The sequence below is a fragment of the Dipodomys merriami genome, unplaced genomic scaffold, assembly GCF_024711535.1.
Source record: "Dipodomys merriami isolate MVZ:Mamm:240054 unplaced genomic scaffold, mDipMer1.0.p SCAF_128, whole genome shotgun sequence".
In the NCBI taxonomy this organism is placed as follows: domain Eukaryota; kingdom Metazoa; phylum Chordata; class Mammalia; order Rodentia; family Heteromyidae; genus Dipodomys; species Dipodomys merriami.
In genome coordinates, this window is record NW_027202582.1 from 1,399,143 (window position 1) to 1,672,955 (window position 273,813).

General features: G+C 52.2%; 12 protein-coding genes, 1 long non-coding RNA gene, 1 other non-coding gene and 2 pseudogenes across 50 annotated transcripts in view; 1 reads left to right on the plus strand and 15 right to left on the minus strand.

Annotated features, from left to right (window-relative positions):
• Positions 1-6,373: 6,373 nt before the first annotated feature.
• On the minus strand, positions 6,374-23,909 carry LOC138824272 (RAS guanyl-releasing protein 2). 6 transcript variants are annotated; one of them, XM_070018010.1, is made up of 17 exons: positions 23,762-23,909; positions 21,120-21,266; positions 20,325-20,431; positions 19,791-19,853; positions 19,394-19,525; positions 18,419-18,569; positions 18,064-18,237; positions 17,842-17,958; positions 15,826-16,107; positions 14,342-14,419; positions 14,014-14,136; positions 13,596-13,711; positions 8,343-8,484; positions 7,947-7,983; positions 7,501-7,677; positions 6,767-6,831; positions 6,374-6,612 (listed from the first exon to the last, which is right to left on the minus strand). In XM_070018010.1, exons 1-16 carry the CDS (start codon positions 23,870-23,872, stop codon positions 6,773-6,775), a joined length of 2,016 nt encoding a protein of 671 aa, XP_069874111.1. In that variant the 5' UTR covers positions 23,873-23,909; the 3' UTR covers positions 6,374-6,612; positions 6,767-6,772. The 6 variants fall into 6 exon arrangements, with proteins under 6 accessions (XP_069874111.1, XP_069874116.1, XP_069874115.1 ...); XM_070018015.1 differs by lacking the exon at positions 23,762-23,909 and adding an exon at positions 23,158-23,301 and having other exon boundaries at positions 20,325-20,427; XM_070018014.1 differs by lacking the exon at positions 23,762-23,909 and adding an exon at positions 22,913-23,005 and having other exon boundaries at positions 20,325-20,427.
• Positions 23,910-24,390: 481 nt separating this feature from the next.
• LOC138824273 (glycogen phosphorylase, muscle form) lies at positions 24,391-43,059 on the minus strand. The gene is made up of 20 exons (XM_070018017.1): positions 42,755-43,059; positions 41,069-41,170; positions 40,910-40,988; positions 40,723-40,826; positions 40,270-40,401; positions 37,208-37,319; positions 37,039-37,121; positions 35,756-35,899; positions 35,379-35,471; positions 35,068-35,214; positions 34,736-34,899; positions 34,031-34,145; positions 33,462-33,563; positions 32,999-33,146; positions 32,649-32,707; positions 32,417-32,558; positions 31,481-31,688; positions 25,116-25,250; positions 24,863-24,929; positions 24,391-24,747 (listed from the first exon to the last, which is right to left on the minus strand). The coding sequence occupies exons 1-20, from the start codon at positions 42,995-42,997 to the stop codon at positions 24,598-24,600; spliced, it is 2,529 nt and encodes an 842-aa protein (XP_069874118.1). The 5' UTR covers positions 42,998-43,059; the 3' UTR covers positions 24,391-24,597.
• Positions 43,060-50,481: 7,422 nt separating this feature from the next.
• Positions 50,482-66,031, minus strand: LOC138824274 (splicing factor 1). Of its 18 annotated transcripts, none has more exons than XM_070018019.1 (14): positions 65,239-66,031; positions 63,759-63,887; positions 59,892-59,967; positions 56,748-56,900; positions 56,242-56,331; positions 55,518-55,701; positions 55,307-55,422; positions 55,104-55,211; positions 53,904-54,084; positions 53,408-53,681; positions 53,074-53,133; positions 52,778-52,957; positions 51,849-52,053; positions 50,482-51,420 (listed from the first exon to the last, which is right to left on the minus strand). In XM_070018019.1, the coding sequence occupies exons 1-14, from the start codon at positions 65,630-65,632 to the stop codon at positions 51,291-51,293; spliced, it is 2,280 nt and encodes a 759-aa protein (XP_069874120.1). In that variant the 5' UTR covers positions 65,633-66,031; the 3' UTR covers positions 50,482-51,290. The 18 variants fall into 18 exon arrangements, with proteins under 18 accessions (XP_069874120.1, XP_069874126.1, XP_069874124.1 ...); XM_070018025.1 differs by having other exon boundaries at positions 65,602-66,030; XM_070018023.1 differs by lacking the exon at positions 51,849-52,053.
• Positions 66,032-70,921: 4,890 nt separating this feature from the next.
• On the minus strand, positions 70,922-87,516 carry LOC138824275 (mitogen-activated protein kinase kinase kinase kinase 2). Of its 3 annotated transcripts, none has more exons than XM_070018039.1 (32): positions 87,408-87,516; positions 87,240-87,297; positions 86,933-87,023; positions 86,787-86,851; positions 86,407-86,462; positions 86,057-86,104; positions 85,930-85,972; positions 85,480-85,552; positions 85,257-85,388; positions 85,119-85,181; positions 84,785-84,866; positions 84,596-84,703; positions 83,896-83,974; positions 83,697-83,755; positions 82,878-82,921; positions 82,735-82,773; positions 82,609-82,642; positions 82,436-82,538; positions 82,265-82,329; positions 82,144-82,185; positions 81,955-82,039; positions 81,805-81,884; positions 81,661-81,721; positions 81,465-81,582; positions 76,169-76,227; positions 75,987-76,090; positions 75,724-75,901; positions 74,187-74,255; positions 73,961-74,047; positions 73,643-73,713; positions 73,501-73,556; positions 70,922-73,411 (listed from the first exon to the last, which is right to left on the minus strand). In XM_070018039.1, the coding sequence occupies exons 1-32, from the start codon at positions 87,501-87,503 to the stop codon at positions 73,324-73,326; spliced, it is 2,436 nt and encodes an 811-aa protein (XP_069874140.1). In that variant the 5' UTR covers positions 87,504-87,516; the 3' UTR covers positions 70,922-73,323. The 3 variants fall into 3 exon arrangements, with proteins under 3 accessions (XP_069874140.1, XP_069874139.1, XP_069874141.1); XM_070018038.1 differs by having other exon boundaries at positions 82,265-82,353; XM_070018040.1 differs by lacking the exon at positions 86,057-86,104 and having other exon boundaries at positions 82,265-82,353; positions 85,930-85,945.
• Positions 87,517-87,800: 284 nt separating this feature from the next.
• LOC138824276 (menin) lies at positions 87,801-93,457 on the minus strand. Of its 4 annotated transcripts, none has more exons than XM_070018043.1 (10): positions 93,387-93,457; positions 92,571-93,031; positions 91,651-91,859; positions 91,355-91,483; positions 91,010-91,050; positions 90,842-90,929; positions 90,126-90,262; positions 89,633-89,768; positions 89,075-89,239; positions 87,801-88,913 (listed from the first exon to the last, which is right to left on the minus strand). In XM_070018043.1, exons 2-10 carry the CDS (start codon positions 93,013-93,015, stop codon positions 88,434-88,436), a joined length of 1,830 nt encoding a protein of 609 aa, XP_069874144.1. In that variant the 5' UTR covers positions 93,016-93,031; positions 93,387-93,457; the 3' UTR covers positions 87,801-88,433. The 4 variants fall into 4 exon arrangements, with proteins under 4 accessions (XP_069874144.1, XP_069874142.1, XP_069874146.1 ...); XM_070018041.1 differs by having other exon boundaries at positions 93,399-93,434; XM_070018045.1 differs by lacking the exon at positions 93,387-93,457 and adding an exon at positions 93,297-93,382.
• Positions 93,458-99,192: 5,735 nt separating this feature from the next.
• On the minus strand, positions 99,193-120,010 carry LOC138824277 (serine/threonine-protein kinase MRCK gamma-like). 3 transcript variants are annotated; one of them, XM_070018047.1, is made up of 37 exons: positions 119,713-120,010; positions 117,227-117,318; positions 117,051-117,134; positions 116,335-116,430; positions 115,946-116,094; positions 114,073-114,166; positions 113,648-113,848; positions 113,278-113,526; positions 112,345-112,424; positions 111,679-111,761; positions 111,510-111,590; positions 111,176-111,282; positions 110,905-111,084; positions 110,375-110,467; positions 110,145-110,266; positions 109,970-110,036; positions 109,658-109,764; positions 109,447-109,561; positions 109,149-109,297; positions 108,982-109,070; positions 108,702-108,754; positions 108,519-108,617; positions 108,368-108,427; positions 107,900-108,005; positions 107,247-107,380; positions 107,020-107,159; positions 106,852-106,933; positions 106,112-106,328; positions 105,329-105,391; positions 104,619-105,218; positions 103,334-103,431; positions 103,168-103,252; positions 102,899-103,019; positions 102,650-102,767; positions 102,322-102,445; positions 102,102-102,187; positions 99,193-100,295 (listed from the first exon to the last, which is right to left on the minus strand). In XM_070018047.1, the coding sequence occupies exons 1-37, from the start codon at positions 119,870-119,872 to the stop codon at positions 100,239-100,241; spliced, it is 4,641 nt and encodes a 1,546-aa protein (XP_069874148.1). In that variant the 5' UTR covers positions 119,873-120,010; the 3' UTR covers positions 99,193-100,238. The 3 variants fall into 3 exon arrangements, with proteins under 3 accessions (XP_069874148.1, XP_069874147.1, XP_069874149.1); XM_070018046.1 differs by having other exon boundaries at positions 102,102-102,190; XM_070018048.1 differs by lacking the exon at positions 105,329-105,391 and having other exon boundaries at positions 102,102-102,190.
• Positions 120,011-127,596: 7,586 nt separating this feature from the next.
• Positions 127,597-155,944, minus strand: LOC138824278 (EH domain-containing protein 1). Of its 2 annotated transcripts, XM_070018049.1 has the most exons (6): positions 155,868-155,944; positions 154,323-154,749; positions 150,303-150,400; positions 133,657-134,069; positions 130,088-130,252; positions 127,597-129,730 (listed from the first exon to the last, which is right to left on the minus strand). In XM_070018049.1, exons 2-6 carry the CDS (start codon positions 154,724-154,726, stop codon positions 129,206-129,208), a joined length of 1,605 nt encoding a protein of 534 aa, XP_069874150.1. In that variant the 5' UTR covers positions 154,727-154,749; positions 155,868-155,944; the 3' UTR covers positions 127,597-129,205. The 2 variants fall into 2 exon arrangements, with proteins under 2 accessions (XP_069874150.1, XP_069874151.1); XM_070018050.1 differs by lacking the exon at positions 155,868-155,944 and having other exon boundaries at positions 154,323-154,867.
• Positions 155,945-164,832: 8,888 nt separating this feature from the next.
• On the minus strand, positions 164,833-164,904 carry Trnaa-ggc (transfer RNA alanine (anticodon GGC)). Its single transcript has one exon. It is a non-coding gene; the product is annotated as a tRNA-Ala (tRNA).
• Positions 164,905-168,513: 3,609 nt separating this feature from the next.
• LOC138824204 (uncharacterized) lies at positions 168,514-170,393 on the minus strand. Its single transcript, XR_011371051.1, has 3 exons — positions 170,371-170,393; positions 169,788-169,965; positions 168,514-168,779 (listed from the first exon to the last, which is right to left on the minus strand). It is a non-coding gene; the product is annotated as an uncharacterized lncRNA (long non-coding RNA).
• A 983-nt stretch (positions 170,394-171,376) lies between these two features.
• LOC138824279 (autophagy-related protein 2 homolog A) lies at positions 171,377-194,562 on the minus strand. 3 transcript variants are annotated; one of them, XM_070018054.1, is made up of 41 exons: positions 194,290-194,562; positions 191,515-191,677; positions 191,260-191,412; positions 191,021-191,123; positions 190,478-190,613; positions 190,289-190,387; positions 189,096-189,192; positions 188,855-189,019; positions 188,608-188,748; positions 187,391-187,628; positions 187,159-187,306; positions 186,986-187,078; positions 186,117-186,272; positions 185,773-186,016; positions 185,240-185,336; positions 184,957-185,116; positions 183,879-184,021; positions 183,655-183,794; positions 183,389-183,549; positions 182,859-183,009; positions 182,508-182,713; positions 182,334-182,414; positions 182,000-182,106; positions 181,820-181,912; positions 180,071-180,141; positions 179,817-179,893; positions 178,856-179,020; positions 178,582-178,708; positions 178,280-178,497; positions 177,244-177,452; positions 176,876-177,011; positions 175,479-175,730; positions 175,269-175,370; positions 175,095-175,176; positions 174,860-174,986; positions 174,701-174,773; positions 174,491-174,573; positions 174,115-174,236; positions 173,330-173,484; positions 172,139-172,291; positions 171,377-172,057 (listed from the first exon to the last, which is right to left on the minus strand). In XM_070018054.1, the coding sequence occupies exons 1-41, from the start codon at positions 194,458-194,460 to the stop codon at positions 171,821-171,823; spliced, it is 5,835 nt and encodes a 1,944-aa protein (XP_069874155.1). In that variant the 5' UTR covers positions 194,461-194,562; the 3' UTR covers positions 171,377-171,820. The 3 variants fall into 3 exon arrangements, with proteins under 3 accessions (XP_069874155.1, XP_069874154.1, XP_069874152.1); XM_070018053.1 differs by having other exon boundaries at positions 174,704-174,773; positions 178,850-179,020; XM_070018051.1 differs by having other exon boundaries at positions 178,850-179,020.
• Positions 194,563-199,469: 4,907 nt separating this feature from the next.
• On the plus strand, positions 199,470-209,237 carry LOC138824280 (serine/threonine-protein phosphatase 2A 56 kDa regulatory subunit beta isoform). 2 transcript variants are annotated; one of them, XM_070018056.1, is made up of 14 exons: positions 199,470-199,488; positions 200,691-201,142; positions 201,821-202,017; positions 203,038-203,139; positions 203,306-203,398; positions 203,504-203,634; positions 205,455-205,514; positions 205,615-205,723; positions 206,150-206,203; positions 206,291-206,341; positions 206,463-206,582; positions 207,634-207,761; positions 207,994-208,095; positions 208,465-209,237. In XM_070018056.1, the coding sequence occupies exons 2-14, from the start codon at positions 200,944-200,946 to the stop codon at positions 208,610-208,612; spliced, it is 1,494 nt and encodes a 497-aa protein (XP_069874157.1). In that variant the 5' UTR covers positions 199,470-199,488; positions 200,691-200,943; the 3' UTR covers positions 208,613-209,237. The 2 variants fall into 2 exon arrangements, with proteins under 2 accessions (XP_069874157.1, XP_069874156.1); XM_070018055.1 differs by lacking the exon at positions 199,470-199,488 and adding an exon at positions 199,924-200,238.
• Positions 209,238-209,281: 44 nt separating this feature from the next.
• On the minus strand, positions 209,282-210,624 carry LOC138824205 (glycoprotein hormone alpha-2-like). Of its 2 annotated transcripts, XM_070017866.1 has the most exons (4): positions 210,409-210,624; positions 209,940-210,079; positions 209,594-209,778; positions 209,282-209,513 (listed from the first exon to the last, which is right to left on the minus strand). In XM_070017866.1, exons 2-4 carry the CDS (start codon positions 210,073-210,075, stop codon positions 209,412-209,414), a joined length of 423 nt encoding a protein of 140 aa, XP_069873967.1. In that variant the 5' UTR covers positions 210,076-210,079; positions 210,409-210,624; the 3' UTR covers positions 209,282-209,411. The 2 variants fall into 2 exon arrangements, with proteins under 2 accessions (XP_069873967.1, XP_069873966.1); XM_070017865.1 differs by lacking the exon at positions 210,409-210,624 and having other exon boundaries at positions 209,940-210,154.
• Positions 210,625-213,114: 2,490 nt separating this feature from the next.
• Positions 213,115-256,200, minus strand: LOC138824207 (membrane-anchored junction protein-like). 2 transcript variants are annotated; one of them, XM_070017867.1, is made up of 11 exons: positions 256,052-256,200; positions 247,928-248,045; positions 242,530-242,575; positions 231,940-232,015; positions 231,638-231,763; positions 227,393-227,421; positions 226,559-226,650; positions 223,963-224,026; positions 218,315-218,387; positions 215,529-215,637; positions 213,115-213,783 (listed from the first exon to the last, which is right to left on the minus strand). In XM_070017867.1, exons 2-11 carry the CDS (start codon positions 248,026-248,028, stop codon positions 213,738-213,740), a joined length of 762 nt encoding a protein of 253 aa, XP_069873968.1. In that variant the 5' UTR covers positions 248,029-248,045; positions 256,052-256,200; the 3' UTR covers positions 213,115-213,737. The 2 variants fall into 2 exon arrangements, with proteins under 2 accessions (XP_069873968.1, XP_069873969.1); XM_070017868.1 differs by lacking the exons at positions 231,638-231,763; positions 231,940-232,015 and adding an exon at positions 231,856-231,922.
• Positions 244,682-245,116, minus strand: LOC138824206 (large ribosomal subunit protein eL34-like; annotated as a pseudogene).
• LOC138824190 (large ribosomal subunit protein eL31-like) lies at positions 245,167-245,550 on the minus strand (annotated as a pseudogene).
• Positions 256,201-273,625: 17,425 nt separating the features above from the next.
• LOC138824208 (basic leucine zipper transcriptional factor ATF-like 2) overlaps positions 273,626-273,813 on the minus strand; it is a 6,257-nt gene continuing 6,069 nt past the window's right edge. For both annotated transcript variants that reach the window (XM_070017870.1, XM_070017869.1), the window contains exon 3: positions 273,626-273,813. This exon is cut by the window's right edge. The gene's annotated coding sequence lies outside the window, so the exon portion shown is untranslated.

Here is a 273,813-nt window from a genome sequence, read left to right on the forward strand (position 1 = left end):
CACAGAGGGGCCATATGTGTGTCATGTACTAAAAGCAGGGCTCCTGGGGGAGGTCTCTGAGACAGGCGACAAGGTGGCAGTCTTCCTGGGCGGGGAGTGTGGGCGGCGTGCTGCCGGGAGGTGTATTGTGTACGCAGGTGTGTGTGCTTGTGTAGGTGTGTGTCTGGATGGGTGCCACTGAGTATATAGATCCGGGTCACAGTGTCTGTGTCATTAATGAGGGCTTGGGGGGAGGGAGCGGCTGGACATAGATAGAGAAACCCCTCCATCCCTCCTCTGGAGCCCAGCCCCCTCTTCTAGAGGGAACCCTGTGGTCATGTGGATTCAGCCCAGGCCTAGCCTGGAGAGACCGGGGCTCCAGCTGCAACGGTCTGGCGGTCAGTCCCGCCCACCCTTGGGAAGCTGAGGACTGGACCGGTCTGAGCACACACGTCCTCCTACAAGAATGAGGGCCTCCCCGCCAAACCCTTCTCTTCTGCCCCCAGAAGGCTGTGGCCTATTCTTGGAGGCTGGCATCTCTGAGCCATCCTGGGAAGTAGGAGTTGGGACCTGAGTAGCTAAAGCACCCACCAGATCTAAGGCCCCCACAGTGAACAGCCTAGTGGCTCTCCTTTCTCCCTTTCTTCCTTCCTGCTTCCTTCTCTTTCTCCTTTCTCTCTGGCTGAAGACGAGAATGTAAAATCTTAAAAATCCACCCTGCTTTAGAAGGAACACCCAGACGCCCTGGGAAGGTGGACAGGAGGAAAGGGTGGGAATGAACTAAAAATCCTCACCCACCCCACCCACTGCCAACACGTACAGCAAATCGGGTGTGTGGTACAGTCAGAAAAGCTGAAGACCCTTTCGAGAACCACCTCCTAAGATTCATTTCATCTTTCCGGGTCTGGACAGCCCCATCCCTTCACCTCCAGGTACCAGCAAACATCCCCTCCCAGCCCTCAGTGGATCACCTAGACGCCAAATGCCCACTCAGGACTCAGAAGAGAGGGGTGAGAGTGAAGATCACAGCCCCCCCCAAAAAAAATCAGTTTGCCTTTCCAGGGCTCATACTTCAGCCCAATGAACCCGGGTCAGACTGCTCCTTGAGCTGAGGGAGGAAGCTGGGACCTGAGAAATATTCCCTCCTCTTTAGGGGGTGGGGGAAGAGCTTGGACCCAGTGGCTTCGTTCCCCGCCCCCCAGCACTCTGACCAGAACCCTGACACCACCCCCAGCGCATTCCCACCCCGGCAGAGCCCCCTCCTACTGCTTTTCCAGTCTCCCATCACCCCAGCCTTTCCCCCGCCCCAAGCTTCCGCTCCTCTCCCCCAGACACCCCCCCCCAATCCTGCCCAGCGCTCCCCCAGCACAGACCTGTCTGTGCCTCCCAGCACCTTGGCACCCTCCCCTCTGCTCTCTCCCATAACCTCCTCTCCCCTTGGCTCCCATCCCCCAGGAAAGCCTGGTCCTCACTGGCTCCCCCAGACCAAGCTTGTGGCCCCGGCTCCTTTCCTCTCCACTTGCTGCCTCCTCCTCCTCCTCCTCCTCCTCCTCCCACGAAGCCCGGTGCCTCGTTGGATTTTCCCCTGCAGACCCTTCAGCGCACAACAGCTCACAGCCCCTCTGGCCCAGCACCGCTGCCAGCTCCTGGAGCCGGCACAGACCGGGGACCCTCCCCCTCCGGAGCCCCTCTCCCGAACCTCCGGATGCCCCTCCCTCCCTCCCCATCCCTTCCCCCAACGACCCTCCCTCCCACCCTCCTCCACGCGCCCCAGCTCAGGGCTAATGCCCCTTGCACCGGAGCCTCCGGGCCCCCGGACGCCCCCCCAGCGGCTTCGCCTTCTCGCTGACACCCAGCCAAAGCTCTCAACTCGGCGCCCCCGCCCCCCACCCAGCTCCCTGCCTCCCCCGCCCCCTCCGACCCGCTCCCCTCCCCCGATCGGCTCCCGCCCCCCGCCCGTCTCCGCCGCAGCCCCCCCCCCGTACCTGGTTCTGGGGGCGCCAGGAGCTGGAGGGTGGGGAGCGAGAGCTCCGGGGACGCTGCGTCTCCCACAGGTGACAGATTCGGGGCCGGCGGTACGGGCCGCCTCGCGCCTCGGTCCCCGCCGCGTCCCCGCCCGCCCCGCCGCGGTGCCGCTCCGAGGAGGAAGCTCCGCGAGTCAGGGCGGCTGCTCCCGCCGCCGCATCCCTGCAACACCGACTGACGGAAGCATCAGCACCAGGGCCCGCCCCCCGGGCGCGCGCATTGGGCCGCGCTGCGCTAACGGACGGGCGGCGCAGCCAATGAAAGGCGTGGAAACCGTCAGTCCCGCGGCTCCCCAGACCCACCTCCCGCCCCGCCGCGGGACCCAGGCGTCCCGGCCCCAGGCACAGCCGCTCTTCCCCGCCCCGCCAGGTCTGTAGCCGGGGCTCCGGCGCCAAGCAGGCAATAGCCTCAGTGTCTTTTCCAGGCTCCCTCGCTCCTCGCCCCTCGGGTCAGGTCCTGGGGTTCCGCACAGCCCCTCACCTTGGCCGGCAAGTCTGGGTGGCAGCGCCCAGGACTGGCACGAGCCAGAGGCGAGGCTCGAACCCAGACCCGAAGCTCCGAGGAACAGGACGCGTGCGGGGGCCTGGGCCGCAGCACCCCCTGCTGGCTGCACCCAGGGGCGGCCCGGGCTGCGGGGAGCTTAGGGAAGGGGACCCCGGCTGGATGCTGGGGCCCGGGAGAGGGGAGGGCCCAGAACTGAGGGTGGGGTCGCTGGGACAGGGAAGGCAGAGATGCAGGCGTGGCAGATCTAGGGGCTTGGGGATGCCCAGCCTCCTGAGGATCCCAGAGTTTGAACCAGACATCCTCCCCCTTTCCTGCCTGGAAGCCAGGGCTGCGCTAGGAGTCGGGTTTTGCAGCCCCCTTACGGGTCTGTCCCCGCTACACCCAGCCATGAGTTTTCGTGCCAGTGTGGTACTGGGGCGCAAGTCTTTCCTGGGAAGGCGTCTGCAAAGTACCAAGTGTGGCCGAGGCTGGGGACACTCAGCTGAGGAAAGGTGGATCCAACACCTTGCTAAATTAGACCCCGAGCATCTGAATGAAGCAGTGTGGGGTTGTGTGAAGACCAGACCATTTTGCCAGCTCCCTCCAGGACCTTGATTTCTGTTGCAGGGCCTGTGATCTGCACAGCTGGTGGTAGCTGGCATTTCCTTAGCCAGAGGCAATATGCAAGAACATGCATTTAAGCCACGGATGCATGCATTTGCATTTGGGGGGCATACACAACTATCCCAGAACACTGATGTTCCACATGCCTGCAGAGATGCCCCAACAAGGGAAACACACCCAGGTGTGCACACAGGCACTTGCACATTCAAAGGTACACACATGTCCAGGGAGCCCGGCACACACAGAGGAGCGGCCCGCCCACGGGGTTCCCTGCCCTCCGCCCCCGCCCCAAGCGCTTGGCAGAAAATAGTCAATGAATGAGTGGATGGATGTGGACACTCTCCCTAGGGGATTCCCTTCAGCAGCCTGTCAGAGGCTGAGGCTACTGGGGTGTCTCCAAAAGGGTGGGGAAAGGGAGAGCCCTGCACCAGGTGCCACACTGGAGGCCTGCCCTGACCTTGGAGAGACCCTCAGGCCGTCCCCACCAAGCCACTGAGGAGCCAGAGAATGGAACTGCTGAGTCAGGCAGTAGCTGGAAGGCCGCCTCTCTGGACCCCACAACCCACTGCCCCACCCACCCTCCACCATTCCTCCCCTGCAGCCTCTCTCCCTCCCTCCCTCCCTCCCTCCCTCCCTCCCTCCCTCTCTCTCTCTCTCTCTCTCTCTCTCTCACACACACACACACACACACACACACACACACACACAGAGGCACCAAGCATATAGGGGCAGGCAAGAGTGCAACGACTCACAAAGACAACTCTCAGACCATGGACAAGGCTGGGAGGGAGGGAGGGAGGAGAGGGCGAGCACTTGTTTCCTGTCCCCACCCTCAGCTTTGCCCACAAGGGCAGGAAAGGTCACCTGGCTGCTTTGCCACCTCCCTGCCCCTCCCCCTACAGAGATGTCTCCCAGAAAGCCCTAGATGCATACCCTTAGAGCATGGGGGACCCACTACCTCCATCAAGACCCACACCCCACACACAGGTACCCACCCCAGGGGGCACTCCTGGGATATACTGAGCACGTGGCCCTCTCTCATACACACAGGCCAATGCGGGCCCACCAGGGAGCAGCAAATACAATGTGCAGGTCTACACATATGCACAGGCACACACATGAACAGGCACGCACGCACACACACGCGCGCACGCACACACACACATGCACACACAATGGCAAGCTCAGACATCAAATTTTGACACCTGAAAAGGCAGACACGCGTCACACCCTGGGCAGGGCAGCCTTGAGTGTCACACATGCCTGTACACACACTGGGGGAGGCCAGGCTGGGGCCCGGGGGGCGGGGAGCCCACCTCCAGGAGGCAGGGATGGGATGGAGACAGTGCGGGAGGCGGGCAGCGCCGGAGCAAGCTGCTCTTCACCACACAATCGCCGTCTGTTGTTATAGCAACTCAGCCCCCAAATCGTGAAACGGATATTACAGCCTCCAGAGGGGGAAGGGGGGGCTGAGGACAGAAGGAGGGGCAGAGCAGGGGACCCAATAAGGGACAGACCTGAAGCTGAGGTATGACAGGGAGGCAGAAGGGGGTAACCCAAAGTAAGGAACAGGCCAGAAGTGGAGTGGACATGGAGAGATGGACCTTAGGGCTGGGGGAGCACATTCATGGTGGGGGGGGGGGGACTGAGGCCTTGCCAGGTCCGTAGATATTGTACTGGGCAAACAGAAGTTAGGGATACATTTCTACCCCCCAGAACAGTCCCACTCTTTCTGTAGGAACCCCCAGTTTGGGGTGCAAGAAAGATAGCTCTCATTCTCAGGACACCTATGTAGTCCCTTGAACCCTAAGGTCAGAATCCTTAGGAAATCCTTAGGAAACTCCCAGCCACCCCAAGAAGTGGCCTTGGCCTTCAGGTAGTGGTGACCCCCAAAACCTCATGGGTCAAGCTCAGGAGGGAGGAAAAAGCAGGGCAGGGAGAGGCCTCTTCCGGAGCTGAGTGCAGGATCAATATGCATTTCCTCTGGAAGTCACCGTCCTTCAGGCTGGCAGCAGTACCCAGCCAGGAGCTGCGGGACCTGGGAGCACCGCCCCCACCCTGAGGTTCCCTAGCCAGCTCTGGCCTTCATGGCTAGAGCCAAGTGCTCTTCCTCCAGGATTCCTGCAGTGCGTACTCTGTAGCTGCAAGTATTCAGACCACTTGTTTTGTTTTGTTGTCATCATGGGGCTTGAACTCTGGGCCTGGATGCTGTCCCTCTGCTCTTCAGTTCAAGACTAGTGCCCTACCACTTGAGCCACAGCATCACTTCCAGCTTTTTCTGCTAATATGGTGCTGAGGAATCCAACCCAGGGCCTCATGCATGCAAGGCAAGCACTCTACCACTGAGCCACCTGCTCAGCCCCTCAGACCACTTGTTTAATAAAAGAATTTTACTTAAGAGCTGAAGGCTCTGGTGTTATATGACCACTGGGCCCAGTCATTCTGGGGTACAAAGATGCACTAGTTTTTTGGGGTTTGGTGGTTTTTGTTTTTTGTTGTGGTTTTATGGGGGGTTGGCTTTTTTTTTTTTTAACTAATCAGGGCCTGGGTGCTGTCCCTGAACTCTTTTGTTTAAGGCTAGCACTCTACCACTCTGAGCCACAGCTCCACTTCTAGTACTTTTTGTGCTTAATTAGAGATAATTGTCTCACAGACTTTCTTGTCTGGTCTGGCTTTGAACCATGATCCTCAGATCTCAGCCTCCTGAGTAGCTAAGACTACAGGTATGAGCCACAGAGCCTGGCTAGATGAACTGGTTTTATGTCATGAGTCTGGGCTCAGATTCTAGACCCTTCCCAAGATTCTTCAATTCCAAGGTTCCATACTTCCACCCCAGATTCCAGACCCATGTGAGATTCCAGGCCTCCCACACTTCCCTGGTTACAGAGTTCAAGATCCTTGCCGGGCACTGGTGGCCCATGCCTGTAATCCCAGCTACTCAGGAGGCTGAGATCTGAGGATCATGGTTCAAAGCCAGACCAGACAAGAAAGTCTTGAGAGACTCTTATCTCCAATAAACCACTCAGAAAACCAGAAGTGTCGTTGTGGCCCAAGTGGTAGAGCGCTAGCCTTGAAGCTAAAGAACTGAGGAACAGTGCCCGGGCCCAGAGTTCAAGCCCCAAGACCTACGGGGGGAAAAAATAATCCCTATAAGCACATATTCTTGCATTGCCCATCTTACTCCCCCCCGCCCCCCGGCCCACATACACACACACACACAAACACACACACACTTCCCAGCCAGGATTCTAGACTCTGATGGTCCAGGTTAATTACATGGGCCTTTTTATTCCATCTGGAAAATACAAATATTCACAAGAGTCTGTACAACCTTAGGGACACCAGCCCTGGCCCTTGCTGTCCATGCATGCTACCCTTACACCCCACCTCCCAGCCCCAGCCTCCTCTTGTCCCGCCCCCCTCCCCAACCCCAGGCTCCCTATTCTGGTCCCAAGACTTTTTTTTTCCCAAGGCAGGAATGAATCCTTGATGCAATCACATCTGGGAAGAGATAAACAAAACAGAGGTTATGAGGAGGACATTCCCCTAATGGGGGGGGTGGGGAGAATGTGCCTGAGTCATCTATTTCCCAGCACCACCCCTGACTCACCCCAGCCCTTGATGGGGAGCACTGCCAGCACCAGGGAGCACTCACCATCTCTTACAAGTGGATGTCAAACACTCCATCCTCCACCGTCTGCACCTCCTCCTCCCGGATCTCTGTGGGGACGGGGCGGGGGGGGGAAGGGGTGTCACAGAGCCCACCTTTGGATCCCTGTGATACCAGCAGCCCCCCTCGTCACAGGGGACCCCACCCTCAGCTGCCAGTAAGCAATTCCCTGGATGACCCCACGACCCCATTTTTGTTCTTTCTCTAAGTTTTCTTTCTGCCACAGCCACTGATCTCTCAGTGTAGTTTGCTTAAATGTCAACGCTATGTACATTTCACCCAACCCTTCTGCAAGGTTCAATGCAAATGGTTTTATCTTCTCTATTTTTAAGGACTTACGCCAACCCAAGCAGCCAACTGCCTTAGACCCTCAGGTCAACACAGTTATTTATCGAAACCATTCTCAAAAAAAAAAATCATTTAACAAACTGTCACTTAGCAAACTGATGGGAAACTACCACCGGAGAGTGCCCCCCACCCCCCAAGCCAGCTGCGCACCCCAGAGTTATCACAGCAGAAGGACTTCTGTCAGAATAGCCAAAAGGAAAACTGCAGGCAAAGGACTCACACGACTCCCAATCCTTTGTCAACCCTCACTTGTCCTCTCCATTAGCCGCCAAAGGCGGAGAACTACAAAGTCTGGAATGGCCTCCATTCTGCTCGGGTGGCCACAGAGCCCTGCCTATCCCCTGCCAGCAGAGTCCAAGGCTCCCTCTTACCAGGGGGCCGGGACCCACGCCTGCCAGGGCGGGGCAGGGAGAAGCTGAAGGCCCGATGGTGGGAGTGCGTGGGAGATGGAGAGGGTACGGAGCCCTCCAAGCTCACACTCTGGGCCCGGCGCCGGCACTCCACCGACAGGCGGTCCTTGCACTGTTTGTGGCAATTCACACCACAGGCTGCGGGAGGGAAGAGAGGGAGGCCAGTCAGGGGCAGCTGCCCCACCAAAACAAGAGCCTTCTTCCAAAGTGCTCTTGTCCTAATAACCAGTCCATAGCCCCTCTCCAAAGTACCTCCCCAAAACAAAAAAGCTTCCCATCAATCCGCATGCCCCTCTGCTTCCCAGGTCCTGCACTTGGTGGCAATCACCCCTCCAAAGCAAAAATCGCGACCCAGATAGCCGCTCCAACACCCCAGCCCAGCAGCCCGGCAATTTATTCCATCTTACCTCTGCACTTAAGACCCTGCTTGTAGATGCCCAGAATCTGCAAAAGAAGGGGGGACCACGCTGGGGGGATAGGGATTTAGAGGTGATGACCACCTCCTCCTTACTGAGAACAGGGGTCTAAAAGCCTGCCTGGGGGGCCTAGGGCAGGAGAGCAAGGGGCAGGTGGCATTACTGGTTGTGAAGGTTGACCTGGATTGAGGCCTTCCCTCGGGGGCGTGGCTAACAGAGGGGGCGGAGCCCGCCAAAGGGGCTAGGCTGGAGGGCGTGGCCGGTGGGGCGTGGTCATCCGGGGGAGGGGCCAGTCTGAAGTGGGAGGGGCCAGTTGGAAAGGGCAGGGCGTGGACCAAGGCTGCCCAGCTCTGGAAAGGGAGGCCGGCAGAGGTGACTGGGGCTCACCAAAGCTTTGCAGTGGCGGCAAGCGACCGGACGCAAGGAGTTGCTCTCCTGGAAGTTGTGTACGAAGCCCATTCGCCCCCCCAGCACGGAGCTGGAGCGCAGGAAGTAGGAGATCATCTCCTCCCGGCTAATGCAGCCATCCCTAGTGTGGGGGCGAGGGGGGGGAACCTCAGCTCTGGCCTTCCCCATGGGCTGCCCATCGCCGGCCTCGCACACCCCGCTGGGGAGCCCCCTGACTTTGAACCTCTGGTAACAGGGAAGAAGGAAGCCAGACACAAGGACCAGCTGCCACTAATCAGTCGTGAGGTTTTGGCCAAGACACCTTCCTGACAACAACGGGCGATCATATTCCTGCCCAGCCCATGGGGTCACGCAGGCCAAAGTGTGTTCTGCAGGACCTGCTGGGAGGGACCCCTCCCGCCATGAGTTCTGGGGCTGGGCGTGGAGTGAGCCGCACCTGCATGGATTCCACCCGCCTCTCCCCAGGATCCCCTCTAATCCAGTCTCCTGGGGGGGCGGGGAGCCCTTCCACCTACGGGTGTATTTTTAAAGGAAGAGGGTGCATGAATGCTGGTCAGCAACTTCAGTTCAAACCCCAGCCTTATTTAACCACATAGGACTTGAAGCTATTTGGCCACCCAGTGCCTCAGTGTCCTTCTTACCGAATGGGCAGCAAGTGTATTTCCCTACACTTCAAATTTTTTTGTGTGTGTGTACAAGACTCAGTGTGGGCAACAGGCCTTGTCTGAAACTTCCACCTATTATATTTGGGGTTCTAAAGTGTGATTCCCCAGTGTTCTTCCAAGTCAGTGGAGCATTGAGGACAACTGGCCATTTTGAAAAAAAAAATTATCTAAGGTATGTGAGTTTTATCCTGTACATGAAAACCACAATCTTGCTGATTATGGACACTGAAGGAGGGGTGAGAGGCCAAATTGGTAGAGTGTCAGTCAATGAGCAAAAGCATCAGGTACTGAGTTCGAATCCCAGTCTTGGACAAAAAAAAAAAAAAAGAACACTGATGAAAAGCAAGTAAAATCCTGAAAGTATCCAGAAAGACAGGAGGATAGCTTTTTGTGATTTCGAGGGGTTGAGAAGTGTCTTCTTACACATAACAGAAATCTGCCTGAGAAGTCATAAAGCAAAAGACTGACATAGTGAACACACAAAACTTTTGAAATTTTTATACGGAAAAGACAACATAAATGACAGACAGGGAAGAAATATTTGCGAACACATTCGACAGCAACGGGTTAATATCCATTAACACAGATTCTTAAAAAAAATCAATAAGAAAAAGACCAACAAACCCAATAGAATAATGGACAAAGAATAGGAGCAATTAGCAGAAGAAATAGAAGTGGCCCATAAACGTCTGAATAGATAGCCCCCCTCTCATTTGTATTAAAGAAATGCAAATGTAACCAAGACACCGTTTGCCAAGACTGGCAAAATTGTAAAGCTTATTTTAGCCTGGTTCTTGGCAGGGAGGTTGGGACACACAGGCACTTGTACGCTGCTGACTTGGGGGGTTGCTGGTATAACCTTGTCTGAGGTCAGTTTGGCAGCCTCTCTCCTAATTTTTAAATGTGTACCTCATTTGATCCAATTATCCCACTTCTAGGAATTTCTCCTACAGAAATACTGGCCTGAGTGTACGGGTACACGGGTGTTCCCAGCAGCATGGCGTATAATTATAGCACAACGCTGGAGCCGTGTGCATGTCCTTCAACAGAAAGGATGGCTAGGTAAATGATGCCCAGCCAGCCTGTGCAGCTGTTCCCAAGAATGAACTCGTTCTACATAAATCCATATGGGAAGATAGCCAGGATAAGGGGTTTAGTGCAAAGCAAAAGCAAAAGGGGGAAAAAAAGCGAGGAGTTCAGTTCTGTCAAGACAGTGACTAAAACAAAGGTGAAAAGAAAAGAATGAAAATGAGCCCTTTGTGGCTCAAGCTTATACTAAACCACTCAGGAGGTGGCCTTCAGGAGGACTGGTCCAGGCCAGCCTTGAGTGTATGGGAGGGGTCCACAAAACTCCTTCTCAAACAATAGCTGGGCCCAGTGGCAGGTGCCTGTCATCCTAGCCAAGCAGGAGGCTGAGATCAGGAAGACAGCAGTTCTAGGACAGCCAAGGCAGAAAAGTCCATGACTCCTTCCTGTTCAACAGAAGAAGCTGGGTATAGTCATGCATGTCTGTCATCCTAACTATGGACAGAAGAAAGAAAGAAAGAAAGAAAGAAGGAAAGAAAGAAAGAAGGAAAGAAGGAAAGAAGGAAAGAAAGAAAGAAAGAAAGAAAGAAAGAAAGAAAGAAAGAAAGAAAGAAAGAAAGGAAGAAAGGAAGGAAGGAAGGATCACAGTCCAGACTAGACTAGACTGGTCCTTCCAACTATTTCCTATTTGGAAAATAAATAGGACAAGACAGGTGCTGGTGGCTCATGCCCATCATTCTAGCTACTTGGGAGGCTAAGACCTGAAGGATTGAAGTTCAAAACCATCCACAAGACTCCATCTCCAAAATAATCAACAAAATGCCAGAATGGAGGCATAGCTCAAGTGGTAAAGCATCAGCTGTGAGCAAGAAAGCTGAGTGGGCTGCGTACCAGTGGCTCATACTTGAATCCTAGCTACTTAGGAGGCTGAGATCTGAGGATCCTTGGTTCAAAGCCAGCCCAGGGCAGGAAAGTCTGTGAGACTTTATGTCCAATTAACCACCATCTCCAATTAACTGGAAGTGAAGCTGTGGTAGAGCTCTAGCCTTCAGTGACAAAGCTCAGGGACAGCACCTAGGCCCTGAGTTCAAGCCCCACAACTGATTTAAAAAAAAAAAAAAAGCTGAATGACAGCTTGAAACTCTAAGTTCAAATCCTAGTACGTGGTGGCTCACGCCTGTAATCCTAGCTAATCAGGAGGCTGAGATCTGAGGATTTCGGTTCAAAGTCAGCCCAGGCAGGAAAGTCCAGGAGACTTATCTCTAATTAACCACCAGAAAACTGGAAGTGGTGCTGTGGCTCAAGTGGTAGAGCAGCTAGCCTTGAGCTGAAGAGCTGAGGGACAGCACCCAGGCCCAGAGTTCAAGCCCCACAACCAACAAAAAGAAAAAAAAAACCTCCTAGTTCCAACACAAAAATAAACAAAATAACTAGTACCAAAAAGAATTGAAGGAATGACTCAGTGGTAGCGTGCCTGCCAAGCAAGCAGAAGGCCCTTGAGTTCAAACCTCAGTAAAAGAAAGAAGAAAGAAAAAGAGAAGGGGGATGAAGGTGGGGGGAAGAAGGAAATCTCAATGCTACAAATAACTAGATGCTGGTTTGCTGGTTTAAAGTATATCAGAAATCGCTTTAAAACTGGGTGCTTGTGGCTCATATCTGTAATACTAGTTACTCAGGAGGCTCAGATCTGAGGACTGTGGTTTGAAGCTAGCTTGGGCAGGGAAGTATATGAAATTCTTATCTCCAATTAACTACCTAAAAAGCCAAAGTAGAGCTGTGGCTCAAGTGGTTCAAGTGGTAGTGTCCTAGCCTTGAACAACACAACAAAAAACAACCTCAGAAAAAGTGCCTAAGCCCCAAGTTCATAAACATTTTTTTTCTTTTATATGCATAGATGACTTTTCAAAAAATGGAAGCCTCAAGCTCAAGAAATGAGAGAACTTTGGGACAAAGCCAGGAGCTGGGGGCTGGTTGTGGGAGCAGGTTTCTGGTCTTCAATGGTTTTTGGTTTTGTTTTTTTCGTCTTGATTTTGTGGCGGGGAGGGGGGTCCCGGAGAATGTTGGGGGGGACAGTACTAAGGATTGAACTCAGTGTCCCCTACACTCTATATTTGAGCCATGCCTACCCCAGGACTTTTGCTTTTAGTTGCTTTTCTTTTTTGCTGGTCCTGGGTGCTGACCCTGAGCTTCTTTTGCTCAAGGCTAGTGCTCTACCATTTGAGCCACAGCGCCACTTCCAGCTTTTCCTGAGTAGTTTATTGGAGATAAGAGTCTCATAGGCTTTCCTGACTGGGCTGGCTTCAAACCATGATCCTCAGCTCTCAGCTTGCTAAGTAACTAGGATTACAGGCCTGAGCCACTGGTGCCCAGCTTTTAGTTGTTTTTTTTTTTTTTCAGGCTTGGTCATAATCCTTCTATTTCTACCTCCTGATTAGGTGTGCTGACAGGTGTGTACCAACACTGCTTACTTATTGGATAAAACAGGGTCTTGATAACTTTTGCCTGGTCTGACTTCCACACTATGAACTTCTTGATAGAATCTTCCTAAGTAGCTGGGACAGGAATGACATACCTAGCTTCCTGTGGAGTTTTGTTATATGGAGAGGGAAAAAGAAAAAGAAAAAAAAAAAAACAAGAGTTTTGAAATACAGGTCACATTTAAAAATAAATCGACCTGGCATGGAGTGTAAATTTTGATTGGGATTTTGTCTGCTCAGCAAAAAAATGGAGCATAAACATGGTGGCAGAGGGCATGGCTAACCTACTTCAGAGAACCAGCTGCTTTCCTGAATTGTCAGCATCTGAATTGTGGCTAAGTGGGTGCTGCGAATTATAGGCTTTTCTTTTTTCTTTCTTTCTTTCTTTTTTTTTTTTGTGCTGCAACTGGGGCTTGAACTCAAGGCCTCTTTCACTCAAGGCTGGCTCTCTACCACTTGAGCCACACTTTCACTTCCAGTATTTGTGTGTGTGTGTGTATCAAAGTCCTGGGTTTTGAACTCAGGGCCTGGGTGCTGTCCCTGAGCAAAAGTTTTACCCAAGACCAGTGCTCTACCACTTGAGCCACAGAGCCATTCCTGCCTTTTTCTGAGTAGCTTAATGGAGAGAAGAGTCTCAAGGACTTTTCTGCTCAGGCTGGCTTCGAACCGTGATCCTCAGATCTGTCTCCTGTGTAGCTAGGATTACAGGTGTGAGCCATCAACACCCAGCTCTCGGGACTTTCTTATCTACTCATTAAGCCCAGGGCTCCACTTGCCCATACTTTGGCCACCGTGAGCTTCATAAATAAAGCAGCCTTCATGTGGCAAAGGTCCCCGGGCTCACCATCTTTGAAAGACTCAGGTGGAACCTAAACTAATACAATACTAATACTGTTTCTGTCGTCAGCAGCCTCTTCTCACCCCAAAACATAGCCACCCCCTCCCCCACCACTGACTACTTCCCAGTCAGCCAGGACCATCTGGGTCAACGGCCTCTTCTGGCTCATGAAGGGGAAGTGGACAGGGCGCCTTCCCTCTCCCCCAGGCCCCAGCCCAGTCCTCACTGGTTCTGGTCGAGGTCCCCAAAGGTGCTGAGATAAGGGAAGTTGCCCCGAATGATCTGGAATTCCTCCTGGGAGATGTGGCCATCGCCATCAACATCAAAATTCCGGAATACAGACTAGGGGTGTACAGAGTGACAGGCAGAGGCAGAAGAGGGGATGAATAAAAGGTTCATGAGGGCCTGTCCCTCCCCACAGGCCCGTCTATACTCTAAAGAGAGTCACAGATGTCCCCCACCACCCCGGCTCCGTAACCTGCCCTTCCACCCAGCAGCTGGCCTGCGGCCAGGTCCCGTGCCCCAGTGCCTCTTGGTCCGTACACTGTGACACTAGTGCTATGTCATAGGGCAGGACTCTGGCAAAGTTGGCATTTACCGACTACCACTTCTACCAGCGGACTTTGGTCTCTGTGAAGTCTCACCTCCACCATCTTCTCAATGTGTTCTGCCACAAGGGCCTGGTCCAGCTTGGGCTTGGCAGCTGAGGTCCACTCCTCTAACACGGGGGGCCGCGGAGGTGGGGTGCAGCTTGTGGGGCTGGTCGGCTGCAGGAGTGATCAGGCCTGAGCTAGGAAGTGGTGGCAGCCCAGGGCCCAGAAAAACAGAGAGAGGATCTGGGGCTGCCGGGGAGAAGGCAGCCCTTCCTAGCCCAGCGGTTCCCCCCAGGATCCCTCTGTCAGGCCGGCAGAGCCTCCAGCTGGGATGGATTCTTGGGCAGGGCAAAGTGGAGAGCTGGGGCTCCTCCCTCACCGAAGACTTGGAGCGTGGTTCTCGCTGCAGAGACAGCTGGTACAGCTCATCCTCCGTCTGATACTGGTCCAGAGACACCTGGGACACACAAGTCGGCTCTCATCCTCTGGCCAGGGCTGTTCCTACAAGCCCCCAGCCCAGGGCTATAGGGCCACCTAGAGGCCACAATTCAGCCAGACTGTAACCAAAGGTAGACTCAGAACACGCGGTAGTGACCCCCTGCTCTGGCCAGCACTCACACAGCTTGGCCCCCAACTTTGAACCCAATGCACTGCCAAACTCCCAGACAGGAAGCCAAATCAGAACTCAGCCCCGAGCTGTGAAATCCATCCAGAATCCAGCTCAGATTGCAACCCCAGCCCCAGCCACAAGCCACTAAGAAAGAATCCACTCCAAACCCTCCAACTTCATTCCCAGTCTGTCATCTAAAAAGCTTATACCAGGCTGGGAAGGTGGCTCAGTGGTAGAGTGCTTGCCTTGCATGCACGAGGCCTGCCCTGGGTTCGATTCCTCAGCACCGCATAGGCAGAAAAAGCTGGAAGTAGTGCTGTGGCTCAAGTGGTAGAGCACTAGCCTTGAGCTGAAGAGCTGAGGGACAGCGCCCAGGCCCAGAGTTCAGACCCCACAACAGGCAAAAAAAAAAAAAAAAAATCGTACCATTCGAGCTGGGTGCCAGTGGCTCACACCAGTAATACTAGCTACTCAGGAGGCTGAGATCTGAGAATTGAGGTTTGACACCAATCCAAACAGGAAACTTCATTGACTCTTTTCTCCAATTAAACAGCAAGAAGCTGGAAGTGGAAGTGTGACTCAAGTGGTAAAGCACCAACGCTGAGTAAAAAAGCTATAGGACAGCATCCAGGCCCTGAGTTCACACACACACACACACACACACTATAGATGGATAGATCGATAGATAGATCGATAGGTAGATAATTTATAGACCTCAACTCCCACTCTAGACCTCCAAACTTAAATACAAGGCCAAAACTTAGCTAGGAGCTCACAGCCACATTAGAATCCACCCCCCTCTCACCCTGCCACAGGCTTGAGCTCAGCCACAAATCTCTTTTTTTTTTTTTTGGTCCCGTCATGGGGCCTGAACTCTGGGCCTGAGCGCTGTCCCTCAGCTCTTCAGCTCAAAGCTAGCGCTCTACCACTTGAGCCACAGCGCCACTTCCAGCTTTTTTCTTTTTGCTTATGTGGTGCTGAGGAATCTAACCCAGGGCCTCAGGCATGCAAGGCAAGCGCTCTACCACTGAGTCATCTTCCCAGCCCTCAGCCTCAAATCTTAAACACAATCCAGTGACAGGCACTCATCCTAGAACCCAAAGCCCAGGCCCAGGCTCCAGAGCAGCCCCAAAGGCCACACCACGCCTGGGAGCCATCTCAGTGCTTACTGCCCAGGCCACATCTCAGTTCCTTGGCCAGAAGCCAGAAGCCCAGGCCAACCCCACAGGCAGGACCAGCCGTCAGCCCCTCACCATGAGCAGGCTCAGCAGGTCATGGTTGGCCTGCATGGGTGGCCTTAAGCTGGTCACCATGGCCAGCTGCTCCAGGATGCTGAAAAGCTGTTTCATCTTGGTGCCATTGAGCCGGGTGCGGGCAGGGTCCAGCCAGTCGGGCAGTGCCAGCTGCAGGGCCACCAGATCCTTGAGATGCACACCCAGGATAGGAAAGCGGAAGCCCACACAGGCTGCCAGCCGGCGTCGGTAGTTACCGTAGTTGCCTGTGGCAGTCACCAGTTCTGTCAGACTTTCCCAGAGCTGTGAAGCAAAGGACAGAGGGTCATTCACAGCACTCACAGGTACCCCACTCACCGTCAGTCCTGGGGTGCAGAAAAGGATGATGATCAAGGGCAGGGATAGGAGAAAAGGCAAAATCCTCCCCAACTCTCCCCTACCACCAGTCCCCTCAACCTCTAGAGGTTAGAGTTCGCAGGTCATGAGTTCAAGATAACATCTATTGCCAAATACCACACCTCTACACCGGACCTGGACAAAGGTTATCATCGACTAAGCTTGAACTCTGGGTCTGGGCACTGTCCCTGAGCTCCTTTTACTCAAGACTAGCAATCTACCATTTGAGCCACAGCACCACTTCCGGCTTTTTCTATGCTTGTGGTACTGAGGAATCGAACCCAAGACTTCATGCATTTGAGGCAAGCACTCTACCACTAAGCCACATTCTTAGGCTCACTGACATTTAGTAGAAGAAGAAACTGAGGGCCTGAGTGCTGTCCCTAAGCTTTTGTGCTCAAGGCTAGTGCTCTACTACTGTGAGCCACAGCAACAATCCCAGCTTTCTGGTAGTTAACTGAGATAAGATTCTCACAAACTCTCCTGCCCAGGCTGGCTTTGAATCATGATCCTCAGATCTCAGCCTCTTGAGTTGCTAGGATAACATGAGCCACCAACACCCAGCTTTTTTTTTTTTTTTAACAGTGCTGGAGGTGGAATCCAGGGCCTTTCCACGTGCCAGGCAAGTGCTCTGCTACTGAGCTACACCCCCGGCTGGAGTAATACTGTTTTATTTCTTGAGCTGAAGATGGTTACACAAGCATTTTATGGGGTTTGTTTTTGTGGGGGGGAGGGGCTTGTGGGGGAAGGATAGGTATTTTAGTTTTTGTTCTTAAAAGAATATTTCACTGGGGCTGGGTAGGTGGCTCAGTGGTAGAGTGCTTGCTCTGCATGCATGAGGCCCTGGGTTCGATTCCTCAGCACCACATAAGCAGAAAAAGCCGGAAGTGGTGCTGTGGCTCAAGTGGTAGAGCACTAGCCTTGAGCTGAAGAGCTGAGGGACAGCGCCCAGGTCTATTTCACTATGTAGTCCAGGCTGGCTTTGAACTTGAGTTCATCCTGGACCCTCTGCCTCCCCAGTAGCTGGGATTACAAGCATGCCCCATCGGGTCCAGCTTTACACACAAGCATTTTCTTTATCATTTGTCTTTCAACTGTCCTAATGTTTTACATATATTTCTATAGCTCTATTGCCCAATTGTATGCGTGTGTGTGTGTGTGTGTGTGCGCGTGCGCGCGCTCGCGTACACAGTAGTTCTGGGGCTTGAACTCAGGCCTGCGTGCTGCCCTTGAGCTCCTTTGTGCTTGAGTCTAGCACGCTACCACTTGAGCCACAGTGCCACTTCTGGCTTTTTGTGAGTAGTTTATTGGAGATCATGAATCCCAAGGGAACTTTCTGCCTAGGCTGGCTTTGAACCCCAATCCTCAGATCTCAGCCTCTCAAGTAGCTAGGATGACAGGCGTGAGCCACGGGCGCGAGGCTTTTCTCCAATAGTTTTATAAAAATAGGAAAAAGCACCAGCTCTGGGGTCAGGCAGGCCAGGGCACCTCCCCCTTCCGCCTGCATTGCGAAACCTCGGGAAAACTCTTAACCCCTTCAAGCCTCCGTGTCCTCCACCGGCAGAGGTGGACAATAACAATAACGGCCAGCCCCAGCCCTGCAGTTGAGAAGGTGGCAGACCCCTCCCAGGTCCCGAGCACCTTGATGGTTTCAGGGCTGACGTGGCTGTGGGTCTCCTTGAGACGGGAGATGGAGCTGTGGCTCAGGCCCCCGACCACCGCCATCAGTGTGTTGAAGTTCTGAAGCTGCAGCAGCTTCTGGAGACACATGAGGAGGGAAGGCAGTGAGCGGAGAGGAGGCCAGGAAAAGGCGTGGCCTGCCTGGCCCGCGGACGCACTGAGGGTGCGGGGGAGGGAGGGCACCTCTGCCACGTGCACAAAGTGCGTGATGACCAGGGCCCGCTGAGGGGCGGTGGGCTTGCTGAGGATCATGAGCTGCACCCACTGGGAGACGCTGTTGAACAGGGAGATGAATCGCTCCAACACCGGGTTGTCCACCGTGCAGCCGTGAGTCACAAAGCTATGGTAGTCCTGAAACTGAGGGCAGGTGGGGGAGTGGCTCAAAGGTGGGGTCCCCTCCCCGCACCCATGGCTGCCCTTTTGTGAGCCCTTCAACTCTCCCTGTGACCCAGCCTGGTCCAAAGACCCTCTCTCCATGGAACTTCCCTCCCCCTTCCCCGCCCATGCTGGATCCCCACCACAAGCCCTTGGGCCACACCAGGATCTTGGAGAAGGAGCGATACTCCAAGTAGGTAAGGTGCTCCGCCAGCTCCATGGGTTCCAGGTGGTCGAACAACAGGGACATCTTGCGCTTTTTCTGTTCCATGGGGTTCCGCTGGGTCACCTGCCGCTTCCACTTGTATGTGGGGCTGGGGGAGGAGGGTTGGTGAGGCCGGGCTGGGGTACCCTCTGTCTCCTGTGGCCCCACACCGCACAGGGGCACACTTCGAGCCACTGTCCTACATCCATTTGTCCCCAGTCCCAGCAACGTCTCTGCTTCTCCCCACCTTGCCAGATCTCTCTCCCTCTCTCCCTCTCTCCCTCTCTCTCTCTCTCTCTCTCTCTCTCTCTCTCTCTCTCTCACACACACACACACACACACACACACACACACATACACAAACACTTCTGGACAACGTACTCTGTGCCAGGCACTGTGCTAAGGCGCGAGGAGACAGAGATGAGCAAGACACGTTTCCTGCCCTCGAGGAGCTCACAGTCTACTGAGGGAGACAGACACAGAGACACGTGATCACCAGACAGCAGGACACATGGCCCCAGGCCTCGGAGCAAGAGTCTGCACAAAGGGCCATGGGAAGACGAAAAGGAACAATACATTCTGCCCAGCCCTCAACCTGGGAAGCCTTCACACCAGAGCTGAGTCTTGGTGACAAGGAAGAGAGGGACAAGGACAGCGACAAGGGTGAGGATGCAGGGCTCAGACAATGGTGCACGGTCCCCGGTGGAGGCCACAGCATGAGGAGTGTGGGATGCGCAGTGGCCCATGGGAAATGAGGCTGGCTGGAAACCATGAAAAAACTTTCACAGCCTACCGGAAGGTAGAGAGCGCCATGGCAGTCTAAAAGCAAGAGAGTGACATGACCCCCATTCATTCGATTCAACAGACATTTATTAAGCGCAGGTGGTGTGGGGTGCTGATCCCCCCCACACCCCTGAGGGCCCCCCCACGCACACGCTGTCGATGTCGATGAGGCTGCTGTGCCGGCGGTTCCCTTCTTGGTCCAGGAGAGCCTTCAGCTCCTTGATCTGCTCAGCCAGCTCAGGGTTCAGGTCAAACTCCGCTGGGAATGCTGAAATCCAGTATCTGGCAAAGGAGTGGAGTCACCCACAGCAGCCCTTCCCCACCATCCCCAAAAGGGGGGGGGCACCCAAGGTGTTCCATCCACCTTCCCACTGGTCAGCTAGGAACAGGAGGGCTGGGTAGATGGCTGGACCACACCTGCACAGCCCACCTGAACAGCGCCAGGAGGAAACCCATAGGACCCAAGGGTGCTGTCCACTCTTCCAGCCTATCTGAAGTCTGAGAGAAGGGACAAGAGGAGGGGCTAGGGCCCCAGAGGGAGACTCACCTGACTAGGTGGCACGTCTTCACCTGTAGGGAATTGGAGTTGTCCTTCCGTGATTGTTGGTAGGTGAAGGGCAGTTAAGGGAAATAAGGCTGGAGGCTAACACTCAGAAGGGGGCGGAGCCTGATCCCTGACAGGAGTGCGGGGTGGGGCCTGGGCAGGTAGAAACTCTGTAAAAGGTGCGGAGGATGAAGGCCTGGGTTCTGGGAGGATGCTGGGTGAGGCATCAGCGTGGGAGGGGCCGTGGGTGGGAGGGAACTGCTGTATTCTATGGGAGGCTGAGAGTAGGCTCTGAGAGAGGTAAAGAGGCTGCCAGGCCAGAGCTGGGGCAGATCATAGACCCTAGGGAAGGTGAAGGGCAAAGCCTAGGCTCAGGAGAGCCTTTGTGGCCAGGATAGGAGAGAGGAGGGTTGAGAGAGGTTGAGAGAGAGAGAGAAAGAGAGAGAGAGAGAGCGCCCAGGCAAGGAATTGTGGGATACCGGAGGGGCACCAGGACCAGCTCAGGGACAGCAAGACCTGGGAGGCTGGGAAGGATATATGTGGAGCAGTTTGGCCGCCAGCTGGGATGATGGGATGTACCAGGGGTGCATCATGAGGAACATGCGCACCAGCTGCGGATCCCGCACCTTCCCGGAATCATCTAACTCAGAAGGGTCAAAGAGAAGCAGGCTGAAGAGAAGAGACCTTGGTGCCAAAGCTCAGATCCCTAAACCCTAGTCTGCAACCTCCAGAACAGTGGGGCCGCAGCTGCACCATTGACCCTGCCTACCTCCTGCCTTCCCAGGTCTTCTCACAAGCAGCAGGCCAATGGGAAAGGAAAGGCAGGGTGGGAGAGGGAGTAGGGCTGCACCAGAGACTCAGGAGGGAGGGGAGCTCTGTGGAGGCCCCATCTTCCAGAGGGAAACCAGCTGGGCCCAAGGAGCCTGGGGCCCCCCCAAAAGTCAAGAATCTAGAGGTCATTTCCTGAATGTTGGGGGAAGGGGCACCCCGTTTGCCAGATAAGTCCATCCCCCACATCTGCCGGAAACAGCTCCCAGGCCTGAGAGATAGTGAGTTCCTCTGGATCCCCATGGGAGACAGATAAGGTCCCTCCTGTGTCAGAGCAGGGACGAGGTCCTTTCCCTCCCCGCCAGCTATCACCTAAGACCAGGGGAAGGGGACAGGCCATCGGTAGCATGACCATCTCTCTACTCTGCCATGAGGAGGGGCTTTCCTTGAGGCGGGGGTCCTGGCCAGGGTTCTATCTTGAAGCCCAGATCCTGGGGGTGCCGGGTCCTGGCTAGGTGGGGGAGGCCCAGATTCTGGTTTGGTGTCCCGTCCCGTGCCACTCACCAAAGGCTTCGATGCAACCCCGGAGCAGCTCCTCCACCGTGCAGCCCTTGTCCAGGTCCAGGGTGCTCGCCATGGCCACCAACGCCCCGTAGGCCTGGCCAGGCCGGGCTTAGGAAGGCTCCTCTCCGGCTGGGACCCGGCCCGGTCCTGGGGGAAGCAGAGCTGGAGTCTGGAGTCGGCAGGCGACGCGGGCAGCAGCGGGGCGGGGCGGGCACGCCCCCTGCCGGGCAGGGCCGGAGTTGACGCCGCGGTCACTCCCGGGGTTAAACGGCCCCACCGGGGATGGTGCAACCCGCTGGTTGGGAAATGGGCCCACAAGACGCTTCCGGCCCATCCTCCGAGTCGCGGGCGGGAGGGCCGCGGGGCTCCCCGGGGGGTGGGGGAGATGGGGGCTCCCCGGGACTCCAGGGGTCGGAGATGCCCCCGTGTCCCCAGGCCCTGCCACTCCTCGCCGCTGCTCCCCAGGCACCTGCAGCGCCCCGCAGCTCGGCGCGGCGCCCCTCCTGCTCCCCTCCCTCCCTCCCAGCCTCCCCTCCCCCGCAGGGTTATTTTGGGAACCCGGAGCCTGAGGGGACCTCGGAGGAATTTCTTCTCCCCGGGATGGGCTAGGGGGGGGGAACCCAGGCCCGCGTGCCCCCGCCCGGGCGCCCCGCGCGGGGGAGGCCCGCCCTCGGGGAGGCGCGGGAGGGGAGAAGCGCATTCCTGGGGCGGGGGAGCCCGGGTTGGGGGGAGGCGTCCGCGGGAAGCCGAGCCTGGGAACGCGCGTGCTCCCAGGCCCCCTCCAAGGGCGGTCCCGGCTCGGCCGGGGTCCCGGGTCCCCTTCCCCCCCCCCCACCTTGCACGGGCGACCTGAGCGCACCGGGTAGGGTGCCCGGGAGGGGGCGCGGGCACCGTGGGGGGGGGGTCGTTGCGGGCATGACACCACGAGCGCCCCGATCCTTGGCGGGGACTATGCGGGGACCGACACCTACTCCACACCCGAGTCCTTTCCCGGAGGACAGGGGTCCCCCCCGAGGTGCAGGAAGCCCCCACCCCCGGCCCACACGAGGTCACAAGCCCTCACCTCCCGGACCCCGCCGCTCGCACAATGGCACCCGGCCCCGCGCACACCTGCACCCGGGGACCCTCAGGGACACTGCCCGCCCAGCTCGGGGACCCGGGGTGCGGGCGTGGGCCAGGGCGCCTCTCCCACCTACTGGTCCCTGGTCAGCCGGGTCAGCGTCCGGTCCCGCGCGCAGCGGCGCTGACATCTGCGCACGTGTGCACGCAGGTCGGCGCCTCTCCACGCACGGACTCTCCCACACACGCACACACCCCCGTGGGTGCGACACGCCCCTCCTGCCGTGCCTCCCTCTCCGTGCCCGCCCCAGGGCCCCGATCCGAGGAGCCTGGCCCCGAGGACGGGGCGCTGTCCCAACGCGAGCCCGCCATGCCGGGCGGGGTCCTCCGCGGACTTCTCGGGACTTTCCCCTCGCGCCTCGCCCGCAGCCCCCCGCCGGGCTCCGCGGCTTCCTCGCCGAGTGACCTTGAGAAGCACTTGGCCTCACGGAGCCTCGATGTTTCCCATCTGTCAAATGGGGGCGTGCAGGGGGAGCCCCCCCGGCAGGGAGGTGCAGGGGAGAAGCGGGCGCGTGGTGGGCGCGCCCCTCCCGCGGGGGCCCGGCGCTCTCCGCCGCTCCCCGGCCTGGGGTCCGAACACTCCCCACCCACCCTCGTCCCGGTCGGCCGGCGCCGCCCCTCGGGCCGCGCCCTCCTCCGCCCCGCGCCCCGCTCGCGCGCTCCCGCTCACTTACTCTCGGGACCCGCAGCAAGGAGCCCGCACCCGGCCGGCCGGCACCGCCTCCGTGCGCTCCCGCCCGCCGGCCTCGCTGCGGCGGCTGCGGCCCAGCTCCCCCGCCGCCCCGCCCCCTCCCCGCCCCGCCCGCCCCGCGCGGGGCTCCGCACCGCCGGCCGCGCCTCCTCCACTCGGGCTCCCCCTCGCCCCGCACGCGGCCGGGCCCTGCGGCGGCGGTGGCGGCGGCTTAACCCCTCCCCTTACCGTGCCGCACTGCCCCCCGGCCCGGGCTGCGCGCGGGCGGGGCGGGGGCGCCGCGCCCCGAGCCTCGCCGCGGAGGGGGAGGGGGTCTTCCGAAAGCCCCCTCCCCCGCCCCGGACGCTCCCGGGTGTCGATCGGGAGGAAGCCGGGAGGGGCAGGAAGCGGACTGCGGTGGGCAAGGGGCGCCCCGCCCAGCCCCCCGCCCGGGTTCCTGTTTTCGAGACAAACCGTTCCCACGGGGCAACCCGGGCCGGGCGCCTTCCTGCGGGTGGTGGGGGGCCCAGCCCGGGCGGCCGGGCCGAGGGGGCCGAGGGGGCCGAGGGGCCTGGTGACCGTCCGTCCACGGAAGGAGGGGCGAGGACAATCGAGATGGGAGCTGCGGGGCGGGCAGCAGCCCGAGCGGCGGGGAATGGAAACCACGCTACCTGCAGAACTAGCCCGACGTCTGGGAACGGGGCGGGGGGGGGGGGTGGTGGCGGGGACTGGAGGCCTGGGCCAAGGCGAGGAGGACCCTGGGAGGGGCAGCCGCAGGCAGTTGGGGTCCCCACAAGCCCTGCCTGGGGGAAGCAGTAACAGTTTCCGGCCATTGGGGTTCAAACACACTCACTCTGAAACCAGCGGCCCCAAGCGTCCCCGCCTCGGGCCGGGAGGCAGATCTCCCCGGCACCGCAGGAACGAGGGACCCACAAACAGGCCATTTCTGATCCTGTTTCCCCATAATTGGGCGGGAGGTCGCTCGGTCTTAGCCCAAACAGTCTGTGACTCTCCCCCTGTCCTGGACCTCCCCCGATTTTAGACTGAACCATAGCCACCTGCTAAGAGACCCTAAAAACGCCGCAGTGGGGCGGGGTTAAGGGAGGAGTCAAGAAGGTGCCAAGCATCTGTAGGCCGGCCCCCTCCAGCATCCCTCCCTAGATAGCGTGCATCCTCCCCAGCCCCGAGGCCTCAGCCCAAGTCCCCTCTTCCAGCCTGAGCGGGCCCCACCCAGGCCGATGCCCCGCCCCCAGCCAGCCAGGCTGGCCGCTGACCTAGTATGGACACAGCACTGGTAAGAGAGGCGTGGAGGGCGACTCTGGAAAAGGGACCAAGTCCCAGCCACGCCCCAGGGCCGCCTCTCCCCCTCCCTGCAGAGGACGCACCTGCCAGGGTGTGGGGGACAAGAGGGTGATTTTGCTGCAGCTGTTGGGCTCGCCAAAGGCTAAAAATATTTCCCAAAAGAAAGAAGAGTAAAGAAGCTCCCAAGGAGAGTCAATTTATTGGAAGTGGGTACAGCTGGTCAAATAGGAAGGGGACAGTGTCCCTTGATCACACTGGACAAAAGAGGGTTCCAGGAAAGGGCGTAGAGACCCAACTCCAGGCTCCCACCCTCTGGAAGAGGAGCTGGAGTTGGCCCAAAGGATTGCAAAGAGACACCAGGGCAGGTTTGGGGTTTGGCCTAGGAGTTCAGATCTTCTCATCAGGGGCTGGCAGGCGCTGGTAGGAAGGCTCCACGCCCCAGATCTCCCGGGCATACTGGGCAATGGTGCGGTCGCTAGAGAACTTGCCCGAGGTGGCTATGTTCCGGATGACCATCCTTGTCCATTCTCTTGGGTTCTATAAGCCAAAGGGGAGCTCTGGGTTCAACTCCGCCAACAGGGTCCCCACCTTCTGCCTCACCCCAGGCCAGAGCCACTCAAGTCCTGCCAAGCCCACGTTTGGGATCTCTCACCTTATACAAAGCACTGACTTTCTCCTGGCACTTAATGTATTCTTCATAATCTGCGAAGACTTTAAACCTGAAGTGGGAAAGAAAGGCAGGAAGCTCTATGGGCAGCTGGGGCCCTGAGAATGTCGCTGCTTCCAAAAGAGCCTGACCACAAATGCCTAGCACCCCAGCACCCCTGTTGAGCCTCCCCACACCCTCCTGATGCTTGTCTAGGCCCGGCAGCCATCTTGCACGGTTGCCTGGCCAGCCTGCTCACCGGTCATGGTGCATGAGCATGTTGACAATGTCCTTGAATAAGTCGGGCTGTTTGGGGGAGAAGAAGCCACTGCTCAGCTGCTCGATGATCTGCCGAAGCTCAGGAATGCGGTCATAGTATTCCTGGGCGTTGTACCTGCCAGGATAGAGCTGGGGTCAACAACCTGCTCCTCCTCTAGAGAAAATCCCAGCCCTAAGCCTCAGAGTCTAAGCCTGGAAATCCTTCTCTAATAGTCCTCTCTCTTTTCTACAGTCACCTTGTGGGTGAGGAAACTGGTCTAGAAGGGACAGAAAAGTGAATCTCAAAGCCAAGGCCCCCAAACAGGGCTCTTCCTACTACACATCACCAGTGGGTTTCCTCTGTGCATGTATTGGGCTGGGCTGTGGCTCAGTGGTGGAGCACTTGCCAAACATATGCAAAGCTCTAGGGTTCCATCCCCAGCACTGCCAGAAAAAGAAAAGAAAGAACTCCACAAATGTCTTTTCTCTCCTGTCCCCAACATGACACCCTCAGGTATGTCCCCACTTTCTGAAGCACTATGACTGTCCCCCCAGACTTCAGATTAAAACCCTCCCCAAAGGCCAGGAAGGTGTGGTGCATGTCTGTAATCCCTGAACTTGGGAAGCTAAGGCAGGAGGATTGAAAGTTTGCGGGCAGGCTGGGAAGGTGCTCAGTGGTAGCTCTTGCCTTGCGTGCATGAGGCCCTAGATTCAATTCTTCAGCACCACATAAGCAGAAAAAGCCTGAAGTGGTGCTGTGGTTCAAGTGGTAGAGTGCTAGTCTTGGGCTGAAAAGCTGAGGGACAGCGCCCAGGCCCAGAGTTCAGGCCCCACAACCGACCCAAAAAAAAAAAAAGAAAAGGGCTGGGAAGGTGGCTCAGTGGTAGAGCGCTTGCCTTGCATGCTTGAGGCCCTGGGTTCGGTTCCTCAGCACCACATAAGCAAAAAGAAAAAAGCCGGAAGTGGCGCTGTGGCTCAAGTGGTAGAACGCTAGCCTTGAGCTGAAGGGCTGAGGGACAGCGTCCAGGCCCAGAGTTCAGGCCCCACGACCGGACCCAAAAAAAAAAAAAAAAAAGAAAAGTTTGAGGGCAGCCAGAAGTGTGGCTCAAGTATGCCTTGAGTTCTTGCTTAGCAAGCCTGAAGCTTCATGTTCAGACCCCAGTATCAGTATCAAAAACAAAAAACCTCTGCACAAGGCCAGCCTGCCCCCCCCCCATCACTTAGTTACCACCCTTCCTCTATTGTCTTCTAATCAGAAACCAAGGCTTCCTCCAGCTCCCCCGCACTGGCCCCACTTCAGGTGACCAGACACTCTCCTTCAGGTATCAGCTCCTACACTGGTCCCCCATCTGATCCCTCAGCCCAGTCTCCCTTCAGCAGCCAGAATTGTGCTAATGCCTAGTGCTGAGTATGTGAGCCTGGATCAAAATATGTCAGGGTTCCTTTTTTTTTTTTTTTTCCCTGTCCTGGGCTTTGAACTCTGGTCCTGGGTACTGTCACTAAGCTCTTTTTTTCTTCTTTCTTCTTTTTTTTTATTTTTATTTACTTTTGTTGGTCGTGGGGCTTGAACTCTGGACTTGGGTGCTGTCCTTATGTTCTTCAGCTCAAGGCCAGCACTCTACTGCTTATAAGCTCTTTTTTTCTTTTCTTTTTTTTGGTCCAGTAATGGGGCCTGAACTCTGGGTCTGGGCACTGTCCCTCAGCTCTTCAGCTCAAGGCTAGCGCTCTACCGCTTGAGCCACAGCGCCACTTCTGGCTTTTTTCTTTTTGCTTATGTGGTGCTGAGGAATCTAACCCAGGGCCTCAGGCATGCAAGGCAAGCACTCTACCACTGAGCCACCTTCCCAGCCCCGTAAGCTCTTTCTTTCAAAACTAGCATTTTACCACTTGAGCCACAGCACTACTTCTGGCTTTTTCTGTGATTAATTAGAGATAAGAGTCTCAAGGAAGCTGGGCACCAGTGGCTCACGCCTGTAATCCTAGCTACTGAGGAGGCTGAGATCTGAGGATCACGGTTCCAAGCCAGTCCTGGCAGGAAAGTCCATGAGACTTTCCACAAGGAAACTGGAAATGGAATTATAGCTCAAACGGTAGAGCACTCGAGTGGCTTGAGCTGAATTGCGCAGGAACAGCGCCCAAGACTAGAGTTCAAGCCCCACAACTAACAACAACAACAACAACAAAAAGAAGAGTCTCATGGATTTTCCTGCCCAGGCTGACTTTGAAATGCAATCCTCAGATCTCAGCCTCTTGAGTAGCTACAGGCATGGGCCACTAGCTTCTGGCTTTTTTTTTTTTTTGTACTGAAGATTGAACCCAAGGACTTTTACATGCTCATCAGGTGCTCTACCACTAAGCTACAGTCCCAGCCCTTTTATTTGTATTTTGGTTTTTGCGATAGAGATCTGGCTGAGTTTGCCCAGGCTAGGATCAAACTCATGATACTCACAATATTCAGGGTGCCCCTGCCTCCACCTCCTGAGTATTTGCAATTTCAGGACCACCACTATACAGCCCATGCCCGGCTCATAGGAGAAATTCCTTTCAGCATCAAATGCCAGCACTTTAAATCTGTTGGTAGAAGCAAAACCTGGTACTGACTTTTCTTCCTTTCTTTTCTTTCTTTTTAGCAATAAAACAGTTTGAACTCAAGGCCCCTGGTACTGACTTTCCAGAAAGCAACTTGGCAATCTGTGTCAGAGCCTTAAGCACTCCTTCTTTTTGATACCAAAATATCCTCCTTCTCGTCATTCTCTTAAGGAAATAATCAGATACTTGCACACAGATGTAAAAGGCTCTCACTGCAGCAATACTTAGACTAACAGCAGAGAAAAATCAATCTTAATGTCCAATCATATGGCACTGATTAAATAATATGGCATGTTGATAGGACAGAATACTATAAAAACACTTAAATTTTGTTAAAAGATGAATGATGTCAAGTAAGGTATTGGCATTCAAAATTATATATATTATTCCTAATCTCTTAAAACTGTAAATACGGCTGGGCCTTGGTGGCTCATGCTGGGCTCTGGTGGCTCATGCCTGTAATCCTAGCCACTTGGGAAGAAATATAGGATCAAGGTTCAAGATCAGCTTTGGCAAGAAAGTCTGAGATTCTAACCATCAAAAAGCTGGAAATAGGGCTGGGAAGGTGGCTCAGTGGTAGAGCGCTTGCCTTGCATGCATGAGGCCCTGGGTTCGATTCCTCAGCACCACATAAACAAGAAAAAAGCCGGAAGTGGCACTGTGGCTCAAGTGGTAGAGTGCTAGCCTTGAGCTGAAGAGCTGAGGGACATCGCCCAGGCCCAGAGTTCAGGCCCCATGACCGGACCCAAAAAAAAAAAAAAAAAAAAAAAGCTGGAAATGAAGGTGTGGCTCAAGTGGTAGAGTACCATCCTTTAGTGAAAAAGCTGCTAGATGTCTCATACCTGTAATCCTAGCTACTCAGGGGGCAGAGATCTGAGGATTGTGGTTCAAATCTAGCCTGCACAGTAAAACTCATGAGACATTTATCTCTAATTAACTACCAAAAAAAACAAAAAACAAGTGGCATTGTGGGGTAGAGTGCTAACCTTGTGTACAAAACCTCAGAAACAGCACCAAGGCCCAGAGTTCAAGCCCCAAGATAGTTACAAAAAAAAGAAAAGGGGCTGGGAAGGTGGCTCAGTGGTAGAACATTTGCCTTGCATGCATGAGGCCCTGGGTTCAATTCCTCAGCACCATATAAGCAAAAAGAAAAAAGCCGGAAGTGGTGCTGTGGCTCAAGTGGTAGAGCACTGGCCGTGAGCTGAAGAGCTGAAGGACAGCGCCCAGGCCCAGAGTTCAGGCCCCACAACCGGACCCCAAAAAAAAAAAAAAGAAAAGAAAAAAAGGAAAAGCTGAGGGATAGCTCTTATATCCTACATTCAAGCCCCAGTACTGGCATACACACACAAAAAGTGAAATATGCTCCTATACATATAATACAACTGTACAAATATATACATATAAACAAGAATATACATAAAAAGAGAGCTGTGACTATAAATCTGGGTGTGAAGTTATACATGGTAGTTACTTGAGTCTGTTATTTTCTAGTTCTCAATGAGTATGTATTACATTTATTACTAAAAAAAATTTTTTAAATAAGTTTTAGAGCTGGGTACTGGTGGCTCACACCTATAATCCTAATTACTCAGGAGGCTGAGATCTGAGGATCATGGCTCAAAGCCAGCCCATGCAGAAAAGTTCCCATGAAACTCTCATCTCCAATTAACCACTTGAAAAACCCGAAGAGGAGTTATGGCTCAATTAATAGAATGATATCCTTGAGCACAAAGAGGCTCAGGAACAGTGCTTAGGCTCTGAGTTCAAGCCCCACAAGTGACAAAAACTAAACTAATAATAATCATAATCATAAATACAAATAATAAATTTTAGGCTAGGCACCAGAGGCTCATACTTGTAATCCTAGCTACTCAGGAGGGTGAGATCTGAAGATAACAGTTCCAAGTCAGCCGAGGCAGGAAAGTCTATAAGATTCTTATCTCCAATTAACCATCAGAAATACCAGAGCTGGAGCTCAAATTGGTAGACCCTAACCTTGAACAAAAGAGCTCCAGAGGGGCTGGGAAGGTGGCTCAGTGGTAGAGTGCTTGCCTTGCATGCATGAGGCCCTGGGCATGGGCTCTCAGCACCACATAAGCAGAAAAAGTCAGAATTGGTGCTGTGGCTCAAGTGGTAGAGCCCTAGCCTTGAGCGAAAGAGCTGAGGGACAGCCGGGCGCTGGTGGCTCACGCCTGTAATCCTAGCTACTCAGGAGGCTGAGATCTGAGGATCACGGTTCAAAGCCAGCCTGGGCAGGAGAGACCGTGAGAATCCTATCTCCAATAAACCACCAGAAAACCGGAAGTGGCGCTATAGCTCAAGTGGTAGAGCTCTCACCTTGAGCTGAAGAGCTGAGGGACAGCGCCCAGGCCCAGAGTTCAAGCCCCATGACCGACCAAAAAAAAAAAAAAAAGAGCTGAGGGACAGTGCCCAGGCCCAGAGTTCAGGCCCCAAACCAACAGGTACATAAATATTAGGTCTGGAGGCATGGCTCAAGTGGTAGAGTGCAAGGCCCTGAGTTCAAATAATAGTACTGCAAATATTACACACACACATGTGTGCACACACATGCCAGCTGAGTGCATGCCTATAGTCTCATAGTCTCAGCTACTTTGGAGGCTAAGGCAAGAAAATCATTTGACTCTAGGAATGCTAAGACTAATCTGGATAACACAGTGAGATCCCCATCTCAAAAAATAAAAAATAAATTAATTAGTACAGAGATGCAATCCTAGCTACTCAGGAGGCTGAGATCTGAGGATTATGGTTTAAAGCCAGCCCAGGCAAGAAAGTCTGGGCTGGGAAGGTGGCTCAGTGGTAGAATGCTTGCCTCGCATGCATGAGGCCCTTGGTTCGATTCCTCAGCACCACATAAACAGAAAAAAAAAAAAAGCCGGAAGTGGCGCTGTGACTCAAGTGGTAGAGCGCTAGCCTTGAGCTGAAGAGCTGAGGGACAGCGCCCAGGCCCAGAGTTCAGGCCCACGACAGGACCCAAAAAAAAAAAGAAAAAAGAAAAAGAAAAAAGAAAGTCTGTGAGATTCTTATTTGCAATCAACCATTAAAGAACCAGAAGTAGAGCTGTGGCTCAAGTAATAGAGCACCAGCCTTGAGCAAACTAAGGGAAGCCCACACCCTAAATTCAAGCCCCACTACCATCACAAAAAATAATAATGGAATGGGCTGGGAAGGTGGCTCAGTGGTAGAGCGCGCCTTGCATGCATGAGGCCCTGGGTTCAATTCCTTAGCACCACATAAGCAAAAAGAAAAAAGCCAGAAGTGGCACTGTAGCTCAAGTGGTAGAATGCTAGCCTTGAGCAAAAGAAGCTCAGGACAGTGCCCAGGCCCTGAATTCAAGCCTCAGGACCAGCACAAGTAAATATATATATTTTATGTATTATTTATATGTGTGTGTGTATTAAAACGTAGGAAAAATGTCTACTCTGAAGATTTATGTTTCAAGTCACAAGTAGAATTGCAAACATCATGTCCATTTTTTCCCTTGTGACAAGGCTATTCAGGAAGCTAATGATTTAACTTCGCTTCTAATTTCAGAACATTATCCCTTAGGATAGATATAATTTTCCCTTATTTTTCCTTTGCTTCTGTCACTTCTTTCTTTTTCCATTTTGTTACCTTTATTTGCTAACAACTCTCAAGTTTTCCAGAATCCTGACGGCCTTTGTTCAGGCATTCCAGGTAAGCCTCTCCCAGCCCAGGCCCCTCCAGCAGCTATACTTTGGTTCCTCCTGCCCAGGAACCCTGAACTTTGACCCATACCCTCTCTGGTCAAGCCTTTCTACGTCCTCCACGCGCATGCCAAAGATGAAGAAATTCTGTTCTCCCGCCTCTTCTGCCATTTCCACATTGGCCCCATCCATGGTGCCAATGGTCAGAGCCCCATTGAGCATGAACTTCATGTTGCCTGTGCCTGAGGCCTCAGTGCCTGCAGTGGAGATCTGCTCAGAGAGGTCGGCCGCTGGGATCACTGTAAGGCAGAGGTGGGGGGGGGGGGGGGGAGAAGGGTCAGCTTTGGAGTGGTCCTGCCATATTGGGTGAGGTTGGTTCTGCACACAGCCAAACTCAACCTCCCCTCTGCTGCCACCAATCTAGTCTTCCTCCCACCATCTCTTATTCTTTTTTTTTTTTTTTCTTTTTGCCAGTCCTGGGGCTTAAACTCAAGGCCTAGGCACTGTCCCTGAGTTTCTTTTGCTCAAGGCTAGTACTCTGCCACTTGAACCACAGCTCAAAGGAGGATCTTAAATAGGAGGATCTCAGTCCAGGTAGGCCTGGATAGAAAGCAAGACCCTATCTCACAAACAGCAAAGCTGAGTGGCTCCTGCCTGCAATCCTAGTTACTAAGGATGATGAGATCTGAGGATTGTGGTTTGAAGCCAGCCTAGGTAGGAAAGTCTATGAGACTCTTATCTCCAATTATGCCAGCAGTGGGGCTGTGGCTCAAGTGGTAGAGCTCTATCTAGACTTGAGCAAAGGAAGCGCAGGGATAGTGCCCAGGCTCTGAGCTAAAGTTCAGGACTAGTAAATTAAAAAAAAAATTTTAAAAGAAAGCACAGAGCAAAAGGGCTAGAAATGTGGCTCAAGCATCAGAGTGCCTGCCTGACAGTGCAAAGTTCAAACCCCAGTACCTCAAAATAAATAAGTAAATAAAAGGCTAGCTAATGCCTCCCCTGGGATAGGGCCCATGGCAGGGCCCACCTTTCTCAGCCAGTGAGACTCGGTAGTTCTCCAGGAAGATCACACGGAGGCGGTCTCCCACCACCGGGTCGTGGTTCACCACATCCCCGATTGCAGTGATAAGCTTGATGATCATCTTTGCCATGTGGTACCCGGGTGCGGCCTGTGGAGCACAGTCTAGGGTCAGTGCTACTGCCCAGCCCTGGACCCACATGTCCAAGGCTCAGAGCCCAACCTGTATGCAGCTTCTCACCTTGCCTCCGATCATCACAGTCCGAGGCACAACAAACTTATTGGGCTCTCTCTTGATCCCTGTGGAGAAGAGAAGAGAAGCTTCAAGCCAACCAGCATTTGCCCTCCAGCAGTGGCTCCAAAAAGCACCCAAGACAGCCAGGCAGGGTCTGAGATGGGCTGCCCTGGCTTAGCCAGTCACTTGTTCTGTGCCCGTGACTTCCTCCTGAGACTCGATTTGTCCATCTATGAAATGAGATACTACTTTCATGTCCTAAGAGTGTCACTAGGCACAAAGAAATACCGATCAGGCAGTGTGGTGGGAGGTGGGTGGAAGTGAGGACTGAAACGAATGCAGTCCCAGCCACTCACGATTGTACAGGGTGATGACGTGAAGGCAATTGAGGAGCTGACGCTTGTATTCATGAATCCGCTTCACCTGGACATCGAAGAGGGAGTTGGGGTTGATTTGGACTTTGTATTCTCTCTCCAGGTATGCAGAGAACTTCAACTTGTTTTCCTGTAGGCAGGAGAGGCACAGGGCTCACCAATGAGCTTCGCTTCAGAAACTCTACCCAATCACTGATTTCCCTCCACTCAGGCCCAGGAAGGTAGGTAATAGGAAGCTCCATTGCTACCTTCCTCCACCTCTGTACCAGGGCAGACATTGTTAATGGATGTCAGCACTCGCCCAGTGAGATCAGATACTGCCTTCCACAACCCACTCCAGGAAGATTCTACCAGTGCCTGGGGTTGGCAAGAGAGATATGCTCTTGCTACCATTCCTGACCCGGATATAGGGCCTTGGCATGGTATCCCAGGTTGCATTCCACACCTGCTTCACTTTGGCCACATCCCTGATGAAAGCTTCATCATCCACATAGGAGAGCAGTTTCCGCAGCTGGTCCAGGTCTGAGATGTACTCCTCCCCAATGCGCTGTGGAAAGGCAGTGTTTAGTCATTCCTGCTCCCTCCCTGGGCACAGAGGGTTCCCTTTCCAGGTCAGCAGGGTGTCCCCACTTCAGGGATTGCGCTAGGGACAGGGCATGGTGCATCTGTGTCCACCTCCCCTCCCTCCCATCTCTGAGCTCTGATGGCTGGTCCCACCTGACCCTCCCCACCAGTAGGCCTCCTGACTTCTACCCTCTTCTCTTCCCCACTAACCTGATTCAGGAATGACACCTTCCCTTTAAGACTCTGATCTCCAACAGGAGGTTGGCCTCTGTAGGCAAAGCCTCTATTATCCTGTGAGGCACACTTATGCACCCGTATCCTCTCTTCCAGGGGGATGTCAGGATTGGAGAACACAACTGTATTGCAATCCTCAGCTGGGAGTGCCTGTACAGTGAGCTACCCACCCAACTGTATGCAGCAGATCCCTGCAGTGATACAGTGGCCTCTCACCTCAGCAATGACCTCTGCCAGGCCAGGGTTGCACAGAACCAGCCAGCGCCGAGGGGTGATGCCATTGGTCTTATTCTGGAACTTATGAGGCTCCAGTTCATAGAAGTCCTTGAAGCTGCAGCATGGGATTGAGCGAGGGTCACCACTCACCCCTGTAGGAATCTCCTCCTGGGGGCCCTACTCTAGTTTCCTTCCTTTCCAAGGGGCCTGGGAGATGGGATGCAGAAACGGGAGAAGTAGAGACTGTTGTGTAAGAAAGGGGTTAACTGGGAGCTGGGTGCTGGTGGCTCACGCCTGTAATCCTAGCTACTCAAGAGGCTGAGATTTGAGAATCATGTTTCAAAGCCAGCCCCCCATAGGAAAGTGTGCAAGACTCCTATCTCCAATTAATTACTAAAATGCGAAAATGGAGCTGTGACTCAATTGGTAGCCTTGAGCAAAAAGTCTCATGGACAATGGCAGGACCCTGTGTCCAAGCCCCAGACCCTGCACAAAAAAAGGGGAGGGGAGAGGTTAACTGGAGTGTAACAGTACATATAACTATACTGGATGGAAAGGACTATAGTGCTCTCAAAACAGGTTATGTGTGGGAGGGGCCAGCGTGAGGAGACTATAAAGGGTCCAGGTGATGAAGAAGCAGGACCGTGTGAGGCTGAGAAGCTGTAGGCAGAGCCTGGAGAAGCAGGGCCTGAAAGGAAGGCTCACATTGTCTTCTTGAGGATCTCCGAGTGGATACGAGCTACACCATTGACTGCATGCGAGCCCGCAATGCACAGGTGTGCCATGTTGATGCGTTTCACTGCACCCTCCTCCACGAGTGACATGCGCCGGAGCCGGTCCACGTCCCCTGGGAATGCAGCTGCCACTCTCTGTGCCCAGAGAAACAAAATAGGATCAGGACCCCCAAAAGCACAGATCAACTTCATACCCCTCAGTCTTCCCCACACCTTAAGGCTCAAGCTCCTAAGGGACACCCCTTCCATGTGCCTACTCTGGGGCCCATTGCACACCTGCCCACCACAGGCCCTCAGACTCACATTAAGGAATCGCTGGTTGATCTCGTAGATGATCTGCAGGTGCCGGGGCAGCAGCGTCTCCATGAGGTGCACAGGCCAGCGCTCCAGGGCCTCGGGCAGCACCGTGTGGTTGGTATAGGCACAGGTCTTCACTGTCACGTCCCAGGCCTGGCTCAGAGGGCGAGGAGTCAGGGTAGAAGGCCTGAAACCTAAGATTCTGCAAGCCCTATGTTCTGCCCCTGCAGAGCTGGGTTTGAAGACTCCCAGCCTCATTCCCTTCCCATCCCAAGACAGAGCAGTTCAAACAAAGGTAGAGGAATCCCAAAGCCCACCTTGTCCCAGTCCAGCCGTTCCAGGTCCACCAGAATCCTCATCAGCTCAGGGATGGCCAAGGAGGGGTGGGTGTCATTAAGCTGGATGGCCACCTGTAGGCAAGGGGGCTGGGAGTCAGCCTGGGCCCAAAGCAAACATTATGGTTTCCCTTCAGAGCTCCTGGGGGGGGGGAGGGGAGGGGCCCTCAGGGGCAGAGGGTAGTGGATGGAGGAGGAAGGCTCAAGTGCTATGTGCATGTTGGTTAAAAACCTTGAGCATGTTACCTCCATACTGCCGGTTTCCACATCCTTGTCTATAAAGTGGGGCAGGCGAGTCCGGAGGGCCAATGGGACACTGCAGTCACAGTGGACACGTGGCCTTCCCTCTGGCACAGTACCTTATCCGGGAAGGCATCGAAGTTTGTGCGCACAGGATCCCGGCAACCGAACTTGGAAGATTTGAAGCGCCGAATGATGTCCTGGAGGGTGGCAGCCACTACGAAGTACTCCTGCTTCAGCCGCAGCTCCTTCCCCTCAAAGAACTAGTTGAGAGAGCAAGGCAGCATGGAGTAAAGGCAGCATGGAGTAAGGACAGCAGGGGTGGGATCTAATGTTGCTGTGGGTGTGGCCAGAATAGATCTCATTTACTAGTACTCAGAACACTAAACTTTCCCTGCCTCCAAGACCCAGGGTTTTTGTCCCCATTAATTAGTAATCATGGGAGATGGTGTCAGAAACAGGGACATTATGGAGGTGCCAGAAAAGTCCCTTATAAATACTCCATTCTAGCTGGGCGCTGGTGACTTTACCTGTCATCCTAGCTACTCAGGAGGCTGAGATCTGAGGATTGTAGTTTAAACCCAGCCTGGGCAGGAAAGTCTATGAGACTTTTATCTCCAATTAACCATCAGAAAACCAGAAGTGGCACTGTGGCTCAAAGTAGTAGAGCACTAGCCTTGAGCTGAAGGGCTCAGGGACAGCGCCCAGGTCCAGAGTTCAAGTCCCATGACAGACAGACAAAAAAACAAAAACAAAAAACAAAACACCTCCATTCTTGGGCTGGAGTGTAGCCTAGTAGCAAAGTACTTCCCTAGCAAGTGCTGGGTTCAATCCCCAGTACCAAAAAAGAAAAGACAGAAAAGAAATACTCCATTCTGCTGGACACTGGTGGCTCATGTCTATAATCCTAGCTACTCAGGAAGCAGAGATCTAATGATCCAGTTTCAAAGCCAGCCTGGGCAGACAAATCCGAGAGACTTATCTTCAGTTAACTAGCCAAAAAAAAAAAAAAAAAGAAAGAAAAAAAATCCAAGGCTAGGAATGTGGCTTAGTGGTAGTATGCTGGCTTAGCATTCATGAGATCCTGGGTTTGATTTCATTATACCATATAAGCAAAAAATAAACTAATTAAAAAACAAAAAATATCCAGAAGTAGAAGTGTGGTTCAAATGGTAGAGCACCAGCCTTGAGAGAAAAAGCTAAGCAATATCTCATCCTAATCTTCTTCCCTCAAGACTCAGGCCTCTCCTACTCAAAGGACACTGGGAAGGTGGGAGAGAAAACAGGGTCCACAGGTCCAGGCCATAGAAGTGATTAGGGGAGCAGCAAATGTCCCCCCCTCAGTCCCCTGACCATCTCCCAAAGACTCAGGCTGCCACGCCCAGCCAAAAGGGCAACGCACATTATCGTTGGGGTACAAGACACGAGAGATGTTCTCAGCCAGATTTCGGTCCAGCACAGCCTGGATATAGCCACCGACATTAACTGTGGGACAAAAGGAAGACAGCATCAGAATGGGCACAGGCCAGGTAGGATGTAGGTGGGGCTGCTCTCCACCAATGGAAACTCACAGTCCTTGAGGTTGAAGTCGTTGGGAGCCTTGGCTGACCAGAGGCGCATGGTGTTGACAACATTATTGCGGTATCCAGGCACAGGAGTGTCATAGGGCATGGCCAATACCACCTGTGGGAGACACCCTGTGTGATGAGCTGGACAAGCTGCCAGGAGACCAGCCCTGGACAACTGCCTGTGTCTGACTCCTAGGACCTCCCTCACCTGCAGGGCTGGAAGTCCAGGCATTGTCAATGCCTGCTACCAGCTCCCAAGCCTGGGTTTCAGTCCTAACACTAGTGTTTACTAGCTGGTAACAGGAGAAAACTGCACAACTGGACCTCATGTATAAAAAGGGAACATTCCCAATATTGATTCCCAATACATCAACTCCCGTCTTGTTAGAATGTTCTGAGCTGGTGCTGGGGGCTCACATCTGTAATCCTAGCTACTCAAGAGGCTGAGATCTGAGGATCGCAGTTCAAAGCCAGCTCAGGCAAGAAAGTCTGTGAGACTCAATAAACTAGCAGAAAACCAGAAGTGGTGCTGTGGCTCAAGTGGTAGAGCACTCGCCTTGAGCTGAAGAGCTGAGGGACAGCACTCAGGCCCAGAGTTCAAGCTCCATGACCAACAACAACAAAAAGAATGTTCTGAGGATTAGGGGAAGAGGTAGTGTGACAAGAGTTGCAAGTACATGCCTATAATCAGGAAGCTGAAATCTGAGGGTCCTAGTTCAAAGCCATCCCAGGTAGAAAAGTTCATGAGACTTTTTTTGGTGGTCCTGGGGCTTGAATGCTGTCCCTCAGCTCTTTAGCTCAAGGCTAGCACTCTACTACTACTTGAGCTACAGTGCCACTTCTGTTTTTCTGGTGGTTAATTGGAGCTAAGAGTCTTATGGACTTTCCTGCCCTGGCTGGATTTGAATTGCGATCCTCAGATCTCAGCCTCCTGAGTAGCTAGGATTACAGGTGTGAGCCATGAGTACCTGGCTCTTATCTCCAATTAATCACCAAAAAGATGGAAGTAGAGGTATGACCCAAGTGATAGACTTAAGGGATAGTGTCAAGGTCCTGAAATCAAGTGCAAGAATTGGCATTGTGTACATGCTTCACACACACACACACAGACACACACACAGACACACACGCACGCACGCACGCACGCACGCACACACACACACACACACACACACACACACACACGAGTTGGCTAGCCTGGCCTGGGCAAAAATGAGAGGTCAGCCAGGCGCTGGTGGCTCATGCCTGTAATCCTAGCTACTCAGGAGGCTGAGATCTGAGGATCGAGGTTCAAAGCCAGCCCTGGCAGGAGAGACCGTGAGACTCTTATCTCCAATAAACCACCAGAAAACCGGAAGTGGCGCTGTAGCTCAAGTGGTAGAGCGCTGGCCTTGAGCTGAAGAGCTGAGGGACAGTGCCCAGGCCGAGTTCAAGCCCCACGACTGACCAAAAAAAAAAAAAAAATGAGAGGTCACTTTGGACTCCAGTATGGGCTGGGAGAGCTTGAGGCCAGCACAGGCACACCAGATAAATCACAGATTTATGTCTGGTTGAACATAGAGCTAATTCACAGTGACTAATGTTTTTCACCTCTCACAATAAGCAAACAGTAATAACAGCTGCATTGTCCAAAATGAAATATACTCATTACCTGACTTATGTAACCATAAACCCTCTGTATATCACCTTTATAATAACAATAAAAAATACTAAAGTTTTGTTGTTGTTGTTGTTGTTGGTTGTGGGGCGTAAACTCTGGGTTTGGGCGCTGTCCCTCAGCTCTTCATCTCAAGGCTAGTGCTCTACCACTTGGGCCACAGTGCCACTTCTGGTTTTCTAGTGGTTTATTGGAGATAAGGGTCTCACAGAGTTTCCTGCACCGGCTGACTTTGAGCCGTGATCCTCAGATCTCAGCCTCCTGAGTAGCTAGGATTATAGGTGTGAGCCACTGGTGCCCAGATAATGTTAAAGTTTTTTTTGTTTTGTTTTTTGGTTGGTTGTGGGGCTTGAATTCTGGGCTTGGGTGCTATCCCTCAGCTCTTCAGCTCAAAGCTAGCGCTCTACCACTTGAGCTACAGTGCCACTTCTGGCTTTCTGGTGGTTTACTGGAGATAAGAATTTCATGGACTTTCTTGCCCAGGCTGGCTTTGAACCGAGATCCTCAGATCACAACCTCCTGAGTAGCTAGGATTACAGACGTGAGCCACCAGTGCCCAGCATGCTAAAGTTTTTTAATTGAAAAATAAATGGCTGCTCAGAACTCGGTGTTGCCAGCGCACCTGCACTTTTCCAAAGGACCCTAAAAGGGGCATCACCATCCTTCTCTAACCCTAAGAGGCCCTGACTGGAGCATGGAGAAAGCTGCAGCTCAGAGATGGAAGGGACTTGATCCAATATCACACAGCCAGGTTGCACAGCCAGACTGAGCCAAGTTCCTGGCCTACTAGCCAGAGATGCTTGTGCCAGGCCAGCCGCCCCTTCTGGAGTAACAGTGCAATGAATACCCAATGCTGAAAGCCTAGACGTTTGAGAATCCACTGAACAATGATTAGGATGGATGCCTGGACCGGCTTTAGGCTCCCTGGAACTTGGTGTGTGACCTTGGACAATTCAGTTTCACTCTAGAAGCCTTAACGTTCTCCTGTGTTCCCAATTCTGGGTTGTTGCCTTTGTTTTCATCAGATCTCCAGGTCAAATGCACAGGCAAGCATGGAGTCACTGTGACAGTCCCCTGACATGTCTTGTGCTAGCTGTGGTAAGGAGTGGGCTGGGGGTGGGGCCCTGGTGGAAAAAGGATAGCACTTTCCTCCTCTTGAGCTTTATTATTTAGCCTGAACCCATTGTGTCCCTGACTCCAAGGCTCTCCTGGTTCTGGCTGTGTGGTTTTGAGTAAGTCACTTAGCCTCTCTGGGCCTGTTTTCTAACCCATAAAATAGCACTGAGTCTAATAGACTGTACGTTTTTTCCTTGTATCCTGTTCCCTCTACTAGCTTCCTCCCTTTCCCCTGTCCTGTCACGGGATCTTCTCCCAGCATCCCCACCCTGACTCCCTGCTTCATCCTGACCTGTGTGTCTATCCACTTGGCTCCCTGGCTGGTGTGCTCCACTCGGCCATAGAAGTGCACTGGCAGTGTGAACTCAGGCCGGGCTTTCTCCCAGGGGTTGCCATAGCGAAGCCAGTCATCAGCTTCCTCCATCTAAATTAAAGGCAAGATAGGAGAGAGTAGTCAGTGTCCAACCCAGGAGCCCCACCAGCTGGTAGGGCACGGCAGAGCAGGAATGGTGGTCAGGAGTATCCTATATAGGGATTCTTGGTCTGGGAGACTATCCAGTGGGGTTCACAGATGTGGTCAACCTATTTCAGGGGCTACCAACTGGCTTTGGAGCCAGCAGAGAAAGAAGAGCAAGGATGTTTTCCCAAGTCTGTGGCAGGTTCTGAACCTATCCAGAAATAGATGACATGGGAGAACTTTTGCATCACAACCAAGGTCCAATGAGATCAGGTCCCAGGCTCTCACCTGCCAGCCCCCACAGATCTTCTGATTAAAAATCCCAAATTCATAGCGGATCCCGTAACCATAGGCAGCCAGACCCAGTGTCGCCATGGAGTCCAGAAAGCATGCTGCAGAAACACAGGGGGGATCAGGACCCAGCACTGAAGCAGCCCTCTGCCCGCACCCCTCCCCTCCCAGATCACCTATTCACCTGCCAGCCGACCCAGGCCCCCATTGCCCAGCCCTGCATCCTCTTCAATTTCTTCCAGCTCCTCCATGTCCAGGCCCAACTAGGAGGAGGGATGGCAGTAGTCAAGGCCAAGTGTCAGCAACGAGACCCCCCTCCCCAGGCCTCAGTGCTCCCCACAACCTGGTAGGTGGCTTCATCACAGGCATTCTCTAAGGCCAGGTTCACCATGGTATTCTGTAGTGTCCGTCCCATGTAGAACTCCAAAGACAGGTAGTAGATCCTCTATCCAGAGACATGGACAGGGAAGGGAGGGTGGTCAGGTTATCCACCAACATTCACCAACTGAAATTCACCGAGATCCCCCTCTCCTGCTCCGCTCCCAGGTTTCAGAATATCCCATTATTACTTGTGTGTGTGCACATGTGTGCACACATGTGCCAGTACTTGGGCTTGAAGTCAGGGCCTGAATACTGTCCTTGAGCTTTTGTGCTCAAGGCTAGTGCTCTTCCCTCCTTGAGCCACAGCTCCACTTACAGACTTTTTGGTAATCAGATAAGAGTCTCACTGACTTTTCTGCCTGGGCTGACTTTAAACTTCCTTTTCTTTTTCTTTTCTTTTTTTGTTTTTTTGGTCATGAGGCTTGAACTCTGGGCCTGGGGGTGGGTGTGGGCTGACTTTGAACTGTGATCCTCAGTTCTTAGCCTTCTAAGTAGCTAGGATTACAGGTGTGAGTCACTGGCACCAGCCAGCATATCCCACTTCTGTGTCCAAAATTTTTCTCTCCAGTCAGAACAACCATCTGAAACATAGAAGTCTAACAAGTAGCCGGGCGCTGGTGGCTCACGCCTGTAATCCTAGCTACTCAGGAGGCTGAGATCTGAGGATCGCGGTTCAAAGCCAGCCCGGGCAGGAGAGACCGTGAGACTCCTATCTCCAATAAAAACCACCAGAAAACTGGAAGTGGCGCTGTAGCTCAAGTGGTAGAGCGTTCGCCTTGAGCTGAAGAGCTGAGGGACAGCGCCCAGGCCCAGAGTTCAAGCCCCACAACCGACAAAAAAAAAAAAAAAAAGAAGTCTAACAAGTAAGTAAGGCCTCGGTGCTAAGTCAAATCATTCCTCTGTGGCCTCAGTCTTCTCATCTGAAGAATGGGACAGGACAGGCATGCCTTAGGGATCGAGGTGCTTAGGAGAGGTGAAAGAACCCCTTTCCACACACATGAGCCCATCAGAGTCAAAACAAATAAATACTTCCAAATGTTCTCTAAAAGGGCTAGGCCAAGGCCTCGAGGAAAAAAGTCCTTTGCTCAAGGTCACACAGTGACTCAGGGCTAGGAATGGTCTGGGCAGCGCCCCTTCATCTTCCAACTTCTGACCCCAAAGAGGATAGACAACAGCTATGAGCATGCCAAGAGCTTGGACCCCTCCTGTCCCCGGGACCCCTCCCCCACCACGGGCATGTGGTATTAGGTTGCTGACATTTACCAATGACCCCTTCAGACACTTGATCCTGACCGCCCCAGCTGCTCCAGCCTCGCCCTGCCTGTGGCACAGGCACACTGCACCGTGTACACATTAATGGCATGTCATTCTACCCCAGGTCTAAACCAGGCCACAGGACAGCTTTTTTCCTCATAGCAGCCCCTCCAACCTTCTCAGAGTAGATGGGGCCAGGCCTTTGCAAGCAGCCCACCTGCTCTGAGACTTCCCCCGGCCTTCCTCTACCCCCAGCACCCACTCCATCTGGTACTCCTAGATCCTCCAAACCCAGTTCCCCGGAGCCATCCTTTTGCTGCAGAAAGCACAGGCCTTAGAAAGCAACAGCCACTTGGTGACGCCCCATTTCCCATGCAGGGATCCCCCATAGCACCTTGGGGTCCTTCTCATAGTAGTACTGCTGTGTGCGGATCCAGCGTCCCACGAGGTGGTCTCGGACAGTGTGGGCCAGCGCAAAGTAGTAGTCTCTCGGCGTGGCCACATTGCGGTCCTTGACTAGCGTGAAATGCAGGTGCCGATTGAAGTTCTTTTTCAGCTCAGTCACATTCTCCACGCCAGCCAGGCCACGCACACTGATTTGCTTTCTCTTATCCTGGTCTGACAGGGGCCGAGACATGGCTGCAGCAGGGTGGGCTGGCCTGACAGACTCGTATACTGCCTCCAGCCAGGGAGTGGAGTGACCCAGCTGGGATGGGATTTAAAGCCTGGCTCTGGGCAGCATGCCCCGCCTCTCCCCCAACCTCATCACCCCCTACCTCCTCCATGGGAGGGTCCTGGCCAGCAGGATCAGGGAGCTATTTTGGGGGCAAGAGGAGGAGAGAAGAGGGAAGGAGGAGGGGCAAGCTCTACAAGGAAAGGGCCAAGCCCAGCCTGGCTGGTTAGCAGCCTGTGCTGACCCACTTCTCCAGTCTCCTCTCTGTAGGGTTGGAGACAGGAAAGCTACTACAGGCAGAACTCTGAGCTGAAAGGCCCAAAGCCTGACTGGAGCCTGCTAGCTGTGTCTTTCTTTGTCTAAGGTGCTTCCCAAATCTGGGTCCTTCTCTTAGTGTACAGATAAGAGGTGGGGGGGCTGGGAAGGTGGCTAGTGTGGTAGAGTGCTTGCCTTGCATGCATGAGGCCCTGGGTTCTATTCCTCAGCACCACATAAGCAAAAAGAAAAAAGCCAGAAGTGGTGCTGTGGCTCAAGTGGTAGAGTGCTAGCCTTGAGCTGAAGAGCTGAGGGACAGCACCCAGGCCCAGAGGTCAGGCCCCACGACTGGACCCCCAAAAAATAAAAAAAAAGAGGTGGGACCGCCAGGCGCCGGTGGCTCATGCCTGTAATCCTAGCTACTCAGGAGGCTGAGACCTGAGGATCACGGTTCAAAGCCAGCCCAGGCAGGAAAGTCCATAAGACTCATATCCAATAAACCACTCGAAAACCAGAAGTGGCACTGTGGCTCAAGCGGTAGAGCACTAGCATTGAGCTGAAGAGCTGAGGGATAGCGCCCAAGCTCAAAGTTCAAGCCCAGGACCAAAAAAAAAAAAAAAAATGGGACTGAACTGTGGACCCTGCATCAGGTCTGAGAGACCAATGGGTGTCATGTGGGCCAGGTTTCAGAATTCACACATCCTCCTTTTTATTATTATTATTTATTTTTATTGTGAAAATACTGTACAGAGGGGTTACAATTATATGAGCAAGATAATGAGTACTTTTTTTTTTTTTTTTTTTTTTGGGTCTGGTCATGAGGCCTGAACTCTGGGCCTGGGTGCTGTCCCTGAGCTCTTCAGCTTAAGGCTAGCACTCTACCACTTGAGCCACAGAGCCATTTCCAGCTTTTTTTTTTCTTTTTGCTTATGTGGTGCTGGGGAATCGAACCCAGGGCCTCATGCATACAAGGCAAGCGCTCTATCACTGAGCCACCTTCCCAGCCCCATGAGTACATTTCTTATCAAGCATTGTAGCCTCCTCCTTTGTTTCCCCTTCCCATCCCTCCCCCCCATCTTCCTCTTCTTGAAGCAGTAGGATTGGGGGGGGAGGGAGTTGTTTTTGGTGGTTGTGGGGCTTAAACGCCAGGCCTGGGCACTGTCCCTAAGCTCTTTCACTCTACCACTTTGAGCCACAGAGCCATTTCTGGTGTTCTAGTGATTAATTGGAGAGAAGAATCTCAGGGACTCTCCTGCCTGAGATCCTCAGAGCTCAGTCTCCTGACTAGCTGTGGCATTGCAGGCATTGTGCCACTGGCTCCTGGCTAGGATTGCTAGTTACGCACAAACCTCAGTAGGTTGGTTACTGTGGCCCTCACTGGGTTGGTAGTTGTACTCTTGTGGGGAGGCTCGGTGTGTGTGGTATGTATGGGGTGTGTGTGTGTGTTGTGTGTGATGAGAAGCAGGAGCTAAAAGTGTGTCCTGAAGTGCAGCCTAGTGCAAGAGAATGCTGGGCAGATGTCCTGATCTAGGACTCTGGGCTCCAGGGAATAGTATAGGTGGAGGTCCCTTGAGGCACTCCCATTTCTCTGGCCCCACCCTCACCCAAGCTAAGTGGCTCTGAGTACCCCCTGTTGCTGTCCTTCAAGGAGCTCTGAAGTGACCTTTTCCAGGATGGGTCAGATTACAGCCAAGCTTTTGGCTGAGGTTCCAGCCTGGAGCAGGGCCCTCTGGGTACTGTAGTCCTGTAGGTGTATAGGGTGGGAGAAACTGAAGCATTATCCATCCTCTCAAAATACCATTCCTGGGGGATGGGAATGAGCTCTGAGAGTAACAGAGGGGTTGAATGTGATTAAAGAATGTCATGGGGGCTGGGAAGGTGGCTTAGTGGTAGAGCCCTTGCCTTGCATGCATGAGGCCCTGGGTTTGATTCCTCAGCACCACATAAACAAAAAGAAAAAAGCCGGAAGTGGCGCTGTGGCTCAAGTGGTAGAGAGCTGAGGGACAGCACCCAGGCCCAGAGTTCAGGCCCCACAAATGGACCCCCCCCCAAAAAAAATGTCATATACATGTATGGAGTATCTCAATAAAACCTCTCATAGGGGCTGGAAAGGTGGCTCAGTGGTAGAGTGCTTGCCTTGCATGCATGAGGCCCTTGGTTCGATTCCTCAGTACCACATAAGCAGAAAAAGCTGGAAATGGGGGCTGAAGCTCAAGTGGTAGAGCGCTAGTCTACAGCTGAAGAGCTGAGGAACAGTGCCCAGGCCCAGAGTTCAAGCCCCACAACTGACAAAAAAAAAAAAAAAAAATTAAAAAAAAATATATATATAGGTGTTGGGGTTCATACCTGTAATCCTGAGGAAGTTGAGACTTGAGGATCATGACCAGCCTGAGTGAGACTCTTACCTCCAATTATCCAGCAAAAAAACAAGACAGCCAAGTAGAAGTGTGACTCAAGTGGAAGAGCTCCAGCCTTGAGCAAAAACTCCACTGAAAAGCATGAGGCCCTGAGTTCAAGCCTCAGTATTAAAACAAAAGAGCTATAAGCTATGGAAGTGGAGCTGTGGCTCAGTGTTATGAGAACTAGTCTTGAGCAAAAAGCTTAGGGACAGTCCCCAGGCTCTGAGTTCAAGCCCTACTACTTACAAAAACAAAACCCTATAAGCTGGACTCATGCCTGTGATCTGAGAATCATTCAAAGCCAGCCCAGGCAGAAAAGTCCATGAGATGCTCTCTCCTAGACAGCAAAAACCTGGGCTGGATGCGTAGTTCAAATGGTAGAGTGCCAGCTGAGCAAGCAAACCCAGCAACCATAAGGCTCTGGCACGCACGCATACACACACACACAGAGTGTGCACCCCATAAAGGCTATAGATCTCCCACATGAGAGGCAATGTTTTTTTTTTCCCCCATGGCTAGTCCTGGGGCTTGAACTCTGGGCTTGGCCCCTGTTCCTGAGCTTTTGTGCTCAAGGTTTAGCACTCTACACTTGAGCCACAGCTCCACTTTAAAGCTTTTTCTGTGATTAATTGGCGATAAGGGTCTCATGGAATTTACGGCCATGGCTGGCTTTGATCTCAGCCTGACCAGCTTTCCCCATCCCCTGCCCCCCATTTCTACTTTACCCTAAATTAAATCCTTGCTAAAACTTAATAAAAAAAAAAAAAAGCCAGGTAATAACACTCAGATCTCCCTATAGTGCACTGTTGTGCTAAGTGAGTGACTGAAGGCCTTTTTCCTCCCTTCTGGCAGAAACTCAACAGGTCCAGGGCTTGCGCCTGGCCCTCCCTTATAAAACAGAGGCCTGTTGCCTTCCTACCCATTGTGGATGGGGACTGCTAGCTTCACGGCCCTTCTATGCTTTCTTTTTTTGGGGTTAGTCATGGGGCTTGAACTCGGCCTGGGCACCTGTCCTTGAATTATTCAGCTCAAGATGAGCACTCTATCACTTGAGCCACAGTGCCATTTCTGGTTTTCTGGTAGTTTATTGGAGGTAAATTTCACGGATTTTCCTGTGCAGGCTAGCTTTGATCTCAGCCTCCTGAGTAGCTATGATTACAGGTGTGTCACCCATGCCCAGCCCCTTCTATGTTTTGGCTGTCCCCATTCACTGACACTGCTTGACTCTGTAGCATTAAGCTGGATGTTTTGCCTTTCTATGCCTTGGACTCCTCCTTTTTTTTTTTTTTTGTAGGTCGTGGGGCTTGAACTCTGGGCCTGGGCGTTGTCCCTCAGCTCTTCAGCTCAAGGCGAGCGCTCTACCACTTGAGCTACAGCGCCACTTCCGGTTTTCTGGTGGTTTATTGGAGATAGGAGTCTCACGGTCTTTCTTGCCCGGGCTGGCTTTGAACCGCGATCCTCAGATCTCAGCCTCCTGAGTAGCTAGGATTACAGGCGTGAGCCACCAGCGCCCGGGAGTGCCTTGGACTCCTTTTTATCAAATTTATTTTTATTGGTCGTGGGACTTGAACTCTAGGACTGGGAGCTGTCCCTCAGTTCTTCGGCTCAAGGCGAGTGCTCGACCACTTGAGCACCTCTTCTGGTTTTCTGGTGGTTTACTGGAGATAAATGTCTCAGTTTCCTGCCCAGGCTGGCTTTGAACCATGATCCTCAGATCTCAGCCTCCTGAGTAAGTAGCTAGGATTACAGGCCTGAGTCACCAGCACCATTTCAAATTTACTCTTGAATGAGACTACAAAGCCCTGCCTCAATCAGTTACTGCCTCCTAATCTTGAAGGGGCCGACTGGTTCTTATTTTTTTTGAGCAGAGCCCACGTCAGTGGGCTATTTCAAAGACTGACTGAACCTACAGGGTAGCAGGCTGCCCATTGAGGAGAAGAACTGGCTATACTGTTCTGAAGGTCAAGGTAGCTCCGCAAAGGCTGGACAGCTGCTAGATAGCCTGGTTCTGGGAAGGCCAAATTGTTTCTGAAGCTTTCAAAGCTACACCAGACCCAGCCCTGGAGCCCCCAACCTGCAAGCCGTTCTAGCCTACCCCAGGCTTACTGCCCTGCTCCATGATGCCAGGACTCCAAGTAGAGAGGACAGCAAGAAACTCCTGAAATATACTACACGCACACAGTGCATACATACTATGCATAACTTTTTCTACTTCCACTTTTGAGGTGCTAGTGGCAGAACCCAGGGTGTAATATACACTAAATAAGCACCCTACCACCAAGCTTCCCTACCTCTGTATCCACTTTTTTTTTTTCTGTCGGTCCTGGGGCTTGGGCACTGTCCCTCAGCTCTTCAGCTCAAGGTTACCGCTCTATCACTTGAGCCAAGCACTCTACCACTGAGCCACCTTCCCAGCCTTGCCATTGATTTTTGAAATAATGTATAAAGGACAATTCCTCAGCACCACATAAACAGGAAAAGCCGGAAGTGGTGCTGTGGCAAGTGTTAGGAGCGCTAGCCTTAAGCTGAAGAGCTGAGGGACAGTGCCCAGGCCCAGAGTTCAGGCTCCACGACAGGAACGGGGGGGGGGGGGGGGGTGAAGGGGGGAGAGGAGCTCTCTGGTGTCTTCTACCATCATACCTCCATCTCCAGCTTGCAACACATCATCCTGCAACGTGTACCTTCTAGCGTGGTCCTCATCTGACATAGTCCCTGGCCTGCCTTGTCCCCTGCAGGGTTGCTGTGGGAACAGCTTAGATTTCTTATCAGTCATCACTGGACAAGCCACTGCATACTACCAGGGTTATCAACTTCACATCCTAACCTTGCATGCATGGCTATTACAGAATCTGTTAGCACTATTAGGAGACATCACCATTTTAGGAGACTTAATCTCGCTATGGACAGGAACCAAAGTTCATCCTATCCTCTAGTCCAGGGACTAGCTGAACTAACCTAAGCACGTTCTAATTGTATACATTTTTTGGGGAGTGGTGGTGCAGAGTACTACAGTCTGAACTTAGGGCCCCCTAAGGTTTCTAAACAGGCTACGTACCAATTGAATGACATCCTCAGCCTAGCCATTTGGGATAGGATCTACATAGAGCAGGCCATCAAAACCCCATCTTGTAACTTCCTGACAGGAAAGCACCTCTATCCAACTGCATACACAGTTCTAATGTCCCCAAGCGGCTTTCCTGTGGGTCGTCTGTCCTGTCGTCAGCAGCCTTCCCTTCGGCTGTCTCCAGGCTCTCTACCCTAGGACGACACCATTATACAGGCTTTCACTCTACATGCCCCAGCCTGGCATCAATTTTCATATCTCCAAGAACCTTCAAGGGACAGTTCCTTGCCTGAACTAACTTAAGGTTGTTTATGTCTGACTAAGTTTCTAACCAGAAACCTTGGCCTCTCTGTTGGGACCAATCTTGGGTTTCTACAGAGCACTTGGCTGGGTCTAAGTAACACAGCTCTCATGCTGACCTTTCCTTTCCCACCTGGCATGCCCCTCACCAAGCTTTGATGGGTGTGGGGACACTGCTGTAGCAGCAGAAATGGGACCGGGGCAGACAGCCCTGTCACAATGGGAATGAGGGTTTTCAGGGGGCATGGGTGTTTCCTAGCTCCTCATACTGCTACTACATTTGCTGTAGCTAAGTGTGCACAGCTATTTCAGAACTTCCATTCTACCTTCTCTGCCACGGTTTTAACACTCTCCAAAATCTTAACAGAAACTGCAGGGAGTAGAAAGGGAGGGAGCACAAGCAAGCTGGACCCAGGGGAGTCAGAGACAGCTGGGCTGTGGTTAAGTCATTTATTGATTTTATTTCTAAAACCCACATAGCGCCACTTTGCTGCTTCTAGAGCTTCAAAGAGCTAATTAACCGCCCAATGAGCCCACCAGGGAAACCAAGCTTGTGGGGGAAGCGATGAGGTAAAGCCAAGGTCAAAGAGGGCAGCAAGGCCCTAGTTCCAAGTCAGTTAAGGACAAAGTGGGAAAAATGTACATATACTCCTCCCCTCCCCAGTTGAGGACCTGGTTAGGGAAGGAACGTGCCTGCTTCTCTGGGTTCCTCAAGCCCTGCAGCCCTCAGTTAAGTGTCTTAAGACAGCTCTTCTCAACCCCAGAACACCAGAGCTGACACAGAACCTGAGATTACCATGTGTTTTCCTGTTGCCACAATGAAACACTGAATCTGTTTAGATAGCCCAAGGCCCCCTTTGTAAGAGGCGCCTCCCAAGTGTGAGGGGCACTTTTATTTTGTCACTCTTCCCAAAGACCTGCAGTGCTGGCATGATGCAAGCCACCAGCAGAGAAAGAAAAAGACACTTGGCGGTTTTAATTTTAGCTGCTCTGTGCCTGACAGGCAAGATTAGTTGGTGTGACCTTTAGTGTTGATGCCTCCCCAGGCCCAAGGCCTTAATCAGGTGGCAGCTCACAAGCATATCACAATTGGAGCCCATCAAATGTAGAGATTCAAACCCTAGGAAAAGGCCTTCTAGAAGACAAGACTCCAGGGAGATATGGGTGGCCAGGAGGGGTAAGGCTAGTTATCAGCTTTGTGAAGGGGAAGGGGAGAGAGCAGAGCCACTCACACACCGTTCCCACCAACCCAGCCACATAGGAGGAGGCAGGTGAGTGGAAGGTTTCCTCAGTTCATGTCCTGTGGCTTCACTCCAAGAAAAAGAGAAGCTGGGGCCAGGTGCTAGAACACAAGGTAAGGTGACTTTGGTGCTGCTACAACGTGATAGCAGCATCTTCTCTTTTTAAAAGAAAATAAACAGACCCAGAAAACCACACTGCTCTTTTATTCAATGGAACATCCCCCCCGTTAGCGCAGTGTTGATTGAATCAAACACCGAAAAAAAGCCCAGAGAAATTTCTGTAGATAAACCAGTGAAGAGAACGTGCGCTACACATTGTCAACATAATCACTCCATGAAGAGGGAAGGGGGCAAAAGAAGCAGAACAAAGAACAAGGGGCTCAAACCCCTAGACACTGCAAAACATTCAGACATTTGGGATAAAAATAAAACAGAAAAAGCTTTCCAGGAAGGAGAGGAACAAATGGCCTGAGGCAGCTTAGGTGGTCAGGAGCAGAGAAAGGACTCCATGCAGGCCGGCAGGGCAGGCCCACTGGCCAGCCAGAAGCTTGTGCTGAGCCACCTACTGCTGGCAGGAGTGCAGAGTGATGTGGATCCTGGGCCTGGAGATTAACCCACCCTCAGCAACTTCACATTTCACAAGACTTGACAACTGTGGCAACAAATTGCACACTTAAAAAAAGACAAAACATCTCTGGGGGTGGCTATGGCACCTTGAAAAACTTAACCAAAGGACACCCCCTCCCCCAGCCTGACAGTAATGGTCAAAGCCTGTGCCTAGAACCATTTGCTCCCCTTTCCTTAGCAAGGGATGGAGGAACGGAGACAAGGGAAAGGATCTAATTGCAGCAGAAGACCGGGGAGAGCATCTCCTTGGACGGAGTCTGAAGAAAGGAAGCGATAAGAAAGTAACAAAGAAAAAAATAGGAAAAAGAAAAAATTAATAAAAATATCACGATATGGAGCCAGCGTGTTCCGATTCCGTCCACAAAAATAACTCAGGCTGCTTTGCCGAACCATCCTGTCCACCAGGGGCGCTGCTGAGGCTGTCTGCCTGGAAGGGTCACCAATGGGCGCGGAAAGTCCTCACTCTCATGGCTCGGGCCATCGCCGCTGCGGGGAGGGATCCTGGTGGCCCGGTTTGGGGAGAGGCAAAGGGAGTTGGGTGAGGAGAGAAAGACAAAGAAGACACTCGATGCTACGGGGCGCCAGAAGAGCCCAAGCTGGCGCCCCTACTACTGCCTGCGCATTCCCAAGCGAGTCCTCAGTCGCTTGGCCCAGCCCAGTGAGTGCACACACACACATGCGTGCACACAATCACATGCGTGCGTCCCAATGTCTGGCTCCATATGGTGAGGTTCGGCGTGTTTAAATGAGACCAGTTCTCTCTCTATATAATATATATTTTCTTAAAAAACCAAGTCTAGTTCTGTGGTGGAGGCGGTGGGGGAGCTGGAGGCATCCCAAAGGGTGGCATGCCCGCCACCCCCATGCCCATCATGGTGACAAAATTAGAAGGGTCCATGGGAGGCGGAGGAGGGGGGGGCGGGGCATACATCATGCCGGCGGAACCAGGTGGTGGAGGCGGCGGAGGGGGAGGGGCCCCGGGCGGCAGAGGCGGCTGGACCCCTGGGGGCAGGGGCACCATAGTGGGGTTGCCTTGCATCTGAGGGGCTCCTGGAGAAGCTGCGGCAGCCGCCTGCTGCTGTTGCCATGGCGGGATGGACCCTGTGCCAGCGCTCGTGGTGGTAGTCGTCGTATCTGGGGTGGTAAAGAAGCCCAAGGTCACACGCGCGGGGGGCACACCGCGGCTCTCTGCGGCTGCTGCCTTGGAATGGGGGATGAGGGGCGCCTGCTCCTTGCTTGGCATGCGGTACGGTGGTGGGGGGCGGGCGGGCTGGGGCTGTCCTGGTGATGGGGAGTGGAGGGGTGGGCAGGACTACCCTGGGGGTCAGCCTCAAGGTCTCTGGGCTTAACAAAGTAAGCCCTTTGTCACCAATGCCCCTGGAGGAGCTGAAGGTAAAATACCAGACACAAGAACCGGCTCTGACATCCCTCCGCCCAGCCGCCACCGCCACCACCGAACGGCACATTCAACACCAAGGCCACTGCTCTCTCCCCACTGCCCCCATCTCTGCAGTCGCTCTAGCCCAATCACAGCCCCCTCCAGAGCATGCATGCACCATCCCATTATGACCCTGCACACAAGGTCTAGCCAGCCAGCAGCTCACTTAGCTGGTGAGAGCCTGGACTTCTGGCGCCCTACCTGCAATAGCAGGCTCCCCTCCAGTCCCCACGAATCTCTCCCAGTCACAACCACACCAAACATCAGCTCTCTTCCCCAAGATATCCCCCCTTGGGCTGGATGGCCCCACTTCCAACCCCCACCAAGACATGCCAAGGTGTCTCCTGCCCGTGAGTCTTCTGCCTCTCAGACCTAAGCCCCATACCACCCACCCCCATAAGCCCAAAATATTCCACTCACTTTGCTGCCATGGCAAGGGGGTACTGGAAGCCATACTGCTGCTGGGCGGAGGGGGTGGCGGAGGCTGCTGCTGCTGCTGCTGCCATGGGGGAAGAGGACCAGAGGGAGGGGGCGGGGGCTGCCCACTGGGAGGCGGCGGCGGCGGTGGCATCATGCCCATAGGCGGCGGGGGCATCATACCTGCAAGGGAGGTGGAATACAGGTGAAACCTCAGAGAACCAGACCTGAGCCAGAACCCCTGTTCACATTCAACTCCCGGGCCTCAGTGGAGACTCAAAGCAAGCTGACAAGGTTACCTTTTCCTTGATGCAGGCGATAGACCCCAGAGCCCACAGGCGTACTTCCCAGGTACTGATCTTGATGGAAGGAAAGAGCAGGGACTTAGCAGGACATTTGAACTGGCCATGGAATATATTCCCCAACAGCTTCCTCACATAGCTTGAGTCACTGCCCTTATGAAAGCCCTGCCTCTGAGCCCACCCACACAAAAAGTATTCCCTGAGCCCAACAATCCTGCTTCCTCTGCAAAGCCAACAGGCCTGGCAAAAACTACCACCCCCCACTAGCACTGCTTCTAGCTCAAGTCACCTGTACCAAAGCCCCAAGGTTTCTGGTCTGACACTTACTTACCCATTGGAGGAGGGCCATGGTGCCCAGGTGGGTGGGGGCCCTGGTTCATCGGAGGTGGTGGTGGCTGCATCCAAGGAGGTGGGGGTCCATTTGGATTGTGCTGCATGGGATGTCCACCATGCCCACCTGTCAGGCTGGGCAATGGATGTGGGAAGCTGTGGGGGCCACCTCCAGGCCCACCAGGACCACCTCCATGCATGCCATGGTAGGGCCGACTCTCTGAAGGTCCAGAATTCATCCAGGGTGGGCGGCTCTGGGTGGTGGACATGAGAGACTAGGTGAGAGCATTTCCCACTCACGTTCCTGGCCTGCTCCCCCTGGTGGCAACACTGTTCTTCTGGCTATGTCACAGGACCAAAACACAAAACACAAGGATGAGGACTCCCAAAATGAGAGGTACCTACACCGGCCAGACATTCCAGAAGAACAGTGTTGCCAGCCATGTCCATCACTCTACCCAAAACCCTTGGCCATAGCTCCCAGTCCTAAGGCTCACCGGAGGAGGTGGGTTATTGGCAGGAGCAGCAGGCCGAGGTGCACTTGCTAAGGGTGTGGTGGCAGGCCCAGAGGTAGAGCCCACAGATGCAGGAACAGGTGCTTCCCCTAGCTCAGCCATGAGGGACAAATATTCTTTATCCATCCTTGCTTTATCCTGAGCTGACTGTGGGTCACCAGGCCTAAAGGATGGAGAACACAAAAAGGAGAGAAAAAAAAATTCACTCACTGGTTGCCATCTAGTCAGTGACCCAATTCTATGACTCAATCACATTAACTACCAGCTACAGCTGACATTCTAAATGGCTAGGACCAACGGGTTTATCAAATCCTACCTTCCCAGCCTGAGAAAGGAAATCAATGCATCATCGAAGTAACTATAATACTCTCCTTAACAAAACCCTTACAACAGGCTTTTTTTCCTGTTGGTTGTGAGGCTCAAACTCAGGGCCTGGGCACTGTCCCTGAGCCCCTTTCTGCTCTAAGCTAGTGTTCTACCACTTGAGCTACATACAGGACCACTTCTGATTTTCTGGTGGTTCATTGGAGATAAGAGTCTCATGGACTTTTCTGTCGGGGCTGGCTCTGAACCGTGATCCTCAGATCCCAGACTCCTGAGTAGCTAGGATTATAGGCATGAATGGCCAGCACCAGCTCTCACAGGTTTTTAATTGGTCAAATCCTGTCCTCAGTAGTATGTGTTGTATCAGGGCTTGAACTCAGAGCTTTGCATTCTCAGCCTGTTCATTTAAGGCTGAACCTCTATCACTTAAGCCACTGCTATACTTCTGTTTGGAGGTGGTTAATTGGAAATAGAAGTCTTACGGACTTTCCTGTCCAAGCTGGCCTTGAACTACAATCCTCAGGTCTCAGCCTCCTGAGTATCTAGAATTATAGCATGAGCCACCAGTACCCAGCTGACTGCTTGGTATTGAACAAATCTTAAAAGCAGCAAAGGTAGTGAATATGAATATTGAGTCCCAGTGAAAATATAACCAATGACACGCAAGCTTCCAGTCAAGGCAAGTCAATAAAACAGAAGACTTCTATAAGGCTTTTCTAATCCTCCTGAACTATAACTCATAACATCACAGGTCTCTTAAGTGTGCTCCGCTTTGGTGCATGAGACCAACAACTACAGTTAATGTGTGTCTTATATACCACAGAATGCCAGGAAGCTACCAGAATGGTTGCTTCTCACCTCTGGAACTTGCAATCTGAAGCAATATGACCAGCTCCTCCACATTTGGTACACACTGTAGTATTAGTAATGCTGCGGGTCTCTGAGCTCTGCCAGGGTCTTAAGATCCTGTTAAGGAAAAAAGTAATCAACTCAAGAGTATGTGGACATTCCCTCTACCCATAGACTCGATCCTACAAAGCCTCCACTACACCAATCGCTACCTGTTATCGTCCTCCCGAAGTGTGCCATTCAAGCGAGCCAACTCCCGAAGCTGCATCTTCCGCAGGTCATTTTGGTCCTCTGGAGTCTCAATACCCTGTTTCAGGATGTTTCTGATCTAGTATAGACACAACAGCCAGTCAGTCAGTTACTAAAGTATTTGACAACTACTTACAGTTCTGGTAAGAGGCTCTTTCTGGGCCCACCACTCACCTGTTCTACTGCTTTTTTGACATTCTCCATTGTATTGGCAGTAACTAGGGCATGAAGGGGCTCATCTTCTCCTGGCAACATCTGGCCATCTTTGCGTCCAACTTTCCCTTCTTTCACAGACCCTTTTCCCCGGATCATGATCTTAGCATTGCACTCTTTCTCAATGTTCTTCAGGGTATTCCCTCTATCAGAAGAAGCAAGAAAGATCTGTATTTATACCTATAACACAAGGTCATACTCCAGAAAGAACAGAGACTGGGCTGAGTAGGCATTTGTGGGAATCTGCAAGTATAGAGAAACAGCAAGATTTTCCACAAAGAGTTTTGTAACCTATACTTTCAGATTACCCCCAACAAATCTTAAGATTTCACTTTTCGCCGGGCGCCGGCTCACGCCTGTAATCCTAGCTACTAAGGAGGCTGAGATCTGAGGATCGCGCCTTTCCATGAGACTCATCTCCAATAAACCACTAGAAAACCAGAAGTGGCACTGTGGCTCAAGTGGTAGAGTGCTCGCCTTGACCTGAAGAGCACAGGGACAGCACCCAAGCCCAGAGTTCAAGCCCCATGATCGACCAAAACAAAAAAAGATTTCACTTCTCTGCAGTAAATGGGGAAATATCAACAAGAATTTCTAGCAAAAGAAGGAGCTAAACACAGTGGCCCTCATAAGGCAGGTGTTAACAGATTCTAAAGGAACTCTATACTACAGTTTAGTTACTTACCTAGGTCCAATGAGCAGCCCCACAAAGTTGATTTCTGGATATTCATCTTGGGGGATCATTACTTTATCGCTCACACGTGTTGCTGGAGGTCTAAGAAGAAAGATTATCACCTTCTGCACACTTATGGGAAGTGACATAGATAACTAAAACCTATAGGTCTACTTGAACAAATCTGTGATACATGTACAAACTCTGCTGGGCACTGGTCGCTCACACCTACAATCCAGGTTACTTAGAAGCTAAGCCATGAGGCTCGAGGTTCAATGCCAGCCCTAGCAGACAAATCTAAGATTCTTCTCTCAACTACCAAAAAGCTGAAAGTGGAACTGTGACTTCAGTGGTACAGCACAAGCCTTGAGTAAAAAAGCTAAAAACTAGTGCCCAGTCCCAAACCCCCAAACCAGCATGCACAAAAAAAGAAATGAGTAGTTTTACAAAACTGCCCCAACAGGTCATATATGACTTGCATGCTGTCCCTAGACTATCTAGCCCACTCCTCTGCTTACTTGTAATCTGCAGGTGGCTTAAAATCAGGATTGAGGGCAACCATCTCTGTAATAAGGTTGTGCCGTTCTTCTTCGAGTTTTTTGCGAGTGCGGAACTCTCGAGTATTAAGCCTCTTCCCCTCGCTGTTGTAGATGGGTTCAGGGGAAGGGGACCTGTGGGAAACAGACCTCATTACTGCTCCACCTCAACTTCCCTCATTCCCACATGGACTACAAAGTCTTCCCAGCCCTTCTGCCTCTCAGACCCTAACAATACTCTTCGGAGGAACCGACCATAACGTGTGCTATTCAAGATCGTGTGGAATGGGGAGATGAAAGCTGGCTTAGCATTAGGGGAACTGCAGTGTATATGAGAAAGGAAAAAAAAATGAGGGATGCTTCTAAAAGTGACAGGGGTGGGGAGAACTGTCCTTTAGAAGACAGTATTTGGGCTGTAAATGGCAAGGACAGTAATATCATTCTCTGGAATCTTAACAATATGAATTTTCTTTGGTTTGAAAAAAAATTTCAATAATCCAATCTGATGAACCATTGAAACACCCCAAGTTTAGGTCAACTGTTAATCCTTGGAGAGCTCATGCCTATCAGGAAGAGCATCTTACACCCCTGACACTTAGTAAACACGAGCTCTTTCACCCAAAGCAGCTGGGACTCAAGCTACTGCAGCTACTTGGCCCCCCCCACAATGGAGAGAGATGGTGCAAGGCTTCGTCTCTGCTTTTCCTTCAATGGCCTGGCTGGCTGTGTCCAAGGCCCGGTAGACAACCTGTTTCTGGCTGTTCGAAGTGGGGAGTCTGGGTAGAGAAAACCGTTAAAAGTGCTAAAGCAGCTTCTGCAAGAGGCTGCCAATGCAGATTGGGTCAAATAGTTGTCTAGGGTCTGAACCTGCCAACAGCAAGGGGAAACCTATCATTCTCCACCAGTTTACAATTCCAGAAAGCAGATTTTTCTTTCATTTTTTGAGTAGTAAAATGCTGATGCTATAAGCAAAAAAAAACAAAAACAAAAAAAACAAAAATAGTAATGATAAAATGGTCAGTTTACTACAGCTAGCTTTTTGCGGTAATTATTTAAAAAAGATAAGTTACACTCCTAGAACTGAGTTGAGATTACAAAAAGGACCATAAGCTTGATATTCTGTATGGAAATTTAGTAGCAGCTGCAAGAAGGGAAAAAACCATGTGGATCAGGTTATTAAAAAAAAACATCCTGAAAGTAGTCCAGACTCCTATACCCTTGGCTTTAGTTGAGAGAACTTTGCCTAGTTGGAGAGCAAGGACTGAACTCGGCTGCTCCCACTGTCTTCAGCCTAAAGGGAACCATGTCATACCACGTTACACACACGATGGAATAAAAGGTCAGGTTTGTTCATGGCTAATGACGCTAAATGACACCTCCGTTTCTAGCATTTATATAAACTGTTAGCACAATCCAGTGATAGTGAACACACCAAATGTATCCCCAGCTCATTAGACTATCAACTTATACATTTAAGTCTACAACAGATTAAGACATTTTTAACTGTTTAAGTTAAGCAACATTAAAAGAGCATTATAAAGTGGCTTAATTTCAATACACCTTAAGAAACCATCTTATTAAGGTAAGAAACTCATGTATTTCCCTCCAACCTGGGCTCAAAAACAAAACCAATCAGGCACAAGAGCCTCTTTCAAAATTGAACACAAGGGAGGAAAAACTCTGCTCTGGTTTTATTTCTAACATACTTAACATTTCTAATGCCCACCCCAAGTTTGTCTAGAATTAAGCATCTCTGGCTAATCACCAAAACAAGTTGTACCAAATTGGCCTTTTAAAGGCATCACAACAATTTAACCTCTTCCCAAAGTGTGGAAGTTAAAGGTAAAAAAATGCTAATGATCTAGGTTAGACTGGCAAACTTCTTCACCTAGAATAGGCACTGGATGGATCAACTAAACTCTAATCCCAGTTATCCAGGAGGCAAAGGTTTGTTAAAAACTCAATCTTTGGAAGAATTTCCTGGTTACCTGCGGACGTATTATTAAAGGGAGAAAGGCCAAAAAGGCACTGAACAGTTGTGGTCTATAACCTACAATGTGAATTTTTTAAAAATTAAAAAACTAAAAAAAATCTTCAAACAAAAAATATAGAACTCAACAACTTTCCAACCAAAATCTATAAGTAAAAACAAATTTAGTAAGTAAAATTAGTCAATATGCAGGGAGGAAAAAGTCAATTTGTTTCTTGGCAAAGAACAGCAGAAAGATGCATGCTTGAGTGACTTCTTGGGAGTCAATATATCATCTTCCTGACTTAATGAGCTATTAATTGGGTATGAAAAGCCAAAACTCACTACTTTTCCAAGAAATTATTCTGCATGCACTAAAATATTCCAGTGAGAAAAAGCAGTGTGTTTTTATTAAATGACTAGACTAAAGCTGTCCAAAGATCAGCCAATAATTCACCTCCCTCATACAATCTTTTTATTTCTCAGAAGGGAGAAAAAAAACTCAACTGTAATGATAGTACCACAGCTGTTTGAGGTCCACATTCCCTCTATTAAAAAATAGAGTAACAGGATTGGTTGCTTGCCTTCCCAAAACAAATTATAGACTATCCTGGCCCCTCCCACCAACCCCCAGGGGCAACAGCCAAGTCTGAAAATTAATTGGCAATGAAGCAAGTTGGTTAGAAACCTCATCTCAAAAACAGGAACAGGAAGACTCCAGCAATAAGTCATCCGTGTTTCTGGCCTGCTCAAATTCAGTAATATTCAAAAATATTCTTAATCCCTACATTATGTTCCTGTGAAAAAAACTATGCCCTCAAGCTTTCAGCCAAAGCAGGTACTGAAGAGGTTTAATGTCATCTTTCACTGTCTTTTAAGGGTGGTAAATAACGTTAAAATCTACATGCTTACCAATTAGAAACCAGTTGTCCATTTTCCTGTAACTTTTTATTCTCTCAGTATTTGTTTCATTCCAATTTTCTAACTGTTGGCTGACCATATGTATACTGCTAATCAAACCCTAGTCCCAAAATGGTCAGAGCACCAATCTTAACTAGGATTTTATTGAACTCATACACAATATGATGCCACCAGTAAAATGTATTGAGAAAAAAGGTAAAAGCGTTACTGTCAGCTGGTTAAAACTGTTTCCCAACCTGTCCTCAGGGTTAGGGGGGATGCCCAGGTCTCCTGTGCGCAGTTTACGAGTCAGGTCTTCTATCTGCAGTTGCACTGGAAGAAACCAGGTTAGGAAAGAAAAAAAAAGGATGGAAAAAAGACAATGTTACCAAAAAACATCTCAAATCTCAACAACAAGCATGAAGAACTCGGAGACTTTGAAAGGGACGACTGATCAGTGAACACATTGAGGCAAAAACCCCCAACCACCTATTGGCAGGAGTCCATTTACATCTATAGTGTTTTTCACTTCAAAATGGTTATCACTTAAGGAAGCAAACAGTTTGTTGGAAGAGGGGTTAGCAGTGAAGACTCTTCACTAGGGCTAACATCAAAACAATTATTAGAAGGATTCACCTCTCCCTCCCCATCAACGATTGCTTACAACTGGCACTCAGAGCCAACACCATATATCATATCACCGATAACCTGGTTCCCACCAAACTGAGTATTTTCTTTTCATTAAATACTAAACAGTCCAAAATGAGACCCAATTAACAATGGGACAAGGAAAAATACCAGTTGAACATGTTTTCATGAAGACCTGGTTAAAACTCCTTAAACAAGACATTTAATAACCATTTCAACACCTTATAGAAATCTGTGCATTTGCTTTCTGTACCATTAGACCTGTACATTCAGGTCTCTCAGTAGACATTTTATTAAATGACAAACCATATACCTTTTCATAAACCAGTAGGCGTAAGGTGCTAGTTGCTTATCTGCAGATCTACTATTAATTTAAGAAGGAGGTATGTAAAGATAGAAAACGTGGGTCAAGAAAAATGTATATGCCAGGAGCTGGTGGCTCACGCCGTTAATCCTACTCAGGAAGCTGAGATCTGAGGATCTCGGTTCCAAGCCAGCCCAGCCTGAGCAGGTAAGTCCATGAGACTCTTATCTCCAATAAACTACTCAGAAAACCGGAAGTGGCACTGCGGCTCAGTGGTAGAGCGCTAGCCTTGAGCTGAAGGACAGCACCCAAGCCCACAACCAGGAAAAAGAAAAAAAAAAAAAAAAAAAGAAAAATGTGTATGACCTTCAGGCCTTGACCTGAGGCTACATTAAAAAAGAGTCAAAATTTCACAGAAATTGTCTGAAATTTCAGGGAAAGGTAACAGGTAATGGGGCTGCAGAGCCAGAGTGATTTTCAATGTGCTGAATAACCTCCTGCTCCTTACCTTTGTAGTATCCTAGATCTCTGAATGGGCATCATTAGTAAAAACAAGTCTTACTGGGTTGAGCTAAAGTTGAGCTATTTCCAAGACAGAATTGATGTAGATCTGTCTCTAAATGTTCTTCTAATTTTAAGCATGTCCCACAAGACCTTAACATGACAACTTTACACTGAAACCCTGAAGAAATCAAAGTTCATTAATAATGGTATTGGGAGGCTGGGCGCAGGTGGCTCACACCTGTAATCCTAGCTACGTAGAAGGCGAAGATCTGAGGATCGAGGTTCAAAAAGCCAGCCCAGACAGAAGTTTGTGAGACTCTTATCTCAATTAACCACCAGAAAACCGGAAGTGGTGTTGTGGTTCAAGTGGTAGAGCGCTTGCCTTGAGCTGAAGAGCTCAGGGACAGCGCCCAGGCCCAGAGTTCAAGTCCCACAATTGACCAAAAAGAAAAAAAGAAAGAAAAAAGATGTAATCCTAACTATTCAGGAGGCTGAGATATGAGGATCACAGTTCAAAGCCAGCCTGGGCAGGAAACTCTGACTTTTATCTCCAATAAACCACTAGAAAACCAGAAGTGCTGCTGTGGCTCAGGCGGTAGAGCACTTGCTTTGAGCTGAAGAGCACAGGGACAGCACCCAGTCCCAGAGTTCAAGCCCCATGACCGACCAAAAAAAAAGGCATTGGAGACATTCTGGATGAGACAGTATGTATCACAGAAAATAGAAGATGAGAAAGATACCCAATTCCTTGCTAGGTAAGTTGACTTTGTAATCAAGTAACTTTGTAGGAGAGTTGTTGACATTTGAGGAGGAGGGGGCTAAACACGAACAGCTCAAAAATTAAATCAAGGGTTGCTATTTTCCTTGCGGCAGAATCTCTAACAGCCTCTGCTTTAATTCATCTACTTTGATGAAAGCTGTAAGTAGTTCTTAGGACTCGGTGCATTACTAGATAGACCTCTATGATAAGAGAATTGGAGTTCTAAATTTCATTTTCCCCATTTTTCACATACGTGTTCTGGCGATGACTATACTAGCATTCCACAAGGCTATAAAATCTGACAATGGTAGCTGGGAGCCGGTGGCTCACACCTGTAATCCTAGCTATTCAAGAGGCTGAGATCTGAGGATCCAGATTCAAAGCCAGCCAGGCAGGAAGTCCATGAGACTCATCTCAAAACAACAACAACAAAAAAAAAAAACAAACCAAAAACTCAGAAACCAGAAGTGGCATAGTGGCTCAAGTGGTAGAATGCTAGCCTTGAGTTGAGAGACAGCGTTCACGCCCAGAGTTCAAGCCCCATAACTTACAAAAAAAAGAAAAAGAAAAAAATTCCAACAATGATCTGATGAGACCTAAGGGGTTGGATGGAAGTAAACAGGAATAGGGAGAAAGTAGCAGTAGTCAGGAGATAATTTCAATGCCTCAAAATTCCCAGCAATTAAAAAACCAGGAAATTAGTTGGGTGCAGGTAGCTCACACCGGTAATCCTTGGAGACTGAGATCTGAGGATCGCAGTAGGAAGCCAGCCTAGGCAGTAAAGTGGGACTCATCTCCAATTAAGCACCAAAAAGAAAAGATGGAAACAGAGCTTTGGCCCAAGTGGTAGAGCACTAGCCTTGAGCAAAAAAGCTCAGGGACAGCCAACTCAAGCCCCAAGATCAAGTCCCAAGACTGACCTCCATCCAAGAAAAGGAAATTAAGAACCTCCAAATTCAGACCTTGCTGGCCTTGAAGCTTTTTGTTTGTAAAGGCCATACAAAGCCTCATAGGAGGAAGTAATCTTAGATCGAATTTCTTCCAAAGACATGTTTATTTGGTTAGTAGGAAATGTTCATCTAGTGCACCTTTTCAAGACAGTTGCACACACACATATATATATATATATAACCTTGCATTAGGGACCTTGCATTAAAGAAATAATTTTTAGGTTAATTCAAGTTACATTTTGGATAGCCACTCTTTAGTTCTTGACATCTCCCAACCGAGATCTTTTATCCTAACACATCATTTCATATCAAGCAGTATAGTCCTTCCCAGTAGAGTCCTTTAGTAGTAAATACAAAGAGCCTTCATCTTAAGACAGCTCTGCAAAGCCCAAACCAGATGCTGAAGGGAAGGTTAAATTCAACAAAATAGTAAAAGGGGTAAACTGTAAGTACACTTTCAGAGCCACTTTTTGTTCAAACTGTTTGGTACCTATAAAAAGTAAAATCACATTTTAGGGAAAGGGAGGAATATGAAATTATAGTGAAAGGTCATGCTGTGAAAAAGGTACCTGGTTTAAAACAACACATCTGCAGTGTTCTCCACTGGGGCCTGTCCAGAGAGGCAGATGACACTCACCTCATCAACTGGCAATGCACAGCAGCTGAAAACGTTTAGCTGCTGACTAGAGAGGCTATTTACTCCTAAGTGGGTCCTGCTACCTTCCTGGCACTTGTGGAGAACACTGCTGTTAGGAACAGATCAGAACAAGGAGCTGCTGATGCAGGACTCACTAAGCAAAATCTGAAGGGTTACACCAAAGTCATGAAAGTACACCTGATCATAAGTAGACTCAACAAAGAACACTAAAGCCTCTAACTTCTTAACAAATGTGTAACTCAGAAAAAATACTAACAGTAACAATCTAAAAAAGTGCTTAGATACAGAACGTGTATTTACCTATATAAGCTCTTTCTTGCTCCCGAGTAAGTCCAGGGGGGATAACTGTGGGCATGCCTGGAATCACTGTCTTCTGTTCCATCGTGTCTTGATTCCAGCGGCTCCGCTTCCGCTTCTTGCTTGGAAAGTCTAAAAGGCAGGCAGTCCATCAGATACAAATACAGACCAGCAAACATTTAACTACTAAGTTCAGCAGCCTTAACATATCATACAGAACTTCGGCAGACTAAAAACTAAAACCTTGACCTAATGTTAAACAGTGAATGGAAGATAAACCTGAAGCCAAAGATGCAAACACTCTGCCGCCACAGGGGTATCTGATTCTGTATTAAAACCATTATTTCACATATGTAAGTTTTTTTTTCTGGAAGAACTTCCTTCCCTTCTCACCCCCTCAGTGTATCAACCAGTGCCATCAACCCAGGTCCTCACATATGGCTCATGTGCACTCCATCATTGAGCCACACACCCAAGCCCCCAACATGGTAACTAATAATGGGACTGTGGCTTAGTGGTAGAGTGCTTGCCTGGCATGCATGAAGCCCTCCCCGGATTCGATTCCTCAGTATGACGTAAACAGAAAAAGCTGGAAGTGGTGCTGTGGCTCAAGTGGAAGAGTGCTGAGTTCAAGCCCCAGGATTGTGCCACCCTCCCCCCCACAAAATTAAAGTATGAAAGAGATACATATAATTAACATATCAAATGGTCTAGCAAGACAAAAACGGAAACATCACGAACAGGCTATAACAAAGCAGTAATCAGAAAACTGCTGGCTCTTCCCACAAGTCACCTGTCTAAAAGAGCACTAACACACTATACTGTACTCAATGCAAACCTCAATTGTTTCTTTTCTTCATTAGTGTATTCAAGAACAAAAAACTTAAACCAAAATGACTAACAGCTAAATTTCCTTTCCTTGTATTTCCCACAGGAATTCTTTTTTTTTTTGTACTTCCCAGGAATTAAAAGTCTTTTGAGACAATGAGGAGAAAAAAGATTGGACCTAACTACTCCCTGAAACCTTTTAAAGCCTCTCCAAGGTAAATATTCTGGGTATTCCCCTTTGTTTCTTCTAAAACCAAAAAGGGAATCGTTCCGCTATGTCAGCAGGCCTTTCCACCCTACACGGCACCCATATCCCCCATTTGACAATTCTACCCCATCGGGGTCGGGGGCACAAGATGGAACTACCCGGCTTCCAGAGTTACGCCACCAAGCCAGGGTATCAGACTGCGACTGCGCAGAGCACTCCGCCTCCCTTCCTCCCACCACCTCCCTCCCGCGGCGCGCGTGCGCACTCGAGGCCTCGGGAACCAGGCCGCGCGCGCGCCCTGGGGCACCTCCGCCCGGGCCTCCCACGAGCACGAGCGCGCGCGCGCGCGCCCCTGCCGCGTGCAGCCGCCGTCGCCGCCGCCGCGCGCCCCTCCGCCGGCCGGGCCCGTCCGCGCGACGCCTCTCGCGCTCTCACGGCCCGACTCACCTCCTCCGCCGCCGGCCGGGCCCGGCTGCTGGTCCTGACGCGGCGGCTGGGGTGGCGGCTGCGACGGCGACACGCGCTGGTAAAGCGGCGGCGCGGGGGACGGCTGCGGTGGCGGGTACGAGGTGCCCGGGGACGGCGGCGGAGGCGGCGGCGGCGGCTGCTGGGGCGGCGGGGGGGGCGGCGGTGGCGGCGGCGGCGGCGGCAACGCCGCGAAGGGGAAGGCCGAGGTCAGGGCCCCCATCGAGCCCACGGGCGGAGGCGGCGGCGGCCCGGGCGCCAGCAGCCCCGCCCCGGGCGCAGGCCCCGGCTCGAAGACCCCTTTGGGCCCGGGAAGCGGAGGGAGGCCGGGGGGGCCCAGCTTACCCAGCGGCGTGGCGTTCGCTCCGGTCGCCATGGCGCCCCCGGGGACCGGCACCAGCAGCTCCTCTTCCGCTGTGGCGGCTTCTCCTTCGCGAACCTTCCAGGGGGGGAGGGGACCCGACTACGCGGCCGCGGAGCGCGGGGAACCCGTCCTCTCACGCGGCGGGCGGCGGCGGCGCGAGACGCACAAAGAGGGAGGAGAGAGGGCGCCGCGGGGGCGGGGGGGGGGCGACGGGGCCGCGGCCTGGATTGGGCCAAGCCGGGGCGGAGGGTCGCAGCCGCCGGCCTCCGATTGGCAGAGCGCTAGTCTTCCTCGCTGCGCCCTGGGATTGGCCGAACCGTTAGGCCGGGCGAGGAAATGGCGGCGGAGTCCGGCGAGCTGTGAGGTGTCGAAGCGCGCACTTCGTTTGTTACAGCGCGGAGTGAGCTCGGAGGCCAGAAGGGAGGAGATAGGGCGGGGCCAACTCTATGACGTAGGAGGGAGGCGTCCTCTCACTGGCTGGAGCTGAGGAGCCAGTCAACACCGTTTGCGCCGTAGTGGCCTGGGATTGGCTGGCGCCACATTCTGTACTCCTCTCCTCCCCCCAGGGACTAGTTGCGCGGTGCTTCCAGCGAGAAGACGCGGCGGAAAAGCCTCGGCCGGAACGAGATTTGAGGCGGGAGGGAGGGTGGGAGGAGCGAGCAGGAGCTGCGCATGCGTACTTGGGGCAAAGCGACCTTTGCTTCCCCTCCCTCCACTGGTGACCCTTGAGTCCGGAACCAAAGCCCTAAGTGACGTCAATCACAGTTCCCGTAGTAACAAGGAACCAAGGGGCCAGATAGGGATGGGGCGGTCTCGCGCCGCAAGTAAGATCCGTTGACACCGCAGGTAGCAAGCAACTTCCTGAGATTTGGGGGATTTTTTGGAGGGGAACAACACATCCCTAAAGAGTTATACAATAGTCTTATGGAAGGATTTAAATCAGTACCTGAACCGATGGAACAGCGTATAAACTTAAAGACAACTTGAAGTTAATTCTAAAATAGGTTTATAAATACACAGTTAACATTGTGATCCCAAAGTTGAGAGATTTAATTAAATTTTCTTAAAGTTCCCTAACTAGTCCAGCACCGGTGGCTCTCGCCTATAATCCTGATCAGAAGGCAGAGATCGGAAGTTCGTGATTTAAAGTCAGCCCTGGCAGTAAAGCTTGTGAGACTCTTGTCTCTACCCAAAAGCAGGAAGTGGAGTTGTGGCTCAAGTGGTGGAGCGCCACTTTCATGTAATAAAACCAAGAATAAGCTGCACTTAACTATGTAAGATTCACTGGCAATCTTGGAAAAAAGCCCCTGTGCATAGGAGGGACTATGCACAAAAAAAATAAGGAAACTGAAGCACAGAGCTATTGAATATTTCTCTCAAGGACACCCAGGCTGTACTTATATGAGGCTCCTTATATGGATAGAACAAGACTGCAATCCAAGTGTTTCTAGCTAAACACAACTGAGCCTGATCTCCTCAATCTTGGAGCAAGTTGGGGTCCTGCTCACCTGGGCCAACCTTAGCCATCCACCAGCTATTAAGGAATTCATTTCATTTTGCAGCTTCAGTTTTTTTGTAGAATACAGGCACTGATTCCGTGAACCTGCAGAGCACAGTTGAGCCATACCTCCAAGTCTGTTTTTTGCTGTCTATTTTGGAGATAGCGTCTCATGAACTTCAGAGATCCTCTGGATCCCAGCCTCCTAGGATTACCGGCATGAGCCACAGTTGAATTTAATAGCCAGAATTACAGACACCTCTGATTTTATAGAAGGGTGTCTTAGTAGAGAAAATATCTGGTCTTTTATCTCACATTCCTGGCACAGAGCATCAAACACTTGGAATTTCCTGAGTGGTTTAAGTGTGCTTAATTATTCACAATGAACTTCTTTAGACTAACAAAAGTGACTTGTGCTGGCTGCTAGTGGCTTTCAGCTGTGATCCTGGCCGAGATCAGAAGGATCAAAGTTCTGAAGTCAAACCAGTCATAAAGCTTTCAAGACCCCATCTCAACAGAAAAAGCTGGAGGTTGGTGGCATACACCTATCATCCAAGCTAAGGCAGGAAGCATGAATATGACCCAGGTCTGGGCTACCCTGACAAAAGATATCCCAAAACAAAATTCTATTTAAAAGAAAAAAAAAATGAAGCTCACGTCTATAATCCTCCTCAGGAGGCTGAGCTCTGACAATGGCAGTTCAAAGCCAGCCCAGGCAGGAAAGTCCATGACACTCTTATCTCCAATAAACCACCTGAAAGCCAGAAGTGGCGCTGCAGCTCAAGTGGTAGAGCTATCACCTTGAGCTGAAGAGCTGAAGGACAGTGCCCAGGCCCAGAGTTCAAGCCCACAACCTAAGGGGGGTAGGGGAGAGACAGAACTGGGCCTTCAAACAGTATCAGAATGGGACTGGTCGCCAGAAATCAACTATCTTTCAGCTGGGAAGGGAAGAGGGGTGGGATATCAGTCACATGGCCATTGAGTTATCCAATCCTGACTCTAGACATGGGGGTTAGTAGACACTTTGAACAAGAGGTTCAGAGAGCTTCCTGGCTGGAGAAGCTGTGGATGTGCCAGGAGGGTGGTGCACCCTTCCTCCGCAAGAACATGGATCTCCAGCCCTTGCTGCCCTGTTATACTTTCTAAGAAAGTGCTGCCAGGCACCCGTGGCTCACACCTGTAATCCTAGCTACTCAGGAGGCTGAGGTCTGAGGATCATGGTTCAAAGCCAACCTGGGAAGGAAAGTGTGAGACTCTTATCTCCACTAAACCACTAGGAAACTGGAAGTGGCGCTGTGGCTCAAGTGGTAGAGTGCTTGTCTTGAGCTGAAGAGTGCAGGGACAGTGCCCAGGCCCGGAGTTCAAGCCCTACAACCCACAAAAAAAGAAAGTAGTAACCGTAAGTGTGTATGGCACTCTCCTGAGTTCTGTATGTCATTCTGATAAATTATTGAACTTGAATGGAGTCACAGAGTTCCCACATATTTTAGGTAATGACAGTTTTTTTTGGGGGGGGGGTAGTGGAGCTTGAACTCCGGCCTAGGCACTGTCCCTCAGCTCTTCAGCTCAAGGCTAGTGCTCTACCACTTGAGCCACAGCACTACTTCTGATTTTCTGGTGGTTTATTGGAAATAAAAGTCTCAAGTAGGCCTGGGAAGGTGGCTCAGTGGTAGAGTGCTTGCCTTGCATACATGAGGCCCTGGGTTCGATTCCTCAGCACCACATAAGCAGAAAAAAGTCGGAAGTAGTGTTGTGGCTCAAGTGGTAGAGCGCTAGCCTTGAGCTGAAGAGGGACAGCGCCCAAGGCCAGAGTACAGGCATAACAACCGACCAAAAAAAATTTTTTTTCTTGCCTGGGCTGGCTTTGAACCACAATCCTCAGATGTCAGCCTCCTGAGTAGCTAGGATTACAGGCGTAAGCCACCAGTGCCTGGCTCAGATTTTTTTTTTTAACTGGTCTGGGGGCTTGAACTCTCTGAGCTGCTTTGTGCTCAAAGATAGTCTTCTACCACTTTAGCCACAGTGCCACTTCCAGCTTTTTTTAGTAGTTTATTGCAGATAAGAGTCTCATAGGAACTTTTCTGCCTGGGTTGTCTTCGAACCACAATCCTCAGATCTCAGCCTCCTAAGTAGCTAGGATTAGATGTGAACCAACAGCACCTGGCTACTTTGACAGAATTTCAGGGAGCCTGGAGATGAGTGACTGGTGGCTGAGTTCTTGACCTGTGACTCTGTTAACTCCGGGTAGTGGAGCTCAAAATTATTTAAACACAAAACTTCAGAAATAAAGCTCTAGGGGCTGGAAAGGTGGCTTAGTGGTAGAGTGCTTGCCTTGCATGCATGAGGCCCTGGGTTTGATTCCTCAGCACCACATAAGCAAAAAGAAAAAAGCCAGAAGTGGCGCTGTGGCTCAAGTGGTAGAGCACTAGCCTTGAGCTGAAGAGCTGAGGGACAGGGCCCAGGCCCAAAAAAAACAACCGGACCACCCCCCCAAAAAAGAAAAACATATAAAACTCTAATGCTGTGTATAAATATAAATAAGCTTAAAATGGCCCACCATTGTGAATTGTGTAATGCACTAGTTACCATCTGAATTGAATCAACTTGTGGGACACCAAATTGGTCTCAGCTAATTGTAGAAATGCAAAGGGCAAGTTTCTAGCCCCTTCCTGAAGTCTTTTGTGTGTGTGTGCTAGTACTGGAGCTTGAACTTGGCCTGGATAGTGTTGTTTAGCTTTTTCCCTCAAGTCTTGTGTTCTATTTCTTGAGCTACACCTCTATTTCCGCGTTTTTTGGTTGCTAATTAGAGATAAAAGTCTCACAGAGGCCAGGTGCCTATAGCTCATGCCTATAATCCTGGCCACTCAGGAGGCTGATCTGAGGATTACAGTTCTGAGCCAGCCCAGGAGATTTTTATTTCCAATAAATTATCAAAAAAGCTTGAAGTGGGCTGTGGCTGAATAGAGCACTAGCCTTGGGCAAAAGCAGCTCAGGGACAGTGTCCAGGCCCTGAGTTCAAGCAAAACACAAAGGATCTAAGGTATATTAAAATTTGGGAAACAGGTTGGAACTGTAGATTACTTGCCAAGCACTTGCCTGACTTGGTGTGAGGCCCCTGGATTCTATCCCCTCTGCCTAGGAGCTCCCTAGTTTCTGCGTCCTCAAGAAAGTAAACGGGGAAAGCATTTTTACAATAAGAAATATATATTTAAAAAAAAAAGTAAACAGGAAAGAGAAAACCAGTGTCAGCCAAGATCCTCTTTGGGAATCGCCAAGTCCTGCAGGTTGGGAGATGTTCCTTTCTTCCTGACTCATCTGTATAGTTGTAGTAAGTACATTAAGCAGCACTTTCTGTCCTGCCAACAGCAAAGGCCGTAGCATAGGTAGAGGGAACCAGGCTTCTTGGCTCAGGATCTCTCTCTCTCTCTCTCTCTCTCTCTCACACACACACACACACCTCTATCTGGGGAAAATTGGCTGTCCCAGGCTGACCCCCCAGTTCATGCTCATGCTCATTCCTCCCCACAGTGAATGTGCCTCCTGTGCTCTTAGAGAAATGTGATGAGCATCATCAGGGTTCTCTGCTAACCATCTCCACAGGTGTGCTGCAGGTGTGACCATTTCCTGAACACCCGAGATGCCTGTGTCCTTTCTTCATCCACAGAACAACTTAAAGATGTCCTGCCTGCCCCATTCCACCCACAGAGGGTGAGTTGTCAGTGGCTGTCATGCCAAATGCATCCACCTCTGATCCAGCAGGGCCACTGCCGGGATACACACAAAACAGCACTGGGTAAGAATGGTTATCGCAGCATCGCTTTTAATATCGCAGTGGTAGAAACAATTAGCTTTTCCATCCAGAGGGATCTAGTTACGGTGCATTAACATGAGTTATGGGAGCCAGATACAGCTGGACCACTGCGAGTTATAAAACAACAAAGGACAACACTGATCAAGAAAAAAAAATCTCCAGGCATATTTTAAAAGAGCAAAGTTGGCATTATATGTGGAATATGTATATACCCAAGTGTATAGAAAATATATTGAGCTGGGCGCTGTTGGCTCACGCCTGTAATCCTAGCTACTCAAGAGGCTGAGATCTGAGGATTGTGGTTCAAAGCCAGCCCAGGCAGGAAAGTCTGAGACTCTTATCTCCAATAAACCACTCAGAAAACCAGAAGTGGTGCTGTGGCTCAAGTGGTACAGCGCTAGCCTTGAGCTGAAGAGCTGAGGGACAGTGCCCAGGCCCAGAGTTCAAGCCCCAGACCGACAAAAAAAAAGAAAAGAAAATACATTTAAATACTTTAAATTTGCATAAATAGTGCTAGAAGGGCTCAAAAGTAACTGGGACACATGGGTAACTGGGGGAATAAGAGGGAAACTTTAAAATACTTTATTTAATATTTGAGACAAAGTCTTGCTATGTGACCAAGGCTGGCCTGGACCTCCTGCCTTGCCTCTGCTTCCTGAGTGCTGGGATTACAGGCATGTCCTACCACATCCAACTCATTCTGTCTTTTGTATTTCAAAATATGTACCTCAAGCAAGGACTATCTATAAACAAATATATAAATAAACTTGAATTTTAGTCTCAGTATACATTCCCTGCTCTCTTACCTTCTCTTTGGCTTATGCCTGCCTTTGCTGGCAGAAAACTTGTCAGAGGCCCTTCCTTTCACACACATCTCCAACCCCCCTTTGGCACATTACACCTCCAAGCCCCTCCCTCTTCAGGTGGGATCTAAGGCCTCCAGGGTTTACCACAAGGTGGCGCTGTCTACTGTTGTTGTGGTAATGGCCACAGACCTAACCCAGGACAACTGGAGTCAGGGTGTCCTGGCCTCTCCTAGGCGCTCACCTCTCCACCCTTGCCTCCAGCATTCTTCCAAGAAATCTGGAAAACGGGGAAGGAAGGAAGTCGCCAGGTAGCCCTATCACCTCCCTCTTAATTTGGCCCTCAGAGCTTGGAAAGTGCCTCTCCCCTTGGGTCTCACTGGGTACACCGGATGTGTCTCCTCCCCTATTCTATCTAGCTCTTCATTTCAGCCAAGAAACACTTGTCACTAGAAACAGCGCAGCCAGGACTCATCAGGTGGGTGGGAAGGGGTCAATGATACCTGTGTCTATTCATAAGAGCTGTCATCTGCCCTCCCACCAGCCATAGGAAAGGTCGTCTTAAACATCAGCATGCTGATGGGCCAGGCAGAGTCTCGAACCTTTGCTCCCGGAGCTTCCAGCCTCCCTGGCCTGGCCCTGCCTGTACACCCCCCTTTCCATCAGGGTCAGCTCCCTCCCTGTCTTGGTTGTCCTCCCCTGTCCAAAGGCTGTGGTCAAGAACAGGCAGTCAGTGCCTGAGGCTGTAGGGCTCCTGACTGGGGTTCTGGGCCTTTCTGCTCAGGGGCTGTGGGAGAAGGGCAAGGTAAAGCCCAACCTGAGCATGGGCTCCCACGATAATGGGTCCTCTTGAGGGCGCATCTGCATCTTGGTCATGACCAAGGAGCCCTTCGGGGTCTCATACACACTCAGCCATCTCCTCTCCTAGCCTGTCAAGTGCACTGCACTGCTGGGCACCTGTAAGGGGCGCTGCGGGAGGCAGGAGCCAGCAAGCAGCTGCTAGTCATGGAACAGGTTAGATCACAGAGCTGCTGGCAGGGACACAGGTCAGGTCCTGCAGCGCAAGAGTTCCCTAGATGATCTCTTTGTTCTGGGTGTCCCTACTGCATGGTCCTTCGGGGTGCTGAACAACAGAGCTCCAAAACTGCAAAGTGGAGGGCTGCCAGGAAGATACTAGGAACACCAAGCACCCTCAGATAGGGAGGAGGGCCAGGCGGCGGGGGCGGGGCCAGCTCCTCAGCCCACAGGGACCGGTGGGATAAGACCAGCCAGCTTTCATACCAATATAGTTCTCTTTTAAATACACGTTCCCCAGGACGGAGCCAGGGGCAGGCTCTTAGCAGAAAGTGGGAATGTGAAACAAAATGGAATGGATTGGCAGGATGGCCCCCACTGTGCCAGTGTGGGGGTCCCCACACTAGGGAGGTGGTGGCAGTTCCTTGGGGTCCAGTTATTGCTAAAGGGGGGGAGGTGCCCTCCCCTTGAGGGACATCCCCCACACACTGGTCAGGATTATTTCTGCCCTCCAGCCCTAGCAGAGTGGGGGGCTCAGGCTCTTCCGCGCTTTGCCCAGAGGGGCAGGAAGGACGGCTCAGTAGCTGCTCTGGTGGCCGGTGAGGATGTAGAGGTTGCTGTGTGCCCCCGGGTTGTCTGTGGGAATGCTCTCCAGTATGATGTCTCTAGTGAGGGAAGAGGGGCACCTGGTGAGCAAGGCAGGAGGCGCAAGGCATGCTGGTCCACTTCTGACCGCAGGGACGCCACCACCTACCTGTGGGCCCCTAGTACTCGGAAGATCCTCGTCTCATCCGTGATCTCTTGTGTCACCTGGAAGACAAGGGGTACTGAGATCACTCCAGCAGGTGTCCTCTCCAAAGACACGAGGGCTGTGGGGGTGGCCCGGCCCAACTCACCTCATTGGTGTCCAGGCTGCGGCCCTGCATGCCATGGCTCCAGAAGGCCAGCACGCTGTCCTGCAGGCACACTGCAGGGGGGAGGGGGCTGGCTCTACCTGCCCAGCTCCACCCACTGAGGCAGGGAGCCAGCCGTCCCCCCCTCCCCCAGAACCCACTTCTGGCCTCAGGGGTCCTAACTGTGGATGACCAGGATGGCTCCCCAGAAGGGCTGGAGGCGCTCTTCTTGCCCTCCATCCAGCTCCTGCCCCCTGGGCCACCTTGTATTATACTCTGAGCTAGGAGGGCACCCCTGCACCCCACCTCTGGCTCACTTACCCACGGTCTCTATGGGGAAGTCGAAGGTCAGCTCAGGGGCCAGTGTGGCTGTGGGTTCACCCTGCAGGTTGACGATCCTCACGCAGCCTACAGAGGAATGGAGCTGGTGTTTGTGTGTTTGGGGGGAGACAGAGTGGCTCCCTCCTAGGAGGGCAGATCCCTGCCCCCACCCCCACCCCCAGCCCTACTCCCCGTGTGCTTCTGCACGGATCACAGAGGTACTCACGTTCAAAGCTGACCAGCACTGTGTCCCTGTCCACCTGGATCACCTGTTGTGCAGAGCCTGGAATCCCCTCTGTGGGCAGAGAAAAGGGGACCAGACCTGACTGAGCCCCCAAGATATGGGGCATCTATGGGACACACAACCACTTTCAGCCATCTCACACTGAACCCTACCAGGAAACTCAAGAGAGGGGGAAGAATTCCTGAGGGCCTGGCGGGACACATCTTCCAGGGAGGTGTGAGTGGGCTCCACTCCTCCCTTGTCAGCCTCGGTTCCTCACGAGTGACCCAGGCATAGCAATACACAGCCGGGAGACTCAAGAATGAAATTCTGCCAGCTGCTGGTGGCTCACGCCTGCAATCCTAGCTAGTCAGGAGGCTGAGTGAGATCTGAGGATCGTGTTTCAAAGCCAGCTAGGGCAGGAAAGTGCTTGAGACTCCAATAAACCACTAGAAAACCGAAAGTGTCACTGTGGCTCAAGTGGTAGAGCTCTATCCTTGAGCAAAAACGCTCAGGGGGAGCACTTAGGCCCTGAGAATGAGCACCACAAAAACGCTCAGGGGGAGCACGTAGGCCCTGAGAATGAGCACCACAAAAACGCTCAGGGGGAGCACTTAGGCCCTGAGAATGAGCACCAACAAAACAAAACAAATCCCTCTTGTGAGCAAGGCTATCATACTGCCAGGCCTGAGCACTGGCAGCCAGAGTTTTCTTGGCTGTCAGCTGTTTGGTACAATAACTTTTTCTTTTTTTTTTTTTTTTTTTGGGTCTGGTCGTGGGGCCTGAACTCTGGGCCTGGGCGCTGTCCCTCAGCTCTTCAGCTCAAGGCTAGCGCTCCACCACTTGAGCCACAGCACCACTTCCGGCTTTTTTTCCTTTTGCTTATGTGGTGCTGAGGAATCGAACCCAGGGCCTCAGGCATGCAAGGCAAGCGCTCTACCACTGAGCCACCTTCCCAGCCCCTACAATAACTTTTTCTGTGTGTGTGTGTGTGTGTGTGTGTGTGTGTGTGTGTACGCGCATACATATATGCACATGCATACTAATATCAGGGCTTGAACTCAGGGCTTTACACTTTTAGCTTTTTTGACTGACGCTGGTGTTCAACCATATGAGCCATGCCTCCAGTTCTGGCTTTTTGCTAGTTAACTAGTGCTAAGACTCAGATTTATCTGCCTAGGTGGCTGGCTTTGAGCCACAATCGTCAGACCTCAGCCTCCTAAATTGCTAGGATTACAAGCATGAACCACTGGTGCCCAGCTCCTTTCTCACTGTAGCTGGCCTTCAACTCCTAGACTTAAGCGATCCTCCTTGCCTCAGCCTCCCCAGTAAACTGGGACTCTAGGCTGCACCACCATGCCACGCTTAGTCTTGGAGATCTTTCCAACTAAAGCGAGGCAGAGTTCTAAACCCACTCTGATGTCCTTGGGCTCCAAGGTCTCTGGGGAGCCGTGGCTTGTGATTCCCAGCCCCTAACTCCCGCCTCTGTCTCCCTTATCTGCTTGCCAACCAACCCCCCCAACCCAGTCTCCCTGATTACCAGGGGGGATGAGGATGTCAGGCGTCAGGCCGGCCTCCAGGGGCAGGACGTGGAACAGGACGCGGCAGCCAGGCCCCTCGGGTCCCTCAGCACCCACACACACCTGCGGCAGCTCCTTTCCGTCTAGCACCAGCGGCTCCAGCATCCCAGCTGGGCTGGGCAGGGGGCTGGAGAAGTTCTAGAGGGGGAGCCGGGTAGTCGGGGTACTCGGGTCTCTGCTGCTTGCCTTGAGACTCCCTGGGCTTCTCCCACCACCCCCTCACCTTCAGCAGCAGAAACTTCTGCAGGGGCTCGTACCACTGCAGCAGGAGCATGCTGGCGGGCAGGGCAGCCAGCAGGAAGGTGCCACCGGTGTAGGGGTTCCTCACTGAGGGAGAGACAGATGGTGGGCAGGGAGCTCAGCCTGCGCCCCACCCTGCTGGGGCCCCACTCGGCCAGCTCTTACCCACACGGCACTGCAGGCAGCCTTTGGTGTCTGGAATCTTGGTGGACAGGGCAAAGCGCCTGGAGGGGTGATAAACGGGGGCGGGGGGTGGGGAGTTGGGGAGCCGTCGACAGCCAGAGCCCTGTAGGGTGGCCATCTTTATCTGGCACACTAGCACGGCAACACCCCATCCCTGCGGCCACCTTGCAGCTCTCCAGCCTGGAGTCCACAGAGTCACACCCAGGGCCCTCATGGCCTTGTGCAAGTCACTTCCCCCATCCATGCCTCAATTTCCTTATCTGCAGAATGTGGGTAATGCTAGTGGCCACTTCCTGGGCCGCAGACAGGATGATACAAGTTCCTACGGGGAGAAACGTGCGCCTGGTAACTTTACTTTTCCACTTGCTTTGAGTTCTAGGAGCCCAGAGCCGGTGGCCCACACCTGTAATCCTAACTGCTCAGGAGGCTGAAACCTGAGGATCCTGATTTGAAGTCAGTCTGAGCAGACAAATCCAGGCCAGTCTTGGGGCTTGAACTGAGGGCCCAAGCACTGTCCCTGAGCTTCTTTTTTTGGGGTCTGGTTGTGGGGCCTGAACTCTGGGCCTGGGTGCTGTCCCTCAGCTCTTCAGCTCAAGGCTAGCGCTCTACCACTTGAGCCACAGCGCCATCTCCGGCTTTTTTCTTATTTGGTGCTGGGGAATCGAACCCAGGGCCTCATGCATTGCAAGGCAAGCGCTCTATCACTGAGCCACCTTCCCAGCCCTCCCTGAGCTTCTTTTGCTCAAGGCTAGCACTCTACCACTTGAGCCACAGAGCCACTTTTTTTCTGTGTCTGTGGTACTGAGGAATCGAACCCAGGGCTTCATGTATGCTAGGCAAGCACTCGGCCACTAAGCCACCTTCCCAGTCCTCTAGGAAGACTCTTATCTCTAGAAGTGGAGCTGTACCTTAAGCAGCAGAGCTCTAGTTTTGAGTGAAAAAGCTAAGCAAGAGTGAAAGGCCCTGAGTTCAAGCTCCTGTATCAACACACAAAAACAACACAAAACAAAAGCAATTCTTTTTTTTGTTTTGTTTGTGCTGGTTGTGGGGCCTGAACTCTGGGCCTGGGCGCTGTCCCTCAGCTCTTCAGCTCAAGGCTAGAGCTCTACCACTTGAGCCACAGCGCCACTTCTGGCTTTTTCAGTTTATGTGGTGCTGAGGATTTGAACCCAGGGCCTCATGCGTGCAAGACCAGCACTCTACTACTGAGCCACCTTCCCAGGCCCAAAAGCAATTCTTTTGTGGGCAAAGCCATGTGAAGGAGAGTGGCAGGAGTGGAGTCGGGCTCTGGATTGCTGGGCTGCGCTGGCCCATTTCACAGATGCACCCATAGGCCCTGGGGGAAGAAAGGCTTCAGACAGCAACCATTTGCCCTCCATCACTGCTCTGGTGGGGGCTACAGGCCTGCAGGGCCAGGGGGTGGGTGGCTTCGATGATGGGGAGCATGCAGTATACTCTAGGGAACAGGGGCATGTGCTGGTGTGGACACTGCAGTGACTCAGGCTCTGTCTGTACTTCTGCCAAGACGGGCCCCTGGGAGGAAGCCGGCGTCTGCCCCTCTCTGCCCTCTGCCCTCCTTCTTCCTCTCGCTGTCCTCCCAGCTGGCCTTTGGGAAGGACAGTGGCATACATTCTGGCATGTAGCTTTGTATTTGGTTCTTCCTCTTGAGTAATTCATGTTTTCTCTTCTTTATGTGCAACGTGGACCTTGTGATTCTGACCTTCCAGACACGGGCCCCAGGCTAGGCTGCAGTGCCTCACCAGGGTCTCAGTGGGCCAGCTTCCTGCAGGCCCAGGGCCCAAGAAGGCTGGATAGGGGATGAAGCTCAGGAAGCCCAGAGGACAGTGGACACCAGGTGCAGTGCTGCCCTGGGCCTGGACCGCCTACCCTCCCTGCAGGTCCCCTGCTGCATGCCCCACCTCTACATCTGGTCATGGCATCTGAACCCAGAGCCAGCCCTCTCCTTGGAGCTTCTACCCCCTCTGGCTGTAATGGATGGAGTTCTCCTTAGCATGGCACATTCAAAAAGTATCTTGGAAGCCAGGCGCTGGTGACTCACACCTGTAATCCTAGCTATTCAGGAGACTGAGATGTGAAGATTGCAGTTAGAAGCCAGCCCAGGCAGGAAAGCCCATGAGACTCTTATCTCCAATTAACCACCAAAACACCAGGTATGAAGCTGTGGCTCAAGTGGAAGAGTGCTAGCTTCAAGCAAAAAATGAAGGAACAGTCAGGTGCCGGTGGCTCACGCCTGTAATCCTAGCTGTTCAGCAGGCTATGATCTGAGGATCGTGGTTCAAAGCCTCAAAGCCAGCCCGGGCAGGGAAGTCCATGAAACTCTAATTGCCAATAAACCACTCAGAAATATCAGAAGCAGTGCTACGGCTCGAGTGGTAGAGTGCTAAGCTTTGAGCTGAAGAGCTCAGGGACAGTGCGCAGGCCCTGAATTCAAGCCCCAGAGCTAACCAGCATAGCTAGCACACACACGCACGCATGCACGCACGCACGCGCGAGCATCTTAAGCCGAGCACTGATGGCTCATATTTGTATCTTAGTTACTTAAGATGCTGAAATCTGGAGGATCTAGAGTTTGAGGCCCTGAGTTTAAATCCTGGGATTAGCAAAAACATAAAAACCAAGAAAAAAAAACAAAACAAAAAAACCCCACAGCCAGGCACTGGTGGCTCACACTTGTAATCCTAGCTACTCAGGAAGCTGAGAGCTGATGATCAAGGTTCAAAGCCCGCCCAGGCAAGAAAGTCTAGAGACTCTCATCTCCAAGTAACCCCCAGAAAACCGTAAATGGCACGTGGCTCAAAAAGTGCCACTGGGTGCCCTGAGCAAAAAACAGCTCAGGGACGGCTCCCAGGGCCTGAGTTCAAGCCCATCACCACAAAAAAAAAAAAAAAAAAAAATGTATCTTGGGCTTGCATCTTTGTACAGCACTTGCCTGGCAAGCATAGGCCCTGTGTGTGCCAGAATTAGGGTTTCAGCTCAGGGCCTGGGCACTGTCCCTTAGTTTTTTCCGTTGGTATTTTTTTTTTTCTCAAGGCTAGATGTCTACCACTTCAGCCGCACCTCCATTGACTTTTTTGGTAGTTTATTGTAGTCTCACAGGATTTCCTGCCTGGGCCGGCTTTGAACCTCACTCCTCAGCTCTCAGCCTCCTAAGTGTCTAGGTTCACAGATGTGAGCCACAGGCATCTGGCGCAAAAACACACGTCAATGCAAATTGAATTCAGCTCCTCCTGGCTCTTGTTCCACCTCTAACTGATGACAGCTCCATCCTTCCTAAAGCCGGGGCAGGGCCCTGGTCAGCCCCACCACGCCCTTCTCCCCTCTACTGCCTATCATCAGGAAATCCTGCTGGCTCCACTGGCAAAACAGTACCAGAACTGGACCGGTTTGCATTTCCTCCATTGCTACCCCAGCCCTCGTGCACACTGCTTCCCACCCCAGCACTGCAGTACCTCCTCACTTCCACCCTCGCCCCGTCGCTGGTGATCTCAGTGTGGGTCACTCCTCGGCAGTGCCCGCCCCACTCTCTCTGCCCTCTGAGTTAAAGCTGAAGGCCTCCTCAGTTATCTCCCTCTCACTCCATCTGATCCACCACACTGGCTTCATTGCTGTTCCTCAAGTAGACCGAGCTGACTTTCGGTCCCAGGGCCTTTGCACTGGCCCAGCCTTCTGCCCAATGGCCTTCCCCACATATCTACAGGATTAGTCTTTTGTTTTTCTGCTGCACTGCTGGGGACAGAACCCCAGGCTTTACATACAACAGCCAAGAGCTCTGCCACGGAGGTACAGTACCCCAGCTCTCTATTGCCCAAAACAGCACTTTCTCAGCAAAGCCTTCCTGAGCACCTGTTCAACGCCACCCTTGATGTCCCAGTGGCTGGATGATCTCTTGAGCCATCAGCCACCAAATAGTTTCCCTGACCCAGCTCCACACTGCCTGCCTCCCTCCACAAGCAACAGATGCCATGACAAGGGCCAGAGTTCATCTGTGCCCCGGGACTCTGCTAGGAGCCTTCTGAGCACTGTCGTCATCAGCTGAATGACTAAGTGCTCTCTCCAACATGGCCCATGCCTCACAAACCCAGGACACACTCAGGGTTACTCTGTCCCCTAACCTTGTCAGTCCACTCTAAATGCCCCCCAGGCTGGCCCACGGGCCCTGCTCCTTTCCCAGTTCACCTTCCATTGTCCACCACAACTCATTAGCATGTACCTCTGCCTCTTTCTATAAGAGGGCTGAGACGTTCTCCTGCCCAGGGCAGGCCTAGATATCTTATCTCCCAGCCCCAGTGATTGGCTGGAGAGTGAGGCGGCACCTCAGCGGGGCCAATGAGAAGTGGCCTGAAACCTCTGTGGGAATGATTTGGGAATGGAGGTTCTAGATCCATGGGGTTGGGACTACAGGTAGCCCCATCTGTTCTGTCCTTTGAGAAGAAAGTCTGTTAAACCCAGAGATGCAGGCCAGTTCCTACTAGTGCTACCTGCACCTGGATCCAACTGAGCCTGAAGCTAAGCCTACTCCGGAACCTTCAGCTACATTAAACACTAAACTCACTTCTGTGCTTAAACCAATGAGTTGTTTTGTTTTGCTTTTGACTGCGTCTTTTTAGGTCGCCCCGGCTGGCCTAGAACTTCAGATCCTCCTGCCTCAGCCTGGGATGACAGGCCTATGGCACCACTCCTAGCTCTTGGCCAGTCAGTTGAAATCACCTTCAACAGGAAGAATCCTGACTGGCACTCAGATCGATCTTTTAAAAACGCTGATGGTGCAGCAGTGGCAGCAGCAGCAGCAGCAGCAACAGAAGAGCTCTGCCTCCTGGGCAGCTTCCTCGGCCTCAGCCAAATACCATGGAGGTCCTGGACTGTTTCACACACATCTCTGCTCTTTCCTCTGCCCAGAAACTATGTGTTCTCAGACTCTGATCTCTCTCCACTCTGCAGCCTCTGTCCCCCAAGGATCTCCCAGCAGGCCCACCTCAGCATCAGGTGGGGACAGGGACTGTCTTGCAAAGGGAGTCATCTCCCTTGATTCTCCAACATAGAATTTCGTGACATGTTATGCCCAGCATCGCCCAGGGCTGAGCTACCGGCTATCAGGAAGCCCAATAGCTGCGGCTGGTGAGGAGGTGGCTAGCACCTGTACTGACCAATAGGATCCTGGGGCTCCGGGAGGATAAGGGACCAGCTGATACATCAAAGATCCCAACAGTCTCTGCCCAGAGCCCCTGCCCTCCAGTTCAGTGCAACCCGCAACCCCTACCTGGGGATGATGCGCTGGGTGAGGCGGTTCGTGGGGATGGAGAGCGGCGCCTGGTGCTGTAGTCTCCGTTGCTCAAACAGACCCGGAAGGTCATGTGCCCAGATGTGTGTGGATTTCCCTGCCATGAGCAAGGCACACGCCGGGGCTTAGGGGGAAGTTCAGGGCACCTGGGCTCAGCAGCTGCCCAGCCCCCTACCTGAGAGTGACAGCAGCACATTGTTGACGCAGTAGAGCCAGGAGCAGCGGTGGGAGATCAGCTAGGGGGCGAAGTGACAGGCGTTTGGCAGGCGTGCAGCCTCCCTGAGCCTCTGCCCCACCCCCCCAAGGCCAGAAGCCTCACCTTCTCCAGAGTGTCCTCGTGCAGCTCGTGCAGGTTGAGCGTGTAGATGCCCTCCTCAGCTCCCACCACCAAGAACTGGTCTGAAGGTGTGAGCACAGGGTCAGAGATCAGTGGCACACGGGGAGGGGGGTGGGTCCTCCTCTGGCCTACCTCGAGTGACAGGGTGGACCCAGGTGACGGCAGCGTGGATCTGAAGGGGACAGCCATTGAAGACTTTGGAAAAGCAGGCGCCCATCTGTGGAGGAAGCGAGGGGCTGAGGGGGGGCCGGGGGCAGCAGTGAGCGGGCAGGTTAGGAGAGCAGCTGAGCAGGACACACACACACACAGGTGAACACTTACGTGCACCTTGGGGGTTGGGGGAAGCCCATGGCAGGATGACCTCTGGGAGGGAAGGAAGGAGTTAGGGCCAAGGTGACCTCATCGCCCAGTGCCCACAGCCCCTCCTCCTCGTGGCCCTCACCTCAGGATCTTCCCGCTGCTTCATGGTGGCCCAGGCGGTGGGCAGCACTGAGGGGCTGCCAGGGCCTGGGGGACATGGGGGCAGGGTTCCTGCAGGTATATAAGCCGCACGGTGACTTTCAGCCCTGGCCCCATCCCAGGCTCCTCCTGGCCTCCCAAATCTGAGGCTCACCTGGGGAGCTCGAGAGATCCTCCTTGGCTGGCTCCGCAGGGGAGGGCCCCAAGAAAGGGGCGCGTTTGATGGTGCCCATGGCATCATCGGGGGAGTCCAGTTCCTGGGAAGAGGGCTGGGCTGTTAGACGGCCCTGTCACCTGTGTGTACATCCCCCCTCCCAGCTACAGCACCTGGAGGTCCGAGGCTGGCCTGATGGTCAGGCTCCTGCGGGAGACAAAGCAGTGGACAACCGCTATGAAATGGGATTGGCTCCCGGGCCTAGAATCCCCGCCCCTCCCAGAGTCCCCGCCCCTCACCTTTCCTCAAGCGCCTCCTGGACGGACTGCAGCAGGCTCCTGTGTGACAGGGGGGAAAGGTCAGAGGTCAGCCTCACTACAGGACTTCCCCCTGGCCCCCTCCCCCCCCACAATCCACCCTGCAGCTTTCCTCCCTCACTTACCCACTCAGCTCCTCCTTTCCCAATAGCGTCCACTCTTCCTCCCACTGGAGGAAACCAAGGCAGAGAGACAAGGAAGGAGGCAAAGAGCAAAAACTGTGAGAGGTCAATAAAAGTTGCAGGAAAGCCACTGTGACAGCCACGAGTGTAATCAGGACACTCAGGAGAAGGCTCAGGCAGGAAGTTCATGAGTTCCAGGCTAGCCTGGGTCATAGAACCTGACTTTATCACTGAACAAAACTAAACAAAAACGAGGTACTGGTGCCACATGCATGTAATCCTAGCTATACAGAAGGCAAGATGGCAGAAGAGAGGACAGACAGGAAGATGGACAATGCACTAGTAACACCAGAGTGTAGGTCAGACCTATGCTGACAGAGCCAATTTTGTGCATGTAGCTGTACTGGTACTGGAGGCTTGAATCAGGGTGCTGTCCCTGAGATTTTTTTGCTCAATGCTGGGACTGCACCACTTGAGCCATATCTCCACTTCTGGTTTTTTGGTGGCTAACTGGATTTTCCTGCCTGAGCTGGCTTGGAATTGAGAACCTCCTATCTCAGCTTCCTGAATAGCTAGGATTGTAAGAATGAGCTACCAGCACCTATTTTTTTTTTTCTTCCTTGTGGTACTGGGGATTGAACCCAAGGCCTCATGCTTGCTCTACCACTTGAGCCATACCTCCCCACTAGCCCTAGGCCCATCTTCTAAGTCGCGGTCTAAAGGAAACTGGCCCACAATGGAGCCATTAGTCTGAAAGCAATCTCTTACATCAGAGACCCACCCCCACCCCACTCCCCACCCCTGGCCCACCACAGCCCTCACCGGCTCATTGATTGGGTCGGTTTCCTTCCTGCGAGGAGCGCCAAATTTCACCTGGTGAACTGGGAGGCCCAGAGTACAGGGTTAGGGGGCTGGCATCTCAGGACTGACCCCGCCTCCCCCCACAACGTACACACACTGAGACCCTGGTATACACACAGCACACACCCTAATCCACGGGCAAAGAAGTCAGAAGACTCACACTGGATCTCGGAGGGGGTCCTCTCGGCCACACCAGGCTGGCCCCGGGAGTGAATGGTGTCTGGAAACATGTCGTAAGTCTAAGAAGGAAAAGCAGTGCACTGGCACCCAGCGCCCATCTCCTGCCAGGAATTCTGCGAGGGCACACACATGGGGTGTTCTGTTTTTGGGAAAACCCTCTGAGGTCACCGTGAGATTAAAATGGGCACCCTCATGTCACAGATGGGAGAACTGGCACAGAGAGGCTATGTGCCTTGCCAAAAATCACACCGAAAGCAAGATGGCTCAGTCATGGCCCCGGGTCAGCCTGGGCTCAAGAGTGGGAACCTATCACAGGAGAAGCAAGACCCAGCCCAGGGAAGATTCCTAATAGGCAAGCTCTCTGTGCTGGAATTACTGTGACTTTAAGCTCACACCTGTAATCCTAGCTACTCTGAGATCTGAGGATTGCAGTTCAAAGCCAGCCAAGGCAGGAAAATCTGTGAGACTCATCTCCAATTAACCAACAAGAAGTTGGGAATGAAACTGGGGCCCAAGTGGTAGAGAGCCAGCCTTGAATGAAAAAGCTAAAGGACAGAGCCCAGGTCCTGGGGGTTAAGAGGGGGACAGACCTTGACCAATATCTCCTTTGGGATCCTTCCAACCAGATCAGGTCAAGGCCTTGTTCCCGGCCCCGCCCTTCCCCACCGCTCCCTGCTTACCTCTAGCTCACAGTCTTCAGGGGAGGGGGTTCCCAGGTGGGGGTCACTGGCTTTGTCCAGGAGCTGAGTGAGGAGGGCCCGAGGGAGCTGCTGGGTTGTGAAAGGGTGCTGGAGGAATGAGGGGTGCTCAGGTTAGCCTTGTTCTCCAGACATTAGTGCATTGAGCCCCAGGCCCGCCCTGTCTCCCACCTGTAGAAGCCTCTCAGCTGTTGGCCTCTTCTTGGGGTTCTTGGTCAGTGCCAGCTTGAGGAAGTGATGGAAATTCTGGGTCCTGTGGGTACAAGAACCCCCACCCAGCAGGAGGTTAGGCCCCATGCAGGGCATCCTGCTGATCATTCCATCCCTGCTCCAGAAGCTTCCAGAACCCAGCAGGGCCTACCCAGCAAGGAACAATCAGGGCAAGACAGTTACTGCCCATGGCTCCATCACCAGCCATCTGCCCTGCTCTCCTGTCCACACCAGGTCCCGCACCCTGGGGAGTCAGATTGTCCAAGCACGGGAAGGGGGAGGGGAGGGGCCTCACCAGCGCGTCTTGTCCCTCAGCTTGGGTGGCTGGAAGCTGCTCTTTGACATGAGCATCAAGGCCCTGGGGGAGGGTGTGAGGTTAGGGGTGAAGGGTCAGCAGGGCAAGTAGCCAGCAAGGGGCATGGCCTAGGCTGACCTCATGGGGTGCAGATGGAATAGTGGTGGCTGTAGCTCGCCCAGCTCAATGGCAGTGATGCCCAGGGCCCACACGTCACACAGCTCGTTGTAGCCACCCTTGCGTTCCACGGCAGCCACCTCAGGCGCCATCCTAGAAGTGGGGGGGGGAGGGGTGTCACATGTGCGGCTGGCCAGGAGCCCCACTTGTGGCCCCTCCTCCTCTTTCCAGGCCCCAGCCTCACCAGTATGGAGTCCCAATGAAAGATTTCCTCTTGGCCACAGATGCTGTCAGCTCCCCAGATACCCCAAAGTCAGCTGCAGGAACAAGAGCAGCTCTCACCAGATCTGTGGCTCTGCTCACCTCCCCCATCACTCCGGGGCCTCAGGCTCAGGATGCACCTGGAAAGGCTCAGATGGGCAGGTGGCCAGGCCCAGACACAGCTGCCACTGGCCCCTTTCCTGCAAGGGGTCAACCAGCCTCTATCCCTGACTCAGTGCCTTGGTCCCACGCCAGGATGCCATCCAGGCCCAACCACAGCTAGCTACCAGCGGTAAGGGACTATGCCACAGTTCCTACATGGGGAAACTGAGGCCAGCGGAGTAAAGTGACTAATCCCAGGGCACCAGGCACTCTCTAGAGCTTCTGGGCTGCCACAGAACCCTAGGTACTGAGTGTGTCCCTAGGTACTGACCCAGCTTGACATCGCCCTGGAGAGTGAGGAGAAGGTTAGCTCCCTGTGAAAATGGAGGAGAGATTCAGTGTGCCGCCCCAGAGCCTCCAGCACCCTCACCCTTCGCCCTTAGCCGGCCCCTACCTACCTTGATGTCTCGGTGGATCTTCCCTAGAGAATGCAGATGGTGAAGCCCCTGAGGACACAGAGGAGTCCCTGAGGGCAGCCACCTGGCACACATCCTCTCACTGAACCCCTTCTCGGAGTAGGGCCCCCCACCCAGGCCACTTCTTCCTCCCCTCTCCCCAAACAGGAAGTGACTGAGCCAAGAGGGAAATGGGCTGCTTCCGGCAACAGGGATGGGGCCCCTTCCCCTCTAGGACCCAGAGCCCCTTGGGCCAGTCCTGTCTGGAGCACTGGCTTCACCCCACTGGTCAGCTGGGGTCTGGACCCACAGCTCCTGGGGAGCTAGAGAGAGTCTTAAATGGGCCCAGCTACCTTCAGTGCCTCCCGGCAGACGTAGGCAATCTGCCTTTCCTCCAGGGGCCCAGTGGCTGAAACAGAAAGGGTGAGGGCTGGCATGGAGCGGGGCTGAGAGATACGGGAACCCTCCCTGATACCCTAGGTGTGTGTGAGGGGGTGCAGCAGGGACTTCTAAGGGAAAGGGGTGTTAGATACATCCCTCTCCTGCTTAGGATGGAATTCGGAACCCAGAGAAAGACAGCTATCACTCAAGGTCACACAGCCAGTTAGGAATAGAAAGAAGCCCAAGTCCAGCCGGGCCTGTCCCCGGCTGCTGCCACCCACGTTGGGCTAGGGGGAAAGGCTACAGCCCTCGGAGGGCCTCCCCCCCCCGCCCTCCGGGGGGGCCCCCGCACCGTGGTAAATCTCCTGTAGGGACCCCCCTCCGCAGAACTCCATGCAGATCCACAGGCGGTCGTTCCTGGGGAGGAGACACAGGGCTGGGGTGGGCGCGCAGGCCGCGCGGGGGCTGCGCGGGGACAGGCGGGCAGGGCAGCCTCACCTGAGGTAGCTGCCGATGTAGGCCACCACGTTGGGGTGGCGGCATTCACGCAGGATGGTGATTTCCTGCTGGAGGGAGCTGATGTCGTCCCCTGAGGAGCACGAGGGGACACAGAGGGGGCGGCTGACTCAGTGGCCCAGCTGCAAAATGGGCCTCGGGCGCCTCCCTCCAGACCGGACAGGTGGACAGGTGGCCGGCGGGGCCGCGGGGGCAGGAGGGGGGTCTTGGAAACGTCCACTCTGCGCCCGCACCGAGCCCGCGCCCGCCCGCGCTGCGCTCCGACGCAGAGGCCCCGCCCGGCCCTCACCTGGGTCCAGCTTGACGATCTTCACCGCGGCCAGCTCGGAGGTGGCGGTGTCGCGGGCCTGCGGGGCGGGGGGCGAAGGGGTGAGGCGGGGGCGGGGCGGCGCCTCCCGCGCGGCCGGGCGCGGCCCCCTCCTCCCGGCTCCGCGCGCGTCCCGCCGGCCCGGCGCACCTTGTAGACGTCGCCATAGGTCCCGGCCCCCACGCGCTGCAGCAGCTCGAAGCGATCCCGCGGATCCTGCAGCGACACGTCCCGCAGCAGCGCCATGGCCCGGCGCCGGGCGGGCCGGCCGGCAGGCGCGAGCTGCGGAGCCGGCGCGGGGCGGCGCGGGGCGGGGCGGGCGCCGAGGCCGCGAGGGCGGGGCCGGGGCCCTGGGGCGGGGCGGGGCCGCCCCGCCGCGCCGCCGCCGGGCCGGGAGGAGGCGCCCGCGGGAGCCGCCCCGCCGTCCGCGCCCGCGCCACAGGTGGGCGCGCCGGGGCGGGGCGGGGCCGCCCCCTCCCACGCACCCCCAGCCGCAGGTCCCGGGACGAAACACGGACAGGTGCAGGCCTTTTTTTTTTTTTTTTTAACAAAATGTATTCATCTGCCTTAGAACTGAAAAATAAATCTATGTACAAAACAGGAAGAGCTCGGCCCGCGCCCTCCCACCCCCTGCAGGCTTCCTCCGGGTCCGGGGATGGCCGGGCCCCGGGCCCCTGAGTCCAGGAAGGGGGCGCGGGGAGCCGGCCAGGAGGACGGGCTCTGGATCCTGGCATCAGGGCTTGCCCTGGGCGCGGGCACGCGGGGTCCCCAGCCGTGGAAATGTGCCCCAGAGTCCCGGGCCGGCAGACCTCGGCCCCTAGCGGAAGGCCTGCCTCAGTCTCCCCAGGTGGGAGGGCCACAGCCTGCAGTCGGTCAGTCTGGCCGAGGGAGGCGGGGGTCAGAGCTTCGGCTGTGGCCCACTTTCGGGGGCTCGATCCAGTTGGCCGGCCGGGATGCGGGGAGAGGGGACTACACACTAGGAGCAGGGCCATGGCTGGAGGACCTCGCTGCCTCGACCATCTGAGTACTTGTAAACCTGGGAGCTGGGGAGGGGTGGAGGCGGAGCCAGGCTGTAGGCCCAATCTGGCTGTTTGGGAGGCAGCGGGGCTGGCTGGGGAATGGGAGCTGGGGAAGCCCAGCTGGATGGACTGAGGGTGGGACAGGGCTCCCCGCAGGTCACAGGCCCTTGCGCTGCCGCTTGAGGAAAGACAGAGTGTAGTCGCTGGGCGTGGACACCTTCTGCTTCTTCATCTGCACCTGCGACTGCGCCGTGAGCTGCAGCTTGATGGCGCTGGAGTTGATCTTGGTGGCCACCAGCAGCTCCTTCATGCCCTTCATCTTCTCACTCTGGAAAGTGAGCACCGGGCCATCTGGTGGCGGTGATGCAGGTGCGGGGGCCTGAGCTGCGCTGCTGCCTTCGGGGCCACGGCCTGTGCCTGGGACTGTTCCTGGGGGCTTTCGGGGTGGTCCCGAACTCGCACCCTGCCCAGAGTTGGGGCCCTTGTCCAGTGCAGGCTTCTTGGGGGGCGGAGGCTCCTCTGGCTTGGACTCTCGCCGTGGCCCTCGCCGCCGGCCTTCACGGGCCTCCTCACCCCAAGGTTCCTCTGTCTCAGCTGCCTCTGCGTCTCGGCTCACTATGTGCACCTTCTGCCGCACCTGGACGAGCAGCCGGGAAGGTATTGCAGACCACGGTTGGGAACTGCGGGGCCCCAGGCCCCAGCGACCCCAGCTAAGGGTCTGTTCCATCTATCCCCAAGAATGGCAGTGTCCCACCACCCTGTGGTGACGTCATACCACGGAGCACCCAGCCCCCTCACCTGTCCCTCGAAGCGGCCTAGGGACTGCACGAGGAAGGTGGCCCAGCCCACGTGCAGGACAGGTGTGGGGCTGCCCTCCTCCCATTTGCAGATGCCATCATAGAATCGCAGTAGGTGAGCGAAGCACTCAGGGTCCTGGAGGGCAGAGCCCTGGCTCTGGGTGCCCTGGGCAAAGGGGAAGGGAAAGTAGAGCACAGGTCAGACCCAGGGTGCAGGCAGGTCCCCACCTAGGCAGAGCACTGACTACAGAGGTGAGTAGGGGTCAGGAGCATCCTCCTTCCTCTTATAAGGCCAGTCTCAGCCAGGGCAGAGGAGGGAAGGCCATCTCCTACCTCCATCTAACCCTGTGTGAGGACCCTGGCCATGGAAGAGAAGGCTGCCACCCCATATACCCAAAGAGACAGGGTAGAAACCCCCAAACATCCTCAGTTCCTTCAATCCCAGGATCTTGGCTACTGCAAGAGAACACAGCCCTGGGCCAACTTCCACACGCAGTCCCCAGCCATGTAATGGGGACCCTGTCCAAGGGTGGGCTCCAGTGAAGCTCCAGCTCTTCACCTGAGTCTGCTCCCCAGGCCGCTCCTCGCCTGCCTCCAGCAAGCTGGCCGCCTCCTTCAGCAGGTTGGGGATGACATCATTGGCCACTTCAAAAAATTCCTTGTAGATCTCCTCGTCTTCTCGGCAGTAGTTGTAGCTGAGAGAACAGGGAGTATGTGGGATCTGTGACAGATGCCCCCAGGGAACAAACAGGGGGAACAGCCCAGGTTTTCTCCCCCCAGGTCATCCCAAGCCAGACAAGGGCACCTATGTCAGAGTACTCACAAGACTAAGGAGGGGAGGTAGGGCTAGGCTAGAAACTGCTGGAAAGAAATGGGAAAGGTCTACCCAGAGGCCCCTACTTCCTCAGGGATGGTAGCCTTGGCTGCTCTGGGGACTGAATGGAGGGAGAGGGGACAGAGCTGGGAACTCTGGTCTCAGTCTTGGACAAGAGTTGTTGGAAACTGAGTAAGGGGAAAGGAAAGGCTGGAGGCCGCAGTGGGAGGATCCTCACTCCTGGATGACCGTGGCAGTGTCCGCCCAGGCCTGCAGGGCCTCTCGCACGTTGCGGTTGCGACAGTGGTAGCCAGCCAGGTACATGTAGGGGTAGATGTGCTCATCACGGTAGTAGGCCTTGGCGGAGGCAATGCCCTGTGGGATGGGGCAGGGAAACCTCAGGGAGGCAGCCCCTGCTTTCTGGGATGGCATGCATGCCCCATCGAGTCACACAGGGAAGGTACAAAAGAGAAGTTGTAGAGTCATCCCCACTTCCAACCCCAGCTCTACCCCCTGCTGGCCCCTTTGTGGAACTCTCTGGGAGGTGACTGCTGAGGCCTGAAGTGGATTATAGGGGTGGGGACCCCCACAGAACAAGGCCCAGGGAGGGGAGGGGCAGCGCTCCCAGCCCCAGCCAGGCTTTGTCACTCTACTACAAAAATACCAGAGGTTTCCAGACCCAACACCCTCTGTGCTCCCACATGTGGCCTCTGCTATACATGGGAAGGATACTAAGGGGACAAATTGAGGCCCTGCCAATCGTAGGCTGGGGAGTGCAGAGCACCCCTTGGGCAGTCCTGACTATAGACAATGCACTTGATACAAAATGGGGACCTGTGTGGAAGATGCTCCCACACACCCAAAGCCCTTCCCTCAACTGTTCCCTGCATGTCCCGGAAAGGAGACCCCAGACATTGTCAAAGCCTAGCTCCTGCCACCTCCTGAGATGCTCACCTTATGGTAGAGGGTGAGCGGGTCTGGCCGGCCAGGGGTTGGCTCCAGCTCCTCCAGATCTGCCAGGTTCCCTAGTGCCATGGGGTACCTGGGAAAGGATCAGAAGTCTAGGATGCAACTCATCGCTCTGGCCCCCAAGCCCTAGTCTGGCTACTTCTCCTTACTGACCTTTCCAGATGTCCCCGGTCATAGAGCAGCCAGAGCAGCTTCTAGGGCCGAAGAAGAGAGTTATGAGTTATGAGCCGGGGGGGGGGGGGGGGGGGGGGAGGGGGCAGCTTCCTAGCAGGTGGCATGGGGGATCAGAACACTAAGGACTCCCCAACCAGGGAGAGGGCTAGAATTCAGGAAGCAATCCTTCAAGGGAATCAAAGCCCTTTCGGGTCTCAATTCCACTGTCCCAGGAACCCCTGGAAAGGAATTATTCACATACAGAAAGATGAACTCTGCCCAGGGCCCCTTAGCAAGCTGAGGCAGCAGCCTGGCCAGGCCCAGTGCTGCAGGCACACCCCTCACCTGCTGCAGCTGCAGGAGCTCCAAGGAGTCCGTGTGCAGGTCAATGGAAGGGTTGATGGCACACACCATGAACGCCACCTCCATCTTTCGATCACAGCGCATGTATGAGCCTTTCAAGTACAGCCAGCTCTTGGGGGGGGGGGGCAAGAGCAGAGGGGTCAGGATGGCCCACAGTGTGCCTGCTACAGGACACAACTGCAGGCAATGGTCTGAGTGTATGGGCCAGGGAAGAAGAGTCCCTTGGATAGCTTGTGTTAGCAGAGCACCAAGGGGACAAGGTTGGAGGTCTTACATACCCGCTCAGCCACACCAGCATTGACTGTCTGGCCTCTGCGGTCCTCATTGCCTTTGCCATGCCATGTGACCTCAGCTGTCTGCTCCCCATTGGGACCAAACACCACCCAAGCATGATCCTCAGACAGAGCCAAGTGTACGTCCCGGAGACCCAGGGCCTGGCAGGCCCCTACTACAGCAAAGGCCACACCAGAGCTATCCAGTTTGGTACCTGTAGAAGGGGGCAGTAACAAAAGAGGGTCTCTTGGGCTTTTTTGGCCTAGTGGGAGAGGAGCCAGGTATCAATGTGCCATATTCCCTCCCACAGCGCCCCCAGGCTTCAAATGGAGCTCCAGCAATACCTCCTATGTCTTCCATAGGAGAGGCTCACCTCCCCAGTTACATGCTTGTCCCCAGAAAAGGACAGGTGTTTTCTGGATCTACCATAGCTCTAGCCAGCTTGTGACACTGCCCTTTCCTTGTTATCTGTTGTCACCTACTTCTATTAATTCAAAAATTTGCCTATCTCATCACATCTATTAGATTATCACAGCAATAGTAACAATAGGGCACTGTGGCCACCCACCAACAAATCCTCCCAATTTATCTCTGCACTTCTCCCCCTCCCCTCCCCCCCCCAATCTGCTGCCACCTTCTGCGTTTCAAACTGCATGGCAGGGCTAAAGGTACTGAGCAGACACAAGGAAAGGTGAAAGGTTTTGGAGTAAAGCGATTCGATTTCTGCCCCAGTACTGCCATTCTGTGACTCCGGCACATCCCTTGCCCTCTTGGGATCTGTTTCCCCCAACTGCAAAGGACAAACACCTGCCCCTCCGAACTAGGTTTCCAGGTCTCAAAAGGGTTCTGTAAACCACACAGCACTGAGAAGAAGAGGTGGGCCAAGATTCATTTTACTCCCCGGGGCCACCTGTCAGGCTCCAACCTGTGATGAAGCTGAAGAGGGACTGGATGTGGGCCCGGTCCTTGAAGTAGGAGCGGCTGAGGCTGTTCCATATGACATCAGAGACTTTCTTCACCAGCTCGCGGCTGGAGACACCCCCTTCTCGTGGATAAAGGGACAGGTCGACGGCGCCTCGGATCTGGGCGGTGAAGCGGGCATAGAGAGCAGCGATGATGGACAGGTCGGCCACGGGGAAGTAGGTGAGGCCGCCGGGCGGGTCAGGCGCGGGGCTGGGCTGGAAGGTGAGCTCGGGAACGTTGGTGGGGATGACACGGTTGACGGCTAGGAAATGCTCGACGAAACCCAGTACCAAGGAGAGGAGCACCAGATCGGGCTCCTCCCGGCCCAGCTCCGCAGCAAACAGGCGCACCACATCGTCGATGGAGCGCAGCGGGAACAGCGTCTTCTGGGCGGCCTTCAGCCCCATAGCGGTGGGCGGCGGCCTGCCGGCGAGTCCCGGGAGAGAGAAAGAGGGTCTGGCTTGGGGGAGGGGACCCCCGACCGGGCCCCCCCACGGCTCCCCCGCCTCCCCGCCCCCTTCACCTGCGCCCACCAGCTGCCCCTCCTCGGTCGACGAGACCCCTCGGCCGAGGAAGAAGGGCCTCCTTGTCCCCTCCAAACCCGCGACCCCCGGCCCTGCAGGGGTGGGCGCCAAGGACCTTTCTGAGGGCCTCCAAAAAACGTCCCGCCCTCTCCCTACGACGATACCCTCCGAACCCTGGAGTCCTTCCAGAAGGAGACCTCTGGTCAGCCCCCTAAATCCCAAGGAGAGTCCTGGCCTCGGTCCCCCGCGCCCACCTCCGCGCTTACATCCCACACAAGGCACCGCGGCGCTCGCCGCCTGGAGCCTGCTGGGAAGCAGAGTCCCGCCTCTCGTGCCGCGTCGCCTGCTGGGAAATGGAGTCCTGAGCCGGCCCCGTCCTGCTGAGTCTGGAAATGGTGGCGCACGGTGCCTTATGGGAGTCGTAGTTTCGCTGCTCAGAAAGCCTGCGGGGGGTGGGGGAGGGGGGGAAAATGGGGCAGGGAAACAGGGCCACTTTCTCGAGGTCCTCAACGATTGGATCAGCCCCTATCGCGCGCTGGCGAGGAGGCGGCTCCGCAGTGTCTTCTGGGAGATGTAGTTCGGAGAGTGACAGGCGCGCTCCAGTCGTCCCTGCGCGTCCTCGTAGGGGACAAAAAAAAAAAAAAAAAAGCTATTTTGAAACACTTGCAGGGCCGGGCGTGGAGAGCGCGGCGCGCAGAGGCTGGGGCGCGAGGGGCGTGGAGAGCGCGGCACGCAGAGGCTGGGGCGCGAGGGGCGTGGAGAGCGCGGCGCGCAGAGGCTGGGGCGCGAGGGGCGTGGAGAGCGCGGCGCGCAGAGGCTGGGGCGCGAGGGGCGTGGAGAGCGCGGCGCGCAGAGGCTGGGGCGCGAGGACCCCGAGTTAGAGCCAGCCCTTGTTACGTAGGCTTCTCGGTTTCAAGGTAAGCACTCTGCCCTGAAGACCGTTTTAGGATGCACAGGGCTGCACACTTCATTCTTTTGGGGGAGGTGGGGTGAAGTGGGCAGTCCTCCTGGAATTTGAACCCAGGGACTCCTATTTGTTAGGCAAGTATTTTTTTTTTTGGGGGGGGGGTCCGGTAATGGTGCCTGAACTCTGGGCCTGGGCGCTGTCCCTCAGCTCTTCAGCTCAAGGCTAGCGCTCTACCACTGAACCACCTTCCCAGCCCCTCTGTGAGACTCTTATCTCCAATAAACCACCTGAAAACTGGAAGTGGTGCTGTGGCTCAAGTGGTAGTGCTCACAACCTATTGTGACAGCTGTCACCATCTCTAGACTGCCAGATGTCTACCCAAGGTCTCAATAGCCCCAGGTCGAGAACCACTGTTCTGACATATGATCTAATGTGTTTGTTATTTGTCTCTTACCACTGAAATACAAGCTCCATAGGACAGGTAATACGTGTGTTTTGTTTACTAATGTGTCCTGGTTGTTAAATACTGGGCGTAGAAGCTCACACACCTAGTCCCAGTTTACTCAGGGAGGCTGAGGCAGGAGAAACACTTGAGCATAAGCATTCAAAGTCAGTTTGTATAAAACAGTAAGACCCACTGGACGACGGTGGCTCACGCCTATAATCCCAGCTACTCAGGAGGCTGAGATCTGAGGATCACTGTTCAAAGCCAGCTGGGGCAGAAAAGTCCCTGAGATGCTTATCTCCAATAAACTCCCAGAAAACTGGAAGTGGCACTGTGGCTCAAGTGGTAGAGCACTGGCCTGGAGCTCAAGAGCTCAGAGACAGAGCCCAGGCCCAGAGTTCAAGACCGAGGACCAACCCTCCACCTACCCCGGGGCCCAGAAAAAAGGGCTGGGAATGTGACTTAAAGGTAGAGTGCTTGCCTAGTATGCACAAAGCCCTGGGTTCAATTCCTCAGTACACACATAAACATAAAAATCCAGAAGTGACCCTGTGACTCAATGGTAAGAGTGCTAGCCTTGAGCACAGAGAGGCTCAGGGGCAGCACCCAGGCCCTGAGTTCAAGCCCTAGGACTGGCCCCTCTCCCCCCCAAAATCAGATAGTAAGAAAACAAACAAAAAACCCAGTAAGATTCCCCAATCTTAAAAAAAAAAAAAGCAAAAAAAACCCCAAAAACAAGGGCAGAGGGAATGGCTTATATGGTAGAGTGCTTGTCTAATAAGCTTGTAGCCTTGATTTCAATTCCCAGTACTGCCCAAAGAACATCCCCTCACCCCAGAAGTCTAGCTGTTGACCAGGCATGGTGGTATAAACACTCAGCACTCAGGAAGCTAAGGCAGGAGGATGACAGATTGTGTTGGGAGAGAGAGAGAAAAAGAGAGGGAAGGGGGAGGTAATGAAGAATGAAGCCAAGAACCTATAATCCTAGCTATTCAGGAGGCTGAGACCTAGAAGATTATTATTTGAAGCCAGATGAAGAAGAAAAGTCCAAGAGACAACACCTCTAATTAGCCAGCAAAAAGCTGGACTGCAGGTTTAGCTCAAGTTGTAGAGTACCACCCATGAGTAAGGAAGCCAAGTGTGCTGAGTTCAAACCCTGGTACTGACAAAAAAAAAAAGAGAAAAGAAAAAAGAAATCGGACATGAGCCACACATGTTGAGCTAAATGAAAAGAAAAAAGCCAAGTATTGGTGGCTCACGCCTGTAATCCTAGCTACTCAGGAAGGAGGCTGAGACTGACGATCACGGTTCAGAGTCAGCCTGGGCAGGAAAATCCTGAGACTCTTACCTCCAATTGGCCAGCAAAAAGCTGGAAGTGGAGCGATGGATTAAGTGGTAGGGTACCAGTTTGAGCGAAAAAGCCAAGCAAGAGTGTAAGCCCCAGTACTGGCACAAAAAACAAAATTGGGAATTAAATTCAGTGTCTGAGCCATACCCACAGCCCCTGGATAGGGGATCCCAATGAAGAGAATATGGAACTCATATTCTCCATCTTCCTGGAGGTTTAGAATTTGCCAATATAAAGTGTTGGGCAAAATGTTTTTTTGGTCGGTCATGAGGCTTGAACCCTGGGCCGGGACACTGTCCACCACTTGAGCCACAGTGCCACTTCCAGCTTTTTCTATTTATGTGGTGCTGAGGAATCAAACCTAGGGCCTCATGCATGCAAGGCAAGCACTCTACCACTGAGCCATCTTCCCAGCCCCCAAATAATTTTTTTGTGTGTACGACAGTCCTGGGACTCCTTGAATTTAGGACTAACGCTGAGCTTTTGTGCTCAAAGCTAGGGCTCTACCACTTGAGCTACAGTTTTGTTAGTTAATTGGAGATAAGAGTCTCATGGATTGCTACTCAGGAGGCTGAGATCTGAGGATTGTGGTTCAAAGCCAGGCCAGGCAGAAAAATCCCGAGAGTCTTAGCTCCAATTAATAACCAAAAAAAAAGCCGGGCACTGGTGGCTCACGCCTGTAATCCTAGCTACTCAGGAGGCTGAGATCTGAGGATCGCTGTTCAAAGCCAGTCCGGGCAAGAAAGACTGTGAGACTTCTATCTCCAATAAACCACCAGAAAACCGGAAGTGGCGCTGTAGCTCAAGTGGTAGAGCGCTCACCTTGAGCTGAAGAGCAGAGGGACAACGCCCAGGCCCAGAGTTCAAGCCCCACGACCGACCAAAAAAAAAACCCAAAAACAAAAACCCGGAAGTGGTGCTGTGTTCAAGTGGTAGAGTGCTAGCCTTGAGCTGAAGAACTCAGGGACAGCCCAGGCCCAGAGTTCAAGCCCCACGACCAACCAAAAAGAAAAGAAAAGAGAGTCTCATGGACTTTTTTGCCCAGGCTGATATCAAACCTCGACCCCATAGCTCAGCCTCCTGAGTAACAAGGATTACAGGTGTGAATCAGTGGTGCCTGGTTTGGGCAAAATAATTATTTTTTGGTCAGTCCTGGGGTTTGAACTCAGGGCCTGGGTGCTGTCCCTCAGCTCTTCAGCTCAAGGCTAGCGTTCTACCACTTGAGCCACAGTGCCACTTCCAGCTTTTTCTATTTATTTGGTGCTGAGGAATTGAACCCAGGGCCTCATATATGCAAGGCAAGCACTCTACCATTGAGCCACCTTCCCATACCCTCTGAAAGTCTTTTGGCTGGTCTGTTTCTGGGTGTGGAGGAGGCAGCCACTTCTCCAATTTGATGGAACCTGGCCCCAGGGTTCCAGATTTTAGCTTTCCAGAGGCCTGCTTATCCCTTATCCCTAGACCCTGTCTATAGATCTGTATACCCCAAAAGGCAGAGGAAGCATTTTTTGATACCAAAGGCATTGTATATCATTACTTACTGAAGTATCACCAGACTATCTCATAAGATAGGTTTTATGATTCCTACTTATAAATAGGGAAACTGAGGGCAAGTAACTTACTCATGACTGCATAGACTATAATCCGGAGTATCTAACTCTCCAGCCTGGGCTCTTAATCAGGCCCTCAAACTCAAACCTCCAACCTCCATTCCCAACCAGGCACTTTAGACTGGTCCTATACTTTCCTCCAGTTTTAGTATCTTTTTTTTTGGTCGTGGGGCTTGAACTCTGGGCCTGGGCACTGTCCCTGAGCTCTTCAGCTCGAGGCTAGTGCTCTACCAGTTGAGTCACAGCACCACTTCCAGTTTTTGGGTGGTTTACTGGAGATAGTCTTACAAACTTTCCTGTCCAGGCTGGCTTTGAACCATGATCCTCAGATCTCAGCCTCCTGAGTAGTTAGGATTACAAGTGTGAGCCACTGGTGCCCAGCTCTTCCAGTTTTAAATCCTGCCATAAATAAGCCTTGGAGCTCAGCCTCCTACCCTCTGGGTCCTGTCCTGATCCCAGGACTCAGGACTTCCAGTCCAGCTCTCAGGCCAGCATGCTGCCTGGTTCTAGAAAACCCCAGCTATGAACAAGTAAGCTTCCTGAGGCCTTTCTCCTCTTCTCTCCCTCCTTTTCTCAGCATCCTCTCCTGGGTGGGCAGTGGAGTGCCAGATTTCTTCAGTGGCCTCCGATTCCCTTCTACTCTCTCCACCCTGCTCCATGTGTGCCCAAGGCTGCCCTCTACTATTTGCAGTGCCTGAGGTCTTAGGGCTCTGGCTGATGGACTGGCTTTTCTCAAAGGCAGGCAGAAGAAAAGTGGAGTCTGGGAGCAGAGTAGGGTGGGGGAGTTATCTTCCTTCTCAGGCCTGGCCAAGGTTGTTACTACAAGCTAGGGCTCCGGTCTGGCCACCCCTTTGTCTTCCTGGCCAGCTGCCTGGGGTCACTGCTGCCCAGGCCCTGGCACTGCTGCTCCTTGGTAGGTTGCTTTAATACTGCCCACGCTTCCTGCCCCATGACACTGTCTTAATTTACCCTATTTGGCTGTGTCATTTGATTCTTGAAAATGCAGTGTGGATACTAGGGTTTGAACTTAATGCTGTCCCTTACCTTTTTTTTTTTGGCTGAAGGTTAGTACTCTAGCACTTGAGCCACAGCTCCACTTCCAGCTTTTTGGTGGATAACTGGAGATACTTTCATGGACTTCCCTGCCCAAGCTGGCTTCAAATCATGATCCCCAGATTTCAGCTTCTTGAGTAGCTAGGATTACAGGCCTGAGCCAGGGGTGGCTGGCAGGAGATCTGGTCTTAAACCACCCACATTTTTCTCTAGCTCCTGCCCTCCCATTTTCTTTCTTTTTTTTCCTGTTCCTCTTCTTTTTTTTTTTTTTGCCGGTCCTAGGGCTTGAACTCTGGGCCTGGGCACTGTCCCTGAGCTTCTTTTGCTCAAGGCTAGCGCTCTACCACTTGAGCCACAGCGCCACTTCTGGCTTTTTCTGTGTATGTGGTCCTGAGGAATTGAACCCATTTTTTTTTTTTGGTTGGTTGTGGGGCTTGAACTCTGGGCCTGGGCGCTGTCCCTCAGCTCTTCAGCTCAAGGCGAACGTTCTACCGTTTGAGCCACAGCGCCACTTCCGGTTTTCTAGTGGTTTATTGGAGATAAGAGACTCACGGCCTTTCCTGCCAGGGCTGGTTTTGAACCGTGATCCTCAGATCTCAGCCTCTTGAGTAGCTAGGATTACAGGTGTGAGCCAGGGGCGCCCGACTTGAGCCCATTTTCTAAATCCCAGTAGGACAGACCCAGGCAGGGAGGCCAGCAGCTTACAAAGTTGTCTTTATTGGGTTCTGGCTGCATCACAGAGCATCAGGGTCTATCCCTCCTGGGAAATGTGGCATCTGAAGAGATAAATACTCATTTTGCCCCCTAGACTTTCATAGGGAGAGGTTTCATAAAAATAGTAATATAATAACAATAATAAAGACTGTGATCAATAATAAAACGCCCCCTATATTCCCCTAATACAGTTGGTTGAAGCTTCAAGAAAAAGGAACTCCCTTTCTGGAAAGGGCCAAAGTGGCCCCTTCTAGGGGTCCATCTCCCACCAAGAAGCCCTTATAAATACCCTCCCCATCCCGTCCCTGCCTGGGCAGATTAGCCAACAATGCCGGTCCTGCTACCTATTCCACTAAATCTTGCTCAGGGAAAGGTCCCTGGGCCTGGGCTCTCTCCCTGTTCCCCTCCTTCCACAACTCTCCTTTCATCTCTCCACCTCCTCTTTTCCATCAATCTTCTCTTATCTCTCCTCCTCTGAATGGCTTGTTTCCTTCCAGTTATTACATGCTTCTGCTTCCTGTTCTCCACTTCCTCTCTCCCAGCTTGCCTCTTTCTCACCTCCACTTACATCCTACTTCCTCCTTGCCTGTCCTTTTCTGTGAATCAGACCCTGTCCTCTCCACCCTGACCCTGAGCAGAGACCCTGACATGTCCCACCTTGGCCTAAGCAAGGGGCCACTGTGCACATAAGACCCCTGACCTGCTCCCAGGGACTCTGTCCTCCATTCCTCATCCTGACTCCTCCAAACTTCCCAGGGCATGGCACTGGAAAGAAGACTTTTGGCACTATCATCCCTGGGCACCAGGGCCATTATATTCCCAGCGGCCAGCCCAGGCTGGGGCTGGTAGCCAAGGGAAAGGCAGGATGAGGACAGGGAACCCAGACCAGCCTCCAGGCATTGCTGCGCCCAGGACCCTCTGACACCAAGTTTCCATGTGTCCCGGACCAGCCGGAGTATGGCACCCCTCAAGTTCTGTGCTCCCTCATGTCTTTCTGTCCTGGGATGGGGTGGGCCCTGCCAGAGGGCATCAAGGGGAACCATCTGATTCTGGGGCTAGTGGGAGGCTTCGAGGCCGCTCTGAGACCTGTGGGAGAAGGAAAAGGAAGTCAGGCAGGAAGAAGGGAGAACTCTTTCCTCCCCAGACCAATGCTTCCCAGAGTTTCCCCCTCACCCCATCGCCTGCTGTGACAGGGCCCTGGAAGAAGCTGGGAGGCAGGGTAGAGGTTGGCTGAGTCATCGGAAGAACCTAGACAACTCCTACTCAACCCTGAACAAACCAAAGTCCCGCTGCTTATTCACCCCATTTCACTACCATCATTCAACAAACAGGCAAGAGAATGACGGAGCCCTCCAATGAATGAGAAAGAAACCATAGGAAAGGGCAGATGGACAGTGTGCACCTTCTTTGAAGGCGATGGTGGCGCAGCCTAGGTGTTAATAAAGTAGAGGACAGAGAAGTAGCAAAGCAAAAGTCAGGCCAGGGTGGATCAGGCCTGTAGTCCTAGTTTCTCAGGAGGCTTAGAGCTGAGGTTCAAAGTTCAAAATCATCCAGGGCAGCAAAAGTTCATGGGACTCTTATCTCCAAATAACCACCAAAAACCAGAAGTGAAGGTGTGGCTCAAGTGGTAGAGTCCTAAGTCTTGAGTGAAAAAATCTAAGGGATAGTGCCCAGACCCTGAGTTCAAGCTGTAGTACCAGCAAGTAAAATAAATAAATGAATAGATAAGTAAATGGGAATAGTGGCCTACAGTCCTGACTATTCCAGAGGTGAAGACTGTGAGTGTCAAGGCTCGAGGACAGCCTGTGGAAAAAAAGTTAACAAGACTCCATCTCCACAAGCCATTTGGGTATGGTGGCATGTACCTGTGATCCCAGCTAGGCAAGAGACAGAGGTAGAAAAATGGAGGGCTTAATAAGGCTGGCCCAGGGCTGGGAAGGTGGCTCAGTGGTAGAGCGCTTGCCTTGCATGCCTGAGGCCGTGGGTTCGATTCCTCAGCACCACATAAGCAAAAAGAAAAAAAAGCCAGAAGTGGTGCTGTGACTCAAGTGGTAGAGCACTAGCCTTGAGCTGAAGAGCTGAGGGACAGCGCCCAGGCCCAGAGTTCAGGACCCACGACCGGACCCAAAAAAAAAAAAAATAAGGCTGGCCCAAACACAAATATGTGATCCTATCTGAAAATTCAGCAAAATGGGCTAGGAGCATGGCTCAAATGCTAGAGTGCCTGCCTAGCAAAAAAAAAAAAAAAAAAAAAAAGAGGCTCTGAGCCAGTACAAGATAAATAGACAGGGGCTGGGAAGGTGGCTCAGTGGTAGAGCGCTTGCCTTGCATGCATAAGGCCCTGGGTTCGATTCCTCAGCACCACATAAGCAGAAAAAAAAGCCGGAAGTGGCGCTGTGGCTCAAGTGGTAGAGCACTAGCCTTGAGCTGAAGAGCTGAGGGACAGCGCCCAGGCCCAGAGTTTAGGCCCCACGACCGGACCAAAAAAAAACAAGATAGATAGATAGATGATAGAAGATAGATAGATGATAGATAGATAGACAGACAGACAGACAGACAGATAGATGATAGACAGACAGATAGATGATAGATAATCTCCCAAGAGTTCCCCATTGGGGCATTCCTCCACAGGCCAGGCCCTGTGACAAACATCATCACCTCACACAGGCCTCAGGGTAACCATTCATTTTATGAGACATACTCAGGGAGGCTGACCTCCCTGCTGGGGGTGCACAGGTAGAATGGAGAGTTTAGTCCTCTCTAGGTCAGGCTGACTCCCGCAGGTAAGTCTGCTTGCCTATAGGTTCAGCTAGTTCTCTCTGGCTTCCTGTGAAGGCAGTGCAAAACAACTGTTCCTTCTTGAATGGGGCACGGAAAGCCCCGCCCCCTCACCTGTATCAAGGACCCAGCAGGGCTCAGCAATCCCTGGGGGCAGGACACTGATTCGCTGGACAGTGATGTCCAAGGCTTCCTCTTCACTGCTCCAGGAGCAGGACGGCAAGGGGGGAGGTGGGAGAGCAACAACAACAAAATGCCTGAGTCAGATTTGGGGGGAAGTCCAAAGAAGGCGGAATTTTGGGGGAGGTGTGTGATAGTGTGGGGCTAGCCTCACTGTGGTCTGCGTCTCCAGGGAGTCCGTCATTGCCAATGGACACTGGGCGACGTGGTGTCTCAGAGAAGCTGTGCGGCCTCTGGGAGCTGGAGCCGCGGGCCCCTCTTCCCTTCTGTTCTGGAGCCTGCCAGGGGACAGATGAGGGGTTGGGACCTCGAAGCACAACAGGTTAGGGAAAAAAAACGCCACCGGCCTTCCTGCTGTGGATGAACAGCGGTTCGGGTTTATCAGAGGGATGAGCCACAGGCCTCAGCATCCGGGTAATCACAGAGGCCTGTGATTGGCCAACATCATCAACAAGGCTGGTGATTGGCTCTGGAGGACTCACCCGGGGCAGGTCCTTAGCACTGGGTTTCCCATCAGTAGGGCCCACGTGCACCAGGTGGTTGAAGTTGGTGGGCGGTGAGATGAGCTTGGAGCGCACAAAAGGATCCTTTAGCATCTCTCTGAAGGTAGAGAAGGTGTAAGGATCCTGGCAGCAAAGCTTAGTCCTTCCTGGCCCTCCATGCCCGCCCCAGAATGGTTAGGCCCGCCCCTGGGCTGGAAAGCCCCGCCTGGCCACAGCCAGTTTTGGCACCTGCGCTGCTGCTGTCGCTGCTCATCCGACACCCGGAAGAAAAAGTGGCGCTTGCTCTTGGTGCGGAATAGCTGGCGCCGGCTGTTGTCAGTGAGGTCGGGGATGTCAAATTCATCCTTCTCTGTGAGAAAACCTGGGAGGTAGGGGTTGCTCACAAGTCCCCAGAGCCCCAGGGAGCTGGGGCTCAGGGTCAACCCTTCCCCCGCCCCTCCTGCACAGCTGAATGTACACACACACACACACACTTGGGCTGGCACGCACTCCCTTACCTGCCAATGGGTTCCTGAGGTAGGTCAGGCGGATCTTCTCGGTGCCATAGAGGAACAAGGAGCCCTCTAGATTCAGGGGCCGCACCTGAAGCAGCAGGTGCAGAAGTCAGGCGGTGCCATTCAAGCCCACCCCAGTGCAGCCCCCGGGGTCTGGGCAGGCCTCTACCTTCTTGAGCGGCACGGTCTGAACCCATTCCGCTCTCCTCACGTCAAACACATCAATGGAGTTCTCACTGAACACTGTCAGGTAGGGGGCTGCATAGCCTGCAGGTGAGACACTGCCTATTCTGTGCCGCTCTTGGCAAGCCAGGGAGCCTCTGGAGCTCACTTCCTCCAGGGCTCCAGCAGGAACACCCTGAGTCCTGTCACAGCACAAAGGTCCTTCTGAAGATTCTAGTTGCCCCACCCAACGCTACTTAGAACAGATGAGATAAACAAACTGCAGAGCACTCTGAGTCCCACACAGCTCCAAACCCTCCCAGGGTTTGTTCTCCCTCACTTCTCCAACAACTCTGAGTGGGAGCTATTAACACCTCTAACCTAAGGATGAGAGAATGGAAACCCCAGAGCCAAGTTATGGCCAAGGTCCTCCAGCTGGAGAGGGAGAGCCTGGGGCAGTTTTGGCTGAACATCTCTGCTAGCCCCGCCCACAGGCCCCACCTTATGGGAGTCACGGCTCAGGAAGCAAGTTCTGGCTGACTCTCCCAGGTCTTGCCCCAGCACACTTGTTACTTAGGAAGGTATCAGATTGTCCCTGCCTCATTCATTCATTCATTCATTCCTGAAGACATCCGGAGCTCCTAAGCACTTGCTTAGAGGTTGGTGCTAGGTGTGGATAAAGAAACCATACCTCTCCCCCTCCTCCTCTGCACACCAAGCCATCATGAAGATAATGATAAGATCTGAGACAGAGCTCTGAATAAAAGGGCAGGGGAGCCTGGGTCACACCTGTGATTCTTGCTACTCAAGAGGCTGAGATCTGAGGATCAAGGTTTGAGTCCAGCCCAGGCGGACAAATTTGAGAGACTCTCATCTCCAATTAACCAGTCAAGTCAGGAAGGCACTAAAGAGGAACCACAAACAGCCACCCAGAACACAACGAAGCCTCCAGTGTGAAGCTCAAGAGTTTGGGTAAGCCAGACACAGATGGCTCAAGCCTATAATCCTAGCTACTCAAGAGGCTGAGGTCTGAGGATTGTGGCTTGAAGCCACAGGCAGAAAAGTCCCCAGGGGACTCTTATCTTCAATTAACTACTCAAAAACCAGAAGTGGCATTGTGGTTCAAAGTGGAAGTGCTAGTCTTGAGCTCAGGGACAGTGCCCAGGCCCTGAGTTCAAGCCCCACAACTGAAAAAAAAAAAAAAAAAAAGAAGAATCTGGGCAGGACTCTGCCTTCCTCTGATGCACCACAGGTACCTTCCCCAATGCAGATGTGCTCTTCACCAGCCTTACCCCAGCCCGTGGGAGCCACTGGCCACAGTAGCTCATGGCTGCGTGACTTGCGGCCAGCGCCATCCACGTAGACTCCGGCCGTGGCGAAGAGCAGCAGGAACTCATTGAGGCTGAGCTCCACGGCGCCCAGCGCCTCCCCCAGACCCCCACGGGATGGTGGCAGCTCCTCGGGGACCAGGCCAGCCCCTAGCGCTAAGGGTGCAGCCTCGTTGAGCAGCGGGTAGAGCGCGAAGGTTCCAGCCGCACCCACGCACAGCCGGTCACCCAGCAGCCCCAGGCTCTGGACAGGTGCGGGTGCCTGAAGCTCCCGGATGCGCCGCTGCCAGGGCCCTGGTCCCGGCCCCAGCTGGTAGCAGAGCACCTGGCGCTTGACAGCCACACAGAGCACGGCGGTCCGGGCCTGCAGGATACGCCCTGCTGCCAACACCTGGCAGCCTCTGGACTCAGGGATCTTGGTACCCGACGCTTCACAACTCTCCAGTTCCGACAAGGCAAAGAGGCGCACGCTGGGACCTCGGCCACACAGCACCACCAGCAGGCCCGCAGCAGGGCTCACGGCCAGTCGCTGTACCCGCCGGCAGTCCCCCACCTGGAAAATGTCTGCAGGGTTGGTAAGAGACAGCAAGAGTGGGTGAGAAGCAGCCCACCTCCTCTTCGGTCCCCTGGGGCTGACTCTGCCCACCCCCACCCAACTCCAGCCCTGCGTGTACCATTGCTGTGTAGGTGAATCACAAAGAGCCCCTCCTCGGTACCCAGGGCAAGCCGCTCCTGGTCTGATAGAGGGAGGGAGAGGGTCAGGGGTCAGAGAGGGCCCAGGGCCACCTTGTTGACTGGAGCCTCAGTTTCTCTTGCAGTAACAGGGAGGGGTGGTGATCCACCCCTGGTCCCCTTTCCTCCCATAGCTTAGACCCTGCTCTTCTGGGGAAGGACCTTGGTGACAGGGGTCAGGGTGATCAGGTCACCTCCTGGAGCCTCAGTTTCCCCTATGTACACAGAGTTGCTATGAGTAGCCAAGCAGAGCCCCTTGCTCAATAAACACCCTTATCTCTGCTGGCTCCTAGATCCTCCCGGGGCCCAGCTCAGCCTGTCCTGTGGCCCCACCCTGAGGGGCTGCCTGTAGGCTCATGTAGGTCCTTATGTAGGTCCTGCTCAGGCCTTATGTCATCTGTTGATCCATGTGAGACATGTTCAGAAGCTCCAGGAGGCTCTGGGGCTGCCCCTGTCATCCAGCTACTAGTAAGACAGCCAGAACAAGGACTCTCCATTTCCTTGCGATTCTTTCAGAAAGAGCAGAACCTGAGGCCTAGAGAAATGATGTGACAGGAAGCCAGGCCCCCTTAGCCCCTGGCTCTTCCCACAGCTCCACCCGGAAGACAGCTGAGGGGATTCCTGTGAAAGGCTGAGCACCCAGCTCATGGCTTCATCTTCGTGACTGGCCTGGTCAGCCCCTCCCTGCCCCCTGCTCAGACCACCTCCTTTGGGGTGAGGCTCACCAATGATGGCGGCGCACAGAGTATGGGGTAGCAGTGGCAGCCCGTTGTCGTAGGCCTCCTTGAGGGTGTACACGGGCCGCGGCCGGGGCCGAGTGTCCAGCAGCAGCCTCTGCAGCTCGCCCAGCACCTGCAGCCAGCGCTCCCGCTCCCCCTCGCTCTCGGCCAGCAGCAGCACAGTGCATGTGGTGGGGGGCACTGTTAGCTGGGAGGCCGTCACCTGTAGACAAAGAAGCCAGGCTAAGGGGCTGAAGGCCAAGAGCCAGCCTTCCATTCTCCTTCTCTTCCTCTTCTAGCTGGTGTTTGTTAGCCACGACTGCATGCTGGGGTGGCAGACAAGCCATATGCGCAATCCCACAGCCTCATGATCTACGTAATGGGGGAAGGACTGTGTAAGAACACAGTAAGGATCCTTCATCAGGATGAGTGCCATAGGGGAGGGGCTGGGGCCTGGTGATTCTGTGCAAAGGGGAAAGAAGGACCAAGAAGGTGATAAAATGTGGGTGCAAGGCATTCTGGGAAGCTGTAGGAGCTCAGATCCATGGGGCTTCAAGGCCTTAGTCAGGAGCCCCTGAGGGCACCAGGGAGCCATCCAAGAGTTTTAAACCAGGCAGGACAGGGCTGGATTCCCAAGTGGCAAGCTCAGGGAGGTTGCAGGATGACAGCTACCATGTGGAGCCATCCATGTGGAGAGAGGGGGCTGGCTGAGTGGTGGTTGGGTCCATCCTGCTCAGAGCACTTACCCTAAAGATGCGTGGCAGGTCTCTGGATTGAGCGTGGATGACATCTGAGGCCAGGACAGGGGTGGCTGAGAACTGGGGATCCCTGGGGAAAGTCACAGAGCATGTCTGAGATTGGGCTGGATTACCCGGATGTCTCCTCTACCACTAGGCCTTGCCCCCATCACCCACCTCAGATCCAAGGCCTGCAGGAGGGCCCCGCTCGCTGGGTTGACCCGAGGGTCCGGGGCATCAAACAGCAGCAGACGGGAATCACTCAGGGCGGCGTAGACCCGCTGCCAGCCCCGCCGTACACCCGAGGGCCGTGGCACCTGTTGGCGGGAGGAGGCGGATGTGGAGGAGTGCACACGTCCTAGACACCCTCATCTGTCCTCCTCGTCTCCTCACCCACAGCTCACCGACAGGAAGCCCTCAAAGGCAGTTCCGGTGCCCGTTTCCGGGTGCACCCCTAGGGCTGTTCGGAGGAGGTCGGGGGGCACAGGGCAGGGTGGGGCCTGGGGGGCACAGGCTGAGTGACAGAGGTAGCCGCAGGCTGTGGGGAGAACAGAGAAATCAGATGGGTGAGACTGGGTGAGGGCAGCCTGGGATAGGGACTTGGGTCTTCCTAGGTCCATATCGTTGAAGCCAGGGGTGCCTGGATTGTCATCACCCATTGCTCATCAAGTGAGAAAAGAAGACTGAGCGGTGGGAAATTTGACCAGTAACCCTGAGTTGAGAACTGTCTATGGATGGGTGTTAGGGTCACACTGCAGGGGTGGGGGGGGCGGGCGCTGAGGCAGGAGCGCTTGGGGGAGTTGTTTTTTTTGTCTGTCATAGAGCTTGAACTCAGGGCCCAGGCACTGTGTCTAAGCTTCTTTGGCTCAAGGCTAGTGCTACCACTTGAGCCACAGCGCCAACTTCAGGCTTTCTTCTGTGTATGTGGTACTGAGAAATCGCACCCGGGGCTTCATGCATGCTAGGCAAGCACTCTACCACTGAGCCACCTTTCTAGCCCATGGGCGGGGGTTAGGGTGGGGTGGGAGGGGCGAAGGCGGGGAGTTGCAGTTCTCACCGTCACAGCCCAGGCCTTGGCGGCCCAGGCCTAGCATCAGCGAGGTACAGCAGAGACACTTGGTAGGTGATGGGAAGCTCCGGGGACGCAGTGTATGTGAGCCAGGCTGTGGAGGGCAGTATACCATCACCCACGACTGCCATGGCCTCCCAGGGCAGGGTCTGTGCCCCATCCCAGAGCAGCCAGGCCAACAAAGGGTTGAATCAGGTATGGTGCTGACTTGGAGCCCCAGTGAGTCAAATTCAATGCCAGGGCAAGGAAGGCCCTGGGCTCAATCCCCAGTACCCCAAACACATAGAAACACTTGCAGATACAATTATCACACTAAATGGGATCTGCTAGAGATGATGCTCCATTCCCCCTCACCCCCGGGGGAAGGGGGGGAAGGGCAGAAAAATCCAGCACACAGGAGTTCTGCTGAGTGGCTAGCTTGGTGCCCTACCCCACTGTGCCCCTGTAGGCACTAACCTTAGCAGGAGGACCTTCTGCAGGGATGGTGGTAGCGGCAGGAGCTCTGGGGAACACAGCCTGCAGGGGTAGAGGGGTGGCGGTGAACAGTGAGAAGGGCACAGTTCGAGCGGGGTGTGGTCCAGTTCCCTGTGCATTCCCCCATCCTCACCCCCATACGCAGGCTGCGGCGGCCCTCGGGCCTCAACTCTGGCTCCGTTCCAGGCCGTGGGGCCTCTCCTGAGATGCCAGCGTCCTTGGCAGAGTCCTTCTGGAGATGGGCAAGGGACAAAGTCCAACCCCACCCTGCCCCAGTGCCTTCCTCCAGGATTCCTCTCCACTAGCGGGTTCTTACCTCTGTGTTCCAGAAGGACAGGAAGGGAATGAGGGAGCCTGAGGTCTTGGTGTCTGCAGAGAAAGGGCATGTGTCATTGGAGGTGGGGGTCCGTGCACTGAGAAACCAGGGGCCAGTGGGGGCCTCAGTTCTCATCTCTGTAAGAGGGGAGGGGTGACCATGGCTGGGGGACTGGCCCAGTGGGGTCCTAGGGTAAGCAGCAGCATCTAGGACAACAGTCACAGGACCCGCCCCCCCCAGCAGGGAGTTGGTGCAGGGAGATGGCACAGGGAGCACTCACCCCCTGGCCCACGGGCCCGCAGCTCCTCACGCAGCTCAGCCACCTCCTGCTGCAGGGCCTGGCTCTGCTTCTCAGCCTCCTGCAGGCGTCTGCAGTAAGGAGATAATGGTTCCCCATTGGCCTTGTCCGTGGCTCTGGCCCCCCCAGAGCCCAATCCCTGTCCTCACCGTTCTGCCTGCAGCTGGGCCTCCTGCACCTGTGTCAGACGCTCCTGCAGACCCTGCTTGGCGCGGATCTCAGCCTCCAGTGCTGACTGCAGTTCCAGCCTGGCCGAGGCCTCCATCTTCTGCAGCCGCCGGGCCTTCCACTGGTGGTCCTGGTGGCCAAGGGATACCCCAGTAAGGCACCTGCTGGACCCCCCCCCACACTGCCTCAGAAATTTCTTCCCCCCCAAAGTAGGCAACTGTCCATGCCATCTGGCCAGGCCCAATGCGCTGCCACCCTCACCGCGACCCGGAGGCTTACCATGGGCCGCGTGGGGAGTGTCTGGGTGCCCACATTCCGCAAGGACTCCAGCTCCTCAGCCATCTTGGTGGCCAGGGCCTGCAAGTAGCCCCTGGAGACCTTCTCATCATTCACCCTGAATGGGATGGGGCTCTGCGTCATGGGCTGGGCCCAGCCCTATCCAGGCCCCCACTATGCCCACCCCCAAAGGCTCAGCCCTGGTGACACCCACCAATTGAGGATGTCTGCGATCTGAGCCTCCCAGTTGCTCTCCGTCTCCCGTCTCTCACCCTCCAGACGCCGCTTGCTCTGAAGCTCCTGCTCCAGCTCTTCCACCAGCTGGAGGCCAGGCAGAAGGTGAGTTCTGGGGACCCTCGCAGCCTCCCCGCAGCTCCCTCCACCCCTGTGAGCCTCACCGAACACGGTCCCTCCTCATCTGCTACAGTGACAGTGTGTCTACTACCAGGGACCCTAGAGCTCTGCCCACCCGCCCTGCCAGACGCCCAACATGCCCTCTTGCTCATGTGTCCTCTACCCGGCTCACCCGCTCTTGCTCCCGGCTCAGCCGCTGGTTCTCTTCCTGCAGCCGGCACAGAGCCTCCTCCTTCCCGCTGCTCATGGGGAAGAAAAGGCCAAGGAGAAGGTACTGATATGCTTCCCAGCCCAACCTGGCCCTGCCCTGTCCTGCCCCGCCCCCCTCTTTCCTGCTGGCCACTCACCCTCGGCTGCAGGCCTGCTCTAGCTGCTCCTTCAGGGCTGCCACTTCCTGCCTCAGCAGGGCTTCCTGAGATCCCCCTTCCGGTGGTCCCGTGCCGTTGGTCTCACAGGCTGTGTGGACAGTCTTGAGGATGTGGAAAGGGGTCAGCCAGGGACTCATCGGCCATGGCCCACCCTGAGGCACAGGCCTGACCCCAAGGGGGCTTCTTACCCCTGGGATGAAATTTGGTACCTTGGGCCTCAAAGACTCCTTCTCAAGGCTTTGCTTGTATTGTCCCTGGAGTCGTGTCACCTCCTGGCTCAGGGCGGCCACCTGGCCCTCCAGCTGCCATTGATGCGAGGCAGGTTAATGCGGACCTGGCCCACCCCAGCCCTTCTGCCCCACCGTGCCACGCACCCACAGCTTCCCCAGCCACTGAGGGTCAAGAAGAGGCTGTGGCTGGCACCGATGGGTCACACCTGTAATCCTAGCGACTCAGGAGGCTGAGATCTGAGGATTGCAGTTCAAAGCCAGCCTGGGCAGGAAAGTCTGTGAGACTCTTATCTCCAATGAACCACCAGAAAACTGGAAATGGGGCTGTGGCTCAAGTGGTAGAGTGCTAGCCTTGAGTTGAAGAGATCAGGGACAGTGCCCAGGCCCAGAGTTCAAGCCCCGTGACTCACACAGACACACAGACACACACACAAAGAGGCTGTGGTCTCCCGGTGCCCCGCCCCACCCGTCTCATCCTTGAGCCAGCTCTTCCCACCTTCATCACCCACCTCCCTGCGTGCATCCTGAGCTTCCTCCAGCTGTGAGCACAGGGCCTCGATCTGGCTGGCTGTGGCTGCTTCTCTGTCATGGGCCTCCCGAAGCCTCTGTAGCAGCTCCTCCTGACGGCCCTGGGCTCTGCGCACCTCCCGAGTCTGGACCTGTAGCCCTGCCCGCACCTCAGCCAGCTCCTGGGGAGCCAGGGCAGGAAGACAAAGCCCATCAGGGTATCAGCCACTGATGTAGAGCCCCGGGCCGTGTACCTGCCTCATGTGGCCTCACCTGCTGAAGGCGGTCCTTCTCCTGCTGTAGGTCACTGTCTTGGCTGGGGCTGGCAGCCGGAAGCCCGTCCGTCTGCGACAAGGAGGCCTTGTTGTCCCTCAGTATCTCTGTCGGGAACAGTCACTGAGACCCGGATGTACCAACCAACCCAAACTCAATCTAATACTCCAAGCACAAGATTCAGAGCCTTCCCTACAGCTGAGTGGTCTCCCTAGGTCATTTTCCATGGGTAGGCTTAGAACATTTAAGTTACTTCCCTCAGAACACACAGCAGGTACAGAGCAGAAGCTCCAAGAGCCAGGGACCTCGGGTTTGTTGAGATGGGAAGGGGTACCTGCTAGTCTCTCACGCAGACTCTGCACCTCCTTCTGCAGCTGTGCCAGCTCCTGGGGCTCTGAGGGGCCAGGCGGGGCCTCTGACAGGACAGTCCCATAGGTGAGTGTCCAGGTCTGCAGTAAAGCACCTGGGCCCACACACCTAGCCCTATCCCGTTGTTCCTGTACCTTGAGGTTTCCAGCGCAGCTCGACCTTCCCCTGCTTCCGCTCTGGGGCAGCCACAGGCTCAAAGCTGCTGTCAGGACCAGGACTGGGAGAGGACAGAGGAAATACACGTTGGCAGAACCCAAAGCCCCTTCCACCCTCCTGCATCCACTCATTCACTCATCTAAGAGATACCCAGCGTGTGCTGGTTCCGTGTCCCAGGCCCCGGTCTCCTGAAACTGCCCTTAGGAGACTCCAGGCCCCTGCCATCACAAGCTGTGACCTTGGACATCATCTAGCTCATCTGAGCCTCAGTTTCTCTCAGAAAAATGAAGATAACAAGACAGCCTCTTCCTGCTGGTGAGGGCTGCCCAGAGTGCTCCTTCCATCTGGAGCAGTCCAGGCTCCTGCTGGCCCCATGAATGCTGATCCACCTGCCTATTTTACAGAGGCACAAAATGAGACTCGAACAGCAGGGGCCTCTCACACTCCAGGCCTCTGACTATGAGTCTAATACATTTGCAGTGCTGGGCAGCCGCATGCCACAGCATGGCCACAGCCAGACCCGGACACTGAGGCTCAGAGCACATGTCACATGCAGTGGTCTGGAAGCCCTTCGGTCCCCTTTCCCAAGATCTGTATGGGGTATGTCCCTAACCTGGCAGCAGGGATGTGAGAAGCAGACTTACCTGCCTGAGGTATAGGTGAAGCCCACGAATGGCAGGTGGTGGCCCGAAAAGGCCCCATGGGAGGGTGGTGGCAGGGTCTCCTACAGAAAAGGGAAGGAGAGTCAGAGTCAGCAGGCATGGCTTCCAGCTTAGGCTCAAGGACAGAAGACTCCCACAGATGACAACTTCTTCCTGTTCAAGTGTAAATTTGACACAGCCTCTACTAGAATGGTAGAGGTGCCACAAGTCAGGCACTGGTGGTTTCTGCCCACAGCCTAGCTACACAGGAGTCTGAAACCTGAAGAACCGCAGTTCAAAGCCAGTCTGGGCAGAAAAGTCCAGTTAACCACAAAAATGCCAGACTAGAGAAATGATTCAAGTGGCAGAACACCAGCTGTGACCAAGGAAGCTGAAAGTACAAGGTCCCAAGTTCAAGCCCCAGTATCAGCACACACACAAAAAGGCCTATAACTCCCATGAATCTTTGAGGTCAGGGTCTCCCTGAGGCTCCTTCGTATGAATTCTGGTTAACAGGATGATACCTGAGGTCAAAGGGCCTTCACTTGGTATAATCCGCTTCAGTGCAAGTGAACCAATTCAGATAAATCATAGCTCTCATGGACCTTTGGGGTACAAAGTTCTCACCGCAGCCCAGTGTAAGTGCTTTAGAGAACTTCACTTTTTGTTTTTGTTTTCTTTCCTCGGTTGTGGGGCTTGAACTCTGGGCCTGGGCACTGTCCCTGAGCTTGTAAGCTCAAGGCCAGCACTCTACCACTTGAACCACAGCACCACTTCTAGCTTTTTCTGCTTGTATAGTGCTGAGGAATCAAACCCAGGGCCTCATGCATGCAAGGCAAGCACTCTACCACTGAGCCACCTTCCCAGCCCCACTTTAGGGAACTTCTGGAGGTACCTGCAGCCTGCTAGCGCACACCCTTCTGCTATGCCACTTACTGGGTGGTTAAGGGTGTCGTCGTCCACGTCGAAGTTGGAGGTGTCCATAGGCCCACGCAGATCAGGGATGTAGGGGGCAGTGGTGGTTGCTAGCCGCTCCCAGTCCACACCTTCAAAGAAGGGGTGGTTCCTGAAGTCATCCAGCCCGCTGCGGCCCAGCCGCTCCTCCTGGCGGCACAGCAGCTGGCGGATGAGGTCCTTGGCACTGGCTGGCACATCAGGCATATCTGAAGGGAACTGCAGATGGTCCTGTGGGTCAGAAGTCAGGTGGGTCAGGATGGGAGTCCACTTTGGCCCATAGGCATCTCTAATAAAATGTGAGGGTCTCATTGTCCGCCCCCACTGGTATCCCAGAGCCTGGCAGCCAGACCTCATGGTTCATGATCTTGCCGTAGGTTTCCACCAGGGATTCAGCATAGAAGGGCGTTTCTCCAAAGAGCAGCTCGTAGGCACAGACTCCCAGTGACCACCAGTCACACTGTGGGCCGTAGTGACCCTTGCCCTCCTCCATGGCTTGCAGGATCTCAGGGGAGATGTAGTCCGGTGTCCCTACTGCTATCGATGAATCCACCTGCAGTAGTAGTAGGTAGGTGCCATGACACCTTCCAGTTTTGCTAGGCCTACTGACCCCTCGTGATGACCCAGGCCTGAGCCTGGCACTTACTCTCCAAGGGGCAAAGCCACAATAGTTCCGCCCCCCTCGCTCCCCCCCACCCCCCCACCTGGGATCCTAATACTAGGCCAGGATCTCATCTACCTAATGTTCCTGGCTCCTACAGTGAGTGGGGTTCGTACCATGCCACTGTTGTTGAGACGCAGGCAGGAGCCAAAGTCGGCCAGGCGGATATGGCCATTCATGTCCAGCAGGACATTGTCAGGCTTGACATCCCTGGGGGAGGCAACGAGAGAGGTGTTCAGTCTGTGTCTGGATGTGAGTTTAGGTAGATGTGCAATGGCACATGAATGCTTATACATGTTTTTTTTTTTTTACTGGTCTTGGGGCTTGAACTCCGGGCCTAGGTGCTGTCCCTGAACATCTTTTGTTCAAAGCTAGTACTATACCGCTTGAGCCACAACTCCACTTTTAGCTTTTTCTGTGATTAATTAGAGATAAGAGTCTTATGAGGGCTCAGAATGTAGCTTAGTAGTAAGAGTGCTTGCCTAGCATGCATTATGCCCTGGGTTCCATTCCTCAGTACCCCATAGACAGTTAAAGCTGGAAATGGCACTGTGGCTCAAGAGGTAGAGTGCTAGCCTTAGCAAAAGGAGCTCAGAGACAGTGCCCAGGCCCTGAGTCCAAGCCCCAGGAGTCTCATGGACTTTTCTGGGGTGGCTGGCTTCAAACTGAGAAGTTCAGATCTCAGCCTCCCGAGTAGCTAGGATTACAAGTGTGAGCTACCAGCATCTGGCTTCACAGGTGTTCTTGTGAGTACATGCACGTGAGTGTGGAAGTTAGTGATTAGTAGCCAGGAGAAAGAGTCAGTGGCTCACAAGTATAATCCTGGCTATTCAATAGGCTGAGATCCAGAGGACTTTGAAGAGAGCTTGTGTAGAAAAGTCTGCTAGACTCTATCTGCACAAAAGCCAGTGAAAAGTCAGGCTGGAGGCAGGGCTTAAGTTGTAAGAGCAATGCTTGCTGAGCAATCAGGCCTAACAAGTTCAAGGTCCCCAGTTCGAACCTCAGAACCACCCCCACCCTCCCAAAGAAAGTCAGACTGGTTTTTTTTTTTTTTGTCGGTCGTGGGGCTTGAACTTTGGGCCTGGGCGCTGTCCCTCAGCTCTTCAGCTCAAGGCGAGCGCTCTACCACTTGAGCTACAGCGCCACTTCCGGTTTTCTGGTGATTTATTGGAGATAGGAGTCTCACGGTCTCTCCTGCCCAGGCTGGCTTTGAACCGCGATCCTCAGATCTCAGCCTCCTGAGTAGCTAGGATTACAGGCGTGAGCCACTAGCGCCCGGCTAGTCAGACTGGTTTTGTGAAGACTATAGCTCAGCCACCTGCTAGCTGGGTCGTCTTTTTTTTCTTTTCAGTTGCGAGGCCTGAACTCTGGGGCTGGGCACTGTCCCTCAGCAATTTAGCTCAAGGCTAGCACTCTACCACTTGAGCCACGGTGCCACTTCTGGCTTTTTCGGCTTATGTGGTGCTGAGGAATCGAACCCAGGGCCCCATGTATGCAAGGCAAACACTCTACCACGGAGCTACCTTCCCAGCCCCATAGCTGGGTCATCTTTTTTGTTTTGTTTTGTTTTGTTTTTAGGTCCGGTCGTGGGGCCTGAACTCTGGGCCTGGGTGTGTCCCTCAGCTCTTCAGCTCAAGGCTGGCACTCTACCACTTGAGCCACAGTGCCACTTCTGGCTTTTTTCTTTTTGCTTATGTGGTGCTGAGGAATCGAACCCAGGGCCTCATGCATGCAAGGCAAGCGCTCTACCACTGAGCCCCCTTCCCAGCCCTAGCTGGATCATCTTGAGCCAACTTAGCCAGGCTTATCTCTGACCTCAACTGTAAAATGGGACCACTGGTGGCCCTCACCACACAGGGCTTTGGGAGGGAGAATCAAAGGAAGTACCCCACGTGGCAAGGGAGCTGGGCACAAGGCAAGTGTACAGAAAACACCATGCATTCCCTGAGGAGTAGCCAGGGCTGTCCGGCAGGGGGATGGGCACCCCACCTGTGGACATAGCCCAGCTGGTGCAGGGAGTGGATGGCCAGCACCATCTCAGCCAGGTAGAACTGGGCCAGGTCGGGTGGGAGGCGGTCCTCAAAGCGGCTCAGCAGTGTGAGGAGGTCCCCTCCAGCGTAGTAGTCCATCACCAGGTACTAGAGGGCAGTGAGTAGGGTTAGGGATCACTCTGGGAGAAGGGGCACCTGTCCACCTCACACCAGACCCGTAGGATTCTGGCAAGACAGGGTTGTTATCTCCAGACAGCTCCCAGCTGGGGCATAGACAGGAGGCTCCGGGTCCAGAAGCTCCAGGTCCGGGCTGGACTCAGAGCCCCTCCCTGTGAAGGCCTCCTCTGTCCCTAGGCCAGTGCCTAGCCCCACCTCCACTCTCCTCACCAAGTACTCTTCATCTTGGAAGGCATAGTGCAGAGCCGTCACCCAGTGGCCGTTCCCCTTCACCAGAACGTCCCGCTCCTCCCGGAAACAGGCTGTCTGCAACAGGTTTGGGGAGCAGGGGTGGAATGGGGTCAGAGCCTAGGAACCCCAACTCCTCCAAACAAGATGGAGTAGGACTCATAGGCCTAGATGCTTTGATTAAGGGTATAACTCTGTACCACCCTGGCTTGGCCTTGGATGAGCCCATGTTTCACGGTTCTGAGCCTCAGTGTTTCCATTGAGAAAATGGGAACAACTCCATTTGCTCTTAGGAAAGTTTGTTCTAGCCGGGCACTGGTGGCTTATGCTTGCTGAGATCTGAGGATCATGGTTCAAAGCTCACCCAGGCAGGAAAGTCCTTGAGACTGTTATCTCCAATAAACCACTCAGAAAACTGGAAGTGGTGTTGTGGCTCAAGTGGTAGAGCACTAGCCTTGAGATGAAGAGCTCAGGAACAAGTGCCCAAGCCCAGAGTTCAAGCCCCCACCCCCCAAAAAAAAGGTTTGTTCCAAGGAAGGAATAAGAGCTGGGTGAATGTTGAGATGGCATCTTATGCCTGCCCAGGTCCCCTATGCCACTACTTCCCCTGGGCATCCCCACAGGTCTGGCTGGCAGCACATACCCTCTGTGCCCATTGCAGGGTGCCCAAGACCCACCAGATTGAGTCCCACACTGACCTCCGCCCTCTTCAGCATCTCCCACTTGTGCAGCATTTTCATGGCAAAAATCTGCCCACTGTCCCTCTGTCTCACCACAGCAACCTGAGGCCACAGGAAGGAACTGTGGTCAGGCCAGGCCAGGCAAAAACCCCCTCTTCCCGCTGCCCCCTCCCCACCCCAGACACTTTGCTCACCTCTCCAAAGGCCCCACGGCCAATCACCTTCAAGATCTCAAAGTCATCTCTCTGCAGACGTAGCTCCTTTACTTTTGTTACAAAGGGACTGGCTGTTGGGAAGGGGACAGAGTGGGGTTCAGTGTATACACTTAGGAGGGTCCCAGCAACCTCTCCTTGGAAAAGCAGGAGCTGTGACTCCAGGAGTTCAGGGCAGGGATGTCCCCAGGGACAGCCCAGCCAAGGGGCTGATAGGAGCTGGAACCTGTTCAGCCATGATCAGGACTCACAGAAGTTAAGGGTCCTAGCTCAGGATCACCTGGAATCACCCAGCTCTCCCTGGCTCCCCAGTCTCTAGGAGGCTTCTAGCCCAGAGGATGATGGGACCTCGACATCCTGGGGCCTGGGCCTGGCTGGCCAGGCCACCCTGAGGATACCTTTCCCACCTGTAGCTCACAGCTCTAGGCCCCTAACAGGGCCAGGCCGGGGCCTGTCTTGGGGAACTGGACGGGTGACATTCCTTGTCCCCAGAGAGGCTTCTCTGCCATTTAGGAGTTGTGGGCCTGGGTCTGGGGACCCCAAAGACACCGAGGATCCTGGCTGGAGGTAAGGCTTGGGGCAGCCCAGAAGGCAGGGAGAAGAGCAACTCTGCAGGGCTCTGGGGAGACAGGCTCTGCGCTCCCTAAATAGGGCCCCCTGGGTCTGGAGGCACAGATACCAGTCTGCCCAGGTACTCACAAGACTCAAGAAACAGGGCCAGAAAACCTTTCCCTGGTGGCCAATGCCAGCAGCACCTGAAGGTGTGAGCACTCAGGATTCCCTGCAGGGCTGAGAGTTCTGCCGCTCAGCCCTGCCTTCTTCTCTGGATGGGGCTTTTGCCTGGCCCTTCCTGGACAAAGGGCCTCTCCAGCCCCTCCCAGCCCCTCCCCAGGTCTAGAGTAGCCACAGGCCAGGGGGACAGAGTGGGTCTTGGGAGCTGAGGTAGGCAGGAATGCCCAGTTTGCATTGGGAGCAACTGTGGTCTGCTGCCTTGCCTCAGTTTCCCCCTGCCAGGAGGTAAACTCCTTGCCAGCTGGGCGGGCCTGTGGGTGGGACAGAGAGCTGCTCCACAGGTTTATCAGGCAGAGCCCCCGCAGCGGGGGCGGTGTGGAAACCTCATTACAGAAATTAATTGTCTCTTTCCCAAGTCTGCCCATGGAGCTGGGGAGGAACAGCCAGGCACAGGCTTCAAGGGGGAGCCAAGGCCAGACTGGCGACCCACCAGCCACATGGGTCAAAGCCCAGGACCCAGACGTAGGAGGACCCAAATGCTTTAGACAAGATGCCCACTCCCCGCTGCCTGGCCAGGGGGGATGGGGGCTCTGGGCAGGAGCAAGGACAAGTTGTGGCAAGAGGAGTGAGTCACGCCCTTCGAGTTACCTCGGGAGATGTCAACAGATGGGCCCCTATGCTGGGGTCCCAGGCAGAGGTGCCGGAGGCAGGCAGGGAGGAACAGAACATGCGTGTGTCCAAACACACACACACATGTGGGCGTGGGTGTCACGGGCTGGGTGGGTGGGTGATGACAACAGTCATCACACAACAGACACACACAAAACATTCGAAACTTTCAGGGAAACAGGCAGGCAACAGGAACTCTCTAACTGCCCTCCCCCCAGATACAAGTGGCAGGGAGGAAGGGCAGGCCCCCAACGGTGCCAGGCTGAGCCTTGTGCCTGCCCATAGCTCTGGAGCGCCAGGAACGCTAGTTGCCCACTGGGCAAACATCCCAGCTCACCCCACCCTTCAGGCCTGATCCCCATGCCCTCCCCCCTCGGCCCTGCCAGGTGTTGACCAGGGAACCCTTGTGCTGGCGCCTGTGCCCACACGGGGTTCAGGGTCACCCTAGACAGCCACTCCCAGTGATTCCAATGAGTCAACCAGGAAGGGGTGAAGACCCATCTCCAGTCAGGCCCCCTGCCCCAGCCCTGGGGGACCAGCTTCAGTCCAGGCTGTGGCAGACTTGTGTACAGGACGTTGGGGAGTGTCTGCAAATGTCCAAACCCACGTATCGGTGTGTTTGGCAGAGCTGTGGGGGCTCCTTGGGCCCCTTTACCGAATCCATAAGGAACGAAGGAGAGTAAGAAAGTTTGTGTTTGTGGGAGGTGCACATCTGCGTGCGTGGTTGTGTGTTCTGCCTGGGGTATGAGGTGTGACGGAAAAATCCTGCGTGTGATGTGGCAGGGGATGTGTACAGGGGTAGACAGGGTTTACAACAGGGAGTAAGTTGGTGTCTGTGTACGCGAGTGGTGTGTTGTGTACTGGATGCGGGGTTGGCAGAGGGAACGAGGCTGTGAGAGTGAGGAGTGCAGGTGAGTGTGCACAGGGGTCCGGTGGCACGTGCCAGAGCCAGCTGGGGGTTTGCCTTCGAGGGGCGTCCCCGGGGTGTGCGTCCCTGTGGGAGGGCGTGGAGTGGGTCGCGCAGGGTTCCCGCAGGCCCCACTCCCCTAGCTGTCCCGGCTACTCACCCCAGCTCAGAAACTGCGCCACGTTGCGATCCCGGCGCAGGGGGGCGCTGCTGAGTTCGTGGTGCAGCCCCAGCAGCAGATCCAGGAGGCCGTCGAGTCCCGGGCCGCCGCCGGCCTCGCCCCGCACCAGCTGCTCCAGCGCGCGAAGCCGCTGCTCCATGGCTGCGGCTGGAGCCCTGCGCCCGGGCTAGAGCCAGGTCGTCCACATTCCCGCCTGTCGATCGTCGGTCGGTCGGTCGGTCCGTCCTCACGTCCGTCCGTCCGCCCGTCCGTGGTTCCTCAGCTTCGTCAGCGCGGTTTCCCCCCACCCTCCCGCCCTCCCCGCTGTCACCTTCCTCCGCCGCCGCCTGCGCGCCCTCACCTGGGCGCCGCGTCCCGCCCTCTGCCCCGCCCCTAGACGGACGGGCAGGTGCGCGCCGGCCAATGGGAGCCTCGGCTGAGGGTGGAGGTGGGCGGGCGGAGGCGCGCGGAGGCGGGGCCGACTCCGGCCAGGAAGTGGCGGGGCGGGCCGCGAAGAGTAACTCCTGGGTGGGGCGGGACGAGCCCGGGTGGAAGGGGAGGGGGGAGCCCTTGGGGTCGCGAAAGACCTCCCCCCTCCAAATCCGTGCGCGTCCCGGGCTCAGCCAGGCCTGGACTCTCACCTGGTCTGATCTAGGTAGGGCAACTACAACTCCCCTCGCGTCCCCGCGGCCGCCTCTTCTTGTGGCCCAGGGAGAGGGGGCTGGGGCCGGCCCGGGCCCCAGAGCCGGATGGGATTTGTAGTTCTCCCCTTCCGGGGTCCGCCCGCCGGGCTTGGCAACACGCCTTCCTCCCCCTCCCATCCCCTCCCCCCAAAAAGTTTATGATCGGTCTCACTTTTTGCTTCTCTGTAGCTACCCTGGAGACAGGTGGGGTAGGATGGGCACACCCACCTAGCAGAGGGGCATACTGAGGACCCAGGGGAACTGAAGCGGGGAGGGAGGGGACCCTCAGCCAGACCCTAGGAGGGGGTGCAGACATTCGAAAGGTTTTCAGCGGGATCAGGGCCTGCGGGGCCCCGACCTGGAATGTGGAGGGCGAGAGAGGCAGGGGGAGGGGAGGGGAGGGACTGGCTCCGTCCAGTGATATTTCTGATTTCTGCCCAGCTGTGTGCAGCTGGACTGGACTCGACGCCGGGCTGGATCCGACGCCGCGGAACTGTGAGAACATCCAAAAGGAGAGATCAAAGGAGGGGCGTTTTAATGGCTTCAGACAGCATTCTCTCATTAAAAGACCCGACAGTGGTCTTGGAGTTCCTGGCCAGGGACCAGGGTCAGGTTCCCCGGGGTGAGAAAAGCCACGCTGAAGGATTGCAAAGCGGAGCTGGGCACCTCCGGGCAGCAATCGAGGGTGGTTCTCAGAAGGACAGATCTCCCCCGATAGCGGAGACCCTGGCCCAGAGGGCCCACAAACCTGAAATGGGGAATCAGGGATGTTTCTCCTCTGTCAGCCGAGAACAAGAGCCAGGATTCAAACTCAGATCTGAGAGTTCTCAACACTGCCAACTGGTGTTCATGTTCAGGGAGGGCGAGCGCAGGAGTTTGGAAGGTTACAAGTCGCCCTCCAGGCTCTCACCTGAGGGCTTCTTGGGCCTTTCTTAGTGGAGACCTGGGGTAACTGCCATCCATAGGAGGGCAAGAAGGAACCACAGGGGGGCGCCAGAGACCAGAAAGAGGGGCAGGTACCTGGCAGAGGCGCACTTCCTTTTTGGAAAACTAGGGGGCAGTGGTCCTAGGCAGAAGATGGGTCTCTCTTGTACTGCCCCTTTACATACCCTGGCCTTCAACTCCCACCCCCTCCCTGCTCCAGGGGTCAGAAGTCAAGAGCCAACGGGTGAGGACTCAGGTCCCTTAACCTCTCAATACTGAATTCTCAGTAAAGTCCAACCTCCATCAGACTGTCCTCACACTTTGTAGAGGGGAAACTGAGTCAGAGGCCTAGAGCTGAATGAAGACAGAACTGGCATTAGGAACTCCTTGCCTCTCAGGCACTCTGTTCCTTTTGGTCCTGAATTAGTGGGTTTTGTTAGGGGGGAGGGGGTTGTTTTTTGTGTGTGTATATGTGCTGGTACTTAGGGGCTTGAACTCAGGGCCTGGGCACTGTCCCTGAGCTTCTTTTGCTCAAGGCTAGCACTACCATTTGAGCCACAGCGCCACTTCGGGTTTTTTCTGTGTATGTGGTACTGAGGAATCGAACCCAGGACTTCATGCATGCTAGGCAAACACTCTACCACTAAGCCACACTCCCAGCCCCTGCATTTGTTCTTGTCATTTTTGCAAGTTTCGGTGTCCTTGTCTGTAAAAGAGGTTCGGGCTTCTATTCGTTTGCAGCTCTGTTGTCAGAAGGTCCTTAAAAGTGGACTCTGCCAGGTGCCAGTGGCTCACATCTGTTATCTAGATACTTAGGAGACGGAGATCTGAGGATCACAATTCTAAGCCAGCTAGAGCAGAAAAAAACATCAAGACTTATTTCCAATTAACCAGCAAAAAGCTGTAAGTAGAGCTGTGGCTCAAGTGGCAGGGTGCCAGCCTTGAGTGAAAAAGCTCAGGAACAGTGTCCAAGCCCAGAGTTCAAGCCCCAATACCAACATACACAAAAGATGTACTCTGACTGACTTTTTTCAGCCCTACGTGGCCAGGCTTCCAGCCCTGACAGTGAGTGTCAGCTCCTAGGCATAGTCTCACGTTGTCTTAGCAGCTGTATTCTCTAGTCATGAGCTAGCCAGGCCTCCAGGCCTAGAGCTCAGCTCCCCTTAGAGCTCAGCTCCCAGCTCAGCAGCGTCAGTGGACACCAGCCAGTCTAAGCTTTACCCTCTTCCCATAGTGTCCTCCTTTCAAGGCCGCCCTGCCTCCCAGAGGCTTACCCAGATCTGCAGGAGGGATCTGCTATATGCAGCCCCCACTTCACCTCCCAAGCCCCTTTGGGAGGGAGGTGCTGGCACCAGCCCTGGGCAAGAGGCCATGATGATGACACCCTTGCGTTTTTCTGTGCTTCTTGGCATTTCAAAGTGGCTTCAGATGTCTTATCTCCACAAGAGCTCTGCCAGGAGAGTTATTATTCCCTCCCTTCATAGATTAATACACTGAAGCTTGGGAGGTGGCATAGTGCCAGCCCCTTTGCTCTTGCCACAGCCTCCACCTGCCTTTCACCCTGCGCTCCTGGCCTAGGCCGATGCCTGGTAACAGAATGGTACCATGTGGCACCCAGGGGCTGGGGACAGGGGACAAGACCACAGTAGACTTGGTATAGGCTTCTGTGAAGGAAGTTGTCAAATGTGCCAAGCCTAGTGGAAAAAGGCAGAGAGGGCTCAGGAGAGGAGCGGAGAGCAGGAAGGTGCTGGAGCAGGAAGTGACTGAGAGCCCGGAGCAAGTAACAGGCAGGGACCGGGTTTCCTCCCCTCTGGAGCTGGAAGGGGGCCTAGATGCAAGGTGGGCTTGGGGTCCGTAATGTCTACAGCTCAGACCTAGGTCAGAGCTCCTCTCCCCAAGATCCAGAGACTCAGCCTTCAGTGGGTGACTGACTGGCTAGCAGTTTGCCAGCCCCAGCCTGGAAGCAGCTCTGGCTAGGAAACAACACCAATAAGCACACAGTGTGGCCATCACTAGCTCTTCCACCTTTCTCTCTAGGAAGACTGGGGGCCGTGTGTGGAGGTATGTAGCACTGCTCCAGCGCCTGTTGAATTTATTTTTTGCCAGTACTGGGGCTTGGACTCAGGGCGTGCATGCTGTTGTTGTTGTTGTTTTTTTTTAAATCAAGGCTGGTGCTCGACTAGAACTACACACAAAAAGTGGAGCTCTATGTGGGGTACTGGTGGCTCGCTCACGCCTGTAATCCTAGCTACTCCGGAGGCTGAGAGCTGAGGATCACGGTTCAAAGTCAGCCTGGGCAGGAAGAGTCCAGGTGACTCTAATCTCCAATGAACCACCAGTAAACTGGAAGTGGCGCTGTGGCTCAAATGCACTTGCCTTGAGCTGAAGAGCTGAGGGACAGCGCCCAGGCCCAGAGTTCAAGCCCCATAACTGACTCCCCCCCCCCCAAAAAAATGTCCAGAGCTCCAACTGGGTGGACATATGTTTTTATCATCCAAGTTTTCTTCCAAAAACCTCCCTGTGCTGCTGCGGCTCTCCGCGGGCTCCCTCAGCCACTCAGCTCAGCAGCAGCCCAGGTGCTTTTGAAATCATCTGTCCCTCTGGGGAGCACAGGAAACCGGGCCCAGCCCCTCAATCTCCACCCAGGTCACTCCAGCCCCGGGCGCCACCCGGTCTCTGAGCTGCTTCAGGGAAGGGAGGGCACCCTCTCTTTGTTCTGGGTGCTGGGTGGAGCAATTGTGCTCTCTGTACCCCACCTCTTACCCCCCTTTTCTGACTAGTCACCCCTGAATGCTCAGCAAAGGAAGCCATTGAAGGTGGATGTCCTGGAGGCTCTGCTAGAAGTTTCTGGGGCTTAAGGAAACAGGAGCAGGAGGAAAAAGTCCTGGGTAGACCCCAGAGCATGACAAAGGTGGGGGGGCGGTGTTTGCCAGTACTGAGGCTTGAATTCAGAACCTGGGCAGGAAGGCTCAGGTTTTTCACTCAAGGAAGATGCTCTACCAGTTCAGCCACACCTCCATTCTACTTACAGCATTTTGATGGTTAATTGGAGATAAGAGTCTCAGAGACGGGCTGGGAAGGTGGCTCAGTGGTAGAGCGCTTGCCTTGCATGCATGAGGCCCTGGGTTCGATTCCTCAGCACCACATAAGCAAAAAGAAAAACTCCGGAAGTGGTACTGTGGCTCAAGTGGTAGAGTGCTAGTCTTGAGCTGAAGAGCTGAGGGACAGCGCCCAGGCCCAGAGTTCAGGCCCCACGACCAGACCCCCCCCCCCCCAAAAAAAAAAAAAAGTCTCAGAGTCTGAGACTTTCCTGCCCAGGCTGGCTTTGAATTGTGATCCTCAAATCTCAGCCTCCTGAATAACTAGGATTACAGACATGAGCCACTAGGTGAGATTCCTCCTCCTCTTCCTCCTCCTCCTCCTTCTTGTTTTGGGCACTAAACCCAGGGCCTGGTGCATTAGGCAAGTCCTGTGTCACTGAGCTACATGCCCAGGCCCTAAGCTGGAGTCTTTGAAGGTGGCAAGCAAGAGGAGTGTGGCCAGCTCTCCTCTGACCAGCCGACTGGCCTTGGCAAGTCCTCTGACCCACTGGGATAAAAACAGAGGCCTGGGGTGGATGTATTGGCTTCAGGCTGTTCCAGGAACCGCCCCACACCAAACTACTACTGTGTGGGGCCCAACAACAGAGCTGACTCCTTTACCTCCCGGACCTAAGCTGTGAGGTGCCCCAAAGGCTTCTTATGCTAGGCCTCTGGGACAGGTGAAAGGAGTCTTTTGGTGCGGGGAAGGCTTGGGGTGGGGCTTAGCTGGCCAGGTGGGCAGCCACCATTATCTACCTCTGCTAGCCTTATCAAAGTCAAAGAGGACCTCAACCCAAACCAGCTGCCTGCGCACCTCTTGCTCAAAGGGCACTTCCTGGGCAGCATCTGGGGCTCACCCCACTGAAGGATGGGTGCTCAGTGGACAGTGTATCTCCGGGTCCCACAGGTCGAGCCCCCTGCTGAAGGCAGTCTAGCCTTGCTGCTTTCCCCACATTCTATGGAGGCTCCTTGGCCCTGCTGTCCGGCGCTCTGACAGCTCAAGCTCTCGGGGCAGCTGTGGTGATGTCGGTAAGCTCAGGTGCAGCCCCTCCCCCCATGGAGAGCGTTGGAACTCCTTTTTTATTTTTTGCCAGTCCTGGGGTGTGAACTCTGGGCCTGGACACTGTCCCTGAGCTGCTTTTGCTCAAAACTAGTGTTCTACCACAAGCCACAGCACCACTTCCAGCTTTTTCTCCCCTTTTCTTCTTTCCTGGGGTTTGAATTCAGGGCTTGAGCTCTGTTACTGAGCCTCTCTGGGCTCAGGGCTAGCCATAGCACCACTTCCAGCCTTTTCTGTGTATATGGTACTGAGGAATCAAACCCAGGGCTTCATGCATACTAGATAAGCACTCTACCACTAAGCCACATTCCCAGCCCAACTTCTGGCTTTTCTTGAGTAGTTTCTCTCTCTCTCTCTCTCTCTCTCTCTCTCTCTCTCTCTCTCTCTCTCTCTCTCTCTCTCTCTCTCTCTCTCTCTCTCTCACACACACACACACACACACACACACAAATAAACGCGCACACAAATACATGCACATACATGCACACATAAATGCACAAATGGCAGCAACGTCTCCATGGGTCTTAAGCTAGCCTTCACTAATTAAACAAGATTTCTCCCATTTTCGTGTTCACAGTGTACTGTACAGGTCTTTTGTTTTTTTGGGGGGTGGTGGTCCTGGGGCTTGAACTCAGGGCCTGAGTGCTGCACCTGAGTTCTTCAGCTCAAGGTGAGTGCTCTACCGTTTTGAGCCACAGTGCCACTTCTGGTTTTCAGATGGTTAATTGGAGATGAGTCTCATGGACTTTCCTGCCCTGGCTGCCTTTGAACCACAATCCTCAGGTCTCAGCCTTCTGAGTAGCTAGGATTTCGGGCGCGAGTTTCCTGCAACCAGCCTGGAACTTTTTCACACAGGCCTTCACAGCCCAGGTTGACCTGGAACCTGCTATGTAGCCTGGCTGGATTCAAACTCCTGATCCTCTTGTCTCAGCCTCCAGAATGCTGGAGTCGCAGGTATGTACCAGCATGCCTGGTTTACAGCATCAGATCTTGACTGTGGGCTTCTCAGGCCTGAGGTGGGCTGGGGGAGCTGCTTTGCTTTACTTTGAAAGGGTTTTGGTGGAAAATGCAGTGGACATCAGTTGGCAACTGGAGAGACCCAAGGTTTTTTTCGTGTCTATGCCAGTCCTGGAACTTGAATTTAGGGCCTGGAGCTGAGCCCTTGCTTTCTTTTGCATAAGGCTGGTATTCTATCACTTGAGCCACAGCTCCAATTCTGGCTTTTTGTGTGGTTAATTGGAGATAAGAGTCTCCTAGACTTTCCTGCTTTGAATCGTGATCCTCAAATCTCAGCTTCCTGAGTATCTAGGATTACAGGCATGAGCCACCGGCGCCCCGCTAAGATTTATGTTTTAATCTCATTTGTTACCTAGCTATTGGGGCTGCCCTGTGTCAGGCTCTGCGGATGAGGGGGTGGATCCCTGGGGGCTCAGGTGATCTGGCACAAAATGAATCCACACAGGGTGTGAACACAGAAGCTGCTCCCCCAACCCTAAACACCTGTTTATGTGTCTTCTGCCTCAAGTTTGCCTGGAGCAATCTCTCCCTGGTTTCATCGGTCTACCCTTCCAGGCCTGTCAGTCCCCATTTGTCACCCTTCCTTCTCTGTAAACAGGGCCCCTATCTGTGTCATCAGCTGGCCCTGACCAGCCACACCCGCCCTGGGTTTTGTCACACCAGTGTCTGCCTCGTCTGTCTTCAAAGCCCCCTCGGGGCGAGCGTGGAGCCAGGCTGGCTCTGGAGCCCAGAAACCCCATGGTTATGAGATTCCTCCCGGTGCCGAGGGCCCCACAGGCACCCCCTCATTTGTGTTGAAGTGCAGGAAGGGGGGTGCCTGCCCTGTCAGCACTTTCCCCAGGCTTCTCTAGTGGCCTTACCCCCGCCCCCCCCCCCCCGTCCCCCATCATCTCTTCCTCAGCTCCCACCTGGTCCCCCCTCTGCTCCCTGGGAGACTCCCTTGCCCCTCATCTGCACAATCCTGTGAAGCGGCAGCTCCCATACAGCTGGTGCCCGGCAGCAAGCTTGCCAATCTGTCCTTCCTGGCATCGTGGTCTCCAGCACCCCCAGAGGTCCTGGGTGGGCGTGGGAGTGGGGCAAGGCGTTGGCCCCAGAAGACAACTGAGCACCAGAAGCCGGCTTCAGCACAATTAAACCTCTTTAATACAAGCACTTCTTCAATTTTAGTCACCTGCCCCACACAGGGGAGGGAACGCCACGCCTGCATCTTCCACAGTGAATCCACGGCCCCGTCTCCTCCATCTTCCTCCAGCTCCGCTCAGGATGGAGGGCCAGGCGGGGAGGTAGCAGGCCAGGCCCAGGCACTCAGCCCCAGCCAGGCGTCCAGCAGCACTGGGGGTGGGCCGGGTGGCTCCTGTGGCCTGGGCCACTGCACCTGTCTGTCTGATGCCCACCCCAGCGGCCAACTGCTGGCGGCCAGTGTGTCCAGGTCGCCGGGTCCTGAGGCGTGGCGAGGAGGCGGCGGGACCGGCAGCTTGCTGGCTCTGGCTTCTTATTGCTGGTCTGGGGGCTGAGGGCAGGCCCTGAGGACGCCCAGGTCCTGCACAGGCAGCCTGTGCGGCAGGGGGAGGGGGAAGGAAGGAAATGGGGGGATGAAGAGGGAAGGGGATGTTTTCCCTGTCCCTGCTGCCCGGACCCCAGGTCCAGGCCAGAGCTGCGGGCTGCTGCTTACCAGCCCCAAACCTCCCAAGCCACTGGGAACCCCCACCCCAGCAGGGAGGGGCCCCGGGGGCCATAGGGAAGGGGGTGAAGTGAGGGGCCCAGTTCAGACCCTTCAGGCGGGAATTGGGCCCCCCCTTGGCCAGCCTACAGTAAATCCAGGCCAAGGGGGGTGAGTTTCCTGTGAGTCCATATATCTAACAGCGCCTGGCGGCCCCCACCCCCTAGATGGAAAGGGAGACAAAAATCACAGCTTTTGAACAAGTGGTCTAGAAGTTACTGGAAAATTCGGTCAAGTATGAAAAGTGCCACTTAACAGAACAAGACCTAGCTTATGTGATATATATATATATATATATATTAATATACATATTTTTTTTTTCTGGAAGATATTCTCTACTTCCTAGAGCTCCCCAAAAAGGACAACAGTGGCTGGATCTTGTGCCTGTGGCTGCCGCGCTGGGCAGGGTGTTGGGAGTTGGGGGGTATGGGAGGAAAGGGTGGGGTGCATGTGTACCGGGAGCTAGGACAACAAGTGGAGGCACAAAACTGGTGTCACCCCCGTACAAGGGGCTGAGAAGGTGGGACGAAGCCGCCGTGCTGGCTGCGGGAGGCGGCCTCAGCTGGGGAAGGAGCCAAGCCCGTCTACACAGCCCGTGCGGCAGCTGCCAGTGCGTGAGCCAGCATGGCTGGCTCTGGGTCCCTGTCACCCTGTATGCCCGGCCAGGCCAGAGGAAAGGCCGGGACAGGAGAGGCTGTCGGACAGAGGACGAGGCAAGAATGAAGACTGCCTCTAATGTTATATATTAAAAATAATCCATCGTTTTTTTTGTGCACAAAATTCCATCATTCACGTGGGAGCAGCACCCTGCCTCCCGCTGGGCCCCGGAGCAGCCTTTCAAAGAAAGATGGTGGTTCTCCTACTAGAGAGCTGAGGAAACACCGCTCTTGTCTTTATGGACCTTGAAAAAAATGGTGACCCTTTCCCTCCCCCCCCATCTCGGCCTCCCCGGCCCTGGCCCGCCTGGGCAGGCGTGGAGGTGGCGGGCAGCCCTGGTGGGGCACGGCTGTCACTCATGCCTCCGCTTGGAGGGTGGGATGAGGTGGGGGGGCAGGTCGGCGGGCAGCTCGTGGCCCTCCAGCTTGACCTTGATGAGGTGGTTGGCCAGGGCAAACTCCTCGTCATCCAGCAGCCCGTCCTTGTCCACGTCGGCCAGCTTCCAGATCTTCCCCAGCACCGTGTTGGGCAGCTTGGACTTCACCATCTCCTTCTTGGCGTTGGCGCCAGTGATCTTGCCGTTGACGGGCGACAGGGTGTAGAAGATCTCGTCGTACGTGGGCTTGTCCTTGCCCACCACCCACTCCACGTCGTCGATCCCTTCGCCTGCCCCCTCGCCATAGCCGTGGCCGAATGGCCCGTTCATGGTGCCGTCGAAGGCGCCGCCCTTCACGGCCTGCGAGGGCATCAGGGACTCCTCCTGGCGCACCATCACCATCAGCCGGGCAATGTCGTTGGCCAGCATGTCGTCCACGGTGTCCAGCAGCTTGGGCTTCAGGGCCTGGAACTTGCTGAAGTCCTGGGCCTGCAGGAGTTCCTGTGGGTGGGGCACAGGAGGAGAGGCCTGGGAGGGGGCGGCCTCCAGACTCCAGGCTCGTCCCTGTCCCAGCTTGCACGCCCAAGGGAGCCACAGGGGGCCCCCCTCAGAAGCACCTTCGCAGGAGGGCTGTGGTGAAGATTCCCCAAGGGGACGCTCGGAGGGCCTGGCCCAGCCCTGCCTGCCTGTCACCGCATTCCCCTTCTAGCCTCAAGCCTGATCTGGGAGGGGTGCAGTGATTACCCAGCTGCTACCCTATGGGGGGGGGCCCTCCCTCCCTCCCCTCCCCCAGAGCTGGGATTCCCTCTGCACTCCTCCAGCCCAGAGAGCACTCGTGATGGCCCAGGGTGGCCATACCTGCATCTTGCGGAGGCTGGGGAAGTCCCCGGGGGAGATCTGGTGCTCCCGCTCGATCTTCTGGTAGATTTCGCCCAGGTTGTTCACCAGTTCTTTCTTTTTGCTCTCCTTACCGAAGACGTTGGGCATCTCCTTCTTCAGAGAGCTGATGATGTAGGCGTGAACCTGTGGAGACAAGGCACAGGAGGGTTTTCACGTTTGTGTGGCCACATTTGCCCCGGCTGCCCCAGGGCCTTGGAAGCTGCTGCACGGTGTCAGCTGCTCTTGCGGGTCAGGCTCAGAAGCTGCTGCCGCCATCACAGAATCCCGCTGGCCCGAGGGACAATTCTGACCAGGGGCATGAGGAAAAGGAAGGTGCGCTTGAAATAAGACAGACATCTTTGCTCAAGTCAAAGGCTGGTGAGCCCCGGCTCAGCTTGTCGCTGGCTGAGCATCAGGAGGCACTGTGTGTCTGCCCGATGCAGTCCTCCCCTGTGCTGCAACTGGAAACAGAACCTGGCCTGTGAAGAAGGCCCTGAATGAGGCCGGGGGGTGGTGGTGATGGTGGTGGTAATTAAGCTGCTCAAGGGCTTGATGGACTAAGTTCAGGAGCCCAGACTGAGACCCAGAGTGCTGATAGCAGGCCGTGACCCGTCCGGTCTCTGCAGCCCCCCTGGTGCCCTCCCCCACTGGGAGCTGTTGGGATCAATGCACCCCCTGCAGGGGGAGGGGGAGGGAGAGACAGTCCCACAAAGGCTTTATCTGATAATCTTCTATGCCCTGCTCAGATGATTCTCAGTTAAGGTGAGACATTCTCCATTCCCCTTGGAGGGCAGATCATGCCCCAAAGCAGCCCACCCCTCAAAATGCCTGTCTTGGGCCTAGTGGCATGCAGCCACGGAAGGCTTCAGCCTTCTGGGTTCCCCTCCGACCCACAGCCAGGCTCAGCCAATCTGATGTCCCTTACTTAGCCCAGGTGGCAGCCTGGCCCAAATTCCTTGAGTAGAACAGTCACTGGCTCATCTTGTTCCCCCCACCCCCCAATGCAGGGATTCCCAGGGCTGCTGGGGAGGGCGGGGCTCGCTGCTCACTCCAGGAAGAGGAAGGAAATGGCTGCATAACAGCAGGTGTGGGGTGAGACTGGAGGCCACAGGGCTTTCCAGGAGTGGTGACTCCTGGTGCCCGCAGGCCAGACACTACAATGCCGATGCTGCCGGGCCAGCCTTCGGGTCCTGTGCTCTGCCCGCCCTGGAAGGAGAATGGCAGAGAGGCTGGGCCAGTGTCACCCGTCCAGTTAGGCCATCAGTCCTTTGAGACCCTGGGCGTCACATGGGCCTTCTCATGGCTCCTTTCTCAGGAGTGGCTCTAGTTGCGGGAAGTCTTGGATGTCAAGAAGCCTGGAGGCCTAGGTCTGTAGGTCCGCGTCTGATTCTCACACAGCAGCGCCTGCATTGCACTGCCCCCCGCCGGCCCTGAGCACCGAAGGATAGAGGTGAAGCTTCAGCACGGCAAAGCGCCGGGAACTGGTGGCCTGAGCCAGGAAGCACCAAAGCCTCCTTCTCTTGGGCCCCTAAAGAGAGGCACCCTGGGGTGCCTGACCCTGCTGCCTGGCCACCGCGCACCTCTGCACGCTGCTCTTCAGCAAGGCCTTCCTTGACCCACAGGGCCGCTCAGGACCCAGGGGACTGTCTGGGCCACAGCTGTGACTCATGGTGCCCTCTCTCCTCCGCACGCCATGGGCAGCTATGAACACCCTGCCCTTTGTGGCCATCTTCACCCATGAACAGGTGACACAGAGGCCTGGCCTCGGCCTGGACTCCACAAGAGCCTATCCTATGGCTTTGGGTTTTTTTTTTTTTTTGGGGGGGGGGGTGGTCATGGGGCTTGAACTCAGGGCCTGGGCGCTGTCCCTGAGATCTTCACCTCAAGGTGAGCGCTCTACCACTTGAGCCACAGCGCCACTTGTAGTTTTCTGGAGGTTAATTGGAGATAAGAGTCTCATGGACTTTCCTGCCTGGACTGGCTTGAACCCCAATCCTCCTATTTCAGCTTCCTGAGTAGCTAGATTACAGGCATGAGCCGTGGCACCTGGCTGGCTTTGTTTTTTGAGATGGAGGTCTCATTGTTGCCCAGGCTCAGGGGATCCTTCCACTCAGTCCTCCAAGTGGTGAGACTACAGGCACATGGCCACCTGCGGCTCTGAGCCCTGGGTGTAAAGGAGAGCTCAACCCTCCCTTAGCCATTCAATCTATGTCAAGCCTCTCCGCGCTAGCCAGCTGGGGAGATCCCTCCCACGATTTATCTGGCAGGCTGATGACTGGCTATTTGGAGGGGGTGCCCTCTGCCCCTCTGTGTCTGAAGGGCCCGCTGGAGTAACTGGCCTTCATTTCCCAGCCTTGTCCACCTTGGCCGAGCACTGAGGTTCCAAAACCATTATGGGAACCTGTGGGCCTGGCCTCCCATGGAAGATGACGGTGGTCTAGTGCACCTGCGTGGGCACCGGCCACGTCACAGGGCCTGGGCTTCAGCTCCCAGATCTCTCTGGGTCACAGGCTGTGGCCATCTCATCACTAGGTACTTCCTGTCCCAGCTTAAGCAGCAGCCGGGGCCCAAGGCCTCCTCCCTCCTCCTCGCGCAGCACAGTGCTTACTGTGGGGCAGGGCTGGGATGGGGGCAGCGGGTGTCACTGGGTCTAGCACATTTTAGTGTACAACAAACCCCAGAGGAGAAGCCAAGCAGGTCATCAAACTGCTCTTCTGTGGTAACTTCCTGTGTGACTTTTTAATTTTTTTGTAAGTCGTGGGGCCTGAACTCTGGCCCTGGGCGCTGTCCCTCAGCTCTTCAGCTCAAGGCTAGCGCTCTACCACTTGAGCCACAGCACCACTTCCAGCCTTTTCTGTTTATGTGGTGCTGAGGAATCAAACCCAGGGCCTCATGCATGCAAGGCAAGCACTCTACCACTGAGCCACCTTCCCAGCCGCCCCCCTCCCCCCACGCCATGACATTTTTAAGTCGTGCTCATGTTTAGAACTTCTGTGACCTAGGTGAGATATAAAACCCAGATAGACCAGGCTGACAGGACCGGGGGAGAACCGGGGGAGAAAGCAGGCTGCAAGTTGGGAGAACATGGCTCACACCAGTAATCCTAGCTACCTGGGAGGCTGAGATTGTGAGGATAGGGGTCAGAGGCTAATCCTGGCAGCAAAGTCTACAAGACCCTTTTGTCAATAGGGCTGGACATGATACATGCTCTTGTTAGCTATCTAATAAGCAATTTTCAGCCATGTGCACCTTGGCAGGAAGCCTCAAAAATAACAAGCAAAACTCGGGGTTTAACAGTAATATCACATGCTTAGGAAGAGCAAGGCTTTGAGTTCAAACCCCAGTACTGCCAAGCATGCACACGCACATGTGCACACACACAAGTACACACACACACACACAGCCTGGAGCACAGGGAACAGAGGCTTCTAGCCATATGGGAAAATGGCACAGCTTTGGCTGTGTAGCAGTCATGGAGGGAGGGTCCCCAAGTACCAGTCCTGAGCCCCCAGACCCCACTTAGGAACAGATGATCCAATGGGGTGTACCTTGGCCAGCCTCGCCCGCTTGATCAAGTCGTTGAGCTTCCTCAGCGCAGCATTTCGGGGGAGCGACTGGATGTCTTTGAAGAGGTCCTGCTCTTCAGCCTCAAAGAGCTTCCGGTTGTCAGGGATGAGCAGTGGGTGGGACCAGAAGGAGCCGATGTAGACCCGGACCACCTCGGGGGTGTTGATGATCTTCCCCAGGGACCACATGAGGGCCCCATACACCCGCATCAGCTGCTGGGTCTCAATCTGGTCAGCCTTGTTCAGCACCACACGGATCTTGTCCTCGTGGTTCTTGAGGGCCTTAATGACCTCTGAGAACTCATCTGAGATGTCCAGCTTGTGGGCATCGAACAGCAGGATGATGCGGTCCACGCGCTCAGCGAACCACTCGAGAACAGCCGCAAAGTCATAACCTGGGGCGAGAGAGGGAGGAGTTCAGGGCATCACGGTGCAGCCTGCTCTGGCGGCTCTTTATTTCTAACTCAGTCTGGAATCTCTGTGCCTGAAGTTGCAAGGTAAATTTCTAGAATGTTCTTCCCTGGACAGCACAGTCACTGGAGGGAGGGATCATCAGGTCTCTCCAATTTCCACACCACCTGGAGCACTTTGGCCCTGTTGCGTGGGGTATGCATGGTCATGCATGCAAAGCAAGACCTGACAACAGTCAGGCACTGGTGGCTCATGCCTGTAATCCTAGATACCTCAGGAGGCTGAGATCTAAGGATCAAACCCAGCCCAGGCAGGAAAGTTGTGGGACACTTAGCTAAAAGTGGAGGTATGGCTCAAATGGTAGAGTACCAGCCTTGAGAAAAAAAGCTAAGGCACTCAGGCCCATGTGCTTTGGACAGCAGAAGCAATAAACAGCAGCACTTGTAACTGCAGGTGGCCTTGGTGTGGCCAATGCTTACAGTGAGGCTCCCTTGCAAGTCTCAATCATTTTCTATGACAGGGGTTGGTGAGCCATCAGCTGGGACCATAGCTGACCCATCACAGCAGCAGGGTTCAGCTGAGGCTCCACAGAAACACGAACAAAGGTCTGCAAAGCTGACAGAGAAGGGTGCGCTGGCCTCTGCTCTGCAAGCAGGCACAGTCGGCCACAAACCACTCACTTCCCCTTCATAGTAATACATGCTTCTCTAAATGACAGTGGGTGAGATGGGCAGACTCCACCCAACCCTTGTTCTACGCTTTTTCTCCCCGCAAAAGGCCCATGCAAAGCCAACTAATGAGTGACCTACGCCATCTGTGACACAGACTAATTGGAACTTCACCCATTGACAATAGCTTTAGCTGGATTCAGTTCTCAGCCTCCCTTGTAACATAAATAAGAAAAAGTCATATGCAGAAAACTAAAAGTGGATCCCTGCTTGTCACCGTACACTGATATCAATTCAAAGTGGGTCTAAGACCTCAATGTGGAGCCAAAACTTTGAAACTATGCTAGAGCAGAGCAGGAGAGACATTAGAACTTATAGGTATAGGCAGAAACTTTTTTTTTTTTGGTCAGTCCTGGGGCTTGAACTCAGAGCCTGGGCACTGTCCCTGAGCTTCTTCTGCTCAAAGCCAGCACTCTACCACTTGAGCCACAGCACCACTTCTGACTTTTTCTGTGTATGTGGTGCTGAAGAATCGAACCCAGGGCTTCATGCATGCTAGGCAAGCACTCTACCAGGAAGCCACATTCCCAGCCCCAGAAACACCTGTTGAAGAGTCCCAGGGGCACAACACATAGGAGAGAGACTTGACAAGTGGGACTACAACAAAATAAAAAGTCTCTGCACAGCTGACATAGTTACTTAACTAGAAAGACAGCCAACCAACCAGAGAAAGATCTTGCCAGCAACATATCAGACAAAGGCCTAATATCCAATATATACAGAGAGTTCAAGAAACTAAACCCTCCCAAACCTAATAAACCAATCACTAAATGGGATAGGGAGCTAAGGAGAGATCTCAGAATAAGAGGTAAGATGCCTGGGGTGGGTGGCTCACGCCTGTAATCCTAGCCTCAGGAGGCTGAGATCTGAGGATCACAGTTCAAAGCCAGCCTGGGCAGGAGAGTCCATGAGAATCTTCAATAAACCACGAGAAACCGGAAGTGGCACTGCTCAAGTGGTTTAGCGCTAGCCTTGAGCTGAAGAGTGCAGGGACAGTGCCCAGGCCCAGAGTTCAAGCCTCACGGCCAACAAAAGAAGAGGTAAGAATGGCAAAGAAACACATGAGGAAATGTTCATCATCCCTGGCCATAAAGGAAATACAAGTCAAAACAACTCTGAGACCCCAGTAAGATTTCCCAACATTGTGAATTTGAACAACAACAAATATTGGTGGGGATATGGGGAAAAAGGAACCCTACTGCCCTGCTGGTGGGATTGTAAACTAGTACAACCACTCTGGAAAGCAATCTGAAGGTTCCTCAAAACACTAAACATAGACCTTCCCTATGACCCAGCCATACCTCTCCTGGGCATCTACCCTGAGCATCACAAACCACGAAATGACAAGGACACCTGCACATCCATGTTCACTGCTGCACTATTCACAATAGCCAAGATATGGAAACAGCTCAGATGCCCCACAATAGGTAAGTGGATCCAAAAAGTGTGGTACCTATTCACAATGGAATTTTACACAGCCATTAGAAAGAATAAAATAATGTCATTTGCAGGGAAATGGATGGAATCAGGTTAAATGAGGAAAACCAAGCTCAGAGAGACAAACAGTGAATGTTCTGATACACAGAAGTTAGATCTAAAATGCACTGGGATATGACAAATTATATAGGATTCTAAATACTCACATAACAATAAGACCAAAAGAGGATATTCTTAAGAGAGAATCACAAAAGCACAATGCCTAAGTGCCTCTTCATTTTTTGGTCGGTCGTGGGGCTTGAACTCTGGGCCTGGGCGCTGTCCCTCAGCTTTTCAGTTCAAGCAAGTGCTCTACCATTTGAGCTACAGTGCCACTTCCGGTTTTCTGGTGGTTTACTGGAGATGAAAGTTTCATGGGCTTAGCGGGGCCCTGGTGGCTCACGCCTGTAATCCTAGCTACTCAGGAGGCTGAGATCTGAGGATCGCGGTTCAAAGCCAGCCCGGGCAAGAAAGACCGTGAGACTCCTATCTCCAATAAACCACCAGAAAACCGGAAGTGGCGTTGTAGCTCAAGTGGTAGAGCGCTCGCCTTGAGCTGAAGAGCTGAGGGACAACGCCCAGGCCCAGAGTTCAAGCCCCACGACCGACAAAAAAAAAAAAAAGAAAGTTTCATGGGCTTTCCTGCCCGGGCTGGCTTTGAACCTCGATCCTCAGATCTCAGCCTTCTGAGTAGCTAGGATTACAGGAGTGAGCCACCAGCGCCCGGCTGCCTCTTCTTATTTGTATACAATAATATACATACTGAAACGAATTCCATGATCTGAAAACAAAAGACTGGGGCTGTGCTTGCCTTGCAGGTATGAGGCCCTGGGTTCGATTCCTCAGCACCACATAAGCAGAAAAAGCCGGAAGTGGTGCTGTGGATCAAGTGGTAGAGCACTAACCTTGAGCTGAAGAGCTGAGGGACAGCGCCCAGGCCCAGAGTTTAGGCCCCATAACTGACAGGGAGGCAGAGGGGGGACCCAAAACCTTATTTTTCTTTCTTTTATTTCAGCTCTTAGTTTTTGGTGATGATTCTGTCTTCTTTACATGATATATGGTGTATTCATGTGTATATCTTTCAGGAAAGTAGGGAGAGAGCATAGAACTCAAGGGAAAAAGGGTGAAAAGGTGAAGTAGTGGAGCTCACAACTATACGACTTATGTGGGGAAATGGGAAGGAGGGACAGGGAGAGAATGAGGAAACACATGACACTGTGCAAAAGGAGATGTGCTCATTACCTGAACCTGTACATCACCTCTATAATAATTTTTTTTAATAAAAAGGAAGCACACACACACACACACAAAAGTGGCTTTCTTCTTGAGGATTGGGATGCAGCTGCAATGGTAGGAGCTACAGTAACCACCTTATGTTCAAAGACGAAAGCTTCCTGTCGGAGATTGACTGGGACTGTTGTTTTCATATAAACTATCAGATATGTGATTTATTTATTTTTGTTGGTCGTGGGGCTTGAACTCTGGGCCTGGGCGCTGTCCCTCAGCTCTTCAGCTCAAGGCTAGCGCTCTACCACTTGAGCCACAGCGTCTCTTCCACTTCCACTTTTCTGGTGGTTTTTTTTTTTTTTGAGATCAGAGTCTCATGGACTTTCCTGCCTGGGCTGACTTTGAATGGGGATTCTCAGACCTCAGCCTCCTGAGTAGCTGGGATTACAGACATGAGCCACCAAGACCCCTCTCCCTTAGCTTTTTTGCCCAAGGCTAGTGTTCTACTGCTTGAGCCACAGCTCCACTTCTGGCTTTTTTGGGATAAGAGTCTCTACCACCAAGCCGGGTGCTAGTGACTCATGCCTGTAATCCTAGCTACTCAGGAGGCTGAGATCTGAGGATCGTGGTTCAAAGCAAGTCGGGGCAGGAAAGACTGTGAGACTCTTATCTCCAATAAACCACCAGAAAACCAGAAGTGGCACTGTAGCTCAAGTGGTAGAGCGCACGCCTTGAGCTGAAGAGCTCAGGGACAGTGCCCAGGCCCAGAGTTCAAGCCCCACGACCGACCAAAAAAAAAAAAAAAAAAGTCTCTACTGCTCTGGTAGGTTTCAAACTGCCATCTCAAATCTCAGCCTCCAGAGTTGCTAGGATTGTAGGCGTGAGCTACTGGTGCTCAGCCCTTCCTGACTTTCGAGCTGGTGCGGTCTCCATCTACACTAACTCCTCTTCTTAGGAGGGACCGGCTTGAAATGGCCCTGGGGAGGGTGAAAATGGGGCTCTGGGGCCTGGAACTCCATGGCCAGTCAGGAATCCAGAAAAACAAAAATGCTCAGCCTGGCTATGAGGTCAGGGGTCAAAGGTTAGTTGTGGCTGGCACAGTCACTAAACCGTATAGAAAACCCCATTCCCACTGCGTTGGTGACAGCGCGCACAATGGCAGCGGTCTCATGGAGAAAAGGGTGCAGTCTTGAGCCTGCAGTCGCACCAGGGCTCTGGTGGGGACTGGTCAGAGGGCAGAGCTCCCAGCGTCAGAACACCTGCATCAGGTGCCAGGAAGGCCACCCAGCGTACAGACACCCTCACGGGCTGCTGGTGCCACAGTACAAGGCCCTGGGGCACCCTGGGCCCTGCAGGTGCTGGGAGAGCAGAGAGGCACCCGAGGGACTGAAAAGTCAGCAGAACACCGGAAGGGGAAGGCAGTGAGGGAAACAGAGCCACAAGGAGGCTCACTGCCCTGGGCCCCAGACTGCACTCCTGACCCCCAGCACCCGCCCCATGGCGGCCCGGGAGCCTCTAGGAATGCTGACTCAGGAACTAGGAGGCGCCTGGCTCAGCAAAGGGAGGCCCAGCTCCTCCCCTTCTCAAACTGCGAGGCCGCAGAAGGCCACAGTTGAAATTAATCTGCACAGCTGGAGATGAGCAAGGCCAGATCGCGGTTCCTGGGAACGGGGCGGGGGGGGGGGGGGGGGGGCACCCCACAGGCTGTACTGGCCGTGTTGGCTTTGGACAAGCAGCTGGGACAGTGCCTGGGGAGCTGAGGTCACCCTCCGGCCCCACCCAGCCGCCTCAGTCTTTCCCCTCCGGTGTCAGGGGACCATGGGAATGAGAGGGGGAGGAAAAGGAGCCTGCCTCTGAATAGGCCCCCAACCAACCCCAGCCCGGCCCCACCCACTCTAGCCCAGTTCCTAGCCAACACCGCAAGCTGGGTCAAAACAAAATGGAGCTAAGTCCATGTTTTGCAGGTGAATAAAATTTCCTGTTTATTATGGAAAGTGTTCACCGTTTTGGTGGAAGGGAGACACATGGCTGGCCAAGTATAATCACAGGTCACCAAAAGGGTCACGGTGCTCAGGGCTGTGCAGACATCAAGGGTGTGACCATGTGGTTGCAGGCCCCTAAACCCACCAGCCCTCAGTGCTCCTGAGAGCCTCTGGCAGCTCACGTGACCACACTGCACGGAATAGCCAAACAGTGGGCCACTTGGCTGGGCTCAAGCACGAGACAAGCCCAGGCAGGGTGGCCAGTGCTCAAGCAGTACCCAAGGCAATGGACCTCCAGGCTTTGAGACACATCATGTGTCCAAGGCAACAGCAATACTGCAGAGTGGTGTGCTTGGTGAGAGAGAACAATGTCCCTCAAGACAGCGCCTGCACAATGAGCTTTATCTACTTTAGGCCTCTATAAGACAGTGACTCCTACTTCTACCAAGAACACAAAGCACAACCAGGGCAGGTGGATCACGCCTGTGATCCCAGGTACTTAGGAGCTGAGATCAGAGGATCATGGTTCAAAAGCAGCCCAGGCAGAGAAGTCCAAAAGCCTTATCTCCAAACACCAAAAAGCTCAAAGTGGAAGTGTGGCTCAAGTGCAAGAGTGCCGATCTTGAGTGAGAAAGCTAGGGACAGCACACCAGCCCTGAGTTCAAGCCACACCAAGAGCACAGGAAAACATCAAAACTGAAAAAGAGCACAAAGCACAGCCCAAAGGGGTGGGCTGGAAAGAAAAGGCCACCCTGCAGGGAGATCTTAGTGAGGCAAAGCCAGAGCTATCACTCACAAGGGACCAAGAACCTGCAGGACTTGGGCCTGGAAGCCACGCCCCTGAGTGAAATGAGCCAATCACGTGAGGACACATTCAGGCCATTCCACCTGAATGAGGTGCCCAGGTGTCAAATGCAGAAGAAAGTGGGACAGAAGGGCAAGAGGGCAGGGATTAGTAATTAATGAGAACAGTTTCAGTTTGGAAAGATGGGAAAGTTCTGGAGATGGAAATTCTAGCTGCACTGTGCCTCCCACCACTGAACCCACACTTGAGAATGGGGGACACTGCTGGACTCTGGTGGTTCCACCCTAATCTCAGGGGACTGAGATCTGTTTTGTTTTGTTTTTGGTCTGGTTGTGGGGCCTAAACTCTGGGCCTGGGCGCTGTCCCTCAGCTCTTCAGCTCAAGGCTAACATGCTACCACTTGAGCCATAACACTACTTCTGTTTTTTTTTTTTCTGCTTATGTGGTGCTGAGGAATCGAACCCATGGCCTCATACATGCAAGACAAGCGCTCTACCACTGAGCCACCTTCCCAGCCCCAGGGGACTGAGAGCTAAGGATTACAGTTCAAAGCCACCCCAGGTAGGCAAATCTAATTATCTATCTCCAATTAACCAGCAAAAAGTTGGAAGTGGTGTGGCTCAAGTGGTATAGCACCATCCCTGAGTAAGAAAGAGAACAGTATTACAATATATATACTTTTATAATATGTATAATGTTTATATATTATAAATATTCATCTTTATATTTTGTGCCAGTCCTGGGGCTTGAACTCAGGGCACGGGCACTGTCCCTGAGCTTTTTTGCTCAAGACTGGAGCTCTACCACTTGAGCCACAGCTCTACTTCCATCTTTTTGGTGGTTAATTGAAGATAAGAGTCTCATAAACTTTCCTGTCCAGGCTGGCTTTGAACCATGATTATCAGATCTCAGCTTCCTGAGTAGCAAGGATTACAAGCATGAACCACTAGCACTTGGCTGCTAACATATTTTTACCACAATTAAAAAGGGAAGGTAGCAGGAGCTGAGAATGTGGCTCAGTGGTAGAGTCCTTGCTTGCCTTGTATGCATGAGGCCCTGGGTTCGATTCCTCAGCACTACATAAGCAGAAAAAGCCAGAAGTGGTGCTGTGGCTCAAGTGGTAGAGCACTAGCCTTGAGCTGAAGAGCTGAGGAACAGCGCCCAGGCCCAGAGTTCAGGCCCCACGACCAAAAAAAAAAAAAAAAAAAAAAGGGGAAGGAGAAGGGAGAAAATGTCCTGAGCTGCTCTGAGCAGCACTACTTGGGGAAATGGCCACATAGGTGACACTGACAAGATGTGAAAACTACCAGGAGCAGAGTCTCTGCTTACTCTGGGCCTCCTCCAGGCCTGCTCTCAGAGGCCCAAATGACAGCAGACTTAGCTGCCTGCCTGCAGGCGTGTCCCGTGCTCTCCTCCCTAGAGGGGCCACGCACCTCACCAGTCTAGCCGTGGAGACCGCAGCTGCTCAGCGGCCTGCCCTGCCCCAGCACCCTCCAGACACAGGTAGTTCCTGTAGCTGGGGAAAACGGCTTCACGCATTCCAAAAGTTTCTAGAACATGGAACAATGGAGGGTTTGTCTCCACCAGACTCTTGTTTCCTGCCATTCAAACGGCGTGGGCCTCGGTATTTCTTGCCAAAGCGTTCCATGGCACACGTTTCCAATCCGTGCAGGCTGGCCTGGAGACAGGAGCCCAGGAGAGCAGAGATGGGAGCTGGGACTGAATGGCCGTGTGGGAACTTGCTCCAGAGGTCCCCACGCTGGACTTAAAGGAAGGCCTTCTCCAAGTAGCACAGAGAGAAAAGGGAGAGGCCTCCCCACCCCCAGACATTTACCCCAGAGAAAAGAAGGCTGTGTTCACCACCTGCTACACAGCTTTAGTCAAAACTGCCCAAACTGAAGACAGCCCAGTGGTGAACGCTGAGACCTACTGGGTAGAGCACAACCACAGGACCGGAAGCAGGCTGGCAGTAGTGGGGATGGCGGGGTGGGAGTTGGGGGGGGAAGGGACACCAATCCCCAGGCTGGGGATGCAGCCCACACGAAGTGAACTTGCCTGTGATGTGCAATGCCCTTGTTTTTGAGCTCCATCCCCAGTGCCACACAAAACCATTCTAAGGGAGCAACCCCCTGACACTCCTAAACACGCAGGTGAATGTAAAAAAACACCAGGGTTGGTCAAAGCAGATGGACACAAAAGGCCCCAAGCTGTAGGATTCCATTTATATAGCATTCAACTCTTATGTAGCAGACAAGTCTTAGGGACAAATGTGTCCGTGTTGCCTGGAGCTGGGAGTGAATCACTACAAAGGAGCATGGGGAACTTTTTGGGTTAGGGGAAAGCTTTCCATGGTGGTAGTGTGGTTGGTGATACACAGCTGCTTCTAAAAGGATGGGTCTTGCCAGGTACAGTGTAGCATACCTATAGTCCCAACTACTTAGGAAATGGAGATCAGGAGGATTGAGAATTGAGGTCAGCCCAGGCACTAAGTTAGTGAGACTCCACCTCAGCAAAACAAGCCGGATGTGGTTGTTCACAACTACAATCCCAGCTACACAGGTCTAGGATAGGAGTCCAAGGCCAGACCTGGAAAACTTATGAGATGTATGTGTGTGAGTATGAGGGAGGAAATCAAAACAAAAAAAAAAAAAGGCTGAGGGCACAATTTAAGTGGCTGAGGCTCTAGATTTGATTCCCAGCAATGTTAAAAAAAAAAAAAAAAGGCCAGGTATGGTGGTGAAGGTCAGTAATCTCAGTATGTGGGAGGCTGAGGAGGATTTTGAGGTCAAGGCTACCCTGGCATACATACACAAGTAGTTCTGTGCTAGCATGGTCCATGACTCGAGCTGAAGAGCTCAAGGACAGCGCCCAGGACCCAGAGTCCAAGCCCCCACGACCCACAAAAAACAAAAAACAAACAAACCAACAAAAAACTCAGCCAGGCGCTGGTGGCTCACACCTGTAATCTTAGCTACTGAGGATGCTGAGATCTGAGGATCTCAGTTCAAGGCCAGCCTGGGCAGGAAAGGCTGTGAGACTCGAATCTCCAATAAACCACTCAGAAAACCGAAGTGTCACTGTAGCTCAAGTGGTAGAGTGCTAGCCTTGAGCTGAAGAGCTGGGGGACAGTGCCCAGGCCCAGAGTTCAAGCCCCACAACAGACAAAAAACAAAAACAAAAACTGAAATGGGGGATCTTACCGTATATAATGCAGACCTCAACACATCTGACCTAAAAATAAGCAAGGGAAGCAGAGTGGGGAGAGCAGATGGACGGGCACCAAGCCCACAGCTCCACCCTGAACCTCCTTCTCAACAGGCAGCCTGGCCTGGTGACCCTAGCATGCCACCTGCCCACCACCGCTGGGAGTTCCCAGTTTCTCTGCAGCATGAAGACAGGAAGTTTCTGCCTTGGGAGGTTGGGGGGGGCGGGGCAAGTGCCTGGCACACCACAAGCACTTCATAAATGTTTGCTCTTATTTACACGCTCAGATTCCAATGGGTGCGTAGGCAGGGATGGCTTCAAAGGCGTGAAAATGACTAGTACCCCAAATATAAACTGAACATTTGCAGGCGCTTGGGCCAGCTGCTCCACAACCCGCCTGCTGCTCACAGCCTAAGGAACAGGCGCCAAAGCCGGCACAGCCTGGTACAAAGCCTCTGTGGGCAGAGCTGGCCCGATCCAGCATCCCCAAAGAGGCTCCAAGCCCAAGAATGTGTATGGGACAGTGGGGTAGTGGAGGGGTGGCTGGGAGGGGGGAGAGAGGGCTGAAGAGCTGAGAGTGAAGGAAGGGTGGGTGGGGTTGGAGGCTTTAGGGAGGCTGGCTGCCTAAACGGATACCCCAGCTGAAGTGAAGCTGACCTGAGCCAAGTCTGGGAAATCCTGAGGTCCAGAGTCTTGAGTGGGTAAATTCCAACACCTGTTAGCAACAATCTAATCTTTTTTTTTTTTTTTTATACTAGTCCTGGGGCTTGAACTCAGAGCCTGGGCACTGTCCCTGAGCTTTCTTTTTTTTTTTCCTTCAAGGCTAGTGCTCTACCATTTGAGCCATGGCTCCACTTTTGGCTTTTTGATGGTTAACTGGAGGTAAGAGTCTCATGGACTTTCCTGACCAGGCTGTTTGAATCGTGATCCTCAGATCTCAGCCTCCTGAGTAAACAAGATTATAGGCATGAGCCACTGGCGCCTGGCTCAGAGGATCTGTCATTCTCCTTTCAGTGATGAAAACAACTCCCTGACCGCTCAGCTCCTCTAGGAGCAACCCAGGACTTGACTTTTCTGGGATTATCTGTGCTGCAGATACTCTCAATCCAAGAAGGACACAGCACTGGGCCTCAGCGAAGCTTGGGGCCACCCCTACAGTACTCTATGGCCTGCAGAGCACTTCATGAAACTGGCCCGGAAGACATCAGTAGTGGTGGGTGGACGAGGAGCTGGCTAGAAGATGGAAGGGCCACCCAGAGCACAACCCCATTTGCCAGGCTTCAGACCTGGTGAAGGCATGGAGAGGAGTCGCAGCCTCCCGCCTATCTAACTACGGGAATCAGGACAGCTCAGGCAGAGCCTATGGACCAAAAAGTAGGCAGAAAGCCCAGTACCAGCCAGCTCAGGCTGGATGGCTCTGGGGACACTTTCTAGTTGGAGGCTGGAACGTGGACAAGGATGAGATACCACTATTGCTATTCAAAGCCCCAGTCCAAGCCGGGTGCCGGTGGCAAATGCCTGTAATCCTAACTACTCAGGAGGCTGAGATCTGAGGATCACAATTCAAAGCCAGCCCGGGCAGGAAAGTCCGTGAGACTCTTGTCTCCAATAAACCACTAGAAAGCCAGAAGTGGTGCTGTGGCTCAAGCAGTAGAGCACTCACCTTGAGCTGAAGAGCTCAGGGACAGCGCCCAAGCCCAGAGTTCAAGCCCCAGTCCACTTCTGGGCAGGGAGTCTGAGCTTGGCTGGTGGCTAGCATTTCAGGAGGCCCAGGCCTGCACAGGAACAACTCTGCAGGGTGCAAGGCCCATCTGGCCCCATCTGGGACCCCGCCCAGAGTCTGTGTCATCAGAGCTCATCATCAAATGTTCCTAGACCTGCTTCCTCATCTCAAGGGCAGTGGCTTCCTGACAGGCACAGCTGTGGGACACAAGTGGGGTGCATGGACCGGGCCATGTGTGCAGGAAGGCGGGCACAGAGCCAGCCCGGTCTCCACCTTCTCATCCCAGCAGAAGCCACCCTCCTGCTGTGTATACACATTTTTTTGTTATCGTCTTCCGTCTGATTTGGGGGCGTGTGTTCGCACGTGCACATGCTGATACTTGGGGCTTGAACTCAGGGCTTAGGTGCTATCCCTTAGGTTTTTCACTGAAGGATGGCACTCTACCACTTGAGCCACAGCTCCATTTCCAGCTTTTTGGTGATTAATTGTAGGAGCTAATTCTTACAGACTTTCTTGCCTAAGTTGGCTTCAAACCACAATTCTCAGATCTAGCCTCCTAGGTAGCTGGGATTTCAGGTGACAGCCACCAGTGTCTGGCCTTGTGTATACAACCTTTGTGGGGTAAAGTAAGGCAGAAAAGTTACAGCGTGGCTCACAAGTCACACAGTGACCCTGTGGGAAGTGCACTGATCTTGCCAAGTATACTTCCTGTCACTGTCCGCAGGGAAGACCCTGCTCCCAGGACCAAGGGATTACACAGGTGTCCACAACCTGGAGGCCAAGGGCAGCGGCCTGGCCGGCCCCAGCTGCCCTTTGAAATGCCCTTTATCAGTCACACGGGCAGCACTCAGGAATGAACATGAATGCTGTCTCCACAGCCACCTTTCTCTGCTGACAAGGGAGAATGTTATCTTGAAGGCCACTCAGAAAAGTAGCACAACAGGCAAGAACAGGCTGGGCACCAGGGGCTTATGCCTGTAATTCTAGCTACTCAGGAGGCTGAATTTGGAGGATTGAAGATCAAAGGCCAACCTTAGCAGAAAAGTCTGTGAGACTCATCTCCAATAAACTACCAAGGAGCCTGAAGTGGAACTCAAGTGACAGAGCACCAGCCTCGAACAAAAAAAAGCTTAGGGACAGTGGCCAGGCCCTGAGTTCAAGCCTGGGGACCAGCACCAAAAACACCACCACCACCACCACCACCACAAACAGGCCAGACCAGGGAGAGATCCTGAAAGGGCCACTTTTCTGCCCTGAAGCAATTCTCAGGGGTCCTGACAGCCTGGCCAGTCTCCTGATGACTCCATCCCCCAGGCCCACCTTAGCTTTATCTTTCCAAAAGGTATTTCCTATGCATAGGAGGGACCGAGGGAAAGGGAAAGAAGTTGGGAGGGGCCACAGACTCGGGATGGAAGCCAATGTACTTAGCAACATTAATGCTCCAGCCACCTTGGCCCTTTCCAGGGAGGGGGCACTGACAGTAGCAATGCGTGTAGCACACCAGACGCATGCTCCCTGGCTGGCGTATCTTTCTGAGAGGGAAACACCTGCTCGTCAAGCTGCCAGTGGTGGGAGCCCGGAACACACTGCCCTGTTCTGACTTCCTCTGCACACAGTGGCATGGAGGCTCCGGGTGACTGGCTGGTGGGTGGGGCCTGAGGAAAAGCCCACTCCTTCCACACCAGCACCTCCAAGAGGTGGGAAGTGACCAAAAAGCACCCCACACCAAATCCCAACTTGGTAACATCTAATAAGACATAAAGCAGGACTTCTGAGGCTATGGAAGGAAAGGGATGGACTAGGAAAACTGGGTTTGCTCACCATTTTCCAGCTAAAGTCTTCCGCCCACACAGGGGATGTGGCCAAGGTGCCTCTGTGGCTACAGGGACTCACAAGAGACCCCACTAGGTACAGCTGGGGGTCTCCTGTGGGCTTGCAGCTCATGTGTATTTACATAGGCTCCCTGAGGGCTGGCTGGCCTGGGACTCCAGTGTCTCTGCCAGCCCCGATGGAAGGCATGGTTGGAGCAGAAAGTGCGGCTCAAGGGTAGAGGGCTTGTCTAATACTCACAGCCCCGGTGCCAAAACAAAAGCAAAGAAATAGAAGAAAAACCACACTGCAAAGTTTCTTAAGCATCAGTTAGATACCTGTCCAAGACGAGTATGTACACTGCCATGGACTCTCCCATCAAGAAAAGAAGTAGAGCCGGGCACTGGTGGCTCATGCCTGTAATCCTAGCTACTCAAGAGGTTGGGTTCTAGGAACTGAGGTTCAATGCCATCCCAGCAGAAAAGTCAGACTCTTATCTCCAATTAACCTCCAGAAAATTGAAAGAGGGGGCTGGGAAGGTGGCTCAGTGATAGAGCGCTTGCCTTGCATGCACCTGGGTTCGATTCCTCAGCACCACATAAGCAGAAAAAGTCTGAAGTGGCGCTGTGACTCAAGGGGTAGAGAGCTAGCCTTGAGCTGAAGAGCTGAGGGACAGTGGCCCAGGCCCAGAGTTCAAGACCCACGACCGACAAAAAAACAACAACAACTAACAAACAAAGAAAATCCAAAGAGGAGCTGTGGCTCAAAGTGGTAGAGTGCTAGCTTTGAGCAAGGAACAGGGCCCAGGCCCTGAGTTCAAGCCCCCTGACCAACAACTGGAGACTCCAGTGCATGAAGACAAACAGTCCAAGCTGCTTGGTCTGCTAAGCTCTGAGGACACAGGCTGAAGAGTCAAAGAGTGGAGCAAAGCATCAGCCACTAGAGCCAGTAAACTTCACCACATTGAGCTTCTTTTTAGTTTTTTGGCAGTATTGGGATTTGAACGCAGGGCCTTGTACTTGATAGGCAGGTGCACTTCCACTTGAACCACACACCCCATTCCTTTTTGCTTTGGTTATTTTTCAGATAGGGTCTCTTACTTTTTGCCCAAGCTGGCCTCAAACCTTTTACCTGTGTCTCCCACACAGATGGGATTACAGATGTACCCTACCACAGCCAGGTTATTTACTGAGATGGGGGTGGGGTGTCTAACTTTTGGCCAGGATGGCTTCAAACTGTAATCCCAATCTCTGTCTCCTGAGTAGCTGGGATTGCAGGTATGTCCCACCATGCCTAGCCAGGGCTCCTTTTCATGAGACTTGAGTCAGAACACCAAACCCTTTACCTCCAGTATCTTCACCCAGGCTGGGCAGGCCCCACTAGCAGAGGCATTTTGGCAAGATAAGCCTCCACCAGTGAGCTAGGGTCCCTTATCAGAGGCGGCTAGAGCCTCTGGTCAGCCAACAAAGGTCCAGATACCTCAGGCCTGAGGCAGGTATGAACTCCCTAAGTGGATCTTTCACAGTACTTATCCTTTTCTGGCCTTTGCTCTGGCAAGTGAGGCAGCTTTGGCTTATCAGGTATTTTCTTAAAACCAGGGTGGAATAATAGTAACAGTTAAAAAAAAAAAAGAAAAGAAAAGAAAGAAAGAAAGAAATCAGGCCCAGACTCTGGAATGAATCCCCCAGCCTGCTCCCTTGGCTCCCATAAATACCACTGAGAGCTCTCTACCCAGCTCACAGGCAGCCTACTTCAGGTGTTGATACAAGGGCCCCCAAGCTGCTGGCCCCAACAAGAAGATCCCACCCCCAACCCCACCCCCATAGCGGACAGGCCATAGGGCAAGGGCCAGGAGACACCCAAGCTAATGATCAACAAACTGGTCCTTAGGCCCTCCGTAAATATGCTCCAGCTCCTGCCAAAGTCACTGGCAGGGATTGAGGCAGAAACTGACTCAGGCCAGGCTCATCCTGAACTGCTTCAGGCCAGGCTCATCCTGAACTACATCTTAAAGTAGCTCAGTGTGACAAGCAGGTCTGGGCCTCTCCTAGCCTCTGGGATCGGCTGGGGACTTAACTGCTCTTGAGAATGTGGGGTTGGAGGCGTGGCTCAGTTGGTAGAATGCTAGTCAATGAGCAAAAGCATCAAGTACGGAGTTCAAATGCCATCTCTGACCAAGAAAGAAAAAAGAATGTGTTGTCTCTGTATTGATGGAAATGAAGGTCCGGTTTGTAAAAACAAAAATACGGCAAAACCTGGATGGGAGTCATCACAACTGGACTGGACTCAGGCACTAATGCTCAGCAGGAAACTTCCTGTCCCAGCTCAGCCCCCAGGGCCTCCAGCGAGGCCGCTGACCAGCAGGAGCTAAGCAAATGTAAGCAAATTTCCAAGCCCTAGCGGCTTGCACAGCTCTGCCAGTTTCTCCTTTTGCTAGGCTGCTCGTACTATCTCTGAGCTCATTAAGAACTTATGTGGCTCTGGGAGGCAAAGATTTTAGGTGCAAAGAGCCACAGGAGGCCAAAGACGCTTTCAAGTCAGTGATGGCAGGGGCACATAGGCAAAAGTACTGGACAATACCCTGTCATCTCACTGCATGGCCCAGGGGTCCATATGGCCCTGTTCCAAGCATGCCCACCCCCCCCAAAAAAAAAGCAGCACCCACACAGAAGGGACTGTGATTTTGCCTTCCTTGGTCATCAGAGCACAAGGAGAAAAAAATAGCTTAGGCCAGCACCCATAACGGAAGTGACAGAAGTACTGGGACTTGAACTCAGGACCTTCCACTTGCTAAGTAGGTGCTCTACTGCTTGAATCATTCTGCTAGTCTCTTTTAGCACTGTTATTTCAGATAGGGTCTAGCATTATGGCCAGACCAGCCTGGACTTCAATCCTCCTGTTTGTGCTTCTCTTTGTCAATGGAATGACAAGTGTACACCACTGCACCCAACCATTGTAGCCTGGGATTGTGTGCCCTGTAGCTTGGGATAACAAGGGGTGCATTACCACACCCAACTTTGGGTTGAGTTGAAGTCTTTCTAACTTTTTGTCTAGGCTGGCTCTGTGTGTGTGTGTGTGTGTCTGTGTGTGTGTGCGCGCGCGCGCACGCGCACATGTGTGTGCGTGCACACGCACACGTGTGTGTTTAAAGCCCAGGGCTGGAAGAAACCTCCAAGGCAGCTTCCAGTCTAATCATCGACAGTACATGCAGTGGTCTGACAACACTAGACACCTAGGCTGCCCTGAGGTCAGAGCTTGTTTACCTCTGCTGATGCGCTGCTTCTCTCCAGACAGGATGCCGGGGGTGTCGATGATGCTGATGCTGTCCAGGACTGGGTTGGGCAGCTGGGCACACATGAACCTGCAGGACAGCAAAGGCAGAGGAGAGCCGTCAGGAGCGTTGACCCAACTTCCAGATGCCACAAGGAGAGCTCCTGGGCCTCCTGTTTCTACCCAGGCTTCCTTCCCAGAAGCAAGGGACTAGGGTCTCTCATCATCTCACTTTCTAGGGGTAGCTCTCTCTTTTCTCTCTCTCTCTCTCTCGCTCTCTTTTGCTGGAACCCAGGGCCTCACACATGCTTGGCAAGCATCTGACACTGAGCTGCCGCCCATCTGCTCTGGGAATGCAGCCCGCAGGCCCTGACCGCCCCCCACTTCCCTCACATGCACTGTCCCCCTAGAGCTCAAGAGGTCAGCTTCCAAGTTGCTGACTTGTTGGTGAAAGCAGAGCAAGCCTGGGTGACCGTTCAGTTCCGAAGGGAAGCAGAAGTGGGACACAGGGGCCTGGCAATTTCACATTAAAATTTCCAACCACTTGGCTGGCTTCCCGCACCCCACCGAGGCAGCCACTTCCCGGCTGCCTGGGGAAAGTGACAACCAGGGGGACTGCGCTGTCTCACTAGAGGTGGGGAAGGAAATATGGACACACCATTCGCCAAGTGGTAAAGCCAATCCAGGAAAAGCCAGGCCACGGGAGAGAGAGGCGACCTCTGGAGAAAGGATCGGCCATGCCTGCCCCCATGCAGAGCTCAGAGCAGCCCAGGGGGCTGGCTCTTTACTGAAGAACGCAGAAAAGCCTCCTTGAACACCCTCTCTGAGAAAGGTATTGTGAGCAAAGGAAAAGAGAACCCCATTGTCTGTAGGACATGGTGTCAAACTGCCCTTTCAGCTGTGGGGGTGGGGTAGAGGAACTAGGGTTCCTCAGTGTCTCCTAGGGCCCCATCCTCCAAGTGACTGGAGGCCCACAGGCTGTAAGGATGGCCGGCCAGGGCCAGAGGCCCTGACTCCAAGTGTAACAGAGCAAAACAGCTGAGCCATGGGTGAAAAACCTGGGACTTCATCATCATTAGGCCAACACAGAGCATGGAGTGTTCTAAGTCACTTCATGCCACGTAGGGCTTCCTCACTGAAGAGAGGATGACAAGATAGAAGTAAAAGAGGAAGCCGGGTGCCGATGGCTCCTAGCTACTAAGGAGGCTGAGATCTGAGGATCACAGTTCAAAGCCAACCATGGCAGAAAAGTCCCCGTGAGACTCATCTCCAATTAACCATTCAAAAAAATCAGAAGTGGGGCTGGGAAGGTGGCTCAGTGGTAGAGTGCTTGCCTTGCATGCATGAGGCCCTGGGTTCGATTCCCCAGCACCACATAAGCAAAAAGAAAAAAAGCCGGAAGTGGCGCTGTGGCTCAAGTGGTAGAGCACTAGCCTTGAGCTGAAGAGCTGAGGGACAGCGCCCAGGCCCAGAGTTCAAGCCCTACAACTGACACAACACAAAAAAGAAATGAGAAGTGGCACAGTGACTCTAGTGGTAAAGCATTAGCCTTGAGCACAAAGAGTATCAGGGGCAACACCCAGGCCCTGACTTCAAACCTCACAACTGACACACACACACACACACACAAAAGTAAGTAAAAGAGAGGACACAGAATGGACTCTGGAAAGTAACATGCAGAAATATGTCCAGCAAAGAATCCTACCCAGTGTGTGAGCATCTGCCCAGCACAGCACAGGGAGTGGACAGAAAAGCCAGAAGGGCAGGTGGCAAAGAAGCTGCCCACCCCAACAAAGATGCAGATTCTATCTCACTACAGGCGGGCCGTCCAGTCCAGGTTATGTAATGAGTGTTGATCCAGCACTTGCAGGACTTTGATTGTACCCTGCCTCCATCTGCTCCATCTGATCCTATCTCAGAGCAAGCCACTCAGGAAAAGGAGGCTGGAGCGTCAAGTTCATGACTCAATGGGTCCCTTGAAGAAAACCAGGAGCGTCTGTTTCAGCCAGAGAAAAGCCCCCTTTGTTATGCCCTCCCTGGTGGGCAGTATCCCTGTTCCATACATCCTGTCACAACTCAGGCCCCCAGCTGACAGGAGGATGGCCTTCAGTGCTCAGGGACCCTGTGGAGAGGGGGCAGAGGTGAGAAGGGAATGTAAGTGATGTCAGCAAAGCGTTTGTGCCTGACCCACCACTCCCCAGATGTTCTTTTTAAGGCAGCAGCAGCAGCCGTAGGTGCACAAAGGCCAGGGAGACTCACTGCCTTTAATGTAATGGGTAATCCTGACAAATCAGCCAGGCCCTCTGCCCCTCTGCCTCCTGAACTGATAAGAGCTCTTGAGATGGTGTCTAAAATCCAGTTCTGAAGCTCTAGGTGTCCAAAGACAGGAAATGGAGTCACGTACCCATTTTCGCTTCCAAAAAAGGCCTGTCCTCACAATCCAGTGAACACGCAAGGATAGAGGTGGTGAGTACAACGTCCCTTCTGTCAACCCCCAAGTTCTGGATGGAACAGAGACCTAATGAGGACACTTCCAGTTACAGGCACCCAACTTCCTTCAAGACCCATGGCTGTTGGAGGCAATGGACTAGCCACAGGTGCACTGAAACTAAGGGCCAGCCCTTCAAGAGTCTTAGTCCAAAGGGCTTTAGTCAATCCCTGGCCTGGCATGCAACTAACATCAGCATAAAAACATAAAACAGAAGGCCAGGCTGAGGTGCCTGGAAGGGACAAAGAGACACATTAAAGGTCAGCTCTGTGGGGGGAGGCAGCTTGGTCTCGGCTGGGATGTGGGACAAGCTGGCCCGCCCCGTGTGCTGGACAGTGTCTGGGAAGGAATGTGATGTAGAGGGTGGAGACCTGGAAAGCAGGATTCAGATTCTTTCTTAGGCTCTTCCCTGACTCACGCTGCAGACTTTGAAAGGCATGCAGAGTTACTCCTTGAAAGAGGGAGAGAGAGGGCAGGGTCTGAGAAGTCCAGAGTGGGCCTCCGTGGGCCTCCTCCTGGGGTGGAGGCAGGATGCCTGGAGTTCCTTTGGAGAATAGTGAGCCTGGGCGGTACAAGTCCCTAGAGAGGCCACTGCGTTTCATTCATAGTTTCATGAGACTCTGATCCATCATTACTCACACTTTAAAGAGGCAGGCCTCACCCTGTAACTGGGGAAACTGAGAGCCAAATGAGGTAAGAAATCTTCTCTCACTCTTCCAAGAAAGGAGGATCTATATCTCAAATTTCTTATCAGGGTTCTGGGTAATACCACCTCCTGAAGGCCTTGGAGGCGGCCCTGACCCATTAGTAGTTGTCTTTGAGGATAGTGTTCAGACCCCATCTGCCTCCTAGGAGCTGTCCCGAAAGTGAGCGATCCTAACTGTTCCTCCTACACATAACCACAGCTCAGCTCCCCGGGAGAGTGTAAAGCACACACACACACACACACACACACACACACACACACACACACACACACACACACCCAAAGCCAACAGCCAGCACACACACATACACACACACACACACACACACACACACACACACACACACACACACACACACACACACACACACACACACACACAGCCAAAAGTCTCGCGGGTTTCGCGGGACACTTGAGAAACAGACCCGATGAAATCTGTGAGTCCGGTCTGGGGAAGGAGATGGACACCAAGAAAGGGAGACACAGCACGGCTCATCTTCCCAAGGACTGTGCGGGAAGTGGGGCCGGGGTCTGCGGGGGGCTTTGGGAGTTAAACTGAAGATTCTGGTGGTGACAGAAGTCAGAGGAGTGGGAGATGCGGCGCCCCCGGCCCCCGGGGGGGGGTGGACGGGTTTTCCGCGGGACTGATCGCGGTCCCTGGGAGTGGTCGCGCAGGGTCTGGCCGGGGCCCCGAGACAAAGGACGGAGGGGGCGACGATGGCCGCGGGAGGGGAGAGGCGGGCCCCGCTCGGAGCGGGAGGTCCCGGCCCCGGCCCGCCGCACGCCCCCGCCCCGCGCCCCGGGGTGAGCGGTGGGTACCTGTTGAGGAAGGCGTTGCCGAAGGCGTTGAGCTTACGGAAGGGGCGCCGCGGGTCCACGACGAGCGCGTTGCCCGGCACCACGCCCTCGGTGGGGCCGTGCATGACCGCGATGAAGGAGTCAGTGGTGGGCTCGGGCCCGATGCGCATCCCCGGGAAGTCCTGCTCGATCAGGTGCCGGATGAAGGTGGTCTTGCCCGTGCTGTACTGGCCCACGAGCAGCACCATGGGCTTGTTGTCGAAGTCGGCGTCCTCCAGCGCGGGCGAGTGGAACTCGTGGAAGCGGTAGTGCTCCTCCAGGGGCAGCAGCTTCTGCGCGTACAGCTGCCGCAGCCCCTCGGCCACCGTCTGGAAGAGCTCCGGCTCCTTCTTGCGGCGGGCATCCTTGCTGACCCAGCTGAACATGCTGCCGGAGACGGGGCGGGCGGCTGCGGGACACGACCGGCGGCTGAGGGGAGGCTGAGGGCGCTCGGCCGAGGAGGGGCCGGCCGGCCGGCGGAGGGCGGCGACGGCGACGGCGGCGGCGGGGCAGGGGGCGGGGAACGGCCCGCACTGCGCAGGCGCGGGGCTCGCGGACACGCGCTCGGCCAAGTGGCGCGCGAGCGTCCGGGAGCGCCCTTTATAGGGCCCACCCGGCGTTGCGCGCCGCCGCCGCCGCCGCCGCCCCCGCCCCCGCCCCCAGGCCAGCCAAAGGAGGAGGGAGGTGTCCCTCCTAGCCCCGCCCCCAGCGGCGTGCCACGTCCTCCCTCCTTCTCCAGACTTCCATTGGCTGATTTCAAATCTCGCGAGCCCATGGCTGGGCTGCCGTGGCAACCGCACCTGTTTAGACCCGCCCTCGCGGGACGGATTGCGGAAGTGCTGGTTGTGCGCGCTGCGGAGTCCGGGCGCGGGGAGACCCGGGTGGGTCCCCTACACCCAGCCGGAGGGCTCCAGATAGCACCCCAACGTACCGATGCGCGCCCCGACCGCGGCGCTTCCTGCTACTGCCCTCCTCCTCCTCCTGAGCCCCCAGAAGCATCGGAGGGTCTGGGAACCCTGCGCCGCCCTCCCCTCGCCCCTGCCCCGACCCTCCCCTTCACACTCTCCCGTATTTCAACTGCTCTGGGCACGGAGACCGGGAGAGGCGGTAGGGGAAGCCGAGGGAGTGGGGGATCCAAGGGTGGAGGCTGATCAAGAAGAGAAATACTAGGTAGACCCCAGGAAGTGATGGATCCGAAAGGCCTGGCGCCCCCCAAGCCGGCCGGGCTGCGAAGCGGAGCAGGACAGAGCCATGGAGAACACAGATGACGTGACCTTTTGGGGGGAAAGGCAAGGTGCCCTCTGCCCAAAGAGGCTGCAACTGTGGCGGGGTAATAAAAGAGGAAGTTGAGGCCTTCAAGGCCACTCGAGTTTTGAGGAACTGAAATCGGAAATTCCCTGTGTGGGGCAACAATGAAATCTTGTGGGAACTTAGGGGAAATTAAGAAGCCCAACTATTTCCGCTTTCCTGTCCGAGGCACTACCAGTTACCATCCTTTTGTTCTGACCTATGCACCAACCTCCTTACCAATTCCTGGCTGTTCTATGGGATCATGGCCCCACCATCATCCCCTGCCAACTCTAGACCCTCTTGTCTGTCCAGGCTGGTGAGAATCTTCAGGGGATGATGTCAGAACTTAGGGGATTGTGATGGTTAGGTAACCAGTGTGAGATGGGGGTGGGGTGGAGGTAGAGACATTTGAGGTGAACCTGAGGAAGCCAGGCCTGGTGGCCCATATCTGTAGTCCCAGCTACAGCGAGTCTGAAGTGAGAGGATCACTTGAGTCCAGGAGTTTGAGACCATCCTGGGCATCATAGTGAGATTGCATCTCAAGAACTAAAAACCGACTGGGAAAGTGGCTCAGTGGTAGAGTGCTTGCCTTACATGCATGAGGCCCACCTAAACAGAAAAAGCCAGAAGTGTTGCTGTAGCTCAAGTGAGTAGAGTGCTAGCCTTGAGCTGAACAGCTGAGGGACAGCACCCAGGCTCAGAGTTCAAGTCCCAATGACCTACAAAAAAAAAAAAAAAAAAAAAGAATGGATGGATGGATAGACAGACAGACAGACAGACAGACAGATAGATAGAACTAAAAACAGTGAAAGCATTCATTTATGAGCCTGAGGTATAGTTCAGTTCAAGTATGTAGTTTAGTTCTAGAATGCCTAGCATACTTGTGCTTGAGGCCTTAGTTTCAATGCCCAGCACCACAAGAAAACAAAATTAAATTTGAACTTGGGAATGTGAAAGCCTTCTGTCCGGTTTTCTGCCTCTGGAGAGATATGGAAACCTGAAGGGCTGAGCACCTGTGTCAGGAAAGAAAGCAAGCTGATGGCCAAGAGCACAGAAGCAGAACAAGCCATGTGTACATTGGTGAGACCTTGAGCGGGGAAGATGGGAGGTTTTGGGGTCACCTTTGGTATGATGGGCCCCTAACAGAGAACGGGCTTAATGAATTACTCCAATCCACCCAAGGTCCCAAGTCCCTCCCTAGTTTACTGCTGCTTTCCTATAGGATTTCATTAGTATTCTTTTCATCAATCATAATAAAACACAGAAGCCATAGATGACTTTTTTTTGGGGGGGGGAGAGGATGATTGATGCATTCAAAAGAGTATATTGATACTCCTGAGCAGAGGCCATGTGCCAACTTGGTGACCAGAGGCCTGGGGCTAAGCCCTGTCCAGACTTCCTCAGTCTGCTTTAGAAGCCAAGTAATTTGCCTCCTACACAGTGTGGCTGAGGGTCCACCCCGGACATGTCATTTCTAGGCTGGTCCAGAGAAAGGCTTGAGGCAGAAGATGCTAAATAAGCTGGTTGTTCAGTCATCTGAATAGGAAGCTGTCTCCAGTAACATTCACCCTGACGGGCCATGGTTTTCGGTTTTCACATCTCCCCAGAGCCCTGGATACTGGGAAAACCCAGCCCCAACAAATTGAAAACAAAATGTTCCGGGGTTATTTATAAATGAAAGCCCGACCCTGTCTGTCGTGGACGTCCACTCAACTTTTTCCAAGCAGCTCAAAGCACTGAAGAAGGGATCGCCCGCCCTCCTTGTAGGGAGATCTAAAGGGCCCGGAATTACTTGCCCCAATTCCTCAGTTTGGTGTCTTAATTTTCTCTTATAATGTCCTAATTTTCTTTCCTTTGGCTTATTTTTTTTTTTGAATAGATTACTTTCTTTTTGGTGGGAAAGTTTTTTGTGTATTTTTATGTGAATGAACCATTTCACTTTTGGTTTCTCTGCTGTTTTACTTTCTGCTTCTTTGCCTATGCAGATGAATATGATTCCAATCGTCTCAGAATCTGTGCCCATCCCCCGCTCCCAGCCATTTTGATTTTGTTTTCTTCAATTTGCAAACACACCTGCAAACGAAGACCCGAGATTACCCTGTGCCTGCAGAAGTGTCTTTTCTCATAGGCCTCTGGCTTAGTCCCTTAAGGCCTGGGCTAAGGAAGTGTCACAGTGTCCCTAAAGACAACTTCAAAAAAAAAAAAAGAGCAAGAAAAAAAGAGGGAGTTTTTTTTCTCCAAATATGGCAAAAGAATTGGGCTGGGAAAAGTGGAAAACACATAGGTTTCTTCCTGGGCTAAGCAGTGATTCCTTCTTTCCACTGAGGAAGTGTGCATACAAATGCAGACTTTTGTTTATGAAGTCAAACGATTTGACAGCAGATCACTGTTGCCAAAGCAAGGTAAAGAACCCGAGAGGTCTGTTCCCGGCGTACTGGGGTCTCCAACACTGGCCCCAGTCCCAGTTGCTTTCAAATACCGATGAGAACAAGCCTGAGGCCCCAGGCTTTTCAGTAACTCGCTGAAGAAAACCAGGCTGAATGGGAAGCTGAGATTTCAGGAATCTCAACACTGCCTTTTTCTGGCTCTGGCCTTCTAGCTGTGAGGTCAGGCAGGTGGAAAAGCGGAGCAGAGCTTCAGAGCCTCTTTGTGAGGCACAGGCTGGGGGAGAGGGGGCTGTGCCCTCAGCTCACCAGCTCTCTGGCTCCTTTGTTTGCACTCCCAGCACCAGGCGTGTACCAAGGCACACAAGAGTACCAGGAATGTTGTACGTGCGTGCATGCAACCCCAGCACGTTACAGAGCAGAGACCCACACGTTCAATGGCCAGCTTGTAAACACTCATCACAGCCCTTAGAGCCTGGGGTCCTGCCATGCAGGGGCTGCTAAGGCGGGGGATGTAGTGAGTGCAGGCACTGTAGTGTGGATCGCCCCAAACTTAACTCTCCCTCCACCTTTGAGCTTTAGGTCTTTGCTTGGCCAGATGGTCTATGGGAACCCCACAGGGAGTGCTTTGTTAAATGGCACATGAGTAGTAGTCCATCTTTAACAGGGATAACATCTTAGGGCCCTTGGCAAGGCCCTAATGAAGCACACAGAGGCAGCTGCCTGAGTAGTCAACAAGTCGTGTGAACAGTTCACGGGAGAGGGCGCGGTGGCCTCCCCTGCCTTCCCTACGTCCCTCCAGGCACATAGCAGAGCTGGGAGCAGCCCTAGGATATTTTGTGGAACAGGAGAATGAATCACCAGGTACTCGTGGCTCATGCCTATAATCCTAGTCACTTGCAAGGCTGAAAGCTGAGGACTGCAGTTCAAAGCCAGCCCAAACAGGAAAAGTCACAGAGACATTTTTCTTGCTTATCCTGGGGCTCGAACTCAAGGCCTGGGTGCTGTCCCTGAGCCTCTTTGTGCTCAAGGCTAGCGCTCTACCACTTCCTGCTTTTTCTGAATAGTTTTTTTTTTTTTTTTTTTTTTTTTTTGTGGTCCATTGTGGGGCTTGACCTCTGGGCCTGGGCGCTGTCCCCGAGCTCTTTACCTCAAGGCGAGTGCTCTACCACTTGTGCCACAGCGCAAGTACCAGTTTTCTGGTGGTGCTTGCCTCTCATGCAGGAGGCCCTGGGTTTGATTCCTCAGCACCACATAAGCAGAAAAAGCAGGAAGTGATGTCGTGGCTCAAGTGGTAGAGTGCTAGCCTTGAGCTGAAGAGCCAAGGAACAGTGCCCAGGCGCAGAGTTCAGGCCCCACGACTGAAAAAAAAAAAATCCTTTAGGAGTTGGGGGGGAGGGCTGTCACAGCGGCCAGCTAGCAAGGAAATGGGGATCCCCAAAACAGCCACTGGCAGCAGCAAGGCGAAGCTTGGAAGCAGAGAACCCCAGAGCTTCCAGGCACACACCCAGCCTGGCTGATACCGAGAGACATGTCAGCCCCAGTCCCAGCAGAGAAGAGTCATGCTCTACCTGATGTGTATGTGCATGTGCACATGTGCGTGCATGTGCTCGGGCCAGGGCTGGGTCTTGAACACATGATCTTACATGCTCACTTAGCTGTTTTGCTTAATTTGAGTCACAGCTCCACTTGTGGCTTTTTGCTGGTTAAATGGAGATAAGAGCCTCTCTGATTTGTCTGCCTGGGCTGGCTTCTGAGCCATGATCCTCAGTTCTCAGCCTTCTGAGCAGCTAAGATTACAGCTGTGAGCCACTGCTGCCTGACCACAGGCGGAGAGCTCCCACTGGGGTTGTTTTAAACTAAAGCAGTTGTGGCAATTTGTTGTATAGCAATAGAAGATGACCACCGCTGCCAATAGGTTTGTCTTTTTCTCCTCCTCCTCCTCCTCTTCTTCTTCTTCTTCGTCGTCGTCGTCTTCTGTCAGTCATGGGGCTTGAACTCTGGGCCTGGATGCTGCCCCTTTGCTCTTCAGCTCAAGGCGAGCGCTCTACCACTTGAGCCACAGCATCACTTCCAGTTTTCTGGTGGTTCATTGGAGTCTCAAGGACTTTCCTGCCCAGGCTGGCTTTGAACCGTGATCCTCAGATCTCAGTCTCCTGAGTAGCTAGGATGACAGGCGTGAGCCACACAGGGCCTAGACTTGTCTTCTTGTCAGCCCAGAAGTCACTTGATGGGCAACAGGTGGCAGCCACTCTCGTGGGGCTGGGGCAGAACGTGGAAGGAAATGAAGTGGACTGTGGAGTAGCAGTAATGGCAAAAGTCTTGTGAAGTGTCCACAGTGTGACCCGGCTTGACACGTGTGGGCCTGTGTGCACACAGGCACGGGTGTAGTTTCTCAAATGCAAGTGATTTAGGGCCTCGGGACATCCGTTCATGTCTGGAGACGTTCTTGGTGATAAGTCGCAAGTGGGGGAACGCTCCTGGCATCCAGGTGTAGAAGCCAGGGAGTGTCAGCATGCCACGAGGGACAGGCGGCCTCCCAGGAGAGAGGAGAGCCCACCCCAGAGTCACTGGACCGAAGCTGAGAGCTCCCCCATGCGCACGTGTGCGCATGCGCACGCTCACACGGCAATACTGTTGAGAAGAAGCAGTATAGCATGAGGCCCAAGCACAGCAGTCCAGAGCGGACTGTTATGGTGAAGTCTGTGTGATTCTTAGCAAGTTGCTCAATGTCTCTGACACTAGCTCTAAACTGAGAGATGACAGAGAAGCCTTTGTTAAAGTTTTACACAGCACAGCAAAGCCAGACTCCATTGTAAGCTGTCCCTTCATTGTAAGAGCTGGCCAGAGGGTTTTATTATTTTTGTTGTTTGTTTTGTTTTTGTGCTGGTACTGGGCTTGAACTCAGAGCCCTGTGCTCTTGCTTAACTTTTTTTGCTCAAGGCTATCATTCTACCACTCACAGACTTTTCTACCCTTAGGCTGGCGTCCAATAAAGATTCTCAGAACTCAACCCCCTGAGTAGCGAGGATCGTAGGCATGAGTCACTGGTGCCCAGCTCATGTTTCTTTTATTTTTAATTGGGAAAAGAGAGAAAAACAAGATGAGAAATATCATAAGTTTGGTCCCCAGCACTACATTTATTAGATAGATAAAATCAAATCAGTGGCTCACACCTGTAATTCTAGCTACTCAGGAGGCTGAGATGTGAGGATCGTGCTAACAAGCCAGTGTAGGCAGGAAAACCCGTGAGACTCTCATCTCCAATTAATTACCAAAAAAGCTGGAAATGGAGCTGTGTCTCAAGTGGTAGAGCAACAGCCTTGAGGAAAAAGCTCAGGCACAGCGCCCAGGACCTGAATTCAAGCCTCAGACCAAAACAACAGTGCTGAGAATGTGGCTCAGTGGTAGAGTGCTTGCCGAGCATGCATGAAGCCCTGGGTTCAATTCCTTAGTACCACATTAAACAGAAAAAGCCAGAAGCAGCACTGTGGCTCAAGTGGTAGAGTGCTAGTCTTGAGCCAAAGAAGCTCAGGAACAATGCTCAGGAGGCCCTGAGTTCAAGCCCCAGGACTGGTAAAAAGAAAATGAGAAGCACAGAAGAGACCTGACAAGGAAAACAGCGTGGCTTCGGATGACAGAGGCCGCAGTGATGTTGGAAATGAGCTTCATGCTCAAGACCAGCGTTGCGTCACTGTCACAGGCCTGTGTTTGGTAACTTTTGGGGTTGTGTAAGGATGTCATTTTTCTTAGATGCATTTTGAAATATTTAAGGGTGAAAGGTCATGAAGGGTCATGTAACTCAGTGTGTATGACAGAGAGAGCAAGGGAGAGATGAAACTAATATTGTGGCAAATTCATTAACTCGATGAATCAGAGGAAAGGGTAGATGGGTAAGTAGACATTTCTTACAACATTTTGGAAAGTTTCACAATTGTCAAAAAGGAAAACACAGCCTGGTGCTGGTAGCTCACACCTGTCAGCTGCTCAGGAGGCTGAAATCTGAAGATCATGGTTTGAAGCCAACCTGGGCAGGAAAGTCCATGAGACTTTTATCTCCAATTAATCATCAAAAAGCTAGAGCTGTGGCTCAAAGCGGTAGAGTGCCAACCTTGAGCAAAAATAGCTTGGAACCGGGCACTGGTGGCTCACGCCTATAGTCCGAGCTACTCAGGAGGATCTGAGGATAATGGTTCAAAGCCAGCCTAGGCAGGAAAGTCTATGAAACCCTTATCTTCAATTAACCACCAGAGTCAGAAGTGGCACCAGCACTATGGTTCAAAGTGGTAAGAGTGCTAGCCTTGAGCAAAAGAGCTCAGGGACAGTGCCTAGGCCCTGTGTTCAAGCCCCATGACTGACAAAAAAAATAAATAAATAACACCACCAAAAAACAAAAAAGGCTGTATGGAGTCAGGTATTCCTCTCCTTAGGCACCACAGGCCTGGGTCCAGTGCTGTGTCCATGGGCCCTGGGATCCACCTACTACGCACAACAGAACTGTGTCCTCCCCAGGGGGTAGGGTGCAAAATTCATTTATAGTAAAAAGGAAAAAATGAATTACATCATAATTATTTTTTATTTTTACCAGTCCTGGGGCTTGAACTGAGGGCCTGGGCTCTGTCCCTGAGCTTCTGTGCTCAAGGCTAGCACTCTACCACTTGAGCCACAGCACCACTTCCGGCTTTTTCTGTGTATGTGGTACTGAGGAATCGACGAACCCAGGGCTTCATGCATGCGAGGCAAGCACTCTACCACTAAGCCACATTCCCAGCCCCATAATTTTTTTTTTTTAATTAAATTCAGCTGGGCGCTGATGGCTCACACCTGTAATCCTAGCTACTCAGGAGGTAGAGATCTGAGGATCGCAGTTCAAAGCCAGCCCAGGCAGGAAAGTCTCTGAGAATCTGATCTCCAATGAACCACCAGAAAATTGGAAGTGGTGCTGTGGCTCAAGTGGTAGAGTGCTCACCTTGAGCTGAAGAGCATAGGGACAGCGCCCAGGTTCAGAGTTCAAGCCCCACAACTAACAAAACACCCAAAACCAAAACCAAAAAACAAAATTCATCTAGCAGTGGAGGAAAGGGAAAGAACTGCTTTCTGGCACTGGACTCAGCAGTGCCACCCACTGTACAAAAACAAGAATACCACTGATCGGAGCAAACCATGTCAAGGAAGCGCCATGAAGGTCAGCAGGACACAGCCCTGTAGTCAGCAGGCATGGTCTTTTGCGTGGTAGTTATGCAAGGACTTATGGTATGCATAAGTGAATATACGTGTGTGTGTGCACGCGTGCACCCATGCGTGCGTGCTGATCCTAAGGCTTGAATTCAGGACCTAGGTGTTATCTTAGATATTCTACTCAAACCTGGTGTTCTACCACATTAGCTTGCTAGTTAATTGGAGATAAGAATCTCATGGAGCTGGTGGCTTACGCCTGTAATCTTAGACACTCAGGAGGCTGAGATCTGGCAGTTCAAAGCCAGTCCAGGCAGAAGACTCATCTCCAATTAACTACCAGAAAACTAGAAGTGGTGCTCAAGTGGTAGAGCAATAGCCTTGAGCTGAAGAGCTCAGGGACAGCATCCAGGTCCAGAGTTCAAGCCCCACGACTGGCAAAAAAAGAAAAAGAAAAAAAAGTCTCATGGATTTTTCTGCTCTGGCTGGCTATTTTTTCTTTTGTCCATCATGGGGCTTGCACTCTGGGCCTAGACACTGTTCCTCAGTTCTTCAGCTCAAGGCTAGTGCTCTACCATTTGGAGCCACAGTGCCGCTTCTGGTTTTCTGTTGGTTAATTGGATATAAGTGTCTCATGGATTTTCTTGCCCGGGATAGCTTTGAACTGCAATCCTCAGATCTCAGCTTCCTGAGTAGCTAGGATTGCAGGCGTGAGCCACCAGCGCCTGGCTTTTTAGATAATGTCATCCTTTTCTTTGCTCTCTCCCATTTTTTCCCTCTCATCCCCACCCACGAGTTGTAGAATGCATTTTCTACATAGTGTCTAGTGAGTACTACTGCTGCCTTTGTTCACCCTTTGTCCCTCCATTTCTGTGCCACCCCCTTACCCTCCCAAAGACAGATAAATGAAAAACAGACAAAAAAAAAAAAAACAGCAACAAAGAAAAACGTTCTTGTTTCCATTTCTTGGAGTTCATTTCAATAAATATTATTTTATATGATCAGATGCACATAGGCATTGCACCTTTGTGATCCTCTCCTAAGAATATCCTCCTCTTGTCTCACCGTGTGTGAATGTCTGGCTGGCTTTGAACTACTGTCCTCAGACCTTGGCCTCCTGAGAGCAATGAATCATTGCAGCTACTGAGCCAGCTGCTCGTGCCTGGCACATTTATGTTTTATGCACATGACAGCAGGACGAGTCTCACATGCCCCAGATGCCTTCTCAGTGGAGGACAGCAGCCCTGTCCAGGAGGATTGGGAAGCTGAGACTGCAGAGCCCCAGGGAGGCCTGGGCTCATTCTGCAGCCGCAGAGCCCTGCCCAGCTCAGGAGCAGTACCGAGAGCACCCCCTGGTGGCCACTGTGGAAGTGAGGCTTGCAAAAGAGCAAGCTGCCCATCAGTGCCCTCTGTCTCCTTGCTGCATCTTCATGCTCCTTGCCTATTCCTTCACTTCACTGCAGCAAAACAAGGATTCACTTCTCTTTCTTGAGTGAGACCTCTTTCTTGATCCCCTCCTTCCTTTCTTTTCTTTTTTTGCTGGCCATGGGGTCTGAACTCTGGGTCTGGGCGCTGTCCCTCAGCTCTTCAGCTCAAGGCTAGCGCTCTACCACTTGAGCCACAGCCCCACTTCCGGCTTTTTCTGTTTATGTGGTGCTGGGAATCGAACCCAGGGCCTCATGCTTGCCAGGCATGCACTCTACCACTGAGCTACCTTCCCAGCCCCTCCCCTCCTTCCTCTACAGGCCCTTTTTCTACAGTGGGGACGGGAATTATTTGCACATACTCTCTTTTGTTGGCCTTGCTGTTTCGCATGGGTGGTGGTGATGGTGGCGGCCAGACAACAGCTGGCATCCACCAAAGGCTGGAGGCCGACTCCCAGCACTGCGTTCCCCTCCCCCCGTGTCTGATGCCCAGCACAGGTGTCTCCATCCACACAGGTGGTCAGTCCTTCGGTGTGCATTTGTTGAGTGCCTCCTTCATGCCAGTCTCTCGGGTACAAAGTCAGTGACTGCCACTCTCAGACAGGTTGCTGCTGATGGGACATGATGAGGGTGCTAACTGGCCGCGGAGCATCACGGGAGTCTGTGTAGAGGATATCTCTGGGACTCAGGCAGGACCTTTGCGCAGGTTTTGATGGGGTTCTGAGAGAGGATGGGGAAGACCCAGGTGAGGGAAGATGTGCCCGGGCCCTGGGTCTGCGGTGAAAACAATCACCACCACCACAAATAAGCAGAGTCAAGGCCCAAGGCCAGAGGGAGGGGGACTGCCTCCCTCCCAAGTAGAGACATGGTGGTCTAGAGCTGCCATGGGCTTTTGTGAGCTCAGGAGAGGCAGGTGGAGGAATCTTATCGGTCCAATCTGCCACCCCCTGGTACCCTAAGTCAGTACTCAGGGCCCCAGGCTGCACAGACCCATGCAAGTCAGTGCCCAGGGGTCCACTAGCCAGAGGATCTTGAACACCTATTGTGTTGGTTGGTGAGAAGCAGGCCAGGAGGATGAGTAAGTGGTGGACTTTGCTCCGGAGGAGTTGGAGACCAGTGCAAGGATAAGATAAGCACCCAGCATGCCGTAAGTGGAGATAAGGGCGTGGGAGAGGCCACTCCTGCTGAGTCCTGGCAGTGGGGGATGAGCTGGGCCTAGCAGGGGTGGCTGGAGTCCCAGGGATTCAGAGGGAAAGGAGTGAGAGACTCCAGAGTTCAAGGGTCAGGTGTTTGTTGCTACATCAGTTCTCAGAGGGAGAAGGCCCAGCTGGCTCGGTGACACATTGATGCTTGTCCCCTTGGAGTCTGCGTCCACCCTCCCACAGGCTCACAAGTTACCTGGCAAGGTAATGTATATGAATGCCCAGCACATAGAAAGAGCTCAGTTACTAATTCTTGTTAAACCATTTGGTGTGTGTGTGTGTGTGTGTGTGTGTGTGTGTGCGCGCACACGTGCGCGTGCGTGTGCGTGCGCATGCTGGTCATGGATTTGAATTCAGGGCCTGAGGGCTGTCCCTGAGCTTTTTGCCCAAGGCTAGTGGCTCTACCACTTCAGCCATAACTCCACTTTCAGATTTTTTGGGGGTAGTTAATTGGAGATGAGTCTCTTGGACATTTCCTATCCTAACTGGCTTCAAACCGAGCTCCTCAGATCTTAGCCTCTTCAGCAGCTAGGATTACAGTTGTAAGGCACCAGCACCTGACTTAACCATTAGATTTTATTCTTAGATCTATGCTTCATCTGTTTGCTGGTTAACTAGAGATGAGTATCATGGAATTTTTTGTGAGGGTTGGCTTCAAATGGTGATCTTCAGATCTCAGCTAGAATTACAGGCATGAACCACCAGTGTTCTGCTAAAATTTTATGTTAGCAGCAGAAATATTTGTTTATTTATTTATTTATTTATTGCTGGTTCTGGGGCTTGAACTCAGGGTCTGGGGACTGTCCCTGAGCCTCTTTGTGCTCAAGGCTAGTGCTCTTACCATTTGAACCACAGTACCACTTTTAGCCTTTTCTGAATAGTTTATTGGAGATAAGAGTCTCATGGACTTTCTTTTTCTTTTTCCGGTCGGTCGTGGGGCTTGAACTCGGCTTGGGTACTGTTCTTGCACTCTTCAGCTCAAGGTGAGCGCTCTACCACTTGAGCCGCAGGACCACTTCTGGTTTTCTAGTGGTTTTTATTGGAGATAAGAGTCTCATGGACTTTCCTGCCCAAGCTGGCTTTGAACCTTGATCCTCAGATCTCAGCCTTATTAGTAGCTAGGATGACAGGCGTGAGCCACCGGCACCCAGCAAGCAGCAAAACCTTGATTTTTCTTTCCAAATAGAAATTCTCCCAGAGTCCCATTATATATATATAGAGAGAGGGTAGGATTGCAGCTGTCACAGGAGAACGGGGGGGGGGAGGGCAGGCAGTCCTGTCCACCAGGCTGCTACCACCACCGCCACCACTACCATCACCAACATCAGATAAGGCCCCTGGCCTGTTTAAAACCAGGGAGTCCGGGCTGTGCCTTAGGGAAGTGAGAATGCCAGAGAGAAGACAGTGAGCAAGTTGGGGGTGGGGGGACTGGCTGGTGATTTCTGTCCTCCCTCCAGGTGTCTCCCTCCAGGCCCTGGTGAACACCCACTAATACTTCTTTGGGGTGTAAGATGTAGGCTTGGGAGCACTCCTTGTGCACATACTTGGGCTCCCAGGTCTGGGGGCTGAGCTCTCTGTGGTGCAGAGAAAGGCCCACAACCCCCTGCTTGGTGAGTGGAGTGCGGTACTTAGGATCAAGTGCTTCAAGAAGGGTTATTCCTCGCTTGGTAGAATGCTTCCTTAGCATGTACAAGGTCCTGGGGTTCCATCCCTTGTAGCAGGAAAAAAAAAAAAAAAGGAAAAGGAAAAGGTGCCAGTGGCTCACACCTGTAATCCTAGCTACTCAGGACGCTGAAATCTGAGGACTGCAGTGCTAAGCCAGCCTATGAGTCCAGGAGATTCTCATCTCTGATTAAACACCAAAAAAAAAAAAAAAAAAAAAAATGGAGTTGTGGTTCACGTGGTAGAGTACTAGCCTTGGGCAGAAAAGCTCAAGGGGGCAGCACCTAGGCCTAGAGTTCCAGTCCTAAATAAAAAGGAAGGAAGGAAAGGAAGAAGGAAAGATGGGAATGGGATGGGGGAGTTGGGGTTTGGGCCCTGTGCTGGAGTGGCTAGATCTTTCCTTTCCACCCTTGGACACTTTCTGGCCGGGCTGCCTTCACAGGTCCTGGCGGCTTGCATTCAGGCGAACATACCTGTGACCTATGGAATTGGCAGCCAGGGGGAGACAGCGCACTGGCTGTCAATTCATAGGTCAGAGCCTTGTGCACTCGGTCTTGACAGTGAGCCGGCAGCCCGCCACCCTGGGCCATCCTGGCCTGAGACATCACGGGGGGGGGGGGGGGGGCCTGAGGGCTTGCTGGACGGCAGCTGCTGTTCCTCCTCCGTGGGTACCCGCTGCCGCCCCGGATAACAGCAGCCCCACTGGAAATGGTGGCACTTCCACATGGAGTTGCTGTTACAGGGGGCAGGAGCCAATGAGAAGCTGCCTTCTGTTTGCAGGAGCCAATGAGAAGTTGGGTTCGCAGGAAGCAATGGGAAGCTGTGTTCTGCTTCTGTTGGAGAGGATCCTAGGAGAAGCCCATACCATCCACTCCGTACCGCTGGATCCTCTTGGCCCCACATCCATGATCTTTATCGAAACCCTTATCATCAGGGCCCACACCTGGTACCCCGTGGGGGTGCCAACCCTCCTTTCTGGGCGAAGTCCAGGTTCAACCCCAAAGCTGCCTCATAAAGCTGGGAGTGGCTTGGATTTACAACTCTTGGCTAGCCTTTGCCCACGGTGACAGCCCCCGCCCTCTGTCCCCAAGCTCTTTTATTTCCTTGTTACTTTTCCAACTAGAGCTGGGCCGCTGAAGCCTCCACCTTATGCCCTTTGGCCACCTTTTCCATGGTGGCCATGGGGGCATCTGTGGCTCTCCAGGGCCCTCTAAATGTCCATTTCCCTGAGGATGGCCTGGTGTGGGGAGCTGGGGACGCAGCAGGGAGGACAGGACGGGGTCGGGACGTGAGGCTCAGGGGCTGGAAGAGAAACAAAAAATGAGAAAAAGGTCAGAGAAGACAGTAAACAGAGATGGAGAAGAGGTGAGGGGGAGGGGAAGAGAACTTGAGGGTTAGGGTGTGGCAGAGTAGCACACTTGCCCAGCACACAAAGGCCCTGGTTTCCTTTCCTAGGCACTGGAAAAAAACAAAACAAAACAAAAAGATCCCAGTACCCAGGGCTCCCGCTTATAATCTTAGCTGCTCAGAAGGCTGAGATCTGAGGATCACGGCTCAAAGCCAGGTGGGGCAGGAAACGTACATGAGACTTTTTTTTTTGGGTCCGGTCATGGGGCCTGAACTCTGGTCCTGGGCGCTGTCCCTCAGCTCTTCAGCTCAAGGCTAGCGCTCTACCACTTGAGCCACAGCGCCACTTCTGGCTTTTTTCTTTTTGCTTATGTGGTGCTGAGGAATCGAACCCAGGGCCTCAGGCATGCAAGGCAAGCGCTCTACCACTGAGCCATCTTCCCAGCCCATACATGAGACTCTTATCTCCAATTAACCAGCAAAAAGCCAAAACAGAACTGTGGCTCCAGTGGTAGAGTGCTAGTCTTGAGCACAAATGCTAAGGGACAGCACCCAGGTCCTGGGTTCAAGTTTCAGTACTGTGTGTACACACTTGCGCGCGCGCACACACACACACACACACACACACACACACACACACACAGTTTCTGATAATTCAACCAGACCTGTCAGCAAGTGCTAAGAACAGAGCTGCTGCTGCTTGTGTGCACACACATGGAGCCTCAGCAGCCTGAGCCAGTGAGGCCTGAGAGAGAACAAGTATCTTAACCTCTCTGATCTGCTGCCAGTTCCTCCATACAAGCTAGAGCTGGTAAAGCATCCTGCATTCTGACCTAGACTAGGGGGAAGCTGCTTTCCACACGGGCTCTGGGAGCCCTTCTCTGGAACCTTCACCCCCCTTCTACACAAACTCTGGGACTGAGAAGCTTCAATGATAGGTATGGGCACTGTCCCTGCCCATACCCTGTTGTGGACTTAGGCCATGTTTCCCTTTGCTTGTGGTGGGCAAAGGCCCAAGGTGGCAGAGGAGGCTGCCCAAGGCCACAGATCAGGGTCTTAGGGCGGGAGCTGCCCGTGCTGGGTGCAGTTGAGACAGGCCAGGGAGCTGCGGGCAGGATTCCTTCTGTCTGAGAGGATGAGCCTGCAAATGAAGACACCAGAGCTGGCGACCAACCAGCACTGTAGAACCCACAGCCCCCCCTCCCGCCCCTCCCCTGGCGGCCTAGGCCAGCCTGGCCTCTGGCTTGGAGGAGGGGGTGTCCAGCAGCCCTGGCCTGCCAGACATAGCCCCTGACTGGGAATCCTAGCTCTAGGACAATGGGCAACTGAGGAGAGGCTGCAGGCCACTCATCCCAGGGTAGAAAGCCAAGTACAGAAAAGGGGTTAGGCCCACTGGGAAGTGGTGCTGTGGCTCAAGTGGTAGAGCGCTCGCCTTGAGCTGAAGAGCTGAGGGGCAGCGCCCAGGCCCAGAGTTCAAGCCCCATGATGGACCAAAAAATAAAGTGCCTGGGCTGGGGAGAAATCGGGGTTTGGGGAAGCCTCTTACCTGGGTGCCTGGTTGTCCCCTGGGGTCAGGAAGTGGGGATGCCCTAGACGCAGGGCTTTTTAAACTGCTGGCCCAGCCCCTGGTGGCCGTTAATGATTAGCCCACAGCCATCAATACTAATCACAAGTGCAGTTCGAAGGGCAGGAAAGCTGGACTGTGCCCGGGCAGGGCAGGTGGGGCAGCTCCCGGAAACCCAGGGCAGGGCCCCTGCTGGCGGGTGTCAAACCCATGCCCAGCCCTGTCTCCTAAGGGCCTTCCCCCTTTCCTCTTGAGCCTCTTGTTCTGCAGCCAGGGCCCAGGAGCCCCCGGGGACCTGGTGTCCAGATCCCCTACCAGGGGCCACAGAGGAGTGGGAGGGATCTTTGCTAATTTCAGACCTGTGTAGGGACTGCAGAGACCTTAGGGTTGACCCCTGACCTTAGTCTTAGGAGATGGGAAGGGAAATGGGGAGTGGCTTCTTCCTGATTTATGGAGAATGAGGGACACAGGGCAGGGGTGATGACTCTTGATCCCACAGGACACTCAGACCTTCCCAGCCTCAGCACAAATGCCCCAAAACCTCCTAGGGATGCCGAGACCAGTTTCAAGAGGCCAGCCTTCAAGAGTGGCCTCAGGCGGCCATCAGAACCTGACCCCTTGGGCACCAGGAGTCTAGAGGCCCAGGGCCCAGCCTCAGGCCACACATCAGGTCTGAGCTGCCCAGATGCACAGCTCGGCCTTGACCTGGTCCCAGGGTAAGGCTGGATCCTGCGATCTGGCAGGGATAAAGCCAGGAAATATGGCTGTGAGGACTCCCAGGGCCATCCCTCCCTCTCGGGAGCCTCAGGCGGCCCCTCCCGGCCTCATTCAGTTGCCAACTCAGAAGTAGGGCCAGGGTGACAGGCTCTGGGGAGGAGCCTGCTACAGGCAGTGGGCTGGTGGGATGTGGCACCCCCTGGTGGTGATGGGGAGGAACTGAATGCAGAGGTTTGGGCACAGGAGCACAGAGGCCTGGGAGAGGAGGGGCTGGCGGTGGGCAAGTTTATTCCACTTCATGCAGACACTGACCCACGGCTCAATGCTCAAGGAGCTTAAAAATACACTGACCCACGCGGGTGTCTGACCCCCGCCTTCCAAGGGGACACGGAGAGACACTTGGCTGAGCAGGGTCGGAGGCGAGGGTCCCAAAGCCTCTGTCCTGGAACAAGGCAGCAGTGTGGGCCCAGGTGGCGGGGAGGGGGGTCATGTCCTTTCTCCCCAGAGGAAAAGTGCACAGACAGGGCCATGGCCCCAAGGCAGGCAGGCAGGCCCCACCTCACAGCGGATTGGCAATAGGCAGGGTGGGCAGGCGGCCAACCCCTGGAGGGCGCAGGCTGGGCCCAGCTGTGGGTGCCACGCAGCTCTTGGGTGACGACTGTGGGCCCGAGGGGGTGGGAGTGGCAGTGCCCCACGGAGTCCAGAGTGCCCGTGCTCAGTCCTGGGCCTCCTCGGAGCGCCACTTGAGGGCATGGTCCTTGTGAGCGTCGGGCAAGATCTGGTTGCGGATGCCCCCGAGGACGTTGGACGTGGCCTCTGAGGCCACAATGATTGGCTTCACCACCGTTGGGGGCAGCTGGCGGATCACGCCCCCCACGGCTCCCGTCAGCCCCTTCTGCTCGTGGCCACGTGCTGCCACATCACAGATGGTCTGAGCTGTATCCAGGATGCCCTGTGGAGGTCAGAGGTCAGTGCTGGGGCCTGAGCCAGGTGCGGGTGGGGTTTCCGGGAGCAGGGCTGGGGGCCTCCTCACCTCTCGAACTGTGTCATAGGCCTTGGCCACGCCCTCCCGCAGGTCAGCGGGCTGCTGGCCTTTGCGCAGCCTCTGTGCGGAGCGCTTGTCCTGTAGGGAGCGGGAGATGGGTGCTGCCGGGGACAGGATGTCGTATACCGTCTCAGCTGTGGCCTGAGGACACATGGAGAGTTGAGTGAAGGAAACTGGCTTCCCTTAGCCCTACCTACACTGGGCCTTAAGCTGTGCTGTCTGGGGACTCCTGCGAGGCCTCTTCTCCCTGCCTCCTTCCCCAGCTAAGGGCACATCAAGTCCCTGAGGGGACTTCCTAGTATCTCCTCCAACCCAAGCCCTTCTTCCTGGAGGCGCATGCCTCTAAGGCCAGCCTTGGGGAGGCAGAGGCAGGAGGGTCTGGTCTACATAGAGATCCTGCCTGCCCCCACCCCCACCCCCCCCAAATAAAATAAAAACAAAGAACTAGATGCAGGCGGCTTACACCTGTAATCTGAGCTACTTAGGAAACTGAGAATTGAGGATTATGGTTTGAGGCCAGCCCAGCGGAAAAGTCCATGAGACTTTCTTTTCCAATTGGTTAATTGGAAGTTGGAAGCAGAGTTGTGGCTCGAGTTGTGCAGTGCTAGCCTTGAGTGAAGAAGTTCGGACAGCCAGACACTGGTGGCTCGTGCCTGTAATCCTAGCTACAGAGGAGGCTAAGATCTGAGACTGTGGTTTGAAGCCAGTCTGCAGGAAAGTCTGTGAAACTGTTATCTCTAAGTAACCACCAAAAAGTCAGAAGTAGAGCTGTGGCTCAAGTGGTAGAGCTCCAGCCTTGAGTGAAAAAAAACCAAAGGACCGACGGCACTCGCCCTGAGTTCAAGCCCAGTACTGGCACAAATCAAGCAAGCAATAAGTAAGCAACTAAGTTAAGTAAATAAATAAATAAAAATAGCAAAAAAATAAAATAAAAACCAATCCTTTTCAAGTAGGTAGGCCTCTATGCCTGTGCCTTGCCATTGGCTGGCTGCCTGCTGCCCTACCCTCTTCTTCCTGCCTCCCCTTTTAGCTGGGCGGAGCACAGGGGCCCCGTGGGCTGTCAGGAAGCCTTGCTGAGCCCAGCCTTCTTTCAACAGTGTTGAGGTCAGAGTCTGCAGCATGGATTGCAGGGTTTCAGCCCCTCCCTGTCCCACACAGGAGCACAGAGCCTGCCCTCACCTGGATGGCCTGGACCAGCCGGTTGCTCAGTTCCAGGGCAGCAGAGGCTGTGGAGGAGCCGAAGGAAGCGGCCCCGCGCTGCAGTCCCCGCATGAGGCGCCCGTCCTTCCGGTACTGCTCGATGGGCAGCCACAGCAGGTCTCGGAACCCTTGGACTGGGGGACAGGGCGATCAGAGAGGCCTGAAGCTGCCCGGCCTCCAGCCAGCCAGCCTGAGGACCCCTCCTCCTTTCTCAATGGCAGTCTCTAAGCTGCCTGAGAGTAAAAGCAGTTTCAAGAGACCTCACACCCGAGCCCGTTAACCTGCCTATCTACTACTCAGGAAGCTGAGATCTGAGGATCAAAGTTCAAAGCCAGTCCAGGCAGGAAAGTCTGATGTTCTTATTTCTGATTAACTGCCAAATGGCCCAAAGTGGAGATGTGGTTTAAGTGGTAGAGCACCAGTCTTGGGCAGAAAACATTAAGGGACAGTGCTCAGGCTCTGAGTTCAAGCCACACCACTAGCATAACAATAAAAACAAAAGAGGTCAATGCCAGGTACCAGTTGCAACTCCGGAGGCTGAGGTCTGAGATCATGGCTCATAGCCAGCCGGGGCAAGAAAGTCTGTGAGACTTATCTCCAATAAGCCACCTGAAAACCGGAAGTGGCGCTGTGGCTCAAGCGGTAGAGCGCTCACCTTGAGGTGAAGAGTTCAGGGATAGTGCCCAGGCCCAGAGTTCAAGTCCCACAATGGAAGAGAGAAAGAGAGGAAGAAAGAGAGAGAGAGAGAGAACACAGACACTCACAGAGCTGAACAACCGAGTGCATGGGGCCCACACCCCCCAGCAGGCCGGGCAGCTGGTTCTTGCGGATATCCTGCAGCCATTCGTTGAGGGCATAGCCCAGCACCTTGTCCACCCCCAGAAGCCTAGAAGGAAGAGGTGAGAGGGGTGAGGGGCGGGGGAGAGACACCAGGGCACCAGGAGAGCTGTGCATCTGCAAGGGGAGCCCTGCGGGCACCCCAACCTCCCTCTGGTTCCACCCAGCTGTGTGGAACCGACTCGACCCACTTTACAGAGGAGAAACAGGTCCTGAGGAGTGACAACTTAGTCAAGGCTACACAGAATGGAGTAGAGAAAGACTGGGAGCCCGGAGAGAAGGACTGGGGTGCTCGGGGCTCACCCGTGCCGGCAGCAGAGCCGCTTGAGCTTTAGCTCCGAACAGTTGAGCTGGGCCAAGCCAATGAGGAGCCCGGCAAAAGTGCCCTGAGGGGTGAACAGAGGAGGGGTTAGCGGGAGGGGACCCTGGCATGGGTGTGACAGTGACATCTGAGCAGAGTTGGGGCCCACGGAGCCGAGTCTCCACCGCACCAGGCCTGCTGGCCCTGCTCACCACCTGGTCCATGGTGACGTGCTTGCCGTGGTAATCCAGACAGATGGGCACCTCGGATGTGAAGCGGAACTCCCTGGGCGTGGACAGAGGGGGACCTGTGGTCACTGACCACGTCCTCTGTGGTCTGGCCCACCACCCACCCCTGGCCCACAACCCTACCGGAAGTAGATGGGCTGCTGTTCTGCAGAGGAGCTGCGGCTGCCGCCTGAGGCCTCCTGGGAGCCGCTCATCTCCTCCGGCTGCCCATCCTGGGGGCTGCCAGGCCGGCCTCGAGTCTCAGAGCGAGCTGGGGACGGAAGGTTGGACCAGAGGTGAGACAGGGACTCTGGGTGCCTGGCTGTCCTGGGAAGGGGCCCTGGACTTCCCTCTCCCCTCCCCCAGCCCGAACACTCACTCTCAGAGGGCTCTCCTGGGAATATGGGGTTGATACCAGCCACCAGGCTGGTAAAGAAGTCCTTGAGGAAGAAGAGGGCATCCTGTGGGGCAGAGTTTAGGGAGCACGTCAGACCCAGGAGTCCGGGGATGGAGGGGATCACACTGGGCCCTGCCCTGGCTTGCCCTGCCTCACCTGGTCCACGTTGAGCCGCAGAGGCATCAGGGAGACCCGGAGACAGCACTCAGGCCCGCCTGGGCTGGTGGTGGGGGCCACGTGCAGGGCTTTGATGGTGAGCTGAGGACAGACGGCAAGCCCAGATGCATGCTGGGTCCCCTAATGCCGCCCTGCCCACCCCGCTCCCTCAGCTGCGCCCGTCCAGGGCACCGCCCGCATCCTGCGCACCATGTTGGAGTGTGTGCGGCGGGGCAGCCGCTCGCTCGTGTGCAGGTGCAGGAACTTGTTGATCTGGGAGGAGGCCAGCCGGTCTCGAATCTCCAGCTCCTGTACGATGAGCACCTGGCGGGACAGTGGCCGCTCCTCCAGCTCCTGGCTAGGGGCCCTGTCTGTGTCGGTGCCCGTGTCTGTGTCTGTGTCTGTGTCTGGCTCTGGCTCCGGCTCCGGCTCCTCGGGATACACTTCATGCTGGAAACTCACCTGAGGACAGAGGCAGGGTCTAGCTCACGCCCCTTCCTGTCCCAGCCCCATACATGGCTGCTGCCTTGCCAGCTCTGTGTGGCCGTCCCACACATCATGTGGCTTTGAGTGCCACGCAATCACACTGAACTCCAATCATCTCACCTGAGTGGCACCAGCCTGCTCTGCCATCTGAGCACCAGTGTTGGTCCTGAGTCTTGAACTCAGGTTTAGGGGCTGTCCCTGAGCTTTGTGGCTCAAGGTGAGCACTCTAACACTTGAACCACAGCTCCACTTCCAACATTTAGATGGTTAATTAGAAATAAGAGTCTCATGGACTTGAACTGTGACGATCCTCAGATCTCAGCCTCCTGAGTAGCTAGGATTACAGGTGTGAGCCCCCGGTGCCCGGCCTGGGCCGCTTGCAAGTGGGAGCTCCCTACAATTTCTCTGGTAGAATGCTCTGCTTCACACACTAGGCCTAGCCAAACCTCTGGCTCTTATGCCATTTGGTCCCTCCGGAATCTATCACCATCCCACAGCAACACTCTCACTGGCCTGTGCTGACTGCCGAGGTCTCTCTTCCAAAACTCCAGAGGCTCTCACCTCATTCTGGTAAGAATCAAACTGTCCAGGCTCCACAGATGTCCATGCCCTGGCCCCATCTCCTCCCCAGCCCTGGCTTTGGCCTCCTCAGGGCCTGGTGGCTGCTGGGAGAGGCCCAAGCTGCTCCCCCTCCCTGCTCTCTCCCCTGTGCGTGCTCAGATCTTTGCTCAAGAGGCCCTCCTGCCCCTCCACCCTTTGGTTCTGCCCTGATCCTCCACCATGGGCCACGGCCACGTCACGACCACCTTCCTCAGGCTTTGCCTGGCAAAGGGCGTTTCCCTTTGAAGGGGGGTTTTTGTGTTGTGTTGTGCTGGTACTGGGCCTCACACTCTTACTTGGCTTTTTCACTCAAGGCTGGTGCTCAACCAGTAGAGCCACAGCTCCACTACTGGTTTTTCTGTGGGGTAACTGGGAGACAGGTCCCAGGGACCTTTCTGCCTGGGCTGGCTTTGAACCTGAATCCTGAGTCACGAGGATCACAAGCGTGAGCCCCGGCGCCTGGCTGCTCTGATGGCTGCCACAGGCCGCGGGTGCCCTGGCAGCGGTGATGCCACACTGACCTTGCTGAGCTGGATCTCCATGAGAACCTGGTGCTGACGCCCACTGCCACCTTGCGTGCGCCACGAGTTCTGAGGCCGGTTGGGGCCAGAGCAGCGGGAAGGAGAACTCCTGGGGCCTGCGAGGCCAACTCTTGCTCTGGAGAGAGGAATGGGGGACAAGCTGACCCAAAGGAAGCCTCTGGCCTCCACCCACCCCAGCACAGGGGTGTCAGCCTTCTCCAGTCTCCAGCTGGAGGCAGGGCAAGGAAGGAGAAACTCAGGTAGGGGGAAGGGTTGGGCATCCAAGTTACCATCGGCTTCACCAGAGCTGGGCTAAGCCACAACCCCAGTCCTGCCAGCCGCCACCTGCATGCCCCCTCCCCCCTCACCTATGGCTGGGGTAGGGGCCAAAGTCTCGGCCCCCGTAGAGATGCCAGATGAGAGAAACCTCACGTAGCACCACACGGCTGCTGGGCACCGGGAAATGAGCAGGTGCCCGCAGCAGGTCTGTGCTGCCCAGGGGCCGAGAGAAGTATCCGTCCTGCAGGACGATGGGGCCTGGATGCAGCTGTGTCACCACGGGCTCTCCATTCCGGGGCTGCGGGGAACAGACGTGAGAGGCCTGGAGGTGAACCTCCACCCAGCCCCCAACTCCAGGTCCTGCCAGTGTCCCCGCCACGCTGCCTCCCCCACATCTCCCTATCTTCTTTCTTGACTCTGTATCTGCGTGTGTGCTGGTCCTGGGGCTTGAACTCAGGGCCTGGGTGCTGTCCCTGAGCTTCTTTACTTTTTTTTTTTTGGTCAGTTGTGGGGCTTGAAACTCTGGGTCTGGGCGCTGTCCCTCAGCTCTTCAGCTCAAGGCTAGCACTCTACCACTTGAGCCACAGCATCACTTCCAGTTTTCTGGTAGTTTATTGGAGAGAAGAGTCTCAGAGACTTTCTTGTCTAGATTGGCTTTGAACTGTGATCCTACATCTCAGCTTCCTAAGTAGCTAGGGTTATAAGTGTGAGCCACTGTGCCCAGCTTTTTCTTCCCTATTTCTGACCCAAAAAAGGCCCCTCATAGATTACCATTCCCAGAGCGGTCGAGCTGGGAGGGGCTCACTCCTGTCCCTGAGACTACGGTGTGTTTGGATTTTCTACTGGCTCTTATAGGCATCCCCTCCTACTTTTCATTGTTTTTCCATCCCCTGAGATGTCCCAGTCTCTCTGCCCAGCATGGCAGGCCTCCTCTCTCTGAAGCCCCGCCTGCTCTCTGCAGCCTAGAACCGAGGCTGCCTCCTGCCTACTTCTCTGATCTGGAGCTCTCGGAGGACTGAGTAAGCACCTGACCATCCTGGACCCCTAGCCTAGACAGCTGCCTGCTGGGCAGAGCGCCCCCCGAGCCAGCCCCTCCCACACGCACGCACGCATGCACGCACGCACCGGAATGCCCAGGCCAGGGGCATCGAGGATGCAGAACTCATCACTGTCCATGGTGTCTCCATCTCCCTCCTCCTCCTTCTCGTGGGCCTTACCCTCAGGGAACGACCCTAAGGTGCCAGCAGGGCCCCCAGGAGGGGGCGAAGGAGCCCGAGCGGCACTCCGTTCACCGGGGAACAGGTAGACGGAAATGGGCGAGTCTTGAGGAAGAAGGGGGTCACCTATGGAAGAGAGAAGCCAGTGTGGGAGATGCTGGAGTGGGTGCCTGCCTGCGTCCGCAGTGGCTGGAGCGCCCCCCACCCCACCTGAGGGCTGGGCCAGCTCCCGCAGGCTGCGTTCAGTGTCCAGGAGGGCATCGGTCAGGTCCCGCTGGTTGATGAGGGCTGTCTCCACTGGGGGGCATGAAGGCAGGGTGGCTGGGCTCTCGGAGAGCTGGTCCAGGCAGGGGAGGCGTGGTGAGTGAAGGCCTAGAAGGAGGGGTGGCCCCAAGGTAACCCCCCCAACCCAGACCCAGAAGGCTATATGGAGGAGGGGCCTGGCCGAGCAAGGGTAGCCTGTGTGGCCAGGCCTCACCTGTACCTTCTGGCCGGCGATCTCCGTGGGGCTAGGGGGACGGGGTGGGGGGTGCAGGTCGCCGGAGCTTGTGACATACTGGAGCAGATTGGCCAGCAGGGCGCAGGAGTCGGCGCAGCTGTGCACGTGGACCACGTTGTTGGAGCAGCGCAACTCAAACAGCGGCTGGCTCTGTGGGCGAACAGTGTGGTATCAGAGGGGGCCCCCACTGCCCACCAGGCCCCCTGCAGGATGTCACAGTTTGTTCCTGCTACAGAGAGAGCTAGGCAGGTTTTCCTTCAGTGTGGTACCCCACTCAACAGATGGGCAAACTGAGCCTGAGGTATCACGGGGTCTCTGAGCACGGATGGCTCATGTCTATAATCCTAGCTACCCAGATGTCTGAGATCTGAAAATTTTTGGCTTGAGGTCTAGGGCAGACAAATGCAAGCAACTCATCTTCTATTAACTAGCAAAAAGCTGGGAGTGGAGGTATGGCCCCAGTAGCAGAGCACTAGCCTTGAGGAAACACACACACACACACACACCCTAGACTTACCCTAGACTTACACATGAAGTTACACACACACACACACACACACACACACACACACACACACACACACACACACACACACACACACACACACACACACACACACACACACACACACACACACACACACACACACACACACACACACACACACACACACACACACACACACACACACCCCCCTAGACTTACACATGAAGTTTCTTCTGGCCCCATGAGGTGGGGGCGTTATCTCACTATACAGAGAACCAGGCCGCTCCCCTCCCCCACCCCCCCAGCAAGGCTCGCTTCCACCCTGCCTGCAGCTGCCCCCTGGTGGCTGGACTGAAACACATCCTGCCCATCCATCCAGTGAACAGCAAGGGACAGCTCCGGTCCTGGCTCTTGGGGGGTGGGGGGAGGCACTCTGCCCCTGGTGACAGCCACACACACCAGTTTGCCCTCGGTGCTGCCCTTCCAGGTTTTGATCACGAGCTCCAAGAGGTCGATGTCAAGGACGCAGACATAATCTGAGGCAGAAGGTAGAAGCAGCTTTTCTTATTTATGGCTTCCTTCAGTGCAGCCCCTGCCCACCACCACTGGGCGCAGCCCACTGCAAGTATGGGGGGCAGTGGAGAACTAGCCAACAGCTACATGGGGGGCACTGGTTACTCTGGGGTTGAGGACTCGGGGCCCGCCCTGCTCACCTCGCCGCAGATCCAGGCTCTCCACCTCACACTTGTCCGACAGGTACAAGGCAGAGTCATCGAGGATGAACCTGGTGGGGATCAGGGCTGAGAAGGGCCCAGAAGCCACTGCAGGCGGCTGCTCCCCGGCAGCCGGGCAGAAGTGGGGCTCCTGCAGACAGCAGAGGCCCCAGCCACCAAGAAGCTGCTGGGAAGGCTCTCATGGGAGAACAGAGTGGCCCGGGGTTCTAAGGGCTCCAGCCAGACAGCAGTCCCTCGCCTTACCAGGCAGCACTTGGAGAGCTCAGAGAACTTCCAGTTCTTTCAGGCTCTCACTTGGTCCCCCCACTGCATGGGGCATCCCTGCCCTCTCTATCATTTGTTTTCCTCACTTTCCCTTCCCACCTGTCATTTTTCTTTTCCTCCAACCTCTAGCCTCAGATCTCAGCCTCCTGGCCTCCTGAGAAGCTAGGATTACAGGCGTGAGCCACCATTTGTGTTACTGGGCCCCTACATTGAGCCCCTCCCTCCACCCTAGTGTGTGTGTTGGTATTGAGACTTAAACTCAAGATTTCACACTCTTGGTCTTTTTTCATCCAAGGCTGATGCCCTAGGGACCACTTGAATCACGTTTTCAGTTCCAGCTTTGTGTGTGTGTGTGGGGGGGGGAGTGGGGGGAGGTTATGGGGCTTGAAGTCTGAGCCCAGGCACTGTCCCTCAGCTCTTCAGCTTAAGGCTAGTGCTCTGCCACTTGAGCCATAGTGCCACTTCCAGTTTTCTGGTGCTTAATTGGAGATGAGTCTCAGACTTTCCTGCCCCGGCTGGCTTTGAACCATGATCCTCAGATCTTAACCTCCTGAATAGCTAGGATTACAGGTTTGAGTCACCAATGCCCAGCTATTTCCTGGTCTTTTTTCCCCCTGGTACTGAACTCAGGACCCTAGACTTCTTAGGCAGGTGCTCTACCACTTGAGCTACTCCCCTAGGAGCTCTCAATGTTTTTAAAGAAAAGTCTTCCTTTTATGCCTAGGATGATCAGTTGGCAATCCTCCTATTTATACTTCTGGTATAGCTGGGATGACAGCTGTACACTACCACACCTCACTTTTTATTGGTTGAGATGGACTCTTGCAAACTTTTCTGTCATGGCTGGACTTAAACAAACAGCAATTCTCTCAATCTCAGCATCCCGATAGTTAGGATTAAAGGCACGAGTCACTGTGCTAGTTTATGACATATTATTTTCACTAAGCAATATATTGTGGCATTTTCTTCCTTTTGTGTGTATGTGTGTGGTATGTGTGTCATTCTAGGGCTTGAACTTAAGGCTGGGCTGTGTCCCTCAGCTTTCTTTTGCTCAAGGTTAGCACTCTACCACTTGAGCCCCAGATCCACTTCTGGCTTTTTGTGAAATTTATGTAATCACTTCATCCCAATAAAAAAAATTAAAACAACAACAACAACAAAGGAGTCTCACAGACTTTCCTTGCCCAGGCTGGCTTCAAACTACAATCCTCAGAGCTCAACCTCTCCTGAGTAGCTAGGATTACAGGCATGAGCTACCAGTGCTCTCTAGAGATGAGATTACCAAGTCAGAGAGCATTAGGTTCTCAGGCTCTGATTTGAGGGGCCCAGCAACCCCCTCCAGGAAAGTGGAAACAACTTAGGTTCCTAAGGACGCTTGTGACAGGCCACAGCCTGGCTTGGAGGGGAGGGGGACATAGTGAGAGGGTCTGGGTGTGTGGGAGTGGGAGGGAAGATCCCAAATACCTGAGCAGGAAGGTCGACGTGTCCATGACGATATTGCTGGAGAGGGTGAAGGTCTCAGTGGTAGCGAGGACGCGCACGGGGAGGTACAGGGGCCTGGGAGTGTGTGTGGGAGTCACATTTAGGCTGGGGCAGGCTCCCTGTGCCCGAGGCCTGCCCCTGCCGGCCACCCCGCCTGGGTACCTGTAATCCACAGCACAGGAGAACAGGTGTGTGTGCAGGACAGTGATGACGGTTGGGGGCAGGTAGCCCAGCACGGGGTCATCCAGCACGTCTAAGAACTCCAACAGCTTGGGTGGCGGGCAGGGTGGGGGGAGATGGTGAGGAAAGATGGACACCTCCCTCCTCGAATCCTCTCCTGACCCAGCCCTCGCTGCCATCCCACCTGTCACCCATCAGCTGTCCCTCATGGCCTAGCCCACAAGCCCATGCGCCTCAATCCCAGCCACCCTGGCCCTGCCCAACCCAGGAGGCCACTATCACTGGTCACATGACTGCCCAGGCCACCTCTGCTCACCTGGGAGTACCAGCTCTGTTCAGGCAAGGCCATGTAGTGGCGCAGGGTGGCTTTATAGAGCCGCAACGTCACCAGGAACTCCTGGGGATGGGGGTGCAGTCAGGAGGGTGGAGATCCCAGGGCCCAGCAGACACAGGAAGAAGGGAGCCAGCTGGGCACGAGCAGGAACAGTACCTTGATGTTCTTGTGGGGATCTAGGTGGATGCGCACAGCGGCGGACAGCATGGGGAGGCTCTGGCCTTGGCCCTGCCCCTTCCGGCCTGAGGATCCCCGCTCAGTCACCCCTTCCTCTGATGGGTAGATGGTGGGCGCCAGGTGGGCCGGAGGGGCAAAGCTGGGCAGTTCCAAGTGACTGGGCAACAGGGCATCACCCACAGCCGCTGGGGAAGGATCTCATGAGCTGTCTGTGCCCTGCACTGGCCCCTCTTGCCAGCTCTCTCCCTCCGATCTCCCCACCCCACCCCACCCCGGGCCTGCCAGCCTGAGGCCTAGATTTTCAGGGCACCCAGTGCCCAGCTCTCACACCTCGGTGATACAGTGTTGCCTTTTCAGCTTCCACACAGAAGTAACCGAACCCTGGCTGGCCACGGTACTGGGAGACGTTGAAGATGGTGCCATGGTCCACATCCAGTACCAGCTCCCCATGTCGCCCTTCCTGTCGCTTCCCATCTTCATCCTGCAGAGTGCACCCCCATCACTGCTGTGCCCTGGACCACCCGTAATAGAGGCCTAGACTAGGGCACCTCCCCTGCTCCTGCCGACTCCATGACAGGGCTGTGGGACTGTCTCTCCCAGAAGACCAGCCTCGCCCTGACAGCCTGAGACCAAATGGTACCCTTTCTGCCCTCTCCCTCGGGGCTTTATGAAGAGGAGGGGCTGGTGAATGGATGTAGGGAGGCGATGGGGCCGGTGGCTGGCAAGGGTGAGTCAGAGGGTGGCCATGGGGCGGGCTGGTTACCCATGCCATCTACTCCACATTTCTGACCTATAGCTGCTTACGTTTGTCTCGCTCCCACAACCAAGGAGTTAGGCTCAGCTGCCCACGACTGGCTCACCTTAGCCTCACAGAAGGCTGTGATCCGACCCTTCAGTACTTTCACCAAGGTAGAGAAGGTACTCTGTGAGTGGTGTCTTGGGGGATCAGGGGCAGGAGGTTGAGGGACACTCGATGCCCCTACTGAGAAGAACTTGACATCTTCTTCATCCGAGTCTGAATCTGGGGTGACATCAAGGTGGTGGGGTGAGACGCGGACCTGTAGGGCTGGCCCAGTCCTGCCCACACCTAGAATCCTCCCTCTGGCCCAATCAGTGCCTCTCATACCCAGCTTGAAGGCGGACTTGCACATTTTGAAGTTGTCATGCCAGAAGCCAGAGGAGCCTGGAAAGCCTGAGGGGTGAGTGGCAGGGCCAGGGCTGGGAAACAGGTCTGCGGGTTCCCACATGAGCAGGTCATTGTTGATCCTGACGTGGGAGGATGGGTAGCAGAGGTGAGTAAGGACAATGCCCGGCCAGCCCCATGCCCGGCCCTGCCTGGCATGTCCCCACCTGTTGTAGATGCTTTCGTAGACCTCTTTGCTGGGCAGGAAGACATGCGCACTGGGCAGGAGTACTTCCAGACTACAGCGGGAGAGTGCTAGCGTCCGGCTCTGGAATGTCCTCATCTCCTCAGGATCTCCAGGGATCACCATCTGGATGGGGGTGGGGATGGGGGGGAGAAAGAACCTCAGTAGGAAAGCCAAGACATGCTAAGGCAGACATGGCTCTAGAATCTGTGTCCTGACCTTTGATTACCCCTTTCCTTCCCTTCCTTCTTCTCTCTGCTCATCCATCTATCCATCCCTATCCATCCACCCATACTTCCAATTATCCATCCATCTACCTACGTGCCCAAATGCCCATCTATCTATTCACTTGTCCATCTACCCATCATCTATCCACCCATCCATCCATTCATTCATTCACTTACCTATCCAAACCATCCATCCACCCACTTGCCCATCCACCCACTTGCCCATCTGTCCATCTATCCATCTGTCCATCTATCCATCCACCCACTCACCCATTCCTCTACCTACCCAATACATCCATCCACCCTTCCACCCACCCATTCATTCTTAGAAGCCCATCTCTATTGGTGAGGGTGATGTCCATTTAGGACACAGTGCCAGTAGCATGCCAGTCTTAAGAGCTGCCCAAATGTGAGCTGAGTCCTCACAACAGCCCACGTGACAGAAGTCCTTGTGCCTACATCCTAGAGGAGGAAACCCATCTGCAGGTTAATTCTCCATCCCGTGGCAGGGCGTGCAGAGAACCTGGGCAGGCCTGCAGTGCCTTTCAGTCCTTAACTGCAGAAAGGTACCCTGCTAATAGCAGGTGGCTGGGTCCCTACTGTCCTGACTAGGGGGCTTGCCTTCCCCAGTGTGCTCCCTCCACCCGGGGCCCGGTGGGAACTTCAGACTCCCTTTTTGGACAGAAATAATGACAGAAAATGTGCATACCATGTTGGGTCACATCATGCCTGCCCCAAGTGATCGCCAGTTTGGTCCATAGGCACACAGGTGTCTTCCACAATAGCTATTGTGATGGGGTGAAGGCCCCAGGAAGCAGTGGGGCGGGGCCTTACCTCCTCCGTCTCATACATGGTCCTCTTAGAGGAGAAGGGTGAGGGCTCAGGCTCCCGTAGCTCGCATGGACTTTCCGTGGATAGCTCCAGGTCCTCACTCTTGTCCGGACCCGTCTCCCACTGTGTGTCACTGGACTGGGGGTTCAGGGTCACCACTACCCTGCCGGGCACAGGCCTGTCACTGGTCTGCAGGGCCCCTGTGGGCCCAGGCTGGTCTCCTGTCATCCCCAGCAGGGGCAATAGACCCCTCCTCTCCCGCTGTCTCCCCAGGGCCTCCACTTACTGTGGCAGGAAGTACTTGCGCCCAATGTTCTTGGGGTCCACAGATTTGGCAATCCTTAGGCAAGGGATGGGTGGCTTCTCTCCATCTTCGTAGATTCCTGGGGGGATGGGAGGTGGAGTCATCATTGATACCTCTTTATTTTTGTCAGTCATGGGGCTGGAACTCAAGGTTTGGGTGCTGTCCCTGAGCTTTTGCACTCAGGCTAGCACTCTACCACATTGAGCTCTAGTGCCATTCTGGTTAATTGGAGATAAAAGTCTCATGGATTTTTCCTGCTTGGGCTAGTTTCAAACTGTGATCCTCAGATCTCAGCCTCCTGAATAGCTAGGATTACAGGTGTGAGCCACTGGTGCCTGGTACCTTTTTACTTTTCTTCCCCAGTGCTGGGGAGCATGGCGACACCCCATGGTCTGGCAGTGGTCCAGTGCCCCAGGATGGCAGGGGCCTGTGCCAGGGCCAGATCTACACCTTCCTGTGTTCCCAAGCCCACCTGGTAGCAGGGCCCCTTCAAGGTGTCCTCAGGGGTTTCTTACCATGCAGGTCAGAAAAGGTGAGCTCCAGGCGGGTGGAAACTGGGGGGCCAGGCCCGCTGCTGAGCTCTGACCGGAACTGGGGCTCACTCAGTTCCAGTCGCAGCTGCTCTGTCCGCACAGCCCGGCCTGCCCAGGGGTCCCGCTCAGGCCTTAGATCAGCAATAGGGAAGCGCAGCCGCAGGGTGGCCCGGGGTGCAGAAAGCCGAAACACTGTCTGTTGCTCTGAAGCCCACGGGGGCTCTGTCTGTGGAAGGGTGAGGATCAGAGATGCCAGGGCCCCTGCCACCGTGGTAGGGCCAGAGGGCTGGTGTTCCACTACCCCAGGCCCAGCAAGACATTTTTACCAGCAGACCAGCGGGTGGCTTGTGGGGTGCAGTGGCCAAGTGCAGCAGGGCAGCAAATCGGTCCAGGGCCCCCAGTTCCACATCTGCCTGGAATTCCTCCAGGTCCAGGACCACTTCTGAATGGCAGTGGCAGGCAACAGAGCGCCGGGCCCGGCTCTATGTAGAATAAAGATGTTGGGGTCACTGAGGGCCATGGGGTAGACAGAGGCAGGGTAGGAAAGGGTTTCCTCAAGCAAAAACAAACCTGAACCCCCTCAGAGGTGGGAGAAGAGCATGGGGAGGGCGCCCAGGAGGGACCGAGGCAGACTTTCCACACTGCCACCTGAAGCCAGTTTACTTAAGAAGTCACTGAATGCTGGAGACTGGTGGCTCATGCCTGTAATCCTAGCTACTCAAGAGGCTGAAATCTGAGGATCTTGATTTAAAGCCAGGCCAAGCACAAACAGACCAATCAGAGACTGTCATCTCCAATTAACCAGCCAAAAGCTAGAAGTAGAGGTGTGGCTCAAGTGGTAGAGCACCAGCCTTGAGTGAAAAAGCTGAGCAAGAACATGAAGCTGAGTTCAAGCTCCAGTGCGCGCACACACACATCACAGAACACTTGCCCCTTCCAGCCTCAAAGGCCTAGCAGGCCACTCTCTGAGCCAGGGAAGGAGAACCAGGCCTCTAGAATGGCTTGGTCAGAGTGTACAAGTTCACACCCAAAGGCTCTGAAATAGCCTGGTGTGGTCCAGCTGGAGCATAGGAAAAGGAGGGCCAGGGTGAACAGCAGAGAAGACAGTGAAGAGGCCAGATTGGGGTCGACACACCATGAGAAGAAACCAATAGCCTCACAGTTCGGCTTGTGGGGGTGGGGGGAGGTCAGCTACCTTTGGCAGCCGGCGCAGGGTCTGTGTATGGCGTAGGTGCCCACAGGGCCGAACTGAGGCCTGGGTACTCAGGTTACTGGGGAAACTCAGGATCTAGGACGAAGCAGTGGAGGTAAGCAGGGCTAGGCTGGCTTCATGCTCCCCTCACCCCCAGGCCCTTCCTCAGCCCCTACCTCTGTGTACTCGGGTTCTGAAGAGCCCTTGGGCCACAGGCACTCTAGGACCTCCAGCTGCCCGAAGTGCAATTCTGTGGTGGTCGTCCGCCGGCCCCGGCTGCTTGCCCACAGTTCCCAGGACAGCTGGACAGCTGTGCCCGTGAGCCTGTGGTAAGGAGGTAGGTGTCAGAGGTGGGGTATGGGGGCCCTGGCGGTCTCTGCAGGCCTCGGCCTCAGGCTGGGCTTGTACCGGACATGGCTGCAGGGGCAAGCCTTCTGGAAGCGTGGCCGAAGGTGCTGGAAGTCTCGAGAGCCAAATGGCCCATCCTTGGTGGCATCAAACTCAGTAAAAAAGTGGGTAGTGAGGTCAGGTGGTCCAGAAGCTGGGGCAGATGTCTGGAGCAAAGTCAGGGTCACGCCACCCAAGGTCATCTTCAGCAGCGAGTCAGGGCGCATGGTGCCCGGAACAGGAGTTGGGGCTGTCTTGCCTGAGGGAACAGAGGCTTTACCAAAGGCTCCTGGGAGCTCGGAGGACCCTAGGTGGGGTGACAGTTGGCCATGGCGCTGGGGGATCAGGGAAACGATGGCTAAGCTGGACTGTGGGGGAGCAAATCTATCTCATTGTGTGGCTCTGGAAAGGGATTTACTTGGGCAGAGGCAACATCAAATATCTCCTAGCTCAATTTAACCCCCTGAAGGTTCTAGAAGGCCTCAGTGTAAAACACAGACTAGCACCTGACCCACAATAAACTCAAGTATTGCCTAAAACATAGTTTGTTGATAGAAAGCGAAACTGAGTCTCAGAGAATTTAAATAAGGTGGGTGCTGGAGGCTCACGCCTGTAATCCTATCTATTTGGAAGGCTGAGATCTAAGAATCATGTTGGAAGTCCCTGAGACTTTTATTTCCAATTAGTAATCAATAAGTCAGAAGTAGAGCTGTGGCTTAAGTGGTAAAGTGTCCACCTTGAGCAAAAAAGCTCAGGGACAACATATCAGCTCTGAGTTCAAGCCCCAGGACTGGTGAGAAAAGGAAGAAATGAAGGAAGGAAGAAAGGAAAAGGGAAGAAAGGAAGAATGAAGGAAAGAAGAACAGAAAGATTTTTTTGTCAGTCCTGGGGCCTGAACTCTGGGCCTGGGCGCTGTCCCTCAGCTCTTCAGCTCAAGGCTAGCGCTCTACCACTTGAGCCACAGTGCCACTTTTGGCCTTTTTTTTTTTTTATGGTGTTGATTAATTGAACCCAGGGCCTCATGCATGTGAGGCAAGCACTCTACCACTGAGCCACCTTCCCAGCCCCAAAAAGCAGAAAGTCAAGAGCACTGACTCTAAAAGCTGTGCCCTGCCCATCACATAACCAGTTATCACCCGTGGTGGGTGTCCAGGCATCGCCAGGGCCTCCAGCACAGCACATATCTGATGTGAAGGCCTCTTAACGCTCCTTTCCCCTATCCAGGGAGCTGGACTCACCAGCTGGGTGGGCTGGGGCAGAGAGTCGGTGGGAGGCCATGTTGCTGTGCACGGAGGAATTAAGGTCTACGTCAGAGAGGGAGAGCTCAGAGACCGCTGAGGCCACGCTGCTCGTGAGGCCAGCCATGGAGAAGAAGAGGTCTAGGTGAGGGGGAGGCGAGAGGCGTTAGGAGACAGAGGGGCTTGGCCCCTGGGATCTTGCACTCGTGCAAGCTGCCACTCCAATCAGTGTCGGCCCTGCACCCACCAGGACTGTCCAGGTTGAGGAGGGGGTTGGTCACAGGGTCTGGGCTGAGGGGCTCGGCCACAGCGCCTGCCTGTAGCTGCTGGTTCAGATCCTGTTCGATCAGCCACAGGTCTTCAGCACCTAGTGGGCGACTCTTGTTCAGCTTGTCAGCAAGGCCTTCTGGGGCTGTAAGGGAAGAGGTTTCAGTCCAGCCTGGTTGCCAGCCCTAACCATCCACCCCCTGGTTGTCTTGAAGCCTCACCTGTGAGACTGATGGCGCTGAGCAGGTCCTGGAGCTGCTGGAGCCTCTGTGGGGTCAGGAGCAGGTGCAGGGAGCCCAGCTGCCCCGCCACCTCCAGCTGGGGGGTGAAGGGCGGCCATGTTTGTCACTCAGTCCCTTTGAGAGCTGCTACCTGCCCCCTCCCCCTGATGTCAGTCATCAGGCTAAACTCTATTTATTACCAAGTAGCTGCATGAACCTGCTCACAACCAGACCTCTCTGAGCCTCAGTTTCTCTAATTCAAAGCAGTTCGTAATTTCCCTTCTTTTCCTTTCTCTCTTTTTTCTCTTTTTTTGTCGGTCATGGGGCCTGAACTCTGGGCCTGGGCACTGTCTCTCAGCTCAAGGCTGGTGCTCTCTCTACCACTTGAGCCACAGCACCACTTCTGGCTTTTTCTGCTTATGTGGTGCTGAGAATTGAACCCAGGGCCTCACGCATACGAGGCAAGCACTCTATCACTGAGCCACCTTCCCAGCCTGTCTGTCTGTCTCTTTCTTTCTTTCTTTCTTTTTTTCTCTCTCTCTCTCTTCTCTCTCTCCTCTCCTCTCTCTCTCTCCTCTCCTCTCTCTCCTCTCTCTCTCTCTCTCTCTCTCTCTCTCTCTCTCTCTCTCTCTCTCTCTCTCTCTCTCTCTCTCTCTCTCTCTCTCTCCATGCTGGTCCTGAGGCTTGAATTCAGGGTCTGAGCACTCTCCTTTAGCTTTTTGGATCAAGGCTGATGCTCTACCACTTGAGCCACAGCTCCACTTATACTCTTTGCTGGCTAATTGGAGATCAGAGTCTCAGATTTTCCTCCCCAGGCTGGCTTCAAACCAAAAGCTTCAGATCTTAGCTTCTTGGGCTGGGAATGTGGCTTAGTGGTAGAGTGCTTGCCTTGCATGCATGAAACCCTGGGTTCAATTCTTCAGTACCACATAAGCAGAAAAAGCCAGAAGTGGCACTGTGGCTCAGGGGGTAGAGTGCTAGCCTTGAGCAAAAGCAGCTCAGAGACAGTGCCCAGGCCCTGAGTTCAAGCCCTGGGACTGACAAAACAAACAAACAAACAAATAAATAAAGATCTTAGCTTCTTGAGGAGTTAGGAACACACGCCTGAGCAACCAATACCTGGCTATAATTTCCCTCCTTGACATCACTGGAGATGGGGCACACTTGCTCATCCTGGGTGCCTGGTGACCTACCTTAGGTCCTGGAAAAGCCTCGTTCTGCTTCAGCTTCACTATCAGCTCCATGTACCCTGAACAGCTGCCAATCTGCAAGGGAGGCTCTGGTGGATCTGCCTGAGGGGTGGAGAGCTGCGAAGTTAGGAGAGGGTTTGTGGGATCAGAGGGGCTTTGGGATCTTGAGGGTGTGGAAGGCAGTCAGCCTACCTGTGAGGGGAGCTCTTCGAAGTACAGGCGGACCCCGGCCAACTGCAGCAGCTTGTGTAGGAAGGCGGGTGGCTGGTGCACGTCCACCGGAGGTGCCTGGCCCGGGTCTCGCACAGACTCGTCACAGTACTCCAGTCTGGGGAGTGGAGGGTCAGCCCTTGTCCTGGCCACCCCACGCCTGGTGCCCTTTCTCCTCACAGTGTTGTGCTCTAGGGGTATGGGGTTGGGGAGCCCAGCCTGCAAAGCTGCCTACCCTATCCACGACACCCTGGACCACCATGTCCAGCTAGGATGCTCAGCTAGTCCCTCTGATCCTCAGAGTCTAACCTGGTTTCTGGGACCCATGCCACGCAGAACACTTGGGTCCAGGATGCCAGTGCATGCTCCCACCTCGGCCCTTTTCCCCAACCCCACTACCATCAGGCCCACCTGCTTCATTCACCTTGTGGCTTCCCGGGAGACGGGCTTAGGGGTGAGGGGTGAGAGGGGAAGAGGCAGGGCCAATAAGCAGTTCTCACACCTTGAATCCCAGCCTATCTGTACCTCTGCACGTGGATCTCCATGGCCACGCCATGCTCCCCATCACCCGGAGAGTGCTCTATCCTCACCACACTGTCCAGAAAGGTCACCTTGATCCTCCGCAGCACTGGTATGTGGGGGTGGGGGGGAGTGTCTCAGGTCAGCTGGGGCAGCCAGAGGGAAGGCAATTTCCCCTCTGAACAGCAAGGGGTAAGTTGCTGTCTGAGGCCCCTGTCCTGTGAGCTATGGAGGAGCTGGCTTACCTGTCTCGATGGTCTGGGCAAACATTTCCAGCCCCTCTAGGGGCTGTGGAGGCTCTGAGGGCTCGGGAAGCCCATTCCGAAGACACTCCTGAGCCAGCTGCAGGCTTGTAGTCATGCAGGAAGCCCAGCTCTGCGAGTCAGCAGCCCCTGGCCCTGTGGAGAGGAAGGGGTCTCAGGGTAAGCAGGCTCTGACAGCTCCTGGGTTCCTAGGCTCAGTCCTACCACTTGCCTGCTCCTGGCCTTGTCATGCCTCACCTGGGCTTTGGCGGGGCTGCAGGGTGAGCTGGAGGCCCGACACACGCACCGTGCAGTGGTCAGTGAGCAGCGCAGCCCAGGGCACAGCCACCTCGATGGAGCCCACGAAGCCTTCCACCAGCTCCAGCGGTGAATCCATTGACTCCAGCACCTCGTTCACAGACTGAAGTGAGAAAGGGACATATCAGCTCATGGAACCTCGAATCCAGCTGGCTTCTACTGCCTGCACAGCCATTTGGCCTTGGAGAGGGTCGCTAGTTCTTCCGTCTTTCTGCATGCTGTAAGACCCTACTTTGGTTCATGCTGTTCCCTAACCCTTAACCCCATCAACCAAAGGTACTCAACACTGAAGCCAGCTCCAATATTTCCCACTCCATTCAGTTAAAAAAAATAATACTTTTGCTGGGTGAGGATCACGGTTCAAAGCCAGCCCAAGAAGGAAAGTCCATGAGACTTTTTTTTTTTGGTTGGTCGTGGGGCTTGAACTCTAGGCTTCGGCACTCAGCTCTTCAGCTCAAGGTGAGCACTCTACTGCTTGAGCCACAGCACCACTTCCAGTTTTCTAGTGGTTTATTGGAGATAAAGAGTTTCACGGATTTTCCTGCCTTTCCTGCCCAGGTTGGTTTTTTTTTTTTTTTTTTTTGTCGGTCGTGGGGCTTGAACTCTGGGCCTGGGCACTGTCCCTCAGCTCTTCCACTCAAGGCGAGCGCTCTACCACTTGAGCTACAGCGCCACTTCCGGTTTTCTGGTGGTTTATTGGAGATAGGAGTCTCACAGTCTCTCCTGCCCGGGCTGGCTTTGAACCGCGATCCTCAGATCTCAGCCTCCTGAGTAGCTAGGATTACAGGCGTGAGCCACCAGCGCCCGGCCCAGGTTGGTTTTGAACCGTGATCCTCAGATCTCAGCCTCCACAGTAGCTAGGATTACAGGCGTGAGCCATCCAGGAGACTCTTATCTCCAATTAACTACCAGAAAACCGGAAGTGGTGCTATGGCTCAAATGGTAAAGCGCTTGCCTTGAGCTGAAGAGCTGAGGGACAGCTCCCAGGCCCAGAGTTCAAGCCCCATGACCGAAAAACAAAACAAAAACAAACCATAAACTTTTACCAGACACCTGACATTGAGACTGCATGGCCTCATCAGACCAGGATGAAACCAGAGGTGAGGGGGTGCCAGGGAGGGAGGGGGTCTGGGAACACCGAGGTGGGGGAAGGGCTGAAGAGTGAAGAGGAGGCAGCCAGGCAGAGATGGATGGCGATGTGTTCCAGGCGTGGGAACAACAGGTGCACCAGCCTGGCAGTCCATGCTCACCCAGGGCCAGCACAGAGTTCAAGGGGAGAACTGTCCAGGAGAGGGGCTGACTTGAATCCAGATGGATCCTTAAATCTAAGATAGTAGTGTGGCTGTTCCTCTGAACACAAGACTGAGCCCCAATAAAAGTGCTGTACCCTGCCAGCCTTCTCCCAGTGACCTCCAGTCTACGTGCTACCAGTGAGGTTCTCGGTGAACACTTTTTGGATGCATGAATGTTAAATAAGTGCAAACGGAGCTAACGACTGAGATTGAGGCCCATGGCTGAGGACACAGAGACCCAGGGGACACTAGTCTAGGTACCCCATGTTCAACCAGGGCTAAGACTGGGACCAGGCCTTTTCCCCACCCCACCTGGAGTCTGATTTGGGGACCTTGAGCTGAGAAAAAGGGTTGGTTCGCAAAGTGCCTGAATTTTGCTTGGGGCCAGGTTGAAAACCAGCCTAGAGGGGAGTCTCTGTCTTCTTTCAAAAGAAGTTAGGGCGTAAGACCTGGGAGTATTTTCTGGGGCTGAATGTAAATGGCTTCCTAATTGGGCCCTCACAGACCACAGGCTACAGGGAAATTCTGCCTACTCTCAATCCACATTTTTTCCCAAGGCCTGTTCTGTCTCTATGTCTGGCTTTCCAGCCCAAAGGGCCAGAACTCTTAACACCAGCCAGAAAAGAAACCTCTACTCCCATGCCCACTTGCAGCTCTGGAACTGGAGAGGTGGCCCAAAACCAGTGCTAGGCTGAGGCCTCTAATCGAGGGCTCCTTGGTTACTCTAAATTAGGTGAGCTGTGATTCAGGGAACCTGACCCACCAGCCCCCTGCCTCACATTTCTCCAGAACAAGATCCACTTTAGCTTCCTAACACCAGCCAGGGGCCAGACCTCCCCACCTTCCTCAAGGGCTGCCCTCAAGGTAGGGATGCTAGATTCCAAGTCCCGCCCCTAAACATCTGCATAGGCTGCCCAACTCCACCTCCAAAAGCAGGAAGTAGACGGCGGCAAGTCGCACGAGGTGTTGATCAACAGGGTCTGACGCTTTTGTTGACATCTGCCTCCGGAGGGGAACCCCACCCACCAGGCTCAGGATCTCTGGGTCTGGAGGTCGGGGCTCATTTTCCACAGGTGCCATGAGCAAGGCTCGGTACCCCTACCAGCCATCCCTCCACAACTACCCCTCCCCAACTCTGTCACTGCCAATAGGTCCTCTAATTCCTCTTCACCCAGCTCAACTCAGTCCTCAAACTCGATGAGATCCTGCTGGCATTCACCACACGAGAGACATCCCACCCTCTCAGCCTGTTCCTCCCAGCTTCAGGATCTGATAAGGAACCAAGGCGACCTCGCTGGTGCCCGGAGAGGGCCCGGCTTCCCGGCCTCTCTTCGCCCAGTGCCCGGCCCTCCAGCCTGACCCCTCCACCGGGCACTGCCTTCTCGCCCACTGCACCTTCCTGAGCTCGGGCACCGCTCCTCACCCAGTTCTCCAGGTGGATATCCCGCAGGGCAACGCTGCCCTTGTACAGATCCAGGCTGAGTTGGTCCAGGCTCAGATGTTCTTGGAAGAAGTGACCCAAGTAGTGGTGTAGCAAGTAGCGGCAGACCCGTTCTTTCACACAGTTCGACCATGGCCACAGCCATCGTGACATCTCGGGGAACGCCGGGACCCGGCTGCCTCCGCTTACCGCCTGCCGGCGATCCCTGTCCGGCTGCGCTGTTCACTAGAGCCCCCGGCTCACCCCGCCGCTTCTCTCAGCTCCAGGCCGCGCCCCTAGCCGCGCAGCCACGCCCCCACGCTCACTCCCATTGGTCATTGCAAGGGGAGAGGCCCACTGATTGGGCGAGAGGGGCGGAGCCTTCGGGAGTGGAAAAAGAGACTGGGCTCTCAGTGAGATACAAGGCTCTCAATCATCGTTTACGCCTGCGTACAAGTGTTGTGTGGGAGGACCTTTAACCTCCCTTCCACAGGCCTCGGGAAGACTGTTGGGGGTGGGGGGTGGGGCCGGCATGCGAAGGACTGCGCAAGTGCAGACTCGTCTCACAACTTTAGGTAGTTGGAGAGGATTTAAAGGGACAGGGTCTTAACTTCGCCAGAGGCTTCCCATAGCGATCGTCTGTCGCTGTGAGTTACACAGCCTGAATCTCGGAAAAGAGGGCATATACAGGTGCATTTTATAAAATGTTTTATACATTCGTTATCCCGTTTAACTCTTTTGCTTTCTCTCTTTTTAGGCTGGCGGGATTAAGAGTCCTGGAAGTCACACCCGGCTTCAATCAACTTTCTTAACTCTTAGGGATTGTTGTTTTTGCTTTACTGTTTAGAAAGCAAGTCTAGAAAGACCTCTTAGTCCTGCTTTAGGCTAGATTTTTCTTCCTCAACTGAGAATGCTTTGCCCCGGGTTAACTAACCCTCCCTTTTAGGAGAAAAGAGAGGGAAGTCTGTAAAACCTCTGAAGTCTGGGGCCCTCCCTGGAACAATGATAATAGCTTTTCATATCTCTAATTCCAAAATCAATACCAAATGGATTCTACTTCCCTGAGCTGAGATCTACAGCTTTTGTGCAGCCTTTGAGCTTAGACTGGCTTTTATGATTTTAAATGGTTGGGGGGTGGGGGCGGAATCAAAGAAAGAATGTAACATTTTACAATGTGAAAAGGCTTGTACAGTCCATCTGGGTTTTCCTATAATACATATCTAGTGGACCAAGACTCTGTTCACTGACTACTGTTGAGGCAGAGGCTTGTACAGTCTAAAATGTTTATTTTTCAAGTCCTTTCTAGACAGTTTGGGCTGGGTGCCTGTGGCTCATTGTTATTGTAGCTACTCAGGAGGAGGCTGAGATCTGAGGATCCCAGTTCAAAGCCAGCTAGGCAAGAAAGCCCATGAAACTTTTATCTCCAATTAGCCAACACAGAAAGCTGGAAGTAGAGCTGTGGTTCAAGTGGTAGAGCACTGGGCTTAAACAAAAAAGTCGAGGGACAGCTCTGAAGCCTGGAGTTCAAGCCCCAGTAGGGCACACACATTCAAAAAAAAAAATCCTTACCTCTGCTCTGTACAGGTAGTTTAAAGGACATTCATGAGTAATTATGATTCTAATTTAGTTTTTACCATATTTCAGTCTAATGCCAAAAGTCAGTGAAATGTCCATCTTGGCCCTGGGGATAGAGACCTGGATTCTTGTGACTCTAGGTGGCTTTGGACAACTCACTGCTCCTCCCTAAACTCTTGTTTATTCTCGCATGCTCAGAATAAGATAGAAAGCCAGCTCTTTTTACTTGGTAGGGACTAAGGAAACAATAGTCCCCACACCCCCACCCCAAATCTAGGAAACTTCAGGAAGGTAGGCTGGTACTAAGGCTGGTCATAAAATGCTTGTGGGATAAATCAAGAGATATGCCTGTAATCCTAGCTAGTCAGGAGGCTGAGATCTGAGGATTGCTGCTCAAAGGCTCGGCCCAGGCAGGAAAGTCTGTGAGACTCTTATCTCCAATTTACCTTCAGAAAAACAGAAGTGGTGCTGTGGCTCAAAGGGTACAGCGCTAGCCGGGCGCTGGTGGCTCACGCCAGTAATCCTAGCTACTCAGGAGGCTGAGATCTGAGGATCGCGGTTCAAAGCCAGCCCGGGCAGGAGAGACCGTGAGACTCCTATCTCCAATAAACCACCAGAAAACCGGAAGTGGCGCTGTAGCTCAAGTGGTAGAGTGCTCGCCTTGAGCTGAAGAGCTGAGGGACAGTGCCCAGGCCCAGAGTTCAGGCCCCACGACCGACAAAAAAACAACAACAACAACAAAGGGTACAGCGCTAGCTAGCCTTGAGCTGAAGAGCTCAGGGACAGTGCCCAGGCCCAGAGCTCAGGCCCCACAACTGACCAAAAGAAAAAAGATATCTGCCTGTCTTTGGCAGGGCAAGGGTATAGCTGTGCTCATTACCAATAATAGAGCTGAGTGTAGTGTCACACAGTTGTAACCCTGGAATCTGGGAGGGTCCAAAGCCCAAGGCTACACAGGAAGACCCTGTCCTAAAAATAAAACAAAATAATCACTATTTGAGCTCATTTGATGTCCTAAATTCAAAGCTTGTTACTTTGTGAACATTTCTTTTTTTTCTTGGTCAGTCCTGGGGTTTGAACTCTGGGCCTGGGCCCTGTCCCTTAGTTCTTCAGCTCCAGGTGAGCACTCTAAACCACTTGAGCCAGAGTGCCACGTCCAGTTTTCTGGTGGTTTCTTGACCATGATCCTCAGATCTCAGCCTCCTGAGTAGCTAGGATTACAGGCGAGAGCCACTGGCACCCAGCACACTTGCAGCTTTTGCTGTTAATTGGAGATGGGTCCTTAGGACTTTTCTGCACAGGCTGGCTTCGAACTTTGATCCTCAGATCTTAGCCTCCTGAGTCACTAGAATTACAGGTATGAGCCACCAACACCTGGCTAAGGAGACATTAATAGCTCCATGTTATGGGAGAGGAAACTGAAGCTATGTGCCCAAGTACATGAGGAACAAGCTCCACTTCTTTCCAGTAGGAGTGGAGGAAATGCCCCATTTACAAGGGGGCCCCCATTCCCCTGTTGTGGGAAGAGGGTACAAAGATGGGGCTTGATCTTTGTATCTCAGCCCCTAGTGTTCCTCAATATGACTGCTTCCTTTCAGGGTGCTTTCACACCTTTCTCTGCTTCTAACCTCATTGGCCACATCTATTTCTCAGCAGTTGGCACCTGTGAGTGCACACCTGAATCCCATGTACCCCACAGCGGAGTATTGCACAGCACAAATAGAGCCCAAAACACTTTCTTCAGATGACTGGCTGCAAGTTCCATAGAAATCCAAGGGCAGACCATCATCCACAACTGAGCTCAGGCCAGAGTAGGAAAGGAACAAGTGGATACCAAATAATGACAGAGCAAAGGGGACAAAAGTCTCTCGGGAAGGAAAATGGTATTGGGAGCCACAGATGCTTCTCGAGGATAGCTTGAGAGGCAGTCAGGGCTACACTGGGACCTGAGCACAACTGAACCCAGAAATGTGTTCCAGAAGCATACTAAAACCGGCTGGACTGGACGCTGGTGGTGCACGCTTGTAATCCTAGCTACTCACGAAGCTGAGATATGCGAATCATGGTTCAAAGCTAGCCCGGGCAGGAAAATTCCTGAGTCTCTCCAAATGACCACCAGAAAGCCAGAAGTGGTGCTGTGGCTTTAGTGGTAGCGTGCTAGCCTTGAGCTGAAGAGCCCAGGCCCAGACTTCAAGCCCCACGACCGGGAAAAAAAAAAAAAAAGCAGCAGCTCAGGAACAGTGCCCATGTCTGAGTTTAAGCCCTAGGACTGCCCCCGCCCCCCACAAAAAAAACAACCACCAACAAAACCAGCCCCAAAATAGATTAATTTTAAGGTATGTCTATGTCTCAATAAAGATATTAAAAAAAGAAAAAAAAAACTTTCAATAGCTGTGTCCTTCCTAGATGACATCAGATCAAATACAACATCTGGGGCTAAGTGAGATTTCAGAGATATGAGATATAAGGCTTTCCTACCCTGTGTGAAACCCATGGTTCTAATCTATCCTGACTCAGTTCCATTCCCAGCCCCCAGTGGATAGGGGAGGGAGTCATTTATTTCACCAGTCTCTGGTCTCTCCTCTGCTTTTCAGTCCTCATGCAATGTATTCAATTCCACATCACCAGCCCAGACCAGGGGAGGTAGGGGTGGTGGTGGTGGTGGTGGTGATCTATGTAGAGGACTGGATCTAGCTGGTTTCTTGATAAAGTGTGTCATCTAGGGCAAGACACGGCTCCTGTGGGTCTGTGCTCCCCAGTTTGGTGTTTAGGGGTGTGGGAGAGGTTTTACCTCCTGAGCTGAGGAGGTGGGCAAGCAGGGAGGAGAGTTAAAGGTCTCATTTGGTGGGGTGGGGTGGGGGAAACACTGGCTGGCTCTCCTATGATCCAGTCTTGGATCCCAGCTTAGGGAAACTGCAGCCTCTTGGCTTTCTGTTGCTTCAAATGGCCAATAAATACCTCCTGGGTACCCATGTCTCTTCTGATATGGGCTCCAGGGCCCAGAGCAGGGTGGAGCAGATTCTGAAAAGGGTCCCAGGGCCCTCTCTGACCTCACTGTCTAGGTTCATTACCTTCCCCTTCTGCTCAGTATAGACCAGCATTCAGCCCGGCAAAACTTCAGGGTGGAGATTTCACAGCAGTTGAGCAGAATAAAATGTGTCAGAGCCTAGGGTTCTGGGAAGGGGACTCAGGATGGCAGCTGGAGACTTTGGGTCAGATTGCCAAACTCCTGAATCCCTGCTGAGTGTCAGTCTTGGATACATTAGTAGAGGTTTTTTGTTTTGGGTTTTGGTTTTGGTTTTGTTTTCAAATCAAGATCTCCTCCTCTGGCACATGTCGGGATCTGAACGGTCAGGGGGCCCAGCTGCGTGGGAGTGGGAAGGTCCAGGGGAACACCTGCTCTCATGCTCTGCCGCCCCAGGTCTGGCCCTTTAAACCATAGACCATGATGTCACCGAAGACAGCACGAGATGGGAGGGGGACTGCAGGTCTGAGGATGGACTACATTTCCCAGCATCCTCTGGTGACCCACACCCCTCCCCGAGGTCTCTGACTCGCCAGTGCCGGACTATTAACCAGTCCAACGCCAGTTTTCAAGGGATTTTGGAGGCGTCCAGCCATTCTGGGGTGAGGGAAGTGTTCCCAAAGGGATGGTCGGGACATAGATGGCCTAGGCCAAAGCCATGCGCCGGGCATTGCGTGCTGGGCCTCTTTCCTGCCAGGATCCCCCCCACCCCCCGCCTCCGTTCCTGGTGCATTCTCCAGCGTCTTCCTCTTTTCTTGCTCAGTCACCCTTTCCAGAATCTGGGGCTCCAGCCTCCAGCTGAAGCGCACCCCACCCCGCTCTCAGGCTTGAGACGTCTCAGCCTCTACCCCAGGGTCTGGAGTTCGCTCTTGGGGGGTTACCCCGGCGGACGTCTCTCCCTTTAAGCCGGGCCGGGACTACATTTCCCAGCGGCCCTCGGGCCGTCCTGACGCAGCTCCCCCCCCCGCCGGGAGGTGCGGGGCGGGGCGGGGCGGGCCGGGCGGGAGGGGGGGGGGAGGTGGCTTGATGTCATCCCGAGCATCTGGGCGGCGGGTGCCGGTGCGCACCGAGCCGGGGCTCCCGCTGCGCCGCGCCGCGCCGCACCGCGCCGAACCCAGTCCCCCGACGCCAGCCCAGGGCCGCGCGCTGCCGGGGCCGGCTCGGAGCCCGCCGAGGTCCCGGTCCCCCGCCCCGGGGCTGAGCTGGGGCATGCTCCAGCCCCCCCGGAGCCCAGGAAAGAACCCCGGAGCGCCGCCGCCCAGCCCTAGCGCCCCGAGCGGCCGATCCGACGCCCCCTCCTCGTAGGCAGCCCCCCCTCGGGGGTCGGCGACCAAAGTGTGGGGTTCTGAGAAGTGAGTGTCCCCCCTTTCCTTTCGCCCGCCTCCCCGCATGAGATTTGTGGACTCTGAAGGAACTGGGGTTGGAGAGGATGCTGGGGTCTAGGATGGGGTGGCACAGGGACAGGGTCCCCCCTCCCCCCCATTTTTGCGTGAGTCCGCTGTGGCTGGCATTGGTGGACCAAGACGGCTTGTAAAGGGCCCGGGATGAGGACTGTGGTCTTTCTGAAGAGATGCTGGCTTGGGTGATAGGCCGTCTTTGGGGAGGGGTTATTTTAGATCCTGGGAGGACAAGTCCATGATGGGAGGGACTGCACCCTGTTTTGGGGTCTGTGCAAGGGTGGGAGAGAAAAAGAAGACCCTAGCTCCCAGCTGCATCACCCAGTCTGTCTTTGAAAGAACTGACCGGTTCTCTGTCTCTGTCTCTCTGCCTCTCTCTTGCTGACCTTTCTGCCCTGCCTTCTCAGAAGAGCCAGCTTGGGATCCCTAACTGGACTGTTCTGGACCCCCAAGGAAGGACCTAAGGCCTGAGCCATCGCCTTTCTCCCTGCCTGCCCCCCAGGACTGGGCAATTGCCAAAGGCCCTGGGGGGGGGCCAGAACTGTGGTTGTGCCCCCCCCCAAACCTGGCAGGATGGGCCCCAGTTAGTTTGCTCAGCCTCATCCAGCCTCCTTCAGGAGTCCCAGGAGCTCTGAAGACCTGACCTGCTGCCTGCCCACCATGGAGACCAAGCTGCCCCCTGCAAGCACCCCTACCAGCCCCTCCTCCCCAGGACTGTCTCCTGTGCCACCACCTGACAAGGTGGATGGCTTCTCCCGCAGGTCCCTGCGCAGGGCCAGGCCCAGGCGTTCCCACAGCTCCTCTCAGTTCCGCTATCAGAGCAACCAGCAAGAGCTCACGCCACTGCCCCTGCTCAAAGGTGAGCTGGGAGCTGCTGCTGGCTTCCAGGGTTCCTGAGCCCTGGAGGGGGAACCAGCATTGGGGAGGGGTGGTGGGGAGGGGTAAAACATAGCTGGCAGCTTGTCCTCCCAGGTGAGGGACTCGGTCAGAACTGACCCCAGCCCTCCAACCCTCTGCTGACGCATGGTCTGACTGGCCTGGAGGTGGGGCATCAGGAAGTGGCGCCACCCTGGGGGGCAGGCTAGGGCCAAGGGTGGGGCCCACAGCCTGGCTTCCAGGCGGCCACTATCAGCTCAACCAGCTGCCTGGCTTCTGGAGCAGGTGCTTGGCACAGCTCTCTGTCATCACCACATAGCCTCTACCCTCACCCCTGACGACTTCTCTACTTCTTGCTGGTAGACTGGGGCGCCATCTAGGAAAAGGAGGCATTGTGTGTTTCAGAAATATACAACCCTGCTTGTACATCAAGGATTTTGCTCTTGCTTTAAAAATCACAAAGTCTCTGAGCATGAATTAGGAGAGAGGTGAAGCTATATAACCTTCAGCTATCTAACCTGGGGGACCAGGAGATGTTTGCTCTCTAAACTACATCCTAGGGCCTGGGGGCAGCAGAGACTGCTTAGAAAGCCAGCTGTGGGGATGAGGGAGGACCACCTGGACTCAGAGCTCTGGTAGTATGGCCCCCATCTCTCCCCAGATGTGCCAGCCTCTGAGCTGCATGACCTGCTAAGCCGGAAGCTGGCCCAGTGTGGGGTGATGTTTGACTTCTTGGACTGTGTGGCTGACCTAAAGGGGAAAGAGGTGAAGCGGGCAGCCCTTAACGAGCTGGTGGAATGTGTGGGGAGCACCCGGGGCGTCCTCATTGAGCCTGTCTACCCGGACATCATCCGCATGGTGAGCACTGGACCCAGCACACAAACCCTACTGACCTTCCTAAAAATCCCTGCACAGAGAATAAACCCGACACTCCTCAGTTTAATCTCAAGATCCACGTCTTCCATCTCCACTGAGTCCTATTGCTGTCCAGCACCCACTTGGGACTTCATCTTCAGTCCACATCTGCACCTTTGCTTGTTGGAGCTGAGGGGGGTGGGTGCTTTTCTCCTGGGCAGCTTGCCTTCCTTGGACTGACTCAGAATTGCCTCTCCAATAATGTCTGAGCCATACATTTCCCCTTTCTTTCCCATAATGCCTGTGAACCCTTTCCTTTTTTTTTTTTTTTTTTTTTGTCAGTTGTGAGGCTTGAACTCTGGGCCTGGGTGCTGTCGCTGAGCTCTTCAGCTCAAGGCGAGTCCTCTATTGCTTGAGACACAGCACCACTTCTGGTTTTCTAGTGGGTTTTGGAGATAAGAGTCTCATGGACTTTCTTGCCCAGGCTAGCTTTGAACCGAGATCCTCAATCTCAGCCTCCTAAGTAGCTAGGATTATAGGTGTGAGCCAGCAGCACCCGGCTCTACCCTTTACTTTTTTTTTTTTTGGTCCGATCATGGGGCCTGAACTCTGGGCCTGGGTACTGTCCCTCAGCTCTTCAGCTCAAGGCTATCACTCTACCACTTGAGCCACAGCGCCACTTCTGGCTTTTTTCTTTTTGCTTATGTGGTGCTGAGGAATTGAACCCAGGGCCTCATGCATGCAAGGCAAGCGCTCTACCACTGAGCCAACTTCCCAGCCTTACCCTTTACTTTTGACCTTACATCCCCTCTGGGTCCCTATCTAGAGTTATATTCTGTCTGCCCTTAGATTCCTTGCTCCTGACCTAAGACTTACTTTTGAACTAGGTTTAAGTTATGACTGTCCAAGTTCTAAAGTGCTTGCTGGAGCAGAGGGTGACCTGCTAGAATGTTGCACGAGGGATCCCTTGGCTTCTGCCTTCATCCTAAAGAACCTTGACTTTGCCTTCCCACACCCTTCCAGATCTCAGTGAATATCTTCCGGACCCTACCACCCAGTGAGAACCCTGAATTTGACCCTGAAGAGGATGAGCCCAACCTTGAGCCTTCTTGGCCACATCTGCAGGTGTGAAGGGCTTGGGGGAAGTAGGGGTCTGCACTTCCAGGCAGTCTGAGGATCTTGGATTGGGGGTGGGGGGTGGGCAGGTGTTGGCTTGCATGAGGGCCCCAGGGTGGAGCGGCTGGGTGAGGCTGTGACTGAACTCGTCTTTTTGTCTGTCTGCATTTTCTAGTTGGTATATGAATTTTTCCTGCGTTTCCTGGAGAGCCCAGACTTCCAGCCTTCTGTAGCCAAGAGATATGTGGATCAAAAGTTTGTCTTGATGGTGATGTGGGGAGCCCAGGCTGGGTGGTACTGTAGGTAGGGCATGGTGTAGAATGGGAATGATTAGGGGTTGACCTTTTACTGGAGCCCCCCTCAACTCCCACAGCTCTTGGAGCTATTTGATAGTGAAGACCCCCGAGAACGTGAGTACCTCAAGACCATCTTACATCGGGTCTATGGCAAGTTCCTGGGTCTACGAGCCTACATCCGCAAACAGTGTAACCACATCTTCCTCCGGTGAGTGGCTGCTTCTGGGGAGAGGAGAGGGAAAAGGAAGAAAAGAGGGGTTGGAGGGGAAGGGAGGAGGGAAGGAAGGAAGGAGGGAAGAAGGGAGGAAAGGAAGGAAGATAGTGTTGAGATGTTAGGCTCCCGGACTTTGTGGGGTATGTATTTACCAAGTTCTCACTACATAGCAATATTGATTACACAATGCGAGCATATGAAGTCAGCAGAAAATTAGTATTTATTTCCATTTGACAGATGACAAAATAGAGGCTAAGAGAGTAGTTTACAGGCACTAGGCCAGTCTAGGGAAGCCAAGGATGGAAATTTGATCCTTATGATGCTGTCATGTAAGGAAGGACCCAAAGAGATACTCTTTCTGCAAACGTATACTGAGCACAACACCCCCACTGGCTGACGGGAGCTTACATGCCCTTTTGTTTTCTCTATCTCCCTCATGTCAGTATTGAGGCTTGAATGCAAGGCCTGGGCACTGTTCCTTAGCTTTTTTGCTCAAAGCTCAGGTTTTATCACTTGAGCCACAGCTGCACTTCCGGCTTTTTTTTGATGGTTAATTGGAGATAAGGAGTCTCACAGACTTTCTTGATCTCAGCTTCCTGAGTAGCTAGGATTACAAGCGTGAGCTATTGGTGCCCAGCAGTGGACTCGTTTTAGAGATCATGGTTGTGGAGTTGGCCAGCCTGTATTTGAGTTTGGTTCCAGTACTTGAGTGGACTTGAAGAAATGGCTTAAGTGCTCTGCTAGTTTCCTCTTTTTCTTTCTTTTTTTTTTTTTTTTTGGGGGGGGTCCGGTTGTGGGGCTTGAACTCTGGGCCTGGGTGCTCTCCCTCAGCTCTTCAGCTGGAGGCTAGCGCTCTACCACTTGAGCCACAGTGCCACTTCTGAACCCAGGGCCTCAGGCATGCAAGGCAAGCACTCTACCACTGAGCTACCTTCCCAGCCCAGTTTCCTCTCTTTGAAATAGGGTGCTGCCTGAATTAACCTAGGGATCATGCTTCAGGTGAAGTGAAGTGGTACCTTCAAAGCACCTGTGATTAGCCGCAAAGTCAAGAAGACGTGATGGTGGCCTCCAGGAGCTCCGCCCCTCACTAGCTTCCCCACTTATTAACTTTGGGCGTGAGACCTTTGAGCACTGAGTCTTGACTTTTGCATCAGTGTAATGGCTTCAATACGCTCTGCCTCCCAGGACAGATCTCAGAATTACAGGGTACAGAGCAGATGTTCTAAGTCTTTGTCATTGCTTTGGTAGACTGCATAAGAGAGAAATTTTTGTAGGTTAGGTGCCTGCTGGGCCTCAGGTAAGAAGTGCCAGGTCTGGGAGGAAGAGAGCTGGAGTGCCTTAGAGGAGAAAGGCTAAGTCAGGCACTGGCGGCTCACGCCTGTAATCCTAGCTACTGAGGAGGCTGAGATCTAAGGATCATGGTTCAAAGCCAGCCCAGAGAGGAAAGCCTGTGAGACTTTTATCTCCAATTAACCCCAGAAAACTGGGAGTGGTGCTGGGCTCAAGTGGTAGAGCGCTCACCTTGAGCTAAAGAGCTCAGGGACAGCGTTCAAGCCCAGAGTTTAAGTCCCATGATTGACAGGAAAAAAAAAAAGGCTAAGCCAGTAGTCGGAGCAGCAGTGGTGGCTGGGCTGGCAAGGGTGTTTCTCAGGTAGGCATATTTGAGAACCAGAGAAAGGAGTCCAGCCTGCGGGTTGGAGCACTGGTATGTGTGTGTGCAGGTTAGGTGAGGGTGGCAGGCTGGATGGCTAATGGGATGTGGGGCTAACCATGCTGCTCTGAGCTTCCCCCACATTCTTCTCTTCATCTTGCAGGTTCATCTACGAGCTGGAGCACTTCAATGGTGTGGCTGAACTACTGGAGATCTTAGGAAGGTGACTCATCCTGGCCTCAGCTGGCGCTGAGAGTTGGGGGGAGAAGGGAGGCTGGGGCTCGGTGGCTGAGCCCTGCTCCTCTCTTCTGCTCCCTCTCAAGCATCATCAATGGCTTTGCATTGCCCCTGAAGACTGAGCACAAGCAGTTCCTGGTTCGTGTCCTCATCCCCTTGCATTCTGTCAAGTCACTGTCTGTCTTTCATGCCCAGGTAAGGCCCAGGCATAGCTCTGACACAGCAGAGTGGGGGAATGTGGGGTGTCAGTGGGGCCAGGATGTCAGCCCCACACTCAAGGGATTCTATTCCACCTTCATGCCTACTAATTTCAGTCCACTCTAGCTTAGGATTTCCTGCTGGCCCTTTAAGGCTGACTTCATACATGAGTGCTGTGCTGCCCTCCTCAACCCTTCCTCTCTGCCTGCCCACCTTCAGGGTGCTTCTTGCCTCCTTCTGAATGGTCTCAGAGATTAGGATGCAGAAGTCTGTGTGTAAAATTGATAAGGGTTAAATGTGCTGCTTCGTGGTCCTGAGCATCCAGAGCATGGTGTTTCTGTGTGCACTAAGTGCTCAGTGAACAAGGCACCCCTGGCCCCTCCTGACCCCGTCCTCCTTCTCTCCACCCTGCCCCCCCTGCAGCTGGCATACTGTGTGGTACAGTTCCTGGAGAAGGATGCCACCCTGACAGAGCATGTGAGTGTCGGGGGGGGGGGAAGGGGGGGGAAAGGTGGGCCCCGCACTGTGCAGGCCTGACAAGATTCTTGTGCCTCAACTCCACAGGTGATCCGGGGACTGCTCAAATATTGGCCCAAAACCTGCACCCAGAAGGAGGTATGGAGGGGGTTTTGACACCCCCCAGGAGGGAGGCTGGGAGGGCTCAGTTCCAGAAGGCAGGTGTGTGTTGCTGGGAGGGGGAGGGGAATGTGAGCCACTGCCTCCACCCCTCCTGCAGGTGATGTTTCTGGGCGAGATGGAAGAGATTCTGGATGTCATTGAGCCCTCCCAGTTTGTGAAGATCCAGGAGCCCCTCTTCAAGCAGGTGGCTCGCTGTGTCTCCAGCCCCCATTTCCAGGTATAGGGCAGGGACAGGCAGCAATGAGTGGGAAAAGGAATAGTCTGTGAAGGATTGCCCAGTCTACGAAGCATAGCTTCCTCTCCCCATTTCTTCTCCATAGAGTGCTGGGTTTGGTACTGGGGAGATGCTTGACTTAGGGTCAGAAGCCCTAGGGTAAAGCTTCAGGTCTGCGTTTTACTGGCTGGGGTCCTTAGACAAACCACTTCACCACTCCATAGTGGTTTCTTTATCTGTGAAATGGGCCAAGAGCAGTCTCTTCACAGAATAGTGATGGGGACCAAAATTCATGACTGTTATGTATGGTAAATGGTTTTCTTAGTGGCCATAGATTTCCTTAGCCCCGTGTGAGGACTTGGTGCAGCTTCCCCACACCATCTCAGCAGCTGTAACTCACGCATGTGGTCAGACACTCTCCTGTTATAGCAATGGAAGTAGTTTCGGAGGGATTCTGGTAATCTGTGTGTGTGTGTGTGTGTGTGTGTGTGTATGCATGTGTGCACGTGCGTGCCATTATTAGGGCTTGAACTCAGGATCTTGCTCTCTTGCTTAGTTTTCTTTGTTCAAGGTTGGCACGCTACCACTTGAGACACACTTCTAGTTCTGCTTTGGGCTAGTTAATTGGAGTCATGGGTTTATCTGCCTAGGCTGACTTCAAACTGGGATCCTCAGATCTCAGCCTACTGAGTAGCTAGGATTCCAAATGTGAGCCACCAGCACCTTGCTAGTACTTAATTTTATTAAATACTTCAAAGTCCAGTAGCTCATTTTATTCCAACAGCCTGGTGGAGGTGCCTATTATTAGTTCCATTTTATAGATCTGACAAATGAGGCTGAGAAGCTGAATGCCTCACCTCAGTATAGTGGCAGCTGTAGTAGAATTAGGATTTGCTAAAGTGTTGGACTCCAATCTCAGGACTCTGCTCTTTTCCCATATTTTCCTCTAGTGGGTAGCATAAGCCCTCAGGATGGGATGAATGAGGCCTGGGTTTGGGGAAGGCTTACATATACCCAAGCCTGCCAGGCCCACTCTACCATCTTGCCTGTCCAGGTTGCAGAGCGGGCTCTGTATTTCTGGAATAACGAGTACATCCTGAGCCTCATTGAGGACAACTGCCACACTGTGCTGCCTGCTGTGTTTGGGACCCTCTACCAAGTCTCCAAGGAGCACTGGAATCAGTGAGTACCCAGGCCTTGCCCTAACCCTTAGAAACCAGGACCAACCCAGCCTCTGGACCTCTTAGCTGGACAGAGTTAGAGCCAGGGGCAGAATGGCAAGGGATAGTAGAGGACAGAGAAGTGGGCAGCGCTGTGGTGTTTGGGGATGGGGATAGACAGACCGCCAGAGAGGGAGTTGAGGTCACATTGACATTTAACATATCTTCTCACTCCTCACCTTGACTATGCGAAGAACCATCGTGTCTCTGATTTACAATGTGCTCAAGACCTTCATGGAGATGAATGGAAAACTGTTCGATGAGCTCACGGCCTCCTACAAGCTGGAGAAGCAGCAGTGAGCACTGGGGCTGGGTGTCAGAGGAGGGACAAGTGGGCAGGAGGGAATATAGAAGGAAACTCCAACTCTGTGGTCAGATGTCCAGTCTCCCCCCCCCCCCCCCGTCAAGTGCCAGCTGTCCTATTCCTAACTACCCACCACATCCTCTGGCCTTCTTCCCGGTAGCCTGTCTGGCGCTGACCTGCAGTTTCCCTCTGCAGCTGCGTCCCCTCGCAGACCGCTCATCTTCTCATGCCTCCCAGCTCTTAACCTCAGCAGCCCCCACTGAGCCACATGAAGTGGCTCCCCTTTGCAGCGGGGTTGGGCGAGGGCAGGTGGGCTGGTGGAGACCCCAGGGAGAGGAACTGCCTCACCTTTTCTCCCCAGGGAGCAGCAGAAGGCCCGGGAGCGCCAAGAGCTATGGCAAGGCTTGGAGGAGCTGCGGCTACGCCGGCTACAGGGGACCCAGGAAGCCAGGGATGCCCCCCTCCCACGGCTAGCACCCCAGGTGGCCGCCAGTGGGGGTCAGAGCTAGAGAGCCCCCCAGAAGGGGAGAAGCAAAGCCCAGAGCCATCAGTCCCTCTATTCCATCTCCTGGCTAGGGTCCAGAGGGACACCTGCCTCCCCCTGGCCTTGCCAGAATGGCTCTGAGGACGCCCTGCCGGCCCGCGTGGGCAGCTTTCATTGGGGGAGACGAGAAGGCAAGATGGTGGTCTCGGCAGCGGACCTTGCAGGCCCTGTGGCAAGACTTAAGCAGGGCGGCTTGACTGGGAAGCCGTCAGCACTCTTTCCCAGCTTGCAGCACTGGGCTCCGGGCTGCAGGCAGGATCCCACCCCGGTCCCTGCTGGAGCAAGGGTCCTCAGGACCTGGCCTGCCCCTGCCTGGGACTGAAGCCAGGTCCTTCCTCACCCCTACCGTGGGGCCCATGGTCTATTTATTCTGCCCCGCTCACCCTCAGCAAGACACTGTCCTGGCCCTGGGGCACCTCCTTCCCTCCTCTCCCTTGCCCTGAACTTCCTTGTCCCCTTTTTATTTATTGGGCAGGGGGAGGGGTGAGGGCACAGGCAAGAAGAGGTGGACAATGTCCTAGGGTCAGGGGTCACAGGAATCATGGTCTATCTCCCTCCTCTGGTTGGAGGACAGACTTAATAAAGAGAGACTTGAGAGCTGGTTGCTTTATTGAGGGGCCCAGGCGGACATGGAGTGATGGGATACAAACTGGGTGGAAGCCAGGCAGAAACAAAGAGAAGGCAGAACTCCTCATGAGGTGACCATTCCAGACAGCAGCTGTGACCCCTGGTTAAAAGGACGCCATGGCCACGAGGCCCCGCGGCTAGTAGCGGGACAGGCGACACATGTCACACTGGCAAGCCCTGGCCGTGAAGATCTCCAGTTCTCCCTGGCGGTTTCCCGCACATCTCAGCTGCACCTTCACCTGTAGGCGAGGGGACCCACATTCATCCCATTCCCGGCCTCCTCCTGTCCACCCCAGCACCCCTGGCTCAGGCCCCTTACCTTCTCTAGGCCGCTGATGGTACAGCACTGAGAGACGGAGGTGATGTTGTGTTGATAGCTGCTGGCCACCAGCACAGAGTACCGGGAAGGGAACGCGCTGGACTCGCAGTGGCCCACACAGGCCTGGGCCACATGGGAGCCCTGGCAGGTGCCTTGGCGGTCGCTTCGCATGGTCACGTTGAAAGCTGGAAGCAGAGGCAAATGGGCTGTAAAGGCATGTCCCGTTGTCCGAGCCTCCTGGTGGGTCCCTGCAGGGTGTAGCCTGCCTGCAATCCAGTCCACCAGCTCTGTGCCCACCCAGAGGTCCTCCCTCCCCGGCCCTCTGGCAGGCCCCCACGTTACTCACAGTGCAGGTAGCAGCCTGGGATGGCTGTCTCCTGACCCTGGCCTTCAGAGACAACCAGGACCAGCAGGCTGAGGAGCAGGGCTGGGAGGGATGCCATGGGCCTCTGCACTGTAGAAATACTAGGTGGGGTCTTCATGGGGCTGCGGGTGTCGGGTGCAGTTAGACACCAACTGCCTCCCATGAGAGGGCTGAGCTGCTCTTTCTGAGAGGTGAGGAGTGTCTACCATTGAGGGAGTGTGTGTGAGCACGGGCGTGTGTATCTGTCACCTACCTGGGTCACTGGATGGGTGTGCCAGCCCTCTCTAGATAGGACTTGTGCATCAGCCAGATTCTCTCCTGGAATTAGCCTTGGGGCCATAAGCATCTTCCTCTCTCATGCCCCAGCTCAGCCTCCAGGACCTGGACCCATATTTCCCCCCACCATAGCACCCCCATCCAGTTTCCCCTCACGCTGTCCCCCAGAGCTCACCAGTACTCCCCAGCCTGGCGGGAACAGTGCAGGCAGCTCACAGGCCTCCAGTGCCTCCAGTAGGTGTCCGTGCCTGCTGCTCTCCACTCTTATATTTGCAGGTTCTGGTGCCACGCCCTCCCAAAGAGGAGATCCAGCTCCCAGGCGCCTCCCAGCCTGAGGCCCCTGGGAGCTGTGCTCTGAGTGCCGTCCTCAGAGAGTGGCCTCTGCTGCTTATTCCTTCCTCTGATCCACAGGCTGCAGCTGTGGGGCTGCAGAGGCGAGGTGGAAGACAGCCTGGGCTGCTGAGGGGGTGAGAGGCTGCTGTCTAGACACCTGGCTCCCCTGTTCTTATGACCTTAGGCAGTCACTTCCTGGCTCAGGCCCTTGCCCACACCCTGCCTTAGAAGGACTCAGTTGGGGGCTGGGAAGGTAGCTCAGTGGTAGAGCACTTGCCTTGCATGCCTGAGGCCCTGGGTTTGATTCCTCAGCACCACATAAGCAAAAAGAAAAAATCCGGAAGTGGCGCTGTGGCTCAAGTGGTAGAGCACTAGCCTTGAGCTGAAGAGCTGAGGGACAGCGCCCAGGCCCAGAGTTCAGGCCCCACGACCGGACCCAAAAAAAAAAAAAAGAAGGACTCAGTTGGAGCCGGGCGCCGGTGGCTCACGCCTGTAATCTTAGCTATTCAGGAGGCTGAGATCTGAGAATCGCGGTTCAAAGCCAGCCCGGGCAGGAAAGACCGTGAGACTCCTATCTCCAATAAACCACCAGAAAACCGGAAGAGCTGAGGGACAGCACCCAGGCCCAGAGTTCAAGCCCCATGACTGACCAAAAAAAAAAAAAAAAAAAAAAGGACTCAGTTGGGCCTGGGTCCCTTCCTGACTGGGGAGGGGATGCCAGGATCTAGGGACATCTCACCAGTGCGGATCCTCAGTGGTGCTGAGTGGTACAGCCCAGCGGGGGCACTGAGTGCATTCAGAGCCTCTCTTCCAGTATTCAGTGAATGTCTGCTCATTCTGAAGGGACTCTGAGCTACAGGTTCCCTTGGAACAGCAGGAACCTGACTCCTGAAAGAGCCTGAAGCTGTCAACTTCAGCAAATCTATGTAGTCCAACTCCTAATTCCAGTTTTTTAGATGTTGTTGTTGCTGGTTATGGGGCTTGAACTCTGGACCTGAGCACTGTCCCTCAGCAATTCAACCCAAGGCTAGCGCTCTACTACTTGAGCCACATCACCACTTATGGTTTTCTGGTGATTTATTGGAGATAACAGTTTCACAGCCTTTCCTGCCCAGGCTGGCTTTGAACCTTGATCCTCAGATCTCAGCCTCCTGAGTAGCTAGGATTACAGGCATGAGCCACTGGTGCTCACCTCCAACTCCAGTTTTAAAAGCAAGGCTACTAAGGCTCAGAGGAGAAAGTTGCTGAAAATCACAGCTCATTAAGCAGACTGATATGACTGTCCAGCCATACTACTGAATTATGCTTGAGAGAATGATATGGCAAGAACTGGGCACCAGTGGTACATACCTGTAATCTTAGCTACTCAGGAAGCTGAGATTTGAGGATCACAGTTTGAAGCCAGCTCCAACAGAAATGTCTAGGAGACTTGGCAACTAACCAGAAAAATGCCAGGATAGAGGCATGGTTCAAGTGGTACAGTGCTAGCTCTGAGTGAAAAGACAAAAGCCCAAGGATCTGAATTCAAGCTCTGGTACCAGCATTTTAAAGATAAAAATGAAAAAAAAAAGTGGTAAATTGAGAAACAAAAAGTCCTAGTTAGCAGAGATCAGAAGGAGGCAGTCTAGGAGCTCACCAAATCTACCCCCTCCCACACCCCTGTTTTTCCAGATGAAGTAATGAGCTCAGAGAAGAACCGTTTTCCCAAGGCCTGAGTCAGGGTGGGTGGGGTGCTCAAACCTCCAGACTGGACTTGTGCTTTTCAGCAGGCCATGTTTAGGTTAACAGGGCAAAGACAGTAAATACCAGTTAAGAAGAATTGGTGTCATGTCACTCCTAAGCCTCAAATAGCTATACCCTATGGCATCCCCTTCTCTGTACTGGTCCTGAATCGATTTCCAGGCCCTCCCACAGTGACCCACCTCCTCTCTCTGCTGAAGGTAGAGGAGGGCTCAACAGGGCTGCCCCCACTCCCCCACTTATTAGGAACCCTTTGGCATGTGATAAGAGATTAGCAGTTTAAAGCTCACTACCTCACAGGCAGCCCATTCTAATTCTGGACATCTCAAATAGTTAAAAAGTGATTCCTTTGTTCTGAGCTAAAGTGAGTTTCCCTCAATTATTTTGGTTCTTGGAGCACACAAGTCTAAGATCTGTCTCAGACAGGCCTCTGGCTGAAGACAGCTTGGGTGCCTTGACTGTTCCAGGGGCCCTAACTCGCACTGCCTTCTTCCTCATCTGATAAACAGTGTGACCCACCAGAGACCAGAGTGACAGACATCTGGGAGCATTTGTCTGTGGAGGCGACGCTGAACTGGGGAAGATGTCATATCTTTTGGAGCAGGGCTCAGGACAGTGAGTCTTCCCCTAATCCCTGGCAGGAAACTGGGATCAGGTAGAGACTCCTCTGCCCAGTGTGACTCTGGAACCAGCAGCCAGGTGACCAAGGGGAAGGTCTATGCATGGCTTCCTCTGTTTGTTCTCTCTTACTTTCTACTTGACCAAATACAATCAATAATACTTCAAGTGTAATTTATTGAAGTTAGGATCCTAAGGTGCTAGAGACACTGCCTGAGGGCTATTCTCAGACTAGAATATTTTAGAAAAATCTCAATTTTTTTTTCCAGTTGTGGGGCTTGAACTCAGGGCCTAGGCCCTGTCCCTGAGTTGTTGTTTTTTTTTTCTCCTCTCAAAGCTAGTGCTCTACCACTTTGAGCTATAGTGCCACTATCAGTTTTCTGGTGGTTAACTGGCGATAAAGAGTCTCACAGACTTTCCTGCCAGGGCTGGCTTTGAACCACAATCTTTAGATCTCAGCCTTCTGAGTAACTAGGATTAGAGGTGTGAGCCCTCAGCTCCCAGCTTCCTTAAAGTTTTAGACAAGACAAAACTAAAGCAAAACAAAGAGGACTTAATGTGGGCCCCTAATCTCTGTAACTAAAGAGAGAAGTCACAAGAAAAGTATGAAAGCTGGGTGTGGTAGCCCGTGCTTGTAATCCCAGCACTCGGGAAGCTGAGGGAGGAGGGTTAACAGCTGGCTAGCCTAGGCTGCACAACAAAATATTGTCTCCAAAAATAAAAGGAGAACCAAAACAGGAAAAGGATGGAGTTGGAGAGGGAATGCTTCAGGCAGGAGACCCCCTTTCCACGGCTGTGGGGCATCGAGAAGACTCACTGGTTGCTCTTCTTGAAGAAATACCGGAAGGGGAAGAGAGTGCTGCAGGAAGGAGAATAATAGGCTGAGACTGACATCTCTTTCCCCTCTCTGCTTCCCATTAGTACCTCATTAGTCAGGGCATTTTGCTCTGGGGAACCAATGAATGGAAATTCAAGTCTGGAACAGCATTTGAGAAGGTGCCTAAATTAGATTATACTCAGGAGGGGCAAATAAAGGAAAAAGGATTGCGGTAGGGTGGATGGGCTCCCTGACAGAGGGATATGTTCACTGCCCTCTGCAGAAAGAATTGTGGAGACACAACCTGGATTCAGAGGGGAGAATGGAAACTTTTCAGTAACCAAATCTTTTTTTTTTTTTTTTCCCAGTCCTGGGGCTTGAACTCAGAGCCTAGGTACTGTCCCTGAGCTTCTTTTTGCTCAAGGATAGCACTCTGCCACTTGAGCCACAGCACCTCAGTAACCAAATCTTACAAAAACCCAAGTAAAATAGGAATAGTCTCAGTTCAAGCAATGTTTATGGATTGAGGCCGCACACTGGCACATCTGAGTGGGGATGAATTGCACAAAAATGAGCCGGTGGCTCACATCTGAAATCCTACCTATGTGGGAGGCTGAGTGAGATCTGAGGATCTTACTTTGAAGGGAGCTAAGGCAGGAAAGTCTGTGAGACACTTATCTCTAATTAAGAACCAAAGGCCAGAAGTGGAGTTGTATCTCAAGTGTTCCCTAGCCTTCAGCAATAAACAAAAACAACAACAAAAAAACCTCAGGGAGGGGCTGAAGGTGGCTCAGTGGTAGAGTGCTTGCCTCGTGTGCGGGAGGCCCTGGGTTCCATTCCTCAGCACCACATAAGCAGAAAAAGCCAGAAGTGGTGCTGTGGCTCAAGTGGTAGATCACTAGCCTTAAGCTTGAAGAGCTGAATGACAGCACCCAGGCCCAGAGTTCAGGCCCCATGACTGACCAAAAAAAAAACCTCAGGGATAGACCTACCCGGTCTGAGTTCAAGCCCTAGGACCAGCACCAAAAAAAAAAAAAAAAAAAAAAAGGAAAAAAGAAAAGGAAGACACTTTTTTTTCTTTTCCCCATCCTGGTGCTTGAACTCGGGGCTTGGGCACTGTCCCTGAGCTTCTTTTGCTCGAGGCAACTCTACCACTTGAGCCACAGCACCACTTCCAGCTTTTTCTGTGAGGAATTGAATCCGGGGCTTTTTGCACGCCAGGCAAGCACTTATCACTGTGCCACATTCCCAGCAAAGATAATCTTTATTAAAATCAAAATTAGGCTCGGTGTGGTGTCTCAAAGGCTGCCTATAATCCTAGCTACTTGTGAGGCAAAGAAAGGAGGTTTGAGGTCAATCTGGGCAATAAAGTTAGTGAGGCTTTCTCATTCCTGGTGGTACACCACTGTAGTTCCAATAGGAATGCAGGAAGCACAGGAAGGAGTTCACAGTCCCAGGCTGGTCTGGGCAAAAAGCACGAGACTTTACCTGAGAAATAACTAAAGCACTAAAGCAAAAAGAGTGGGGGCATGGATCCTATGGTAAGGGGCCTACCTAGCAAGGATGAAGCTCTCAGGTCTAAACCCCAACAACAAAAAAACCAAAAACCAGAAACAAAACAAAACCTAACCCCAACCATAACTGGAACCATTGCTTTCATCTCATTTCCATGATCCATCTCAACAGAATTAAGAAACTTCAGCAAGTAATCTGCTTTCTTCTTTATTCCCTCTCCCTGCAAGACTCAGGAGATGAACTCTTAGCTTAATAGCAGAAGGGTGTCTTACCTCAGAAACCCAAAGAAGCCACTAGTTCCTTGCTTTTTTGGTGGAGGAGGGGTGTTCTGCAGCACGGACGGGACACTTGGCTCTGGCAGGCCGTATCCCCACTTAGAATCTGTAAAGAAAACACTCAGGCAGGAAAAGGGCCTGTCATGGCCTACTTTCATCTGAGGAGAGATGGTAGAGCAGCCTCACACCAAGGTTTATTTAAAGCCAGGTGAATTGTTTGTTCTGACCTTTCCAATTTCATCTCAGCTCAGTAAGATTCTATTCTGACTTTGGAGTTTTCAATATTGTGAGATATTGACATAGCTCAAATACCAGCCTATAGGTGGTATGTTATTTGTGTGTGTGTGTGACACAACTCAAAGCTTCACACTTGATAGGTTGGTATTCTACCAGCTGAGCTACAGTTCTAGTCCTGATATTTTTTAGGTCAGTCATGGGACTTGAACTCAGGATCTGGGCACTGTCCCTGAGCTCTTTCTAGTCAAGGCTAATGCTCTACCACTTTGAGCCACAGCTCTACTTCTGGGTTTCTGGTGGTTAGTTGGAGTCTCACAGACTTCCTTCCTAGTCTGGCTTTGACCCATGATCCTCAGATCTCAGCCTCCTGAGAAACTAGGATCACAGGCATGAGCCACCAACACCCGACTCTTTTTTTTTTTTTTTTTGTCTGTGCCGGGGTGCTGTCCCTCAGTTGTTCAGCTCAACGCTAGCGCTCTACAACTTGAGCTACAGCACCACTTCTGGCTTTTTCTACTTATGTGGTGCTAAGGAATAGAACCTAGGGCCTCATGCATGCAAGGCAAGCACTCTACCACTGAACCACTTTCCCAGCCCATCTTTGTTTCTTTTGTCTTTTGTCTAATTTTTTTTTTTTTGTCAGTGATGTCCCTCAGCTCTTCAGCTCAAGGCTAGTGCTCTACCAATATGTGCTGCTGAGGAATTGAACTCAGGACCTCATGCATGCAAGGCAAGCACTCTACCACTGAGCCACCTTCCCAGCCCCAGCCATCTTTGTTTCTTTTGAAGATGGGAGTCTTATAGACTTTTCTGCCGGGGTTGGCATTAGACCATGATCCTCCAGATCTCAGCCTCTTAAGTAGCAAGAATTATAGGTGTTAGCCACTTGTGCCTGGCAAGCTGGTATGTTTTCACATGGAATGACAACTGGTCCAAATACTCACTTTCGTACAGCACTACAACCTGCTTCTATACCCACAGCTCCACTTCTGTGATAACTGTAGCCCACACTGAGTCCTCATGCTGGGTAAAAGATTAGAAAGTTGAGCCTAGTGCCAGTGGTTCATGCCTGTAAACCTACTCAGGAGGCTGAGATCTGAGGATCAAGATTCAAGGCCAAACCACAGATAATGTCTGTGAGACTTTTTTTTGGTTGGTCGTGGGGCTTGAACTCTGGGCTTGGGTGCTGTCCCTCAGCTCTTCAGCTCAAGGCGAGCGCTCTACCGCTTAAGCTACAGAGCCACTTCCGGTTTTCTGGTGGGTTATTGGAGATAGGAGTCTCACGGTCTTTCTTGCCTGGGCTGGCTTTGAACAGCAACCCTCAGATCTCAGCCTCCTGAGTAGCTAGGATTACCGGTGTGAGCCACCAGCACCCGGCTTGTGAGACTCTTATCTCCAATTAACCACCATCAGAAGTCCAGCTGTGGGTCAAGTAGTAGGCATTATCCTTGAGTGCAAAGCTAAGAGGTAATGCCTAGGGACTTAGTTCAAGTCCAAGGACTAACATACATAGAAGAAAGAAAGGAAAAAAGGAGGGCTGGGAAGGTGGCTCAGTGGTAGGGTGCTTGCCTTGCATGCATGAGGCCCTGGGTTCGATTACTCAGCACCACATAAGCAAAAAGAAAAAAAGCTGGAAGTGGCGCTGTGGCTCAAGTGGTAGAGCACTAGCCTTGAGCTGAAGAGCTGAGGGATAGCGCCCAGGCCAGAGTACAGACCCCACAACCGGACCCCCCCAAAAAGGAAAAAAGGAAGGAAGGAAGGAAGGTAGAGAAAGAGAGAAGAAAAGAGAAAAAAAAGAGAGAGGAAAGAAAACAGAGAAAGAGAGAAAAACAGAAAGCAAGCAAGCAAGAAAACAAAAGTAAAGAAAAGGAAAAGCCAGACGCTGGTGGCTCACACCTGTAATCCTAGCTACTCAGGAGGCTGAGATCTGAGGATCACGATTCAAAACCAGCCTGGGCAGGAAAGGCGGTGAGACTCTTTTTTTTTTTTTTACAGGAAATAAACTTTATTTATCTCTTCTTCCCAGATGTGGCGGTGAGACTCTTATCTCCAATAAAACACCAGAAAACTGGAAGTGGTGCTGTGATTCAAGTGGTAGAGCCTTGAGCTGAAGAGCTCAGGGACAGCACCCAGGCCCAGAGTTCAAGCCCCACGACCACCACCACCAACAACAACAAAAAAAAAAAAAAAGAAAGAAAGAAAGAAAAGAAAAGAAAGGGAAAACTAGACCTCTCAATTTTCCCACAAAACTTTCCATCTTATTCAGAAATGCTTTGAAACCATGGGAACATCAATTTCACCATCAGAAGTACAGGAAGGGGCATGCTGCCTCCTTTCACTACTTAAGGAAGTGGGAGTGGGGCTTCTGTGATTCTAGGATTGGCACCAGACTGGAGAATGGCCAAAGGTATCTCACCCACACAGGAGCCAGGCACATTCCCCAAGGGTGCCTAAATGCAGAGAGCTGTGCCACTTTGCTCAGCCAAGCATTATAGGGAGCCAGATGGTTATTAAGGGAGAGTAAGCATGAATCTTCTACAACTTACCTTGTTCCTGGATGTCAGGGATATCAAAGGCTGGGGTCTCCTGCCATTCCTGCTGGGTTTCTCTTTCCCTGTTCTGATAAGAAAACCAAAGAAAAGTCTTAAATTTTATCCTGTTAGGGCCCAGTGGTATGAATGCTATTTCACATCAGCACTGGGGCCTCGTTTCTGACTGGCCAAGCAGGCCCTATATTTCCTTCTATACAACTGTCCTTTTTCATTTCACATCCAAGCACTGTCTCTCTAAAACCACATGCTTCAGAAGCAGAGAACAAGTAAAGCTACGGTTACCTTCCAACAAATGTCCAGTTACCTCCCACTGCTGAGTACTTGCTATTCTGACAAAACATTGGGGTTTCAGAAACCAGAGGATCTTAATGCCACCTTGGAGAAACGCATGATGCATGAGGTAAAGCACACCTAAACTGTGTACTGCAGGACACAGAGAGAGGCTACCTGCAAGAGTTGCCGAAGGCTCGAGCAGAGCGGTAGCAGCTGTCAAAGAAGACCTCACAGGGGAAGTGACATTTGGATAGGGACTTGATGGACATGTGGGATTTTTCATAATAAGGGTGAGGAGCTGGTCAGTGAGAGCAGGGTATTCCAGACAGACACATGCAAAAGGGCATGATGCCATTAACAAGTAAATATAATCAGCATGGCTAGAGCTGGGTGCAGCGAAAACATGACTAGGGCATTAGCAGCCATCAATGCAATGCAATCTTACTGCTTTCCTGTGAGCCTCCGCTTGGTAGAAATTCCTTTATACTTTGAAGAGGACATCCTACAACCTGCTTCCGCACCCATAACATTTCCCAGCAAATGCCCTAATAGTCAGAAATGTGCTACATATATTATCTTTGGGAATTTGCCAGCTGGCCACACCCCTTACCCAGCAGAGCAGGAAGGCTGACTGCCCAGCAGCACGCACATGTCTCAGATGTGTTCTGAGGAATTCTGGAGCAGGGTAGGGTTGGGCTGGCAGATATAGGAGGCCCCTAGAAAATTCGGGATGAATTCCCTCCCAAGCAGAAGCTTCAAATTAGGATGGAGAAATCTTTGAGGTAGTTTTCCTTTTTTCTTTCATTTGTCTTTCTTTCTTTTCTTTCTTTCTTTCTCTCTCTTTTTTTTTTTTTGCTAGTCCTGGGGCTTGAACTCAGGGCCTGGACACCTGTCTCTGAGCTACTTTTGTTCAAGGCTAGCACTCTACCACTTGAGCCACAGCACCACTTCTGGCTTTTTCTGTTTCTGTGGTACTGAGGAATGGAACCCAGGGCTTCATACATACTAGGCAAGCACTCTACTCTAAGCCACATTCCCAGCCCTGGTAGTTTTCTTCAGAAATCACTCAGATCCTAGACCACAGAGGCAGTCTCTAAGTCACATTCCTATAAACACAGAGGAGCACCACGAGGAAGAGGAACTTTCTTACCTCTTCCAGACAGTGGTTTCTGGCTTATGACTCAAGACCATTCATACAAATATAATAAGCTATGCTTTGGGACTTCAGTCCTACTGCAGAGAGTAGCCCTAATAACCAACAAAATAGCATCTCTATGGGTGGTAGTAGGATCAGAAGGAAAAGGCAGGGCAGAGATGCACCTAGACCCAGGAACTTCTTCCTACCAAGTGTAGCTTTTGAGCCCTGTGCTGGTGGCTCATACCTGTAATTTTAGCTACTCAGGAGGCTGAGATCTGAGGATCATGGTTTAAAGCCAGGCTGGGCAAACAAATCTGAGACACTCTTATCTCCAATTAACCAGAAAAATGCTGGAAATGGAGGTGTGGTTCAAGTGGTAGTGGTAGAGAGTCAGCCTAGAGTGAAAAAGCCAAAAGAGCATGATAGGACTGGGAAGGTGGCTCAGTGGTAGAGTGCTTGCCTTGCATTCATGAGGCCCTGAGTTAGATTCCTCAGTATCACATAAGCAGAAAAAGCCAGAAGTGGCACTGTGACTCAAGTGGTAGAGCGCTAGCTTTGAGCTAAAGAGCTGAGGGACAGAGCCCAGGCCCAGGGTTCAGGCCCCACAACTGGCAAAAAAAAAAAAAAAAAAAAAGCATGAGACCCTGAGTTCAAGTCCCAGTGTCAGCACAAACCACAACAGCTTTGTGTTTTCCTGAATCCACTAAAGGACTTCCCAGATATATTCTAACAGGAAAAGAATGGACTGAAGGAAAATTAAGAGGAGCATTAGGGACATTGTACCCTGAAAACCTTTGTAGGTCAGGGCCAGATGTGTTTGGAAGTAGAGTTCAAGCAAAATGTGTGTGTGATGGGGGACAAGAACAGTCTCTTCCACCTCTTCTACTTTTCGGTCATTCATCTTCTCTTCCTGTTTTCTTTTTTTTTTTTTCTTCTTTCTCTTTGTCAGTCATGGGGCTTGAACTCTGGGCCTGGGTGGTGTCCCTTAGCTCTTCAGCTCAAGGCTAGCACTCTACCATTTAAGCCACATTGCCATTTCTGATTTTCTGGTGGTTTACTGGAGATAAGAGTCTCATGGACTTTCCTGCCCAGGTTGGCTTTGAACCTTGATCCTCAGATTCCTTAGTAGCTAGGATTACAGGCATGAGCCACCGGTGCCTGGCTCTTTTTTCTTTTGCCAGTCCTGGGACTTGAACTCAGGACCTGGGCACTGCCCCTGAGCTTCTTTTGCTCAAAGCTAGCACTCTACCACTTGAGCCACAGTGCCACTTCCTGCTTTTTCTGTATTTGTGGTACTGAGGAATCAAACCCAGGGCTTTAGGCATGTTAGGCAAGCACTCTACCACTAAGCCACATTCCTAGCCCTTCCCTCATTTCATCCTTCTAAAGTCAGAGTCTCTAGGTCTGAGACCTAAAAGAACAAAGGAAAAGTGTCTTTCCTTCCTTTTTATTCTCCCCCAAACATCTCTCAGCAGACAAGAATTGTATTCTTCCAAGCTTTCTCCACCTAGTCTCCCAATGCGTTCAGACATGTACAATCTGCACTAGCTGTGATCCTATATCCTAACTTCTCACCAAGGAGGAAGAAAACATCAAGCACTGAACCATAGGAGCAAATGCAATTTTTCCAGCTCAAGTGACTTATACTGAGAGTCACTGTGCTCACCTTAATTTAGGAGAAGTCCTCTCCCTGGGAACAGGGTCTGTGATAGAGGCTGTCTTTGGGATTTGATTCAAAATCAATAAACATGCTCCTTTTGCTCAGTTTTGTTCTAAACCCAGAATCAAGTTGAAAAGGTAATTATGTTGAATAAGAAGCTACGAGTACTGTTCTTGAGGAGATGATGTGTCAAACTAAGAATAGGAAGGTACAAAGAGAAGAGAGTGAGGGAGATGTTCCTTTAACAGCAATTATCTTGGCTGTATAAAGTATCTTTGTTCTCTAGAGCTTAGTGTACTTTCTCATTTCTTCATATCCTTCTAAAGGATGGGAGGCATGGAAGAAGATGACTTTCTGCTTAAAATTACACCGTGCCACTTTACCATGGTGCAAAACTGAGGCCCTGTCCTTTCTACCTGCTCCCAGAGGCAGGGGTCTAGAGCCCCAAAGGTGTGCTCTGAGTCCAAGTAAATTATAAGTTCCCATAGAGAAGAAGCTAGATTCTACATGTGTTCATGTGTGTCTTAGTACCCATACAATGTCTTATAAATAGGAAAGAGGATAGTGGTTTACATATTAAAATTGCTTTGTTTTTCTACTTAAAAAACATGTTTTAGGGGCTGGGGACTGGTGGTTCACATCTGTAATTCTAGCTACTCAGGAGGCTAAGATCTGAGGATCATGATTGAAAGCCAGTCAGGGCAGGGAAGTCCATGAGAATCTTATATCCAATGATCTACCAAAAAAGTAGAAGTGGAGCTGTGGCTCAAGTGGTAGAATACTAGCCTTGAGAAAAAAACAACAACAAAACACCACAAACTCAGGGACAGAGCCCAAGCTCTGAGATCAAATCCCAGGACCAGCACACACAAAAAATGTTTTAGGGTATTGCTGTGTTTTCAAAGGTGGCCTCAAGAACTATCGTAATCCTGTTCATGAAGTTGCTGTACTCCAAGCTCCAGGAAAAGCACAATGCTCTTTCTTCTTGTCTGAGCTCCTTAAGTGCCTCTGAACTCCTCTGGGAAACCTTCCCTCATGGCCTCTTTGTGTTCCCTCTGTGCCCTGTGCTTGCTTCTGCCCCTAACTTTAGGGGGATGCATGATATTCTAACTACTTGGTACACAATTGACCAGTGAAAATATGTTTGACAAATGCTTATGTAAGTGTTTGTTCATAACTGATCAGGTTGCGGTCCTGAGGGGTTAAGGAAAGGAGCTGTCAGTTTCTATGACTTAGGGTCAGATCTATTTTAGAGATACATATAAGAACTAAGGCCATACCTTTAAGACATAAGCTGGGCACTGTTGGCTCACACCTTAATTTTAGCTACTCAAGAAGCTGAGAACTGAGGATTGGGGTTCAAAGACAGTCTGGCCAGGCAAGTCCATGAGACTCTTACCTCTAATTAACCATCAAAAAGCCAGAAGTAGGGGCTGGGAAGGTAGCTCAGTGGTAGAGTGCTTGCCTTGCATGCATGAGGCCCTGGGTCCGATTCCTCAGCACCACATAAGTAGAAAAAGCCGGAAGTGGGGCTGAGGCTCAAGGGTAGAGTGCTAGTCTACAGCTGAAGAGCTGAGGGACAGACAGCGCCCAGGCCCAGAGTTCAGGCCCCATGACTGACAAAAAAAAAAAAAAAAAGCCAGAAGTAGAGCTATGGCTCAAGTGGTAGAGTGCTAGCCTTGAGCAAAAATACTCAGGGACGGGCTGGGAAGGTGGCTCAGTGGTAGAGCACTTGCCTTGCATGCATGAGGCCCTGGGTTTGATTCCTCAGCACCACATAAGAAAAAAGCCAGAAGTGGCGCTGTGGCTCAAGTGGTAGAGCGCTAGCCTTGAGCTGAAGAGCTGAGGGACAGCGCCCAGGCCCAGAGTTCAGGTCCCACGACCGGACCCAAAAAAAAAAAAATACTCAGGGACAACAGGCCCCGAGTTCAAGTCCCAGGACCACACAAACATACATTAAAAAAAAAAAAAAAAAACCTAGACAGTCCCAGGCTCAGACCCAAGTGTAGATGAAGGCAAATGATTTCTTTTCTTTTTTTTTTTTTGGGTCCGGTCGTGGGGCCTGAACTTGGCCTGGGCACTGTCCCTCAGCTCTTCAGCTCAAGGCTAGCGCTCTACCACTTGAGCCACAAGGCCACTTCTGGCTTTTTTCTTTTTGCTCATGTGGTGCTGAGGAATTGAACCCAGGGCCTCAGGCATGCAAGGCAAGCGCTCTACAACTGAGCCACCTTCCCAGCCTCAAGGCAAATGATTTCTATAGCGAAAGTTCTCCACTGGATGCCACCTCCATTCAGTACAGACCTATTTCCTTACTTCAACTGCCGAGTACAAGAAACAGCCTTTTAACTTGAGGAGAGAGATCCTTTTAACAAAGGGATTCCTCATGTGTGTACTATGCAGCCACCCTGGGGATGAGTTGGTTGTGGCAAGGCCAGAATGGTTGAATGCTGATCTGCAGTGAAACCTGAGAATGAGTTCAGTCAATTTAACCTGCAGCAAGAGGTGTAGGTAACAGGAATCCTGACCTGTAACAGAGAAGGAACAGCCAAAAGCCTCCATGTTGGTGCTTACCCTCCTGGATTCCACTGGGGGCTTCTTTTTGTTCAGGCCTTGGCTGGAAGTTTCCATCTTGGCCCTGAGGAATTGTTAGTGGTTAGTGACGGTGGCAACATTACCGCATTCAAGCATATGTAGCCTGAATGAATATTTCAGCAGGTTGGCTATTTTTATACCACTCCTGGCTGGCAGGGAAAATGGTATGGCCAAATTTTCTTTGGGTGCTGCTTTAATTCACAATAGAATTCCAGTTTGAGATATTTAAGTGCATGACATTTCAGAAAGAAAAATGTAACTGACAGAAGTTACCAGATTCTGAAATACTTGATTGTACATAAAAACCCAGAAGAAGGGAAGAGCTAAGGTCACACCTCTATGAAATTCCCTTTCCCAGCTCTGAGTTCCCTCACTCCACTGGCTTGGAACAGAACTCCCTGCTTGAGGTTGACATGCATCTGGAAGGCACAGATCAGGTTTTCATGGTTTTCCCGTGCTACTCCTGAATGTCTAAAGGTCCATACAATCCAATCATATCACCTCAAAAGACTAGTGGCCTTCTGTGAATGTGGGGTGAAAGTACCTAGGGTTAGGCTGAAAAGCACACCAGGCCTCTCTGGATACTAAGACTAACTAACTTGTCTTTCCAACTCAACTGTCCTTGATAGAAAACCCAAAGAATAAGATCGGTGCTGGTGGCTCATGCCTGTAATCCTAGCTACTCGGGAGGCTAAGATCTGAGAATTGCAGTTTGAAGCCAACTCAGGCAGGAAAGTTTGTGGGCTCTTACCTCCAATTCATTACCAGAAAGCCAAAAGTGGCACTGTGGCTCAAAGTGGTAGAGTGCTACCCTTGAGCAAAAAAAGCTCAGTGCCCAGGCCCTGAGTTCAAGCCTCATGACTGACAAAAAAAATTAAATAAAATAAATATAAACATTCTCCAAAACAGTGCCATCCATATGTTGGGATGTGCTTAAAATTCCCTGCAACAATTCATATCCCACTAATAACTTAAATGGATATTTTAAAACATATATAGTTTACCTATATAGCGCTTAATGTTTCAGAGAAGCTTAAAAGCCACTGGTGGCTCACATTACAATCCTAGCTATTCAAGGAGCTAAGATTTGAAGATCACAGTTAGAAGCCAGCCTGTACTGGCTATAAGACTCTTATCTTGGGCTGGGAAAGTGGCTCAGTGGTAGAGTGCTTGCTTTGCATGCATGAAGCCCTGGGTTCGATTCCTCAGCACCACCTAAGCAAAAAGAAAAAAGCCGGAAGTGGCGCTGTGGCTCAAGTGGTAGAGTGATAGCCTTGAGCTGAAGAGCTGAGGGACAGCGCTCAGGCCCAGAGTTCAGGCCCCATGACCGGACCACCACCCCCCCCCCAAAAAAAAGCAAAAAAACCCTCTTATCTTGGGGACTGGGAAGGTGGCTCAGTGGTAGAGTGCTTGCCTTGCATGCATGAGGCCCTGGGTTCGATTCCTCAGCACCACATAAGCAGGGAAAAAAAAGCTGGAAGTGGCGCTGTGGCTCAAGTGGTAGAGTACTAGCCTTGAGCTGAAATGCTGAGGGACGGTGCCCAGGCCCAAAGTTCAGGCCCCACGACTGGACCCCCCCCCAAAAAAGACTCTTATCTTCAAGTTACAACCAAAAAAGCAGGAAATGGAGCTGTGGCACAAGCGGTAGAGCATCAACTTGGAGTGAACCACAAGGGAGAGCAAGAGGACTTGAGTTCAAGCCCTAGTACTGGCAAAAGGAAGGAAGAAAAGAGGGTGGGAGGGAGGGAGGAAGGAAGGAAAGAAGGAAGGAAGGAAGGAAGGGAGGAAGGAAGAAGAAAGGAAGGAGGGAGGGAGAGAGGGAAGGAAGAAAGGAGGAAAGAGAGAAGAAATATACTATATATATATATATATATATATATATATATATATATATATATATATATATATATATATATATTTGTTGTTGTTGTTGCTGGTCATGGGGCTTGAACTTTGGACCTGGGCACTGTCCCCCGGCTCTTCAGCTCAAGGCTAGGGGGTCTACCACTTGAGCCACAGCACCACTTCCGGTTTTCTGATGGTTAATTGGAGATAAGTCTCACTTACCTTCTTGCCCAGGCTGGCTTTGAACCGTGATCCTCAGATCTCAGCCTCCTGAGCAGCTAGGATTACAGGCATGAGCCACCGGTGCCTGGCTCTGAGAATTATATTTTAACTTTTCCAAGGTTTTCCCGGTTGTAGGTTTTTTGTTTTTTGTTTTTTTTTTTTGTAGTTGTTGAGTTCAGTTTCTTACATTTCCTCCTCCTCCCCCCCCCCCCCCCCCCCAGTACTTAGGAATCGATTTCAGAGCCTCACACATGCTAAGCAAGAGCTTTAGCTCTGATCTATATCGCTAGAAAAGGTTTCATTTTGATGAAAGTATTCTATTTTGTTGAAAAAAGGGACTGTGTTCAACTTACATTGCAAACATCAACTCACTTCCTTGCTGTAACCCACCCATTGGAATGGGAAGATTACTCATAAAGCCCCAAAGGAAAGTGACTTGCCCAAGGACAAGATACAGGTGGCAAAGCCTGCCTGGGAGGCAAGAAGTAGCCTCTCCAACACCACTGACCTGTGCGGGTCTGGCCTGCTGGGGGAACCGGGCTCCTCTGATAGTTTTCGTTTCCTCATTGTAGCTTCTGCTGCTTTCTTCTCAGTTAGGTCCTAGGGAAGAACCACACTCCTGTAACCCCTCCTTTTCCAGAACAGCTCACAGTTAGAAGACACAGTGAAGGCAATTCCCCATTTATTTTATTTTTTTTTTGTTGGCTGTGGGACCTGAACTCTGGGCCTGGGCGCTGTCCCTCAGCTCTTCAGATTAAGGCTAGCACTCTACCACTTGAGCCACAGCACCACTTCCTACTTTTTCTGCTTATGTGGTGCTGAGGAATCAAACCCAGGGCCTCATGCATGCGAGACAAGCCATCTACCACTAAGCCACCTTCCCAGCCCCAATTCCCCATTTTTATTTTTATTTATTTTTTTTGGGGGGGGTCCAGTCGTGGGGCCTGAACTCTGGGCCTGGGTGCTGTCTCTCAGCTCTTCAGCTCAAGGCTAGTGCTCTACCACTTGAGCCACAGCACCACTTCCAGCTTTTTTCTTTTTGCTTATGTGGTGCTGAGGAATCGAGCCCAGGGCCTCATGCATGCAAAGCAAGTGCTCTACCACTGAGCCACCTTCCCAGCCCCAATTCTCCATTTTTAAATTGCCAAATACAACTGGCTTTGCAGCAAGGATTGATGTTCCATTAGATACAACAATGGAGCCAGAGGAAAACATAGTTTTTTGTTTTTAATTTTGATGGTAGGTACTGAGCAGTAAAGGCAGAGGAGGGACAAGAAGAGCACTTTGGAGACAACAGAAGCAATTGAGGCAATTCCATTTTGTTCAGACAAGGCAAACTTACCAATCCAGAAGTGTTGTTGATTGACTTCCCTACAACAGAAAATTCGAATGTCAAAGTGTATAAATCTGCTTGGATTTCAAGCTATATCTACTTCTTGGAACTGGTACCAGACAAAACCTCCCCATGGGGCTGGGAATGTAGCTTAGTGGCAGGGTGCTTGCTTAGCATGCATGAAGGCCAGTGTTCAATTCCTCAGTACCACATAAACTAAAAAAGCTGGAAGTAGTGCTGAGGCTCAGGTGGTAGAATGCTATCCTTAAGCAAAAGAAGCTCAAGAACAGTGCCCCGGCCCTGAGTTCAAGCCCCAGGACTGGCCAAAAACAACCCCCACCAACACACATAATACCTCCCCCTGTGTCCTTGTTCCTTCTGCTTGGTACCACTTTCCCTGGAAATAGTGTCATAAAACTCTTTTCTCTCCTGTTGTAGAACAATTGTCACCATGTACGTTCAAATGGCTTTGTTTCATGCTGTTACCATAAGCTTCTGAAATAGGGACAAACTTTAGCTATAAGAAAAACAGTGGGAGCCGGGTGCTGGTGGCTCATGCCTGTAATCCTAGCTACTCAGGAGGCTAAGATCTGAGGATCGCGGTTCAAAGCCAGCCCGGGCAGGAGAGACCGTGAGACTCCTATCTCCAATTAACCACCAGAAAACCGGAAGTGGCGCTGTAGCTCAAGTGGTAGAGCGCTAGCCTTGAGCTGAAGGGACAGCGCCCAGGCCCAGAGTTCAAGCCCCACGACCGACAAAAAAAAAAAAAAAAAAGTGGGGAGGGCTGGGAAGGTGGCTCAGTGGTAGAGCGCTTGCCTTGCATGCCTGAGGCCCTGGGTTTGATTCCTCAGCACCACATAAGCAAAAAAAGAAAAAAAAGCCATAAGTGGCGCCGTGGCTCAAGTGGTAGAGCACTAGCCTTGAGCTGAAGAGCTAAGGGACAGCACCCAGGCCCAGAGTTCAGGCCCCACGACCGGATGCAAAAAAAAAAGAAAAGAAAAAGAAAAACAGTGGGGGCTGGGAAGGTGGCTCAGTGGTAGAGCGCTTGCCTTGCATGCATGAGGCCCTGGTTCGATTCCTCAGCACCACATAAGCAAAAAGAAAAAAGTCGGCAGTGGTGCTGTGGCTCAAGTGGTAGAACACTAGCCTTGAGCTGAAAAGCTGAGGGACAGTGCCCAGGCCCAGAGTTCAGGCCCCACGACCGGACCCCAAAAAAAAGAAAAAGAAAAAAGAGAAACAGTGGGGGCTGGGAAGGTGGCTCAGTGGTAGAATGCTTGCCTTGCATGCATGAGGCCCTAGGTTCGATTCCTCAGTACCACATAAGCAGAAAAAGCTGGGAAGTGGCACTGTGGCTCAAGTGGAAGAGCGCTAGCTTTGAGCTGAAGAGCTGAGGGACAGCGCCCAGGTCCAGAGTTCAAGCCCCATGACTGACAAAAACCACCAGCACCACCAAGAAAAACAGTGGGGCTTTAGGCACCAGTGTCAAGTTATATATATTTCAGACAGGGTCTAGTTATATAGTCTAGACGGCCTTTTTTTTTTTTTTTTTTGGTCCAGTCGTGGAACTCTGGGCCTGGGCGCTGTCCCTCAGCTCTTCAGCTCAAGGCTAGCGCTCTACCACTTGAGCCACAGCGCCACTTCTGACTTTTTTCTTTTTTGTTTATGTGGTGCTGAGGAATCGAACCCAGGGCCTCAGGCATGCAAGGCAAGCGCTCTACCACTGAGCTACCTTCCCAGCCCCTCTAGATGGCCCTGAACTTGCTTTATATACCAATATACCAATCCAATTTATTTTTTTTAAGGTTTGTTTTTTTTAATTGTGAAAATACCATACAGAGGGGTTACAATTACATGAGCAAGGTAATGAGTACATGTCTTATCAAGCATTGTTGCCTCCTCTTTTGTTTCCCCTTCCCATCCCTTCCCAACCCCTCCCCCCACCCCCCACCAATCTAATTTCAAACTCATGATCCTTCTGCCTCAGACTCTTTGATGTGCTCTAACATTCCCAGCTTAAAGAGGTATTTTTTTTTTCTTTTTTAGGTCTGAGATTAGGACTCAAACTTGCTATCTGCTACTTTTGCTCAATAGCTAGTGACCTACCATCTGAGCCAAGCCTCCAACCCCATTAATGAGATATTTTTAGGTAAAGCTTTTGCAATCTTCTTCAGATCAAATGGACAGGTATTTACCTGTCCCTCAATGGGTAAAAATGGCCATGGAACTCAGAAATTAATACCTGGGAATACTTTAAGACACCACTAATATGAAAATCATTGAATATTCTGAAATGAAAATGTTTATACCTTATCTTTTATTGAATGATTACTCATATCAGACCTTGTATTTTACACACAGACACACAGACACATAGACACACACACCCACACAGACACCCACACCCACACCCCTATGGAGCCATAGATCCATTTCCAGCTTTTTTGGTGGCTAATTGAAGATAAGCGTCTTGTAGATTTTCCTGCCTGAGCTGGCTTTGAATCATGATCTCAGTCTCCTGAGTAGCTAGGATTATAGGCATGAGCCATTAGTGTCCAGCTAATATTTATATTTATAATATTTGTATTTATTTATTTTGTTAGTCATGGGCTTAGCTCCTGGCTAATATTTACATATTATTTACTTTTGTTGGTGGTGGTGGTGGTCGTGGGGCCTGAACTGTCTCCCAGGCTTTTCAGCTCAAGGCTAGTGCTCTATTATTTGAACCTCAGCACTACTTATGGCTTTCTCTGCTTATGTGGTGCTGAAGAATTGAACCCAGGGCCTCATGCATACAAGGCAACTATCTCAGTGCTTGCCTTATATGCATGAGGCCCTGGGTTCAATTCTTCAGCACCACATAAGCAGAGAAAGCCATAAGTAGCGCTGAGGCTCAAATATATATATACACACACACATATATGCATATATACATATATGTATATATGTATATATGTATATTTGGGGGGGGTCATGGGGCCTGAACTCTGGGTCTGGGTGCTGTCCCTTCACTCTTCAGCTCAAGGCTTGCATTCTACCACTTGAGCCACAACACCACTTCTGATTTTTCTGTGTATGTGGTGCTGAGCAATCAAACCCAGGACCTCACGCATGCAAGGTAGGCACTCTACCAATGAGCCACCTTCCCAGCTCTATTATTTATATTTAATACTTTAAAAAATCTTAATGAGAGCCAGACACAAGTGGCTCATACCTGTAATCCTACCTACTCAGGAGACTGAGATCTGAGGATCACAGTTCAAAGCCAGCCTGGGCAAGAAAGTCCATGAGACTCTTATCACCAATTAACCACCAGAAAGCTGAAGGTGGCACTGCAGCTCAAAGTGCTACAGCACTAGCCTAGAGCAAGTACGCTCAGGGACAGCGTCCAGGCCCTGAATTCAAGCCCTACAACCAACAAAAACAAAAACAAAAAACCTCAATATGTTGGCCAGACTTAGAACTGTTGATGGACATACAACAACCAGGTAAATATCAAACCACACAGCCAAATCCAGCCAGATATCCATCAGGATCATGGGAATACAATCCAGTGCATGGGAGGTACGTGTGCAGGTGGTCCTTAGCCAAGTGGAATCTTAGAGACTGGTCACCCCAAACCTCCTCAAAGATCTAAGGCAAGATGTTCAGGTGAAGCCTCTCATCCTGCTCCCATCCCCAACCTCCACAGCCTCACCCTCCAACAAAAAGATAACAAAGAAGTTTACAAAAGTTTTTAAAAAATCTCAGTGAGATAGTTATTAGTATGATTCTTCTCCATTTCACTAGGTGGCACAGAAAGATTTAAGTAATTACCTAAGGTCACACAGCTTTTTTTTTTGTTTTTTGTTTGGTCAGTCATGGGGTTTGAATTCTGTGCTTGGGCGCTGTCCCTCAGCTCTTCAGCTCAAGGCCAGCGCTCTACCATTTGAGCTACAGCGCCACTTCCGGTTTTTCTGGTGGTTTATTGGAGATAGGAGTCTCACGGTCTTTTCTGCCTGGGCTGGCTTTGAACCGAGATCCTCAGATCTCAGCCTCTTGAATAGCTAGGATTACAGGCATGAGCCACCAGTGCCCAGTTCACACAGCTTTTAAATGGCAAAGTGATGAGGTACTGAGCCAGGCTTAGAGTGTGTGTTCCAGGCCTGTGCACTGTGCAGCCAGAGCCCAGTTTGGCAGAATCCCTTACCATATACCCAGCTCACCCTGCTGACTGGCCTTCTTCTCTACCATCCTCACTCCTGTCATCCTACTTACCTGGTGATAGATTTTCATGAAGCCATTTCATCTCTACATAGAGAGTGAAAACAAATGGGTAAGGGGCCAAGATGACCTTCTCATGTTTGAATTTCAGGTGGGAAACTCTCTCCCATTTGCTTTTATCTGTGAAATGGTGCTAAGGACTGAGGGAGGCCGACGTGCACCGCTGAGACGTTTTAAGGTTGGGTCTCCCTCCCTCCTTGCCCTGATCTAACCTCCAAATGTCTGTGGTCTGGCTGCTTCCATTTGAATTGACCCAGGGAGACACAGCTCATTAACAGCCTGGAAATGAAGGATACAGGGAAATACAATGAAGTGCTCTGTAACAAATGGCTGCAGATTGTCCAAGTTTCCCAAGACTGCACGGATGGAATCCTGAAAAGGAGATTTGAGGTGACTTGAATGTTGGCAAATCTCAGCCAATCTTTTCATTTACATTTTCCACTGCTTTTCACAAATCCTACATTCTAACAAAATGTAAGTGTTTGTACTTCCCTGAGCATGCCTTCTGCTTCTCTACCTCTGTGATCATGCTGGTCTCTATTCCTGAAATGCCCTCTCCACCACTGGCATCTGTCCAAATCCTAGCCATCTTGTGAGCAATCACCAACTCTAAGCTGTGATTAACTGTTCTCAAACTTCACAGGAGTTAACATGGGCTTTTACTGTATCTCACATATGTATGCTTTATTGTTTCTCTTCCTGGGAGATCTACTCGAAGTAGAATATATACCTGATTTGTCTTAGTATCCCTTCTGCAGTGTCTACTATAGTCAATGATAAATAACAAGTCAACAACAAATATATACTGAATACAAATATTTATCAATATATACTTTTATCTATCTCTTACTCAACTCAAGGCTTTTTTTTTTTTTTTTTTTTTTTTGTTGGTCGTGGGGCTTGAACTCTGGGCCTGGGCGCTGTCCCTCAGCTCTTCAGCTCAAGGCGAGCGCTCTACCACTTGAGCTACAGCGCCACTTCCGGTTTTCTGGTGGTTTATTGGAGATAGGAGTCTCAAGGTCTTTCTTGCCCGGGCTGGCTTTGAACCGCGATCCTCAGATCTCAGCCTCCTGAGTAGCTAGGATTACAGGCGTGAGCCACCAGCGCCCCGCTCAAGGCTTTTTTTTTTTTTTTTTTTTTTTTTTTAGCCATAACATTCACTTTAATTTTAAACTGCTGCATTATTTTCAAAGAAATAGAAAGGAAACAACCATTTTCTTCATAAAGACAGCAACATCTAGAAAAGAATCACGTTTTAAAATAGAAATACTAGACTACTTAAAGTACTACATTAAAAAGCAGAATAAAAACTAAAGAAATCCACTCAAAGGAAGCTCAACCGTTCCTGATCTCAAAGAGTCAAAATAGAAACTACTTTAAAAAACAAAAAACAAACAAACAAAAACTCCCAGAGATGTGAGGCATTGGGAAGACTGCTTTCAGTACTGCTGATATACTCAGCACTGTGAAAGAAATACGAACAGAGCCTGGCCTTCCAGCTCCTGAACTTGCTGACTGCATTCTATGGATATCTGCATCTGTTCCCCCCCACAGAACAGAGAGGAAAGTCTTTAAGAGGATATTCAAGGATCTGCAGGCTCCTGAGGCTGGGCTGTTATGCACAGACTGCAATGCATGTGGCTGTTTTGTTGGCACTGAGCACATGCATGGAGCGCACTGCTAATGTGCATCACTACCATCTCTGAATGGTGAAAACAAAACTTCCTTCAGTGCCAACAACAGCACGCTTTCAAAGCCTATCTTACTAAAGACAAATGGATACTGGGTCTGTAAATGCTGTGCTTTTCCAAAGCATTTTCAAGGCTTTTTTTTAAATCAATCATGGGACTTGAACTCTGGGCCTGGGCACTGTCCCTCAGCTCTTCAGCTCAAGGTGAGTGTTCTACCACTTGAGCCACAGCATGACTTCTGGCTTTTTTCTGTTTATGTCGTGCTGAGGAGTCAAACCCAGGGCCTCATGCATACGAGGCAAGCACTCTACCACTGAGCCACCTTTCCAGCCCTCCATTCTCTTTGAATCTGTTTCTTGTTTGGTTTCTGTGCCAGTATTGTGGCTTGAACTCAAGGCCTCGTACTTGCTATGGAGGTGCTTTACCACTTAAGCATAAGTCCAGCTCTTCTATTTATGTTTGAGGAAGAGTCTTGACATATGGCCTAGGATGGCCTCTAGCTCAAGGTCCTTCTACATCAGCCTCCTTAGTGCTGAGATAATGTGCAGCACCATGCCTGGACTAGAGCTCATAGTTTTTTAAATTAGCATAAATAATTTATAGAGGTTTTTCATTGTGATACTTACACACATGCATATAATGTAGTTTAATCAAATTCACTTCATCTTGTACTCCAACCCTCCTCCCAACCTTTTTTTTTTTTTTTTTTTCTGCCAGTCCTGGGGCTTGAACTCTGGGCCTAGGCACTGTCCCTGAGCCTCTTTGTGCCCAAGGCTAGAACTCTATCACCTGAGCCACAGGTTACTTCTGGCTTTTTCTGAGTAGTTTATTAGAGATAAGAGTATCATGGACTTTTCCAACTTTAAACTGTGAACCTCAGAACTCAGCCTTCTATGTAGCTAGGATTACAGGTGTGAGCCACCAGCGCCCAGCGCTTCCCCCACCTTTGTAACAGTTCTTATAGGGTCATATACATACATGTATATGATATACTTTTATCATATCTATCCCCTTCATCATCTTCTTTCCCCCTTTCCCATCCTGTTGGTTCTGTGCCTCCAAACAGTCCCCCTTTTACTATCATGTCATATTTTTTTTTAGGTCTGGAGTCCAAGTATGAGTTAAAATGTGATATTTGTCTGACCTTGACTTATCTGGATCAAACTGATGCTCTCCATTTCCATCCATTTTTAAAAATTTCATTCCTATATCATTATGTATAGGGACTATATCTCCTTATCTATTCACTGGCTATTGGTAACCTAGGCTAATTTCATGGATGGCTAGGTATCTATTATATATTCAATTACATTTATCAGGATAATATGGTAGTTTTCATTTTAGTTTCTTTTTCTTCTTTCTTCCTGGTTTTATTTTTGGTGCTACTGGGTTGTATACACTCAGACCTTGTGCTTGCTAGACTCTACCACTTGAGCCATGTCTCTAGCCCGCTTCTATTTCAGTTATTTTTGGGATAGAGTCTCATGTTTTAGTCTGCGGCTGGACTTAGATTGGGATCCTCTTATTGTGCTTCCCAGAGTAGTTGGGATTACAGATACATACCACGTACCACCACTCTCAGTTTATTAGTTGAGATTTGATCTTGCTCTGCGTGTGTGTGTGTGTGTGTGTGTGTGTGTGTGTGTGTGTGTGTGTGTGTGTGTGTGTGTGTGTGTACGCGCACGCCAATCCTGGAGCTTAAACTCAGGGCCTAGTTACTGTCTCTAAGCTAGAGCTCTACCACTTGGGTCACAGTTCCACTTCTGGCTTTTTGGCTGGCTTTGAATAATGATCCTCAGATCTCAGCCTCCTGAGGTTAGGATTACAGGCCAACAGTGCCCTGGCTAACTTTTTGCTCATACTGGTCTTTTTTTTTTTTTTTTGTCGGTCGTGGGGCTTGAACTCTGGGCCTGGGCGCTGTCCCTCAGCTCTTCAGCTCAAGGCGAGCGCTCTACCACTTGAGCTACAGCGCCACTTCCGGTTTCCTGGTGGTTTATTGGAGATAGGAGTCTCACAGTCTCTCCTGCCCGGGCTGGCTTTGAACCGCGATCCTCGGATCTCAGCCTCCTGAGTAGCTAGGATTACAGGCATGAGCCACCAGTGCCCGGCTGTTGGTTTTTTTTTTGTTTGGGTTTTTTTTTTTTTGGTCGGTCATGGGGCCTGAACTCTGGGCCTGGGCTCTCTCCCTCAGCTCTTCAGCTCAAGGCTAGCGCTCTACCACTTGAGCCACAGCGCCACTTCTGGCTTTTTCTGTTTATGTGGTGCTGAGGAGTTGAACCCAGGGCCTCATGCATGCTAGGCAAGCACTCTACCACTGAGCCACCTTCCCAGCCCCTGTTTGGGTTTTTTTTTAACTGTATTTTTTTTGTCTTTTCTTTTTTGGTACTGGGGATCGAACCCAGGACGTTGCACTTGCTAGGCAAGCGCTTTGCCACTGAGCTACATCCCAGCCCTCATACTGGTCTTGAACCACAATCCCAAGTAAATGGGTCTATAGGTCTGGACTACCACTCCCAGCTAATTTTTAGTTTCTTTGTAAGCCTCCATAACTGTTTTCCAGAGTGACTACACTTATTTACCTTCCTACTAATTGTGCATAAGAGTTCCTTTAGCTCTATTTCCTCAACCAGCGTTTGTTTTTCTTGTTTTCTGATTAGGATGAAAGTGTGTCGCTTTTACTTACATTTCCTTATGGCTAAGGATGTTGAAAATTTCTTCACGTTATTTATTTGCCATTTGTACTTTTTTTGGAGAACTGTCTGTTCAGTTTGCCAATTTATTAACTGGATTATTTGTTCTCTTCGTGTTTTTCTTTTTAGCTCTTTGCGTTTTCTGTATATTAATCACCTGTCCAATGAATAGCATATAAAGATTTTTCTCCCATTATGTGGGTTGTCTTCATTCTGGTAATTGTTTCCTTTGCTGTGCAAAAGCTTTTTAATTTGTTGCAACTCCATTTGTCAATTCTTGCTCTTATTTCCTGAGCAACTGGAGTCCTATTCAGAAAATCCTTGTTTATGCCTGTGCCTTCCAGTGTTTTCCCATAGTTAGGGAAAATTTCAGGCCTTACATCAAGATCTTTGATCTATTTTTAATTAATTTTTATGCAGGGTATTGCAAATCTAGGTCTTGTCTTCTCCATGTAAATGTCCAGTTTTCTCAACACCATTTGTTGAAGAGGCTGTCTTTTAGCCAATGTACATTTTTGGCTTCTTTGTTATCTGTGTGGGTTTATTTCTGGGTCTTCTATTCCACTAGTCTAGGTGTCTGTTTTATATGATGTTTTGTTACTATGATTCTTTAGTATAAAGTCAGTATTTAAGTAGGTATTGTGGTATTGTGATAACTTCAGCATTAACTTTTTTTTTTTTTGATCCGGTCATGGGGCCTGAACTCTGGGCCTGGGCACTATCCCTTAGCTCTTCAGCTCAAGGCTAGCGCTCTACCACTTGAGCCACAGTGCCACTTCTGGCTTTTTTTCTTTTTGCTTATGTGGTGCTGGGGAATCGAACCCAGGGCCTCATGCATGCAAGGCAAGCGCTCTATCACTGAGCCACCTTCCCAGCTCCAGCATTGACTTTTTTTGTGTGTGCCAGTCTTAGGGTCTGAACTCCTCTTAGGGCCCTAGTGCTGTCTCTGAGCTTTTGTGATCAAGGCTAGCACTCTACCACTCGAACTGCAGCCCCACTTTCAGCTTGTTGGTGACATGGACTTTCTTACTCAGCTGGCTTTGAACTACAATCATCAGATCTCAATCTCTTGAAAAGCTAGGATTACAGATGTGAACACTGAAGTCTGGCAACCCTGACATGTGTATGTATGGGGGGGGGGGTAATGTTGTGTGTGTGTGTGTGAGAGAGAGAGAGATAGTACTGAGGCTTGAACTCAGAGCCAGGGCACTGTCCTTTACCTTTTATACTCAAGGCTATAACTCTACAACTTGAACCACAGCTCCAATTCTGGCTTTTTTTTTATTGTTAATTGGAGAAAAGAGTCTCCTGCCCAGGTGGGCTTTGAACTTAGTCCTCAGATCTCAGCCTACTGAGTAGCTAGGATTAGAAGCATTGATCTTGCCCAGAATTTTTTAGTTATTCACTATATATATATATATATATATATATATATATATATATATATATATATATATATATGTCAGTCCTGGGGCTTGAACTCAGGGCCTACACACTGTCTCTGAGTTTCTTTTTATTAATTAATTAATTAATTAATTATTATTTTTTGTCAGTCCTGGGGCTTGAACTCTGGGCCTGGGCGCTGTCCCTCAGCTCGTCAGCTCAAATGAGAGCTCTACCACTTGAGCCACAGCGTCACTTCCGGTTTTCTGGTGGTTTATTGGAGATAAGAGTTTCATGGACTTTCCTGCCCTGGCTGGCTTTGAACCTCGATCCTCAGATCTCAGGTTCTTCAGTAGCTAGGATTACAGGCCTGAGCCACCAGTGCCCGCTCCTGATTTTCTTTTGCTAAAGGCTAGCATTCACTCTACCACTTGAGTCACAGTGCCATTTCTGGCTTTTTCTGTTTATACAGTACTAAGGAATTGAACCCAGGGCTTCATGCATGCTAGGCAAGCATTCTATCAATAAGCCACATTCCCAGCCCCCCATATTAAAATTTTAATTATATTTTTTCTATTTCTGTGAACATTAGGATTGCATTGAATCTGTACATTGCTTTCAGTAGCATATCCATGTGAAAATATTAATTCTGCTGATCCATGAGCATGGGTTGTCTTTCCATCTTTTAGTGTCTTCTTAAACGCTTTTTTGTTTTTTTGTTTTTTGTTTTTTGCTTATGTGGTACTGAGGAATTGAACCCAGGGGCCTCATGCTTGCCAGGCAAGCGCTCTACCACTGAGCCACCTTTCCAGCCCCTATAGTTTTCATTGTAGAGGTTTTTCTTAGTTTATTCCTAGAGATTTTTTTTAATGGTACTGTTTTCTAATTTATTTCTCAACCTAGTCATTGTTGGTATCTTTATTTATTTATTATTTTCTTTTTTTGGGGTCCGGTCGTGGGGCCTGAACTCTGCGTCTGGGCGCTGTCCCTCAGCTCTTCAGCTCAAGGCTATCACTCTACCACTTGAGCCACAGTGCCAATTCCGGCTTTTTTATTTTTGCTTATGTGGTGCTGAGGAATTGAACCCAGGGCCTCATGCATGCAAGGCAAGCGCTCTACCACTGAGCCACCTTCCCTGCCCCTCATTGTTGGTATCTTTAAAGAGCTTGTATCCTGAGACTTTCTTTCAGAAGTGTTTATCAGATTTATGAGTTTTGATGAAGGCTGGCACGATGGCTTAGTGGTTGAGTGCTTGCATTGCATGCATGAAGCCCTGGGTTCAATTCCTCAGTACCACATAAACAGAAAGTGCTGGAAGTGGTGCTGTGGCTAAAGTGGTAGAGCTCTAGCCTTGAGCACAGAGAGGCCCAGGCCCCAGGACTGATTAAAAAAAAATCTTGATGAAATTTTAGCATCCTTTAAGTATAGGAACGTATCACTAGAGCTCACATTCCTCTCTCTGTCTCTGTCTCTGTCTGTCTCTCTCTCCTCAATCATGGGGATTGAACTCTGGGCCTGGGCGCTGTCCCTGAGCTCTTCAGCTCAAGGTTAGCACTCTACCACTTGAGCCATAGCACCACTGCCATTTTTCTGGTAGTTAATTGGAAATAAGAGTTATCATGGGGGGCTGGGAAGATGGCTCAGTGGTAGAGCGCTTGCCTTGCATGCCTGAGGCCCTGGGTTCCATTCCTCAGCACCACATAAGCAAAATGAAAAAAGTCGGAAGTGGCGCTGTGGCTCAAGTGGTAGAACACTAGCCTTGAGCTGAAGAGCTGAGGGACAGCGCCCAGGCCCAGAGTTCAGACCCCACGACCGAGCCCCCCCCCCAAAAAAAAGAGTTATCATGGACTTTCCTGCCTGGGCTGGCTTTAAACTGCAATCTTCAGATCTCAGCCTCCTGAGTAGCTAGGATTACAGGTGTGAGCCACTGGCGCCCAGCTCAGCCTTTTTTTTTTTTTTTTGCCAGTCATGCCTCACATTCTTAATCATTACACTAGACTGCTTTTTTGTTGTTGCTGTAGTTGTTGTTTTGGTTGTGGGGCTTGAACTCTGGCTTGGGCGCTATCCCTGTGCTCTTCAGCTCAAGGTGAGTGAGTGCTCTATTGCTTGAGGCATAGTACCACTTCTGGTTTTCTAGTGGTTTATTGGAGATAAGAATCTCAAGGAGGGGCTGGAAGGTGGCTCAGTGGTAGAGCCTTTGCCTTGCATGCATGAGGCCCTGGGTTGGATTCCTCAGCACCACATAAGCAAAAAGAAAAAAGCCGGAAGTGGCACTGTGGCTCAAATGGTAGAGCGCTAGTCTTGAGCTGAAAAGCTGAGGGACAGCGCCCAGGCCCAGAGTTCAGGCCCCACGACCGGAACAAAAAAAAAAAAAAAAAAGAATCTCAAGGACTTTTCTGCCTGGGCTGGCTCTCAGATCTCAGTCTCCTGAGTAGCTAGGATTACAGGTGTGAGCCACCAGCGCCTGGCTAGACTGCTTTTTTTTTTTTTTTGGGTCCCGTCATGGGGCCTGAATTCTGGGCCTGGGCGCTGTCCCTTAACTCATGGCTAGCACTCTACAGCCACAGCGCCATTTCCTGCTTTTTTCTTTTTGCTTATGTGGTGCTGAGGAATTGAACCCAGGGCCTCATGCATGCAAGGCAAGTGCTCTACCACTGAGCCACCTTCCCAGCCCTAGACTGCTTCTTGATTACCCTCCCTCCCTCCCTCCTTCCCTTCCTTCCCTTTGTGCCAGTCCTGAGCTTGAACTTAGGACCTGGGTGCTGTCCCTGAGCTATTTGGTTTTTTTTGGGGGGGGTCTGGTAGTGGGGCCTGAACTCTGGGCCTGGGCGCTGTCCCTCAGCTCTTCAGCTCAAGGCTAGCGTTCTACCACTTGAGCCACAGCACCACTTCTTTTTTTCTTTTTGCTTATGTGATGCTGGGGAATAGAACCCAGGGCCTCTTGCATGCAAGGCAAGCGCTCTACCACTAAGCCACCTTCCCAGCCCCTGAGCTTTTTTGCTTCTACCACTTGAGCCATTGCTCCACTTTGTATTTAACTGGAGAAGAGCCTCATGGGCTTTTATGCCCAGACTAGCTTCGAACCATGATCTTCAGATCTCAGCCTCCTGAGTAGTGAGGATTATAGGAATGAGCCACTAGTGCCCTGCTTGTTTCTTTTTTCCTAACTTATAATACTTTTTTTTTCCAGTCCTGGGGCTTGAACTCAGGGCTTGGGCACTGTCCCTGAGATATTGCTCAAGGCCAGCACTCTACTGCTTGAGCCACAGCACCACTTCTGACTTTTTCTGTTTAAGTGATGCTGAGGGATTGAACCCAGGGCTTCATGAATGCTAGGGAAGCGCTCTAACACTAAGCCACATTTGCAGGCCCTACAATCTGTTTTTGTTTTTGCTTTAGCAGTACTAGGATTTAAACTTAAGGCTGTGCTCTTCTTGGTTTGTTGACTGGTGCTTACCACTTGAACCATGCCTTTAGCCAGTTATTTTGGAAACAGAGTCTCCTTGACTTTTCTGCCCAGCCTGTCTTCTAGCCACACTTCTCCAGATCCCAACGTCCTGAATAGCTCATAATCTGTTTTGCTGGGATCCCAATATAAGCAAAAAACCACAAATATCAATTTACTTTCTCTTAAAGAATGAAAGAGAATAACCTCTGCCCCCAATTTAATGAAAATAAATGAAAGAGAATGTATAAAAGGTACTTTGCAGGCAGGTATAGTGACACATATTTATAATGCCATCACTCAGGAAGCTGCATCAGGAGAATCACGATTTTGAGGCCAGCTTGAACTCCACAGTGAGACTCTGTCCAAAAGTAAATCACTTTGCAAATTTTAATATGATATACAAGTGTACACAAATGCTCTCTAGCTATCATATATAGTGTGAAGGCATTACACAAATCCAGCTCTTGCCACAGTCTTGAAAACAAGCATGGCTTACTAACCCCACTAAACAGCTGAGGGAAGAGACTCAGAAAGGGGGCAGGTAACATCACACTGACATGGTTCACACTGTAAGCCAGGCACCGGGCTTCATGCCTGTAAACCTAGCTATTTAGACAGCTGCAAATGGGAGGACGGTGGTTCAAAATTCATGCAGGCAGAAAAGTTCACGAGCCCCCCTTTCAATGCATAGCAGGGCACTGTGGTGCACACCTGTCATCATATGCTACATCTTAAGCTCTCATTTCACAGATGAAGTGACTGAGACCCACATTGCCCAATGAATTGCCAAGGGTCACACAGCTCATTATGGTGTAGCTATTTCAGGACTGAGATCCAGGGCCAGCACCTAGAACTCTAACTGCTTACCCAATGTTTTCTCCAATTTACAAACTGTCTACCTAACCCTGTCCTCTTTCTATTGGGAGAGCTTAAAGCTAGATTTGGACAGGCAAAAGTTGGAAATGAAGTAGGAATAAAGCAATTACAAGTGTTTCCAATTAAAATGAAGACACAACAGCCTTATCTGTGTATTTACAGTTGAATTTCCTGAACATCAAGTACCAGGCAATGGCTAGGATGGTGAGCTTGCCCAGAGCTCTGAGAGGAACAGTCCTCCGGAAACTTCCTCTGTGCCAGCTGCCACAAGAGATTGCTGCTGTCTGGGAATACTGGTGGAGTCTTTCAGCCTTAAAGGTAACACTTCAACCAGAATTGAGAAAAGCTACTGGCTTTACATATATCCAGAAAGGTGGCAGTGAGAAGCCAAGTTACCAGGTAGAGGTTGAGCTGTAATAATAAAGTCTGGGTATGGAGTCATCCTTGGTGTAAAGAATAATTTTCCTGAGGCTGGGTAGGTGGCTCAGTGGTAGAATGCTTGCCTTCCATGCATGAGGCCCTGGGTTTGATTCCTCAACACCACATAAATAGAAAAAACCAGAAGTGGCATTGTGGCTCAAATGGCAGAGCACTAGCCTTGAGCTGAAGAGCTGAGGGACAGTGCCCAGCCCAGAGTTCAAGCCCTAAGACTGACCCAAAAAAAGGAGGAGGAGGAGGTGGAGGAGGTGGAGGAGGAGGAGGAGGAGGAGGAGGAGGAGGAGGAGGAGGAGGAGGAGGAGGAGGAGGAGGAGGAGGAGGAGGATAATTTTCCCATAGGTTGAATGCTTCTTTCCCTACCTCCAGCTCCTGGATGATGACTTCCTTCTTTTCTATTTCTTCTCCTCTAGAAGGTAAACAGATAAGACAAATAAGATCATAAGGAAAGCTCTGTTGAGAATCTTCCCTAGTAGAGCTGAAGAAAGACATAATGTGACTTAGTGGTAGAGTGGAATATGATTTAGTGGTAGAGTGCTCACCTCACATGCATGAAGCCCTGAGTTTGATTCCTCAGTACCACTCACACAAAAAAAAGCCAGAAGTGGTTCTGTGGCTCAAGTGGCAGAGTGCTAGCCTTGAGCAAAAGAAGCTCAGGGACTGTGCCCAGGTCCAGAGTTCAAGCCCCAGGACTGGAAAAAAAGAAAGAAAGAAAGAAAGAAAGACAACAGTTGGGTGGCTAATTTAGGGCTCTTGGGGAGAAGGGATCACCTTGGTGGTGTGGTCTGAGCATCAGTACAAGATTATCCCAAAATGTCTTCCCCACCAACCCAAGTCTTGAGATTCCACTGGGAAGGCTAACCATTTATTAGACCAGTTGCAATCCCAGAGTGAGTCTGAGCATCAGTACAAGATTATCCCAAAATGTCTTCCCCACCAACCCAAGTCTTGAGATTCCACTGGGAAGGCTAACCATTTATTAGACCAGTTGCAATCCCAGAGTGATCTGGAGATTCATAGAGATACTCAAGACACTTTCAAGTAATCTCCAAAGCATACTAGGAGGAATATAAAATGATGCAGCTGCTATAGAAAGCAGTTTGCCAGTTCCTCAAGAAGTTAACAGAATCCACATGATTGAGCTGTCCTACTCCTAGGAATATATATAGTTGTTGTTGTTGGTTGTGGGGCTTGAACTCTGAGCCTGGGCACTGTCCCTCAGCTTTTCATCTCAAGGCTAGAGCTCTACCACTTGAGCCACAGTGTCACTTCCGATTTTCTGAGTGGTTTATTGGAGATAAGAGACTCATGGACTTTCATGCCCCGGCTGGCTTTCAACCGCAATCATCAGATCTCAGCCTCCAGAGGAACTAGGATTACAGGCATGAGCCACTGGCACCAGGCTTTGAACACAAGCTTATTAACTTCGTTGTTTTGTTTGCAGTGTTGAATACCATGCCAGGCCTTGCACCTGCCAGAAAAGTGTCTCTACCTGAGCTACCTGCCCAGCTAATTAAAGATTTCTTTAATTTCTTTTTTTTTCTTTTAGTCCGGTCGTGGGGCCTGAACTCTGGGCCTGGGCACTGTCCCTCAGCTCTTCAGCTCAAGGCTAGCACTCTACCACTTTAGCCACAGCGCCACTTCCGGCTTTTTTTTTCCTGCTTATGTGGTGCTGAGGAATCGAACCCAGGACCTCATGCATGCAAGGCAAGCACTCTACCATTGAGCCACCTTCCCAGCCCGATTTCTTTAATTTTTTTCAGCAATACTTTATAGTTCCTAGGGTGTAAGTCTCTTACTTTCTTGTTTAAATTTACTTTTCAGCATAAAGCTTTCTTTCCATCTATGGCCTTCTCTACTGGTTAAATTTACTGTTAAATATTTTATTATTTATTTATTTATTTTTGGTCTGTCATGGGGCCTGAACTCTGGGCCTGGGCGCTGTCCCTCAGCTCTTCAGCTCAAGGCTAGAGCTCTATCACCTGAATCGCAGTGCCACTTCCAGTTTTCTGGTAATGAATTTGAGATAAAAGTCTCAGAGACTTTCTTGCCCGGTTGGCTTTGAACCATAATCCTCAGATCTCAGCCTCCTGAGTAGCTAGGATTACAGGCGTGAGCCACTGGCACCCAGCCTCCAGCTAGAATTCTAATATGTTGAATACAAGTAGTCGAAGTAGACTTTCTAGATATTCTTTTTTTCTGTCTGTTTCTCTTTGTTTCCTCTCTGTCTCTGTCTCTATTTCTCTCTCTCTGATTTTAGATATAGTCTTGCTGGCCTCAAATTCATAATCCTCCTCCCTTAGCTTCGTGAGTGCTGTGAGTATAGGTATGTACCACCTTGTCTGACCCTGATCTTGTTCTTGATCTTAGGGGAGAATCTTTAAGTCTTCCGTCACAGGATGTCCACTGTAGGTCCTTTTATAGGTTTTTGTGAGGAAGTTTCCTTCTATGACTAGTTCAAGTGTTTTCTTTCTTTCTCTTTTTTTTTTTTTTTTTACAAAACAATACTCTGATATTTTATTACTCAAAGCCTTTTTATTTATCAAAAAGATTCTTTCTTTGCTAGCAGTTTAGAGACCTCTGGAATCCTAGGCCCACACAGCTTCCTGTTTTTATTTAGCTTTCTGACTCTGTGCTTGTGCCTTCAGCACAAGGAAAGCATGCTTGATCCTGTCCCGGACACATTTGGCACACATGGAACCACCATAGGCTCTGCTGACATGTTTTTTTTGTTTTAGACAATCGCATGAGGACGAATCCCCCGGAGCCAGCCTGGACATACACCACATGCAGATTTTGGTGCTTTTCTGACCTTTTTGGTGTAAAGGTAAACAATTCTATTGCCAGGGGTTCGGGACAGCCTGGTTTTGTTAGAGGCTGTGTTGTAGGAAAGCCTACGGCGGTATGTCAATTGCTGGACCATTTTGATGGCCTCTAGACACCGTCCCCCGAAGAGCGTGTTTTCTTTCTTTCTTTTTTTTTTAAAGCAATTTTATAGCTTTATTTGACACTAATTCTCATCCACATTGACTGTAGATTTTTGAATGTGGTAACAGGGACATAGGTTACCCGAGTATAGAGCTTGTTTGGGGAGTCTTCATTCTCATTCCGTTTTCTAGATAGCCGCACACGGATCCGGTAGGGACATTCCTTATTCCTTTGGCCCAGACAGCTTTGTTGAGCCTGGTATCGATGCGCACATCTGGAGTCCCCATCTCCTTCATGGCAAACTTCGGATCTCTTTGAGTGCACGAGGAGCATGCTTCTTAAAGCCCACTCCATGGATGCACTTGTGAATGTTGATGGTGTATTCACGGGTCACCACCTCGTTGATGGCAGAACGGCCCTTTTTCTTCTCACCGCCCTTCTTTGCGGGAGCCATTCTGCCGGGCCCAAGTTGGAAAAGTCTTTCTTTCTTTTTATTGATTAAAGTTTGTTGGATGCTGGGTGCCAGTGGCTCATGCCTGTAATCCTAGTCAGGAGGCTGAGATCTGATGATCACAGTTTAAAGCCAGCCTGGGCAGGAAAGTCTGTGAAACTTTTTTTTTTTTTTTTTGGATGGTCGTGGGGCCTGAACTTTGGCCTGGGCACTGCCCCTCAGCTCTTCAACTCAAGGCTAGTGCTCTACCACTTGAGCCACAGTGCCACATCCAGCCTTTTCTGCTTATATGGTGCTGAGGAATCCAACCCAGGGTCTCATGCATGCAAGGCAAGCACTCTACTACTTGGCTACCTTCCCAGCTCTGTCAGACTCTTAATCTCCAGTTAACTACTGAATTTTTTTTTTTCTTGCCATTTGTGGGGCCTGAACTCTGGGCCTGGGTGCTGTCCCTCAGCTCTTCAGCTCAAGAATATCGCTCTACCACTTTGAGCCATAGCGCCACTTCTGGCTTTTTCTGCTTATGTGGTACTGAGGAATCGAACTCAGTGCCTCATGCATGCAAGGCAAGCACTCTATCACTGAGCCACTTTCCAAGTCCCTGAAAAAAAATTTTTTAAGGCACCAGGCACCAGTAGTTCACACCTGTAATCCTAGCTATTCAGGAGGCTGAGATCTGAGGATCACAGTTTGAAACTAGCCCAAACAGGAAAGTCCATGAGACTCTTATCTCTAATTAACCAATGCAGTAGAGTTGAGCTAATCAATGTAGTAGAGAGCTAGCCTTGAGTGCAAAAGCTCAGGGACAGCACCCAGGCTCAGAGTTCAAACCCCACAACTGATTTAAAAAAAAAAAGTGTGTTCCGCCAGGCTCTGGTGGCTCACGCCTGTAATCCTAGCTACTCAGGAGGCTGAGATCTGAGGATCGCGGTTCAAAGCCAACCCGGGCAGGAGAGGCCGTGAGACTCCTATCTCCAATAAACCACCAGAAAACCAGAAGTGGCGCTGTAGCTCAAGTGGTAGAGCGCTCGCCTTGAGTGGAAGAGCTGAGGGACAGTGCCCAGGCCCAGAGTTCAAGCCCCAGGACCGACCCCCCCCCCAAAAAAAAAAAAAGTGTGTTGGATTTGGTGACATAATTCTTCTGCACTAATTGCAACAATCAGGCAGGTTTCTTTCTATGAATGTATTCATTAAATGCCTGGATTATATGATACTGTCTTGTTTACTGGCTTTTCACATTGTTGTTGGTCCGGGGGGTTAAACTCAGGGCCTGGGTGCTGTCACTGAGGTTTTGTGCTCAAAGGTAACACTCTACCACCTTGAGCCACAGCTCCACTTCTGATTTTTTAGGTAGTTAATTAGAGATGAGAGTCTCATAGGCTTTCCTACCAGGGCTGGCTTTGAACCACAATTTTCATATCTCAGCCTTCAGAGGAAGGATTACAGATACAATCTACCAGCACTTGGCTTTATGGCTTTTTTGGTTGGTTGTAGAGCCTGAACTCAGAGTTTGGGTGGAAAGTCTATGGCACTCTTTTTTTTTTCAGTCATTGGGCTTGAACTCTGGGCCTGAGCACTATCCCTCAGCTCTTCAGCTCAAGGTGAGCACTCTACCACTTGGGCTACAGCACCACTTCCCATTTTCTGATGGTTTACTGGAGATAAGTTTCACGCCTGGGCTGGCTTTGAACTGCGATCCTCAGATCTCAGCCTCCTGAGTAGCTAGGATTACAGGCATGAGCCACCGGTGCCCAGCATCTATGACACTCTTATCTCCAATAAACTACTCAGAAAAATCCAGAAGGGTTTCTGTGGCTCAAGTAGTAGAGCTCTAGCCGGGACACTGGTGGCTCATGCCTGTAATCCTAGCTACTCAGGAGGCTGAGATCTGAGGATCACGGTTCAAAGCCAGCCCCAGCCCGGGCAGGAAAGTCCATGAAACTCTTATCGCCAATAAACCACCAGAAAACCAGTGGTAGAGCGCTAGCCTTGAACTGAAGAGTGCAGGGACAGCGCTCAGGCCCAGAGTTCAAGCCCCACGACCGACAAAAAAAAAAAAAAGTCTACAGTAGCCATTACCGTGGATTGAACAAAGGCAGAGCAAGGTTGAGCTGGGGGTGTGCACTAGCATGAATTATTGTAATTTTTGTTGTTGTTGTTGGTCGTGGGGCCTGAACTCTAGGCCTGGGTGCTGTCCCTCAACTCTTCAGATCAAGGCTGGCGTTCTACCACTTGAGCCACAGTGCCACTTCCGGCTTTTTCTGCTTATGTGATGCTGAGGAATCAAACCCAAGGCCTCATGCATGCAAGACAAGCACTCTACCACTGAGCCACCTTCCCAGCCCCACTAGCATGAATTATATAGATGAATTTGAAAATTACCTGATACTGTTGCCATATCTGATTTTGAATTTATACACATTGGATCCTGCATGAAAAAACCTTGTCTCTGGAAACGGGTAGGTAAAGGGTTTCAAAGTCATTGTTTCGCAGTAGTATCCTAAAGAAAGTAGAAATGTTAGAGTATTACTCAAAAGCTAAAAATGGCATCTTTTATACAGGAAAGAGCATACCCAAACTATAACATGTATTCAAGGGGAAAATGTCTAACAGCACCATTGCCCACATAGCAGGCTCACTTCTGCTATAGTTACATACACCATTCTCCTATCTGCATGGGAAAGAAACATGTTGGCACCATCTCTGTGACTTTGTAAAAATCACTTCTCTTCCAGGAGACTAATGTCTCTAACACCTGCCCTGAGGTTACAACTCACAGGTTTTGCTTATAATAAAAAGATTCTCCCAAATATCTCTTCAGGCTATTTTCCTTTTACATCCCACTTTCCCTGGAACCTAAGAAGCTCAAGTTAAGTAATGAGATAATCCAAAGGCTGCACCATTAAGAGGCACAATTACAAAGACCTCTGCTATTAATTTTTAATGAAATTAAGGGAAACCGGAAGTGGCATTGTTGCTGAAGTGGTAGAGCACTCACCTTGAGTAAAATAGCTCAAGGATAGTGCCCAGGCCCACAGTTCAAGCACCATGAAAAATACAATAAAATAAAAAGGTCACACCTGTAATCCTAGCTACTCAGGAGGCTGAGACCTGAGGACTGGGGTTCAAAACCAGCCCAGGCAGGGATGTCCATGAGACTCTTATCTCCAATTAATCACCAGAAAGCTAAAAGTGGTGCTGTGGCTCAAGTGGTAGAGTGCTCACCTTGAACTGAAGAGCTGAGGGACAGCGCCCACCCAAGCCCAGAGTTCAAGCCCCATGATGGACCAAAATAAATCAATAAATAAAAATAAAAACTACTTTGGGCTGGGAAGGTGGCTCAGTGGTAGAAAGCTTGCCTTGCATGCCTGAGGCCCTGGGTTCGATTCCTCAGCACCACATAAGCAAAAAGAAAAAAGCCGGAAGTGGCGCTGTGGCTCAAGTGGTAGAGCACTAGCCTTGAGCTGAAGAGCTGAGGGACAGCGCCCAGGCTCAGAGTTCAGGCCCCACGACCGGACCCAAAAAATAAAAAATAAAAATAAAAATAAAAATAAATAAAAATAAAAACTACTTTGTAAGTAGTAAAATGTCATATCCACATAAAAGACAATTTTCATTATCCTTTCCTCTATATTGTCTTTTTTTTTGGGGGGGGGGTCTAGTCGTGGGGCGCTGTCCCTCAGCTCTTCAGCTCAAGGCTAGCACTCTACCAGTTGAGCCACAGTGCCACTTCTGGCTTTTTTCTTTTTGTTTATGTGGTGCTGAGGAATCGAACCCAGGGCCTCATGCATGCAAGGCAAGCACTCTACAACTGAGCCACCTTCCCAGCCCTTAATGCCACTTCTTTTTAGCAAGGATCATAAGAGTTTGGTGGGATCAGAAGAATTATGGGCCCAAAGAATGGAGTTTTTCCCAATTTCCCATGTTCACGTCTAGGCCTGTCAGGAAGGAGAGCCCACTGTCAGATCCTGCTGCTTGGGATTAGAATGAGAGGAGACTGAGCCAGAGCCCACAGGACTATTTAGACTACAATTGCATCAAAAGGCAAACAAAAACACAAAAATGGTGCCAACTACAAAGTCACCAGAGGTGAAATTCTGTTTATAGCCTGAGAGAGAAAAAAACAAACAAACACACAAATACCCCTTACTTAAGGCATAGCAGAAACCCAGGCTAGATGTAATGGGTGTCAGATGACTTTTCTTAGCCAGGGAGCTCACCTGGTGATACTTAAGTTGCTGTTACAAAAATTTCACTCTGTTACTCAAAAGTTTCTTGAAAGATGTAGTTACTTGCCCACAGACTGTGGTATTGGGGCATCTGAGCAAATAAATGAAGGTCATTTGCTAAAAATGACTATCCAGAGAGAAGACTTCATGTGCTGCACCACAGCTGGCCCAAAGAAGCAAAAACAACCCTCTTCTAGCTGGGGCTTATGCTTGTTAATTGCTGGCTACTGGCTTCAGAAACAAGTACCACACACTAATTACCTCATTTGAAAATAAAGATTAGACAGCACAATCCAAAACAACTACTGAGTAGTAGTAATTCAAAGATTCACAGGGTTATTTTTCAACATTGACTACAGTATCCATGGTGACAGTGTGTCCCAGTAACTATTATTAAATTGATGGACCTTGTAGAAAAAGGTCAGACTTTCAACTCATTTCTAGGTGACCACATCATGATGGCTTAAGAACAAAGGAGTGAAAAAATTCAGGCAGTATGGGACAGTGAAAAAGACATAAGATTTAAAATCGAAAGACCATGGCCAAGTTCTACTTCTACCTCTTATTAGTCAGCTGACCCTAAGTAAGTCATTAGTCTCTGGATTTCTCATTTTCTGCATCTACAATGGCAATTCTACCAATTATAGGTATTGTGGGATTAAATTATATGTGTGTGTGTGTGTGTGTGTGTGTGTGTGTGTGTGTGTGTGTGTGTGTGTGTGTGTGTATGTGTGTGTATGTGTATGCTGCCATTTCATAAACTTCAAAATACTTTATTTTTGTTTGCTGGTCCTAGTGCTTGATCTCTGGGCCTGAGCACTGTCCTTGGGCTTCTTTTGCCCAAGGCTAGTGCTATACCAATTGAGCCACAGCCCCACTCCTGACTTTTTCTGAGTTTATTGGACTAAAAAAAAAAAAAGCCGGGCGACTGTGGCTCACACCTTTAATCCTAGCTACTCAGGAGGCTGATATCTGAGGATCACGGTTCAAAGCCAGCCGGGGCAAGAAAGTCCTTGAGCCTCTTATCTCCAATAAACCACTAGGAAACCAGAAGTGGCACTGTAGCTCAAGCGGTAGAATGCTCGCCTTGAGCTGAAGAGCGCAGGGACAGTGTCCAGGCCCAGAGTTCAAGCCCCATGACTGACCAAAAAAAAAAAAACCCTCAGGACTGGGAAGGTGGCTCAGTGGTAGAGCACTTGCCTTTCATGCCTGAGGCCCTGGGTTCAATTCCTCAGCACCACATAAGCAAAAAGAATAAAAGCCGGAAGTGGCGCTGTGGCTCAAGTGGTAGAGCGCTAGCCTTGAGCTGAAGAGCTGAGGGACAGCGCCCAGGCCCAGAGTTCAGGCTCCATAACCGGACCCCAAAAAAACAACAACAACAACTCATGGACTTTCTTGCCCAGGCTGGCTTCGAATCACAATCCTCAGATCTGAGTAGCCAGAATACAGGTGCCAGGCAGTATTAGGGTTTTGATCTCAGGGTCATACCTCTGCCACAGAAACTTTCTAGTTATTTTTGAGAAAAGGTCTCCATTCTTGCCCAGGGGTGTCCCTGGGCACTATCCACATTTGTCAGGTTTCCCTGTAGTTACAATAGCAGGTGTGCCTCTGCATAGAGCAATTTGTTAAGTCTTACAAGCTTTTTCTGCAAGAGCTGGCCTTGAACCATAATCCCAACAATCTCAGAATCCCAAGCAGGTAATATTTTAGGCATGCAACACCAGCACCTGACTTAAGCTGTATACTTTTTTTTTTTTTTTTTTTTTTTTGCCGGTTGTGGGGCCTGAACTCTGGGCCTGGGCGCTGTCCCTCAGCTCTTCAGCTCAAGGCTAGCGCTCTACCACTTGAGCCACAGTGCCACTTCTGGCTTTTTCTGCTTATGTGGTGCTGAGGAATTGAACCCAGGGCCTCATGCATGCAAGGCAAGCGCTCTACCACTGAGCCACCTTCCCAGCCCAAGCTGTATACTTTTATAGAAACATCAGGAAGGCAGATCAGTGGTAGAGTGCTTGCCTGCATGCATGAGGCCCTGAGTTTGATTCCTCAGCATGACATAAGCAGAAAAAGCCAGAAGTGGCACTGTGGCTCAAGTAGTAGATCACTCACTTCAGCTGGCCTTGAGCTGAAGAGCTGAGGGACAAAACCCAGGCCCAGAGTTCAGGCCCCACGACCAACAAAAAAAGAAAAAAGAAAAAAAAGAAACATCAGCTGTTATGACACACTTGAAGAATTTTTCTTTTAATGTTTTATAGGAAAAGCAAACTTAAAAGAGCAAAACTGCTTAGCTTTAATCTAAATGCAAAATCTGACAAATCGCAGCCAAGAACCATTTCCTGAAATGCTCAAGTATTAGATTCAAAAGACATAAAGGGATTGAGATTAGAAAAAATTTCCAAAGTTGTTATATACAAACCATTGGGTCAGCACAGAGAACCTGAGCAGGGCTGAATGCTCTATAAGGATGATATGGACTATTGCAGTAGAAAATGGTAATAAGAGTCAGGCGACAGTGGCTCACACTTGTAATCTTAGCTACTCAGGAGGCTAAGATCTGAGGATCACAGTTCAAAGCCAGCCCAGGCAGGAAAGTCCCCATGAGACTCTTCTCTCCAATTAAATAAACAGAAGTAGACCTGTGGCTCAAGTGGTATTTCAGCTCAAGGCTAGCGCTCTACCACTTGAGCCACAGCACCACTTCTGGCTTTTTTTCTTTTTGCTTATGTGGTACTGAGGAATTGAACTCAGGGCCTCATGCATGCAAGGCAAGCATTCTACCACTGAGCCACCTTCCCAGCCCCGGTCTGGGAAGACTAGTGGTCTACTAGTCTTGAGCAAAAGAGCTCAGGGACAGTGCCCAGGCCCTGAGTTCAAGCCCCAAAACTGACAAAAAACAAAAAAATGCCTAAAATGTTTAAGAACAAAAGAGCTTCTGTAAATGTTTATTCAAACCACATTTACTGGGCTGGGAAGGGATGAGAATGTGGCTTAGTGGTAGAGTGCTTGCCTAACATGCATGAAGCCCTGGGTTCCATTCCTCAGTCCCACATAAGCAGAAAAAGCCAGAAGTGGCACTGTAGCTCAAGTGGTAGAGCACTAGCCTTGAGCTGAAGAGCTGAGGGACAGTGCCCTGCATGCAAGGCAAGCACTCTACCATTGAGCCACCTTCACAACCCCCTAAGTTAATTTCTGCACTTCTAAGTGCATCTTCCTTTTCCACTTTAAAAGCTAATAAAATGCTAGCCATTCTAAAAGCTATTAAAAAAAAACTATTTTTGGACAATAGATCCAGGATTGTGTTTCTTACTCTGGAAAAGCAATGAATGATTCCTTATTTCACCACTCTGCTGAACAGTTGTGGCTTGCTACATGAAGATCCACCTGTCTATTAGCATTCACACCACATAATTTTATTGCAACACTCAAAATTGTACCAATATCAAAAACCCCTCAAAATATTTGAATGTAAAACTGCAAGCAATAAGTGACATTTTATTTTTTGTTACACTATTGGATGAGCTGCTCTGAAGCAGTATATGTAGGGAAGATTAAAAGGGGGGCCAGATGTCAGGTGGCGGCTCACACCTGTAATCCCAACTACTCAGGAGGCTGAGGATTGTGGTTTGAAGCCAGCCCAGGCAGAAAGTCTGTGTGGCTTTTGTTTTTGGTAGGTTCTGGGGTGTGAACTCAGGGCCTGGGTGCTGTCCCTACCCTCTTTGTGCTCAAGGCTAGCAATTTACCACTTGAACCACAACACCACTTCCAGCTTTTTTCTGAAACAAGAGTTTCATTGACTTTCCTGTCTGGGCTGTCTTTGAACCATGACTCTCAGATCTCAGCCTCCTGAGTAGGTAGTATTACAGTTATGAGCCACTGATACTCATAGCAGTGGCATGAGTCAGTGGTGCCCAGCTACTGTGAGACTTTTATCTCCAATCAACCACCAAAAAGCCACAAGTGGCTCAAGTGATAAAGCACGAGTACTGAGTGAAAAAGCTCAGGAACAGTACCCAGGCCCTGAGTTCAAGCCCCATGACCAGCACATACACATACACAAGGATAGTGGAAGGCATAAGCATCAGTGGTTTCAGATTGGTAAATGGAGGAAAGGATATTCTCCACTAAAGAGAAAGGAAGCATCTTTTACATTGCCAAACTAAACTGTCTCTGAGCTACACATCTTGAGGGTTAGTGTCACAAGATAAAATATGAAAAGAAAGCTTGCAAAATATACAGCTTTGTTCTTGGGTTCTACCACCTGATCCACAACTCTAACTTTTTTTGCTGGTTAACTGGAGATGAAAGCCTTAAGGACTTTCCTGCCTGGGCTGGCTTCCAACTACAATCCTCAAATCTCAGCCTCCCAAGTAGCTAGGATTACAGTTATGAGTCACTGACCCTTGACATTTTGGAGTGTCCATAAGATACCATAGACAGGGGCTGAGAAGGTGGCTCAGTGGTAGAGCGCTTGCCTTGCATGAGGCCCTGGGTTCGATTCCTCAGCACTACATAAGCAAAAAAAAAAAAAAAGCCGCAAGTGGTGCTGTGGCTCAAGTGGTAGAGCGCTAGCCTTGAGCTGAAGAGCTGAGGAACAGCGCCCAGGCTCAGAGTTCCGGCCCCACGACCAGACCCAAAAAAAAAAGATACCATAGACAGATAGGCACGGATGGTTCAAGCCTATAATCCTAGTTACTCAGGGGGCTGGGAAGGTGGCTCAGTGGTAGAACGCTTGCCTAGCATGCATAAGGCCCTGGGTTCGATTCCTCAGCACCACGTAAGTGAAATGAAAAAAGCCGGAAGTGGCGCTGTGGCTCAAGTGGTAGAGTGCTAGCCTTGAGCTGAAGAGCTGAGGGAAAAACGCCCAGGCCCAGAGTTCAGGCCCCATGACCGGACCCCCCCCCCAAAAAAAAAATCCTAGTTATTCAGGAGGCTGAGATCTCTGAGACTCTTTATCTCCAGTTAATCACAGGAAAAGCCAGACGTGCTCAAGTGACCAGGCCCAGCGTTCAAAGCCCAAGACGGGCAAAGTATAAAAAATAAAAAAAGAGGGGCTGGGAAGGTGGCTCAGTGGTAGAGCGCTTGCCTTGCATGCTCAAGGCCCTGGGTTCGATTCCTCAGCACCACATAAGCAAAAAGAAAAAAAAAGAAAAAAATAAAAAAAGAACCGGGCACTGGTGGCTCACACCTGTAATCCTAGCTACTCTGGAGGCTGAGATCTGAGGATCGCGGTTCAATGCAAGCCTGGGCAGGAAAGTCTGTGAGACTCTTATCTCCAATAATCTACCAGAAATCCAGAAGTAGCACTGTGGCTCAAGTGGTAGAGCACTAGCCTTGAGCTTAAGAGCTGAGGGACAGTGCCCAGGCCCAGAGTTCAAGCCCCACAACCGACAATAAAATAAAATACCACAGATTGTTGGATATTGTGCTGCATTTACTACCTGCAGGTGTGCACATGTCTTCAACTAGAATTCACAAAAGCCAAGATGTTTGGCAAGGATACCTGCCAGCATCTTTCTGTCCTGCTTTTTGTGCACCAAGATTCAATCAAGTGCCTGGGAAATTGAACAAGGATCTCACTGTCATGACTCAAATCGTTACTTCTAAGGTGAAATCAGGTTGTGAGGGAGCAGCGACTCATTCAATAATTCAAATCATTGGGACATGATGGGACAAGAAACAATTCAATGGAAGAATTCTTGTTTTCATGATGACTACTAAGCCTGAGTTATAGGACGGCAATTGGCCAGGAGGAGCACTTTGATTTGGGGGAAGTTTCTGTGCAGAGGGTGGGGTGAGGGCGCCTTGGGAGGCTGGATGGGTGCCACAGGCAGCATGACTGCGCTGGGTGTGGTGGACACAAGAAGACAAGTTGACCAGAAGACAGGTTTCTAAGCATCTCTGTGATGGCCACTCGCCAGAGGCAGGAGGTCTGAGATACCGGCTGCCACTTCCCTCCCTGGGGCCACCAGCTCTCTAAGGCATGCATGCTCTAAGTCTGCAACCTGAAGACTGAACAGCCCCCCCCTCCCCCTCCCCCTCTCCCCCCACCTTAGGCCCTGCAGTGCCACCTCATGACCTGGCCTCGGATGTACTGGGCAAACCCGAAGCCAGGGGTGAGGAAGGGACCTCTGGGGACGAGGGGACCCTGCTGCTGTGCGAGAACAGAGTGGGAACTAGAAGTTTCTCTCAGGAAAGGACCTCCGAGGCCGCCCCCCCCCCCCCCCCCCGCGTCCCTCCCCGGCAGCCCGGGCCGCAAGGGCCGCACAGGCCCGGCCGTTACCTCAGCCCCAGGAGCTCCCAGGCCCAGCCAGGTTCTTTCTTACAGCCGAACTTAGGGGTCCTCCACACCTCAGAAAAGGGGCCAAAGAGGAAGGTCCCACTTAAAAAATACAACAACAATTCTTTGAAAACAGCGGGCGCAGACGTCGAGTGAACTTCTATGGCCTCGTGCCACAGAGGTCCTTCTGCGCAAGCGCATCAGCAGTGTATCCCGCGCATGCTCCAACCCTCCCCTCCCCGCCCCCGCCACTTCCCGGCTCCGGAAGCCTGGCTGAGGTCTGCCCTCTTTTCCCCAGGAGGATGCTTCTGGGCCCACCTGCGTGACCCCCGAACGGGCCCACCCCCGTACCCCACCACCCACCTTCCCGTAGCTCCAGGATTCATCCACTGCGTGCACCTGATACGTGTTGCGGCGCATGTTGTCTTCAACAACTGAGAGCCCTTACTGTGTGACATGCATTGGGCAAACTTCTTCAATCCTCACTGCCAGGCCCTCAGGTATTTTATGTATGTATGTACGTATGTATGTATGTATCTATCTATCTATCTATTTTTGTGCTGGTACTGGTGCTTGGACTCAGGGTCTGGGCATTCTCATTTGACTTTTTTGCTCAAGGCTGGTTGGTGTCCTGCCACTGAATCACACCTCTCTTTTAGCTTTTTGCTGGTTAATTGGAGATGAAAGTCTCATAGATTTTCCTGCCTGGGCTGGCTTCAAACAATGATCTTGAATAGCTAGGATTAGAGAGGTGAACCACAAGCACCAATTTTACAAACAGGAAATGGGAGTGACAGGTGAACATGGGTCTGTATGATTGCAAAGGCCAAGCAGCTGCCCTTCCACTTCCTGTCGGTCAGGTTCTGACTGTGTTGTGAATTGTTAAGTAATTGCCCTCCACCTCTGCTAGATAGTGCTGGGTGTGCTGGGTTGGTGATGATGGATCTGCCCACTTGAGAGATGCCTACCGCCTCACATTTAGTCCTATGGTCCTCTGGCATTCTCCAGCCTCCATCTTCCCTGTTCACCAGCAGTTCCTCCTGCAGAGACTGCCTCCCCCATACCACTTTAAATCTTTCTCCTTGTATCCAGGTAAACTGCTCATAGGCTGAGTGAGTCAGGACAACCAAGTACCCACTGGCAGGTGGTAATGTTCAAAGGCTTGAGAAAGCAAGGCAGGAAAAAAAAGTGAGTTAGGGGAAGCTGGAGTGGAAGTTGAATCTCCAGAAGGCCCATGCTCCATCCGAAGATGGCACCTGCAATCCATCCAGTCACCCACTGAAGGCCTGTGGGGGAAATGTAGTTTGGTCATAACAGATCTGATTTTTGGGGGGTAGGGGGAGTCAGTCATGGGATTGGAACTCAGGGCCTGGACACTTGCAGTCCCTGAACTTTTTTCCTCAAGGCTAGTGCTCTACCACTTTGAGTCACAGGTCCACTTCTGGTTTTCTGGTGGTTAATTGTAAATAAGAATCTCATGGAGGGGCTGGGAAGGTGGCTTAGTGGTAGAGTGCTTGCCTTGTATGCATGAGGCCCTGTTCGATTCCTCAGCACCACATAAGCAAAAAGAAAAAAGCCGGAAGTGGAGCTGTTGCTCAAGTGGTAGAGCGCTAGCCTTGAGCTGAAGAGCTGAGGGACAGTGCCCAGGCCCAGAGTTCAGGCCCCATGACCGGACCCAAAAAACAAAACAAAACAAAAGAATCTCATGAACCTGGGCTGGGAAGGTGGCTCAGTGGTAAAGTGCTTGCCTTGCATGCTTAAGGCCCTGGGTTCAATTCCTGAGCACCCATAACCAAAAAAAAAAAAGCCGGAAGTGGCACTGTGGCTCAAGTGGTAGAGCTCTAGCCTTGAGCTGAAGAGCTGAGGGGCAGCGTCCAGGCTCAGAGTTCAGGCCCACGACCAGACCCAAAATAAAACAAAAAAAGAATCTCATGGACTTTCCTGCCCAGATGGCTTCGAACTGTGATCCTCAGATCTTAGCATCTTAAATGGGATTATAGGGGTAAGCCACCAGTGCCTGGCTCAGATCTGATGTGTGTGTGTGTGTGTGTGTGTGTGTGTGTGCGTGCTCTCACACACACACACACACACACACACATGCGCCAGTCCTAGGGCTTGAACTAAGGGCCTGAGTACTGTCCTTGAGCCTTTTTCCTCAATTTTTATACTCTACCACTTGAGCCATGCCTTTATTTCCAGCTTTTTGGGTGGTTAATTGAAGATAAGAGTCTCACAGACTTTCCTGGCCATGCTGGCTTTGAACTTTGTCAGACCTCAGCCTCCTGAGTATTAGGATTATAGATATAAGCCACCTGTCCCCAGCAGATCTGACTTTTCCCCCCTATTCTAGGGTTTGAACCCAGGGCCTTGCCAATACTAGGCAAGCACTCTATCACTAAACTGCAACCCCAGCCCCAGATCTAATTTTCCAATAGTAGCTGAAGACCTAATTATTGTGGGAAACATCTCAATTGAAAAATGTGACAGTGTACACTGTAGTGGGAGGTAACCAGGTATAAGCAGATTCAGCCCTTGGACTTGATCTTGCCTGGCACAAAGCTGGCCACATTGATAGGAGCTGGGTCCCAGTGCTGACAGTGTTTTGTTTTTTTTTTTTTCCTTTCTTTTTGTTGTTGTTGTTGGTTGTGGGACTTAAACTCTGGGCCTGGGCATTATCCCTTAGCTCTTTAGCTCAAGGCTCTTGCTCTACCACTTGAACCACAGTGCCACTTCATTTTCTGGTAGTTAATTGGAGATAAGAGGCTCACAGACTTTCCTGCCCCAGCTGGCTTTGAGCCACAATTCTCAGATCTCACCCTCCAGAGTAGCTAGGATTACAGGCCTGAGCCACCAGCGACCTGCAGTCTGTCTCCATTTGCCCTACACTGTTCTTTGCGACCATCTTGGGTTCCAGGACTGATCATAATATATTCATGATAGGAGACTGAAACTATCCCTAAGGAACAATAGGACTTCCTCAAGACAGACCACCTGCCAGGCAATGACAACTTGTGTATCTTGTAACAACTTCCCTGAGTCACCTTCCAAAACAAGGACTGAAATCAAGATCAATGGACCCATTCTTGGCTGGCTCTGTTTAACAAATACAGAATACCTCTCTTCTCCCAGCCCCAAGTTGTCTTTTTAAAGATGGCTGAAGATGAGCTAAAGTGTTGTGTTCATGTGACTGCCTATGTGATATAATAAGCTTTGTTTTTCTGCCATTCACCATAAAGCAGGATAAACACATGAGGGGACAGGTTTTATTTCATTTTATTCTTTTGTTGGTTGTGGGGCTTGAACTCTAGGCCTGGGCACTGTCCCTCAGCTCTCTGCTTAAGGCTAGCGCTCTACCACTTGAGCCACGGCATTACATCTGGTTTTCTAGTGGTTTATTGGAGATAAGAGTATCACGGACTTTCCTGCCCAGGCTGGCTTTGAACCATGGTCCTCAGATCTCAACCTCCTGAGTAGCTAGGAGCCACTGGTACCCGGCCAAATTTTATTATTTTTAATAAATATTGAAAGTATCAGACTCCAAAATTAAAATCAGGAAAATAAAAAGATCGCCACCACGTACCAGTGTCTCACAGTCTGTAATCCTAACTACTTGAAGGCTGAGCAGCTTCATATGTCAGTCCAGCGCTGACATAGGAAATAGATTTTGTTTTGTTTTGTTTTTGTTTTTTTGTCGGTCATGGGGCTTGAACTCTGGGCCTGGGCGCTGTCCCTCAGCTCTGCAGCTCAAGGCGAGCCGCTCTACCACTTGAGCTACAGCGCCACTTCCGGTTTTCTAGTGGTTTATTGGAGATAGGAGTCTCACGGTCTTTCCTGCCTGGGCTGGCTTTGAACCGTAATTCTCAGATCTCAGCCTCCTGAGTAGCTAGGATTACAGGCGTGAGCCACCAGCGCCCGGCGGAAATAGATTTTTTTATTTTAACTTTTTCTTTTGGTTGTTTGCTTTTACTATGGCAGGGATCAAACCTAGGTCCTTCAGGATTTCAGATATTGCAGCTGCTGAGCCATATTCCCAATCCTGGAGCAAACATTTAATTTTAGTAAATTAAGGACACTGGGGCACCTGTGTTCTAGGTCTCTGGGGACCTAGAGGATGCTGTTCAGGTAGCCCAGGTGTCAGGCAGACTCCCTGTAGCAGAAAATGCCTGCACTGTGATAGCAACTTGCTAAACTTAGAATGAAGAAGTGTAGTCCCCGTGGCTCACACTATCATCCAGGTTACTCTGGAGGCTGAGAATTCTTATCTCCAACTAACCACAAAATAGCTAGAAGTAGGTGTGTGGGTCAAGTGGTAGAGTGCCAGTCTTGACCAGCAAAAGCCAAGCAAGAGCTTGAGGCCATGAGTTCAAACTCCAGTACTGTGCCAAAACAAAAAAAGGGTAAGATCAGCTGGGAAGGTGGCTCAGTGGTAGAGCACTTGCCTTGCATGCATGAGGCCCTGGGTTCGATTCCTCAGCACCACATAAAGAAAAAAGCCGGAAGTGGCACTGTGGCTCAAGTGGTAGAGCGTTAGCCTTGAGCTGAAGAGCTGAGGGACAGCACTCAGGCCCAGAGTTCAGGCCCCACGACCGGACCCAAAAAAAAAAGGGTAAGATCACAAGGTCTCTTAAGAGTTAAATTGTGAGTCACCTTACCAACTTAAAGGGTGACCAGCCAATCTAGACCCACCAAGATCAAAGAATATCACGAGAGGATATGTGAGTATCACACACAGGTACCTAAGGATTAACAAAAAGCTTCCTTCCAGTCTAGGGTGGGAACATTTCTTCAAACAAAAGATTTTTTTTTCTTTTGTCAGTCCTGGGGCTTGAACTCAAGGCCTGGTCCCTGTCCCTGAGCTGCTGCTTCTTTTTTTTCTTGTCAGTTGTGGGGCTTGAACTCTGGATCTGGGCACTGTCCCTCAGCTCTTCAGCTCAAGGCAAGCACTCTACCACTTGAGCCACAGCACCACTTCTGGATTTTTCTGTGTACGTGGTACTGAGGAATGGAACCCAGGGCTTCATGCATGCTAGACCAGCACTCTACTACTAAGTCACATTCTTAGCCCCCACAAAAGATCATTTGGTTGTTGTTAGTCCTGGGGCTCGAACACAGGGCCCTGGCACTCTCCCTGAGCTCTTTTTCTCAAGACTAGTGCTCTGCCACTTTGAGCCTGGGTACCACTTCCCATTTTTTGGTGGTTAATTAGAGATAAGAGACTCAACTGGCACCATTGGCTCACGCCTGTAATCCTAGCTACTCAGGAGGCTGAGATCTGAGGATCTAAGTTCAAAGCCAGCTCGGGCAGGAAAGTCTGTGAGACTCTTATCTCCAATAAACCACTAGAAAACTGGAAGTGGTGCTGTGGTGGCTCAAGCGGTAGAGTGCTCGCCTTGAGCTGAAGAGCACAGGGACAGGCCCAAGCCCAGAGTTCAAACCCCATGACCAACAAAAAAAAAAAGAGTCTCAAGGACTTTCCTCCCTCAGCTAGCTTTGAACTATGATCCTCACATCTCTGCAGCAGACTAGATAAGATTAAAGAAAGGTGTGAGTCACTAGTAGTGGCAAAACAAAAGATCTTTAATCTATCCAGAACAGTAAACCTTGCAGGGAGGTCCGATGTAATTCAGTAAACTCCCAAACCTTGAGACAAAGATACAGCCCTTGGGCTGTAACCCTCTAAGCTCCTAGGTTAGCACTCTAGCTGAGCCCAGGCACTACCCTAACTCCAAGCTCCTTACACTTGTGTTGGGGTAAGTCATTGTCATCTTAGAGATGATGTGTTTTTAGTTTATTGAGAGTGTATTCCCAGGCTGAGAATGTGGCTTAGTGGTTGAGTGCTTGCCTAGCATGCATGAAGCCCTGGGTTCAAGTCCTCAGTACCACCTAAACAGAAAAGGCTGGAAGAGGTGCTGTGGCTCAAGTGGTAGAGTGCTAGCCTTGAGCAAAAGCAGCACAGGGTCAATGCCCAGGCCCTGAGTTCCAACTCCAGGACTGGCAGAGAGAGAGAGAGAGAGAGAGAGAGAGAGAGAGAGAGAGAGAGAGAGAGAGAGAGAGAGAGAGAGAGAGAGAGAGAGAGAGAGAGAGAGAGAGAGAGAGAGAGAGAGAGAGAGAGAGAGAGAGAGAGAGAGAGAGAGAGAGAGAGAGAGAGAGAGAGAGAGAGAGAGAGAGAGAGATCCCTTCTTGACAAATTTGCCTATCACTTTTACTATGTTTTGTGTCTAGCCCAACAGATGGAAAGCTTCCCTGATTCTAGTAACTCACTAGGTCCTTGGAAGGGTTTGGGCTAAAGACATGGCAAGGGGGAGAAATTCCAGGCAGATGATTTTAAAATTCAGGTTTTGTTTTGTAGCTGTGTGTGTGTGTGTGTGTGTGTGTGTGTGTGTGTGTGTGTGTGTGTGTGTGTGTGTGTGTGTGTGTGTGTGTGTGTGTGCGTGTGTGTGTGTGTGTGTGTGTGTGTGTGTGTGTGTGTGTGTTGTTTTGCCAGTCCTGGGGCTTGAACTTAGGGCCTGGGCACTGTGTATGTGGTACCAAGGACTTGAACCCAGGGCTTCATGCATGCTAGACAAGCACTCCTCCACTAAGCCACATTCCAAGCCCTGTGATTTGGTTTGGTGTGGTTTGGTTTGGATCCTGGAGCTTGAACTCAGGGCCTGAGTGCTGTCCCTGAGCTTTTTCGCTCAAAGCTGGTGCTCTACCACTTAAGCCACAGCTCCACATAGGGCTTTTTTTGGGGTGCTTTTTTTGTATTTTTTTAATTGTAAAAATACTGTACAGAGGGGTTATAGTTACATGAGCAAGGTAATGAATACATTTCCTATAGAGCATTGTGCTTTATTGGAGATAAAATTCTTATGGACTTTCCTACCTGGGCTGGCTTTGAGCCATGATCCTTAGATCTCAGCCTCCTGAGTAGTTGGAATACAGGCGTGAGCTCCTAGCACCCAGCAGGTGACAATGTATGGCTGTGGTTCCTGCTCAGGGGCTTCTTCCATCCAAGCCTTGGGCTGGCGACTGTCAGGGCTTCACTGCTGGGATTTATCACATTTCCTTGAGTTTGGGTCATTCTACCCACTGGGGGGGAGGGGGCAGGGCTTTACCCCTGTTGGTCACTTTCTCCTGGGGACTCCCAGTGGAGTACTTGATTAGGGGCTCCCCACTACCACCACCACCACGGCAAGTCTGTAGACCTGGGCTCTTCCTAAGAGGAAGAGAAAAGGTCTTATCTCCTTTAAGCCAGTGCTGCTGGGCCTGCGCATAGCTCCTTGGTCTCTAGGGCCAATGAAGGCGCCACTTAATCACTGGCTCCACTTCATCTCGCACCTGGGGCTCCTTCCTCCACCTCATCACTGTCTCTCTTGGGCTTCTTCTGGCCAATTACTGGCCAGGCAACAGCCCTCAGCTCAGGGAAGCTGGCAAGACAATGGCTTGCACTGCCCAGGAAGCCAAGCTGCCCTGGTTCAAGAGAGGCAGCCATGCAGTGGGCATGAGGATTCTCTTGAGGGTGGAGCCCCTCCCGCTGATCGTGCCCTTCCTGTGTTTGGTGTCTAGATCAAGAAGTCTGTGGAACTTGGAGACCCCCTCCCCCCACCTCAGGTGTGAGCTCTAGCGCACAGGGAGGAGACAAGGTAGAACTGGGTTGTTCAGAGGGCCCCAGATACTTCCAGGCTTGGCCTAGACCTTGAAGGTTCTTGCAGGGTTTAGTACTGGAGCTGAGGGCTGCAGATGGTGACAGCCAAGGACAGAACCCTAGGAAGGAAATGAATGTTCCTAGAGGGGAGTAAATCACTACCCTGGGGAAGCCCCTCCCCAGGCCCCTGAAGAAGAGGTCTCTTGGGATTCATAGATGCGCCCAAAAATCTGCAGAACATAAATGTCCAGGCCTGGCCCAGAGTCGTTCAAGAATGTGGACATGACTGAGAAAAGATCTCTAATATGGCTTGCTGTAGTTTTACTCTGTGTGTGTTCTGTCTCCTCTCCCCACCACCACCAAAAAAAAGAAACACAAGCCCAAGAGAGACAGGGAGGAAAACCCTGCAAAGCTGGATCAAGCTGCTGGATGTGCGGGCTGCAGGACAGGCCTCTCTAGGGAGACTGCCGCATTCACTGGCTTAGAAAAACAAGGGGCCCCAGACCTTTGAAAATGGAACGGAATTCCACCCAAACACCCACACAGACACGACACAAGTCAGTCCCCAAGGAATGAGCTCCATACTGCAGGATGGAAACACCCCGGAAGGCTCTGAACCAAGCATCCAAAAGCAAGTCTTTCGGGGTCGTTGCCTTTGGGTCACTGGAAATCCTGAAATCTCTTCCTTTCTCTCTAGTCATCCCGACACAGCCTTTGATCTGTCCATGGTTCTGATTGTTACTGGCATCTGCTCTGGGCTGAGGAATAGTTTTTTGAACTCCAGGCCCTCTACCTCTTCAGCCACACCCCAGCCGATCATCATTCTTCCGCCCCCACCCCCACCTCCTCCCCAGTACTGGAGTTTGAACTCAGGGCCTTATTCTTACTTGGCTTGCTTGCTTGGCGGGGCAGTCCACCACATGAGCCAAGCCTCTTGCCTAGTTAGTTATTTTTGCTAGTTATTTTTAGAAATGGAGTCTCATAGATTTCTCTTCCCAGTTGGTTTTGAACAATGAGCTTCTGGATCTCAGCCTCATAAGTAGCTAAGATTACAGATGTGAACTACATGTGCCCAGCCTAATATTCATTTTTAAGTGCTGAGGATTGTGATATCTCATCACATATATGCTGAAGTATATAGGAGCCAAAAAAGAGCACAGGTTATAGATAGCTCAGTGAGTTTTCATACAATGAGTACATTCATGTAACCACCACAAAGATTAAGAAACAGAACACAAGCTGGCCAGGGTGGTGCATGACTAACCACAGCTACTTAAAAGCCAGCCCAAGCAAAAGCCTGAAATCCTATCTATCCTTTTTTGTTTTTTGGGTTGTTTGTTTGTTTGTTTGTTTTTGTTTTTGGGTCCGGTCGTGGGGCCTGAACTCTGGGCCTGGGCGCTGTCCCTCAGCTCTTCAGCTCAAGGCTAGCACTCTACCACTTGAGCCACAGCGCCACTTCCGGCTTTTTTCTTTTTGCTTATGCGGTGCCGAGGAATCGAACCCAGGGCCTCATGCATACAAGGCAAGCACTCTACCACTGAGCCACCTTCCCAGCCCTCTTATATTTGACTTTTTGACTTGCTATAGACACTCTACCACTTAAGCCACACTTTCCATGTAGCTTTTTTTGCTGTTTGGTCAGTTGTGGATCTTGAACTCTGGGCCTGGGCACTGTCCATCAGCTCTTCAGTTCAGGGTTAGTGCTCTACCACTTGAGCCACAGCACCACTTCCAGGTTTTTCTGCTTATATGATGCTGAGGACTTGAACCCAAGGCCTCATGCATGTGAGGCAAGAATTCTACCTCTGAGCCACCTTCCCAGCCCAAGATAAGGGTCTTATGGACTTTTCTGCCCAAGATTGCTTTGCATTATGATCCTCAGATATCAGCTTCTTTTTTTTTTTTTCCGTTATGGGGCTTGAACTCTGGGCCTGGGCACTGTCCCTTAACTCTTCAGCTTAAGGCAGGTGCTTTACCACTTGAGCCACAGTGCCACTTATGGCTTTCTGGTGGTTAATTGGAGATAAGAGTCTCCTGGACTTTCCTTCCCAGGCAGGCTTTGAACCGAGATCCTTAGATCTCAGCCTCCTGAGTAGCTAGGATTACTGGCATGAGCCGCTGGCACCCAGCAGATCTAGTTTCTTGAGTAGCTAGTCCACAGGGCCTGGCTCACTGTTAATTTTGTTTCTGTTTTCTAATTTGAAATCTAGATAAGTAGACCATGCTCTCTTCTGTGTCTGGCCTCTATAGTCATAAGTTTGTGTGGTTATTCATATTGTTTCCAAGAGTTGTTTGATCTCATTGCTATGTAGCCAGGCCTAAACATATGATATTCTACTACTTTCTTTAAGACTCGGTGTTGATAAGTTACCAAGGATGACCTTGAACTTGAGATAATCCTACCTTAGTCTCCTGAATGCTTGCATTACAGGTGTGAGCCACTCATACTTGACTCCACTATTTATATAATGGGTTGGTAACATGTTTGTTCATTTATTATTATGACTATTGCTGAATAAGCATTCTTGCTCAAGTTTCTTGGTGAAAAGATACCTTTCTGTATCATATATACAGATATATATATTTTTTATTACTATTGTGTATATATATCATACATGTAGCCCATTGCTGACTGAGCCATCATTATGCAGCATATAACTACACCCAAAAGAACATATATCAGGATCTCAGAAGGACATCAGAGGGGCTGGGAAGGTGGCTCAGTGGTAGAGTGCTCGCCTCACATGCATGAGGCCTTGGGTTCAATTCCTCAGTACCACATAAACAGAAAAAGCAGGAAGTGGCACTGTGGGTCAAGTGGTAGGCACTAGTCTTTTTTTTTTTTTTTTTTTTGTCAGTCATGGGGCTTGAACTCTGGGCTTGGGTGCTGTCCCTGCTCTCTTCAGCTCAAAGCCAGCACTCTACCGCTTGAGCCACAGAGCCACTTCCAGTTTTCTGGTGGTTTATAGAAGAGTCTCACGGACTTCCCTGCCGGGGCTGGCTTTGAACCTCAATCCTCAGATCTCAGCCTCCCAAGTAGCTAGGATTACAGACGTGAGCCACAGATGCCCAGCTCCATGAGACTCTTATCTACAATTAACTCCAAAAAGAAAATACAAGCCCGAAGTAGAGATGTAGCTCAAGTGGTAGAGCACTAGCCTTGAGCAAAAAAATCTCAGGGACAGTGACCAGGCCCTGAGTTCAGGACTGGCACACACACAGACATCAGTACTACCATGTTTGAGTCCACATTAGTCCCAATGGCCAAGAAATGGAAACAACCTAAGTGCTCACTGACTGATGAATGAATAAATGAAATATGATATTGCTATTTATTCAGCGCTTAAAAAGGAAATGCCATCATTTGCAAGGACATAGATAAACCTAGAGGACACAATGTTAAGTGAAATAAACCAGCCACCAGAAAAAAAAATACAATTTGGGCACTGATGGCTCACACCTATAATCTACTATTTGGAAGGATTCACAGTACAAGGATCACTTTATGCCTGGCATAAAGCAAGACCTGACCTCAAAAACTACCAGTGCTAGCCTTGAGCTGAAGAGCTGAGGGAAAGTGTCCAGGCCCAGAGTCCAAACCCCACAACCGGCAAAAAAAAAAAAAAAAAAAAAGGAAGAAAAGAAAGAAGGAAAGAAAGAAAGGAAAAAAAAGAAAGAAAAAAACTACCAGTGGGAAAAGGTGGAGCCAGGTGCTGGTGGCTCACGCCTGAACCTAGCTTCTCAGGAAGCTGAGATTTGAGGATCACCATTCAGAGCCAGCCCAGGCAGGAAAGTCCATAAGACTTTTATTTCCAATAAACCCCCAGAAAACTGGAAAAGGAGCTATGGCTCAAATGGTAGAAAGCTAGCCTTAGGGAAAAAGAGCTCAAGACAGTGCCCCGACATAGACTTCAAGAATAAAACAAAGCGGGCTGAGGGTGGGGGTGCTGGAGACATGGTTTAAAAGGTATAGTAGGAGCTGGAAAGATGGCTCAGTGGTAGAGTGCTTGCCTTGCATGCATGAAGCCCTGGGTTCGATTCCTCAGCACCACATAAGCAGAAAAAGCCAGAAGTGGTGCTATGGCTCAAATGGTAGAGCACTAACCTTAAGCTGAAGAGCTGAGGGACAGAGCCCAGGCCCAGAATTCAGGTCACACGACCAGCAAAAAAAAAAAAAGAAAAAGAGAGGCTGGGAAGGTGGCTCAGTGGTAGAATGCTTGCCTTGCATGCATGAAGCCCTGGGTTTGATTCCTCAGCACCACATAAGCAGAAAAAGCTGGAAGTGTGCTGTGGCTCAAGTGGTAAGGTGCTAGCCTTGAGCTGAAGAGCTGAGGAACAGCTCTCAGGCCCAGAATTCAGGCTCCACAACCCACAAAAAAAAAAAAAAAACCAAACCTGTATAGCACAAGCATGAGACCCTGAGTTCAAAGTTCAATCCCCAGTATCATATATGAGGGATGGTGATGAATGAAAACAAAGGGATACAAGAGAATGCGGCTTCTTACTCAACATGAGAGGCAGCTTCAAAGCCAGGGCCCGAGGAGGCCCCTCCCTGTGTAATTCCCCTCCTCTTAAGGGTAGGCTGAGCTCAGTGATTTACCAGAAATGGGCAGAATATGTCGATGAAAGAGAGCACAACAGGCAAGGGAAAAAGAAAGCTTATTTCCAAACTGCAGGCTGGCCTCAGGACAAGTTGGGGCCAGTCCCCGCCCCACCATGTCTTATCTGCAGCAGGGGGGGGGGGGGGGGGGGGATGGCCAGGTAAAGGGTGTGGCCAGGTGGGAGAAGGGTGTGGCCACACGGGAAGCGGATGTGACTGCCTGCAGGTGTGCCAGTTGCCTAGGTGACCCAGGTACTGGGTGGAGAGTTAGCCAGGAGAGAAGAGTCTTTTCTGCCTTCCTAGGGTGGACTTTACAATGTCATTTGTGAAATTAGGTTTCAAGCACTCTGTCTTTGCAGTATACTCATAAATGGACATGTTAATTTTTTTTTGTCACAGGGTTTGAACTCAGGGCCTAAGCACTGTCCTGAACTTTTTGCTCAAGGCTAGTGCTCTATCACATGAGCCACAGGGACAGTTCCAGTTTTCTGGGGGTTAATTGGACTTTCCTGCCCAGGCTGGCTTGGAACCACAATCCTCAGATCTCAGCTTCCTGAATGGAGCAATTACTAGTGTGAGCCACTGGCGCCCAACCAAATTGAAACTTCTTTGTATAACTATTTGAAGATAATATTAAAGTCTGTCCTTGAGCTTGGCACCAGTGGCTCACACCTGTAATCCTAACTACTCTGGAGATGAAGAGCTGAGGATTGAGGTTTGGGGCCAGCATGGACAGAAAAGTCTGTGAGATTCTTATTTCCAATTAACCAGAAAAAAAAACCAGAAGGGGAGAGTGGTAGAGTCCTAGCCTTGAGTGAACTAGCCAAGTACAACCTTAAGGCCTTGAGTTCAAGCCTCAGTACTGGTATACACACACACACACACACACACACACACACACACACACACACACACACACACACACACACACACACACACACACACACACACACACACACACACACACGTCCATCTTTGAGGTAAGGGACACACACACAGTCCATATTACCTATTTTTTTCTTTTCCTTCCCTCTCTCTCCTCTCTCTCCTCTCTCTCCTCTCTCTCTCCTCTCTCTCTCCTCTCTCTCTCCTCTCTCTCCTCTCTCTCTCCTCTCTCTCTCCTCTCTCTCTCCTCTCTCTCTCCTCTCTCTCTCCTCTCTCTCTCCTCTCTCTCTCCTCTCTCTCTCTCTCTCTCTCTCTCTCTCTCTCTCGCTGGCTGCCATATTGAGCCATGCAGTGGAGAGACACAAATTCCTCCAGCCAACAGCTGGCAGGAAGCTGATCTCTGCAAACAGCAAGCTTGGAAGGAGGTCTTGTGAGGCCTGCACACAGCTCCGTCAGTGGGCTTTGAAGCAGATTAACCCCATATTGGGCCTTTTAACTGCAATATCAGCCAACACCTTGATTCCAGTCCTATGAGACTGAGCCAGAAGTACCAGCTAAGTCATGTGTAGATTCCAGACCCATAAAAATGTGTGACCCAAAGAAATGAGTGTTGTTTTAAGTCTCCCACTCCTTTTGCAGTACTGGGGCTAAACTCAGAACCTCATGCTTGCTAGGCAGGCAATGTATCTCTCTCTCTTTTTTTTTTTTTGGTCCGGTTGTGGGGTCTGAACTCTGCGCCTGGGCGCTGTCCCTCAGCTCTTCAGCTCAAGGCTAGCGCTCTACCACTTGAGCCACAGCGCCACTTCCGGCTTTTTTTTTCTTTTTGCTTATGTGGTGCTGAGGAATTGAACCCAGGGCCTCATGCATGCAAGGCAAGCACTCTACCACTGAGCCACCTTCCCAGACCAGGCAATGTATCTCTTAAGCGTGTGTGTGTGTGTGTGTGTGTGTGTGTGTGTGTGTGTGTGTGTGTGTGTGTGTGTGTGTGTGTGTGTGTGTGTGTGTGTGTGTGTGTGTGTGTGTGTGTGTGTGTGTGTGTGTGTGTGTGTGTGTGTGTGTTGCCAGCCCTGGGCACTGTTCCTGAGGTTCTTTGGCTCCAGGCTAGCTCTCTACCACTTAAACCACCACTTCCAGTTTTCTGGTGATTAATTGAAGAGTCTCATGGACATTCCTGTCTCAGCTGGCTTCAAACCATGATCCTCAGATTTCAGCCCCCTGAGTAGCTAGGATTACAGTTGTGAGCCACTCTTGCCCAGCTTCCCTTTTAGTTTTAATTTTTCTTCAGGTAGGATCTAGCCTTTGCCAGAGCTGGATTTAAACCAACTCCTCCTGTTACCACCGCTACACACCATCACACCCAGCTTGTTGGTTGAGATGTGGTCTCACTGTTTGCTTAAACTGGCCTCTAACCATGATCCTCCTGATCTCCACCTCCTGAGCAGCTGGCAGTATAGGCATGAACCATCATGTTTGTCAAGCCACAAGCTTTGGAGTCATTTGTCATCTAGCAACAACTATTAATGTAGTCAGATTTAGACATCTGGGGTACATTCAGCCTGTGGAGGGCTTACGCTACCCTGCTAGCTATGTTTACAAATTTGAGAATTACAGCTCTGGAAAAAAAAATCTACATTTCCTCCCACACCTTTTTATTCTGTTTATGTTTTTGAGCAAACAATATCAAACTATAGTGACAGTTCTGGCTCTCTATTCAATTTTATTTTCTGCTTAATATGTTGCAAGTATTTTCTCACCTCATTAAATAATCTTCAAAGCCTCCTTTGTTCATAACAGCTCTTCCACAGTCCTCCAGAGGAGCAGATGGGCAGTCACTTAGCCACGCCCTTCTCGTTTCTAATTTATGGTAGAGTTTTGCCCTCTGGCATCATATCTCTTAGCTTGTGGGACCTCTCCATTTAAGACTGCAATAAAAGTACACAGAAGGGTTGGAGGTGTGGTCCAAGGGGTAGAGAGCCCGCCTATCAAGTAAATCCTAGTCCTGCAAAGAGTACAGGTGAGACTAAAGGAGCTAAACCCTTACCGATTCTTAGCTGTGTGCACTTGAGCTTGTTATTTAACTCACCTGGCCTCAGTTTTCCCTTCTGAATCACAGAGATGATAGCATTTACCTCATAGGGGTTTCACTGAGTTCATACAAGTCCAACAGCAGGATGCCTTACAGATTTCAGGATGTAGAGACACTACACACACCACAGTACCTTGTTCTCATTTAGTCCCAGCCCCCAGTACCTAATGGCAAATCCATTTTGTGTGTCAGTATTAGAACTTGAACTCAGGGCCTGGGCACTGTAAGGAAACTGCAACCTTGCAGACCTCATCTCCACCTTCGATGGCAGCGTCTGCGCAGTAGGTGAGGCACCGCCCATTTCTGGGCCCCAATGATATAAAAGGGGCCTCCAAGGAGCCAGACGGCGCCGTTTACTCTCTTTCCTCAAGATAACTTGGCCTGGTCAGTCCTGCTGGCAATAAATCTTTTCTTCTACTTGACTTTTGTCCGCGTGGTCTTTGGGGTTACTTTCTTTGGGGTTACTTTCTGCCTAGGTTACATTTTTTTCCTTCAGGCACTATTTTCCAGCTTTTGTGTTCAAGGGCTGGAACTCTACCATTTGAGTCACAGCCCCACTTCTGGCTTTTTGCTAGTTAAGCATCCATTGGTCAGCTGGGTGCTTGTGGCTCATACCTGTAATCATCTGTACAAGCAGATTTTTTTTTTTTTGGTTGGTCGTGGGGCTTGAACTCTGGGCCTGGGCGCTGTCCCTCAGTTCTTCAGCTCAAGGCTAGCGCTCTACCACTTGAGCCACAGTACCACTTCTGGTTTTCTGAGTGGTTTATTGGAGATAGGAGTCTCAGAGTCTTTACTGCCTGGGCTGGCTTTGAACCGAAGTTCTCAGATCTCAGCCTCCTGAGTAGCTAAGATTACAGGCGTGAGCCACCTGCACCCCACACAAGCAAATCTTTAAACAACTAGCCAAAGCAAAGGATTAGAAACTGTATTTATCCTCATGTGTATTGTGGTCTTGACACCCAGGAGTGAGTTCCATTGTGACTGTCTCAGTCACATGTATAAAAACCTGGATGAAAGCCGGGCACCGTAGCTCATGCCTTTAATCCTAGCTGAGGTCTGAGGATCAAGATTCAAAGCCAGCCCCGCGACAGGAAAGTCAGAGAGACTTTTTTTTTTTTTTTTGGTCATGGGGCTTGAACTCTGTGCCTTGGCACTGTCCCTCAGCTCTTCAGCTCAAGGCGAGTGCTCTACCACTAGAGCTACAACGCCACTTCTGGTTTTCTGGTGGTTTATTGGAGATAGGAGTCTCACAGTCTTTCCTGCCAGACTGGCTTTGAACTGTGAGCCTCAGATCTCAGCCGCCTGAGTAGCTAGGATTACAGCGTGAGCCACCAGCGCCCGGTTGTCAGTGAGACTCTTATCTCCAATAAACCACTAGAAAACCAGAAGTGGTGCTGTGGCTCAAGCGATAGAGTTCTCACCTTGAGCTGAAGAGCTGGGGGACAGTGCCCAGGCCCAGAGTTCAAGCCCCATGACTGACAAAACAACAAACAAAAAAACCTGGATGAAGAACTGGGGCTGCTACTCTCAAGACCCCTCCCCTGAGGGCTCCCCTGGAGTATGAGTGAAGCCCCATATCAGAGCAGATACCCCAGTGTAGCCCCATCTGTGCATAAGTCCCTGATCTGCCAGCTGCCATCAGACCAGACTCAAGGGTGCTCAGGGAGCTGCTCCAGGGTCTCCACAGATATTGAGTGTCTGGGGTTGCCTAAAGTTGGACTGCTGCCTGGGAAGCCACAGGCCGCAGGCCGCCAAGTTTGAGTCCAACCCTGGCAGCTGCCCCTTCTCCCATTCTCTCCCCGCCTTGGTCCTGGAGGAGGATGGCACTGAGGTCCACTGGCCAGGCTTGTTGGGAAAGAGGCAGGGAGCCAGCAGACAATCGCCTAGGGATTGGTGTGGAAATGCAGAGCGGCCTGACCCAGGCCTAACTCCTCCTAACTCCAACCCCCAGCTTATTGCATTTCTTTCCTGCCCGGGCTGGCTTTGAACTCAATCCTCAGATCTCAGCCTCCTGAGTAGCTAGGATTACAGGCATGAGCCACCTTCGCCCAGCCCCAGCTTGTTTCTTGCTGCTGGAAACACTGCTGTGGGAAGTGGGAGCAACTCCCAGACCTCTCTGCAGCCTCTCCTCACCTAGGCCTGGACTTTGCAATGTCCCCAGCTGCAGCCAGGTTTCTCACACCCAGGGAATGACCAGGCACAGTGGAGATCCCCAGCTGCTCCCAGCAATAAACCTCTTGATTGCCTTAGGTTTCTAGGACTTGAGTTCCTTGGGCACCTGGTCCAAGATCCCACCAGGAGACAAAGAAAAGAACAAATGGCTCCAAGAAAGTCTGCATGGGAAAAAAAATTTTTTTTAATGATAAAGACAGGGCTGGGAAGGTGGCTCAGTGGTAGAGTGCTTGCCTTGCATGCATGAGGCCCTGGGTTCAATTCCTCAGCACCACATAAGCAGGAAAAAAAAAGCCGGTAGTGGCGCTGTGGCTCAAGTGGTAGAGCACTAGCCTTGAGCTGAAGAGCTAAGGGACAGCGCCCAGGCCCAGAGTTCAGGCCCCATGACTGGACCA

Coding starts and splice junctions, on each gene's coding strand:
- LOC138824272 (XM_070018010.1), bottom strand. CDS start 23,872: ATGGGGAAACAGGATCAGAAATGGCCTGTTTGTGGGTCCCTCGTTCCT. Junction 7,984..8,342: donor GCCGCCACTGCAAAGCTTTG/GTGAGCCCCAGT, acceptor CTTCTTTTGCAG/ATTCTGGGCATCTACAAGCA. Junction 7,678..7,946: donor GCAGGGTCTTAAGTGCAGAG/GTAAGATGGAAT, acceptor TCCCTCCCGCAG/CCTGTGGTGTGAATTGCCAC.
- LOC138824273 (XM_070018017.1), bottom strand. CDS start 42,997: ATGTCTCGGCCCCTGTCAGACCAGGATAAGAGAAAGCAAATCAGTGTG. Junction 35,215..35,378: donor AACGGCTGGACTGGGACAAG/GTGGGCTTTGGG, acceptor CCTCTGAGCCAG/GCCTGGGACGTGACAGTGAA. Junction 31,689..32,416: donor AGTCTCACTGGCTGAGAAAG/GTGGGCCCTGCC, acceptor TCTGCCTTACAG/TGATCCCAGCGGCCGACCTC.
- LOC138824274 (XM_070018018.1), bottom strand. CDS start 65,632: ATGGCGACCGGAGCGAACGCCACGCCGCTGGGTAAGCTGGGCCCCCCC. Junction 53,134..53,407: donor CCATGGCCCTCCTCCAATGG/GTAAGTAAGTGT, acceptor CCTTCCATCAAG/ATCAGTACCTGGGAAGTACG. Junction 52,054..52,777: donor CCCCTTGCCATGGCAGCAAA/GTGAGTGGAATA, acceptor TTACCACCCCAG/ATACGACGACTACCACCACG.
- LOC138824275 (XM_070018038.1), bottom strand. CDS start 87,503: ATGGCGCTGCTGCGGGACGTGTCGCTGCAGGATCCGCGGGATCGCTTC. Junction 84,704..84,784: donor CAGCTGAGAGGCTTCTACAG/GTGGGAGACAGG, acceptor TCATTCCTCCAG/CACCCTTTCACAACCCAGCA. Junction 82,539..82,608: donor GGCCAGCCTCGGACCTCCAG/GTGCTGTAGCTG, acceptor CCCTCTTCCCAG/GAACTGGACTCCCCCGATGA.
- LOC138824276 (XM_070018041.1), bottom strand. Junction 91,484..91,650: donor ATGCTGGTGTGGCTGAGCGG/GTATGTAAGACC, acceptor CCCCCCCCCAAG/AGCTGGCTGTACTTGAAAGG. Junction 89,769..90,125: donor ACTGCCACGGTCATCCAGGA/GTGAGGATCCTC, acceptor CTGTTCTCTCAG/CTACAACTACTGCCGAGAAG.
- LOC138824277 (XM_070018046.1), bottom strand. CDS start 119,872: ATGGAGCAGCGGCTTCGCGCGCTGGAGCAGCTGGTGCGGGGCGAGGCC. Junction 113,849..114,072: donor GTCTCAACAACAGTGGCATG/GTACGAACCCCA, acceptor CTACTACTGCAG/GTGGATTCATCGATAGCAGT. Junction 110,037..110,144: donor GAGCAGGCCTGCAGCCGAGG/GTGAGTGGCCAG, acceptor CCCCATGAGCAG/CGGGAAGGAGGAGGCTCTGT.
- LOC138824278 (XM_070018049.1), bottom strand. CDS start 154,726: ATGTTCAGCTGGGTCAGCAAGGATGCCCGCCGCAAGAAGGAGCCGGAG. Junction 150,401..154,322: donor GGCAACGCCTTCCTCAACAG/GTACCCACCGCT, acceptor GCTGTCCTGCAG/GTTCATGTGTGCCCAGCTGC. Junction 130,253..133,656: donor AGCGGGCGAGGCTGGCCAAG/GTACACCCCATT, acceptor TTGTCTCCACAG/GTTCACGCCTACATCATCAG.
- LOC138824279 (XM_070018051.1), bottom strand. CDS start 194,460: ATGTCACGATGGCTGTGGCCATGGTCGAACTGTGTGAAAGAACGGGTC. Junction 191,413..191,514: donor GCAGCCCCGCCAAAGCCCAG/GTGAGGCATGAC, acceptor TCCTCTCCACAG/GGCCAGGGGCTGCTGACTCG. Junction 178,498..178,581: donor GGAGCTGGCCCAGCCCTCAG/GTGGGGTGGGGG, acceptor TCTCTTCCATAG/GTGACCCCCTTCTTCCTCAA.
- LOC138824280 (XM_070018056.1), top strand. CDS start 200,944: ATGGAGACCAAGCTGCCCCCTGCAAGCACCCCTACCAGCCCCTCCTCC. Junction 203,399..203,503: donor ATCAAAAGTTTGTCTTGATG/GTGATGTGGGGA, acceptor CAACTCCCACAG/CTCTTGGAGCTATTTGATAG. Junction 207,762..207,993: donor TCCAAGGAGCACTGGAATCA/GTGAGTACCCAG, acceptor GACTATGCGAAG/AACCATCGTGTCTCTGATTT.
- LOC138824205 (XM_070017865.1), bottom strand. CDS start 210,120: ATGGGAGGCAGTTGGTGTCTAACTGCACCCGACACCCGCAGCCCCATG. Junction 209,779..209,939: donor CCCAGGCTGCTACCTGCACT/GTGAGTAACGTG, acceptor CTCTGCTTCCAG/CTTTCAACGTGACCATGCGA. Junction 209,514..209,593: donor CCATCAGCGGCCTAGAGAAG/GTAAGGGGCCTG, acceptor CCTCGCCTACAG/GTGAAGGTGCAGCTGAGATG.
- LOC138824207 (XM_070017867.1), bottom strand. CDS start 248,028: ATGACTTTGAAACCCTTTACCTACCCGTTTCCAGAGACAAGGTTTTTT. Junction 218,388..223,962: donor CCCCAGTGGAATCCAGGAGG/GTAAGCACCAAC, acceptor TTTTCTTATCAG/AACAGGGAAAGAGAAACCCA. Junction 213,784..215,528: donor GGCTTCTTTGGGTTTCTGAG/GTAAGACACCCT, acceptor TCCTTCCTGCAG/CACTCTCTTCCCCTTCCGGT.